The sequence below is a fragment of the Peromyscus leucopus genome, chromosome 15 (genome assembly GCF_004664715.2).
Source record: "Peromyscus leucopus breed LL Stock chromosome 15, UCI_PerLeu_2.1, whole genome shotgun sequence".
Lineage (NCBI taxonomy): Eukaryota > Metazoa > Chordata > Mammalia > Rodentia > Cricetidae > Peromyscus > Peromyscus leucopus.
Window position 1 is genome coordinate 1,591,302 of NC_051076.1, and position 284,980 is coordinate 1,876,281.

Consider the following 284,980-nt stretch of genomic DNA (forward strand, 5'->3'; position numbering starts at 1 on the left):
GGAAGTCGCATGCTTGGGCTGAAAGGAAGATAAATTATAAAGCAGAGCAGGGACTGTGCACTCAGGTTTATCTGGGGATAGTCAAAGCTATGTGTCCAGTGGTTAATGAGAAAAATGGAGCCTGGATAAAAATCCAGACAAGGAACTTGGCTTTGGAAGTCACCAGCACAGGAAAGGCTACTGGAGTTAGTAGGGAAGACTTGCCTGGGAGTGAGGACCATGGGTGTAGGGGGCATGAGTACTGTGAAGGGAAGAACCAAGTGCTGAAGGGACAGCAAGGCCTGATAAGAATGTAAACAGTGATGTAGTAGTAGAGGTGGTGTAGACAAGAGGCAATGTCTTCTTGTCTTCAAGGGTCTTGGTGACTCATTAGCATTCTATTGGCACTGCTTCAAGAATTGTTAGATCCCACCTACTGAAGATGGCCCCGCCTTCCAATGTAAACAGAATGACTTAAATGCTTTCTTGATTGCTCATCTATTTCATAGATAAATACATTGTCCTTTCAAACACAGAGGGTTTCCTCCATTAAATTGAGCCATCAGAGCAAACGCAACAGCCCTTATGCCAAGTAGAATCCATTAGCATCCAATTGTCAGATTCTCCAGGAAAGTTATACACTGTGCTCGTAAGACAAGTATCCAGAGACAGACTTCAAGTAGGTATTGGGTGTAGTATTAAGGCAACTCCACACAGTTAAAAGGGAGGTTTATTTTGTGGGGTAACTTTCAAGTAAAGGGATAGGTTACAGGGTCTGGGAAAGGTGTAGTGCAGTCCAGCGGTGTTCTCTGGAGGACTCTGCTCAATCTACCTCCAGCGTCCAGGATCCAGGAACCAAGGGAGCCGGCACATCCAGATCTCAAGTCTTAAACAGGTCAAAGCTGGAACAGCTACCCACTACAAGTAAGTAATGCTTAGATGGTACTGGGCAAATCCATACTTCTGCAACCCAACCACCCTGCATCATGGATTTTTTTCTATTCTCTGATTTAAAGTCACCCACTTAAGTCTTTTAAATAAAAGGCTGGCACATATTCATGACACCAACTCAATATCTTCAAGAAATGTGGGATAGGCAAATAGATGAGTAATGGAAAAAGGAACACACACATGAGTTTTTATCAACTACCTCTTTTGAAGGGTTAGTTGACAATCTAGTGCAAAGGTCACCAGAACCAGCACCGTGTTCAGGTACCTACGGTATGAGGCTCAAAAGTAAGTTGACAGGCTTTAGGAGAAAAATAAGGGCTATGAGGTCACCAAGGATTAAATGAAACAACTAGCTCACTTTGGCCTTGGTTTTCTATAAAGTTCAGAACTGAGTCTATATCCCCTATCACTACAATGATTCATACTTACTAAGTGGTTTTTTTGGGGGGTGGGGGGAAGGCACTGCTTTCTTCTTCAGGTTCCTCTCTAGAACTCAGATTATGCCAAATGGCTGTGGTACATTCTTAATCGAGCTTGTTAGAACAGCTAAGGTACACACACAGCTCTTCTACATTTCTTTGAACTATAGCAATTATGAGAAACAGATACCATGATCGCTTAGGTAGATTCTACTTGACTAAAAGTACAAATTTAGAAGTGAACACTGATCCTTGTTCCCCCATCTAAAGCAGGAAAATTTACTGTACAAAATGATGTGAGATTAAAGAAATAATGAGTTTGGCACACAGTAGGTATTCAGTCTATCTCTGCATGTGAGTTCTTGGATATTGAAGGGCTAGTGGGAAACGGCTACTACAAAAAGGGTGCAAGAGTATAAACATTCATGACTGATGCAAATGATTGGCTGCTGTCATGTCAAGATACTGTATCTTAATTTGGGTTTCCCTAGAAGCTACTTGACTAGCACAGACTTATTACTGGCCATTTCTTAATATTTATATATTTTTCATCATTTCTCGTGGAGCCCAGAAAGCTTGCTTTAGAAGAGCCTTTCAATCACATGCATAGCACAGGGAATCTCAAGAGATTCAGTAGTGTGTTTACCTCCATCTTACAGAAGCCATATTGTGGACCCCCAATATGGCAGCCCTGCTGACACTGTCCTAATGACAATATGGACTTAGCTCAGGCTGGACTCTGACCCAATAAACAGGATGGTTAGCTGGTAAACAAAACATAAACTCAGTGTTCCTCAGAAACCTTATGTATCTGGTTTCTGCTTGTCAGGAGAAGCCATTATTTCCTTATCCAGATGCCCCTACAGCCAACTGCCTCCAGCAAAGGCATCTGGTTTCCAATTAAACAAGCCTGTAATGGATCAAAGCTCTGGTGCTAGTTCCTAGACCATTCTGGTTTGCACTCCACTTTTGATACTCTAACTCCCAGGCTGTTCTGGCTCACATTCCTCCCCCCACCACTGTCCCCTTAAAACTGGCAAGGCTCTTCCCCCCATTTGCTGTTCTCTGCTCCTGAGAGACAGCTTCGAAGCTTGGATCCACAATAAACCTTTCTTTCTACCCACAGAGTGGTCCAGTTTGGTGATTTCATTGCACTTTGCTTACACATATCAATGCAAATTTCTCTCTCAGCCAGTGTTTTTACTTTCTCTCTAACTTCCTCTTCTTCTTTCTCCATGAAAAACCATCTGTTCCATCTGGCTTCTTCCTTGTGCCCAGACATATTTGTGTCACAAACATAAGAGAAATTAACACTTCCAGAAATGTCCGTCCTCAGGAAAACACCCAGCTCAGTCTGTAAGATAAGAACGGTTGTCTTTGTCTCAGCACCACCCGCCTTCTTCCTAACTTCCCAGACCTCTGAGCTAATGTGTTTACAAAAGCTGTCTCTACTTTCTTCCTAAAAGCATCAAATAGTGCAGATCAATTCAATCTTTTTCCAAAAAAGTTAACACTGCCTACTAATTTATTATACAGTTTTTTTTTTGCATATAGAGATTAAACAATGAGAATATTTTGTATGATCAAAGGGAGGGAATGCCATTAAAAAGGCGGGAGCTTAGAGACTCAAGTTATTTAAGATTTACAAAACAATGTGAATGCTCTATTTAATGTATGTGGCTTTGTAAAAAGCACAACCTATTTGGCATACTGCAGGAGCATGTAATTACATTCAACCATTCACAGTAGTGGCTTCTACAATGCATCCTTTGAAAAAGGACCACTTTCCTTTCCAGTCTTATATCTAAGACCATTCCCTACCTTTCTTTACCATATGAGCCTAAGGTTTATATGTACAAGAGTTGCAGCAACAGTTTGTTCTAGTACTTTGTTTCATCCATTTTTGGTTTGGAGAACTTTGGTGATCTCAGAGCAATAGAATATCACCATTAGAAATCCAGCTAAGACTCTGAATTTATCATTTCATAGACAAAGGCCAAAAGACAAGACTATACAGTCACAAACCTAGTAAATACTTAAAACAAGCTTTTAAAAATGATTCTATATGTACACATAGTGCATTTTGATCATATTCTCCTCCAAATTTCTCCTAACTCCTCCCAGATACACAGCCTCTGCCTCTCCCCACACCACCAGCTGTCAATAGCACCTGAACCGACTGTTGACTGACTAGGCTGTTGAGTTCATGAGTGCAATGGTCCTGCCATGCCCAGCACATGCGATCAATAGCAACTGAGCTAGGGTGGAGGCTTGTGAGCCCGTTCCTGCTCCTTCCTGGACTGCTGACTGACCAGGCTGTTGAGTTCCTGAGTGCAGCGGTCCTGCAATGTCCAGCACATGCTGTTGATCAGGTCTTCCTCAATGTCCAGCTTAGAATCTTTCAGCTCTCTCTTACAAAATGGTTCCTGATCTTTGGGGAGGGAGTGTGATGTGATTAAGCACTCCAGACACTTATTCTTTTTATTTTCACCAGATGTGTTTCTGCATAAATCCTGTCCACTGAAATTTCTCTGGTAAGGTCTGAGATCTACACTAACCTATGGGTACAGAAATAAGAATTTTGAGGGCAGTTTGACACTGTTCATTTAGCAAAATACTAGCAGTAGGTTTATCTCTTTGGTTTCAATCCACGGGCTAACTCCTGGCCAAATTTACAGTGCCTCCAGATTGGATTTAAGTCCAATCAGAAAGTGGTTGGTTATTTGTGGTAGTATTGCACTCACAGCTTTATCTTGCCATGCCTGTTATATGTCACAGGGATAACAGCTGGGTAAGATTACTGATGTTTTTTTTCCCTCAGCAGCTTGCCTAGTACCTTCCAGTACATTAAAAAATAGGCAGAAAACCTCCTGTGCAGTACCACCTCCACGTACGTTGATGGTGTGGTGTCTTCAGCAACAGCATTTCACCATCTAGTTCTGGTAGGTAGCCAAGAGCAATGGCATTAGACTGCCCTGTTAAGGAATATCCAGGACCCTGATCAACAACTTGAAGGGAGGCTTTTTGTACCTGGTAGCTGGGAGGAGCAGTACCCTACGTAGGGTAACTCCAATCAAATTCCTTTATATGAATGTGTGTGTTTGAGAAGCTTTAAAACAATACTTGTGTGTGCACTGTAATGTGCGTATGTGGGTGCACATGCTATAGTATACCTGTGGAGGTCACAGGAAAGTTTGAGGAGTTGGTTCTTTCTATCCAATACAAATTTTACAAATGGAACTCAGGTTGCCAGGTAGGTACCTTTATCTGCTGAAACATGTGTCTTCAGTGTGAGTGGAATTTAATGCATTTAAAAAAAGAATTAAATAGAAATAATTGTTGATGAGGTTTTATGAAAATGTACTTTATTTGTATAATAATTTTATTTTATTTATGAAACTCTATCATTTACCTCTTCCCTTTTCTCTCTCCAACTCCTCCCATGCACCCCCTTGCTCTCTCTCGAATTTATGGTCTTTTTTTTTTTTATTACATACAAGTGTGTGTGTGCATGCACATGAATGTATTCCTACATAAATACAATCTGTTCAGTTCATATAATGTTACCTGTATGTATACGATCTCAGAGCTGACCATTCGACAGGCCTGCCTTAAACAATAATGACATCAATGGACATGCTAACACAGAAAAAGAGAAAGCTCTCAGGGGCTCAATCCTGTGTTGGGTGCCTGTGGAGGCCAGAAGAAGGTTTTGGATCCCCTGGAGCTCAAGTTACAGGTAGCTGTAAGCTGCCCAACAAAAGTGTTGAGTACTTCTAGAAGAGCATCAGATGTTCCTAACCACTAAGCAACCCTGTCCCTTGCTTGTTTCTTAATTAGCCATACAAACTAATGGATTTTATTATGGCATTAAAAATGTTTATTTATTCTTTGAGAATTTCACCCATAAACATAAGGCATTTTGATCATCCCATTACCAACCTCAAGTTTTGTTTTGTTTTTTCTTCTTCTGCTTCTATAACTCACCAAGTCCATTTAGTGGTGATCATATGCACATAGGTGTAGCAACACCCTCTGGAACAGGGCAACCTACCACTGGCCACACTCTGGAAAAATGACTCTCACCCAGCAGGCATCTGCTGCTTTACGGCTTTTTTTCAGACATACTTTGCTTTGGCTGACCCTCCTCTCTCCCTCTTCTTCCGCAGGGCCTGCACCCTGCTTTCTGTTCCCTCCCATCACTGGCAGTCTCCTTACCAGTCTCATGTCACATACATTCTATTTGCCTCTCCCTGCCTCCTTAAAAATTCCTCCTATCATGGCCCTTCTACCTTTATGACCTATACCTTCACTTATGCCAATATATGTATCCATGTTTACAACTTGGAATTAGCATCCACACATGAGAGAGAACAGGTTTTGTCTTTCTGAGTCTGGGTTACTTCAGTTAATATGCTAATTTCCTGACTCATTCCTTCTCCTGCAAATTTCATTTTTCCTTACAGCCAAATAAAACACCTATATATTTAGTAGTGTTTGCTCCGCCCATGACATACGGCCCAAAGGAGGCGGTGCTTCCTGCCATTGTACGTGACCTTTTATAAGGAGCTGGAGAAGGGTCACATGCCCCTTCTCCCTGCTCCTGCCTGTGAGGTGGATTCACTTCCAGTCAGATCAGAGGACGACTTCTGCAGTCTACTCCATTCTGTATTCATGAGTGTGTTTCCTCAATTTACATCTTAATAAAATCTGTTACCCATTTAATAGACACATGTGGATTGATCCATACACACACACACACACACACACACACACACACACACACACACACACACCACTGTCCTATCCTTTTATCTGCTTATGGATATCTAGGCTGATTCCATTTCCTGGTTGTTATGAATAGAACAACAATGGTTATTTCTTGAGTAAATCTTCTACTTCAAAATATTTTAAAGTAAAAAAGATAGCATTTATGAAAATATAAATAGTAGTGCAGGGTATTTGGATAGATTAGAACTTAAATACTGCTATGAAAAACTCCCTAATCTGCAGTAGGAAGCGACGGCACATGACAGTTAAACACCATGAGTGGTCTCTGAGGCGTGACAGACCTCCTGTGACTATTTCTAAACTAGAAATGGCTCCCATAGTATAAATGACGGAGTGTTCTGACTTATTTCTCCCATATAAAGTCTACAATATATAAATACACATTTTAAGTATATAGCAAAAACAGAACACCCTCTCCTATAGTGAGGGTCCGTTTATGAAACCTGGTATTACCTTTTAGAACAAATGTCAGGGAGGAATCTGAGTTCCTCCCATCAGCAACTCCAGCAGGAGGAAGGAAAGACTGGAAAGGAGCAAGAGTGAACTTGAAGACATGATGTCCACGCCTACCCATGTGAAAACAGATCTGGAATCTACACTGCCTCGTCTCTGCTACCAGTTATGTCATAGTAGAAACCACGCTGTCTTATGGACCGCCACAGACAGGTCCTTTCCATTTGTTTATTATCAGCAAGTCAAACAAACAAACAAACAATGCACACATTTTTAATGCTCCTGATCTACTGAGTTTTCCCACCCAGTCCTACTTTGTGCTGAATCCCAAATTAAAGAAAACTTGTCAATTGCTCATTTGGTAATTACAAAAATATAATAACACTTCACTTTTTTTTTCTGATCAAAAATAGCAGAGACACTGCAAAAAACATGACAAGTGATTCCAAGCAAATAAACAGTGGTTCAGAATCCACTTATGAGCCGAAACGTGTTTCCACAGGAGGCTACCATTGGGAGCCAAATAACACTATAAATATCTAGTAGCTAAATGGTGGGTTTAAAAAAAAAAAAGAGAGAGAAAACACATTGTAATTCTAGAATCAAATGTAGCAATAACAATGAAATACCAGTCCTTGGAGAAATTAGTTTTAATTTAACTCAATTTTCTACAGTTTTATAATGTTTATTTGTTTCAAATTGACTTTGTTTTAAGAATATTGTTTAACATTAATATTAAAGGAGAAGGTAAAAAAAGATGATCTCAAGTTTGGCAGAAAATAACCTGCATGTGTACATTTTAATGCAAAAAAGAAGATCTGAATCGATATTAAAGACATTTTTACCGCCCCAATTTCCAGAAGACTCAGGTTCCAGACTTGGCAAAATAATCCAAAGGTCACCACTTGAATGTGGGCTGGAGCAAAGGCCAAACACACGAGGAGTGATCTTCAGTACACAAATCCTAAGTGAATGCATTTTCTAAACCAAAAATTGGTCACATAATCTAGAGGGGAAGAAGGTAGCCTCGAGAAGCCCAGGCACCTCCAGAGAGCAGGGGGACGACAGCGGGGCAGTGACTAACACAGGCAGATGGCAGCAGCTCAGCCAGCAGGAGACGGAAGGACGGACGCGGGCACCAGGCTGACAGCTACCTCCTGCAGAGCATCTCCAGCTGCCTGTGGATCAGGCTATAAACACTGGATCGCTTAGGAGGAGGACCAGGGAGAAATAAGCAGAGGACCACGTGTGTTCAGGTCTGTACTAGCATTAAGGACTGCCTCAGGTTCCATCCGAAGGCTGAGTTCTGATCCCTTCCATCCTAAGGATTCTGACTGTGATTATAATGTTCCACCACAATTGGGAAATACCAGGTTACAGTTCTGTCTAAGAAAATAACCTCTGAAGCACAATTTAATTAAAAGATATTATCAATTCATATGATTTCAGAAAATGATACAATGAGCCTGCTGGCTTAGGAAAAAACATATACTAAATTATATTGCCACATACCTCTGTACAATAAATGTTTACATCTGAAAAAAAATGTTGAGACAAGATCTCATTATGTAATTTGGGCTGTCCTGGAACTCTCTATGTAGACCAGACTAATCTGAAATTCGAGATCTGCCTGCCTCTGCCTCCCAAGGGCAGGTATTAAAGGCATGTAACACCATGCCGACTGGAATATTGAAAACCACAATCCAAAGTAATTGACATACAGGCTATTTAAATATATAAATTACTTTTTGGAAAAAATAGGTAACTCTGCTTTTAAGTTTTAAATCCCAACTTAAAAACCATGTCTCATATTGGTAATATGAAAAAAGAAGACACTGATTTTTGTTTTATTTCAGGTAGTTCATGTCTTTTCATCATGAAGAAATTGCACGAATAATTAAAATTATCAGCGTCATTTTCAACATATTTTTCATTAATATTTGTTTTTAAATGCAACTAGGTAACTGAGCATTTTAAACTTTATAGACATATTCATTAGCAGTCAAAATCTTACAAGCATTCATGTAAGGCTCCTTCACTAGGATCTGAGATGGAACTAGCCAGATAGACTACACGAGCACATGTATATTTCACCAAGACTTGGTCTGAAGAACTCTGAAATTTAAAAAAAAAAAAAATGAAAATTTACTTTTTCATATTATTTGTAAAATGGATACAAAGGCTTAATTGTAAAAGGCAACCTCCAAAAGACACCATATTATACCAGTGCAAATGTAAGAAGTAACGGTTAGTGCTGGGTGGTGGTGGTGCACACCTTTAATCCCAGCACTCAGGAGGCAGAGGCAGGCAGATCTCTGAGTTCCAGGGCAGCCAGGGTTACACAGAGAACCCCGTCTAGGAAAGAACACCAGCAAACAAACAAAAACAAGTAAGGGAGTGAAGGTTTTCACTTCCTTAAGGACCAAGTCAGAGACGTCTTTCAGGTTAAAAGCAGACCAAGGGTTACTGGAAAGTTACAGCCCTAACATAAGAACTTCAACTTCTCTAGATTAAAAAAGGAAAAGCAAGGGATGATTAAAACTGTAGCTTTTAATTTATTTGCTTTATTATTTAAATTTTTTTTTCAAGATGGATCTCACTGTGTGCTGCTGGCTGGTCTGGAACTCACATTGATCCACCCACCTCTGGCTCCTGAGTGCTGGGATTAAAGGCGTGCACCACCGCCCAGCGGATACAGCTCTAGTCCTAGACTAGTTGTTCTGGTGAACTCGTCACTGCCTGTCCTACTTTCTTCAGTTCTTACGTAGTCTCACAGCCTGAGATTACTGCGACGACAGCCTCTCGTTCAGATCCAATGTTCTTTTATCACCGTGAGTTTCAGCATTCTTCACCAACACCTGAGGGAAATCACAGACAGTTCGGGAAGCGATATTCAAAGGGACACCACCTACAGTGATGCAGCTGTTCACTTTTGCTGTCATAAATTACTAATTAATTAAAGTTAACGACTGTTCATTAGTAAAAATGTCAGTATCTTGATTGTTATGATTATCAGTTGTGCATAAAATTAAGGGTTCTGCGTGCATTCCTGTCACCTGTGAACTCTCACCCCACATGAGCCGGCTCCATACAGAACTGTCGGATGGCAGCATCCTGTCTATAGCCATGAGTCTAAGCTCGAGGCTTTGGTTTTGTCAAGAAGCTTTTCATACTTTTCACAAATGCCCCAAGCTGGAAGGGGCAATTCCATCAAATCATTCGGCTGTTTTCTGCATGTCAGGCATCAAGTACTGTGGAAAGTGTGGGACTTGCTCTTCTTGCAAACTGACAAGACAGAGCCTGGCAATGTCAAGTTTCTGCCTGATAACACAGACTCTGGTCAGACAACTGGCTGCGTTGCTAATGGTTCAGCCAGGGGCACAGACACTGACACTTGCCTCCATGCCCGTTGTCCTCTAAGCCTCCAGGGGATGATGTGGATGGATATATACAGTTCCCCACCTGTGCAGTGAGGTGCATTATGAGAGGAACTTATTCTAGAGACACTATCTGTCCCAACGCTGCTCGCTGTAAAAACACCATAAAAAGATTACCTGGAAGAAAGAGCAGTTGGGACCCTATTCACGAGATGTTCAGAAATGCAACGAACACTTGTTAAACCACCTATGCATTTGGTAGGTAAGGGTTTTGAATTAGCACCTCTCAATTATAAACCTCTGTCTATCTCGTAAATGACTTTCATATCTGTCATGCTGTGAAGACACAGGTAACAGAAAAAATACTACCTTTTAGACAAGCTCCTTAACATTTCCCCTTTTCTTCCACTTAAGAAAACTTGTAAAACTACACTGATAAATAGACATGTATGTGAGAACAGCTTTTAATCTAAATTGCCAAAAATATGCAATTATTTGTTTTATTTAAATGGCTAAGAGAAAGTTTATTCTGGAGCCAAATATGTTTATTCTTGGAGCATGCCCAAGTACTCAAATTTAGGTTACCTTATATTCCATGCCCCAACATGGCTAACAATTTCAAGCTATTTTTATAATAACAGAATAGAGAAAGTCATAAATCAAAGCACCTAAAACACATTGATGGAAGTATAAATTCTATTCACTATTATATTCAGGGGTGAGGTGAATGTGGATACTTGTGGATGTCACAAGAAATTCTCAGTAGTCACTTTTCCTTCCACAGTGGGCTGTAGGGATCCAAGTCAGGCTTTCATAACAAGCGTAATACCTGATATTATCTCACTAGCCTTTCCTATGCAATTCTTTAGAACATAGCTCACAACTGGCCCTGAGAGAGTTTTAAACTAATGTCTTCTACCCTTAGTACTAGGCATTAATTTGGATTTTGAACTCTAAATGGTTACTCAAAGAAAACTTAGTATGTCTTCCTGTTGAATCTATACTTAACTATTTTTAAGCACAGCTTTAATACCTTGGTTTTTCATGCCAAAGAATCTCAGCTTTCAGTATTATAACACCAAGGTGAGAATTTTATAACAAATGTATGTAAAACACTAACTACATTAAACCTTCAAACCATGTACATATCTATTTATCTACTTTCAGCAGATGCAACATTAATCGTAGTATTTTGGCCAAAGAATTTGATATTCATCTTTTAAAATTTCACTAAGAATAGGGTAAGTTTGAAAAGATAACTCTAGTTTTTCAAATAAAGTTAACAGCTTACGTCAATGAGCTCATAGTCATTTTTCGCATAGAGGTGTCTCAAAAGGTACCAGCGTGCAGTTGATACAATTGAGGTGGGATAACCAGGCTGATACACCACTCTCTCCAAGAGTCGACGTGTCTCTCTGGAAGAAAGACATTTACAATTACTGCAGAGCATTTAAGTTACTATGATGGATTTTATATATTAGTCTCACATTCATTTGAAAATCTTATCTGATTACTTTAAGATTTTTATTGATAAGAAAATAATTATTTATTAAATGTTTGTATACACAAAGCCCTATGACATTTAGTCATACTTATATTCACAATCTTATTGCCGTTGTTATTCCTATGGCAGACATACAAATTAAAGCTCACTTAACATACAGTGAGGAGAAGATTCTAAATTGTATGAGCATTTCTGGATGTTTACCCTGTATCTTTTTTTGACAGTTGCAGAAAAATCAGCCAGGCATGGTGGTGAATGCCTGTGAGCTTAGTTCTGAGACGGTGAAGGCAAAATGCTCACAAGGTCCAAGGCAACTTGGGGTACACAGTAAGACCCTATCTCAAAAATTTAGAAAATTCACAAGGAGAAAAAAATACTTAAGTAACCAACTAATCAACCAACCCAACAAGCAAATAAATAAACAACCAATAACACAGCCATGATATATAGGAACAAGAAATATATTACTGTATAATAGGCCACATGTGTAAAATCAAGTTTTTAGTGTTTTCAAGGACATGTACAATATGTGAACTCAACTCATATAATTACAAAATGATTTACAGTTATGATTTTTTTTTCTCTCCTAACTTACTAACATTGATGACCCTCAAAACAACTTAGGGGTAGAAATAACATAAAACAACTAACTTCAGGACTGCCAAATAGAAGGATCCTATAAATAGCAATTAGACCGAGCAGAACTGAAGAATTTGTCTTGAAGAAGTCTACACACAGGATTACATCATAATCACAGTTTCTTCCTAGACTGCATATTTAGGGGCTAATTTCTGAAAACGATAACAATGGTCAGAAAGTAGGGTCACCCGAGAGCTAGCATTCTTCTGCAGCTCACAATGAGCATCACCAGGAAGGACTCATTAGGTAGTTTACAGACAACACTTCTCAGGGAGACTGTCCACATGCACGCACGCACGCGGCTCCCCCACCCCACCTCACCTCTGGCTAGATAAATATTATAAATGCCAGAACTGCTGACGAGCTGCAGGATCTTAGTCCATACTTCAGTCTTACTTGTGAGGGCTGGCTTTTTGAGGGGGGCATATTTGTATAATAGTGAACTCTGTTTCTATAATACCTATTCTGTATTCAGTGTCAGTAATGTTCATTGTTTTAATATGGTTGATGTAGTAGAACCATGTTATTTTTAAAAATTTTAAATACTTTCCACTCATATATATGACTTCTAAGTAATGTTCTTCATATTTGAGACCTTCCACCCCAAACTCTAATAATATTTCCAAAATTTTGTTTTATTTCAAATAGCCTTTAACTTTTCTAGACATGAAAGCACATATTTACAAATAGCTCTGTTTTTTCAACATTTGTTAATTTTTCCAGTTTGTTAAATTAGCAAAACTTCTATTAATATAACCTTCAGTCAGGGTCCCTCTGATTCTGTCTGCTTCTAGAATCCACACTACACTGATGGCTTACCCTAAAATAGAAGAAAATAAAAAACCTCAAGGGTATCTTCACGTGAAATGCTACCATGCCAAACTTGTCATATGCATATCCATGTAGCAAATTTTTGTTAAATAAACATGAACTGTTTTGTTCCTCACTGCAATACAGAATAAAATGTTCCGAAAGTAGAAATATAAGAATATCCCAAGGCTTGTTACACTAGTTTATCTCATTATAAATCCTCCCTTGATCATTTCCTAGGAGGCTGTACAGTGAAGTAGGATTTCTAAGCCAAGAAAAAACACAGATTTCTTATACCTTGCTCCCATCTTGCGGTTGAACTGTAACAAAGCTTGCAAGAAGACAGCCAGAGGACAAAAGCAAACTTTCAAGGCCTCGCTTGTAGCCTCTTGAAGCAAGGACGACCAGTGATCACCTGAAACATTAGCCTAAAAAGTGCAAAATTAACATTAACTCAAAGTTTTGACATGTTCACTTTAAAAAAAGCACATAGCTCAGCTCTCACTATGGATCCCCTTCTTGTTTATCATCATACAAATACTACAAAGAGCAAAATTATAATTACTAAAAATGATCTAGGATCTGTTCCCTGCCCTTAAGGATCAACAAAACAGGGTACACTGAGATAAGGGAAGATCTCAAAATGAAGGTATCATTTTATAAGAGGAAAACATTGCTAAAAGAAAAATATACATTATAGATAACAGCCCTATTAACTAGTAATCTTTTCTTTAGTTTACCAAATTCAACATGACCAAACTTTTTAATAATGGTTGAGGTGGTTTGAGTAGGAATGCCCACCATAGGCTAATAGATTTGAATGCGTGGTCACCATGGAGTGGCGCTATTAGGAGGTATAGTCTTGTTGGAGGAAGTGTGTCATTGAGGGTAGGCTTTGAGGTTGCAAATGTCCAAGCAGGCCCAGTGTCTCTCGCTCTTCCTGCTGCCTGCTGAACTAGATGTAGAACTCTCAGCTACTTCTCCATTACCATGTCTGCCTGCATGCTGCCATGCTCTCCATCCTGACAAGCTAAACCACTGAAACTGTAAGCAAGCCCCAATTAAATGCTTTCTTTTATAAGAGTTGCCATGGTCATGGCATCTCTTCACAGCCATGGAACAGTGACTAAGACAGTGGTAAATTTAAGGTATTGCTCTTCAAAAATCATCAAAAAAGAAAACCTGAAATTTAATAACCACAACATAGAATATGCAAAGCAGATGAGAGAAGAATTGAATCAAAGTCATTAATACTGAAACCAAAGAACTGTCATTGCATGGGAGGAACATGCATGTCTATTCCTTGTCACAAACAAGTTTTATAAAAAGTACTGATTCAGAAATAGCCTGAACTTCCTAGGAAACAGTAACTGAAAATAAGCGGTAACAAAACTAGGTAAGAAGAAAAAGTTACTGAAGCTTTTCTGGGGCTGGGGTGGTAACCCATTTGTTTGGCTAGCAGGCATGAAGCGCTGTGATTCATGCCCAGCACCACATAAATGAGACGTGTGGCGCATGCCTGCTATCTAGCAGGTGGATGCAGGGAGAGTAAAAGTTCAAAGTCATCCTCAATGAGATCCCACATCAAAAACAATCTCAGCAAAACCCCTGTTCCTCTGGCTCTTAGAATCTTTTTGCCCTGCCTTTCTGAAATAATCCCTGAACCCTAGGTGTAGGAATTGTGTTTTAGATGAATCAACACTACAGGGTGGGAGGTGGGGCACACAAAGGATGATTAAAAAGAAAGGGAAGGAAGCAATTATACAATTATAACCTCAAAAAATAAACACACTAAAAGAGAAAACAAAACAAAAAATCCTTAAATTGTACCAAGATTTCTTAATTACAGGTATCCAGAATATGCATTTTAAAAGTCAAAATAGTTTATTTCACATTTTAATATAACCATATTAAAACAAATACATATAATAAGTATAACAAATACATAGTATATTTCACTTAATTGTAACAAAATTAGAGCAATAGCCTCTAAGTATAGTGTAAGCAAGAGTAGTTTGTGCAATCAAGGAAGAAGACCAATGCTTAATGAATATACAAAAGGGTAATGGAGATTGTTAGACATCTTTTGTACATATGAGAGCAGAAATAAAGCACTGTGTGTGTGTGTGTGTGTGTGTGTGTGTGTGTGTGATATATAATTGTGTGTTACATACCACACAAAACTACCTCATTTCCCTACTTTCCTTTCCTCTCTCCCTCCCACGTGCCCCCTCGCTCTCTCAAACCCATAGCCTCCGGGTTTAGTTGTTGTCACATGCATGCATATGAACACAGCTGCCGGCACGGCGAGACGCCCGATGGCGGCGCAGCGGCGGAGGCGCAGCGGCGGAGGCGCACACACCTTGGCAGTGTCCAGCAGCTCCCACTGGACTTAAGGCTGCTGGACAAGAGGCAAACCTACGGCTGGGACTGGGAACTTAGCCATTTACTCGAGACTAGGGAGGTGCCAGCCACTTTACTACACCAGCATGGTCCCTAAATTAGAAACACTTTTGCTTGTACTCACAGAGAAGTTTAGTTCTTACCCCTTCATCAGAGAAAATCCCTTACAACAGACGGATACCACGGCAGAAAACCCCAACAGATCTAACTGCAGAGAACAAGGGACTGGGCAGTGCCCGACCCCAACCGATGCATCTATAAAACAATAACTCACTCAAGATTAGATAGGCCCATGCCTAGGGGAAAACAAATACTATTTTTTTTTTCTTCAATAACAGCAATAAAATGACTCCTAATGACATTATTTTGATACACTCATAGATCAGTGCCTCAACCGGCCATTATCAGAGAATCTTCCTCTTGCAGCAGATGGGAACAAATACAGGCACAATGTGCACAGAGTGTGAGACTTTGGAACACTCAGTCTTAAACAGGGTGTCTTTATCAACCTTCTCCTCTCAGGGTTCAGGAAATATGTAGAAGAAGAAACCAAAAGATTCTGAGAGCCAGGGGGATGGAGGGCTCCAAGAAAACAGTGTCTTCCATATACAATAGGACTGACTCACATATGAACTCACAGACTGTGTGGCATGGGGGTTGCATAGGATCAAGCTAAATGGGGCCCCAACACTGAGAAGGGAAAGTAGACATGAGCTCCCCTCCCCAACCCAGAAGCTATCTCCAACTGACATCTGCTTGCTAAGGAAACCTTAGTTTCCCCCAATAGATAAAATTCACTGGGTATATTCATCATACTTCAGGGTAGGCCTCATGCCCAGCAATAGATGGCCAACACAACATGAATTCAATGATGTTTTCATAGACTTTTTGTCTCATATTGCTGTTTGGGCATTTTTTTGTCTTACTGGTCTTTTGCTTACATATTATGTTTCCAATTTTGTGTTTTTATGGGTTTTATTTGTGCGTGTTTGTGTGTATGTGTTTCTTGTACCTTTTCTTTTAATTGTTTTGTTTACTTATCTATTTTCTAAAAAGAGAGAGAAAGTCATGGAATTGGTTGGGTGGTTGGGTGAGGAGGTGCAGAAGATCTGGAAGGAGCTGGGGAGGGGAACTGTACTCAGAATACACTGTATGAAAACATTATTAAAAACTATAATAGTAATAAAATTACAGACTTTTTCTGTCTCTGTATATAAGTTATAGTAGGACTCATGACTCACATCATCTTGTACACATTCATTAACTATCTAAATAAAGTACATTCTGTGTATCGAAGAGTTCAGTTACTATGCAAGGACACTATCCACAGTCTCTCAAGACCCTCTCATTGAGGCTCAGCAAAGCCATGATGGCATGCTGTCCCTCCACTGTACTCCTGTACCTTCATGTTAACTGTATTTCCAGGTGTAGTCAACAATCAGCCAGCTCCCAAATAAAGACACCGAGACTTATTATTAATTATGAATGCTCAGCCTTAACGTAGGCTTGCCTCACTAGCTCTTTTAACTTAATTTAACCTATTTCTAATCATCTACGCTTTGCCTTGGGGCTTTTTACCTTTCTTTCGTTCTGTATGTCCTACTTTCCAGCTTCCTCCTTGTCTGGCTGCCTGGCCAGCCCCTGGCATCTCCTTTTCTTTCTTTTCCAAGTCTCAATTCCTCCTCCTACGTACTCTCACTGCCTGGAAGTTCCACCTTCTCCCTTGCTGGTGGCCATTCTGATTTTGTGAGACCAATCAGGTCTCACAGGCAGGCAAGGTAAAACAGCAACACATCTTTACATTGCTAAACAAATATTCTGCAATATCCAGGCCCTTAGTAAATTTTTAGAAGTTTACATCTGGCGAGTACTCTACTAAGAAATGACATGAGGCTCTCCAGGCCTGAGAGATTTTAAAGCTGTTTTCCTTAGGCTAGCTTTCTCAGACTTTCAACTTCAGGAGTAGATGCCCATCTAGCCACACAAACCACAGGTCTCAGCACAAAAATGAAACTATTCACAAATTATTAAAAATTTGTAGAGGACAAGTGCAAAGCATTAAATCCAGTGTGGAACCCTGTGTGGTGGCATGGGACACATGTCCATTAGCACACCCCTGCAGATGCTTCTCCCTTGTGACAGGGTTAAATCCCAACAAACCCACTGCAAGTGGATAATATCATAATGTCAAAATGCATTTAACCTACCATGCACTATAGCTTAGCAACACAGCACAGCACTGGCTGTTCACCCTCATTAGCCCACAGCAGAAATGGAAACTATGGCTTGCTGCCACTGTGCACATCCAAGAGACTTACAGCCTCCATCACTAGCCCAGGAAAGAGCCAACAGAATGTGAATACAAGTTCAGTGTCACTCTAGGCAGGCATTCCTACCCACTTTGAAATTCAACAACCATTGGCCACTTTCTCCTAGAAGTAGGAAGTCATTTCCAAAAACACCAGCAAGTTCCTGCTCCATATTAAAACCTTACACTGGAGAACCAACAGCCTCTGAATCATGACAGTCACCTGTCCAAATACCTTTAAACATGTGCCCAAAGGACAAAAAGAAACACACCAAGCATCTGAGGAGCTCTTTATTTTCATGTGTCTTTTGAAATGCCCTATGGTAAAAGTGGGGAGGCAACATCATCAGTGCAGAAATGTTTTACCTCTCAGTGTGGCTCTTCTGAGGTGTTTATACTTTCCTTATGGGCTAACTATCTTCTGTCTCAAAAACATCTTTCCTGATCTGATATCTTACTGTGGCATCTGAGTCTAATAGCTTTACTAACTTATTAGTTTAATATCTCTTCACACATTATCACACATACAATCCAATTTTAAAATACCCACATTCTCCTATCAATGTTTTACTTTATATATGGCATCAATTTTATTTCTTTACAGTAACTATTGGTGTCCAATCTTATAACAAACTAAATTAGTTAGTGCTTTATGGTTATGTTTACAAACATTTATACATTTATAAATGTTACTTCACTTAACATAATAAATCCACAAGAAGGCGAAGTAGGTGTCAGCAGAAAAACAGGGAAAAATGGTGCTGAACTGTTTGAAGAGCTGAAAAGGTCACAGGAAGTAACTGACAGAACCAGAACACAGGCTCTAGGAGAAAATGATCTTAGGGTGCAGTGGTTGGGGGCAGGGGAAAACACATGTGGTTATTGCTAAACACCATTCTGATTTATGCATCTCTAAAAGAGGGCTGCTGTAACTACTAAACCAGTAATTGTACAAAGCACTTAGTCTAGTGCTCTGTGCATTTGGTATTGCTATAATTATCATTCATTTCATTCCAGGTGGTTTTAATATCTTAGAATTTAAAAATCTAGAATGATATTTATAAGCAACAAATATTAATTCAGGCTAAAAAGTACCTACTGTCCTTCTTTCTATTTACAAGAGTACATCAGAAATTACATGGCTTCTGTAGCTCAACCACTCCCAAGGGTGTAAAGACTGGTGAAACCTAAAGCTGGAACATGTAAAACAGTATGTCAGTGTCTTATGGTTTCTATTGCTATGAAGAGACACCAGGACCATGGTGACTCTTATAAAGGAAAGCATTTAATTGGGGTGACTCACTTACAGTTCAGAGGCTTAGTCCATTATCATCACGGCAGGAAGCAAAGCAGCATGCAGGCAGACATGGTGGTGGAGGAGCTGAGAGTTCTTACATCTTGACCCACAGGCAACAGGAAGTGGTCTGAACTAGGCAGAGCTTGAGCACAGGAGACCTTAAAGCCCCCCTCCACAGTGACACACTTCCTCCTACAAGGCCACACCACCTAACAGTGCCACTCCCTATGAGCTCACAGGTGACAACTACATTCGGATTACCAGTTAGATAACCTGTATTGACTGTTTCCACAGTTTCTTTACTGTTTCTTGTTCACTTGCTCCAGAACCACCTATGCATAACGCACTGGTAAAGCCACAGAGGAAAACAAAACATGGCCCATGGGTCTACATCACCACCAACAGCGTTCAACCCCCACACATCTCTTAACTCTTTCGTTTCCTAATCAAGATACGTAAAGTAAGTTAATCATATTTGCATGGAATACTTAGGTAAAAACAAGTTATTTCAGGGCTGCACAGGACAGTCTCTTCTAACCATAAGCTATATGAATATGATAAAAAATCAAATACTATCAAAAGACATGATTTAAAATGTCTTCCTTATCCCTAGTCAAAGTCAGTGTCATTATAGTTCTCATGTGTCTTTCCACATAATGGTATCTATGCACTGCTGTGTTTGGACAGCTACAAACACACACGGTACACATCCTGATTCTTTAACATATACACCAAATACACAGAAGCTCAAATAGGATCATATCAGATAAATTGTTCTGCGGATTGACTTCACTCTCATGTATATATTTAAAATTTTTCCCTACTGACACATAATACTGTTTAGGTTAATCTATGTATTGGCATCAGACAACAGGGTATCAAGTCATAGAGATCTCTAGAAATACCTTGAGGAATATCAAATTGAATTAAGAAAAAAAGTTAAATCCTGGCATCTTTGTTACAGTAAGTAGCAGACTTTGAATTCTTAAGTTACCAAGAATACACTTGTTATAACTCAACTTTTTTTTTAAAATTCTTATATTTTATTTTTTTTTATTATTAAGAAATCTTCTATTCATTTTATATACAGATCCCCCTCTCCTCCCTTCTTCCTCTCCCCAGCCTTTCCCCCAACCAATCCCCCATTCCCACCTCCTCCAAGGCAAGGTCTCCCATGAGGAGTCAGCAGAGCCTGGTGCATTCAGTTGAGGCAGGTCCAAGCCCCTCCTCCTTCTTGCACCAAGGCTGTGCAAGGTGTCCCACCATAGGTACTGGGCTCCAAAAAGCCAGTTCATGTACCAGGGACAGATCCCAATCCCACTGCCTGGGGGCCCCCTAACCAGTTCAAGCTAAACAAATGTCTCGACTATCTAGAGGGCCTAGTCCAGTATCATGGGGGCTCCATAGCCATTGGTCCACATTTCATGCGTTTCCACCAGTTTGGCTGTTCGTCTCTGTACGTTTTCCCATCATGATCTCGATGTCCCTTGCTCAGTAGAATCCTTCCTCTTTCTCATTGATTGGACTCCTGCCAGCTTGGCCTGGCACCTGCCTTGTGGATCTATGCATCTGCTTCCATCAGTATAACTCAACTTTTAAAATTACGTTCTTAGATTGTCCCTAAACAGTTAAGAAATTCTGGTGTAGCTGTGGGTTGCTATTGCTCTATGTTCCTCCAGAGCTTAAGGTACAAAGTCCAGAAGGGACCACAGCAAAAGCTAATGAGACATATTAAAAAAAAAAAAAAAAAAAAAAAAAAAAAAAAAAAAAAAAAAAAAAAAAAAAAAAAAAAAAAAAAAAAAAAAAAAAAAAAAAAAAAAAATGAGGGAAAAAAAAACAGAGTACCACTATGTAAAAGATTCCAAATTTAAAAAGGAAAAAGGTTCTTTGAAGGAATCACGTTCCCATGATCACAATGATAACATGCTTACCATGCAGACTTCCAATGCTAGCAGTGCTAGCTTCAACAGACTCGAGAGCTTCCCACTCCAACTGCCCTGTTGGGATGCCACTTGTAGACTCTTTCTGTAACACATCTCTGCAGCACTCATCATTCCTTGGGACTGATACACCTGTGCCAACCACTAAGGAATAGAAAGGAAGACAGATGCAGAGCATTTGAGTTCAGTACACAGTCTGGTTCCCCACTCCCAACACATTCAATCAACTCTAATGAGCTTAATTTTTTAATCCAATTATTGTTATGTTCTGTGTCCCCCCAAAAGAATGAGGGTAATCACACTGTTTATTCTGTCAGCAACAATTTCCTAGCCATATCAAGCTGAAGTCTAAAGAGTCTGGAAGATGACAAATCAAGAATATCAAGTTACAATGCAAAAACTGATAAACTATGAAAATACTAATCAAAAGCAAGTTGTGCAGCTTTAGTGCTATGCAATAATGTAGCCTTTAAGCCAGAAACAGCAAGGCATGAAGTGGATACTGTAACAGCACTCCTTTGCAAAGCATTTCTACATGTGCAAATCCCCAACTGTTGTAGAACATTATTTTGAGTGTGTTACTTTTGTTTATGTTGCATTTCTTTAACTCTGTGAGGCTGTGTTGCTGTGCCTGTCTAAAACACCTGATAGAACTGAATGGCCAATAGTGAGGCAGGAGAGAGAAAAAGTCAGGGCTAGCAGGCAGAGAGGATAAATAGAAGGAGAAATGTGGGAGAAAAGAGCTAGGAGTCAGAGAAGGAGGAGGACTCCAGGGGCAGCTACACAGCAAGTCCCGGAGTAAGGGTATGATTTACAGAAGAGAAGGGAAACGCCCGGAGGTAAAAGGTAGATGGGGTAATTTAAGATAAGTAAAGCTGGCTAGAAACTTTACTTTATGGCCAAGCCGAGGCAGGATATTTATAAGTAACAATAAGACTCCATGTGTGATTTATTTGGGAGGGTGGCAGGCCCCCCCAAAAAGAGCAAAAACAAATGACAATACCCAACAACATAGAATTCACGAGAAAAGGCTGACAGAAACCAACAGTGGACAAGTTCAGAGTGACAGGCAATTTTAGCATGCCTATTTCAGTAATTATACTAAGAACCAGAAAAAATAAAATTCAGTAAGGAGACAAAAGATAGAAGCAATGACAAGCTTGGTGTACACTACCTACTTCAAGATGTAATCAACACCGCAGAACACGTTTATGCTGGGTTATAAAACAAATCTGAAGCCAGACATGTTAGCTTATGCTATAATCCCAGCACTCTGAAGGCCTCACAAGAGGATCACAAGTTCCAGGACACCCTGAGCTACTACCGAGCCCGTCTCAAAAACTATCACAGCAACTATATTTCATCAACCACTGGCCTGAAATCATAAAGTTATGTTCTAACTAAATGGAATTATGCTTGAAATCATTAACAGGGAAATACCTAGAATACTCTCATATTGGAAAATTTCCAAGATGCTTCATATAAAAAAAGACAAAGAAATCCCAATGACAAACAGCATTTTGAAACCAGTGATGATAGAAAAGCGACACCAGGATGCTCATTAGACAGCAGGGATGCTGGATCATCAGGCAAAGACTCGTGATACAAGTAAAGACTAGAGTTTGGATCCTGAGGGTCCGTGTAATAGCCAGGTGGGCACAACATCCACTTGTAATCCGAGTGTCCAAGAAATGAGACAAGAAACACTCAAAGCAAGCTGGTGTGCCAGAGAAGCCAAAACAGTGAGCTCTGGATTCAGTGAGAGACACTCAGCAACTGAAAAAGACAACCAATATTAACCTCGGGGCTCTACATTCATGCATACATACATGTGCATCTGTACACACATGTAAAACTACCACACACACACACACACACACCCCAAAAACAAACAAACAAAAAAACCCCAGATATTAGAATAACAAAATCCTGTCTTAAGAAGCTATGGCAGGAAACAAAAATTAAGATGAAACAAACGGCAAAGAAATGCCAAAAAGAAGAAATTAGTTTTTAGAAAATAAAGGACAAAGAAATGAGAACATAGATAAAAATATTTAGCAAAGACCTTACAGGAATGACTTACAGGCTAATTTCTCTTATGACTCTAGAGTCAAAAGTTCTACACATGCGAGCTGGAGATGGCTCAGCAGTTAAGGGCACTACTGCTCTTGAAGAGGACCTGGGTTTGATTCCCAGCACCCACACAGCAGTCAATCTACCTCTGTAACTCCAGTACCAGGGCTCCAATGCCCTCTTCTGGCCTTAGTAGCAACAGGTACACATACATGCAAGTAAAACACCAATGTACATAGAAACATTTCTTAAAAATTCTAAACGTGATATTTGCAAAATGACATCATCATTATATTACATTAATATATCATGACCAAGTGGGACTTAGAAGATTTATTTTTACCTTTCCTGTGTGTATGGATGTGCTCATGGGGGTGGGTACACACGAGAACCTGAGACTGATGGTGTGTGCATGCATGTACTCATGGGGGTCGGTACACACCTGAGAACCTGAGACTGATGGTGTGTGCATGCATGTGCTCATGGGCGTGGGTACACACACGAGAAACTGAGACTGATAGTGTGTGCATGCATGTGCTCATGGGGGTGGGTACACACCCGAGAACCTGAGACTGATGGTGTGTGCATGCATGTGCTCATGGGGGTGGGTACACACCCGAGAACCTGAGACTGATGGTGTGTGCATGCATGTGCTCATGGGGGTGGGTACACACACGAGAAACTGAGACTGATAGTGTGTGCATGCATGTGCTCATGGGGGTGGGTACACACCCGAGAACCTGAGACTGATGGTGTGTGCATGCATGTGCTCATGGGGGTGGGTACACACCCGAGAACCTGAGACTGATGGTGTGTGCATGCATGTGCTCAAGGGTGTGGGTACACACACGAGAACCTGAGACTGATGGTGTGTGCATGCATGTGCTCATGGGCGTGGGTACACACAGGAGAACCTGAGACTGATGGTGTGTGCATGCATGTGCTCATGGGCGTAGGTACACACACGAGAACCTGAGACTGATATCAGGTGTCCCCCTCCATCAACCTCTACTTTCTCTGCTGAGCCAGGGCCTTTGACTGAACCTGAAGGGCAATGGTTGCCTGGACCGGCTGGCTAGGGAGGCGCGAAGAGCCTCCTGCCTCCACCTCCCCTCTTTATGTGTGTGCTGGGGATCCTGGCTCAGGGCCTCATGCTTGCCAGGCAAGCACTGTGCCCACTAAGCCGTCGTCCGGCTCAAGAGTCACTGACGGTAAGGGGAAAAACAAAACTCTCACTAAATTCAGAGTCTGCTTAATCAGATTCTGATTCAACCACCAATATTAAAAGCTGGCATAGGGCTGGAGGGATGGCTCAGAGGTTAAGAGCACTGGCTGCTCTTCCAGAGGTCCTGAGTTCAATTCCCAGCAACCACATGGTGGCTCACAACCATGTGTAATGAGATCTGGTGCCCTCTTCTGGCCTGCAGGCATACATGCAGGCAGAACATTGTATACATAATAAATAAATAAAAATCTTAAAAAAAAAAAAGCTGGCATAAAAATCGCATTAAGAGAATGCTAATGGGAGCCACAGATGTGAGAAAATGTACATGATAATATATACAATGCCTTTAAATTCACAAAATTTGATGAATTCCTGTGAATCATTTATAATGATTCATGTATCTCATTAACCTCATTTAAGAGCCAATTTAAAATGTATAAAATGGTGCTTCAAAAAGAGTATCTAAAAGGTCAGTAGCACTTGAGAAGTTGCTCAACATCATTAGTCATCAGGTAAATTGAAGTTAAACACCAAAAGATACTATTACTTACATGGCTAACAAAATGTGAGAGAAGCAGCAATCTAGCAACACCAACATATGGGATGTTCAAGTGAGTGTAAACTGGTACACACATATGGGAAAATATAAGATACCTAGGGCACTCATAGCTCCATTATGTACAATACCACAAAATAGCAACAATATGAGATGAAGAAACATTCTAGCCACACAAAACAAAATGAATCTCCAATATGTAATATTTAGTCAAAATAGACAGATGCAAATGAAGATTCCATTTATATGAAATTCAAAACTAGGAAAAGTTAGATAGAAATGGCAGAAATCAGAATTGCAGCTTTTCTTTTAGGGGAGTTTGGGGGAGGAAATTAACTTAAAAGGCACCAAGGAAGTAGGAAATACAGGCATACACACACACGACTAGTACTTTTTATTCCATGTGAACATATGAAAAACACATATGCATATACACGCACAATTTCGTAACACTTGTTACACAATTTAATCTTTGATTTTCCCATTTTAATTTGACAAGATTATCTAATGCACCTTAAGATTTAAGTGTCTACATCTCAAATGAAAACTTCTATAAGAGGCAATTTACATATAAGCAATACCTTTCTTCAAGAATTAGAGACTTATTTAGCCTGCATACTGCAAATATTTTGTCATTATTTAATTTTCTTAATTATTTAGAGCAGGGATATAAAAAGCTTGATGTAAAGAAAGTTAAGAATGAAGGATTACAATAGTAAAATAAATGTTTAGGAAATCTATACTCAAAATTCTGTCCTTTTAACACTTTCCTGGGCCATGGAAGAAGCAACAATCTGAATACAGTCACTATGAGAACACCTCCCTGGGCCATGGAAGAAGTAACAGTTTGGATACAGTCACTATGGGAACACCTTCCTGGGCCACGGAAGAAGTAACAGTTTGGATACAGTCACTATGGGAACACCTTTCTGGGCCATGGAAGAAGTAACAATATAAATACAGTCAACATCTGCTTCTCTGTATTTTATTAGGAAAAAAATTAGGGATACAATGATTACTGTGTACTTTTTATAGCATTCATCAAAGTGAATTAAAGGAGCAGATAAGCTGCTAATGAAAATCTCTAGCTCTAAAATATCCATTTTAGCCGGGCGGTGGTGGGGCACGCCTTTAATCCCAAGCACTCGGGAGGCAGAGGCAGGCGGATCTCTGTGAGTTCGAGGCCAGCCTGGGCTACCAAGTGAGTTCCAGGAAAGGCGCAAAGCTACACAGAGAAACCCTGTCTTGAAAAACAAACAAAAATAAAATATCCATTTTAATCTTTGATTATCACAGAATATCCATTAAAATCTTAGATATTCATAACCAGAAAGTAGCTGAGGGAAAACTGTACACATACATTCCTTCAATAGGCAGAGTTAACACGCACGCATACACACACACACACACACACACACACACACACACACACACAATTATGACGTATGTTGTAGTTTGAATGTAATTGCCCCCATAAACTCATAGGGACTGGCACTATCAGGAGGTGTGGCTTTGTTGCAACAGGTATGATCTTGTAGGAGGAAGTGTGTCACTGTGGGGGTGGGCTTTGAGGCTTCATATATGCTCAAGCCACACCTAGTGTTCCAGTTCACTTCCTGTTGTCTGTAAATAAGGATGTAGGACTCTCAGCTCCCTGCACACCACCATGCTCTTCTCCATAATGATGATAATGGACTAAACCTCAGAAACTGTAAGGTAGCCCCAGTTTAGTGTTTTCCTTTGTAAGAGTTACTATGGTCATGGTTTCTCTTCACAATAGAAACCCCCAACTTAGGCACATAATGGTTAATCTTGATTGTCAATTTGAAATTTAAAATTACCATATGAATAAACCTCAGGACATGTCTGTGAGGGAGTATCTAGACTAAGTTAATTGAGATGGGTATACCCAACCTAAATGCCTTAGAATTTCTACTGCTGTGATGACCAAAAAGCAGGTTGGGGAGGAAAGGATTTATTTTGTTACACTTCTATATCACTGGTCATCACTGAAGGAAGCTGATGCAGTGGCTATGGAGGGGTCATGTTTACTGGCTTGCTCAGCCTGCTTTCATATAGGACCCATGACCACCAGTACAGGGATGGCACCACCCACAATGGGCTGTGAGTAGGACAGTCCCATAGGGTTGAGGAAATTGGCTCAAACCAGTTGCCAAAGCACTACATAACGTACTTCCTTATGAGCCAACCTGGAGTCTGTCTAAGGGCCTAGCAACAGGTGCTGTCAGAGTTCCTGACGATCAGAGAAGACCATGCAATGCCACCAGACTGGGACAGAGCTTGGGTGCTGGGAGGAGGGTATATAAGGCCTTCCTCGTTATTGAATAAAGGAGTCTGCTGTTTGCCTTCAACTGACTCCCAGTGTCTGTGTCGTTGACACCATGCCTCCTCACCTCCTCCCCTGAGGGAGCCATTAGGATCCAACAACAGGGCTGGGCCTTCCCTCTCCCATCAATCACTAATTAAGAAAATGCCTTACAGGATTGCCTACAACCCAATCTTTTTTTGTTTGTTTGTTTTTGTTTTTCCAACATAGGGTTTCTCTGTGGAATAGCCCTGGCTGTCCTGGAACTCACTCTGTAGACCAGGCTAGCCTCAAACTCAGAGATCCAACTGCCTCTGCCTCCTGAGTACTGGGATTAAAGGAGTGCACCACCGCCACCTGGCACCTACAACCCAGTCTTATGAAGGTATTGTCTTAATTAAGGTTCCTTCCTCTCAGGTGACTCTAGTTCGTGTCAAGTTGACATAAAACCAGCCAGCACACTAAATATTGACAGCTTCTATTACTGAGGTCCTAAACTGAATTTAAAAAGAGAGAAAATAAGCTTAACTGAACAGTGGAATTATTGTTCTCTGCTTCCTACATACAAGGTGACCAGCTACCTCCAGCTCCTGCTACTATGATAGACTGGTAGTTTCTTCTCTGGTACTGAGATAAAACACCACAATCAAGTCAAAGTATAGAAGGAAGAGTGTTCTTTTATAGAAGGCTTACGATTTCAGAAAGATAAGAGTTCATCGTGGCTAGGAGGCACGGCAACAAGTGGTAGGCATGGAAGCATCAGCCAGAAACTGAGGTCACATCAGGAAGCAGAGATAGCAAACCAGAAGTGACTATATTCTCTCAAAGCCAACCCACAGTAACAGACCCCTTCTAGCAAAGCTGCATTTCCCGTATGTCCCCAAACTCCCATCAACTAGAGACTTGTTTTCAAATGCCTGAGCCTATGGGGGGCATTTCTCATTTCAACAACCACATCCCATTCCCTGGCCCCTAAAGGTTCCTGACCATTATAATGCAAAATGCATTTAGTCCAACTCCAAAAGTTCCCATAGTCTCAACACTGTTTAAAAGTCCAAAGTCTCTTCTGAGACTAAGGTAATCTCTTAACTGTAAACCACTGTAAAATAAAGCAGATTACATTCTTCCAATATATAATGGCACAGCATACACATCCCCATTCCAAACAGGAGGAATGGGGTATGGAGGGAAATACTGGACCAAAGCAAGACTGAAACACAGCAGGGAAACAACAAATTCTTTAGCTCCGTACCTGGCATCTGGGACTTTAGATTTAAGGGCTTAGATGGCTCAGCCCCTTCAGCTCTGTTGCCTGCAACATACAACTCCCTCTTAGGCTGGTTCCACTCCCTGTCTGCAGCTCGCCTGGATAGCTGTCTCAAAGCTCTGGCATTTTTTACTATCTTGGGATCGCCACTGCAACACAGGCTTCACACTTACATGGGACCCAAGCAGCAGCTTGGCCACACTGCTGCCATGACAGGCTCCATAAAAACAGCTAAAAGGGAGGCCTGAGTCTCAGTTTACTGGCAGGCAGCACTCAGATCTGTAAGCTGACACCAGCTAGGGAGGGCCAGCATCTAAGGGAAAGTACCTGACATTTCAAACATTCCAACCATTAAATAAGATTAGATTAAGATTCCCAGATGTCCCTGAGCTAGCACACACCCATTCCCCTTTTGCCAAGACACTCCTAGACAAATATCAGCCAATCAGGGTCCTGAACCCTGAAAATCTCCTCACCCACAACCTCTACTATGACAAAAACTCTACCCGACCCGGGTTCGGCGCTCTCTGCTTTCACTGCTGCATCAGACAGACAGAGAGACCAAGCTCAAGCTTGAAATGAAGGCTCTTTGCTTTTATGTATGGGACTCAGTCTCTGTGGCGGTCTTTTGGGGGTCTCCGTGATCCTGGCATAACAGTTCACACTTCACACACAGCCTCTTGCCCTCTCAGGACCTTCAGTCAGGGACACCTCTACCACATGCTGCCTGAGCTCAGCAGCGATCTGAGACTAGAAGAAAACAGAGAACCCTTCACTCTTGCCTTCTTTGTGCCTCTAATGCCAGTACCACTGCCAAGCCAGGCTGCCAGCTTGGAATGGACAATAACCCCTTCGAATCACATTAGCAGGAACACTTTCATTCAGCTGTTCTCTAGAATTAGATAACACCTTAGGCTCTCTTTCTACAAGACGGAAGCTTAGCTGGGTGAGGTCCGGGCCTGGCATGCTGCCCTTTGTTTCAGTGTAAGGCAGGAATCTCCTTAATGGCACTAATCTCCTTCACAATTAGAGCCTCTCTTCTAGCACACACTTTGGCTGAAACATTAAGCTTTCTGGTGCTCATTTTTTTCTCGAACCTGCTCATTTGGTATTTCTTTCTGCCCACTTACTCTTTGTCTTTGCAGACCTGAAAGGAGTAAATAATAGTGAGCAGTCTACTGACTCAACATTATACAGAATAACTGCTCTCCATTAAAGAAATTAGCCATTACTTTTCCATTTGCCTCAGCAAAGTTCTCAGGACATGGGCACAAAGTAGCTGGATACTTTGTACAATTAAAACCCAAATGTTCTCTAGCCCAGTTGCTAAGACTATTCCCATTGAAACCTCTTGAGCTGGGCCTCCACGGTCTGCATTACTACTGTCTTCCAGGCTCCTACTAGAATGGCCTTTTATACCTACTTACAACATTCAACCACTTTTCTAGTTCAAAATTCCAAAGTCTTCCATATCCCTTTAAAAAACATTGTCAGATTCTTTAAGAAAGTGCTCATATGCTGGTACCAATTTCTATATTAGTTATTTTTCTGTTGCTGTGATAAAACACCATGACTGAATGTGACTTGTGGAAGGAATAGAGTTTATTTTGGCTTACAGTTCCAGAGTAAAGGACTCCAGGATGGCAGGGATGATGGCAAAAGTGGCCGGCATGGCATCAGGAACAGGAACCTGAGAGATCACTTCAGGAGTCAGAGTGCAAGCCATAAATGAGCTGAGGCTACACACTCTCAAGCTCCACCCCCAGGACATATGTCTTCCAGCAAGACCACACTTTTAAACACCTCCAAACAGTGCCATCAACAAGGGACCAGGTGTTCAAATGTCTGAGCCTATGGGAGACGTTTTCACTCAAATCATCCCAGAACCAGGAGCCTCTTTCCTTATGCCACTTCCATCAAGTATTCTATCACAGAAGAGAAGTGACTCCATAAGACAGCATCCTCATCATAAGACAGCATCCTCTTCATAAGACAGCATCCTCATCATAAGATGACAGCATCCTCATCATAAGACGACAGCATCCTCATCATAAGACGACAGCATCCTCATCATAAGACAGCATCCTCATCATAAGACAGACAGCATCCTCATCATAAGACAGCATCCTCATCATAAGACAGACAGCATCCTCATCATAAGACAGCATCCTCATCATAAGACAGCATCCTCATCATAAGACAGCATCCTCATCATAAGACAGCATCCTCATCATAAGAAGACAGCATCCTCATCATAAGACAGCATCCTCATCATAAGACAGACAGCATCCTCATCATAAGACAGACAGCATCCTCATCATAAGACAGACAGCATCCTCATCATAAGACAGCATCCTCATCATAAGACGACAGCATCCTCATCATAAGCATCTTCAACACAGAATGACTTAAGGACTATAGAGGCAGATCTTAAATTCATGTTAAATTTCCACAATATTCTTCATATTTGGAAACTGACAAATATATGATGAGCCTACAAGCAAAACTTAAACAGAGATGGAGTATATTCCTCAACTAGCATCCCAGCATATTTTAATTTAGGACTCACATAAGAAAGTAGAGAACTTACCTGCCACGCTGGAACGGAGGTGGAATTGGACATGACTGTTTTTTGCAGTTCTTCAAGTACAGCATCTGGGAGGGGCTTCTGTGATTCCAGGAGTGATTTACACTGAACTTGTCTCAGCAGTAAGATAACAGCTGGCTGATCAGGGTTACTTTTTAAATTCTAAAAATTAAACCCCCAAATAGAAACATATCAAATTAGGCTCTAAACTGAAATTAGTAAAAAAGTTAAAGTGTGTCATTATCTATATGACAAAAAGTTATTGCACATACCATTGTTTCTAATGTGATGATTGTTTTTAATAAAGTTTCAGCTTAGAATAGCAAGTGTCTTCAAACGCTTTAATATAGATATCTGTGTGTTCAGGATACAGCCAGCATGAACATATGCTTTAAGACTAGGGCTGTAACAGAAGTGACAGCAGCACTGTTGGTTACAACAATAGAAGCAAAAAAATACTTTAAATAGACAACAACAAAAACGAAAAATGATTATGATTTGAAAACAAGTGTGTTATGCTTTATCAAAAGCATCTCAAGGCAGACAATATGCCACCTGAAGGCTTCGCATCCGAAAGTAGTGCTTTCTTCGAAGCAGCTTACAGCAGACGATGTTCTGTTGTCATGAACAGCAGCTGAAAGTCATGCTCTCAAAGTAGACTGCATTTAATAGAGGATGTGGAGAAGAAGGGATGTGAGATGAACATATAACACACAAGAAAATGACAGTAATAAAAAATGTCAACAATTCCAGAATTTAAAATCTGAATCATGACACTAGTGATTCAGTGTTTCTGTAATGATGCTCTCACAATGTTGAACTGTTGACTTGTAATTACTCACAATAGTTTCAATAACTAACTAAAAACAAATAACAATAAAACATATGCGGTTGGTTTATTCTGAATTATTCAATAAAAACTGACCCAAGAAATATAAAAAGTAAAGGTTATCACTGTTTCAGTGGACATACCATACTCTATGATTAACATATGATTTGTATTTATTTATGGAATACAGCACCATAACTCAATACATATAACATATATTATGATCAAATCAGAATCATTAGAATATTCTTCTAAAATGTCAGCTCTGCAGGCTGGCAAACTTCCAACTCTTCTGTAGTCAAAATACTCTGTATTGCTTTCTCTTAAGAGAAAGTTGTTTTCTCATTAGATCACATTATTTATTTATGTGTATGCATGTATATCTATGTATGAGTGTATTTGACAGTGTTCTTCTAAGAGATACTGAAACAGTAAAATGAAAAGAAAAGGCTTATAAAGCATTCCTCATTTTAGCAAAGAGACATTACAATTGCTAATTGATGTCTAATCACACCCACAATATAATTAATACATTGTCCTGGACTTAGAGCAGATAGAGTTCTTTACATGAAAGAGAAAATACATTATTCTGCTTTTCAAAGAATTCAAGGACCAAAGGGATCATGAAAAACCATTCTTATTATCTCTCTGTAAAATTTCTCCCAAATGGTCTTCTCTCCCAAAGACCATTTCTACGAGAACTACACACTCTTTCTGGTATTTATGAAACACAAGCATTCAAAGAAAAAGCCATATTTAAAACTCTCTCCTTTTTAGTAGGTCCATGAAACTGATTTATTGACTGAATAAATATTTATTGAGTCCCAACCATGTGGCAAGAAAGATGCTAAGAATGTATCCACAGAACTTGCAAGAAGAGAGCCCCACAATGCTAGTGCATGGTGATGAATGAATAGTTCCAGTCAGCAATCTCCATAGTCACTCTATTGCTTCAGAATTGGAAAAGGGAACAGATCCTTGAAATGCTGTATTATAAAAGGAATAACCAGAAACTAAAGAAATGAACACCCTAAACAAAATTAAAATGTCTATTCAGAGTCTAGGAGGGGGGCTGCAAAGATGGCTCAGTGATTAAGAGAGCATACTGATCTTGCAGAGGACCAGAGTTTGATTCCCAGCACCCATGTAATGCAGCTCACAACTGGCTATACTTCCAGCACCAGGACACCCCTATGACCTCCTCATACAGATACACATGCATACACATAAATAAATAAATGAATAAATAAATAATAGCATTTCTTTAAAAAAAAAAAAAAGAGAGACCGTGAGGGTTAAAGCTGTGGTACAGTACTAGCAATCTAATTCTAGCTGCTGTGAGCTTCTGGGCAAATACTTAACCTTCTTCAAATACGGACTTTCTCATTTGTAAAAAGGCCAACAATCATAAACGTGTACATCACAGATTGTTGTAAAGCCCAGAAACAATAATGTTAAATAGAATGACTGACATGAAGCAAGTAACCAATAAATATTGCTTGTTATCACCACCACCATCCACTCATTAAGTACCCCCTCTCACTTTTTTTAGGTAGGACAAAAACATACACATTCCAATGTATAATTCCAGAATAGTACCTTTGTGCACAGAGATTCAGCTTCAGATATTCTTCCCGTGTCAATTAGACCAGTGACAGCTTGTGAGAAAGACCACTTTTCAAGTGACTGGTTGTAATTTTGTAAACTTTCTTTGTCCTTAACTGTAAACAAACAAACAAACAAATAGATGAATGCTACTATCTTCTGCTGTATATAATGTGCTCTCAAGGCGGCATGGGGGGAACATTTGCTCACAATTATCACAACTACACTTTACACACTTTTTTTTTTTTTTTAATTTTTTTGAGATAGAGTCTATATAGCCCAGGCTGACTCACATTTCTGGAATCTCGTAATTACAAGAGTATACCACCACACCCAGTGCCTGGATCTACATATGTTAAAACATACATGTACCACCAGAACACCACAGACTTACCATAAATACTTCTGACTGGGATTTTAAATATATATCCTGTATAGCAATAAGGAAAATTCACTGAAAAACAATGAGCGACTTCTACACTGTAACTGAAGTAAAATAAGCTGTGCCTACTCTGAGCCCACCCTCAGCACTATGACACACACCTACTCTAGCTCCACCCTCATGCACTGATGACGGATCACTCTAGCACACCTCATGCACTGATGGACACACACCTACTCTGGAGCGCCACACACTCATGCACTGATGGACGGATGTCACTCTGGAGCTCCACACACTCATACACTGATGGACACACACCTACTCTGGAGCGCCACACACTCATGCACTGATGGGCCGATGTCACTCTGGAGCGCCACACCCTCATGCACTCACGGATGGACACCACAGCTGAGGTAAAACACAAACTTATCATCAGCAAAAGCTGCCTCCTGCCTTGTGTAATCACTCCTGTTTCCAACTCACCCCAACCCCTTATTCTCTGTTGCTGGGAAATTCCTAATCAGATTTACTTTCTATACCTTCACAGGAATGGCATCATTTACAAATATTAATGTAAACTGCACCCATTTTCAAATTCCTGGTACAAACCACACCTGAGTGTGATACACTGTCTTTCTTATGTGTTGTTGGATATAAATGCTATGGTTCTGTTATGAATTTCATCATGCATGCTAGGGCTCAGTCCTGTTCTGTTCTCAGACACTGCTCAGTCCTGATCTGTTCTTTCAATGTCTTTGGTTTGGGTCCTGGAAGAAAGCTGGCTTCACAGGAGATATTCAAAAGCATTTCCATCTCTGTGATTTTCTAGAAAATTTAGTATAGAACTGGTATTACTTCTTCCTTAAGTATCTGCAGAATTCATCAGTGACATCGTCTGGTCTTAGAGTTTTCTTTGTGAGGTTTCAATCTGGATATCCTTAATAGACATGCAGCTACTGAATTTACTTCTACTTAAGTAAACTTTGTGTCTTACGGAATTTTATTATTTTCTCTGAGTTGTCAAATTCCAGGGAATGAAGTTGCTGCAGAAATAGTATTAACATGTAAACAGATATAGTGACATACTTTCATTCAAATGCTAGTATCCTATCTTTTTTTGAATCATATAGCTACAGATTTATGAATTAAATTGCTTATTGCAGAATATTATTTTAAGGTGCATTACTTTTGTTTATGTTGCATTTGTTTAATTCTGTGAAGCTGTGTTACTGTGCCTGTCTAAAACACCTGATGGTCTAATAAAGATCTGAATGGCCAGGAGAAAGGATAAGCGGGGCTGGCAGACAGAGTGTATATATAGAAGAAGAAATATGAGAGGAAAGAAAGAAGGAACCAGAGAAGGAGGAGAACTCCAGGGGCCAGCCACCCAGCTACACAGCAAACCACAGAGTGAGAGTGAGATTTACAGAAGTAAGAGAACAGGAAAAGCCCAGATGCAAAGGTAGATGGAGTAAGTTAAGGAAAGCTGGCTAGAAACTAAGCCAAGCTAAGGCCAGGCGTTCATAATTAAGACTGAGCCTTCATGTGTGATTTATTTGGGAGCTGGGTAGAGGGCCCCCCAAAGAATAAAGATTAAAAACAAAATACAACATTTTGGTATACCAACTTGGGGCTTGCATATCCATCCAGTGCCTGAGAAAGCTCAACAACAACAACAACAAAACAGGGTACGGCTCCTTTAAAAGTTTCAGCTGAACAGTTTCTGCCACCCTTGAACAGCTAGTACATTATAAGTAGGAACAAAAAAGTAAGTAAAAACGCCTGCCATAGTACAAGCATCGGTATTCTAGAGCTCTAGGAAGGTTGAATGCAGTTCCTGGTCAGACAAATCTCCAGCTGGCCTCATGCTTGGTTTTCACAACCTAAGAAGTGAGTAGAGCCAGCTGAGAGCTGTTCATGGAGAATCCAGTGTAGGTTAGCAGTTTAAAGCTTTGCTCATCCAGTCAAAAAAGGCGGAAGAGACACAATAAAGAGGTCCAGACAGAAAAACCTCTAAACAGGTTACAGTGTGTTTAAAAATGTGCACAGGCTTAAGGAAAGAAAAGGGTATAGTCATAAAAAATGAACAGTTTATAAAATAATGTCTTCAAAGAGAGAGTAAAAGAAAAAGGCTATGTAGGATGGGAAACACACAGGTAGTCTGGATCCTGTATAGTATTGTGTTGATTTTCAATTTTTTTGATGCTGAAGACCAAAAGACAGCTGCTAGGACATGGGATTGAAAGGGCTGCTGAAATAATCCAACCTAGGTATTTTAAGAATACCTTAAATTTTAAAAAGTCAAAAAATATATTTGTCAAATGTAAATCAAAAATGCTTTGTGGAGTTTTGTTCCCACAGGAGAGGCTGTGGATTCCTTCGGGTTAATATGGATCAGGTTTGATCAGGCGAGAGCTCCTGAGACTTGACAGGTGATATCTATCAGCAAAGGTTACTGCCGGTCTTCCCAGGACTAGGTCATTATTTAAAAATTTTTTCTCTAGGACCCTAAAGATACTTCATCCACAGACAACAGGAAGAAGTATGGAGAAACCTACACCCACATTCCCAAGAGTTGTGGGGTATGGGTGGTTTTGTTTATTTGGAGGGTTATGGATGTTTGTTATCATTTAGGAGAATATAGAATATTGATACAAATTTAAAGTTACTTTATTACACTGTATATATGTCTCTACTCTTGTTTAAAGGATTTTTGTATATTGATAAAAATTTAGTTATTTTTGTTACAACATATTGTATGTTATGTTTCCATTTTTGTTTGAGGTATTGTATCTATGCAGTTCATTTGAAGTGTAAGGTAGAATTCTAGTTTTTGAAAGCAAATTATAAACTATACAAGATGATAAAAAAAAACATAGGTCAGTAGTTATAGTCATTCATAACAATCAAATTTATAGATATGTTAGGTATGTTTTCTAGGTTAAATAGTATTGAGAGCTGCTGGTAGCTAAAGACCATGGAAGTATACAGCAGGTGACAACTAGAGTTCAGAGGGTCAACCTATCAGAACTAAGGGTTCTGTTAGAAGAAACCATCTTGAAAGGTGTTATGGAGTTACTGCCTTTTGAATGAACTGGCTGTCTCTAGTTGTAAACTTCTTGTGCAATAACAGCCATGATTCTCCCCATTTACCGTGCATCTCCATGTTATGTGTACATGTAATCTCACAATTGCAGCTCAATCTTGGGCACAACTTTCCCTATACATTTGGGGTAATTGTGTAACTGTCCCCAGCTGTGCTTATTTTACATAAATCTGGCCAGGGCCATTCTCCAGACAAAAGTATTTCAGCAAAGATACCTTTTTCCAAGGACAAATGCAATAGATAAACATTAGCTCATCTCACCCACAGATAGAGAAAATAACCACTAGCAATTAAATCCTCAACTCCTTACCTTCACCTGGGTTATTTACACAAAACTTTTTAGAATCCCCTAACTGATCTTAGCCTTTAGATGATTCTACCAGAGAACTCCCCTTTAGTCACTCCCCTTTTGGTTTATAATTGGAAGCTGACAATTATTGCTTTATGTGTGGATCCTTATCACCTCTCTCTGAGACCTTGAGAACTTCAAGCTTTGAATTACTTTGCCAAAGAATTACTGGTTCCCGCACAGCACTGGGGGAATTGATTGAGAAGAACAAGATGAGGACGGAGATGGAAAGAACTAGATAGACATGAGAGAACAGCATAAGGAACTGAGAGCAGGAGGGACTGAGAAGAGCTAAGTAAGAGAACAGAAAAGAAACTGTGTAGATAGAATTTACTTAGAAGAATAAAATGAATGGACTAAAGAACTCAGTGTGCTTAGATTTATTTTATATCCCTCAGATTAGAATCCTTAGCTACTTGTAGCTTCTGTTCTGGACCCTGATAGAAATCTCCTCATGGCAGGTGCCTGGGGAGAATTCATTACAATAGATATATTTTAGAGAGATGGTCTTCAAATACTTCAAAGACCTATAGAATATGGCATTTAAAATGTTTTTCATGACAATGAGACACATCTGCTCCTGGCATTACCAATTTACTTCAGAGACGATGATAGACATTGAAGCAACTCCTTATGGAGTTTGCTTTCATTGTGGTAAGGTTAGTCACTGGGGAAAGAAACTGCTCTTGCCTTTGACTGCTGACAATGTGCTAAGTTGAGTGGACATGCAGGACACAGAAGAAAGTGACTATTGAACTTTGCCAAAACAAGGCAGGACAGTCCTTCAAAATTCTTCCTTCACTGAGAAGTCTGCCAGATATATGGACCTGTAGGCTGAAGATGGATGCCCCAATGTTGCAGAAAAAAACTTTGAGTGACTGTCCAGACAGTCAAATGTCTCTGTCATTGCTATGGTTTTGGAAGTTGTTTGCACTGTACTTTTTGTTTACTCAAATAATATTATATCCTCCTGGGGTCTTTGATGGAATTGAAGACTAGATATAGCTGCAGTTTTCCTTAGTTATGACAGAGAGTAAATTAGATATAAAACTTCAAATTCACTAAGATGGGATAGATAATGGAGTATTTTCTTTTAAGTTATCAAACACAAATGAACTGGAATTCATTATATTATGAATGTAATCTTTACTTGATAATTATTCTTACTGTGTACAGTCTTATTATGTTAAAGTTAAAGATGTGTTTGAGCTGGGCAGTGGTGGCACACGCCTTTAATCCCAGCATTCGGGAGGCAGAGGCAGGCGGATCTTTGTGAGTTCGAGGCCAGCCTGGTCTCCAAAGTGAGTTCCGGGAAAGGTGCAAAGCTACACAGAGAAACCTTGTCTCAAAAAACCAAAAAAAAAAAAAAAAAAAAAAAAAAAGATGTGTTTGATTAACTAAAATTCACTTGTGGTCAGAAGGCTGAGTCAGCAACTAGCTGACAGGAAGTGGTAGGGAGGAGCCAGGTGAAAAAGGGTTTATAATAAGGGGTGAGAAGCTGGAGGGCTTTCTGGACAATGCGAGCAAGCAGAGGAGGTGAGCTACTTGATATTCAGCCCCTCTGAAGAGAAGAATTCCACCTTAACCTTTGACTCTTCAGTTCTTTTGGAGCGACAGAGGTTTAGTTAAGTTCCCTTCATAGCTTTGTGAGAGTTGGAACTGGAAGGAACCGAATTCCCTCTGGCTATGGTCCTTGCAGTTTAACTGGTAGGTAGTGGAGGAGTTGCAGATGCTGATTCGGACAGCTGTGGCTTAAAGGCAGCAATAATTTAAATAAGGACAACAATTGCTCTTCTCAAAAAATAAATTAATAACATCACTTTTTTATTTTATTGATTTTTCTCTGTTTTATCTAACAGATTTCTGCTGTGGGATGGTCTGTATGTTAAATTGCTCTGATTGGTCAATAAATAAAACACTGATTGGCCAGTGGCCAGGCAGGAAGTATAGGCAGGACTAACAGAGAGGAGAATTGGAACAGGAAGGCAGAGAGAGTCACTGCCAGCTGCCGCCATGACCAGCAGCATGTGAAGATGCCGGAAAGCCACGAGCAACATGGCAAGGTATAGACTTATGGAAATGGATTAATTTAAGCTATAAGAGCAGTTAACAAGAAGCCTGCCACGGCCATACAGTTTGTAAGCAATATAAGTCTCTGTGTTTACTTGGTTGGGTCTGAGCGGCTGTGGGACTGGCAGGTGATAGAGATTTGTCCTGACTTCTATCTACAGATTTCTATTTTATCTTCATCATTTCTTTCTTGGTCTTACTTTGGACTTTCTTTCTTTCTTTCTTTATTATTTTATTATTTTTAAATTAATTTATTATTTTTTTAGATTCTGAAGACAGAGCTGTCATCATTAATTTCAGGGGAGCCTTTTTCCTTTCCTAATGTAATCACTCAATATTATAAATTTCCTCTAAGCCGTGCTTTTGTAATGTTATAAAGTTTTGACACACTGTGGAAAGATTAACTCAACTTAAAAATATTTCCCAATTTTCATTTGGACTTGCTTATTTGGTCTGGATTAGTTGGAAATTCCCAGTTAATTTTCTGTTGTTTATTGGCAAAGATGGGGAAATTAATTAGTTTTCCACTAAAGGATTCCTAGGTGAAAGAAAAGCAATAGCCAGTTCATGCCCACTGGAGGCAGCCTATTCTGCCCAAGTTAGGGCAAAGGGATAGACTGAGACACACTGTGTATTCACAGATCAGAATCACAGAAACAACCTACTCACAGGACCTTAAAATGCTTAACATACCCCACCTCACTACCACACTACCAAAGGCTTACAGCAGCTACTTTAACCATGACAAAGCTATAAAGGAAGAAAAAAAGATTCAAGTGCAAAAACACATATTTGGTACAACAGAACAAGCATTGGGACTGCAGTCAGTACTGTAGGAATGCTGGACTATGGTAGGGATGCTAGGGTTGTTAGAATTGAACAACAGTGATTATGGAAAAAGCTTTCGCTAATTAAGCAGACAACATGCAACAAGAGATGAGCAATGTAAATTCTGAAAAACTCAGAACCAACAAAAGACAGAAACCAAAAATCTAACAGAACAGAGTGTTCATGATCAGCTTATTGACAGACCAGAGAATGCTAAGAAAAGAATCCTGAACTGCAGATATCTCAGCTGAAATCATTCAAACAGAAAAGCAGAGAGAAAAAATACTGAATGTAACAGAAAGTAATTTCCAAAAACTATGGGACAATACAAAAGATCTAAGTAAAACGTGATGGGATGCCAGGAGAAGCAAGAGAAAGGAACACATTTAGAGCCATGATGACTGAGAACATCCCCAAATTAATGTCAGACACAGCCAGCAGTCAGGAAGCTCAGAGAACACCAGACAAAAACAAAACCCCAGAACTTTGTCCAGCTACGTTGTCTTCTAACCATAGAAAATCAAAGATAAGGCAGAACTACAGCAAAAAGCCAGAGCGGGAAAGAAAAATAAGACCATAACCAGCATCTCTTCAGAAACTATAGAAGAGAATGAAATAAAATATTTAAACTTAAAAGGGGGGAAGGATTAGAATTCTGTACCCTGCAAAATTATACTTTAAAAAGTAAAAAATAAATAAAATATTTCCTCAAACAAAAATTGAATGACTACGTTGCCAGTGAACCTACCCTGCAAGAATGTGAAATGAAAATCTTTTAGAAAAAGGACATGATAAAAGTCATTTATCAAAACTCAGAATTACATAAAGAGTATCAGAGAGGATTTGTATTCTTAATTGGTTTACTAACAAGTAACAGTTAATTCAAAATTGATAGCAACAATGTTATTCAATCATGTTTAGAAAAATGGAATTTGTAAGTAAATAAATACATGTTTTATAAGCATGAATATTGAAGCTATATGTTCTTGATTTGATCATTGGTAGAATCTGAATTAATCCATGTATACAGAAGCTTTCTACAAGTAACTTGAAAAGAGGATTTGTGGGACTCCTTCTGGACTAAGCACTCTGACACCATTGAGAGTGGAAGAGAGGAGGGGTCACTAGTGGACCGAAGCCACAGCTCCTGAAAGGTTTCAATCCTGCATCCAGTTAACAGTCTCATTTTATCATCTAAAACCACAAGGTGAGGGAGGCAATCAAGCAAGATTTTGCATAAACATATATGGCAGTCAGCAAGCTGTTAAGGGCAATAACCCACTGTCTCAGCTATTTCTCCAGGCCATTCTGCTTCAGTTAGCAATTTAAGCTATGGGATGGTGGTCTTTCTGTATGCTATGCATATGTGTTGCTACCACCGGTTAATAAAGTGGCTCTGGCCTATGGCAAGACAGGTTATAGCCAGAGGAGGAATGCACGCAGAGGGGGAAGGGTCAAGTCAAGGCAGACACCATCCAGCTGCCCAAGGAACAAGATGCCAGCAGACTGGTAATGCCACGGCCACATGGCAAAATACAGATTAATAGAAATGGGTAATTTAAGATGCCAGAGCTAGCTAGCAATAAGCTAGAGCCATAGATCAAACAGCTTGTAATTAACATAAGCCTGTATATGTTTATTTGGGTCCAAATGGCTATAGGACACAGGAAAACTTCTGGCTACATCTGGTGCCCAATGTGGGGCAAGAATGTCCACATAAAACCTGAGAGCTTAAAAAAAAAAAAAAGGTTCTAAAATGTAACTAAGAAAAGTAAGAACAGCTTCCTACTTCAGGCCATGGTACAGAGACGCATCCTCTGGTTGCAGCAGGCTTCAGCAGCAGCATGGCAGACTCCCGTGTCTCTCACAGGATGTGATACAGAGAGGCTGCCTGTGGGCTTGAAAACACAGCTCCATGCTACTTAATACTGCTTCTCAGAACTGGGGAGGTAAGCGTGACTCATAGGTACCTGTGACTCATTGGTACCTGTGCCATGCTGGGAAGCCGAGTGGGGCAGAGCCAGCCACCAAAGCTGCGCTTCAGTCCAAAGCACACAGCTTATTTTAAAAACTCTCCTGCTCAGAAAAAAGATTAAAGATACACAATAAAACAGATTCAGATGGGGGAAAAAAGTCTAAACAAGTTACAAGACGTTTAAAAATATACATAGGTTTGAGAGAGAAAAGAAAAAAGGTAAAGAAAGTCCTTAAAAAAGAAAGAGTAATTTAAAAAAAAGCCACGTAAGAATGGAAAATGCAGAGAGAGTTTGGATACTGTACATTACTGTGTTGTCTTTGGGATTTTTAATTGCAGGCAGATATTTGATTATAGGGTCTGCTAAGATAAACCAACATATATATCTTTGGGTGACTGTCCAGGCAGCCAGATGTCTCTGTCATTTCTAGAATTTTGGAAGTTGCTTACAATGCACTTCCTGTTTACCCAGGTAATATTATATCCTTCTGGGGTCTTTGATGGAGTTGAAGACTAGATAGTTATAATTATAGTTTTCCTTGGTTATGATAAAAGGTAAATTAGATATGAAACTTTAAACTCACAAATATAGGAGAGATGATAGTGTTTTCTTTAATTTTGCCAAAAACAAATAGACTAGATATTGTAACTGCAATTGTTGCTTGATAACTGTTTTGATATATGTAGTTTTACTATGTTAAAGTTAAAAATCCTCCTTTTTGATTAGACAGAAAAGGGGAAATTCTGTGGGATGGTCTTTCTGTATGTTGTGAATACATGTTGCTACCACTGGTTAATGAAGAAGCCTTTCTGGCCTATGGCAAGGCAGGTTATAGCCAGCAGGAAATCCAAGGGAGATAGTGAAGAAAGGTGGAGTCAGGGCAGAAGCCATCCAGCTGCCCAAGGAACAAGATGCCAGCAGACCGGTAACACCATGGCCACATGGCAAAATATAGATTAATAGAAATGGGTTAATTTAAGATGTCAGAGCTAGCTAGTGGTAAGCCTGAGCCATAGACCAAGCAGCTTGTAATTAACATAAGCCTCTGTGTGTTTGTTTGGGACCAAACGGCTGTGGGACACAGGAAAACTTCTGGCTACAATAGGCAATACAAATAGTGCTTTAAGTGAATCACTAAATAAATCAGTGAATCAGGACCTATTTTCTACCCATTCTACTTCAGAAATGAGAATGGGAAGGCAGGGTAAAGGAGGGAATATGGGATAACTAACACTAAAGGTCTTTTGAAAAGCCACATGGATACCTACTACTCTAGAAGATTCCTAATATAAGAGAAATTTAAATGGAGTTACCATATAATGGGGAATAGAATGCCCCAATCAGACATCAAGTCCCATAGACCAACCCCTCAAATATTACAGGGTGCCAATACTATGGCTACCCTCCAGCATATAACAGCAAGGCCCCTATTGCTGAAGACACCACTCACCTACATTATCAAACATGGAGAAATGGAGCTGTTTCCCAACTAGCAGCTTTACCTCTCCTGGCTAGCACTCACAGTGCTGGAAAGTACTTCTTACACTACTAGAGGAGAAAAGGAGCTATCGGTCTCACCAAGTTACAAACCCTGTGACCTGCAACAGCAACTTGCCTACAAGATATACTGATGGAATAGTGGCATAAATGTTACGGGAGCAACTAACTATTCTTTCATAAATGGATTTAGGGCCCACTCCACTCCATGAAACTCACAGTGAACGTCAGTTAAGAAGGCCAAAAACCTAAGACTAGATAAGTCCTATGTCCTAGGGAAACCCTACTACTTTATTTACTGCTAAACGCACAATTCAATAAAGTATCTCCCGATGACTTATCACTATATCCATAGATCAGTGCATCACTCAACCCTCATCAGAGAAGCTTTTTTCTTGCAGTAGACAGTTCTTAACAGAGAGACCTACAACTGGACAATGTGCAGACAGTTGAGACCTTGGAGCTTTCAGCTTTTAATTAACTTACCAAACCCCTACCCTTGAGGCTTGGGTTCATTGCAGAAGGTGACACAAAAAGATTCTAAGAGCCAGAGGTAGTGGATGGTGCCAAGGAAAAGTGTCTTCCTGACACATCAGGGCTGCTGGAAATATGAATCCACAAGGACTGTGACAGCATGCACAGGACTGACACAAACTCAAGTCAGACAAAAGTCACAGCACAGATAGGGAAAGTGGGCACAAAGCCCCATCCCTAATCAAAAAGCTGTTTCCATTGATATTTGCTGGGAAGGTAGTTTTCTCTAGTGCAGTAAGACTGAGTAGATCAACCACAATCCAGGGTGGGCCTCATGCTCAGGAGTAGTTGACCAAGATAAAATGGACTCCATGTTTTTTGTTTTGTTTTTATTTTTTGTTGTTGTTTTTATAGCTTGGTGTTTTTGTCTTTTTTGGTTTTTGTTTTCTTTTCTTGTTTTTTTGTTTTGTTGTTTTGTTTTTTGAGAGAGGAAGAACATGAAGTTGGGTGGGTAGGGAGGGAGGATCTGGGAGGACTTGCAGGAGGGTTAAGAATATGATCAAACTACATTGTGTGCATTTTAAAACAATAATTTTAAAATATAAATAAATAAAAATAAAACTTACGTGAGACAGAAACAGCAGACAGCAAAGCTAAGTGCAAATCCACCCTCTTTGGCTGCGTGTTGCTGACCAAAGCCAGTTTATCATCAGCGTGGCAGGCTGCCATCAGCCCAGCCCAGACAGCAGGGTCATCTAAACAAGAAATACCGTTTGAAGGCTCGTTCATCACAACATGCTGCTGCAAAACTACCATAAATAAAAGTTTATGACTTTTCCAATAAAAATTAATTATATCTTAAGAAAAAAAAAACATTTCCTTAAAGGAAAGCTAATTTGTTTCCCCAAAATAAACTGGTATATTTAACCTTCAAGACTTGTAAAATTCCTAAACATCTCATAAAAGGGTAGTCTACTAAGCTCCTGTCCCATGGCTCTCCCTATGTGGCTCAGTTCCTGCCCATGGCTCTCCCTATGTGGCTCAGTTCCTGCCCATGGCTCTCCCTATGTAGCTCAGTTCCTGCCATGTTTTTTCTTTTTGTATTTTTTGTTCATTCCTGCATGCTGTCCCCGTCTGGCTCAGTTCTAAAGTGCTGTGCTACTATGGAGAGTGCAATTTCATTCCCTTCCCCTAGATGTGGAGGACAAGTCTCTAGCATACCTTCATTACTCTATTCCTGTTTGAAAGGCTTAGTTTAAGGAGAAACAAGTGAACATACTTTGGTTTTGATGCTTACAAAAAATAAGAACTGAAGGAAAAACTTAACACTGAATTTATGTTCTAAGAAGAAAGCATGAAAGATATCTTATGATGCCATGTGGATGCTATATCTATGATTATGTATTCCTAGGAAAGGCAAGTGTTAATGCTATAGTTCATATTTAAGACAGAACTGTAAATGTTGTTTGTAACCCTACAGAGCTTGACCTTCTAGCCCGCTAACATTTTCCAGTAGTAACAATGGAAACACACTGGGGTATAATCTGCACTCCTCCTTATCTAAAAAGTCAACAGCATAAATATGACACAGCCTGGTAGGATTATCAACAGCTAGCTGAGATGAGACTATACATTTCCAGCAGTTACCAGACCTATCAGTTACTCTTGTTAACTTGATGCAATTCAGAGTCATCATGGAAACATGATGTTTTTGGGTGTGTCTATGAGGGTGTTTCCAGACATGTCTACGTGAGAAAAGACCTACACTGAAATGTGGCAGGGCCACTGTGAGGGCTAAGGTGGCTGTCCAACAGAAAGAGAGAGCGGGCTGAGCAGCACCTGTGTCTTCCAGTTCTCCTCCTGACTTAAATGCTGCGCTCCTCCCCTCCCGTCAGAGCGCTGACTCTCAAATCATGACCCACAGTAAACCGCCTGACTGAAGCTGCTTTGTCACAGAAAGAGGAGGTGACACACCATACACACCAGACCCCAACCTTCCAGAGTTAACCACACATAAAACACCACAGGGAGGAACTCAGTAGCTATACATAAACCACACTAAACCAGAATGATGAAAAACTGAAACAAAATAGCCTGAAAATCATAAGTCACTCAGATTTTTGGTAACAGATAATAAAGTATCTCTAAGAAAACATTCTCGTCAGTCTGTTTACACAATTGTATGTACATTCTTTTTTTTTCTATTATCAGCTTGATTCAGTATAAATTCTTATCCTAATAGTGAAATGTTTCATTGAGGTTTGCCCAGTAATTGAATAAAACCAAAACTTACTAATTTCTTGTATCATAAAAATACAAACCTTGTTCTTTTAACCCACAAATGCAAAATTGATGACATCTGGATTAATGAAGTGAAATATATTCACCTGGAGAAAGGAAAGCTGCCTTCTGAATGGTCTTCAAAGCAGTATTTTTTTCATCTTCTGCTGTACTGCTTCCCATGGCCAGCTGGTTTACTGCAGTATATAATAATGCCTTCTATAAAAGAAGACAAAAAGTTATCAATTCTCTTCACACTTTTTGTGAAAACTGACTAAAGGGCCTGTATTTAATATGACACAAACTGTAAAACAATGAGGATATTATTCTGACTCATTAATGCTATTTAACAAGTTAAATATTTCCTTTGTATAAGAGCAAGAACTAACCTTTCCGTGATTTGAATCCAGAATATGAGCCACAATGCCAGCTACAGCACCTCCCTATAACAAAACACATTATTTAGACAAATGCAAAGCTTTCTATCAAACTGTAAGACTAATATAATCTTTCCTTTAAATCATTCGAGGAGCTCAATTTTTAGCAAATGTGTATCTTATAAACTCTAAATATCAACGTATTATTACAGCTTTAAGATAAAAACCTGTCTACTTTGGTCATTTCATGTTTGCTGTTGAAATACTCAAAGTTCAAAAGTAAGATGATTTTGTAGGGGCACCAAGTAAATGTATGTATTGCCTAACAATATAAAAAGGCTGAAAAAGAGCTGGAGAGATGGCTTAGTGGTTAAGAGCAAAGGTTGCTCTTTCAAAAGATCCAGGATCAATTCCCAGCACCCACAAGGCAGCTCACAATTGTCTATAATTCCAGTTCTAGAGGATCTGACACCCTCACATAGACATACACACACAGGCAAAACACCAATGCACATAAAATAAATCTTAAAAACAACTTTTTAAAAATGCAGAAAGAGAGAACAGCAGAAAGCGGAGTGAAGGATATCAAAAACAAACTAACAGAGCTAATTCTTGGAAACTATCTAGCTGTCTATCAACAGATGAACTGATAATAAAAGGCAGACAAATAGATATACAGACGAGAGATAGAATATAATACTGTTCAGCGCTAAAGAAAAATGGAATCACAAATTTTACAGGAAAATTGATTTACTTAGAATGTCATCCTATCTCAGAAAGAAAAAACAAAACAAAGCCCTATGTTCTCCCTTATATGTGGATCCTTGTGGTGATATTGTGTCCTCCAACATATTATGCACCCTAATAAACTTATCTGGGGTCAGAGAACAGAACAGCCACTAGACAGATATAGAGGCCAGAAAATGGTGGCACACTCGCCTTTAATCCTATCACTTGAGAGGCAGAGATGCATCCGGATCTCTGTGAGTTCAAGGCCACACTGGAAACCACCAGGTATGATGACACACACCTTTAATCCCAGGAAGTGATGGGAAGAATCAAAAAGGTATATATGGCCTTTATACACCTTACACATAAAGACCAGGAACTAAGTTTGTTAGACTTTTAGGCTTTTAGCAGCAGTTCAGCTGAGATCCATTCGGGTGAGGACTCAGAGGCTTCCAGTTTGAGGAAACTGGATCTGATGAGGAGTTGGCGAGGTGAGGTTGACTGTGGTTTGTTTTGCTTCTCTGACTCTTCAGAATTTACCCCAATATCTGCCTCCTGGTTTGTTTTTATTAATAAGACCTTTTAGAAATCCATCTACAGATCCTAGCCTGTAATGTACACGTCTGTGTAAACAAATATACACGTAGGTACAGTATAACAGATAGAAAGGATGGTATCAGGTGATGAGAAAGGACAGAATACAGGGCGAGGACATGAGAGTCATGAAGAAGACTATAAAGCTAATTGTTTTTATAGTTTGAACTGTCATGGAATTTCCATGTTTTTCTGTGGTAGATGAGTGCACAGAAATGTAATGGATAGTGAAAGAGTGTGTGCTGGCTGGCTGGTCACATGACCGACATAAGTAGAGTCATCTGGGAGGAGGGAGACTCAGCTAGAAAATGTCACCACAAGACTGAGCTGTAGGCAAACCTGTGGGGCATTTTAACTAGTTATTGATGGGGAGGGCCAGCCATTGTTGGTGGTCCCATCTTTGGGCCAGTAGTGCTGGATTCTTTAAGAAAACTGGCTGAGCAAGCCATATGGAGCAAGCCAGCACATAGCACATGGCCTCTGCATCAGCTCCCGCCTCCAGGTTCCTTCCCATTTGAGTTCCTGTCCTGACTTCCTTCAATGATTAAAAACAAATAAAGAAAACAGGCTCCTTAAGACCCCCATAATCCCTAATACTAAATGTCTGCATGTCATGAAGCTTCTGTTTCAATAAGCAAATCAATACTAAAAATAAGAAAAACATGCAGCACCAGAGTTTTGAGAGGGTCAATTTGAAACCTAAACATTTTAAATTCATTAAACATTTTACCTAAGAAAAAAAGTGAAATTATAAGAATGATTTTACCAAGCATGGTAGTTCATGCCTATAATCCCAGCACTTAGAATCCCGAGGCAGAAGGATTGCCTCTGAATCAGAAGCTGGACATGCCCTGGGCTGTTAGATGATTAGCCCTGTTAATTATCACCTGCATTTAATGGTGTTATTAGGTGATGTCAACATACAGCACGGTAACATTTGAACAGCACTGGGATAAAATATTTTAAAAACACATCCCTAAAATTTTAGTATGGAATAACTGACAAGCAATGAAGGTTTTTCAGGCTCAAACTGAAAGTTAAAAAGGCAGAAGGAGTTGGGAGATCATTTATGTCACTTGCGGATCCCAATATGGGGCTCATAAGGCAGTGGGACAAGTCCAGGACTCACACAAGGAAGGTGAATACAGGAGACCTCAGAACATGCTGAACCTCTCAGGGATAGCACTCGTGCACCATTCTCAAGTGACTTGAGACCCAGACACAGAACGGCCTGGTTAATACAGAATCCCAAGTTATAGATGCAGCTGCCAACACAGCTCACAAAAACAACAGAAAGTCTTTCATATGAAATTATTTTAATCCTAAGGTTCAAGCTGGGTCTACAAATAATGTTGTAGAAGATACAGTCAGGAAAACAAAGAAATAAAACCACCTCGAGTGAAATCAGTAAGAACAACAAACAATAAAAACACATCTACAAAGACTGACACTAGAATCACTACTAAATACGTGATCAAGACGCTATTTTTCTAAATAAGTGATCAAGACAAATTATCTGATGCTATTGTTTGCCACCCACTTAACTGGACAAAGAGAGAAAATATTCATAGCAGAAAATAATGAAATATAGATACCTGAAAATATCTTGCTCTTACGACTAAAATACAGTATATAATTCTTTACTAAATGTCAATAAATTCATGCTTATAATGAGATTTTTAGACATTAGCAGTGTTTGTATTATTATCTTATCTTTAAAAAGTTTTAAATAAAATTATCTTTTGAACCGGGCGTGGTGGCGCACGCCTTTAATCCCAGCACTCGGGAGGCAGAGCCAGGCGGATCTTTGTGAGTTCGAGGCCAGCCTGGGCTACCAAGTGAGCTCCAGGAAAGGCGCAAAGCTACACAGAGAAACCCTGTCTCGAAAAACCAAAAAAAAAAAAAAAAAAATTATCTTTTGAAATTTAAAAACCACAATCACTAATACTTATTTGTTACTTATTCACAAAGGGATTGAGATAATCTGTTCATTTTCAGAACAAAAGGATCCTCCTTCTTTGTAGTGTCCACAATGCTCAGAACTGTTTCATAAATACATGGAGGGTGCTCAGTCTAGTATTTGTGTAAACAGGAATTTGGTTAAATGATGACATTCTCTTCATCATACTTACTATATTTTTAGAAAAATGCTATTTTTAAAATATATATTTAAGGTGGGTGTGATGGCTGATGCTGTTAATCCCAGCACTCAAAAGGAAAAGACAGGCAGAGTCTCTACATCTGTGAGTCCTGCCTGGTCTACATACAAAACTGCAGGCCAACCAGAGCCACAGAGCATTCTCTAGCTCTCTCTCTACGTGTGTGTGTGTGTGTGTGTGTGTGTGTGTGTGTGTGTGTGTGTGTGTATGTAAATGTATATACATTTGTATAAATATACAATTGCATATATGTATTTAACACCACAGGCTACTCACTTGGCAGGATTTTAGACATTACTCACCCTTGCATTCCGTTGAGTGTACTGAGCAACAACTCGGGACAGCAAAGACCAAAGAGCAGGGTCAGCAGGGTTACTAGAGAGAACAACAAAAAACGCTAGTCTTAAAGTCAGGATTTACTGTGGACTCCATTGGCAGAGGTGCGGGTGAGCCTCTCCGAGAACACAAACATCAGAGGTCGGAGAGATCTGGCCCTGCTCCTCATCTGCCATCTGGTGGTGTGGGCAGGGAAAGAAGAACCTACCTCCAATCCCTCACCCCACCCCTCTCAGCCTGAGGCAGATGGGAGAGCTGGCCCTGCCTCTCACCAGCTGCTAAGTGGCCCCTGTACCTTGCCTGGGCAACACAGTAGAACTGGCCCTGGTGTTGCAGGTGTGGGTGAGCTGGCCCCAAGGGCATAAGTGCAAGAAAACCAGCCCCTTGCTGCTTATGGCATTGGGAGAGCTATCTGAGGCAGTACTGGAGAGGATGGTGAGGATGAGGGAGAGCTGGCAGGCTGACCAACCCTGCAACCACCCAGGCCCAGAACCAGGCCTATGAGTTGGCCCACCCCAACATCCACCTCATTTATGATCTGCTGGGGCAAGTGAAGAGCCTGACCCACAGACCCAAAACTGAAGGATCTCCATGACACAGGGCAACAAGAGGATATCCAAGAAGAACCCCTGTGAGGGACCAGTACCAACAATGTAGCAGAAACCAGAGGCCTCAAACCAGACCAATGACTCATTGCAATGAACACTTGCAAGTGAAAGATATATGAACTAAAGGGTAAACTGTGTGACCCACTGTGTCACACTATAGCTTCCATGATGAGATTTTTCTTTTCTTTTAAATTTTATTTTGTTTTATCTTGGGGGTGGGGGATTGCAAGGGCAGAGGGCAGATATGAAGGGACAGGGAGATGAGTGGGATTGAGCTGTATGATATGAAATCCACAAAGAATCAATAAAAAGTTAAATTAGAAAAAATGGGACTATTGTGTTCTTTTCTCTCATATGATGAGAAAGAACACTATACTGATTTGAATGTCTTAGTCCTCACTCAATATGCTATTTAAAGAATGCTGGATAAAGCCAGATGGTACATAATTAGTTTTGATTAATAAAATACAGGCTGCCGGATATTTCATAAAGAAAAAAAAATGGGAGTTACTTTAACCATTAACAAGCACAGCAAGTATTTTAAGTTTAAAAACCTTTAGACACCAAGCTCATATTAATTGCTCACATTTAACTGAAAATGTCTTAAATTTTAGGAAACATACTATACTATCTTCTACAAACACCAAGAGTTCTTATGTTCTTAAAACCTGAAGAAAAACAATATCATGGTCACAAAATTATGAGAAAAATAGTTAAAATGTAGCGTGTGTTCAACAGAACTACAAAGAAATTGAAAGGCACTCTATTATGCAGCAGGAGGATGTAACTAAGAGAAATAATTCATATGGAATAAACTTCATATTAATTTTTTTAAATTTCACAGGAGAGATAAGGTACTTAACTCTGACCTGAATTTGTGCTTCTCGACCTTCCTAATGCTTCAACCCTTTAATATAGTTCTTCAAGTCATGGTGACCCCAAACCATACAATTATTTTTGTTGCTACCTCATAACTGTAATTTTGCTACTGTTAGGAATTGTAATGTAAATATTTTGGAGTTAGAGGTTTGCCAAAGGGGTCACAACCTACAGGTTGAGAACCGCTGATCTCTGTGAACTCGTAACCATATGGTTAGTAGAGAAATGACTTCCAAAAATTGTCCTCCTATCTCACAAGTACAGGCTATAGTACATGTATACTTACCCACACAAAAATAAATGTAATAAAAATTTAATGTATCTAATCATCAAAGGTTATTAATAAGAATAAATGATGAAAAAAAGTAATTTAAGCTACAACATATGAAAACAGAAAACTGCTGTTACATGACATCTTTTTATCTTCCCCTTAGATGGCACTTCTTTGTGTAGCCCTGGCTGTTCTAGAACTTGCTCTGTAGACCAGGCTGGCCTTGAACTCAGAGAGATCTGCCTGCCTCTGTTAAATGATATCAAAGGCATTGATCAACATTTAAGTGACTAAGAATTCCTAAATCTATCAACATGGTCTGCATCAACACACAGCAGATGATGAACTGATAATATTATAAGCGTAGGAATTACAGACTTTTGTATCAAAATATGTGGAGCTTCACCTGAATAAAGGAAAAACTCATCAACTCACCAAAATAACTGACAGTATGATTTCCAAATAGAGTCTCAGAGTTCGTTCTAAGTCACAGTGAAGCCCAGACTTGAACATACTCACGCCGTCCCCACACTGAGGACTCACCTGTGGACAGCCCTGGATGCCTGTCTCTGCACCACCCCGCCGCGGCCCTGCAGGGCGTACACTGCTGCAGTCAGGAGGCATCTGTGGTAACTGTCCTTGTGTGGAACGTGCTTCAGGAACTCGTTAAGCGCGGCTTTGGACAGCGTGGCGTCCTGCATTGCCAAGCCCAGAGCGCACAGGGCTTGAAGGCTTTCTGTAGTTGGTTCCTTTAAAATAGAGCTGCAGATAGGCATTTAGTAGTCTGCTGGCCATTAGTACAGAGGTCTTATATCTATTGAGAGGCTTTACTTAATAAAAAAGATACCTACTTAAAGATTCATCAAAATAAGTCAATTTGTGCTTAAATATATATATATATTTTTTTACATTTAAAGACAATTATCTGACTGGAGCAAAAATAATATCAGCCTTTCACGGCATAAATTGACAAATCTCATCTCAGGTTATTACGTCTAAATTTTAAAAACAAATAAAAATTGGCCCTTTGATTCTCAGTTTTAGGACTAACGAGAACAATTTCAGAAAATGTTTAGTTGAAATAAAATTCTATTTTTGTTAAAGGAAAGCAGAAGATGGCAGATTAGAAACTCCAGCCCTCTCCTTTGTCTCCTCACACTGAACTAAGGCTGCTTCATGGAGGGACAGCGTTGCCGAAAAGTACATCAGCAACACAGTCCTGGCAGGACCAGGCAAAGGCTGGATGCACCAGCTTTCGGTAGAGGACCACCCAAGGCACACTAGGTGGCTGGTAGGGAGTCAGATCTCCCTCCCAGAGGAGCTACAGCTGAGACTGATGAAGTCCCCAGAACCTGACCTTGCACGCTTACAGTTCAAGAGAAAAGGAGACCTAGGTCCCACTAGGGCTGGCATTTGGAGAAAGGGTTCTCCGGCCTTCCCAGCAAAGTCAGAAGGCTGTAAGTGGAAGCCATTTTCAGAAAGGTCCTATCATTTTCCCTCACAGCTTAGAGGGTCAGAAACCTCTCCATTTTTGTGTCCAAGGCCCTCTTCTCATTATGGCTCATCAAACAGTCAAGGACAGTGCAGGCCAGGGAAGAGATTTCCAGTGTAACAGAAGTTCATCCCTCTGGGGTTGAGGGAGCAGTTAACAAGGCGATGTTTTCCTTGTCACAGTAACTGACAAGTCTACTATTCCTGCAAGATGGTGGGACTATACTTCCTGCACTGCGGAGGGTTGGGGGGTGGGTGTCTGTCCTATGAGGAGCTGCACCATTCAAAAGGTCAATAAACCTCACTGGCCAGCACTGTCCAATAGCCTGTATTAACCATCCACTGCTCTTAGAGGAATTACAGCCAACTTTTAAAAGAAAGCGAACAGGCTTTAAGAACTCAACAAGTACTATCTAAATAACTCCACTATCATAGGTTCTCATTTTAACTTGTTCTGAAACCAGTATATACGTTCTATAAGTATCTTTAAAGATGTCTTTAAATAAACTTTTTCTGAGGAAAAAGACCTGAGGATCTGAGCAACCAAACACCAAGTCAGTTACAATTCCGTCTATTGTCTGTGGTCCACATGGTCACTTATTCTTGAAAACAAATAAGCAGTATTAGACAGAGATACAAAGCAATGAATTAAGCCATGGTGTTTAACTCTACCCATGACTGTCAATTTAGAACAAGTTAGGTCCAATTCCTTCCATTTACTTAGAAGTTCCTTTTCAGCTCTTATCTCAAACATAAGGACCTGATGTATAAGTCATCTATACATACCATTTGAAAAGCAGTGACTTGGCTGCATCCATTTGTCCTTGTTTGTATTCTGTTATTGCCAGAGCTGTCAAGACATGAGCTTTGTCTTGCTCTGATTTAACAACAGTCAAGGCTCTCTCGTAGGCTATTGCATAGAAGGGAAAAGCAAGCAAAACACAAATGCAATTCTATCAACAAATGAGCCACTTTCCCCTTCCTAATGCCATTTCCAAAAAAGATCTAGCTAAAATCCTACCTTCCTTATCCCCAAGCAGACAGAATAAACCCTACCATGGTTTACCTATTCCCAAGTGACTCTGGGGGCACCTTCATGATTGTTAGGGGACAATCCCTACCTTCTGCCTGCAGAATATACTGTGAAGTCTAAGTCATCTTAAGTAGAGAAGGAACTTGGAAACACTGATATATAATCACATTCCAACTGCAGATCATCACCTTCACCAAGCAGATAGTATTTGAGTGCACTGTACACATAGTGGTGGAGCGCATACATATCAGAATTCCCTCAGGTAAAATTTCTGAAGAAATAAATATCTATTACTAACAAAAGTTGACGTTTTCACTTATCAAAAAATTTCATTTAAGCATACAGAATAGCAAGTACCTGCTTTCAAATGCGTGTGTGTGTGTGTGTGTTGTGTGTGTGTATCCACCACTAAGCCTGCACCTTAGTCTCCTCAAATGTACAGTGAATGCTCAGTTCAAATTGTTTATAAGGAGTACTCATCATCACAGCACACTAGTGAGATGACACATAAACAAAGCCTACTACAGCTCCTGACTCCCAGTCATATTTTAGTAAACACTGCAACCCCAGGGCTAGAGAATGGCTTAGCAGCTAAGAGCACTGGCTACTCTTCCAGAGGATCTAGGTTCAATCTCCAGCACCCACACACAGCTCACAACTGTCTGTTACTCCAGTTCCAGGGAATCCCTCTTCTGGCCTCCAAGGACATCAGGTATACAATCTTCAACTGACATATATGCATCCATACATATAACATTTTAAAAATACTGCATCTCCATCAAAATTCCAACATTACATTTTTCTGAAAAAGCTTCAAGCAATGATTACTTGCCTTTGTTGCTCTCCTTATACAGGCCCTTCATAAACAATGCCAATGCGAAACCTATGATGTCCTCCAGCTCCTCAAGGGGCGTTGACTTAAAGGCCTGGATAGCTCTGTCATAGTCACCAAGGGAACTAAGAAGAAAGCACAACTTATGTTTAAGATAAAAACACAAATCTTGGTTTTATGAAGATATACAGACATAAAGATTTCTGAGATTCTTGTTTCTAGTATTTATCACTATAATCCAAAAGGTTTTTATAAATGTTACTGAAATATTGTTTATAAAAGCACTTTAATCTTTGAAGCTGTAAGTTAAAAACACAAGCAACCTTTGCTCCTAATACTAGTTTTATAAAGGTGAAAAAATAAAAACTTAAGCTCTAGTTTTGAAAGAAGGCTAGCCTTTGATGCAAGTGGATTGTTTGTAAATATGTGCATATTTATTTCTTCAAATGAAAACTCTTTTCAGATATGTAGAAGAAAAATGAAGGAAAGGGAGTAAGGGGACTTCAGCTTTATGGCTTTTTCTTTGAAATGGAAACCTGAAGCAAACTGACAGAATTTTAATGTGTTACATTTGAGTGGTGACATATGGTAAATATAGTTTATTATTTACCATATGCCTCTGTGTTCAAGGTACTGTATAATAAAAACAAAAAAGTGGTGAAAAGCATAGATTGCTCTTACAGAGGAGCCCAAGCCAGTGCCCACCTAAACTAGGTGACCTAGGGCTCCAGGCTCTTTCTGGCTTCTGTGAGCATCAGGCACACACATGTTGCACATACATACAGACACATGCACGTGAAATAAAAATAAAACTTTTAAAAGAAAGAATATAGATGGCAATTTTCTATAGAAAGTAAAATTTTCTTCATAAATATTTACTCTATATGAAATGTCAAACCTAAGAAGATAAGCTGCAGTTTCTTACTCTAGGTGTTCTCTGCTTCAACAAAATCTACAGGGTTCTACCAACTCCTAAAATATAAGTTTAAAAGAATCCATAGGCAATCAGAGGAGTAATATTTCCCCATCAATGGACTTGATTAAATGACAGTGATAACAGGAAGGAACTGGCTACCTCATGCCTCCATGTGCAGTACCTAAAAGATGTCGAGGGTTGGGGATTTAGCTCAGTGGTAGAGCGCTTGCCTAGCAAGCACAAGGCCCTGGGTTCGATCCTCAGCTCAAAAAAAAAAAAATGTCGAGACTGAACCCTAAAATACCCAGCTGCAGTTCCATTCTATACTAACCATTCAATTTTAGGGCAACTCTAAAACTAATGAATCACCCTGTTAGTCAAAAACCCTTCTTCCTATGTAGTAGAATATTATTTTAAGATGTGTTACTTTTGTTTATGTTGCATTTGTTTAACTCTGTAAGCTGTGTTACTATGCCTGTCTAAAACACCTGATGGTCTAATAAAGAACTGTCCAGTAGCAAGGCAGGAGAAAGGACAGGCGGGGTTGGCAGGCAGATTAGATATAGAAGGAGAAAACTGGGAGGAGATAAAAAAAGATCTAGCAGCTAGAGAAGGAGGAGGACAACTCCAGGGCCCAGCCATCCAACAAGCTACACAACCAACAAGCCATGGAGTAAGAGTAAGATTTACAGAAGTTAGAGAACAGGAAAAGCCCAGAGGTAAAAGGTAGTCGCGACAAGCTAAGACAAGGAAAGCTGGCTAGAAAGTAAGCCAAGCTGAGGCTGGGCATTCATAAGTAAGAATAAGCCTCCATGTGTTATTTATTTGGGAGCTGGGTGGCAGGCCTCCCAATAAACCAAAGACCAACCAACAACATTGCTATGCATCTATACTCTGGCTTTACTTCTACCCTCTAAACAATAAGCCTGTCTGTCTTTCTAGGCCAAAAGACTTAAGAGAATCGAAGGGAAGATCTTAGCTCCATTGTCCTGAATTTTTTAGTACTGTTTCAAAGAAGCTCCTAGACCATAATATTCCATAGCGAATCAGAATAAACCCAACTCCCCAACTAGTTAAGTAGGCTTCTATTAGATAAAACTACCATCTCTCTCTCAAGTGTTCCTCTATCCGGTCCCTAAAGCATAGGCTCCAACTTCCCTCTTCACAAGGTACACTCAGGCTAGGTTTTAAGGGTACAGAAATTTTAACACATTCTGGCCCTTGGAATAATATATTTCAGTGCTCTGGACACTAGTCTTCACACCTGTAGGGTCACAATTTTCCCTGAGAAATAGATTCATAGAATAAGAAAAAAAAAAATAGCCTTACCATAACAATCTGCCCCAGTTTCTCACTGTAACATTGTAAGTATGTTGGTCTTCTGTGGACTGTAACAGTGCAGTTGCCCTTAAAAAAAAATGTATTTTAGATTCTCTATGTGGAATGTTTTGTTTTGCTCATTCCTCCTCAGCCAAATCCATGGACTTACATAGTCTTTTCTTTCAATTCTACGAATTCTTTGATGTTGTTTAGGCAGCTTATTTATATTCCAGTAAGTTGATACCACAAAGGCACTTAAATATATGTAAATTTTAAGTTGTCAATAAAAAAATATTTTTTATAAGTAAAGCTATTTATTATTGCATGCAAGTTGTAAATATTCTAACATTTGTAATATAAACATAGACAATGACCATATCAATGTTATATTTTGACACACCAAAGTTTTCATAAGACACTCTTGAAAATATTTATGTAGAAGGGAGAAAATTGAATGCTTTTATGTGCTCTGAGGCTGTCCCCACAGAAACACTAAAAGACAATGCACTAAGGGGAAAGATCCTTAGGTTTAGAATATATTTACCAAGAACTAAAGCCACATTTTCTCCCCCCACTGTGTTCTCCATAGGCAAGGAGGGAAATGTCCTAAAAGCTAAGAGCTTTTTTAATGGTTTCTTTCTTTTCTCTTTAAAGACATCTGCCAAGAGAAATATCCAAGAAAGGCTTTTTATCTACTTGATGTTGCATAAAAAAACAATTTGCTCAGGAAGCATAAAAATGCTAGAGGTGTGTGAGAGCAGAAATGGCCCTGCTCCCTGCTGCCTGGAGCATTGGGTGAGCTAGCTGGGGCAATGCTGGAGAGCTCATCCTGGTGGTGAGGATAAGGGAGAGCTAACAGGCTGACCAACCCAGCTATCACCCAGGCCCAGAACCATGGCTATTAGTTATCCCATCCCAACATCTACCTCATCTATGAACCACTGGAACATGTGTAGGGACCAGTCCTGCAGATCCAAAGCTGCAGGTGGGCAGCAAGAGGATATCAAAGAGGAGTGGATCCAGTATTGGTAGTGGAAGCCTCAAACCAGACCAATGACTCATTGCAATGAACACTTGAGAGAAAAGATGTATGAACTAAAAGGTACACTGTGTGACTCACTGTGACACACTACAGCTTCCACGCTGAGATTTTTTTGCTTTGTTTTGTCTTTACTTTTTAAATTTTATTTCGTGGGGGAGGTTACAAAGGCAGAGGGCAGATATAAAGGGACAGACAGAGATGAGTGGGATTGGGGTGCATGATGTGAAATCCACAAAGAATAAATATAAAGTATAAAAATGTTACAGAAATTAAAAAACTACACTTCTGGTTGAATTTAAGCACTGCTTGTGTTTCAAGCAGCAAATATCATAACATATAGCCCAGCTGCTGTGGTCAGTACATATTCCTCTGTGGCTGTAGAGTTGCCACGCTAAGCCTGCGGTACAGTGATGCCCAGTTCAGCATGTCTACAATAACAACAGCACACACAACAGGAGCCAACACCCCAAGCTCTCTTGCTTTATGTGTTAACTATTATATTCTGCATTTTATTTACTATAAGTTTACTGACATTCTGAGAAGAAAAGTGTGCTTTTTTTATAAACCTTCTTCCATGACCTGGAAAAATAACTTCATTATATAGCCGCCTCCAGTACCATCTAGCGATTATTCCCTTGAACTACATGGCAATCCACAGAGGGATGTAGTTAAGTATTTAACTTAACACTTTTTTAACACCTGACACTTTCTGAAGATTCACTTACATTTGAAGCAGTGGTGTGCGTGAAAGTTAGGCAATCAGCTCTTTCAGAGTTACGAGTAAGTTACTCATGACATCAGTAGTTATTCTCATATCCACCCACCATTACCGTATGGAGAAAAACTAGCTGCTTTCATTTCTTACCAGTCTCCAGGCTATCACTCCACTCTAGTACACTGGGGTTTTGTTTGTTAAATATGGCAAACTACTTGATTGGGAGAACTTCTCTCACTCTATCTGAAATGCATCTTCACATATTCTCTGACCCTAAGCACTACTCTAACTCTTCCTTAGCAACTGTCAGTAACCAGGTATTCTTAGTTTATTGAGTATTTCTCATTGAGGAGTTCCATGAGAACAGGGCCTCTGTGTGTTGTAATTCCTTGACAAATTTGGCACATAGTATCCAACATTTACTGACATGAATAAATACGTAACAGATAATAAGGTGAGTCAAGCAGATATTCATGTTGTTTCTTGTCTGACTATAGGGATAGCTTTTTCTAAAACAGAATCTTTGAAGTTTTGTTTTGTGTCTTCTCTGTTCTCCACACCCTAACCAAACGTGGAACTCCATCTTCACCGTCTACAAGGTGACACGATGAGGACTGGGGAAGGGGTGAGACACCGCATTAGTACTGCTGTCACGAGACCAGACTTCAGTACTGACAACACAGTGAGCGACGCCCACTGAGCACACCTACCTTTGGTACGCCTCTGCTGCTTCCCTTCTCAGCTGCAGAAGTTCATTTAAATAACCCAGCATTGTGAAAGCTGGAGCGTCATTCTGAATTCTTTCTGGAAATTCACAAATATCTTTAATTTGTATGTGTATACACACACAAATAACAGTTCATTTCTTTTTGTTTAGCATCTCAAAGCAGGGGATTACCTATTGAGATTAATGGTATTAAGAATGAAGGCCTAATTTATCTTGAATATACCAGTGATCATTTGATAATTCTTCTAAATCACCAAATATTAAAGAATTATATGTGGTTTCTAGTTATATTTTACAGTTTAAACATGTTTACTTTAAGTCCTTGGAACACACATTTCTAAATAGGATGTCTGTATCAAATGCCTCCCCTCAGAGCTCTGGGAACCCTGCAGAAAAAGAGGCAGAAACAGTGTAAGAATCAGAGGGGATGGAGGACGCCAGAACAAGGCCCTCTGAATCAACCAAACAAAGCTCCTGTGAACTCACACAGACTAAAGCAGCAAGCACAAGGTCTACAAGGGTCTACAACAGGTCCTCCGTATACACATAATAGCTTTCAGATTAGTGTTCTTATGGGACTCCAAAGTGTATGAATGATTAGGTCTCTGATTCTCATGCCTGTTCTTGGGGCTCTTTTCCTTCTGTTGGGTTGCCTTGTCCAGCCTTGATATTATAGTTTTTGCTTTATTTTAATATACTTTATTTTTTTATGTTTGGTTTAAAATAAACAAACCAAAAAAACCCTCCATGTTTTCTTTTAAGTAAAATTATTTGAAATTTTAACTCAGTAAAACTAGTTCTGACATTTATAAAGAAATCCAGGTTTTTGCAATTTTTTATTAGTTCCTAAAGAATTTCATATAATTTTCTGGCTAATCTTGTGATTTAATTTAGTAACAATTTTCTCATGGTGCTTCTATTCAAAACTATATGTTCTAAAAAAATAATCCAGTACTTCACGCCAGGAACAGAGAAATGGATCTGGGCACTTTCAATATAGTATTTTCCAATTTTTTATGTTGAAAGTGCATTATATATCTACACTGGACAAAGAAAAACATACCTAGTTACTTAAAGCTAGTATTAAAGAGCAGGCTTTCATATCCCTATGATGTTTAACAAATACACCACAAATACGAATCTTACGTCACAGCTGGGATTCTAACACCAGAGTATAACTTGTATAAGTACAGGGTATGTGACTATCATGGTCAAAGTCAGTCTCTAAATACTAAAAGTCACTGTACAAGATCAGAAAACCATCAATGGAGTTAGAAGCTCCATCCGCCATGGTATATCAATGCAAACCAGTAGGACAGACAGGGATGGTCTATATCCTCTCATCAGTCTCCCTGTTTTCTGCTTTGTTAGTATTTCTGGCCAAGCACACAGCATTTACACGAGTTATGAAAATGGTTCCACCATTTAAAAAAGAGCTATCACATTTGTTAAAAAAAAAGGTGTTCATGATTTTAGATATCTGCATTTTAATAAAAGATTTACCTCTTTATGTACATCCTCTAAGTTACTTATAAAGTCAGGAAACTCATGAATAATGTTTCTAAGTAGACACTTCCTCATCTCTGGGGATTTATCAGTGTCCTTCACATCAGTATACTGCAATAGATGACAATGTCCCAGGATGCTGATGCCAGTAAACTTATTACCTTCTTCCCGAGTGACTCAAACTAAATGCACAAGAGAACTGACTTCTCAATACTTGGGCTGAACCATTTTTACTTCATATTATTCAGCTGCTGGTTTCTTTTATGACTACCCCTGCCAAGAACTCATCTTAATACTTATCACAACTCCAATCACTACAATCCTAAGTAGCAGGTACTTTCCCTCTTATATCACAGGTAAGAACCTAAAATCCACTTGTACAGTATGCCCAAGGACTCAAAAATGACAGAGACTCAGTGGTGGTTTATTTTATAAGACAGGAAATTATTACCAGGGAAAGTTAATAAACTTCAGCATTGTGTGGGTTTCCTAAGTGTGTGTGTGAGTGAGTGTGTGTGTGTATAATTTTTTTTTTTTTTTTTTTGCAGTATCTTACAAGATAATCAGGAGTTAATAGGAGAAGTTAGAGTCACTAGGTATGCATTTGGCATCTCATATATATTATCTTATCTAATTCTCCTAATTATCTCCTAACCTGGGAATTGAGATTTTCCCTCCCCAGAAATGAAACACAAGTTAAGGGAAATCAAACTGAAATGGAAGTATACAGAGGAGCAACTGCAGCAGCACCTCAGAACCATTAACCTTTGACACTCCTACATTATTACACGGAAATCTTGACTCGGCAAGCAATAAAGTGAGTTTCACCACTCTTCCAGAGACATTATCCTGATGTAAAATTGCACTCCTTCCAAGTAGCAACAAAAAGGCAAATTAGCATCTGAAAGAACTGGTATTTAACATGAGATGGGTAAATTAAAAATTAAACCACTTCAGCAGTCTGATAATGCACCATATATGATCGGTATCTTAGCTACAATGTATTTACACATTTCAGTAGTCTGATATTTTGCCACATACAGTAAGTATCTTACCCACGTATTTACACAGAACACCCTGTGCCGCAGGGACAGCGTTCATCTGGAGGATGTTGTACTTGTACAGCTCTGTTTCTCTGTTGCTTTTGTCTTGTAATGTTGTACAAACCCAATATGCATAACCTATGGCACCTTCAGTCTTGAAAAAACAAGTAAACGTATGATAATAAGTATTTCAATAAAACTAAGAAATAAAATATTTCAATAACAATAGTATCATAGCTTAATCTTCTTTAAAGTGCCTTTAACAAAAGGCAGCCATGATTAAAAACAACAACAAAAGCCTGTTGAAATCAATTTAAAATTTAAGTTCTCTAATCCTGAATAGAATTAAATACAATAAAAAGTAGAAAACAGAGACTTGCCAGATGAGCTGGTTTTCCCCTTCTCAGACCATTTTCACAGGCTAAACCAAACTAATTCAATGTCTTTTCAGAGTCTAGATTATCAACTAAAGCCATTCTTCAACTCATGTCTATTTTTTCTTATATTCTCAATTTCTCTTCCACAATACTCTTATTACATGTACTAAATCTCAATGTGGAAGACTGGAGAGATGGAGAGACGGCTCAATGGTTAAAAACTCTGGCTGCTCTTCCAGAAGACCCAGACCCAATCCCCATCACCCACATGAGAGCTCACACCTGTCTGTAATTTCAGTCCCAAGAGCTCTAGTGCCTGCTTCTGGCACCATGGACATCAGACACATACTTGGTGCACAGACAGACATGCAGGCAAAACACCCATACCCATAAAAATAAATAAATAAAATTTGTAATCTCATTGTTATTTTTCATCAGCTTGAACACTGAAAATGAAAATAAGAAGTTCTAGGTAAAGATACTTTATTGCTTCTAAGACAGAGTAGAAACAATAGCTATCATTAACATTTTACAGCACTTTATACAACTATGCCACTGTTTGTTTCTTTTTACTTTTTATTTCTGGTGTTGGTTTTTTGAGACAGGATTTAAGTAATTCAGGCTGATCTCACGCTTGCTCGGTATCTGAAGATGACCTTGAACTCCTGACCCTCCTGCCTCCATCTCCTGAGTGCCGCCACTCCCAGTCTCTACTCACTTTCTTAACAAGATGTATTTTGCAGATTAATGAATTTTCATGAAGAACATTCAGATTCTTACATGCATACTTAGCTCTGTAGTGTGCCTGAAGAGATCCATGGTGTCATAACTTCCAACTGTCTCTGCAATAAGAGCCTATTGAAAGGATTTTTGAAAGTTTTAATTAATTTAAAAGAAATAAAAGTAACGGTAATAAATTGCTCTAGAATAAGCAGAGATTTACTAGTCATGCTTCAAAGTTAGGTTTAACTTTCAGTGCTACCATTTTTAACTATGCCTGTGAGTTGTGCCCTGAGAGAATTACTTTTAAGAACAAAATACTTTCAAATAGAAAACATTTTACACTATGATATTTCCTAACCTAGAGCAACACAAAGCACCCTGGAAATCCTCATCATAAGATTCTGACATCAGACAGAAATGCAAACTTCAGTGTTCCCTGTCTAATAACTGACACAGAGGACAGTACAGCAATGCCCTGCTCCCGTGTGCCACTGTACCTAAAAGGACAGGAAACTGCTGGGCTATCTCTGCTTGCCCCACAGCCACCGGGAATTACACTAAGATATAGATGCACAGTGAGACATACCTAGTCTTTGACATGGTACCTAATCTTTCTGATACATGTTCCTACTGTTGCTGAACCACTTAGCAATCCATTAATATTCTCTACTAGACAAGGCGTTCAGTATTTCCGGTGATATGACTAAGGCAAAATAATCAGTGATAGATTAATTAACCTGATTCTATCTGGCAGTACAAAAATCTAAACATGGTCAAAGAGAAAATATTCATAAGTGCATAACCGAGTATGAAGACATTATAGAAAATTACAAAACAATAGCTAAAATGATCTTTGCAAATGTACATTGTCTTTGCAAATGTAAGTTTAATAAGAGTTCTAGGTTTATTGTTTTTAGGCGAAGGTAATAATCAGATTCAAAGTTTAATCCCTGCCAACTGTGACACAATATTTCGTATGCTTGAGTTTACATTTCTATATCTTTAAAAAGAGTGTAACAATAGTCACACCTCAAAGGATTGATAACAGATTAACTAAAATATTCCTTGCAAAGACCTAAGCACAATGACTAGCATGCAGTAAGTTTTCAAATGATACATGTAATGCTATCATTATCACTAATATAAGGTTATTTTATATTGATGTTTATTAATAAGTGTTATCTTACTTGTCCAATCCAGCACAATAAATAAGATGGATCAAGGGACTGAGCCATTTTGAAAGCTTCATGAGCTTGCTAAGCAAAAAAGCAAGAAAATATCACATGAAGCAATCTCATAAATTTCAACTGTTTAAAAAGCATAAAATAAGAGAAGTCAAACATGTCATGAATATACACAAATAAAAATTTCATTGTTCAACCTGGATACAATGTTTTAGTTACAGTCTTAGAATAATGCTGTGTGCAACAGATTTCCTTACGGATTAAGAGTTCTGGTCCCCTGCAAAATAATACTATAGGTCTCTATCACCTAGTCAGCAGAACTTTTAAATAATCACATACTATATGCTAACTATGTGGGAAAGAAATGATTCAATAAGGCTGAATCTATTCCCCTTTTTTGAGAGACTTAAGAACTCACAAGCAATGAAGCTGGAGCTGTGGGCCTGCTGCTGGAAAAAGAGGTCAACAACACAAGTCTTCAATAGCAGTGAAGAAACATTAAAGAGACCTCTCCTGAGTCATAAGCTCATATGCTCTCCGCTTGAAAAGAAACAACAACAACAAAAGCACTTACTCTTACTGCATTCTACTGTTTCAGGACAACTCATGGGTGTGAGGAAAGAGATGCTTCTAGGAGAAGAAAGCTCCTGAACAACATTTGTGTCCAGTGCTCCTGAGACTCAACCTAGGGCCTTTCACACATCTTCGGTTCTAGTTTAAGGATTTCTTCCAGTCTGTTTACAATCTTCCAAAGCTGATCATTTTTACAGTGAGTGATTAATGTATTGTCAAGAATATTATGGAAGGTTTTTTGTCAAAGGATAAGATTCAGCACACTGACTAAACCAAGAAACAATAAAGATGTGGCACTATGTCTAGAGTTGTGGAAACTTCCCAAATATGGCCTATGAACACAATCCTAGGTACTAGGTTCCAGCTGCTCAACTGGGAGGAATTCCACTAGGATATTTAAAGGCAGTAATATCTGCTGAAGCCAAAATCTAAATCACAAAACCAAAGGTTAAATTTAAGATATTAAAAAATACTAATTGTCTCTTTTACCTCCACTCATGCAGACTAAACACTGCATACAAAGAACTTATATTGATATTGTTGCCAAATTCATTACTAAGAGAATTGTTTTCACCTATAAAAGAAGTTTTCACTTCTTTTTACATTGTTTTCACTATGTAAAGAAGCTGAAGTAAGATGATGGCTACTAAAGCGTGAGTTCAAGGCCAGTGTGGACTACACAGAAAGATGCTGTCTTGGAGAAGAAAAAAGTATACATAAATATAAAACCAGAAGTTCCACGGAAGGAAAAATCAACATTACATATTCATTACTTAACATAATAAAACAAACGTCATCAATTAACTGGCATATTTGACATACTGGATAGATAATACATTAATATTTCTCCACAAAGTCACATGTAGAAAATATCCTTCATTTTTAACATACTGAAACTGATAATGTTACCTCGATGTTTTCGGTCGCAAGGTATAGCACTCCTAAATTGGTCCATGCAGCAGCATTCTAAAAGATATAGTAAAAAAAAAAAAAAAAAAAAAAAAAAAAAAAACAGGCCTCATTCAGAGAAGCTTCTTTTGCAGTGTGAAGCAGTTAATGCAAAGACTCGTAGCTGGTCAAAGTGCCCAGCCCTACATAGGACATCAGTATCAAGCCCTCAAGGCTCAGGAGATACCTCAGAGGACAGAGCAGAAAGAACGTAAGAGCTGGAGGATGGAGATCAGTGCTCAGTCTTCTGAACATGACACTGTTGGCTGCTGCACTGGTGAACTAACAGCAGGTACCTGCACAGAGCTGCACAAGAATGAACCTATCAACATCCTGCTGAGGCTCAGGGAGGAGCTCACCAGGCTCCACACCTAGCTAAAGGGCTAATGGAGAATGGGGAGTTCTTTTTTTCAATGGTGTAGATACTGGTAACTTGTCTGTACTCCAGCAAACAACCCCATATCCATGCAAGCAATCCAAATTAAACTCAGTAGTCCACTTAAAAAAACAAGACATGAAGTCGGAAAGGAACTTGTTGGGGAGATGAAGGGATCAGAGCGAGTGGGAGGAAGAGCAGAGAGAGTTGTATATGATCAAAGCACATTACATACATGTGTGAAATTGGTAAAGAATAAACTAAACTCAAAGTAGTCTCTACAACCACACACACACACACACACACACACACACACACACACAAGCACACACACACAAGCACACACACACACACACACAAGCACACATGCACATGCTCTCTCTATAAATAAATATATTTTTAAAGTGAGAGAGAGCCTGCCTCAACACAGTGGAAGATGAGAGCCAACTCCTTAAAGTAATTCTCTGATATCTACAGGCACTCTATGGTACATGACATCTTCACTCACTCACACATCCATACATACACAAATTAAATGAACTAATTTTAAAAGAAAATTAATACACTGAATTTTGCAGTTCTTTGTGTAGACACATGGAACACTTACAATTTGTTCTGCTTGGATTGATTTGATGAAACAGTGCTGAGCAAGGGCATAATTTCTAATACCTGAAATATACAGAACTTAAAGTCACTAAACTTTATTGCCTGAAAACAAATAATCTTGCAAAATAAAGTAAGTGTTACTCAATTCTCACCACGGTAACATGCAACCACACCAAGAGCATTCCAGTATAAGTGATTATTACTGTCCAATCTCACTGCCTTCTTTAAACACTGAAAAAAAGTTAAAGTAACTTTTTTATTTCTTGAATATCAGCATTTGTATAAATAAAACGTGGTTTAATGTTAAAATATTTATCAGTAGCATCTTTCATAAAATCACTGTGTTTAAGTTCATAAGAAATTTCTCCTACATGCACAGATTTCTCCAGGAGCTCGGTAAGGCCATCCGTGCCACTGCCTGTCTCTGCCAGATGTCGTGCTTGGTGGTAGTAATTAATTCCAAGATCACACCACGTATTAGATGTCGACATCAACTTTAATGCACGACCATAGCATCTGCAGAAAAGTGAAAACGGATGGTACGGATGCTTTTAAAATATAATGTTCTAATCCAACTCTAAAGCAAAGGCTGGTATTCTCTGTAAATCACCTTCCTCCAAGATGCAGGAGCTCGTCTTTCTTTAATACTTCTCTTCCTTCTTGCTGACCGAGAAGGACTCCTAAGACATGAACATTCACTTTCGACGGTGAAACAGCATGCAGGCTGGTGCAGGCATCCCCAGCAAGCTTCCAAAGGCAGGACACATCAGCTCGATGCTGCAGTGCCCTGTAAGGAGAAACGAGGCTTTCAAAGTTATGTCCAAAAGCTCAGGTGTATGTCTCTCAGGACCACACATTCTTAGAACAGAAGAACTATGTGTGCAGTCCTGGCTGAGAGCGATGACTTTAGTCAGATTCTGTGTATGTTTCACTGATCACTTCACAGAACTACACTCTACCACCTCCTTACTTGGAGGAAAAAAAGATCTAGAAAAAAGAGAAGAGGGGGAACTGATTATTTTATGTGGCAGGAAATTTTTCAGTTTTTTTTTTTTTTTTTCAGATATCTTCACTATAACTGTTAGAAGTAGCAGAAACCAAATAAAAAGAAACACTTGAGGACTAGTTTGGTGAAATTCTGTTACTGTTGTTCAGTTTAGGTTTAATAGCAGGGCTCTAAAGATGTGCCTTTTTGTTTGGTTAATCAATAATCAAGGCAGTGACTTTCGTTATAATAGCTCATGTCTTTGGACTTCCCCTCAAAAGACTAAATAATGTATCAACTATATTTGGTGGAGTACAGGATTTTCACTGAGGGCAAAAATAAATGCAAACTCTAGACATGAAAATGTAAAGATCTCCCATCAGAAGCAAGTAAGAGCAGCCTGGATAAACAACTCAGAAAGTACACAGTGGTATGAGGAGGTATGTGAAGGTCTAGTTCCTTTTAGAATGAGAAGAATCAGAGCTGCACATTTCTCTCCACCTTTCTCAGAGCATCTCAGTTTAGGCCAAGACTCGATAATCTGCCACTATAAACTGCTATGCCACAGAGAGATGAGATGGGACATCTTCACAGCCTTTTCTACTACAGGAGCCCAGCCGAAATCCATCTCCCAGTGTCTTCCTGAGAAACACTAATTACTGCTGTCATCTCTGAAAACCCACCCACTGTGAGAATCAGAAGGAAGGCCATTATTCCCAAGTTCCTTTAAATATCTTAGTAAGATTTCTAAAATTGACACATGAAAGGAGAAAAAAGAAAACAGTAGCAATCTCCAAACTCATGTCTTTCCAACTTTAATTTTTTTTTAAATCAGGGCTGGGAATTCAGCTCAGTGGTATAGTTTCTGTTGAAATGTTACTGTCTTTGATATTGCTATCCTCTTGTCTTGGCTTTCCAAGTGGCTGGGATTATAGGCATGCACCACTGTGCCCAAGACAATCTGTAGACTTGCTGTTGCCACTGGGGTGTGTATTGGGGGGGGGGGTTGAGTACAGAGACATGAACCATCCTGCTCTACCCCTCTCCGTCATATTTCTTTGACACATGGCAGATGTCTCACTGAACCTAAAGGTAGGCTGGCAGCCAGTAAGACTCAGTAATTTTCTGGCCTCTGCCTCTCAAAACACCAGTTGCAGGCACATGTGCAGCCATATACAACACGAGTACTGGGGATTTAAATTCAGGTCCTCAAGCTTTTCTAGCAACTGCCTTACCTGCAGAGCCATCTCCCTAACCCCTAATATGTGGACTTTTTGAAGTCATCTAACACAAATAACACTTTGCACTTCTGTAACATAAGAGATTTAAATCTTCCTGATTCTTTTCTTATTAGATACACCACTTTTTCTTACAGCTTCTCTCCAGGAATAATTTGAAGGCTCGTTTTCCCTCACTTCAGCCCATTCAAAAGCCTGAAACAGGCCCTACTGATGAATGAAAAGCATACTGTGTATCTGAAGCTCCACTTCTCAATCAATTCCAGCAGAGAGGCTCCCAGTTCGAGGTCAGAACCCTAAGACACTTTACCAGTGTCTTAGGGCCACGGTTTCCCTCCTCTCTGCAGCGTGGCAACCATTACAAAGGGCACAAAGAAGTCTCTTTCCCAGTCTCAGGGGTAAAATTAATAGTTTTCATGCTGCAGAATTAATCAGCTAGTCTGTTATTCTGAATAACTACTATATCTAACAGCATAGACATAAAATTATATTCTAAATTTAGCTTTATTATACTACCAAGAAAGTATGAGTGCTAAACAAAGGTGATACTAAACAAAGGTGATACTAACCAAGTAAAATATTCCAGTGCTTTTTCCACATAGTCCACAGCTTTCCCATCCAGAAAATCCACTAAAGCTGCTTTCGCCATCATCAGATAGCACTCACCCAAACCTGCAGTGAGGTGAGTTTGTGTACATCATTCAAATATACAAAGCAAACAGGCTGATTTTTTAAGAAAGCTTCCCAGAAAGCAATACAGTCATTTTATAAAATTATTTCTAAATACGATCTTGAAATATTTAGAAAAGATGTCCATGTCAAGGTTCTCTTGCAATCAACATGTACTAAAACTCACAGAAAATCATCTGCACAGAATTCTCTTGACTATGGGCTAATTTAATTTGTCTTCAGATGTCAGCTTACAAACTAGGGACACTATTATTCTCTATCATACAGATTTAATCTTTTATGTTAAAATCTGTGCAGTTATACAGTAAAATCAAATGAAGCAGTAAATTCTTCAAGTCCCAGGAAATATTCATAAAAGTGAGTTCTTTCTTCTCTTGAGGAAAGTTTTATAAATGAAGAAAGGGGGAGAACACAGAGAAAAAGAAAATGATTCCAAGTTCTAATCTGCATGTTACTCAAAACCTACAACATTAATAACTGAAACCTCGACGGTTTGTTTTATAAGAAACAAACAGAAGAGCATATATAGTACATATATTATGAAGGGTAAGATATAACCTCAAAAACTTAAATTACAGTGTTATTCGTTATATACTTAAAAACAGGGTTAGGAAGGACTACTGAAAGAGGAACTGAAATCAGTTTAATTACAAAAGAAAGAAAATTGCATCTAAAAATAATTTAAGTAAGCCTCTACAACATACAATAATAAAATTATAAAATAACAAATTATTAAGCTACTCTGAGAATATAAAATTACTAAAAACATCATAGAAATTTGCTTGGCTCTATTTGGGGCCCAACAGCATTTGTTCTATTTGTCTAAAAGTTAAATCTCTACCATATTACTATTTATGAACTGCTAGGAAACAAAATTTGATCTTTTTATAATCAATCTATATCAAGTTGTACAATAAGAAATTCCTGTCAGATACTTACTATTGACCACATGCTTCTCAAGCTATTTAATACAGTAGGTAGAAAATTTACTATAAAGTTCAGTATTGTTAAAATTGAAAAAGGAACTCCTGGAATTACCTTTCAAGGCCGGCACATAGCCCTCCTCCTTTTTAAGGATGAGCTGATACTGAGTGACGGCTTCTGTGTACCGGCCTAGGAGCTGCTGAATCGCTGCCACCTTAAACACACTGTAGGTGGAGTCTGGGTTCAGCTCGCTGGCTCTCGTGAACGACTTCAAGGCTGTTGTGTAGCCACCCCTGCTTAAGTACGCCTCTCCCAAGGATTCCCAACAATTACAGTCCTTTGGGTCCGCCCTTAGTGCCGCCTGTAAACTTGACATTTTAAGAAACAGTGAGAAAATTAACAGTAATACAACTGCATCCACATCTAAAATAATTAATTCAATTAAATCATCCATAAGTCCTTTGATTTGTAAAAATGACACTTAAAGCAGTCTTTTCTGTTTCTTTTACAATTTGAAAGTTATTAATAGTAAGAAGATTTTGTGAAGTGATTTTTTTTTTTAAATAAGAACAAAATGCTCTTTGGGGGAAATGTTGACCATAGTTTCTTTTTCTTTATTATCTGGCAGAACTCCAGTTTTCTATGCCTCCAGGACAGGTGGACACTCAGTTTGCCCCCTCAACCTATGAACCTGTCAATCCTCCTCTAAACATCTGAAATACAGGAGTGAGAGGGATACTTATAGTTCTGATCACATTGCATTTTTATGAAAAAAATCAGAATGTTTACATTCTAGAAATTAACATACATCAGACATGACTTAATTATATTTTTACCCTGAAATACAATTCAAACAAAATGTCTAAAATCAATCACACATGAGCCTCTCCAAAACTGCCTTCAAGCTGACAAGGTCTCCCTCGCCTAAGCCAACAAAAGTCAGTGTAACAGCACAGATCTGCTTTTTACTACTGAAATGTCTCTTGAGGGGACCTATTGCATTACGATGCCAACAGAGACTTAACTGGCGAACTCCTCAACACCAGTACAAGACTTAGTCCACTTTCAATTCTATTGCCTGCAGGCAATAAGCACCCAAATAACTTTTGTTACGGTTCTCTCAAAACGCATCTTGGTTAGAGGCCACTTATGAAGGTCATGTGGCTATCAAGGAAATGTAAAGAAGCACCACACTGTTTAAATGTCAGTGTAATAAGATGTCTTACTCAGCCACTGCTTGAGAATGCTGACCAGCTTTCAGATAGTGCAGTCCCCGCCGAAGCCAGGCCCACTTTGCTGCTCCAGCACTTGCCTTCTGAGTTACTGCTGTTAAGATAGCTAAAGCAGTTTCCTAATGAGAAAACATCAACGTTAGGGACACCAACTATAAAAATACAGAACCAACATTCAAAGGATACAAACATACTTTTAGTTCCAACTTTTGTTTTTTAAAATTTACAATGAAGTACATAAAACTAATTTTAATAATAAACGAAAAGTCAATTGGTAAAGACCTGACACACAAGCACAAGGGTCCGAGGCCTGATACCCAGCCCTCCAGAACTCGTGGAAAAGGTGGGGTGGGGAATATTCCTGTAACCCCAGTCTGGGGAGTGGGGTGGAAAGACAGACAGGAGTCTGAAGTTCACTGGTCAGTTAGCTTGGCCACATGCATGAGCTTAAGCTTCAGTGAACAACCTCTCTCAAAAAGTACGAGTGGTAAGCTATCAAGGAAAGACACCTGAGGCTGACCTCAGGCCTATGCACCCACGCACAGGGACGACATGAATGCCAGGCAGACAGGTACATAGCCATATAAACACACACACACAAAAAATGACAGGTAATTTAGTATCTACCCAAAGAGAAGAAAATGTAGCTCATAAATGAGTACAAAGATATTTCTATTTTGCCTACATAGAATAATGAAAATAACTTTCAAGTAAATATATTATAAAAACATTCTCATTTATATACTGGGGTAAAATACAGAGTGGTCACGAGACAGACCGTGTCTTCAAGTTCCACACTTAGGTCAACGGCTGCCGCTCCAGACTCAGCATCGGTGTCATCTAATTCAAAAGCTTTCCTGTAACATCCGCGGGCTCTGCTCCTATCTCCAGCTACATCGCGGTAATAATGACCTAAATAGCAGAAAACTTTACCCATGTATGTGTCCAGTCTTGCAGCCTTGGAAATAAACGTTGACAATGGAATATTAAAAGTTTATTTCAATGCATATTAAGGATATAGTACACTGATTAAAGAAAGAACTATTTTATTAAAACTATAGAATTATGCCAAAAAATCCTTTAGTGTGATATTTAAAACAGACACAAAAGCTGATCTACCCTGCCTATAGAAAATAAACACAAGGTAAAACTAGCATGTCTTGGATAAAACAAACATGAAATTAAAGCCATTGTTAAATTAATATGTTCCCTGAGAAGATAAGAACTTAAAACATAGATGTTAAATATCTATAAACAGGAAACTAAAAATCCAGACTCGTGTACCCATAAAACTACAGAGGTCATCAGTTAAAACAGCACTGCTTCCACAGACATGTCTCAACTTCTGTTTTTTTTTTTGTTTTTTTTGTTTTGTTTTTTTTTTTTGATTTTCGAGACAGGGTTTCTCTGTGTAGCTTTGCGCTTTCCTGAGCTCACTCGGTAGCCAGGCTGCCTCGAACTCACAGAGATCCACCTGGCTCTGCCTCCCAAGTGCTGGGATTAAAGGCGTGCGCCACCACCGCCCGGCTGTCTCAACTTCTGTAACACATATTTCTGAAACATGTCTCAATGTCTATAACACGTATTTCTGAAATAGACACTTTTATACGTTCAGGATTTAAATTTTCACCTAGAAAAAACCCACAGAATATTCTCACAAAACCTCTTCTATGAGAAATGAAATACAAAAGGATACTGCATTAAACAGTAATTTTAACAAATCCACTTTAACAAAGACTTTAGTAGTAGCAGTGGCTTACCTTCAGAAAGTGGGTCAGAGCCTTTGCTTTATCTTTTCTTGTCTCTTCGCCCATGAACCAGTATGTCAACCCAAGCTGGTAATGATATTCAGCAACTTCAGTGTCTTTCTCAATTGCTCTCTGGAAACTGAATCACCAAATGGAAGTAAAAAGAAGTATTAAGTGTGTGCGTGCCTGTGTGCATGTACATGTGTGTATGTGTATAAAACAAGGGACTCCAAGACAGAACAATCAAGCTAGGTGATTCAAGAATCCCAAATCTAAGAGCTGAAGAGACAGCTCAGGGTGAAGCACATCTGCTGTTTTCCCAGAGGACCTGGGTTCCCAGTACCAACACAAAGACCCAAAGCTGTAACTCGTTTCAGGGAATTTGACACCACATTCTGAACTCTGTAGGTACTAGGTACACATCTATACATACATACATGCAAGCAAAACACACATACATATATAATAAAATGAACCTAAAAAATTTCCCAGACCTAAAACATTTCACTACTTCAGCATTTAGACTACAGTAAACAAAAAGTGATGTTACTGAAGAAGAGCTTTAAGAAGCATGGTGGCCGTTTAACACTGTATGTGTTCAGAACTTATACCAAATATTACACTGGCTACCCAAACATTATGATCACTACTTAGATTAGAAATCTATCACAGAAAAATTTATAGTTCCTATGCTACAAGTGAAATTAAACACACGCACGCACGCACGCACGCACGCACACACGCACACACGCACACCGTAAATCTAAAAGTGAAACTTCATCAAGCCCATGTCGAATTTTTAAGAAATAAGTGAGATATGACTGGAGTCACAGGTGAGCTGTGCACCCTCACCATGCTTCTGCTTGCAGATAGTCCTTCTTAGTAAAATGTATCAGAGCCTCAAGCGCGTGGACTTCGGCCAGGTCAGGGTAAGAAGCTCGAAGATCTTCCATAATCTGTCAAGGAGACACTTATCAATTCCATATCCCATTAAAAACAAATGGGGAGCTGGAGAGATGGCTCAGCAGTTAAGAGCTCTGGCTGCTGTTCCAGAGGACCCAGGTTTGATTCCCAGCACCCACATGGCGGATGACAACCATCTATGACTCTAGTTCCAGAGGATCCAACACTCTTCCCTAATCTCTAAAGGCCCCAGGCATGCACATGGTACACAGACACACATGCAGAAAAACACTCATTCACATAAAATATAAAAAAAAAATTTAAATGGCTTTTGACTTTTATTTCTTAGTTGAGTTTTTTGTTTAGTTTTTATTTTACATTTTATTTTATTCTACTTTGGGTTCTTGGGACCAAATTCAGGACCTTCCAATTTGTAGGCAAGCACCGTAGCATTGAACTAAGTCCCCAGACCCTTCCTTTAGCCTTCAAATACTGCTCCAGCTGAAAGAAAAGCACCAACCTTTGTAGCCTCGTCTACAGCACCTGTGTTCAGACGGGCCAGGCCTCGAAGAACCAGCAGTCCTGGGGGATTATCTGCATCCGAAACCTAGAAAATGATTGATAGCTGCTACAAGTCTCTCAAGACAGCTGCAGGGGTGTCTATTCTGCTTAAAGAATGAACACAGAAGAGCAGGGTCCGACAGAGTGTAGTCAGAATTCCATTACGATCCAGATTTTCATTCTTTAATCACTTAATTGGGCAAATTTCAAATACACAAGAAAATTAAAGACCAGTGTAACAACCTTGCATGTACTCATTATCCAGCTACAGAATTATAAACTCAAAGGCTATGTTTGTCCATGTATATATCCACCCTTTTGCCATACCCTTCAGATGAATTTAAAACAAATGCACGTACTATAACTTCTCATCTGTGCTATTTCAGCATACAAATTTAAGATAAAGTCATTTGTAAATGCCAAACACACTGCCAATCTCAGACCCAAAGCCAACCATACAGCTTCCATATCATCAGATTTCCTAGTTGCCTCATGAAGAATCTGAGTGACTTCTTTGAGTTAAAATTCAACTAAGGCACATATATCTCAATAAGATGACAGATCCCCTTCTATCTCTCTGCTTTCTCCCTTATAATTTAACTGTGAAAACACAGGACATTTGCCACTGTTTCACACAGTCAACATCTGACTGAGTATGTTCTCACGGTGTTTGACATTCTCCCTGGTCCCCATGTCAATAGGCAGGGCTGGACATTTGACCTGATCTAGAAACATTATGCTACGTGTATTTGTCATGGTTTTTTCTGTGGAAGCCATTGATCCTCAATGCCTACACCTGTTCATTCACTAAGGATTACAAAATGACTTCTAGTCTATCTTTGCTCTTTTCCTTATCACCTAGAATACTTAAACCAAGAGAAACTTCTCCTCCCTCATCACCTGTTCGGCTACTCGAGGAACAGTTTGTAAGAGAGGCATAATAAATGCTTTCGCTCTTTCCAGTTTGTTCCTCAGCATTAAACAGCTTGTGACATGCTTTCATAAGCTTGCTGTGATGTTTTTCTTTGTGGTAGCATCACACACACATGAATTTAAACACAGTGTTTCTCTTCAGTACATGTACCGTTGCCCTCATTGGCCAGCTCCTGTGTCTGTTTAGTGTGGTTCTTTTATAGATTCTTTGCTTTCTAGCATAACATGATGTTTGGCTCAAACAATTTTCTGTCTCAGATATGGACTCTTACAGATTTTAAAGAAATTTTTCATTATGGTTTTAGTGTGTGTGAAAAAAGGTTTGGAAAGGTCTATATAAAGCATCTGTACAAGATATATACTGGGGACAGATAAGTAGAAAATAAGGCATTGGATTTTGGGGGTTTTTGTTTTTGGTGACAGGGTCTCACAGTACAGTTCAGGCTGGCCCAGAATTCATAATGTATCACAGGTTGGCCTTGAACTCATGGTCATCTTTCTGCCTGAGCTTCTGTGCTGAGATTACAGGCATGAACCACTACATCCAGCTACATAAGAGTTCTTAAAGGAGGCCAATTGCTGCTGTTACTTTAAAGAAAAGAGAAAATGCAAAACCCTTTGAAATCCACAAAGCGATGATAACGAAGACCTGCAATGACTAACACATCTGACAAAACTCTTTAAGAAACAGTGTGGCTAAAATTCATGATCTGCCAACTATGTTTCCTCACTAAGGAATTCCAAATTAAACCAAAAGCCTTAAGAAAACAGTTTCCTTTAAAAACAAAATCAACATCTGTGGAGGAAGCAAACCTTAATTCTTGAACACGAAGCTAATTAAGTCACCAATTGATTAATAATCTGTAAACCATTTTCTGAAGGGAAAAGTTAAAGCCCTAAATTGCTAATAATCAGGTGGTGCTACTGTAACAGGACAAAATCAAGATGGGAGAACAGGCATAAAAACAAAACAAATTCTTCACATACAACACTGCCTAAGGATCAAGATGTAGGGGTCTCAGCTCCTTCTCCAGCACCATGTCTGCTTGCACACTGCCACGATGGTAATGGACCAGATCTCTGACACTGTAAGCAGCCACCTCAATTAAATGCTTTCTTTATAAAAGTTGTTGTGATCATGGTGTCTCTTCACAGCAACAGAAACCCTAACTAAGACAAGCAATGTGTGGAAGGTTTATCAGAGTATAGATACTGATTTGTATCAGTAACTCGGAGTTTATGAAGGTAATCATTTGGCAGGGAGAGACAGCTGGTCGCTGGTGGCTGGAAACTGAAGCTGAAGAGAAAAACCCAGACCGCCTACCTGATCAAGAATGCGAAGTGCTTCCTCTGAAGACTCACAATCCGAGAGTTTAAGCAAAGCCTCTGCTTTCAGAAGACAGAGATTCTTCTGATGACGGTTGTCACCTGCCACACCATGATTATCTATGTTCTTCAGTGCTGACAAGATTGAGGACATGGGAATCAACCTCCAGCATTTCAGTTTGCTTGATTTTTATGAATGACATACAGCCAGTAAGACAGCTTATAAGATAATGGTGCTTGCCCGGCCTGACAACCTGACTTCAGTGCCAAAGAACTACATAATACAAGAGAACCAAATTCTGCAAATTGTCTTCTGACTTCTAAATCCATGGCATGGTATATGCACATGTGTACACGCACACATACATATATAAATAAATATATAAAAGTTAAAAAAAAAATTAAAGAATGGCATGGGAACAGAGAGAGGGCTCTGTAGCTAAGAACACTGGCTGCCCTTCCAAAGGCCCAGGTTTGATTTCCAGCAGCTTATAAGCAGGGGACCCTCTTGTTTTGTTTTTGTTTTTGTTTTTTTGTTTTTTGTTTTTGGTTATTTTTGGTTTTTCAAGACAGGGTTTCTATGTGAAGTTTTGGTGTCTGTCCTGGATCTCGCTCTGTAGACCAGGCTGGCCTCAAACTCACAGAGATCTGCCTGGCTTAGCCTCCCAAGTACTGGAATTAAAGGCATGTGACACCACCACCCGGCTTGGGGTTCCCTTCTTCCGGCCTCCACAGCAAGGCAGGAACACGATGCACAGACATACATGTGGGCATTCCCATACACATAACATAAAGTCAATCTTAAAAATTTAAGATTTTCTTTTAAAAAGAATAACATAATACACTGTGGATACAGTGAGCAAAATTTCTAGTATATATAAGTGTTATATATATATATATATAGAGAGAGAGAGAGAGAGAGATGAATAATTGAAACATAAGTAAAGTTCTCTCAAATACTTCTAGGAAGATCTGAATTAAAAGTCAAACACATAAATTTAAGACCTCTATCTTCACATGGTATGAATAAAATTGAAGGTGCTTAAGAACAATGGCTACTAGCCCTCTGCATCTCGCAATTTAAGGGCACTGAAAGGGGAAAGAAGTCGAATTAGAATGGACTGTGTGGTTGTTTGAAAGAAAATGACCCCAAGGGGATGGTACTAATGGGAAGTGTGACCTTGCTGGAGTAGGTGTGGTCTTGTTGGAGAAAGTGTGTCACTGTGGAGGTGGGCTTTGAGGTCTCATATATGCTCAAGCCACGCCCAGTGAGACAGACCACTTCCTGTTGCCTGTAAGATGTAGGACTCTCAGCTTCTTCTCCAGTACCATGTCTGCCTACACACCGCCATGACCCATCATGACAATAATGGACTAAATCTCTGAATTGTAAGTGAGCTACCCGAATTAAATGTTTTTCTTTATAAGAGTTGCTGTGGTCATGGTGTCTCTTCACAGCAACAGAAACCCTAAGATAGACTGTCTAAGGACACTGGAAAGGGGGAAAGCTGAATTAGAATGGACTGTCAAATACAGAAGCTTGGCAAGTAAGAAAGAATTATCTCTCATCTATATCCATGACATTAAGAATTCATGAAGGTCCTAAACATACCAGAAAGTTCCTTGTTGGAAAGGCAGAACATCTGTTCCTAAGCCCTCACCTTAAAGATAAATGTAAGAGCAGACATGCACACAGACTGGGCATTTATTTATCTTCCTGAGTGCAATTTAAATCAACCACAAATTTAAACTGAAAACAAAAGTCCATCAATTTTAAAACAGTATCTTTCTCAAGTTAGACAAAAACAAACAGCATTGGTCCCGTTATACACAAACACAAAGTACGTCAAGGATACCTTGGTTGCAAGAAAGAATAGCTTCCTTGGGTCTGTGCATTTTGGTTTGGGCTTCTGCTAGATGACACCAGCCAGCTATGCAGAGAGGGCTTTCCTTCACGCCTAGGATGAAGTAATCATAAATACCATGGGTTCTAGGAGTCGACCCAGGTCCTCACGCCCACATGACAAGCACTTCACTGACTGATCTACATCCCTGGCCCAGTGCTTCCAGGCTTAGAGCCTTTCAGGGCTCCTGCTGTCCGTGGGATGCACTCACTGTACTTGATGCTTGTTAACAATGTTTGCAAGGCCATGTTCAGCCTCAATTCCTGTCCCTTCCAGTACCTCCAATCTTACTACCCTGAACAACAGCTTTCTTCTTAGCTCTGCTACTCCACAAATGCATTCATTGACCTATAATGTTCCTCCCACTTGCCCCATCTACCTCCTCACTGTATTAGTCACATTTCAGCTTGAACATAGGTTTATCCAAAAAAAAACACCACACCTGAGTCAACTAACGTAAACCTCTCTGTTTCTAAGGCTTCATCGAAGTATCCCTACTGTGTACAAAGGGAATCAATGGAACACATAAAGTTGAACTTTTCCATGGTCTTGAGTTTAAATTCAAATTTACAAGCAGACTCCAGAGTATGTATATTCATTTTCCCTTTACTTTAGTTTATCTCCTTACAGAAAGGCTAAAATAGTAGTCCATACTGACTAACTACTCCACATATTAAATATTACACTCTGCACATTACCTTCTGTTAGGTGACTAACAGCATCTTCATACTTCTTGTCTTGTAAAGCTTTAATGCCTAAGCCAATGAGGCCTGGACCACTTTTTGAATTCATTTCCACTAGCTTACAACAATACCGCTGTCCCTCATCTGTCAGACTCCCTAAAATTAAAAGAAAACATTATTAGCATTAATATATACATATATATGCATATGTATTAATATATATATACAAGTACACTGAATTCTTAACATCATACCTATATACATAAATTTCAAAAGCTGCTTTACACATATTTTACTAAGTCCTGATTTAAGGAAATAAAAACTTAAATAAAGCAGCAAATATACAAGACATTATTACTTCATTAACATGTTTAAACACTGGAAGTAAAATCGCTTTACATACATAAGTACTCTGAAATTGAACTCATGCTCAAGGGTTTCAAAGGAGAATCTTATTGCTACTAGTCCGTGGGCTGTCACAGAGCCCATGGCTTGCCCTGTCTTTTTCCTCCTATTCAACTCTCAGCAGCATTACCTATTCCCCATATCAACTTTAGTATTCACATGAAAGAAACAGAGTATCTCATTGGTTCCCTGAGGGCAACAATGCACAGCTAGAGACGTAGCAGTCAACGCTGATGGACTTCCCACCATCCTAGTATCAAAGGATGCTGGGTTAGAATCAGGACACTGAAGGAAGACTTCGTTACAATCTTCTTAGTTCTGAAATACACTGCATACATTTTTATCAAACTATTCTTGCCTATATAATAATTGGGCTTATGCATTAATTATCCAGTGCTGCAATAATCTCAATTTATTTCAATAAAATAATTTAGGTTAAAAAAACATCTATTTTGGAACAGTTCCATTTTCTCCAACCTCAAATCAATCAAATTTACAACTTCTAGAAATTCATATGCCCCCCCCCAAAAGTGAAAAATGTTATTTGTTTATAATTAATGAGGAGCATTCGACACTTTAATAAATTGTTTAATCACACAGAAAAGCTCTGAAGAAGTGATTAAGACAGACAACTTGAAACAATAAGCATGGGGAATAAATATAATTAATATTTTAAAAGTCTTGCTGTTTTAACATCTATTATAAAATATATATCCCCAAACCATATATGAAATTACTGATTCCATCACAGATACTAAAAGTAAATTATTTCCATAATGCCATTACATTTCAATATAACAGATATAAGATGTATACCAATGAATAATCTATAAGTAATGTTATATACTGATTTAGAACTCTAAATTGGCACAAAAAAATAAATGAATTCATAATAGCTAAAAAATTAAAACTTCAGCACTTTATGGTAAAATATGAACCCAAACTGAAGAAATATAACTTTGGTTAGTTGTTATGTTCCCAGATATGACTTTCCTCCTGCCAAGACCACCTCACTATTGTCTCTACAAATATGAATTCTAAGAAGATAGTTCCATAGCTTCAATATCCTCTTTTGTCTACACTGCACATCAACACTAGCCATCAGAACCACTGAAGGATTCAATTTGTTCAACAGTATGCTGAGCTCACTCTCAGTATCTGCTTCAGCAGTTCTGAGACAAGGTTTGAGAGTTTGCATTTCTGATGTATTCCCAGGTAATGTTGACACTACTTGTTCAGACAGGTAGAACCACAGATTTGCTAATACCACATGCTAGCTCTACTGTTAGTGTAACAGACATATAGTGCCTCTACTGCCTCTGTAACTAAATGACAACTTCTAGAGAAGTGAGATGACACAGGGTACAGCAGTTATTAAATAGTATGTTGAGTCTTTGAAAACATAATTCATGACAGACTACTTTTTGCAACACAAACTGCCTTTATCACAAACATGCCTAGGACGACAAAAGGAAAAGGTAGTCATGAATCTCTCCAAGATAATCCACAGTTAGAGTACCCAAACTACACTGGGATAAACACAGTATGTACAGGGAGCTTCCCAAAGGCCACGATGGACAGGAGTCACTCTTAAAACAAGGTACCTTCCTAATATATTCCCTTTGCTAATATCTGGAAGCACAATTATAAAGACAAAAGACAACTGGCACATGCCTGTAATTTCAGCAGTTGAGACACAAGGTCAGAGGTTCAGGAGTTCAAGGCCAGCCTAGAATACATGAGACCCTGTCTCAAGAAGAGGGGAAAAAGCCCCATGTAGCACTTTCTCCACATATGCCCAGGGGGAACTTTAAGAAACTCTGTAGCATTCTCTAAAAGTCATAACAGAAATCATATCAGTTAATTATAACAACAATTAATGGAAAAAGAGGCCATGAATTGGAAAGAGAGCAAGGTGAGGTTTATGGGGGGAGGGGGGGTTGGAGGGAGGAGAGAAAAGAGGGGAAATGATTTAATCATATTATAATCTTTAAAAAAAAGAGAAAAAATAAGTATAGTAAACAATTATTAAAAAACAGTTTAAAAATTATAATTTTTACTTCTCAAAAAGGCAGTCCAGATCTAAGGTTGCTAAATATTAAAATTAGAAATATCAAAGTGATGATACAAAATAACTCTATGGAATTCAGCTTCCTAAATTATATCATAAGAAAATATTTTGTTTTGTTTTGTTTTTAAAATCATTTCTGACATACCAAAGAAACGAATGAGCACTACAAATTTTCACTTTTAAATAAACCTAGTTTTGGAGGGAGAAAAAAAATAGAATTTGATGGCACTCATTTCTCCATATTCATCTGCATTTTCAAATATTTCTAAGACATAAAACCTTGTTATTTTTCATTGCTGGTAACCAAACCCAGAGTTTCGCTCACTCATGCTAAGCAAGCGTTCTATCCTGAGCTACCTCCTGGGCTCAAACACAAAGTCATAACCCTTAATGAAGCTGTTTTCTGCTTGAATTTGAAGAGCCAAGCCTCCTTGTCCTCTTGCATTTTGGCTACAAGGTAAAATAAATAAAAACAGTTATTTAGCACATACACAAAAAAACACCTTTCAACAAATGGCAACTAGGAAAGTTATACTGAAAATGAATCTTGAGTCTCAACACACAAAGCAAGACCCAGAAGTATGGAACACATTTTTGTCCTTGGTGGAGAGACAGTGATTCACTGCTGTAAAGCAGCAGATCACATGGGAACTAAAGTATTTTGGGGGAGGAAGAGTGTGCTGGCCTTTAGAGACCTTGAAGGTTTCTAGCAGTTCTTAATCTGCAGGATACATAAAGTTTGCCTTAGAATGACAAAAGAGAAATCATGCAGAGCTTTGCACTGTCCTAGAACAAGAACTCTGAGTCTAACCACACATCTGAGCACCTACCCATCCACTCCTACTCACCATGCTACAGACCTACCTCCCCATCAGTTCTACACAATACCCATCCCCAAAGGCTGTCCAAGAATACTTCCTTTGTTCTGTTTTGCTGAGACAGAATCTTGTGTAGCCCAGGCTGGCCTCAAACTTGATATGCCCCTGAAGCTGGCTGAGATCCTTCTGCCTTTCCCTTCCAAGAGCTGAGATTATAAGTGTGTACTACTACACTCAGCTTTTAAACCAGTATGTTTTCTTATCAGTCAATAATCCCTTCACTATGTCATTATTATCCTTCACACACACACACACACCACACCACACACACCACACACACCCTCACCACATAAACACCACACACACACACACACACACACACCACCACACCACACACACAAAACACACAGACACACCACCACACCACACACACTGCACACGCACGCACGCACAACCCCTACACCACACTACACCCAACACACACAACACCTCACCACACACACACACACTGCACATATACACACACCACAAAGACCGCACACACACATACACACCACAGGCAAATATACACCATACACACACCACACACACTGTAAGATAAAGCCAGGGCCTCCTGCTCTCATCTGCTACATCCCAGTCCAACTTTTATGTATTGTTTCTTAATGCCACAGGATGATACTGGTTTTCTTTAACAGACAGTTTTTTGCAAAATTTCATTTATGTTTCTGTCCTCTCCAACTTTCTCTAGAGCAGGATCTAGGTAAGATCTCAAATTCATTTTATTGCAAACCTCGAGGAATGCTAGATACATTATGCTATGTTTGAAAGCATCTTGTTTTTTCACACTGATTGAAGAAGGAATGGTCTCTTTATTAGAAAGACCACTAACTTTATGTACAAAACTCTGCAGATGGAGCTGATTCCATTTCTTCCTGCTGTTTTATAGGCATTCTGGAATACCAGGGTCATGCTTATCCCGAGACAAATGAACAAACAAAACACAGATTAAAGGCAAATTCACACTTATGAGAAAGCATTCAGTCAGTTTTCCAAAAGAAATGTCCAAATACTCACCTACACCATTTAGTATATGAGCAGACTAAGGAGGAAATGGTGCAGACCACTAACAGCTAAACAGAACTGGAGAGAGAGTAACCACCAGTCACTAACTCTTGACCGCAACTCTAACAGCCACAAAGCCTGTATCAATCACATCTTTAATCACACACTGGGTCTTACAATAAAATCTGAAGAAACTGGATGATTTTGAAATAAGGCTTCCTATCAGATGAAAAACAAAAAACATATCTCCTTGTGCTGACCTCCTTGTGGACCTTATTTTCCAAGGATTTAATACAGCATTTGTCATGTCCAGTCGACCCTTCCTGAAGTGGTCCAGAGACACTACAGCAATCCTTCTCCTGCCCCTCTGAAAGCGTGCTGCCCCTATCACGTGATTCACTTCCTCTGCCTCAGTCTTGAAATAGTCCAAACAGGAGACATCACTGTAATCCTTCTTCTGCTTCTCTTGCTGCCCCCATCACGTGACTTGTTCCTCTGCTTTTCCCATAAACAGTAAAGCCCCTAGATTACTTTTCTTCTTAAGCTTCTAAACTTCCTCAACTTCCTCCATCATTATTTGTTCAATTACTTTTATTTTTTTAAAAAAGCCTTAATATTCGTTTTCTTAATCATAAAATCAGTTACTCAGTCTATCATGATAGTCCCCAACAGACTTCTTTCTGAAATACTTTCCTGTCTTCACATCGGGGCCCACACCTATCCCTTTCCTGGTCCTCATTCTTTTCTTCCTCTTCTTAAGCTACAAGCAGCCATCCTCAGCCTTTTGCCCCTTGGTCTTCTGTGATGCCAATCAATCCACCTCACTTTCATGCTTAGCTTTAGTTTGCAGATTCCCATTTACAATTGATGAGCTTTGGCTAATTTAATAGTTCCTTTCAAATGTACTTTTCACATAAACCAGTTTTTTTCTATATTGGGCTAAATTTTCAGAAGAACTAAAATTTGAAAATAATTTTGCCCTTCCCTTTAAGAAGCTGAAGGCATTTTTTTTCCATTCATCGGCTCCTTCCTGTCACCACCACTATATTCCAAGTTCATTTACTCATTCTTAGTATCACTCTAGTCTACTTTAGTCCATCATAAACATTTAGTTTAAGCACTTGTGTTTCATAAAGTAATTCACTCTGATACTTTTGGTAATTTTCGTAATAGTTAAAAATATTCTCTTTGAAAAAAAGAAAAAGATCTTACTTATTAGTGGAAATGCCGAGACTAAAGGTAAGAGCACTGACTTCACACCGAGCAGGAAACTTAAGGAGTGATGAAGGAGATGAGACAGGCAGAGTGGAAACAGGTGCAATGGTCAGAGCCTACAGGAATTCTCCCTCAGTTCTCTAGAACTGTATTTTTCTACTATGACAAATGTGAGTCATCCACACAAAATGTTCCACGTATTTATCCATTTTGCAACCAAGTGAGAAAGATTCACTGTGCTAGGAAAGTTCCATGACAATCCAGTCCCCAGAATGCTACTGCAGGTACTATTTCCAGCTCAGCTTCCTCACTGAGTTCCGTGAACTTGTTTATCTACCTCCGATGAATAAAAGCCTGTGTAGAAGTGTATCCCAGTCATCATAAAGCACTCTATTCAGCACAAACACTGACATGGACAGAGGGTGCCATGAAAAACCACAGTGGTCAATCTGCACAAATACCTGCCTAGGTCACAGACATACACACTTCAGATGTGCCAACTCCTAATGACCCAGCTGTTAACAACCATCTCTCTTCAAAGTACTACCACAGTACACAAAAAAGCAAGAGCATGTCACACACACCAAGACACACTCTCCAACCTGAATTTAATCTAGTTCACTTACGGACTAACAGTTCACAATACTTCAAAATTTTTAAAAAATGGACCATCGCTATGACATTAATTAATATCAACACTATGAAGCTCAATGTTTCCTTTTCATAGCACTCAAGACTTGTGTAATATAGTCCAACCTATTCAGCCAAATAGGTTCAATTATTCCTTCTACTATACCAAACAAATCTACTTTACTATTGCAATTAAAAAGAGAGGCTGCATCTAGCGCCACAACTCTACACTTGCCACCTGGACTACTAGACCTGCCACATCTCATGTCGGAGAAAGTTCAAGACATCCTTCAAGTCCTGCCACCAAAGGACTTCACAGAATTTTTAAAAGTAAAATAATAAAAAAAAGAATTTTACTGATGCACCAATAAGTCCTGTATCACTCTACTCTCCTACACTTCTCAGACTTTCTATAAATAGCAACACTACATAACTGTATTTCTTTGATGTCTAGAAACACTAATATAACATTTTATACACAGTAAGCACTAAAGTAGTGCTTAATTGATTGCAATATCACTCTCATATAATCATACACCTCTGTGAAGCAATATAAAAAAATTACCTGTCTCAATCAAGTACAAACAAATCACTTCTAGTGGATACTGTACAGTGGGATAGATATTTATCATCCCTTCACAAGCCTTCTTCAACCTTGTAGTCTCATGAGGAAACTTGAAAATATAAAAGCACAATAAAGTAAATTCCAACAGCAATAAAACATACTGATGAACATTCTCATAACTAGAAATACATAAATGTCACTTACTTTAGATAAGCATTGAATGAAATGCCTATAAAGTACTTGGTGATCTTCACTGGGAATATTATCTGCTAAATCCAGTGCATTCTCAAATGCAGTTAAAAGCTGAAACAAACCAAAAAGCTATTATGTAGCATGCTAAATAAAAAATGTGACAAGTGCTATATACTGTATTAAGACTCCTTTATAAGCTGGGCAGTGGTAGTGCATGTCCTTAATCCCAGCACTCAGGAGGCTGAGATAGGTAGATCTCTGTGAGTTCAAAGCCAGCCTGGTCTGCAAAGTGAGTTCTAGGGCAGCCAAGGCTAAAAACTCCATTATAAAAACTAAACTTTCAACTTATCCCTGGCACTCATGATTCTCCTGTTTGTTTGGTCAGATTTGTAAGGCAGGGAGTCTCACTTTGTAACCCATGGCAGCCTTGATCCTGGGGAAATCCTCTTGCCTCAGCCTCCCAACTATAGGCATTACAGATGGAGCCACCATAACCTGCTTGGTCCTGACAAATTGAGTGAGGGAACAAAATGTCTATGTGAGTTTTAAAATACGTTCTAACTCTGACTGGCCAACAGACTATGCTAAATTAGGAAGTGACAACTATAAATTTAAAACATTAGCTTAATAAAGCATTTTTCCCTTCACTGTTGGCAGCTACAAAGCAATCAGCTAGAACATTATCTTATATGGCAATATAATATCACAAGCACATTTCTTTGGAAAATCTCCAAGAGTAAGAAAACTTTAAAGAAAAATTATGAAGTTGGGTTATACTTGGTAAAAAATAGAGAGAAGCATAATGAAACCACTTCTCTTAATGCAGTATTAACTGACTTTGAAGAAAATCTTGAACAAAAGCCTTATAAATGTCTTGCGCAAGAACAGTACGAGGCAAGCACTTTAAAGCATATTATACTCTCCATTTCATTAAGTAAGCTCTACATTTTCAAGCGTATATTTATGACCTGATAAAATCTCTTATATATAGTCACCTGTCTTATTGCTGTGACCAAATATCTGACGAGAAGCAACTTAAGAGACAAGACGAAGGTTTGATTATGGCTCAGTTTGAGGGTACAGTTCATTGTGGCAGGAAGCACAGTTCACAACTGTCCCGGCAGTAGTAAGAAGCTATGTGCTCACATCTGAGCAGATCAGGATCGGTGAGGAGGGGAGGCCAACATTTATTTCTTTTTCTCCTTTTTATTTGGTCCAAGACCCCAGCTCATGGGCTGGTGTCACTCACATACTGACAGGTGTGTGAGTACCTGTTATACATCCAGGTCTCACAACCCCAATCACCCCCAGTAAATCTACTAGAAAACACCCACAGTCACACCCCTCAGTGTTTCTTAATCCAATCAAGTTGACAAAATTAGTCATCACAACCAACCCTACTATCTCATCACTAAAATCTCTTTGGTAATTATAAAGACGATAAAAATAAGCAACATTTCACTGTTCTGATACAGGTAATGACCTCACAATAAAGGAAATTTAACCTAAAATAATTTAACATAATTAGCTTTTTCAAATAATAACTCAAGTATTGTAAATGGAAAATAAGTGACATTTTTTTTCTTAACACTCATTATTTAAACTTCACCCCTTATCATTTTATTTATCTGTTTAATACCTAGAAATAAATTCTTAAAAGTATATTATTAAGAACTAAGAAAAAGAAGCAGTAGAAAGGGGAACAGCAATATACAGGTGATGTGAAGGGGGAAATGGAAAAAACGGGGCAGGCTTTAATTAGCGAATGGAAAAGGAGGTAAATACAGAGGAGGGAGAGGGGGATCAAATTTTTTTATTTATCCAAAATTACATATACTACATATAAGTGTATATACATACACAGTTTAAATGAAGTTAAGCCACTTGGGCTGAAAATGCTCCCCTCAAGAGCCATGGACTACCTGATAAAAACCCTTTCAGGGTGGCAATACAAGCTGCTGCTACTGTCCTTGGTCACCTCCGGGAAGCTAAAGGGAAGTTCCTACTGCTGAAGACACCGTTCACTTTGGACAGGGGACTTGGAAGATCAGAGTGGGATCTGAGTTGAACGCGTCTTCCCTGAACAGGAATCATAGCCCTGGAAGCTGCCAAGGGAGAGAATCAAGCACCGACCCTACCCAGTTATGAAGCCTAGGAACCACAGCAGTGGAACCACAGCAGTGACAGACCTGGCAAGACATCCTGAAGATGCAGTGGTGGCACTGGTGTCCGGTGAGAGGGAAAAGAAATGCAGCCCACTCCTCGAGGAGTGATCCATGGCACTTAGAGAAAACCACATTACTAAACCAGCAGAGCTCCTAGCTGCACCCTAAGTGTGTATCTGCGAATAGTGTCGTACCTAACCCTCGCTGAAGAAGCTTCTCTTTACCATTACAGAAAACAAGTCAAGACGCAGAGAACAACTAATCATGGGCGCCCAGCTTGGACAGATACATCTTTTAACTCCTGCACCCAAGGCTCAGAGAACATTCCAGAAGTGAGGACAGGAAGATTTTAAGAGCCAAGGGACTAGGAAATGGCTGTGAAATTGTGCCTTATAGAAACTACAGGGCAGCACATCTATGGTACCTCCATAACACGGCTGCTGGAAACACACCTGAGCGAGGACAACACCAAAGGACACGCTAACATGGACGGGGAATCTCATGAGCCCCCAGCTGGACAAACAGCTACTGGCAACTAAGGAACACCGAGAGCAGGAGTGCTCCTCCCTCAGGGAGGGGCTCCTCCCCCAGGGAGGTGCTCCCTAATTGGTTATTCAACACCAAGTAGTCAGCCCTGGAATCATATACATGCAAGCAACACTGAATGGACTCAGATATCTATATGAATTAATATATTCATGCATATATATAATGTATGTATAATGATAACAATTAAAGAAAAGGAGGCCAGAAATTTCAGAGGAAGTGGTGTGGGGGTGGCATGGAGGAGCTGGGGGAAAGGAAAAGGAGGAAAATGTTGTAATTACATTTTAATTTTAAAAAAAAGACTAAGAAAAGTACAGAAAGTAAAGGGAGAGGGTAGAAAGATGGCTGAATATGATCAATGAATGCTTTATGTACGAATGCCATAAATAAGCATGGTTAATACATGTTTATAAAAAATTATTAGGTACTGTGATACATTTCTGTAATCCTCAGTATGCAGGAGACTGAGGCAGGAGGATCAAGAACTGATGTCCAGGGGAGGCCTGCCCCTCTCAGAGTAAATACAGAGAAGGGGTGGACTGGAGGGGACAGGTGAGGAGGAGAAAGGAGGGGAGGATGCAGTCAGGATGATAAATAAATAGACAGATAATGAATGAATGAATGAATGAATGAATGAATGAATGAATGAAAATTCCAAGCCAGCCTGGGCTGCATAATAAGATCCTGTCTCAAAATCAAAAACAAAACAAAGAAGCAAACAACAGAAATGTGTGCATGTGGGTGTGCGTGTGCGTGTGCGTGTGTTGACTGGGGGCTGGGAATGGCTCGGTATTCAGTATGGTCCTAGAACATCCAAGACACTAGATCAATTGTCAGCACAGAAAGAAAAAAGGGGAAGTAGAGACAGGGGAAAGAAAAGATGAAATCATAAAGGAAGAGAAGGACAAAGGGAAGGATGAAAGGACAAGGAAATGAAAGGTTCACTGTTCACTGCACTGACACACGGTACTTCCTGTTAGGAATATAAAACTGAGCACACACAGCACTCACTGCACTGACATACGGTACTTTCCTGTGTTACTTCATTATGCCTCCATTTTCTAATTCAATTAAGTATCGATTTTCATGATGTAAACCATGAGGAATAAACAAGCTGATACCATCTGCTGGGTTTCATTATCCTGGTCCTCTATATTCTCAGCTAGCAACTCAGTCAGTTTTCTCCACAGCTCATAAAGCTCTTGCTTGTCTGCTCCGTCTTCTCGCCGTGTCTTTATCAATTTATACCATGTCCGAGCCACCTATTGAAAAGGAGATTTAAACAGCTATGTTAACTTAAACGTAAAATGTTTAACCTAAAAACCAAAATTATTTCCCCCACTAACATGTAATAATAGCAAAAGTACAATATCCCATTCCAGAGGAACTCCAACAAAAAAATAAGTTGATTAGGCAAATTTCCAGAGCCCTTCTATCAGAAATACCGCAAGACATAAGAAAGATAACTACATCCTCAACTCCCACAATTTAGAAAGTAACAAAATGGCTCACTATGCTCCACAGCCACACTACTTAGTAAACTTAAACTAGTTTCAAAGTTTAGAACTTAGGATAGCCTACATTTGAATTGTAATTCACAGTTTCCAAAACACTGGGATTCACTTGTCAAAATTCTTGCTATCATAATATCTAATTTTTAACTTGTATTAAGCAAGATGAAAGCCTTTTTCTAATAACACTGTCACGGGGAGTCCCTTAGAAGTCACTGACCAACCTCTAGCTGCCTCTTTTCCTGGTGATGCAGACCCACAAGCTTCTTACAGACATCACACCACTTCTGTTTGTCAACACTGAGGTTAAAGAGAAGAAAAGGAATTTTAATCTGATAGCAGAAACAACTAAAGACTTAAAATGCGCAAACATCTTTCATTATCTTGGCCATAAATTTTAAAATTCCAAATTGAGTCAATCATCAAATAGTCTTTTCAGTCTAATTCACCACAAGAAATTTATGATAAATTTCTGAAAGAAAATTGCTTCTAAATTCTCAGTAAATGTTACTAGCCCTTCCACCTCTGTGATGGTTATTCTTGGTTGTCAACTTGACTACATCTCAAATGAACTAAAACCAAGCTGCTGGGCAGAGCTGGAAGGGACTTTTCTAGACTGAATCATTTGAGGTAGGAAGACCCACCTTAAAATCTGTGCTAGCAGCCTATGTAGAGGACATGAAAAAGGAAGCTAGCTCTTCGACTGCTTGCCCTCACTCTGGCAAGGCCATTCCTTTACTGGCATTAGAGCCTACTTCTTTGGAATTCCTGAGTTTACCTAAGACCAACTGGGACATCCAGCCTCATGGACAGAACTATTATTGGATTCATGGACCTTTCACTGTTGGAATAGTCCAACCATACCCTGTAATCCACTCTAATAAATCCCATTCATATATATGTAGATTCATCTTCTCAGTTTCTAGAGAATCCTAACACAAGTTCTATATAATTTCTTTCATTTTTTTTTCTTTTTGATTTTTTGACACAGCATTTCTCTGTGTAGTCCTGGCTGTCCTGGAACTCGCTCTGTAGACCAGGCTGACCTTGAAACTCACAGAGATCCATCCGCCTGCTTCTGCCTCCCAAGTGCTGGGATTAAAGGCGTGCGCCACCACTGCTCAGCTCTATATAATTTCTAATCACTCAATTCTAAGTCAGGTTTGTAAAGAAACTAGCCTTTCCCCACATATTCCTTACCTTTCATAGAGATCTAACAGCTTTTGGTAAACACCAGGTAAATCCCCCTTAGCATTTTCATGATTACACTTCTCATACAAACTCGCTAGCCCCTAGAAAAGAAGCAGTGATGATTATTCTTAGAAAAATCTCTCTTGTCCCCTTATTTATTTATTTATTTATTTATTTATTTATTTAGGTTTTTCGAGACAGGGTTTCTCTGTGTAGTTTTGCGCCTTTCCTGGAACTCACTTTGTAGACCAGGCTGGCCTGGAACTCACAGAGATCTACCTGCCTCTGCCTCCCGAGTGCTGGGATTAAAAGCGTGCACCACCACCACCCGGCCACATTTATTTATTATGTGAAATAAAGTACCAACATCTAAAAATTACCACACTTTACAGATGAAGTATGTGTGGAATTTCCCTCCAAGAAAAGTGAAGGTAAGAGGACCCTTTACAGTCTTCTACTTAAAAATAACCCAGGTAGGTAGGAAGTTAAATAATGATAAACAGTATTTTTGGCACCTAAAATTAACTTTTAGATTTAGAAAATTTAATTTTTTTCATGAGACAGTTTAAATGCTTATTTTAACACTGGAGTCTACACTTTGAAAAATGAAAAACAAATGCTTTTCCCATATTATAAGAAATAAAACATGTCTCCATACCTGCCAAGCAAGTAGCTGCTCTGGCTCTAGCTCAGCAGCTTTCTTATAGGCACCCTGGGCCTGATCGGGCTGTTCTAATTCAGCTGCAGCAACACCAATGAAAACCCAGGCATTATAGTTATTTTTCTCTTGTTTTAACACTGTCTGATTAAAAAAAGAAAGAGTACGTTATTACATTTTAAAAACTACTGAACAAACAACAAAGCAATAATTAGGACACTGGATCTGCCGCCAACAAAGTGGCCTATAGAATGGTACCTAGCAGGGAAAATGAATGAAAGACTATAAAGGGTTTGGATAATGAGGCACCTTTCAGTAAGGTGCCCAAAGGACCTTGATGCCTAGTAAAATGCCTCCTCACACCCCATGAGAATGCTGGGTAGTAATTCCCAGGCCCATTCCTGCCTCCACGTAACTTCATCCAACCCCAATGTCTTCTTTTCCACAATCATATTTTCCCACATTAAAGATGGATTCTTTGTGGCACTTCTAGGTATATTCATCCTAATGTAACTATACCAAACAAATAAACAATGATACCTGTCATCTAGAACAAAATTATACACAGAGATATTTCTTTCAGAAATAAGAGTACTTACTAAAGTAAAGCAAATAACTTAAAGCGAGATTAATATATCCTAGGGAAAGAAAAAAATTGGAGCTAAAATAAAATCAGGCTCTCAAGGTTCTGCATCTTCTAGGGAAAATCACATTTCCATGAGTTGAACCTCTCCACTAATTAGGCTTATGTGCCTCCACACACACTTCCAGCAATCTGTCACCAGTGTACTGTACAAGCTGCACTCTACCCAATAAGGATGCCTTCTACAAAACTCAGCAATGAGGTACCTGCCAAAGTTAAACTCCAACACTAGAGGCTTGTTCTGCTTATGTTCCAAACACCAGGTACAATGACTAGCACATCGCTGCTTATCAAAGACACAAGCTCCATGTCAACCACCAATCTGTAATTACTGTCTCACTAGTGATCCAGGTTTCAGAATCTGAGATACATTTTTAAAGAAATAATCACACACAATGAAATGTGGTGAAAATAGAAGATTCTAGGAGAACACAAAGAAAAAAGTACCTAGCTATATGTACATAAACGGGAGCCAGCTTCCCCAAAGAAACGTGTATCCGATGCTGTGGAGCTCCCTGGACAGAACAGCAACTATACTCTCAGGTAGCTTTTTTCTTTACTCTCAACAGTTCTGGGTTACTACAGAGAAGACACATCTCCCATGTGTTTTCTCCATTTACAGTCTACAGCTGAATGCTGCCATTATAAATTATGAGCTACTTGGTGAAATTCAATGTTAAAATTTTGCAAAATGTCTACAGAAAGATGTCTACATGTGAAAGGGAAAAATCAGTAGCCATCTTGAGAGACGCTCCCCACCCTCCTCTAAAGGTAATTGCTGACCTTCTAGCAGTTTTAGAACTGACTAGAAGTTGAACTCATGAGAAGATAAGGCTGAAACAATAAATCTACATATCCTGGGTTCAGCAGGAGCAGGACATAGGGAGTAAAAAATTAATGTCTCTATAGATACCCTGAAACCTGTTAGCCATCAGTAACCTCATGCTTATAGATCAGCCAGCAACTTCAAAGAACTACCTCACCCCTAGCCCCCTTGTCCAATCCCAAGCTGCAGGTAAACCTTTCCTATATAAACCCCTTCAAGTGAGTGCTCAGGCCCTCCTCCTCCACTGCTGTGTTGGATGTTGGATGCAGACCAAGCCCCAGGCTTGCTTTGTTATTAAAAACCTCTGTGTGCTCGCATCAGATATCGGCTCTGTGGTGGTCTTGCTTGGGGGTCTTGCAACATCCTAAGTAATGTAACAGAAACATGGGCCAGTAAAATGGCTCAGTGGGCCACCAAGGAAATAAATATTATTAAGGAAATAAGTTCAGTCCCTGGAACTCACATACAGGTGGAAAAAGAGAATTTGTTAAAGTTATCCTCTGATCTTCACATGTGTATGCCACAAACCATGCACATATACATTACACACACACACACACACACACACACACACACACACACACACACAATAATCATAATGGTAATAGTAATACAGTACCAATTTAGAAGCATAATCATATGTACATAATTAGATAAGCCCAGTACTGGAAGAAAGTCCCTCTCATCTCACTCCACATATATCCCACCCTGTATCAGATTAGTACCATCATGGCTTCATATTCCTGCTAGTCTCAGTCATCAGTATACTTTTATGAATAAGTCTCTTACATTCATAGAGGCTGGCACTTGTGCTGGACCTCACAGCCAAGTAAATAATAGACCTGGAGGTCATGTAAGACTTAGGATTGATATACTGCTGTGTACTCAGCCTGTTTGTTTAACCTGCCTTTAAGAGCACAGTGTAACAAATAACCTTACCTGCTTTGGATTTCCCATGTGTCTGAATGTGTGCTATGATAATCATTTGCTGAAAATAGCAAACATGTCAGAAATGTCCTTATAAACAAATATCCACCATAAATGATGGAAGCAACATGGATCTAAGTTGATAAGTCTGTTGAGGTTTTGTTATGTTTGCTTTTCTCAGTGCTTCTGGACCAGTAAAGTTCAGCCCCTCAGAAAACCGTTAAAGGATTCTGTAAAGTATCCCCTCATTCCTTCCCTTTGTGACGCTCTCTATGCTGAACAATCAAAGTTAGCAAAAACCACCTGTAGGGACAGAGCCATGAGATAGCAGCATTCAGGCAGGCACTGATTCAAGCTCATGTAACAGATGATCACATAGAGGCCTGGAACCCTAAACTACAGACAGAAGCAAGACACAGGAGAGAAGCAGGGAACTCAAAACTGGGCTTGCTCTTGGCCAAACTACTCCAAGAGGAAATGCTTTGATTCCTTTCCTTAATGTAGCACCAGTGCATTTGGGTGCCTCTAGGGTGACCCCTAATGTGTTTAACCCGCTTGCCTACCCCAATTCAATCACTGCAATGGCCTCACTATAACAACCCTCAGCCTCCTCTTTCCTACCCCTTTTGTTTCTCGCTCCTTATGGTCCATCACTGTCAGACATCCTCTGTCATCACATTCTTGACTCCTCTGCCTCTCTCCCTTCATCATTCACTGATTTCACTTTAATAACATAAATTTCAGGTGGGCACTTATTAGGTCTTGTGGGACGCAAGAATATATCACAGAGATTCAGCTGTGTATTAAAGCTAAACTTTGACCTCCAAGGTTCTGTCAAAAGGCAAAGCCATTTATTATGAATATTTGGTGTTATCCAGCCTTTAATATACCTACTGTCTTCTGCTATGAAATCCTAGCATGCCCAGACCAACTGACAAACAGTTTAACTCCCCAGACCTGCTGAACCTTCTAAGTCACTAACTCCCCTGCTGAGCTTAGGAGACGAGCTGGCAGGAGATGCACAGCTTTGTTTCTTGTGCTAATGGAGCTCAGACCATCCATCCCCTTTCCTAGAGGAGGCCTAATGGTCCTCCAGAGCAAGTGACTGAGAACAAAAGAGGTTTTTACATATCAATGTGTAAGGTGGAACAACATTCCTAAGGAGGCAGAGAACCGCATGCCCAAGGAAAGAAAGGGCAGGCATTTTCTGTAGAAGGACAGAACAGCTTGGCGAGTGAGAAGAAAGGAAGACAGAGGTTCCGTAGAGGGTAAGCAGATCTCGGGTAGAGTGTTCTGAGTGCCAGGAGTAGAGAGCAGCAGAGAAAGAGGCTACAGAGGATGAAGATGAGGCTGGAAGCATAGGAGTTTGGTCATTAGCAGGACTATGAGCTAGGGAACTGGACGGAACTGAATCTATGGAAACAGGATTTCAACCCAGAGAAATAACGTAGATGGATATGGAGCTTGGTGTGTCTAGAGTTATTCCTGCCTTGAATGCCTTGACGGAGCTATAGCTGAATTGATAGAAATTTGTCTTAGAGGAATAAAGTTAACAGACATAGGAGCACAGTGTAGCTAAGCCCCCCAGACCCTGGGTACTCCAAAATTAGTTCTCACTCGTGAGTTTGCAATCCTTTGAATTCTTATGCGTGAGTTTTCTCAGCATGAATAACAACTGCTTCAAACCTGCTTTAGTCTTAAACATTCTTGTCCAACTCATCTTCTGCTATCAATACACATGTCACCAAAAATAGAAGCCATCAGAGAAAAACGCTCTTCTTTTCCCCTTGCCAATCAACAAACGGGGCCCTGTATGATCTGTACCTATCTTCTCTCCTGCTCAAACACAAGAGGAATTAAAGGCCTCCTTCCACACTCTGGGTCGCAGACACCGATCTCCCTAAGGACTTCACTTCTACCGCCTCTATCTATCTCTCCAGCACACTCAAATTTCTCTCTTTAACAGGAACATTCCCATTAGCACATGAGGAAGCTTTAGAATCTTTATTCTTCCACCCACGGGTCATAATAATAATGATGAATAACAAAGTGCTGGGTAGGCAAGGTGGCCCAGAGGTTAAGGTGCCTGCTATCAAATCTAACGATTTGAGTTCAATCCCCAGGACTGACATGGTAGCAAGAGAACTGACTCACAACACACATAACAGAGACACTTTTTAATGTAATACAACAATAATAATAATGCTAAAGTATAGTCGCATTCTATAATGCAAGGTGCTTATGATTCCTCTGGGTTTGAGAACACAGCTTTGGTAATTTAGCAATAAAGAAAATTAAGTGCAGCAATAATAGCGTGCCTCACTAATAGGGAGAGATGGGTCTAACTGCTCTAAGATTCTACCACTTGACTGAATGTGGACAATAAATGACATACCTTAAAATAACTCATAAATTGGCAATGTAAGTACATTACCAAAGAACCAAGTATCCTTTACCTTGCAATGTTTCAAAGCTTCTTTGTACTCTTTGTTTCTGATTGCATCTCTTGCACTTTTTAGGGCAGTCTTCACTTCTTTGCTAGACATTCTATCAAGAGAAGAAGCCACAGTGAATATACAATAATATCTCCCTAATGATAATAGTACCAATAAACTTAAACATCTGATAAAGAGACATCTAATTCTTTCCCTCTGGAACAGTCTGCCCCGCCTACTCTACACACAGTTTATTCCCTCAGCTCTTCAGATTTCTACTCAAATGTCTCCTCCTCATTGGAACTCTCCCTGGACAAGATTCTTGAAGAATTCAAGAAGAATTGAGATTCTTCTCCTTCCATCTACTCAAAACCACTCATGTTCCCGTCCGCCCTTCCCTTGCTTTATTTTACTTCAAAGCACTTAACACATCTCCTATAGCATATATTCTGTCTTTAGTCTACTAGGTGTATAACCCCAGCAGAATCTAAGTTCTGTATAAATAGGGTTTAGTCTATTACTGTTTTCCATCTCTAGGATTAGTATCTGACAAATGGTAGGTGACCAATAGAAGCATGTTGAAATTGAGCTTAATGAGTTAAAATTATACTCACTCTCCACACATTTAGCTAAATTACAGATGATCTTGTGAACAAGGACCTACAATATAGAGTAATTCCAATCCAACTTTATAAGCAAGATCCAGTAGAATAAAACAGAGAAAAACATAAATAGCTTTAGTAACTAAGATGAGAGAATTTTTTAAAGTCTAATAAAGTTATTTTAATACTAAATTCTGTGAGATGTAAACCAGGATACCACCTTCACATTAAAGATTACCACATTACTTTCTCTAATGAGAAATAAATGTTTACACATGAAGAGAAGAATGGTGACTATGCAAAAATTATACACTAATCTCAGCCATCCAGGTGTGGCAGCATATTCCTGAAATCCCATCACTAGGGAGGTGAAGGCAGGAGAATCAGTTCAAGGCCATCCTCTGCTACATGGCAAGTTCAAGGCCAACCTTCCCTACATGAAAACTAATACTAATATTTTAAATAAATATTTATTTATTTTAAATAAAAATTTAAGATATTTTACTTTATAGGCAAAGTACTTCATTTAATATTAAAATACATTAATTTAAGCCCATGTTAATATTTTACAAATTACTGACTTACCCAAACTAAATACAATCACAATACAATGTTAAAAAAAAAGAAATACATGTATTTTCTGTTGACTCAATCTATTTCTAATCTCATCATAAAGATAAAGCAAAGTTAGGTAGATACTAAATAGTTACAAACTCAAGATATTCAGAGTAACAAACTAAGCGACCGCCACAGTACACTGCCATAGAATTCAAATGCAGTAAGGGAACACAGAAACTATTTTACCACAGTAAACACACTAACACATTACACAACCACAGTGCATGAACACATCTACTGACATAAAACATGAACACAGTACATGAACACTTTAAACACACACAGTACACTAATACAGTACCCTAACACAATTCACTCACATGGTACACTATTGTACACTATCTCAATACACTAACACAATTCACTCATGCAATACACTAATGTAGTACACTAACACGGCACACTAACATAGTATATTAACACAGTACACTAACACTGTACACTAACAGTACACTAACACTGTACACTAACACTTTACATAAACAGTACACTAATGTAATACACTAACACAATTCACTCATGCAATACACCAACACAGTACACTAATACACTAACACAACACACTAATGCAGCACACTATTATGTTTATGTAACTCATTTAGATTGTAATGGATAATTAAGAAATACAGATTAATAATTAGTCTTCTATGATAGTCAAACTTGTAGTCATGCTAAGTTTTCTAGGTATACATAGATATAATTCAATTAGGTAGGTAATCTTCAAACACTTCAAAGACTTACAGAATATGGCACTTAAAATGTTTTAAAAATTTAGACTTTCTGTATAATGAGACATGTCTGCTCCTGGCAGCATCGAATTACTTCAGAGAGGAGGATGGGCATCGAAGACACTCTATATGGAGTTTATCTTCTTGGCAAAAATAGCCATTTGGGCAAGAAACTATTCTTGCCTAGACTGCTTGATCGACTGGACATGCAGGACCCATAGGAAGGTGACCACTGAACTTTGCTTGGCAAAATGGTCCTTCAGGTTCCTGCTTCACAGTGGAAACTGCCAGACATTCTACAGGACACAGAGAGAAATGACTGGGAGACTCTAAGCCTGTGGGCTGAAGACAGATGCCCCAACTTTACAGAAGAACTTTGGATGACTGTCCAGGCTGCCAGCTGTCTCTGTCTACTCTCTCAAGACTCCCAGAAAGTTATTTGTGTCCTTCTCCCATTTCTCAGGTAATATTATATCCTTCTGAGGTCTTTGATGTAGTTAAAGACTAGATAGTTATAATTTCCTTGGTTATGATAAGAGATAAGTTAGATATGAAATCTTAGACTCACTGATATAAGATAGGATATCTTCTTTAATTTTGCCAAATACAAATAGACTAGATCTTGTAACTGTAATTCTTGCTAGATAACTGTTTTGTTATATGTAATTTTACTATGTTAAAGTTAAAATCTACCTTTAAAAAAAAAAACAGAAAGGGGAAGTGCTGTGGGATGTCCTATATGTTGTGAATAAATAAAATGGTGATTGGCCAGTAGCCAGGCAAGAAGTATGGGTTAGGCGGGACAAACAGAGAGGAGAGGCTGGGAGGTAGAAGTCTGGAGGGGACGCCAGCCTGCCATCCAGGGAGCATCATGTAAAGGCAGCAGATAAAGCCACGGAACACGTGGAGACATATAGATTAAAAGAAATGAGCTGAGTATAAGAGTAAGAGCTAGTCAGTGGTAGGCCTGAGCTAATGGCCAAGCAGTTTAAATAATATAAACGTTCGTATGTTTATTTTATAAGTGGGCTATGGGACTGCCAGGGCTTGGCGGGACCTGGAGAGAAACTCTCTAGCTACAGCACACTAATGCAGTACACTAACATGGTACACTAACGTAGTACACTAACATGGTACACTAATATAATATATTAACACAGTACACTAACATAACACTACTAGTACATTCTAGCCAAAATGAAATGCATAAGAAAAGAAATCTATGAAGTTAGAGATTTGAAGATAAGATTTTTTTTAACTTACAGTAAGCTGGCATTCAGAATAATACAAAAATTAAGACACTATAAAATCAATTTATCTGTGATACATTCAGATTTCCCAAATAAAATTTAAGATCTTGTTGAAATAATTACTTAAAACAGCACATCACATTCTGTCATCTTCGAAACAATTAACTTACCTGAAAGTATCCTGATACTAATTTAGAGGTGAACTGGTGAAGAACGTTTTTAGTCTACAAATCTTGATAGCAGCAGTTAACAAAGTTCAGTGTTGACTTCACATTAACTTTCTCAAGCCACATTCCTTCTGCAAAATAACCTGTAGACTAAAAGGAAGAGGTCAGTGAGGATGACTGACCTGGACAAATAAAGAGAGCTTTCCAGTTAAAAAACAGAAGAAAAAGAAGACCTTAGGTGCGAGCATACACAAGGAAGAAAGAGCAGACAGTCTCCACATGGGCTCATCAACCCTGACACTGACGAGACACACAAAGGCCCTGCTGCTCTACAGAATACGATATGAGTCAGGAGAAACATCTAAGACAGCATATGAACCATGAGGGAACCAAACGCAGCTGATGAAAAGGAAAGGTACCGTAGGATGCAGAGAAGGTATGCTGGGTAAAGCAGTCAATGACTAGGAGAAGACCAGGTGAAACAATGGAGAGAAGAAGGACAAGACTCCAGTGAGAGAGGGGAAACAGGAGGAGAGCAGGAAGAAGAGCGAGAGAGACAGAATGTCACACTGAAGTACAGCTGCCCGAGAGCACGGACCTTGAGGGTCAGGTGGACACCTGTGGCATAAGGGCAGCAGCAGGAGAACGAAGCCCACCATAACAAACACTTGCTCTTGAGAACAGCTGCTGTGTGCAGCACATGGAATTCTTTACTCTGCCACGTAACCATCTATTCTCTTCCCATTCCTTCCTCATTTAGCATAGTATGCAGGCTCTGGGGTACCCCCTTCATCAAACACATATGTATATACGAGTGCACATATGTGTATACTTGTCAGCTTCAAACACGAAGTAATTTGTCTCTGAAAATAACTTTTTTAAAATAGGAGAAGAGGCCCATTAACCTTTTTTTTTTAAAAAAACTAAACCTTAGAAAGCTAATCATCAACTAACTAGCATCCAAACATTTTCATTAAAAAAAAAAAATCCATTATCCAAAATTACTCCATGTACCCCATGCTCTTCTATTTTGGATATTTCCCTCAATTCTAAGTATTTCCAAGACTTTATCTCCTTAGAAAGGCTCCAATTCTAGTCCACAACTCCACTAATATCTTCTCTAATTCCTCTCCTCCCATCATGTGTTCTTCTTCCTCCCAAGTTAAAATTTAGCACACAATGCTGAATGAAAGATGGGACAAGAACAGGACTACACTGCAGTATTCTTCACACAGTTATGGAAAGATGCTGAATACAATAACCAGTTATCAAGGGAAAATACATTCACTTTTTCATGCTTTTATGCAATGAAAACTTTCCTACTATGAACTTAAAAGATGTTTATTCAAATTAAGATTAAAAAGAAGCAACAACTATATTTTCAAATGGTTAGAAAGTAAGTCACAACAAAAAACAATGATAACCCTTAAGGTTATCAACAAGGGATAAATTAATTGATATGACCTCTCCAGCTGAAACCACAGGAACTTAAAAGCATAATCAGGATGAGCATCCAAAGATTCCACAAAATGAAAATAATAATTAAAAATCAGAAATGATCATGCATAGGAAGTTAATTATAAAAAGGAGGAAACTAACAATAATTAAATAGCAAAAATCTAAAGGTATTTTGTCTCAGGGTTCTTATTGCTGTGAAGAGACAAAATGAACAGGGCAACTCTTATAAAGAAAACATCTAATTGGGGTGGCTTGCTTACAATTTCAGAGGCTCAGTACATTATCATGGTGGAAGCAGGGTAGCATGCGGGCAGATGTGGTGCTGGAGAAACAGCTGTGAGTCCTACATCTTACAGGCAACAGAAAGTCAACTGACTGTGACACTGAGGGAAGCTTGAGCAAAAGAGACCTCAAAGCCCACCCTCACAGTGACACACTGCCTTCAACAAGGCCATACCCACTCCAACCAAGTCACACCTCCTAATAGGGCCAATCCTATGAGATTATGGGGACCAATTGCATTGAAACTACTACAGATTTGCTTTGACCTGTAGTATGATACAAAAAATAAATCTATCATGAGTCCTTCTATTGAAGGACTTGGAAAGGATCATTAAGACAGACTCACTGCTTGTTACTTAGCATGCCACTCATCTCTTACCTGTTATCACACCTGCATCTTCTTCCTGAACTGAATGTCAAATTGTTCCTTACCCATTTTTTTTCATCTAAATTAAGTAAAAACAACCATGAGATGTAATATAAAACACTCAAAACCTTCCAAAGTTTTTTAAAATCAGATTCACCATGATCACAAGCTAAAACATGAGAAATAATTCTATATGATTTTAGGCTTTCATCTTTCCCAGAAAAACACTAATCCGCATCTCCAAATTTCTGAACTGGTTTAAACCTGGACTTCTTAAGCTGTTTTCAATCATGACTCCTTTTCACCTGTAAAATTGTATGCAACCCCGAGTATACAGGTACATAAACAAAGAAATACAAATCAAGTACTTATTGAGAGTAAAACATAAAGAAGTTTACATTAAAACAACTCTTTGGTATACACATAATTTAGTAAATAACAGAAAATTTGCACACTAGTAAAATGAATGTTTATTCCTAGACAAAGAATTAAATCTTGGATGGATATTTCATACTGCAAGATATAGTAGCTTCAAAATCTTTGAGAACTGGTAACTATTTTGACTTTAGAACTGTCAACGCTGAGAACACTGTTTCCCATTCACAGACAGGAGAAAATGGCAGAAGTAGCAATTAGAAACTGTTGGAAATCCTGTTCTCATCCCAAACCAAAATTCACTTTATGATTTTCTTTTATGAAACCCAAATCAACAATTAAAACAGCAATCTTTTAAATCAAACAATCTAAGACAACTAAGATATATTAGTATGATTCATGGAATGCTAAGAAATGATGATAGGAAAGATTTAAAAGTCTTTGTTTTCCATAAACCATTATGTTTCTGTAAGAGCAGAATTAAGGGTAAGTCCCTATTGATCAAAACACTTCAGACAGAGGATTTGGAGGAATCAGGCTGGATGTGACCCAAAATTCTCCTCCCTGAGGACTAGCTTTCGTGGTACTAGACAGTATCATGGAAGCTGACAAGGGAAAAAGGTAATCAATAGTCCTCCTCAGCTGTGATACCTACAAACCACAATGACCAGCAGAGTACAGATCGCCATAGGTGCAACAGTGGCACTTACGTTTGAGTGATAGCCAACCGCTGTCTAATTTGAGGTAAGATCAGCTCAATAGGAGGGAACTCATTCCTGTACTATAAACCTAGCCAACTACCGATGCCTGGTGAGGCCAAGGAACCTAGAGAAAAACCTGCTACTACCACTTTCCCTACCAGTATATCTCTAGCTGCATTTCTGTTCAGCCCTTCCCTCCCCTCTAACTGCATTCCTAATACTTATCTTTCCACTCACAGACAATGTAACCCTCACCCTTCATCAAAGAAGCTTCTCTTACAACAGCTGGACATCACTACAGAGAGCCACACTGGTCAAAATGCAGAAAACAACTGACTGTGGTTGCTCAGCCCCAACTGATACATCTACAGCACAACTCCTACACATAAGGTTCACCCAGAAGACATTAAATAATAAGAATCAGAGGACCAGGGCACCTGCTGCAAACATGTGTTGCCTATATATGACACAGAAGCTGCCCCCATGAACTCAAAACAATATGGTTACCTAAATAAGACCTGGGTAATGACAACACCCTATTGTTTGGAGCCCCTTATATAATCAATCTGTGTTGGCTAGATTTATGTCAATTTGACGCAAGCTAAAGTCATCTGAGAGGAGGGAACCTCAAATGCCTCCATAAGATTGGGTTGCAGGTAAGCCAGTTGAGCATTTTCTTAATTATTGACTGTTGGGGGCGGACCCAGTCCGTTGTGGGTGGGACCACATCTGGGCTGGTGGTTCTGGGTTCTATAAGAAAGCAGACTGAACAGGCCATGAAGAGCAAGCCAGTAGACAGCACCCCTCCATGTCCTCTGCATCAGCTCTTGCCTCCAGCATCCTGCTCTGTTTGAGTTCCTGCCCTGACTTCCTTTAATGATGAGCTGTGATATGGAAGCATAAGCCAAATAAACCCTTTCCTCCCCAATTTGCTTTGGTAGTAACACTAACTCTGACACAATCTTGTCGAGTAGTAGCACATATAAAACACATCACTGATGATCTAGCTTCCAAAGTCTAGATCACCAAAAGGCATGTTTCTATACTCACATCACTCTTGGGTGGCCCTCCAGTTTTCTGTGTATCATTGCTTCTCCTAACCATTCATCTACTTACTCTTACTTCTGCCTATTCTCATGTCACTCATAACTGGAAGCCAAGGTCAAGCATACCACCTGCCCCATACCAAATTCACACTAGTCCAATCCTGTAACATTTATGACCTACATCATCATTTTAAAAAGCATATTCCAAGGAACATGCTTGAAGGCATTACTCCATGGTGCAGGAAATTTGTGTCTACCACACAGATCTCATTCTTCAGCCTCAAAGTATTCTGCTATCTTAATGGTTTGGGAAATCCTAATATCCCAACCCAGCTGACTGCAGCAACCAGCTGACATTTTGAAAACACTAGCATGCTCTCAAACATAACTTGGAATACTACTGCTTTTGTGTTTTTTTTTTTAATTCAAGCATTATCCATACTTTTTAATACTTTTCTAGTCTTATTAGATTACAAGCATGTATATCTCTGTGTTTCCCAAAACTGACTGGAAGTTCTTTAGGAAATTCTGTTGTTACTTTGGATGTTTAAAGACCTGCAGAGGACCCTAAGCTAGATCCCAACTGTTCAACTGATGACCTCTCTAAAACCTAAAGAGCAGAGTATTTTTAATAAAGTAACCTGTCCCTAACACGGAAATCATTAGCTGATGATGTAAACATGATAAATAGACAGACAGATCTGAGCCTGTTGTATCCCCCCTGTGTTATATAGTAATTTCTTCCAAATTAAAACACTCTGTCCTGTAAGGAGGCTTCTTAAGACTCGGAAAGTAAATGAAGTTTACAAAGCTCAAGAAATAAACAACTCACAAGTCTCAGAAATCACCTGATACAAGATTAGCAAAGCTCCTCCCCCAAGGTAAGCTAAGCAGTGACAAATGTGGGGCAGGACACTCTCCAAGTAGCTGAGGTGGTGACAGATTGTACAGGGAGCTTCAAGAGCACAGCCTTCATGAATCACCACCCATGCTGCAATGGGCTTTTCAGCCATGCAGCTACCTTTGAGTCATCCATGTTCCTCTAAGCCTACACCCATGCTCTGTAAGTGAGCCCCAAAACTCATTAGTTCAGCAAGTTGAACTATGGTAGAGTTATTTTGATCTCTCACCGATACCTTATCTGGATTGAATAGATGTGTTTGTTCATGTTTCCACAGGAAGGCATACAACACCCCAAAATTCAGACATCATAGTACCAGCCCCCGAGTACTTCAAAATACAGCAGTATTTGCAAAGTACAAAGGCAATGAAGGCTAAATGAGGTTATGTGGGAAGACCCTGATCCAACCTATCACTCTTAATAGAAATTTAGACATACCAGGATGCACAGGCACCGAAGACAGATCAGGTGAAGACACACTGAGAAGGTGACAATAAAAATGGTCTCAGAAGAAACCAACTTGACAACTCTTTGATTTGGAACTTCTAAACTCCAGAATTATGAGAAAATAAATTTCTGTTATAGTATTTTGTTACAAACTAAATCAGATTACCTATCCTGAATGCTACCTAACTACATAAACACATGCACACATAAAAGTGCCTTTGCTCACAGAGTAACTCAGTGATTAACAAAAACATTCTATGTTCAGAAGACAGTCATTAAAATAATGAAGAAACCTGAAGTAAAATGATAACTAGCTGAGGAACTGGGGAAGACTGAAAAAGACTACTAATGGAGAGGAAGTGGGAAGACAGGCTTTTATCCATGTAAAATCAAAGAGAAATAAAAAAATGAGTGGCTGAAAGTAGAATGACTTCAGCTCAAAATCAGAACCTGTAATACTTAAACCTACACAAATGCAGGATGAGTTACTCAAAGGAAGGTTTACCGTCAGGAAAGATGAAGAAGTATAGTTTGGACAATCCATCAGGCAGGAGCATTATAGGAGCATTCCCACTGAATGTCAGATAGAAAGTAGGACTAGAAGTCTCTTTGATTCTAGCAGCACTTTGTCTCTGGGTCTCTAAAATACCTATGTTGCATCAACCCACAGCAGCACCTGCTCTCAGACACAGCAAGGACAGAAAGAGGAAAAGATGTGCTCCTCTCATCAAAACAAGGGTCTGCAGGAACAAAGCCTTCAAGAAATATTCGTGTTCAAAGAACCATTGCCATGCCAAAAAGAAAGCTAAATATAATTTTTGTAAATCTAAATACCAGTTTTTATTGCTTCTGTAAAATATCTTCTACATTCCAAATTAACTCAACACAACATGGGGAATGTACCCTGTTTAGGAGGCAATCTACTTGGATACTTTATGTATGCTGTATTTTCTCCCCAAGGGTGTAAATTCCTCAGGGACAAAGGGTGTGTTTTTTGCATATCCACACACATCTGAAGGGTGATGCTCGACTAACAATTCTGCCTCACTAATAGAGATGAAACTCAGTAGACTCAAAAATTTGCAGATCGAGGCAAAGTATTTATGAGTTAGGGCACAGACTAATCAATTTCCTCTTCAAATAGTTTCCCTGCAAAAACCCTGGAAAAGCCATTTAACCTCTCTCGTCTATATTACATCTGCAAAGTAATCCAACTGAAGGCTACAAGATATATTCCAACAAAAAAGCATGTTACACAATAAATACATAGTGAGGTTTAACAGACCACTCAGCACATACGCTACAAGACATTAAAGTTTTTAAATAAATAGAACAACTCCTCATTTTCCTACCAGAAAATCAAAACAATTGGTTTAATGTGCAAGTATATATAGCTGAAGGTATAATTTGTGAAGACCTTTGACTTTGAGACAGAAACTTGCTTCTTCCGGAATTCTCCAAAGGAATCCAACAATCAAAAAGGAATAACATTATTCTGCACCCAACCATGGTACTCTGAGCCTACGTCAATTAACAGCACACTTCACACAACCCACATTTCTTCCTTCTAGAACCTGTTCCTTTCTTTCTCCCGTCCCCCCCCCCGCCCCGCCCCCTTTGCGACTCTAAAGGCAAAGAACAGTCAAACTTCTTCATATCTGGACCCCAAAACTCACTCTGCATGCCCCGCTCCTCACCCCATACCAGCACAATCCTTACTGCCCGCCAACAGAGGCAATCGGATGAGGCAGGCTGCGCGACCCGGGCTGCGGAGCCGCAGGGGATCCAAACCACTACCAGACCACACCTGAGGTGGCCCGGCCCCAGGCCCCGGGCACAGCCCCATCCTTCTTCAGTGACAGAAGCACTGCCACCTCATCACCGCCAAGTTCACGGTGTCTGCGAACACAGCCACGCTATCCCGCGCAAAGGGAGGACGACCCCAGCCCCACCCCCGGGCCCAATCCTTTCTCCCCCTAATTACCATTTCAACTGCCTTAGATTTTAACTTCTGCTCAAAGCGAAAGCAACCAGAACCCACCTGGAGCATGCAGAACTGCCGCAAAGTACAAATCTGGAAGGCGCATGCGCATTTCCCCAGGCATCGCTAGCATGAGGGGAAGTAGCTGAGCGATCACTAACTCGAAATTTGATTAAAATGGTCTTTACATGGGTTAAGAGTGGGAGCGCGACTCCATCGTTGCGCATGCGCCTGCTCTGAGCCTGATGGGAGTTGTAGTTTCGCGGTGCTTCCCACATGACTTCAGTGTATGGAACCCGAAGTCCTTGTTCAGGGTCCCACTGCTGCTCATTACTGGGCAGCAGTCCAGAGACGGGCCCAGTGTCCGCGTCTGGACAACCCTGCCCGCGATGCTGCTGCTGTGGGTGTCGGTGGTCGCAGCGTCGGCGCTGGCGGCGCCGGCTCCCGGAACACGAGAGCAGAAGCTGCAAGTGGCCCAGGCACCCAACGTAGTGCTTGTTGCCAGTGACTCCTTCGTAAGTACTCTGAGGATGGCGAGCGGACGCCGCCCACAGCCTGTGGAGAGACGACAGGGAGAGCGGGACACTGGAGTTGAGAAGTCCTGCAGCGCACACCTGCACACGTGTGTGCCTGTATGCAAAGTAATAGTACCTGCACACGTGTGTGCCTGTATGCAAAGTAATAGTACCTGCACACGTGTGTGCCTGTATGTAAAGTAATAGTACCTGCACACGTGTGTGCTGTATGCAAAGTAATAGTAAGAAGGCAGTCTCGAACTTCTGGGCTCTGGTGATCCTTGTGCCTCAAACTCTCTAGAGACTACACTCGCGCGCCGCAGGCACAGATTTTTACTTTTTAAAGCCAGACTAGGTCCACGAAAACATTTGCGGTTATTAATTAATGCTTAGCCTATATCCTGGTTTAATTCAGTTATGAAGGGAAATGCATTGTGCACTTCCATAAAACCTTATTCTTTTTCCAAAATGACGTGCCAGTCACCTACGTTTGAAAAAATTGATGTTTGGGTGAGAAATGAAGGACGTTTAATTATCTAGACCAGTGGTACTCAACCTATGGGTAGCAATCTTCTGGGAGTCAAACGACTTTTTCACAGGGATTGCCGAAGACCATCGGAAATATCAGATATTTACATTGCGATTCATAACAGTAGCAAAATTACAGTTATGAAGTAGCAACAAAATAATTTTAGGGTTGGGAGTCATTAAAGGGTTGCATCATTAGAAAAGTTGAGAAACGCTGATCTAGACATTTAATAATTGTGTTCGTGCTGGTTTAAATGTTAGTTGTTATAATTTAATCTACTTTTGCCCAGCAGTGGTGGTGCACACCTTTAATCCCAGCACTGTGGGGGGAGTGGGGGGCGGGCGCGATCTCTGTGAGTTCCAGGCCAGCCTGGGCTACAGGGCAAGTTCCAGAACAGCTAGGACTGAAACCTTGTCTCAGAAAATCAAATAACAATAATAATAATAATAATAATAATAATCCACTTTCTTGAAAAAGATGATTGATCAGACATAATACATTTCAATTTCAAAGCTTATGATAAAGCTATAATAATATATTACAGGCTGAAAGATAAATATTTAGATCAATAGAATAGATTTAAGAGTCTAGAAATAAATTCTTATAAACAAGTAGTGCTGGGGAAATTAAATATCCACATGTAAAAGAACAAAATTGAACCCTGTCTTCTGCCATGTGTAAAAATTAACTTAAAATGAGTCTATGAGTTAAAGACTCCTTCAAGGAAATGGAAGTGTAAATTTTCATAATCTTGGATTAGACAATTTAAAATGAGCCTAAGATTTGAAAAGATATTTCCCCATAGAATATACACAGGTGGCCAATAAGCACATAAGACGTTGCTTAGCATTGATAATCATTAGGGAATTGTAGATCAAACCATAGTGAGACATTATGTAGATCAAACCAGTTCATCCCCATAAGGATAGCCAGAATCATAAAAGTGTGAGGTGAGTATTTGAGAAGACAGAGAGCCACAGGAGCCAGAGGAGGTGATGTGGAGGTAAATATAATCAAAGTACACTTGCAATAAGTGCATTATTTTGTACAGTTAATATATGATAAGTTCTTCCCTGTACTAATTACACACACGCACACGCACACACACACACACATGATAGACAATAACCACAGTTTGTGAGAATATGGAGGCATTGGGAACCTCATACACTGCTGTTAATAATGCTTTGTAAAGTGGTGAAGCCACTTTGGGAAAGCATATGACAGTTTTTTCAGTAATTAACTATAGAGTTACTATGCAATCCAGCAGTTCTATTCCTAGGAGTGTGTGTGCGTGTGTGTGTGTGTGTGTGTGTGTGTGTGTGTGTGTGTGTGTGTGTCCAAGAGAAATAAAAACATAATCCACACAAAAGCTTCTTCATGACTATTCATAGCAATATTATGCTAGAAGATGAAAAGTGAAAGCAACCTAAATATCCATCCACTGGTAAATGTATAAATGAAATTTCATAGTATTATTCAGCAACCAAAAAAGAAATCCAAAAGTCATGCATGTTACAAAGTGTTTGAACCTAAAAAATATGTGTTCTCAGTAAAAGAAATGACGATGGACTAAAAATTATATGAATCTATGTATCTGAAATGTCTGGAGAAAGCACCTGTGTAGAGACAGGAATTATGTTAGTAGATGCCTCGGTTTAGGATGAGTGCAGGGTGATGGCTAAGGGTTCTATTGGGAATGATGAAAGTATTCTGAATGACTTTCTAAATATACTAAACAACCTTTGAATTCCACCCTTTAGGTAGGTTGTATGTAAATTCTATCTGGATAAAGTTTTGTTTTAAGAAAAGATTAAAAAGTGCTTCTGCTCGGGCCTTTAAGAACAAGGGACCCTCCTGCACGTCTGAGTCCACACACACTACACTTCCTCTCTGTTGCAGCTACGGTGGTGTGGTGGTTTGAAAGAAAATGTTCCCAAAGGCAGTGACACTATTAGGAGGTGTGGCTTTGTTGGAGTAGTATGACCTTGTTAGAGGAAGTATGTCACTGTGGGGGTGGGATTTGAGGTCTCTTTTGCTCAAGCTTCACTCAGTGTGACACTCAGTCCACTTCCTGTTGCCATCTGATCAAGATGTAGCCAGTACCATGAGTACCTGAAAACTGCCATGCTCCCTGCCATGATGATAATGGACTGAACCTCTAAACTGTAAGCTGCCACCTCAATTAAATGTTTTTCTTTTTAAAAGTTGCCAGGGTCATGTGTTTTTTACTCTTCTGGCTCTTTTGGGGGCCCACCACCCAGCTCCCAAATAAATCGTTCATGGAGGCTTATTCTTTCTTGTGAATGCCCAGCCTTTGCTTGGCTTGTTTCTAGCCAGCTTTTCTTAAATTATCCCATCTATCTTTTGCCTCCTAGCTTTTATCTTTCTGTATTTCTGTGTACCTTTCTTTACTTCTTCATGGCTTACTGTGTAGCTGGGTGGCTGGCTCCTGGTTTCCTCCTCCTTTTCTTGCTCTTCCTTTGGCTTCTCTCAGATTTCTCCTCTCATTTATTCTCTCTGCCTGCTAACCCTGCCTATCCTTTCTCCTGTCTCACTATTGGCTGTTCAGTTCTTTAGTAGACCAATGAAGTGTTTTAGATAGGCAAAGTAACACAGCTTCACAGAGTTAAACAAATGCAACATAAAAGAATGCAACACATCTTTGCATCATTAAGTGTTCCACAGCATAAACAAATGTAATACATCTTAAGATAATACTCTACAATACTTCACAGTAATAGAAACCCTAACACAGGAGTTGGTACCAAGGACTGGCATTTGGAGAAATTTGGACTTTGGTACTATTGGTTGGGAAAGCAGTAGAATGCTTTAAGCAGTGCTTAATGGGCCATAATTGTAGGAGCTTGGAAGACAGTGGTACTGGTAATGATTTGAACTATCAAGGGCTGGCTCAAGAGGTTACAGAGGAGAAAAATATTAATATGTGGCCTAGAGATTATTCTTGTGTTATTTTGATGAAGAATGTGACTGCTTTTTGCCCTTGTCTGAAGAGTCTGCCTGAGGCTAAAGTGAAGAGCTTTGGATTAATTCTGTTAGCAGAGGAAATCTCAAACAGCCTAGTACAGACTCTGTCATGTGGTTATTAGTGTTAAAACTAATGAAGATTTATAATGAAAAAGAGCAAACTGAGCAGATAAAAATACAAAATGTACAATTTGAGGAGAAAAAGGCACACCCGGAAGTAGAATAGAGTTAAATCCTGTGTTCAAGGAGATAAACAGATTAAGAAATGGAATAAAGGGAGTGGCAACCTCAGGGCAAGATCCAGCTAAGTTTCCAGCTTGTGAAAAGGAATTAAAGAAAAGCTTAGAGCCAGCTGTGGTGGTGCACACCTTTAATACCAGCCCTCGGGAGGCAAAGACTGGCAGGCAAAGGATGGCAGATCTCTGAGATTGAGGCCAGCCTGGTCTACGGAGCAAGTTTTAGGACAGCTGAGTTTAGGCAGTGAAGGACAGAAAGCTGGTGAAGATGGAATTGAATGGGAGTGCCATGTTCCAGCCCCAGTAAGCAACAGAACTTGGCAGCTTCTGCTGCATGGTTCTGGAGTTAAGGATAGCAGAAAGGGGCTATGGAATTTGCCCCCAAGACTAATGAAAGCCACTGAGGCCAGGCATGTGTCAGGGGTGTCCCTGAATGGAGGCCTGGAGAGGCCATTGTGTGAAGCTGAAGCCTGGATTGCTTTGGAGATCCCAAGATGTTGGAGATGCCAGAGTCATGGATACCTGCTGAGAAGAGCTACCAACAGGGAGTGGAACGAGCCCAAGAGAAAGAGGCATATTGCAGTCAACAAAGCTGACTTAGAGTTGGAGATCTGAAGAGTGTCTTGGCATCAGACATGGAGATACAGGGTTTGGAGTTTGCCTGGCTGGTTTTCAGTCTGGCTTTCCAGATTTCCTCACTATGCGTCCTTCCCTGTGTTTTGGAAGGGTAATATATATCCTGTGCTTTATATGTTGGAAGTATATCATCTGTTTTTGATTTTGATTTTATAGGGGATTACAGTTACGAGATTACATGAATCTCAGAAGAGACTTTGAACTTTGGACTTTTAAACATTGTTAAGACTGATAGACTATGGGGACTTTTAAACTTAGACTGAATGCATTTTGCTTTGTTAATTGGCTTCAAGACTTTGGGGGCCAGAGAGCGGAATGTGGTAGTTTGTAAGAAAATGGCCCCCAAAGGAGTGGCACTGTAAGCTGCCACCTCAGTTAAGTGTTTTCCTTTATAAGAGTTGTGGTCATGGTGTCTCTTCACAGTAATAGAAGCCCTAACTAAGACAAGTAGTTTTCATTTTGATGAGGTTTCAGAAGTCAATAGTAGCGCGGGAATGTATATTGCAGACTCTTAAGAATATCACTTGTCATGGTCAATAAGTCTAAAAGGCATGCAATAAACAGCCTTGCCGTAACGATGGACCGTCATTGTTTGACTCTTGGGTTAGGATGATACTTTTCCTAGTGAACTTTGTCAATTTGACATAACCTAAAATTATCTGAGGGGAAAGCGTCAATTGAAGAACTGCCTAGATCACACTAGCTATGAGTGTGTCTGTGGGACATAATAAGTACGTTAATTAGCATTTCTATTGCTGTGATAAAACACTGGAACTGAACAAAACTTGGTGGAGAAAGGGTTGGTTTCATCTTGAAAGTCTCGTACTCCGTCCGGTCCCGCAGGAACTGAAGCAGAAGCTGTGGAGGAAGAATGCTTGCTGGCTTTGCTCCTCTTGGCTTGCTCAGCCTGCTTGCTTATACAACCCAGGACCCTTGGCCCAGAACTGGCACTGTCCACAGTGAGATGGACCCTCCCACATCAATCAATCAAGCAAATACCCCGCCCCAGACTTGCTCATTGGCAATCTGATGAAGGCATTTTCTCAGATGAGGTTCCTCTTCCCAGGTAACTCTAGCTTATGTCAAGTTAAAAAAAAAATGGGATAGGGAGATTGTCTTGATTATTAATTGATACAGGAGAGCCCAGAGCATTGAGGGCACCACCATCCCATGGCCTGTCTAGGTGGTTCTGGGCTATATAAGAACTCTAACTCTAGGACCAAGCAGTGGGAGACAGAGGCAGGTGGATTTCTGTGAGTTCCTGGACAGCTAGGACTACACAGAGAAACAGTGTCTAAAGAACTTGGAAAAAAGAACACTAACTAAGCATAAAACTGTGAATGAGCTAGCCAGAAACCATGTCAGCAAACTGTTCCCACATGGTTTCTGCTCCTCAAGATCCTGCTTGAATTCCTGCCTTCTCAGTTATGGACTGTAACTTGGAACTAATAAATCTTTCTTCCTGTAAATTGCTTTGGGTCATGGTTATGTTTGTTACAGCAACAGAATAAAACTAGAACAATGCTTGAAATCTAAACGTCTCTTTTGATCCTCCTTAGTCCAGAACGATTAGGAACTAAATACCATGCCATGGTTCAGAAGCAGCATTTAGAATTTATTAGAATTCATAGCCACAGCTGGGATGTAGCTCAATTTGGTACAGTACTTGTCTAGCATGCACAGATCCCTTAGTTCAGTCACCAGCACCTCATAACGAGGACAAGGTAATGTATGCCTCTGATTCCAACAGTCAGGAGGCAGGAGACTGGGAATCAGAAGTTCAAGGTCATGATAACAAGTCAGAGGTTGCCTGGAATACATGAGACCCTGTTTCAAAGGGAAAAGTATATATTTGTGCAGATTTACACATATAATTCATACAAGTATTCAAAGTTAATTTGCTAATGTTCTTTTTACCTCTCCCAATGGGCTATGAGTTTCCTGGGAATGGGACTCTATTTTAATCTCACCATTGTATCCTCAGACCTTGCAAGGTGCCTGATACATAAATACACAGGTATTTAAGGTTTATTAAAATATTTTTTAATTATTTCTTCATTCTCCAAATGAACTTTCCAAGAAGCACTTTAACCTAATGTATGCAAATGAATTTGAGCATAACATTCTTTCAAATGTTGTTTGGGCAATGGATCTTTATAACATACCTCTGCTTTTTATTCTTTTTGAGATTTCATGCAAACATATTAAACTCTTTGGGGTAGTAAATTTTGTGTTTAAAATTAAAGGGGGAAATGTTTTGGTAATGTAATCAAGGGTGTCATGGAACTGGAGTTACAGACAAGTGTGAACCATGTGGGTACTGGGAACCGAACCCAGGTCCTCTAGAAGAGCAGTCAATATTCCCAACTGCTAAGCCATCTCTCCAGGCCCAAACAGATCTATTCTTATCTGAGGCAATGATAAGAATTAATAGTTTTTATTCAATGAGTTGGGTTTTTTTTTTCTTCTTCTTAAAATACAACCTTGAATTTTAGCATTCCATGATCTTGTTCTTGATTTAGCAACCTGAATTTTCTAGCTTCCTGCCTTTGGTTTTTGAAACCCAATATTGATTTAAGTATGAGAAACAGCATCATAAACTAGCACACTCTCATATGCAATCTGGAGATAGAAATTAAAAGAATATTACTGCCATCGCCTCTAATTGTTCAAGCCTGTGAAAGAAGAGAGGCTAGGTTGGGAATGGGGGGCTCACAGGACAAAGCAGAATGCTGCACAAGCCTGATGGCTGAGTTTACCATCTGCACAGTAAAAGCTAAAGTGAAAGGCCGAGGATAGACACTGAAACTTGTCCTCTGTGTGTACATGGCGATCAGCAGTGGCTGAATTTCTTCATTTCAGGATGGAAGACTAACATTTCAACCAGGAAGTCGGGTGGTAAAACTTCCCTTTATCAACTTCATGAAAGCGCATGGCACCACCTTCCTGAACGCCTACACTAACTCTCCCATCTGCTGTCCATCTCGTGCAGGTATGAATGTGCCTAAAAGGACATCCAGATTTAAAATATCATATGCAAAAATCTATCATAAAGTCACATCTAGTACCTAATAAAAATGCCTCAGTGAAATTGCTGTGTGTTCTAAGGTATGAATGTTGGGGTCATTTGATTTTCTAATTTTTCTGAAGAATTTGTTTTAGAATTGAATTTGAATTTCTTGTTTTTCTAAAGAAGGGCTTTTTCTTGCCTGAGAAGCTGTGTAGTTCCTGTGTTTCATTTCTTCATTTGACTGTGAAAGCAGGTACTCATGCTTTAGAGAGTGCTGTTTCCAGGAAGTCTTTCTGCGAAGGCTTAGGAAGGAGTCAGCAGCTCTCTGGAAGATTCTTCCCAGGCAGAACTCCTATTCATGTTTATCTGAAGTTTTTCCAAATTATCTCAGACTATATGCTTCATCTCTTTTTCTTCTGTCCCAATTTACATCTATCACAAATCTAAGGGCTCACTTTATTGTAATAATTTAACAAATAGCCATAGTTTTGATGGCAAACATGTCAGTGATCATAAGCTATATGTTTCGAAAATGAAAATTTGTTTTTAAAAATCTTGTCTGAAAGGTACTCTCCTGCCAGATCCAGCCCAACCTTCAGACAGTCCTTGGTATAGGGCAGTGTGGATTGAGAAATAATAGAGATAAAAAAATATAAATGTAGACAAAAAGACAGAGACACAGGATAGCTTCAGGAGGGCCCTGGGTCAACACCACAGTGGCCTCAAGTTTATTCCTAATGGGCTTTTTATACACCAGCAAGGGGAGAGGCAAAAGACCTTCCTTCCCCTTTCAAAGTCAAGGTACAAAGTACAAGCAAGTGTATTTTTAAAGACCTCGTAACCATGCCTTACAGCTAAGCATCTTGTAATTAGAACTTGAAGTATAAGACATCTCATCTGGTAATCATGCCTTTGGCCAAAATTTCTTTTTCTTTTTTCTTTTTTTTTTGTTTTTTGGTTCTTAGTTTTTTTGTTTTTTGGTTTTTTTGAGACAGGGTTTCTCTGTGTAGTTTTGGTGCCTGTCCTGGATCTCACTCTGTAGACCAGGCTGGCCTTGAACTCACCGAGATCCGCCTGGCTCTGCCTCCCGAGTGCTGGGATTAAAGGTGTGCACCACCACCGCCCAGCCAAAATGTCCTGTTATGCAGCCTTGTGGAACAAAGCAAACCCGTACTTTCTGACCCTGAGTCCAGATGGAATAAGGCCTCACTATGGAGTCTCTGTGGACCCCTCACTCTCCTTTGCCTCTATTTGTGTGGTCATTGGTTATCTGCCATGGAACCTGTAAATAACCAAAAACAGTTTGGTTTCTTTATGAGCCGCTGAGATGATAGTCTCTGTGATTTCAGTTATAACCACCTTCACTATATTTCTAGAGCTATCTGGTCACCAGTGGTTAAGGAAACCTATGTTATCCTAATTGATATTTCAACGATGAAAGATACATCATATGTAAAATCATGTTTGCTGACTTCTGTCCTGTGTTGACTAGAAGGAGCCTGAACTAGGGTAAAGTGACTCTAAACCTCAGTGAACCCTTAATCAGCTTAACCTCTAGGCCTTGGTGGACTCCTCTGAAGAACAGAAATACTAACTCCTTGTAAATCTTCCTCTCCAATAAAATGAGTAGCGTTGAGAAATGTCTGGAAACTGCGTTTCTTATTCCAGATCACAGACTGTAATAAAACAGCCAGCCACACTCTCAGAGTAATTGCTTTTATAGTTAAGTTGCTAAGCTTTACCTTAACCAGTTTCTGTTATTTCTCTTTTTCCTTCAGCAATGTGGAGTGGCCTCTTCACTCACTTAACAGAATCTTGGAATAATTTTAAGGGTCTCGATCCAAATTACACAACATGGATGGATGTGATGGAGAAGCATGGCTATCAGACTCAACAATTTGGAAAACTGGACTACACTTCAGGACATCATTCCGTTAGGTAAAAATTGAAACAGACAAAGTTAACCCAACACTGGGCTCTGCTGTCATACGTTCATGTACTCTCCTTATACTTACTTTACAGTGAGGCTGAAAACAATTCTCTTACTCCCTCAATTATACCAATTTGGCTAAAGCTTGACTTTCTTTAATTTTGTTAAAATATTTATTTTTTTATTTTATTTTTTATTTTTTATTTTTGTTTGGTTTTTTCAAGACAGGGTTTCTCTGTGTAGCTTTGCACCTTTCCTGGAGCTCACTTGGTAGCCCAGGCTGGCCTCGAACTCACAGAGATCCGCCTGGCTCTGCCTCCCAATGCTGGGATTAAAGGCGTGCGCCACCACCGCCCTGCTTAATTTTGTTAAAATATTTAAATTGTTAATATTCTGATGGTTTTTTTGTCTAAAACATTAATATCTATAATTAATGGATTTCAGTATTTGTAAAATAGTCTAGCCTCTGAATTATTGTGAGTTTCTGTTATATAATTTTTTTCATTTTACAATCTTTGTAACAGGCGCCCCTTTAACTTTAACAGTTCTCTAGAACTTGAAGTTATTGTCACTTTTTTTTCATTTTAGTAAACCTTCAAAAGGCAGGCAGCTGTCTTAGCTAGGGGTTTGGCTCAGTGGTGGAGAACATGCTTGGCATGCACACGGCCCTGGGTTCTACCCACAACACCACAAAAAGAAATGAGCAGCTAAGCACTGTGGTGAAGAGTAGAAATCTAATTGCCTCATTTTGAATTCTAGCTTCTCTACTACTAAACTTGTGGTTGTGTAATCTTGAAGACACCTAAGCCCTCTGAACTTTAATATGATGACTAAACTAGATAATCAGTGCAGGAAATTGCTAACATGCAGACCTGAAACTTACCATAACAATATTTGCCTACCCATATGATTGTCCCTGGCTGGTGTCTGGGAACTTGGGTTTAAGGGTGTTTTTCCACCGTTCTGTAACTGATAGGCGTGGCCTGGAGTATTTGTATAATTTGATTTATGTTAAACAATCAGCTTTCTTCAGAGACAAGAATTTTGGTAGGGGGTAGGTCCAAAGTGCCCACATGATTAGCCTTCAGTAAAAACCGGAGTGCTAGTTCTCAGAGTCAGGGCAGCACTTCCCCCATAGTTACAGCCCCACATGGGAAGAATCTGGGGTGCTCTTGAGCTCTCTGCTTGGAAGCTTGTGCCCGGTTCTGTTGGTCTGCACCCTGTGCATCTCTTTGTGCTGATTTAGCTGTGTGCACTTTGATATAAACAGATATCCCAAGTCCTGCGGTTCCTCCTGCAAACCTGGGTGTGATCTGCAGTTCCCTAACACTTGGGACTCCCAACAGAAACACAAGACTAGGCAGCGCCTTGTGCCGAGTAAGTAATAATTGAGAGTGACAATAATAATAGTGAGGAGAGATCGTAAGCAAGAGAATTGAAAACTAAATGTCATAGAAATAGCAGTCGGGGTGATGAATTGAACAATGTTCCACGCAAACTTGATGAGCACTGGGACTTATTTGGAAATAGATCCTAACTACAGATGTAACTAACTAATGTATAGATGTCTCAAGATGACAACCACTATACTTAAGATAAACGCTAAATGCAGTGCCCTCCACTCTTATTATAAGAAGGGGACAGGCACAGATGCGCAGAGGGGACAGTTAGGGTCAGAAGCGGAGACTGGAGTGACACCAGAGCAAGTCAGAGAATGTGACAGATCCCTGGGGTCACGTAAACCAGGCAGACACAGTGAGCAGAGTCCCTCAGAGGACCTTCAGTGAGCATCCCTCAGAGGACCTTCAGTGAGCATCCCTCAGAGCCTTCAGTGAGCATCCCTCAGAGGACCTTCAGTGAGCATCCCGCAGAGAGCCTTCAGTGAGCATCCCTCAGAGAGCCTTCAGTGAGCATCCCTCAGAGAGCCTTCAGTGAGCATCCCTCAGAGAGCCTTCAGTGAGCATCCCTCAGAGAGCCTTCAGTGAGCATCCCTCAGAGAGAGAGTCTTCAGTGAGCATCCCTCAGAGGACCTTCAGTGAGCATCCCTCAGAGAGAGAGCCTTCAGTGAGCATCCCTCAGAGGACCTTCAGTGAGCATCCCTCAGAGGACCTTCAGTGAGCATCCCTCAGAGCCTTCAGTGAGCAGAGTCCCTCAGAGGACCTTCAGTGAGCAGAGTCCCTCAGAGGACCTCCAGTGAGCATCCCTCAGAGGACCTTCAGTGAGCAGAGTCCCTCAGAGGACCTCCAGTGAGCATCCCTCAGAGGACCTTCAGTGAGCATCCCTCAGAGCCTTCAGTGAGCATCCCGCAGAGAGAGAGCCTTCAGTGAGCAGTCCCTCAGAGAGCCTTCAGTGAGCATCCCTCAGAGGACCTTCAGTGAGCATCCCGCAGAGAGCCTTCAGTGAGCATCCCTCAGAGGACCTTCAGTGAGCATCCCTCAGAGAGAGAGCCTTCAGTGAGCATCCCTCAGAGGACCTTCAGTGAGCATCCCTCAGAGAGCCTTCAGTGAGCATCCCTCAGAGGGCCTTCAGTGAGCAGAGTCCCTCAGAGGACCTTCAGTGAGCATCCCTCAGAGGACCTTCAGTGAGCATCCCACAGAGAGCCTTCAGTGGGCATCCCTCAGAGAGCCTTCAGTGAGCATCCCTCAGAGGACCTTCAGTGAGCATCCCTCAGAGAGAGAGCCTTCAGTGAGCATCCCTCAGAGGACCTTCAGTGAGCATCCCTCAGAGGACCTTCAGTGAGCATCCCTCAGAGGACCTTCAGTGAGCATCCCTCAGAGGACCTCCAGTGAGCATCCCTCAGAGGACCTTCAGTGAGCATCCCTCAGAGGACCTCCAGTGAGCATCCCTCAGAGACCTCCAGTGAGCATCCCTCAGAGGACCTCCAGTGAGCATCCCTCAGAGGACCTTCATTGAGCATCCCTCAGAGAACCTTCCGTGAGCATCCCTCAGAGGACCTTCATTGAGCATCCCTCAGAGAACCTTCTGTGAGCAGAGTCCCTCAGAGAGCCTTCAGTGAGCATCCCTCAGAGAGCCTTCAGTGAGCATACCTCAGAGGGCCTTCAGTGAGCATCCCTCAGAGGACCTTCAGTGAGCATCCCTCAGAGGACCTTCAGTGAGCAGTCCCGCAGAGGACCTTCAGTGAGCATCCTGCAGAGAGCCTTCAGGAGGAACACAGCTCTGCTGACACAGCATCTTCAGACTTGCAGTCTCCAGAGGTGTGGGAGAGCACATTGTTGGTCTAAGTGACTCACTCTGGTAACTTACTAAGCAAACCCTAAGGAGGTAGTGCAGTGAGTTTGCAGTTAAACCAATACTAGAATAATCTGAGTGTTGTTTTGCTCTTCTTTCCAACATTAAATTTCTCTCCTTTTCCATGTTTAAAATCTGAAATAGAGCCACACTACAGATTCAGGTGTCATCTTAACATGTCCAGCCCCCTCTGTCTCTCTCACCAAGTGTTGGCAGTTCTACTATGCAGCACCTCAGCTTGTTCACTTACTGCCCCTCCAGGCTCCTGTCATTCTTACCTGAGTTATTAAAATGGCTCCCAACAGTAATCTTTAGAAATACACCTGATCAATCCCATGACTTACCTGCTCTGAATCCATGAGTATTCTTCTCTGATTTCATTAGATTCCCACATCTACAGCATGGTTTATAAGACCCCGCCTGCTTACAGTGTGATGCATGCCATGCTTTCCTGCAGAATGCACCTAATCTTACTAAAATGTCCTTAATGTGCTTTTCCCCAGGAACTGCTGTACAAGGTGGGCCCTCTGGGTAAAAGTCTCTCCATGTATTCTGCTTTGCTTTGAGAATGTAGCAGAAAGAGGAGCACAGACAACCGCAGTGTGGGGAGCAGTGTTACCCTGCTTACCTTCCTTCTCACCTTGGGCAAGTTACTTCTCTTAAGTTTGGGGGCTCCTGTTTATAAATTGGAATCTAATCACTCATTGAACAGCTGAGTCTTATCTGGGTTAACATTAAAGAAACTGTAACAGAAGCCAGGCGGTGGTGGCGCACGCCTTTAATCCCAGCACTAGGGAGGCAGAGCCAGGCGGATCATTGTGAGTTCGAGGCCAGCCTGGTCTACCAAGTGAGTTCCAGGAAAGGCGCAAAGCTACACAGAGAAACCCTGTCTCGAAAAAAAACAAACAAAAAAAAAAAAAAAGAAAGAAAAAAAAAGAAACTGTAACAGGAATAAACAAAGTGTGTGGCAGTTCCTGGCACAGAATAAGCATCCATCTGGTGGGAAAGATTGGAGTGATGTGAGATCCAGTCACCAAGCCTTACAACTCCTCCCTTTCCAATGTGATTTACATTCCTCATTATTTCATGGAATTGCACAAATTTCTCCTGAAAATATTTCCCTTTATTTTTATAGCAAAAACATACTTGTGGTGGTTTGAATGAGAGTCCCCACAGGCTCATATATTTAAATACTTGAAGGGTTGGGAGGTGTGGCCTAACTGGAGGGGGTGTGTCACTGTGGGTGGGCTCTGAGCTTTCAAAAACTGACACAGTTCCCAGTTAATTCTCTCTACCTCATGTTTGTGGACTGAAATGTGAGCCCTTAGCTACCGCTCTAACACCATGCCTGCTGTCGTGATGCCCCTGCCATGATGGGCATAACTCGCTGAAACTAAGTCACATAAGTGCTTTTCTATAAGTAGCCTTGGTCTCGGTGTCTTATCACAGCAATCAGTAGTAACTAAGACAGAACCTGGAATCTGGGAGTAGGCTATTAGAGAGACAGGTCTGATCATGATGCTTTTGGAAGGGATAAGGAAGATGTGGGGACTTTGGATTGGGAAAGCCATTGAATGCTATAAATGGGACTTAATCCTAGTAGGAGCAGAGAGCAGTGTGGACCTTTGGAGTCCCAGCTCAAGGTTTCAGAGGGGAACAATATTAGAAACTGGGCTAGAGACCATTCTTGTGATATTTTAGCAAAAATGTGGCTGCTTCCTGTCCTTGTCCCCAAAATTTGCCTGAGGTTAAGCTGAAAAATAATAGATTGATTTTCTGGTCCAGGACATTTCAAGACAACCAAATGTTAACTCTGTAGTATGATTATTTGTTATCACTCTTATGGAGGTCTACATAAAAAGAGAGTGAGCAGGGCAAAAGGAAATACAAAATGTACAGTTAGAAGAGTAATAGAGCAGCGTCAGATTTAACTTTAGAGCCAGAGCAGATGCTGAGAGAGAACAGAGATGCCTGAAATGAAATAACAAGGCACCACCAGGTTATCCTGCAATTTGTGGAAGAAAGGGTTGCCTCCTAAAAAGCAGCTACCAAGGGAAACATGCAAATATAATTCAGGGAGAAGCCAAGTTCCATCCCAAGCAAACACACAAACTTGGTGGTATCCGGCCACATGCTTTTGACATTAGAGTCCTGAAGGATACAGGAATAAAGGGCTGTGGAATCTTCCATGATTCCACGCCTACTTGATTTAGGAAATCCTTTGTGACCCTCTACCTCATAGCTGTGGGGTTTTTTGTTTTGTTTTGTTTTTTGTTTGTTTGTTTTTGTTCTTGTTTTTTCTCAATTAAAGTTCTGTAAAGGATCATAAGTCGAACTCACACTTCATGCCAGAATTCTCATAATAACATAGAGATTTAGTCTCTAATATAAAAATATGAAAGTAAGAACAAATTTGAAGTCTAGTCATAATGAGAAAAGAGTATTTAGTAGGGAATGGTGGATTCCTTTTTTTACTATAGGATTCATAAGATTGGTTCAGAAATTTGCAAGGGAATTTTTAGAACTACCATTTTTCTATACAAAAGAATTATTGCTTCTACAGTTCCAACAAAAACAGTGTGGACGGGGAGAACAGCAGAACTGGAAGTCTAGGCTGATAGGCTCTGTGGGAGACTTAGGAAGCTGCAGGGTTGCCTGTGTTGCTGTTGAAAGAAAACTCATTTCTCATAATCGATTTTAGTGTGTGATTTTTCTTCAGATGTACTTGTTACTATACAAATTAATCCTTGCTACCTGTGAATTGTACCCAGTGTTACAGCAGGAGAGCTGGAGCAGAAAACCCACACAGCACTGGCTCATAGACAAATTCATGCAGTAATTAGTTGGCAATGTGTTAGGTAGTTTTATTTCCCATCTGTATTAGCAAGGAATAAATCACAGTTTAGTAAAGGATGAAAATAAAGTCAAGTTTTAAATCTGTCTGTGATGATAAAGCTAGGCTGAAATTAACTTAATTTGAACTGTTGTACCATAAGAGGACCATGTTAGTAAGATTCCTGTTGCTGTTTCTGAGATACAGCCGGCTGGGTTTAACAGTTTTTATAATTTGACCATCAAAAAAGATCGGTTAATAAAGTTAATCAACAGAAAGGCTAGTGATCCTCCCTTGGTCTGGATCCATTCCTGAATCATAGGGTTAAGTGGGACTGGCATGAACAGAATCCTTGTCTACACTGAGTCATTCCAAAGACGTGCAGCTAGTTACGTTGTGTTACAAGTTTACTTCTTAGTAATTTCTTAGTAATATTTCCCACAGAACACTGCTAAGGTAACAAGGAAGTACTCTGGTTCCTCACATTCTTTGTGAGCCTCAGAGATGTTGTGACCCCTAAAACTTTTCCTCTAACATGGTGACATTGTTTAGCAGTGATGCAAACAGAAGACTGAGAAGCTAACTTTATAAGTATGTGAATTTTACCCAGAAAATCCTATTTTGGATTCTTACATCTGTTAGAATTAATTGTTATGTATAATTTTGTTATAATTCTACTCTTTGATATTTTTATTGAAATAGATTACCTAAGTACTATGAAAAATATTATTATAGCTGCTTCAATTTCTTTATCTGCCTTCAGTGCGAAGGTGAAAAGAAAGCTTTTTTTCCCCCTTTTGAGACAGAGTTTCTTTTTGTCACTGCTCTGGCTGTCCTGGAACTTAACTTTGTAGATCAGGCTGTCCTCAAACTCAGAGATCCGCCTGCCTCTGCCTCCCATGTGCTGGAATTAAAGATGTGCGCCTCATTACCCATGGGCCATTAGTCATTTTCTGGTCTGAAATTTCTTCTGAGTATTATTTTTAACATAAAATATGATTTTGTTGGGGTTGTTATCTAGATTCTTAAAAAATATTTCTAATCTGATAGAACACTTCAAAGGCATATATAATATATATATATATATATATATATATATATATATATATTTTTTTTTTTTTTTTTTTTTTTTTTTTTTTGCCGGAGCTGAGGACCGAACCCAGGGCCTTGCCCTTGCTAGGCAAGCACTCCGCCACTGAGCTAAATCCCCAAAGGCACTTATATAATAGAGACTATAAACCAAGTTTCTTGGCAATGTTGAGTATGCTCCGTAAGCAACAACAGCTTCATAAACCTGGACATTTCTTGGAAACATCAAATACCATGTGACACAGACAAAAGACTTCCAAAACTTGAGTTGATTAAATCATTAATATGTATAAGTCCCAACCAAAGACAAATACTTAACTACATTACAACAAATAAGAAAGTTGCATCAATATTGTGGCAGTTCAGACCATGGCTAAACTGTTTTTAAGTGAGAGAAACTAGAACAAGGAACATATTAAAACATAGAATTTAGAAATACAAGAAGTACCAAGGGGAGATAGGATTTTTTAAATACAAATGCTCTCGTGATGCAAAGAAATTACAGTAACTAGTTAGAAATATTCTTTTCTGAGAGAAAGATACTAAAATGCTAGGTAATTCAATAGAAAAGAAAAATGCTAGGAATATGAAATACTTTAATGTCTTAGTTAGGGTTACTATTGATGTGATGATACACCGTGACCAAAGTAACTTGGAAAGTAAAGGGTTTCTTCAGCTTATGCTTCCACATCACCGTTCATCATTAAAGGAAGTCAGGACAGGAACTCAAGCAGGGCAGGAACCTGAAGGCAGGATTGATGCAGAGACCATGAAGGAGTGATGCTTACTGGACTGCTCCTCATGGCTTGCTCAGCCTGCTTTGTTCTATGACCCAGAACCACCAGCCTAGGGCTGGCACCACCCACAATGGTTTGGCCCTCTCCTATCAATCACTAATTAAGAAAATGCCCTATAGCTTGATCTTATGGAAGCCCTTTTTTAATTGAGATTCTCTCCTATCAGATAACTCTAGCTTGTGTTAAGCTGACCTAAGACCAGTCAGCACAACTAAATGTATTTCTCTAAGAAAAATTAACTGGTCTAAGCAATCTATCACAGTCTTAACACAAATGAATATTCAATTGTTTTCCATAGGTTTTTTTTTCCTTTTTTATTTATTAAGAGATCTTCTACTCATCCTACATATCAACCCCAGATTCCCCTGTCCTTCCTGCCCCTATCCCCAGTCCTTCCCCCCAACCCACTCCCCATTCCCACCTCCTCCAAGGCAAGATCTCCCATGGGGAGTCAGCAGAGCCTGGCACACTCAGTTGAGGCAGGTCCAAGCCCCTCCTCCCTGTACAAAGGCTGCACAAAGTGTCCCACCATAGGCACCAGGCTCCAAAAAGCCGGCTCATGCACTAGGGACAGGTCCCCACCCCACTGCCTGGGGGGCCCCCTAAACAGTTCAAGCTGATCAACTGTCCCACCCATCCAGTACCACAGGGGCTCCTCAGCTACTGGTCCACAGTTCATGCGTTTCCACCAGTTTGGCTAGCTATCTCCCCACTTTTTCCATTCATGGTCTTGATATCTCTTGCCCATAGAATCCCTCTTCTCATTGATGGGACTCATGGAGCTCTGCCTGGGACCTGGCAGTGGATCTCAGCATCAGCCTCCATCAGTCACTGGATGAGGGTTTCATCATGAAAGTTAAGATATTCATCTCTCCGATCACCAGAGTAGGTCAACTCAGGCACCCTCTCGACTATTGCCAGTAGTCTTTGTGGATTCCTGGGGACCTCCCTAGCACTCTGTTTCTCCCTATTCCCATGGTGTCTTCATTTATCCTAGTATCTCTTTCCTTGTTTTCCTACTCTGTTCCTGTCCAGCTCGAACCTCCCACTGCCCTAAGCTTCCTCTTCCCAAACTCTTGCCCTCCATTATGCCCCCTCACCTCCAGTTTGTTCCTGTAGATCTCATCCATTTCTCCATCACTGGGCAATCCCTGTGTCTTTGCTAGGGTCCTCCTTACCAGCTAGCCTCCCTGGAGCTGTGGGCTGCAGTCTGGCCAACCTTTGCTCCGCATCTAGTATGCACTGAGTACATACCAGGTTTGTCTTTCTGAGTCTGGGTTACATCACTCAGATGATATTTTCTAATTCCATCCATTTGCCTGCGAACCTCATGATGTCATTGTTTTTCTCTGCTGAGTAGTACTCCATTGTGTATATGTGCCACATTTTCTTTATCCATTCTTCAGTTGAGGAGTGTCTAGGTTGTTTCCAGGTTCTGGCTATTACAAATAATGCTGCTATGCACATAGTTGAACATGTGTCCTTCTGGTATGATTGAGCATTCCTTGGGTATATGCCCAAGAGTGGTATAGCTGGGTCTTGAGGGAATTGATTCCCAATTTTCTGAGAAACTACCATAATGATTTCCAAAGTGGCTATACAAGTTTGCATTCCCACCAACAGTGTAGGAGTGTTCCCCTTGCTCCATATCCTCTCCAGCATAAGCTGTCTTCAGTGTTTTTGATCTTAGCCATTCTGATGGATGTAAGATGGTATCTCAGAGTCATTTTGATTTGCATTTCCCTGATGCCTAAGGATGTTGAGCAATTCCTTAAATGTCTTCCAGCAATTTGAGCTTCTTCTGTTGAGAATTTTCTGTTTAGCTCTATAGCCCATTTTTTAATTGGACTGTTAGGTATTTTGATGTCTAGTTTCTTGAATTCTTTATATATTCTGGAGATCAGCCCTCTGTCAGATGTGGGGTTAGTGAAGACCTTTTCCCATTCTGTAGGCTGTCGCTTTGTCTTGTTGACTGTGTCCTTTGCCCTACAAAAGCTTCTCAGTTTCAAGAGGTCCCATTGGTTGATTGTTTCTCTCAGTGCCTGTGCTACTGGTGTTATATTTAGGAAGTGATCTCTGGTGTCAATGTGTTCAAGAATACATCCTATTTTCTCTTCTATCAGGTTCAGAGTAACTGAATTTGTGTTGAGGTCTTTGATCCACTTGGACTTAAGTTTTGTGCATGGTGACAGATATGGATCTATTTTTAATCTTCTGCATGTTGACATCCAGTTATGCCAGCACCATTTGTTGAAGATGCTTTCTTTTTTCATAGTACAGTTTTGGCTTCTTTGTCAAAAATTAGTTGTTCATACATGTGCAGATTAATGTCAGGGTCTTCAATTCGATTCCATTGGTCCACATGTCAGTTTTTATGCGAGTACCAAGCTGTTTTTATTACTGTAGCTCTATAATAGAGCTTGAAGTCAAGGATCGTGATGCCTCCAAAGGTTGCTTAATTGTACAGTAGTCTTTTAGCTATCCTAGGTTTTTTTGTTTTTCCATATGAAATTGAGTATTAATCTTTCCAGGTCTGTGAAGAATTGTGTTGGGATTTTGATGGGGATTGCATTGAATCTAGATTGCTTTTGGTAAAATTGCCATTTTTACTGTATTAATCCTACCTATCCATGAGCATGGAAGATTTTTCCATTTCCTGATATCTTCTTCAGTTTCTTTCCTCAGAGACTTAAAATTCTTGTCATATAGGTCCTTCACTTGCTTAGTTAGAGTTACCCTCAGGTATTTTATATCATTTGTGGCTATTGTAAAGGGTGATGTATCTCTGATTTCCTTCTCAGCCTGTTTGTCATTTGTATATAGGAGGGCTACTGATTTTTTTTTTTTTTTTTTTTTTTTAGTTAATCTTGTATCCTGTCACATTACTGAAGGTGTTTATCAACTGTAGGAGTTCCTTGGTTGAATTTTTGGGGTCACTTATGTATACTATCATATCATCTGCAAATATGAAACTTTGACTTCTTCCTTTCCAATTTGTATCCCCTTGATCTCTTTTTGTTGTCCTATTGCTCTAGCTAGATCTTCAAGTACTGTGTTGAATAAATATGGGGAGAACAGACAACCTTGTCTTGTTCCTGATTTTAGTGGAATCACTTTGAGTTTCTTTCCATTTAATTTGCTGTTGGCTGTTAGCTTGATGTAAATTGCCTTTATTATATTTAGGTATGTTCCCCGTATTCCTGATCTCTCCAAGACCTTTATCATGAAGGGGTGTTGGATTTTGTCAAAGGTGTTTTCAGCATCTAATGAAAGATCATGTGGGTTTTTTTTTTTCTTTCAGCTTTTTTATATGGTGTATTACATTGACAGATTTTTGTATGTTGAACCAACCTTGCATCTCTGGGATGAAGCCTACTTTATCATGGTGGATAATTGTTTTGATGTGTTCTTGGAGTCTGTTTGCCAGTATTTTATTGAGTATTTTTGCATCAATGTTCATGAGGGAGTTTGGTCTGTAATTCTCTTTCTTTGTTGCATCTTTGTTTGGCTTGGGAATCAGAGTAACTGTAGCCTCATAAAAGGAGTTTGGTAATGTTCTTTCTGTTTCTATTGTGTGGAACAAGTTAAAGAGTATTGGTATTAACTCTTTTTTGAAGATCTGGTAGAATTCTGCCTTGAAACCACCTGGTCCTGGGGTTTTTTGTTTGTTTGTTTGTTTGTTTTGTTTTTTGGGGTTTTTTTGTTTGTTTGTTTGTTTTTTGGGAAACTTTTAATGACTGTTTCTATTTCCTTAGAGGTTACTGGTATATTTAAATAGTTTATCTGGTCTTGATTTAACTTAGGTATATGATACCTATCTAGAAAATTGTCCATTTCTTTTAGATTTTTTCCAATTTTGGGGAGTACAGGTTTTTGAGTATGACCTGATGATTCTCTGAATTTCCTCATTGTCTGTTGTTATGTCTCCCTTTTCATTTCTGATTTTGCTAATTTGGATGCTCTCTCTCTTTCTCGATCTGCCTTTTGGTTAGTCTGGATAAGGACTTGTTTATCTTGTTGTTTTTCTCAAAGAACCAACTCTTTGTTTCATTGATTCTTTGTATTGTTCTCTTTGCTTCTATTTTATTGATTGCTGCTCTCAATTTGATTATTTCCTGGCATCTATTCCTCCTATGTGAGTTTGCTTCTTTTTGTTCTAGAGCTTTCAGTTGTGCTGTTAAGTCACTAGTGTGAGATTTCTCCAACTTCTTTATGTGGGCATTTAGTGCTAGTGAATTTCCCTCTTAGCACTGCTTTCATAGTGTCCTATAAGTTTGGGTATGTAGTACATTCATATTCATTGATCTCTAGGAAGTCTTTAATTTCTTTTTTTATTTCTTCCTTGACCCGTTGGTGATTCAGTTGAGCATTATTCAGTTTCCATGAGGTTGGAGGCTTTCTGTAATTTTTGTTATTGTTGAAATCTAACTTTAAACCATGGTGGTCTGATAGAACACAGGAGGTTTGTTGATGTAACAACCGTCTTATTAAATAAGAACACAGAAACAATGTAAAAGAGAAAGCCGAGAGGTCAGAGCTCAACCTAAATCTCACCCTTCGCCTGCGGTGTCCGGCTTCCGAAGAGAGCTACTTCCTGTCTGTAATCTTTTTATAGTATTATTGTTCTGCTTCTCATTGGTTGTAACCCAACACGTGACTGCTCGTCACTGTCTGAATGTACAGCCCCTAGGTCTTAAGGCATATGTCTCCAATGCTGGCTGTATCCCTGAACACACAGAGATCTATGGGATTAAAGGCGTGCACCACCACCACCACCACCACCACCACCACCACCACACTCTGTCTATGCTCTAATGCTCTGACCCCGGCACTTTATTTATTAACATACAATCAAAATCACATTTCAGTACAATTAGATTACCACCACAGAGGTTATTCCAATTTTTTTGTATCTGCTGAGATTTGCTTTATGACCGAGTATGTGGTAGATTTTAGAGAAGATTCCATGGGGTGCTGAGAAGGTGTATTCTTTTTTGTTAGGGTGGAATGTTCTGTAGACATCAATTACGTCCATTTGAGTCATAACATCAGTTAAACCCCTTATTTCTTTGTTAAGTTTGGATCTGGCAGATCTATCCAATGGTGAGAGTGAGGTGTTGAAGTCTCCCACTATTAATGTATGGGGTTTTATGTGTGATTTAAGCTTTAGTAATGTTTCTCTTACATATGTGGGTGCCCTTGTATTTGGGGCATAAATGTTCAGAATTAAAACTTCATCTTGGTGGATCTTTCCTGTGATGAGTATGTAATGTCCTTCTTGATCTCTTTTGATTGATTTTAGTTTGAAGTCTATTTTACTGGATATTAGGATAGCTACACCAGCTTGTTTCTTAAGACCATTTGATTGGAATTACTTTTCTCAACCTTTTATTCTGAGGTAGTGTCTATCTTTGAAGTTGAGGTGTGTTTCTTGTATGCAGCAGAAAGATGGGTCCTGCTTTCATATCCATTCTGTTAGCCTGTGTCTTTTTGTAAGTGAATTAAGTCCATTGATATTAAGGGATATTAATGACTAGTGATTGTTAATTCCTGTTGTCTTTTGGTGGTAGTGTGTGTGTATTTCTCTTTGGGATTTACTGCTGTGGGGTTATCTATTGCCTGTGTTTTCGAGGGTGTATCTGACTTCCTTAGGTTGGATTTTCCTTCTAGTGCTTTCTGTAGGGCTGGAATTTTGGATAGGTATTGTTTAAATCTGGTTTTGTCTTGGAATGTCTTGTTCACTCCGTCTATGGTGATTGAAAGTTTGCTGGGTATATTAGTCTAGGCTGACATCCATGGTTTCTTAGTGTCTGCATTATATCTGTCCAGGTCCTTCTGGCTTTCAAAGTCTCCATTGAGAAGTCGGTTGTTATTCTGATGGATCTGCCTTTATAAGTCACTTGGCCTTTTTCCTTTGCTGCTCTTAATATTCTTTCTTTATTCTGTATGTTGAGTTGTTTAATTATTATGTGGCAAGGGGACTTTTTTGGGGGGCGGGGTCTAGTCTGTTTGGAGTTCTATAGGCTTCTTGTATCTTCATAGGCATTTCCTTCTTTAAGTTGGGAAAGCTTTCTTCTATGATCTTATTGAATATCTTTTCTGTGCCTTTGAGTTGGTATTCTTCTCTTTCCTCTATCCCTATTATTCTTACGTTTGGCCTTTTCATGGTGTCCTAGATTTCCTGGACATTTTGTGTTATGACTTTTTGGGCTTTGGTATTTTCTTTGACAAATCTATTTCCTCTATTGTATTGTCTACACCTGAAATTCTCTCTTCCATCTCTTGTATTCTGTTGGTTATACTTGCATCTGTGTTTCCTGTTCATTTACTCAGATTTTCTATTTCCTTCATTCCCTCTGTTTGTGTCTTCTTCATTGCTTCTACTTCCCTTTTCAGGTCTTGAACTGTTTCCCTCATATGTTTAATTGCTTTTTCATGATTTTCTTGGCTTTCTTTAAGGGATTTATTGATTTCTTCCAATTTTTTATTTGTCTTTTCCTCAATTTTTTTATTGATTTATTCTAAAATTTTCTTTGTCTTTTCCTCAATTTCTTTAAGGGAGTTTTTCATTTTTTTCTTGAAAGGTCTCTAGCATCTTCATGAAGCTATTTTTATATTCACTCTCTTCTGTTTCTTCTACATTGTGATGTTCAGGTCTTGCTGTTAGAGGAGGGCTAGATTCTGGTGATGCCATATTGCTCTTTATGTTCTTGTATGTATTTTTGCATTGACGGCTGCCCATCTCTTCCTCTAATAGGTATAAGAGGTGCCTGTGTCTGAGCAAGTTGCTATTGGTCCACTCTGTGCTTGTTGTGTCTGTGTCTTAGGGGACCCCTCTGGGTTCAATCCTAGCTCTTGGTCTAATTAGAGCTGGCAGATTCCGTATCTCAGGGAGCTACTCTTGGGTCAACCCAAGTTAGTTGATTTTGTGACTTACAGAGCCGCTCTTGGTCTTATCAGGGCTCTTGGTCCAGTCAGAGCTGACAGATTCTGTGTCTCAGGAAGCCTCTTTTGGTCTAATGAGACCTGGCGGGTTCCCTGTCTCAGGAAGTTACTCTTGGTCCAATGAGAGCTCTTTGTCCAATGAGAGCTGTAGGTTTGGTTTCCATGCCTCAGGAAGTTATTTGGGTCACAGGCAGATGGGTATTGGGGCAGGGCTTGTAGATTGCAGGGTCCGATGTGGGGGTTGGGTTGGGGGTCCTTCCTGCAGGAGTTTTCCCTGCTGGCCAGCAACTGGGACAGAGTTGGGTGGGGCTTCCCGGGGGATCCTAGGGGCAGGACTCTGGGTGTGAGAGGAATCACTCACCTGTTGGTTCAATGAGAGCTGGTGGTTTGGTTTCCATGCCTCAAGAAGTTACTGGAGCCACAAATGGATGGATATTGGGACAGGGCGTGTAGATTGCAGGGTCCTATGGGGGGTTTGAGTGGGGGGTCCTTCCCACAGGAGTTTTCCCTGCTGGCCGGCAACTAGGGCAGAGTTAGGTAGGGGTTCTTGGGGACTGGCTGTGTCCCAGGGCCTGGGTCCTAGGGGCAGGACTCTCTCTTTTCCATAGTTTTAAAATCTGTAATACTCAACAACTTTTTAACTGAGATATAATGTGATACAGTTATGTAAACATTTACATTAATAAGTCTTAAAACTGTTCAACCCCTTGGTACTTTCCAGCATTTGTTTAGCCAGTTTCTAAGACTACATGCGTGTTTTCTGATACGCTTCTGTTCTTACACCCTCAGCAATCGCGTGGAAGCCTGGACAAGGGATGTTGCGTTCTTGCTCAGACAAGAAGGCAGGCCTGTGGTTAATCTTATCCCTGATAAGAATAGAAGGAGAGTGATGGAAAGAGACTGGCAGAATACAGACAGAGCGATCGACTGGCTAAGACAGGAAGCCATCAACTACACCAAGCCATTTGTCCTTTACTTGGGGTTGAATTTACCACACCCCTACCCTTCACCTTCTTCAGGAGAAAACTTTGGCTCCTCTACATTTCACACATCTCTTTATTGGCTTGCAAAGGTAAGTATTCTACGTGTGCTCAAAAGTAGACATTGATGTCACATGCAAAGCCACCTGGTGTTAGCTCAGTTTTACTTGTATTATTTTTATAGAAAAATTGGGAACTTATACTTTTAAACTGAACCATAATGAGTTTGTTAAAAGTATCATACTTTGGAAATAAAATATTAGAACTTGTTGACTGTATAGATTTACATATGATATGTCTATAAAAAGGAACTGAAAGACATTATCTTTGCAGTGTGGGCAGGCCTCACATCCCCAGTTCAGAATGGTAAAAATAACCATACAGAATGAAACTTAAAAAACAATCTTAATTGTCAAAGGAAGAAATTATTATTATTTTCTAAAAATTTTAAAACAATCGGCCAAAATATTTAAAATTTTGCTTTGGTTTGTCAGTGGAGATAGGAAAATGTATTATTTAGTACACTGTGCTGAAAACACAGAAATGTTTGGGATCAGTGTTGTAAAAAGTGTGTGAGGTACAGTGTGAGCTATTCCTGCCTCCCTCTGTTCAGCTCCTGACCTGCAGTGTGAGCATGCCTGCCTTCTCCTCCCTGTGCAGCTCCTGACCTGCAGTGTGAGCATGCCTGCCTTCCCCTCTCTGTGCAGCTCCTGACCTGCAGTGTAAGCATGCCTGCCTTCCTCTGTGCAGCTCCTGACCTGCAGTGTGAGCATGCCTGCCTTCTCCTCCCTGTGCAGCTCCTGACCTGCAGTGTGAGCATGCCTGCCTTCCCCTCACTGTGCAGCTCCTTACCTGCAGTGTGAGCATGCCTGCCTTCTCCTCCCTGTGCAGCTCCTGACCTGCAGTGTGAGCATGCCTGCCTTCCCCTCCCTGTGCAGCTCCTGACCTGCAGTGTGAGCATGCCTGCCTTCCCCTGTGCAGCTCCTGACCTGCAGTGTGAGCATGCCTGCCTTCCCTCTCTGTGCAGCTCCTGACCTGCAGTGTAGCATGCCTGCCTTCCTCTGTGCAGCTCCTGACCTGCAGTGTGAGCATGCCTGCCTTCCCTCCCTGTGCAGCTCCTGACCTGCAGTGTGAGCATGCCTGCCTTCCCCTCCCTGTGCAGCTCCTGACCTGCAGTGTGAGCATGCCTGCCTTCCCCTCACTGTGCAGCTCCTGACCTACAGTGTGAGCATGCCTGCCTTCCTCTGTGCAGCTCCTGACCTGCAGTGTGAGCATGCCTGCCTTCCTCTGTGCAGCTCCTGACCTGCAGTGTGAGCATGCCTGCCTTCCCCTCCCTGTGCAGCTGACCTACAGCAAGCATCTTCTTGGCTTTGCAAGTTCTCATATTTCTTTCTCTGTTTAAATCACCTTCCTACATTTTTACTTTTTGGCTTCCAATATAGAGTTCCTTCAGTGTGAATATTTTTACAGGTTTCTGTATGTAAATCTCAATCCTTTTCTTCAAACTGGTCTTCCTGGTTATGTTAAGTATACAACCCGTAAGCTCCTCTGACCATGAATCTGAATTCTTTGAGATAGCAGCACTATTAGCATCCCAAGACTATCCTTTTCTTCTGTTATTTCGTATATGTGTGACTTGAATTCACTTTAATCTTAGCACATTTCATTTCTTTACTGAATGTTCATCTTTCTGAGTTTTCTTTCATTATCCACTTTTGTGAAGTGTCTCATGGATTTATCACTGGGGACAAATCTGATTGCTTTATGACCCTTCAAAGAAAGCTATCAAAACCGGAAACGCTCCTGTTCCAGACAGTGAAATAAGGTTTACTCGGCACACCCCTGCTTGGAGAATTAGCATGTTCTTTTTAATCACTCTATGTATGAGACGGTGTGAAGTTTGCCACAGATATTTGTGGGAAGAAAGGATACTATGACTTTGCTAATATAAAGCTTTTCCTTCTTCCTTTTCAGGTAGCCTATGATGCCATCAAAATCCCAAAGTGGTCAGCTTTGTCAGAAATGCACCCTGTGGACTATTACTCTTCCTATACAAAAAACTGCACAGGGAACTTTACCGAAATGGAAATTAAGAACATTAGAGCATTTTATTATGCTATGTGTGCTGAGACAGATGCCATGCTAGGTAGGTGGTATAACTAATAAGCAATTAAAAGAAGAAAAGGATAACATTTTTCCAACAAATTGTGATTGTGCTAGTTGAGGCTTGTGGGAGCATCCTCAGATGTTTCTTAAAGCAGTTGCTTAGATCCTTCAGACTTGGGACTTTGAGGATCTTGACTCATAAAAATACATTAACAACAAAATAAAGGACCATTTCTATTTTAATTATTCATAAGTTCTCAGGTTGTTTCATACATAAAAAGTCATAGAAAGCTGTTTTCTGCTTGAAACAAAACACTTGGCTGGACACGGCAGGCATGTAACTAACTGTAAGGCAGCTCATTTTCCAAGAGATGAGAAGTTTCACATTCCAAATACTGATGTAGAGGAATCAGTTTGGTGTTCTGCACACACCTTTGGAGTCTCAGGAGAATAGTTATCAGAAGTTATAGATGGAGACATAGGAATTAAGAGTAGAAAATATCTTTAACTTTTTTCAAATAGATGTGAATTTCTTACATATGCTTATCATTAGTTATCAAGTAATATTTTTATGTAAAGATAGAAAAGTCACTTTCTGATAAAAGTTGTAGATTAAATTATTTCTATAAAATCACTCATATATACATTAAAATAACAAAATTCCAATATGAATCTTATGATCGCTGGAAATATCAGTCTTAGGGAGGGCAGATGGCAGGTTAAGGTGTTGTGAAAACAGCAAAGCACTCATGTTTGCTTCATGGTGTCATTTTAAACATCTTATAATGTTTTCTAGGGGGAGAAACAGAAGGGAGGGGAAACTCTAGTCAGGAGTAATATATGAGAGAAAAATAAAATCAAATGAAATGAAAACGTCTTCTAGAATGGTTAAGAGTACTTACTTACAGAGGACACATAGTTCAGTCTATTGTTCCAGCATGTTCTGCTTCTTAGCCTCCACTCGTGGTAAACAGAGGTCCATGTCCCTTCCCTGCACTCCTCTCACACAGAAAGATAACAGATGTCAGTTAGCTTGTACATAGTGTCCTAGAAATGTCAACACTCAGGCTGGAGACAGCTTAGCTCTTGCAGGCTAAGAATCACAGTCAAAAGGACAGGAACTATATTAACACTTAATTTATAAATCACAATTAGGAAGTTGTTGTCTGTAAAATGTTAAATAAATGCTGCAAGACGCAGGGAAATGTGATAGCTACTGTCACAAAGTCAAGGACTTCTCCAAAGGTCAAGCCATAGTTTAAGAAGTCTTGGTGATATTTTAGCTTTTATATATATCTTCTCTTGAATTTGCAAATATACATTAGCTGGTTCCTACAATGATTGTCTTATAATGCAATACATGCTTCCAAGAACTCCTAACAGTGTACTTATCTAAAATACTTATCAAGCATCCAAGGCCAAACAAAAAACACCTGTCTCCTAGGTCAGGAGGACAGCTTTATTTCTTGTGCAATTTAGGGTGAGACCCTCCTTCCTTACAGCCTTACTAATAGTAATTTCTTACCTAACCACTTTTCTAAGAATGTAGATTGAGCACATAAATTCCCTTCTTGATCATTAGCAATCATTTGGGTTGTAAAAGAAAGTCTGCCGGCCACTGCCTGAGGAAAATTCTTACTGCCTTTATGACCCGGTAAGAATTCAAGCCTGGTAACCTTGCTCTGCCAGAGGATTGCTGTGGCTTGGGTTTATAACTGAACACCTCAGAGACTGAGACAATAAGGAGACTGAGAGGAGGAGGAGGAGAGAGAGGAAAAGACACTTCTTTAGGAGAGCTGGGAGTTGTCATTAGTTTTTAATGACAGGTGGGCCTGTGAGGATAATATAAGCAGATTAAACATGGTCCCACTAATTTATGAGATCTGTTAATTTTTTAGCTAATCTCTTTACTAGTTTACAGGTAAACATTCACTGTGTGAAAAATGCCTTCAGTATAAATAATTAACACCCAATATTTACTACCATTTTTATTGGTTTTACTACATATGTATTAGTCTCATTTTAATGTCTCTAAGAATTTTTTAAGAGAGGGACTTCTTTATTAGCATTTATAGCTGTTTCCACACTTGTAATACTGCAAACAAATTCATTCTCCCTAGATCCTTTAGAGGAAGGCTTACCTACAGCTCAGATCCACTTCCTCTGATGACTGCAATCACTGGGTTTCCTGACATTCAGCCTCAAAGTCAGCTCAGACAAGCCTGCCTCCATGACTGTCAGAGATTTCCCCCGATCATGGTAGTGCTGTTTCCACTTCCTACATTAAGAAATCTTGCTTTTAAAAATCAGCAGCTGTTTTGATGACAAGTCATTTTCACAACATCATGTCACTCACTTGCTACATTTTGGGACAGAACATAACTTCACTGGTCAAGTGTGGACAGCACCTCTTTCTATATACAAAAAAACAGCCAGTGCTATTAGAAGTATTCACTGAGTAAATAGAATACAGCAGAAAGAAGGAAGCCATGTGGACACATTATTTATATAATCAGTGTATATGTGAAAAAGTAACAAGGACTTTCCAAGTTCTCGTGTGTGTGTGTGTGTGTGTGTGTGTGTGTGTGTGTGTGTGTGTGTGTGTGTGTGTTTGAGACTAACCTTGAACACACTATGTAACTTAAGCTGGCCTTGAATCCCTGATTTTTCTGCTGCTGTCTCTCAAGTGTTAGAATTAGTACACACCACCACACCTGGCACCAAGTTCTCCCTCATGACAGTGAGATTTTAAGTGTATCTCTAGCATAACTCTGACTGTGTTAGTTTAGACATATGACCACTGAGTGTATTTCATTGGTATTTCCTGACACTGGGAAATGGTTACTCATCTGCACTCTCCAGTTGCTTTAAAAGTTTGCTATTACATCTTCTAATATGAAACACCGTGTGCTCTGTGCTGCAGCAGGTAGGACAGACAACTTTTTCAGTGTCTTCAACAGAAAAGAAAAAATGCACAGATACTGAGCGTGTGAACAGACGTAGTGTTGTGACGCAAGCAGTGGATGGCTAGAGGAAACAGAACAGTGAGACTAGGATACTAACAGAGTATCTGGGGACGGCACTCCTGAGGAGGTAGTGTGTAAGCTGAGATCTGAGAAAAAGCCAGCATGGAGAAAGCAAAACCAGGGACATCCTAGGTAGATGAGGCAGAAAATACAAATAATTGTAATGTCTTAAATTAACATGTAATTTCTTTTTTAGAGAGGGAGATGGATAATATATTTCAAAATATACTTTATGAATTTTACTTTACATACATAATATACACTCTTCCATCCTTGAACATTAAAGAAGTACACAGAAGGGAGGTTACACCCCAGGGCATAGATGTGTGCTCCACAAAGAAGAGTTGAGGGTGTTATTTCTTGATAGTATTCAACATATTGCCAACACAGCACCTGATAGCTAAAGGTTCATCAAACAAACGCAGTTCGATCAGCAGGAGGGAGCAGCAGGTAAAGTGCTTGTCACCGTGCACACGGGAGAAGGAAAGGACTGACTCCCATAGCTCCCTCAGGCCTCCGCCCACTGCTATGGCTCATGTGTGTTTACAGACAAACAGACAAACATCAGGGTTTACAATGTATTACTGCAGTCAGGACAAACCATAGGGAGCCTGGGGAACAGAGTGAGTCAGTGTGTGTGGAAGAGCAGAGAAGGCGCCATAGAAGGAGGGTGAAAGCATGAGAGGAGGGTAGGAGAAAGGACATTCAACACAGAGGAAAAGAAACCACAAACTGATACCCTCTTCAGAGTGCACTTTGTGGTCTGGGGCTGCTGGAAGGCAAAGCTTCACCAGATAGTTGAGGGGGTATGTATGGAGAGTAGTATGGCAAGACCAGGCTATCATATTTTCTAGAAACAAGGCGTCCATCAGAGTGTGCAAGGAACACTACTGAGAAGAAAGAGGAGTAGAGAAGGAAAAAAAGGAGTAAGTAAGTTTTGTCTAGTTGAAAGATCATAAGGTCTTAATTCTTAGAGCATTGGACCTCAACTCTGACTGGACCTATAAATATGTGTATTTAATATAGACCTTTGCACCCCAAATTCAAGATCTAGCAAAATAAAGATAATTTCCCCTTTCTCTGCACTATGCTTTATTTTGATTCTCATAATTCCATTGGGGAGAAATTTTCAAGTCAGAGACAGTGCTTCTCAGAATATCACTGCTCAGTTACTCCCAAGTCGCTCTGTGTGCTCATGACACATCCTTAGTTACCATAAGCCAGGTTTAAGAGCATAAAATGGCCGTGGCATGAGGAGCTAGGAGAAGAGATAGCAAGGAAGTTTGGTTTGCTCTTAGCCCCTCTTATTGTACAGAAAGCTTGGGTCAGTAGTGATGGCAGTCTTCATTAACATCTGAGTCATGTCTAGAGTGACATCCAGACTTGTCTGTCTGTCCCCAGTTGAGGTGCTGAGAAAAAAGCTCCTCTGGCCTCAGGTATTCTCTGACAGAAGCTAAAGAGGTGATCCAATAGATACTGCCTTCCTACCTTCCTCTCCTCAGTCTGTCCGCTGCGGAGAAAGCCCGTGAGAATATTAGGGTTACTTGGCTGGTAAGAAGTATTGCAACACACTCTGGGTGCTGTTGATTAAACTTAGTGTGGCAAAATCAAACGTGAGCTAAAGCTAATCTAAAGAACTATCTTGATTTTTATGGTAGGTGAAATTATTTTGGCTCTTCGCAAGCTAGATCTTCTTCAGAAAACAATTGTTATATATACTTCAGACCATGGAGAGATGGCCATGGAACACCGCCAGTTTTATAAAATGAGTATGTATGAAGCTAGTGCTCATGTTCCACTGTTGATGATGGGACCAGGAATTAAGGTCAACCTACAAGTGCCAAATTTTGTTTCTCTTGTGGATATCTACCCTACAATGCTGGGTGAGTACTGTTTATGGAAACATTTATTTGTAATGCTGGGGAAAAAAAAAACAAGCCAAGTACTCGGCATTCCACTAACTTGAGTGACTCTCACTCTGAGTCAGGTTTGTACTCTGAAAAACAAGGATGATGTCCCTCTGGTTCTAATGACCTTCACTCACATTAGTAAATCAGGATACGACTCCAAAATAAGACACATCAGATTTTTGGGTGCATAACTTTATTTTATTTATTTACATACAACATTCAACTCCCTGCCACCACTTCCCTAAAATAAAAGTATTTCCACTATAGAATCTTCTATCCACTTTTTACAGGGTGTAAAAAGTTACTTTTCTATTGCTGAGACAAAGCACCAAGGCCAAGGCTACTATTAAAAGAAAGAATTTAGTTGGCTCATGTTTTCAGAGGGTGAGAGTCTATGATGGTGGCCGGAGCAGCTCAGACCTCACATCTTGATCCACAGCCTTAAGGCAGAGAAAGAGCACTGGGAATCACATGAGTCTTCTGAAACTGCAAAGCCTCCCCCAGGGACACATGTCCTCCAACAAGGCCACACCTCCTAATCCTTCCCAAACAGTTCCACCAGCTCAAATATATGAGCCTACGTGAGCCATTCTCATTTTCTGTCTAATTGTGTGAACGTATTTCCCCTCAAACACTTTTCCTAGTTGTACACTATTTACTTTATTGTCTGCTTCTTTTTTTTTTTTTTTTTTTTTTTTTTTTTTTCGAGACAGGGTTTCTCTGTGTAGCTTTGCGCCTTTTCTGGAACTCACTTGTAGCCCAGGCTGCCTTGAACTCACAGAGATCGCCTGCTCTGCTCCGAGTGCTGGATTAAAGGCGTGCACCACCACCGCCCGGTTATTGCCTGCTTCTTAATGTCTGTAGGGACAGCCAAAGGTCCATAGTAGTAACATTTGGACTGCAGTAGCAAGCTACATTGAAGATAATAGACTAAGGACGTCTTCAAACTCAGAGGAAATTAGGTAAAACTGTAGGTTTTTAATTTAGCAGAGTAATTTAAAGTCACTGTTTAAATACTATAATTCTGCTCTGTGGCATCACCAATTGCAAAAACTAGCATTAACTTACACATGTTGGTTAAAGATAACATTTCTCTACTTTGGAAATGGTAAAATATGGAACACATTCTTTAAAAATCAAAGCAATACAAGTTCTTATTTTCTTCCTTCTGCTCAGTGTCCTCAGAAGTGATTTAAATCAGAGCTCTCTCCTCTGTTATTCCTGTTGTTATTTGTGCTTGGACATCTTCCTACTCCTTAGAGCTTCAGTCTCTGGTTGCTCACTCATCGCTTGATTTCCCCTTACTGCAGAGCAACAACCACGTGCAGCCAGCTCAACCACATCTCACTTGGTGCCCAGGTCCCTGTGACTTTCTCTCATGTTTTTTAAAGTGTTCCTGAACGTGTGTATTCATGTCGAGCATTTTCTTTCTCATATTCCCCTACTCCTCCTTTTCTTACCTTCATTCTGTGTTATTGAGTATGTATGTGATTCTCTGCTTCTACATGAATGTGATTCTCTAATTCTACATGAATGTAATTCTCTACTTCTACATGAATGTGATTCTCTACTTCTACATGTATGTGATTCTCTAATTCTACATGAATATGATTCTCTACTTCTACATAAATGTGATTCTCTGCTTCTACATGTGTGTGATTCTCTACTTCTACATAAATGTGATTCTCTACTTCTACATGTGTGTGATTCTCTACTTCTACATGTATATGATTCTCTACTTCTACATGAATGTAATTCTCTACTTCTACATGTATGTGATTCTCTAATTCTACATGAATGTGATTCTCTACTTCTACATGTATGTGATTCTCTAATTCTACATGAATGTGATTCTCTACTTCTACATGTATGTGATTCTCTAATTCTACATGAATGTGATTCTCTACTTCTACATGAATGTGATTCTCTACTTCTGCATGTGGTTCTCTACTTCTACATGTGTGTGATTCTCTATTTCTACATGTGTGTGATTCTCTTTTCTACATGCCCCTTTATTAGCATCCATAAAGTTTTAGAAACATGGTAATGTTGGCTTTTCTTTACAATTTTTGCCTCATGTAGAACTTGCTTTCCCAGAGAACAGCATCTTTGGGTCATATTTGCCTGACTTTGACATTGTCTGAGTGTGCAGAAAGCACTGGAGAAGTTGTAGAAAATTGGGCTTTTTTGTGTGTTTCTCTCGATGTTAGTGATGTTTTGCATCTTGGCTTTTTGACTTAACAAATAAGTAGTCCATTATCTTTGAGGAGTCATCCACTGTGGGTTCTCGTCTCTTCCTACATTGTCACTGTACACTAGCTGGTTAATATGCAAGGTTCCCATTGTTTTTAGTTAAACATTGCTCTGTATTCCTCTACTTTGCACATCTCATTCTTTATATTCTTTTCTTATTTGTTTAAGTTGTCATACAAGTTGTACAGCTGGGTCATATGGAAGGTCTGTTGTTAGTGTTTTTGAGAAACCTCCTTACTGACTTCCATAGAGGTTGACTTACTTAGGCTCCCACCAGCAGTGACCCAGGTCCCCTCTGCTTGGTCTGCGTCCTCGGTGGTGCTGTTTTCTTGAGGGCTGCCATTCTGACTGGTGGGATGGAATCTCAGTGTGGTTTGATTTGAGTTTCTCTGATGGCCAGTGAGGTTGAACATTCATATGCTTATTGACAATTTACATTTTATCTTTTGAGAACTGTTTTTTCATCTCACTAGTTCATTTATTGATTGGGTTGTTTAATTTTTTTTGTTTAATTTGTCTGTTTGTTTTCTAATGTACACTACATTGTTGAGGTACCAGTTGCAGTTTGAATATGAAATGTACCTCACATGCTCAAGTGTTGAAGGCTTGGCACTGTTTCCGGAGGTGCTGGAATCTGTAAGGCGTGGGGCCTGACTGCAGTACCTTTGAAAACTGTGCTGTGCCCAGCCCCTTCTGCCAGCCCCTTCCAGCCCCTCTTCCTGCTCCACTGTGGGCTCTTGCTGCCATGATGTTACATATTACCACAGACCACAGAAAAGGAACGCACCGGCCACAGGCTCTGAAACCATAGCTGAAAGAAATCTTCACTTCCTTAAGGTTTTTCCTGGAGTATTTGTCACAGTGGCAAAAAGCTAGCGTACACAGTATAGTTATCCCTACTTGCCACTTTATGCATTATAAAAGTTCAGGATAATGTCCAGATTTGCATACATCATCATGTATCCACAGATAGCTTTAAATATCTTAACTAAATATCAAATATACTGCCATCACGAATTTCATGATATTTTTACCTGCTAAAGCTACCTGAGATATGGGGATTTTTATTTTTCCACCAAGCAAGGTACCTGACTATCACTCCATGGTTTATGGTACTTGAAAATAAGAATTTTCCAGAAACATCTTTAAGTCCATCCTTGTTCTAAAATGATTAACGTTCTTGGCAGTTGTAGGTTTTTCTCTGTAATTTGTCCTTTATTCTAGAGCTAAAGGTTGACATAGACCTTTATTTTGATCATCCATGAAATTTTTGATTATAGACTGCTCCTCAGTTAGATTTCACTGCAAAAATATATGTTAACAGAATTCTGTGTTTGTTAGGCCTGTTCAGAAATAGTAAAAGGAATAAAGCCAAAAATGATTTTCTCTCCAATTCTCAAGTAAAAATTAAATTAACAGTGCCAAGGTTAGCACAGTTTACAGTGTGTTACATAAGAGATTCTTTTCATTGCCAGAAGAGCAAATGCTGCTGATATATATGATACTCAGATAGAGGAAGAGAATGAGGAAAGTGTCTGTGCGTGGGCCTTTCAGTAAAACACTAAAGTGTCCGTTCATCAGAAGTCAGCCAGTGGTAAGATAGGAACCGTGTTGTAACAACGCCGTGACAGCTACTTAAGTTAATCATATTTTTATAAATAATGAAAGTGTAATATCCATAGAGCTCTTACAAATCTGTTAAGAAGACATAGAGAGATGCCTTATTAACGACCGAGCCAAAAGACATAAACCACTTCACAACAGAAGATGTACAAGCAGCCAAGATATATATGTGTTTGTTTTTAGAAGCTTAAGTAAATGGATCTTTGTGAATTTGAGGCCAGCCCGGTCTATATAGCAAGTTGCTGGCCAGTCAGGTACATAATGAGACCCTGTCTCAAAAACAAACAATTTAAATAAGAATGTACATATTCTTTCACATACAGAGTTTACAAAGACTGAGAACTGGAAAATCTTCTGTTGGAAATAGGCCTTCCCATTTGCTGCTAGAATAAAAACTGGCACACATTTTCTCAAGGCAAATGTGACCCCATTTCTTGGAAGCCTGCCTACTTTCAGGAAGTGGCCTGTAGATGTACACAGATGTGTATCTCTGGATACTATTAAAGAATTAGAAACCTGGTAAATGTCTGACCTAAAAATCTAAATCGTAGACTAGGTTTGAAAGTGTACTGAGATGAAAATAGACTACTTATATTATTTAAAAGAAAGTGGTTCTAGCATTGTATGAGCAAGGCTTGGTTTTATTTGTGACAATATCCATCTAATTTGCTATCCAAATCAGCACATTTTTTTCTAGAATAGGGATATATGATTACCAATTATACCAGATTAATCGCCCTAAGCTCTCTTTTGCTTTATTTAACACCCATTACAGCTAACAAAGCTAAGTTAATCCTGAAGGTTTGTGTTCCTGGTATTCAATTCAGCCTTTTAAAACCTGTCATTTCTCAGTGATGGAAGAATTTAAAGGAATTCTAGGAATGATTAGCTCTCAAATTGGACCTGTGAGGCAGCATGTTCTGGCTCACTGTGGAATAAATAAACATGCATATTTTGACCAAATATCTTCAGAGATCTTCCTTTTAATTAAGAGGTTCAATTATAAATGATAATCTAGTCTTAGAACCCTAGTCCTTTCCTTGGTGGCTCAACTGTCACTGCATCATATTTCATAAATTAATTGCATGTGAAGAGTACAAGGCTAAACTCAGTTTTAATCCAGGTTCCCTCTTCTCCTAAGTGATGCCAAAGAAAACATGATGAGTGAGAAGAACTTCAGTAGAAGACGCAAACGGGAAAAGCCCGTGTGGTTATGTATTTACCCGCACCTACCTTCCTATCAATAGTTTATTCAGACTTAAGATGCTGTGGTTACTTTTACTTAAAAGACTAAATTCACAGTTTTTTAATGAGACTTTGAAAAAAATGCCTTTTTCCAAAAAGCTACTTTATGATAAAGTACAAAGAATATTTGTAGTTTGTTCATCCTTGTTGGTCTGTATAGTATGTAATCATTTTATCATTGCCTCATACTGACAGAACACTGCTGGCTTTTATGTCTGGGAATTCTTTATACTATTAAAGTTGATTATCGCCTAATCGTTCTTTGTAGGTTACTCTCTAGAATACTTTTCTACAATGCATGCTTGTGGTGCACAAGCACCTCAGAGGCCAGAAAGAGGTGTCAGATGCCCTGGAACTAGAGTTACAGACAGCTGTGAGCTACCATGTGGGTGCTAGGAATCAAACCAGGGCCTCTAGAAGAGCACCCCGCGCTCTTAACCACTGAGCCATCTCTCCACCCCAAGAATTCTGCCATTTCAGTCTTTGCTTATACTGCCAAAAGAGGTGAGACTTGGCTTAAAATAGAATTGGATGACAGATTTGCTGGACAAGTCGGTATGAAATATGGGTTTTAAGTTTAAGAAGTTTCTTTAATTTCTTTATTATATTTATTTATTTCATGGGAGCCTGTCTGTGGGTGTGTATGGACACACATGTGCCACAGTATACATGTGGAGGTCAGAAAACAACTTGTGGGAGTTGAGTCTCTCCTTCCACTATGTGAGTCCCAAGAATCAGACTCGGGTGGTCAGGACTACAAGGCCACTACCTCTACTCACTGGCTTATCAAAATACTAAAAAGTACTTCCAAAAAGAAAGCAATTTAAGCTTAAGGGTTTTTAAGGAAAGTGTTGTTAAATAAGTAAGAAAGGAAAATGCAGTTTTATGAGGTACAAAACAACGGATATTTAAGTACTTACTGGGGGCATGGTGGAGGCAGGTGGATCTCTGTCAGTTTGTGGATAGCCTAGTCTAAGTAGCAAGTGCTAGGTCAGCCAAGGATAAGACCCTGTCTGAAATAATATTAGTATAGGTAACTAACATCAGTTTGATCCTTGGGTTTTTTTTGTTTGTTTGTTTTGTTTTTGTTGTTATTGTTGTTGTTGTTATATTTTGTTTTTTAGATCCTGCTTCTGCTTCCAGAGTGCTGGGAATAAAAGGCATGCGTGTGCCACAATGCCTGGCTATTGGTTTTGTTCTCAACCTCAACTCTAGCAATAGTAGACTGGAAACTTAAGTCCCTGTAATCTCTTGCTTAGGCTCTTGCCATGGCTTCACAGCTGTCTTCCTCTTGTCTGACAGTTTATCCATTTACTATACACTGTTAGTCTTAGTCTGTATCAATACTCTGCTCAGTTTCCTGTGTCGCCCAAACACAAGTCCAAGTATTTTCACTGGACCTGGGAGATCAACATGGCCTCTTCCCTCTCCCCAACATCTTGTAAAATCATGCCCTTCTTTGCTCCATCTAGCCCTCTTGGGAACCAATCATGTGCCTTACTTGGGGACTTTATACATGGTATTCCATAGGAAATAACAAGGAGAACTTGTCTGCAGCTCTACATAAGACTCATTACCTGGCCTCCCACCTTATCAGAGAGCCGTTCTGACTGCGTGATCTACAAGCGCACAGACCGGCCCTGCACATGCCTGCCCTCACTGCCTACAGACCTGCTTTATGCTTCCTTGCTCCTGTCTTGCCGTCTGACACACCAGCCTTTCCCCAGCTGTAGGGCAGCTCTGAAGAGCAAGTCAGCTTTCCACTGCCACCCTCCTGCAACTGCAACAGGGCCCGGTTTGCTGAATGATAAACAGTGAGCACGGGAGTGGACCCTTTCCTCATTCGACTGCCGACCACTCATAAACATGAAGAGAAAGATTCATGGTTTTCTATACATTTGTAGGGATATTAAACAAGAAAACTCTGAATTGTGTTTGTAAATTGGATGTTATTAAGATGCTGACTATGAGTGTATGCTAGTTGCTCGCTGTTTCCCATTCCTCTTCAGGGTCCTGTTCTCCCCTTGTGGCTCACTAATGATGGCCAAGGCATGGACCCCTCACCCAGCTTCTTTCCTCCTGACTTTCTTTTGTCTTACAGTAGAATAAGGTAGAAAAGGCCCGTTATTAGATACTGATTCATTGATTTGTTTTGTGATTTACTTAAAGCACTGCTAGGACAGCCTATTTGCCAAGCATGACTTCACTTTCTTACTCCAGGAGCAGAATGACCTGGAGAAAGAGCTAATACAATGGGCTGTTGCCATAACAGCCAGTTGACTTCCATGATTATCCTTTACTTTATAGCTATTATCTACTTAAGAGTGAGTATATACCATGTTTGTCTTACTAGGTCTGGGTTACCTCACTCAGGACTTTTTCTAGTTCCATCCATTTGCCTGCAAATTTAATGATATCACTGGGTTTTGTTTGTTTCTGGTTTTGTTTTTGGATTTTGAGACAGCATTTCTCTGAAACAGCCCTGGCTATGTAGACCAGGCTGGCCTTAAACTCACAGAGATCCACCTGCTTCTGCCTCCCAAGTGCTGGGATTAAAGGCGTGTGCTAACAACGCCCAGCGAGGTCCATTTGTTAATTGTTGATCTTAGTGTCTGTGCTATTGGTCTGTTCTTCAGGAAGTTGTCTCCTATGCCAATGCATTCAAGGCTATTCCCCACTTTTTCTTCTTATGAGGTTCAGTTTATCTGGTTTTATGTTGAGGTCTTTGATCTACTTGAACTTGAGTTTTGTACAAGGTGATAGATATGGATCTATTTGCAATCTTCTGACATCCAGTTAGACCAGCACCATTTGTTGAAGATGCTTTCTTTTTTATGTTGTATGGCTTCTTTATCAAAAATCAGTTGTCCATAGGTATGTAGATTTACATCTGGGTCTTCAATTCAATTCCATTGATCGATATGTCTGTTTTGTGCCAATACAATTTGGTTTTTTATTAACATGCTCTTTAAGATCCATGTTTGAAATGCATCCTTTTTAAAACTGATTTATTTCATGTGTTCTTATTCTGAGGATTTGACAGGTGAAAAATAATCATCAAGTCACTTCAGAGCACAGGATGTACCATGTACCACTTTTGAGTTCATAAGACACATCAGCAATAAAATTTTATCTACAATAAATTACCTGGTAGTATTTAACTTCTGTAATCTTTTGCTACTACTAACCCCTCTTTGTGTCGACCTTATTATTATCCTATAAGATAAACCTAGAGAAACCACTGTTCAGAAAACAAAGGACTGGTGATATCAAGTAATTTTGATGGAGGGCCCTAATGCGTCAGGCACTGTTCTCAAATTTAAGTAAGTTAGCCAGTTTTCACCAAAAATGAACATTTGAGATAGAAGTTTTCTTATTATACCTCTCTTAGAAATGAGGAAACATGGGGCTGGAGAGATAACTCAGTGGTTAAGAGCACTGGCTGCTTTTCCAGAGGACCCAAGTTCAATTCCCAGCACCCACATGACAGCTCACAACTGTCTATTACTCCAACACAGACAAATGTGCAGGCAAAACACCAATGCACATAAATAAATAAAGTATTTTTTAAAAGAAAGAAATGAGGAACAGTCAGAGAACTTACTAACTCACTCAAGGTAACGTGGCTCACAGTGTGAGCATTTCAGCCTAGGCAGTGAGGTTACAGAATCCGTATAAGATACCTAGTTTGCAACCCTTGGTGATGGGAAAATAGAGGTGGTGTTTGAGATAATTCCAATGAATTAGTGAAAAAGCGTTTTACTTTTGTTCCAAAGATATTGCTGGGCTTGCTCTGCCTCAGACCCTCAGTGGGTACTCTTTATTGGGGCTCGCATCAGAGGCTTCTGCAAGTGAGCAGACATTCAAAATCCACCGTCCGCCTTGGATTCTAAGTGAATTCCATGGATGCAACGTGAACGCCTCCACCTACATGCTACGGACCGGCCAGTGGAAGTACATAGCCTACTCGGACGGTGCTTCCGTGCAGCCCCAACTCTTTGGTAAGCTTCTTGATGCATTCTAAGTGGAGTGAGCTGATCTACATCACGTGCTCAAGAGAGCTGTTTTTAAAATAAACGAATACCTATTGCTTCTCATACTGGGATAAGCTACAATAGGTCACCCCAGTCTCATGGGTTAGAGTTTAGGTTAGTCTCTGTTTATAAAATCCTCGTGTCCACTCTATTGACTGCTGATGGTAAAGGACATTTGATGGTGTGAGTTACCAGTGTTCACTAATGAAAGAGGAGCAGCTGCCTCACACATCAGCACCTGAAACTGGAGGCAGCACACTGTGGCCTAGTGTCCAGATCTCATTCAACCATTGCTTCCTGGTAAGATCTTCCAACGTTTGTTCTTTTTCTCCATCATCAGTCAACACCTTCTCATCACACCTAAGTTTCATCGATTCTGTGATCAATGCTTCGCTCTTGGGGAGTCTGTCCATTCTACATCCATTCTTTAATGTTCCTCACAGCCCTGTGAGAGCATATCATTCTCTTCACTTTACTGGGAAGGAAATGGGGTCCCAGAAAGTGTGACAGCTGTTCAGGGCCTCAGAACTAGGAAGTCATAAAACTAAATGTTCAGCATGGGTCTCAGGATAAACCCCACAGCGCCTTCCCCCAGTGAAAATGCCTTCTAGCGTCACTCTCTGTGAATTCATTTTTAAACAGCATTTTTTGATTTAGAGTTTTTCTCCCCTATTTTATTTATTATTATCATTATTATTATTTGGTTTTTTTGAGACAAGGTTTTCTGTGTAAACCCCAGGCTGGCCTGGAACTCACTTTATAGACTAGGCTGGCCTCAAACTCACAGAGATCCGCCTGCCTCTGCCTCCCCGGTGCTGGGATTAAAGGTGTGCACCACCCTTGTCCAGCTAGCGTTTTTCTTATATTTTATCCCCATGCTGTACATAAAATAGGTGTCAAGGCCATTGTTAATATTTATTCATAAGTTTCCATCCTAGTTACAAATATCAGAATTATTAACTAGAAATAATTATCTAGGGGCCAAAGGACTAACTCCTGAAGTTGAAGAACAGGGATTCCTAGCTTCCAACAGAGCAACTCACGTACCTTCATAGACATGGTTAAATGAAATCCACAGCGCTCCTACACCAGGCCCAGCAAACCTAACCAACTCAGAAGCGCGTCACTGCAGCCCATTGCCATGTAACCAAGCAATCCTGCACAACAGCTAATCCCAGGGCTCATTTTAGCAGCTCTAGGGTGAGGCGCCCCCTTCTGTTTTAACCATCGATGGAAAGTGATATTGCATCTGCTGTCTGTTCCTGGTTTCTGATTTCTTCATTCTCCCCCTCAGCTCATCAGAGCACTGTGTCTGTTTTTAAGTGGATACTGTCCAGTTAACGAATTACAAAGGAAAATCATTTACATCTTACAGTTGTTAAAACAACTTTACAACACATTCTGCAAAAGGCAACTGTGACTGGAGGGCTGGTAGGTGCACCAACCATGACAGTCTCCCTGGCATGTACTCATGGACCGTTCTTTCCTCAAGAGGCCATGACAGTCTCCCTGGTGTGTATTCATGGACCGTTCTTGCCTCAAGAGGTGCCTCTTTAGTCCACTGGCAAAATTACATGTGCCTTCAGGCACCTCCTTGGCCAGTGAACCCACATAGACCCACAGAAATTTTTCCTGTACATAGAGCTTTCCTTCCTCTCTGAAGTCAGTACCCCTAAGTCTTTGACTTGCTGTCTTTCCAGTAAAAGTGGTATTCTGAGATGAATCCTCTGTCTTCCCATCTCATGTAAAAAGAACGTATGTGGATCTGGAGTATTTGCCATTATTTCTCACTGGTACTGATTGAGAAAAGTGCTTATTTCCATGGCTGTTTGCTCAAATGGACAGTACTGGTTAGTGTAATTTTCAGAACCCCCAGCAATAAGATGCTTAAAGAAAAAAGGATTTAGTAAAAAATGAACATGGTTTATTGTATGAGGAATTGTTATAGCTGAGAAGTGTGAGATGATTATAATTGCATTTATAAGCATGCCTATGTGTCAAAATCAAGAAACTGGAAACAGGAAAAAGTCTAAGCCAGCTTACTAATTATGAGGATTGGGCTGTTTCTGGCATCAAAGAACACAGAAGAAGAAAAAACAGTATGGTAGGATGGTGACGGGAAGATATTTGGTCATTCATTAACAGAAGTACTTCACTTTTAGTGTTAATCCATAGCCATTCCTTGCTTCATGATCATTGACCTAAGATGGCTATGAGTCATTATAGGATGTGATGTTAGGGGAACACGATTGAGTATATGGTGTGCTGCTGATTGAAAGGTCACTATGTGCCATGTGAATGCATACTGCCCATCTTACACTAAGAATGGAAAAGGAAAATAAATCCTGTACATATCTGTCACAATGATATTCTAAAAAACAATTTTAGCACATAACTATGCCATTTCTTTTCTTTCAGATCTTTCCTCAGATCCAGATGAGCTAACAAATATTGCTACAGAATTTCCAGAAATTACTTATTCTTTGGACCAGAAGCTTCGTTCTATTATAAACTACCCTAAAGTGTCTGCTTCTGTCCATCAGTACAATAGAGAGCAGTTTATCAAGTGGAAACAGAGCATAGGGCAAAATTACTCAGCTGTTATCGCCCACCTTAGGTGGCATCAGGACTGGCAGAAAGCACCATGGGAGTATGAAAAGGCCATCCGCCAGTGGCTCTCAGCCCACCCTTCTCCAATAGCTGTAGAGTCAAGACACATATGAATGTGTTGATAAGTATTAAACTGAAACAGCCTTAGTAATTGCTAATTTTACCTTCTTTTAAAATAACGTATTATATCTTAAGTGCCAATGATTACAGAACTACATATTTTCAAAACTGGTTACTACTAAGACCTTATTGTTGCAGACCTCTGATGGTTCAATAGCAGAGGTATTTAAAGGAGAGGAGCACGCATTCTTGTTGTTTCTTTGGATAATATAGAATATGAAATATTTTAACAACTGTTGCTTATTATGAATCATGATGTTTCATAACTTACTTATTTTTTATGTAATTTTTGAATATATTTGCTGTGTTAGAACTGTTAAATGGGACACAGACTCAAAAAATGTGCAAAAGGTAAAGCTTCAAAAGGTAGACCATGAAACCCCTTCCTTTCCCAGTCGCTCCCTCCAAAGGCAACTGCAGCCACCGCGTTTGTGTCCTTTTGTAGACAAGCTGTACATTTGCACCACCGAAGTCAACATGCTCTTTACACCGCATGCGGGCGCACACACAATTGGTAATATGCTATTATTATATATTATAAATATGCACTATTTATTTTTGCATATTGTGCTCTGGCTTACTTATTTTTTATTGGCAATTAAAATAGATGCTGAGAAGTGAAATTGCTGGGTCAAGAATCTATAGAATTAGCCGGGCGGTGGTGGCGCACGCCTTTAATCCCAGCACTCGGGAGGCAGAGCCAGGAGGATCTCTGTGAGTTCGAGGCCAGCCTGGGCTACCAAGTGAGTTCCAGGAAAGGCGCAAAGCTACACAGAGAAACCCTGTCTCAAAAAAACCAAAAAAAAGAAAAAAGAAAAAAAAAAAAGAATCTATAAAATTTGCATAGATTTTCCCAAGTTGGTTCTAAAGAAGTTCTAGTAATTGGCATTCTCATCAGAAATGCATGCCTGCCATCTCAGCCCAATAAATAACAAGTATTTTACCTTTATTTATTGTGAGTACTGACATTTTTTATAGATCCAATAGCCATCAGAATTTGCATCAGGATGACTTTCCCTATGTCTGTTATTGGCCATTTTCTTTATTAGTTGTTAGCCTGCTTTTCTATTGCATGCATGCTTTAGATATTAGCCTTTTAAAAAATAAAAGGGAAAAAAGGGCTGGAGAGATGGCCCAGTGGTTAGAGCACTTCCTACTCAACTAGAGGACTCAGATTCAATTACTGGTATCCACATGGTGCCTCACAACGGTCTGTAACTCCAGTTCAGGGAAGCCAATGTCCTTTTCTGGCCATCAAGGGCACCAGGTACACATGTAGTGCCCAGACATAAATGCAGGCAAAGCATCCATGCACATAAAATTATAAAAATAATTAAAAACACATTTTTTAAAATACTGGAAACAATATTTTCTTTGTAGTTTGTCTTTTGATATTAACCTGGAATTTTTTTACATGTAGAAATTTGTACTTTCTTGTAACATATTTACAAATCTTTGTACCAAATAAATATTATGATTTTTAAATTAAAACATTCTTTAAAATGTTTATGAGTCTTTGTTTTGTCGCTTTTGGGGTTTGTGTCCTATTTAGAATGCTCTTCTCTCTGATGTTCATAAACAGTTTTATTTTTAACTCTTAGATCTTTGATCCATGGAAGAATATATTACATATTAAAGATCTAACTTTAGTTTCTTGATGATGCTGTTTTCTTCAGTTTTGTTTAATTGCTAAACTATTGACCTTTTGTTGTGTGAACTGTATCTTCTCCACTTCATTATATAACATCTTAGGTTGAATGCATTATCTTTTCTTCCACTGATTTGATTGTATCAAGGTCCCATTCACAAGTGTGTCCTTTCTGAGTGCTCTCTTCCTGCCAGACTGCCTTTTAATCTGGTGCCCTGTATCTCAGTGGACTAGTCTCTTTCTGCCCCAGGTACTCTTGCTTAATTTTTCCTACAAATTTGGACTATTTTCTAGTTATCAAAATGAAAGATCTTTTTTTTTTTTTCCTTTTTTCATTTCTTTCATTTTTTTAAGGGGGATTCGGTTTCAAAACAGGGTTTCTCTGTGTAGCCCTGGCTGTCCTGGAACTCACTCTGTAAACCAGGTTGGCCTCTAACTCAGAGATCTGCCTGCCTCTGCCTCCCGAGTGCTAGGATCAAAGGCGTGCACCACCTTGCCCAGCTGCCTAGTAAATTCTTAATGCTGACTGTGTCTTGGAGGGCCTGAGGTCCTTTTAAAAGAAGTCATTGAATTTGTAGCCTAATTTAGAAAGAATTAAGTTCTTGATGACAGTCATTCTTGGAGGGCCTGAGGTCCTTTTAAAAGAAGTCATTGAATTTGTAGCCTAATTTAGAAAGAATTAAGTTCTTGATGACAGTCATTCTGAAGAGTATAGTCTACTTTTTTTCTTTGTCTACATATTTGCATAGAGGCCACTGGGCTACATGAGACCTTGTCCGAAAAGGTAAAATACCACCATTCACAAGGACACCTGGGCACTGCCTGGCTGTTACATTTGTAAAGCCTCCGGTCAGCAATCCCAATGTGAAGCCGACATGAATTTATTCCTAGTTGTTGCATTTTTTATTCTGTTTGTTGTGGGGTATTTACCAGAGAAAACTGCTTGGACATGGGTTTAAGGCAATAGAAAGTCTTTATTAGCCGGCCATTGACTACCCTGGGTGTTCAGAATCCCAGTGTAACCCGGAGTCTTTCACAGGGTGAACTTTTAAACACAAAAGCCACACCCTGGAGTGACATAATTCTGTTAACAAGAACAGTCATCCAGAAGCAGAACTGCCGAAGCCAAAGAGCAAGGTTGGTGCATTTAGAGACTTTCCCAAACTGTGGACTTGGATGGATTAGGTCTTTGTCTCCATCTTGGCAGGCGGTGCTGCAGGCACTCACAGCATGGAGTCGAGTGTGCTAAGGTCTAAGCCTGTTGCAGTTTCTACTTCAGTGGACCTTCCTCTGTATCATTCTTTTTTTGTCTATGCAGACTCTTTGTTGTGTATTGAACTCCTTTACTCTTTGCAATAGCTTTTCCTTTTTTAATTTAAGTTTTATTGTTATTTATTATTAATTTTTTGCAGGTGTGTCTAAGATTTATGGACATGTGTGTGGAGGCCAGAACACAGCACTGTGTGGTAGTTTCTGTCCTCACTTTTACATGGAGTCTAGGGATGGACCTCCATTGTAAGGCTTTCACTGAGTGCCCTGCAGCCTTACAGCATCTTCTCAGGTGATACCTAATGTTTTCCAAGTCAAGGGCTTATCTGCAAACAATTTTTTACATAACAAATACATTTTCAAACTATATATGAAAGCTTTCTTCATAGCCATCTCCTTTATTTTACTTGTTCAGTGGGTTTATATTAGCTTATATTTGTACTCATTTATAAATCCCTGAGACATTGCACTTAATACATGTCTATTTTATATTCACAAACTCAAATGAAAATATACCTTAATATGATCTCAAAAATATCTTAATATGACATTAAGATTCAGTAAAAGTACATAGAATCTACCTCCCATTGTCTCCTGGTTAAGTCTAAAAAGTAACAAAACAAAACAAAAAAATTAGCCGGGCAGTGGTGGCGCATGCCTTTAATCCCAGCACTCAGGAGGCAGAGGCAGGAGAATCTCTGAGTTCACAGCCAGCCTGGGCTACAAAGTGAGTTCCAGGACAGGCTCCAAAGCTACACAGAGAAACCCTGTCTCGGAAAACCAAAAAAAAAAAAAAAAAAAAAAAGACAAAAAAGCATCTACTAGCTCATGTGTGTGTGTGTGTACTAACTACATGAAAACAATAGAACAATGAATGGCTTAGAGACCTAAGCTCCTCCCTGTAAGTGCAATTCACCTCATTCACTCAGACCCTTCAAGACAGCATTAAAAATTTGCCAAGCAGCTGTGTATGGTGGTGTACACCTTTGATCCCAGCATTTAGTAGGCAAACTCAGGCACATCTCCAACTTTGAGGCCGTCCTGCTCTATAGAGGTAGTTCCAGGACAGTCAGCACTACATAGGGAAACCCTGTCGAGAGAGAGAGAGAAAGAGAGAGAGAGAGAGAGAGAGAGAGAGAGAGAGAAGAGAGAGAAGAAAAGAAGAAGAAGAAGAAGAAGAAGAAGAAGAAGAAGAAGAAGAAGAAGAAGAAGAAGAAAAGAATTAACAAGTTCCCACAGTGATTTAAGCATTAGGATTATTAAACATGGACCATAATAATTAGGCATAATTTTATGCATATGGTGTTTTGCTTGCTTGTATCCCTGGTGTCCTTGGACAGAAGTCAGCCTTAGATCCCCTGGAACCGGAGTTACAGTTGTGAGCTGCCATATTAATGCTAGGAATTGAACTTGGGTCCTCTGGAAGAGTAGGTAGCCAGTGCTCTTAACTACTAAGCCATCTCTCTAGCCCTTACAATTAAAGGGCTAATTTTAATATTTTTATTTTATTTATGAACTGTTGTAGAATATTATTTTAAGGTGTGTTAGTTTTGTTTATGTTGCATTTGTTTAACTCTAGGAAGCTGTGTTAACTGTGCCTGTTGAAAACACCTGATGGCCTAATAAAGAACTGGATGAAAAAATAAATAAATAAATAAAATAAAATAAAGCCAAGCGGTTGTGACGCACACCTTTAATTCCAGCACTCGGGAGGCAGAGCCAGGCAGATCTCTGTGAGTTCGAGGCTGGCTTGGGCTACCAAGTGAGTCCCAGGAAAGGCGCAAAGCTACGCAGAGAAACCCTGTCTCGAAAAACCAAAAAAAAAAAAAAAGAACTGGATGGCCAATAGCAAGGCAGGAGAAAGGGTAGGTGGGACTGGCAGGCAGGGAGTATAAATAGAAGGAGAAATCTAGGAGAGATTTAGAAGCCAGAGAAAGAGAGGGACTTCAGGGGCCAGCCACCCAGCTACACAGCAAGCCAAGGAGTAAGAGTAAGGTTTACAGAAGTAAGAGAACAGGAAGAGCCTGGAGGGAAAAGATAGACGGAATAAGTTAAGTAAAGCTAAGGCCGGGCATTCATAATTAAGAATAAGCCTCCGTGTATGATTTATTTGGGAGCTTGGTGGTGGGCCCCCCAAAAAGAGCCCCAAAACAACAACAGCGAGTATGTGAGTGTGTGTGTGTGTGTGTGTGTGTGCGCGCGCGCGCACGCAGCATGTGGAGATCAGAGGACAACCTGTGTGGAGTCAGTTCTCTGACCACAAAGGTCCCCAAAGATGAAACTCAGGTCACCAGGCTTGATGGTAAACACCTTTACCCATTCAGGCACTATTGAATTTTTAGGACAATTTAGTTCAAAATGGAATCAGCACAAAACTTTAAAAAAAAAAAAAAAACAACTTTAGAATCAAGACAATTATCTAATGTCAGAATCTGAGAGGAATCGACAGTAATTCTATGCTGAACTAGAATAACGTTGAGCCTTCCCTTTTTTTCTTTTTTCTTCATTGAGACAGGACCTCACTATATAGCTCTTGCTGACCTGGAACTCACTATGTAGTCCAGGCTGGCCCCAGATTCACAAGTTCCTGATGGGCGTCTTAGCATCACTTGGAGCCTCTGGCAGGCTCAGAAGTTGACATGCCACTGGAAAGCGGTTTTTGTTCACTTTTCTTTACACTTGATGAAAACTGCTGCTGCCAGCCAAACAGCATCCGACTCAAGGTACCTTCAAAGGGAGCAAGAGTCATGGCAGTAACCATGGTTACCTTTATAGTCAAGAGAAAGATGGTGTGAAGGAACTGACATTATGCTTGGTCTGCTGGATTGTAAAGAGACTGACCCGGCAAGGTTACCTTAGACGGGAAGGACATCTCCAGCCCTTCATCAGTCTGGTTTCCAGTCACCTTTTAGCAACTGTTCATGAGTTGGGACAACAGCACCACCAGCACCATGGGCCCATCCAAAAGCTTTCATAACTATCTAGCCACTTCTGTGACAGCTGTGAGCATGTGTGCTCCCACCTACTTTTTCCAAGTTCTGATCACGTCTTTGATTCTACAGCCAGGAGTCAAACAGGTAGAAACTAATAGCCCTGGGAAACCAGGTCAGATGGGCAAAAAATAGAATATACCAGATTAAAGATGCCAGTAAAATAGTATGGTCTGTAAAAACCTCAATGGAGGTTCTGTAAGTAGTGTACAGGATAAAATTCCTCCACCAAAGCAATGGAGCATAGCACTCAACAGTTGGACGGAATTATTCCATGTTGCTGCCACCCCTTTTCACATATGAGGCCCTAGGTCCAATTTCCAGCACTTCCTGTCCCCCCCAAATGACCAAATGGATGCCATGCATGAACTAGTACCCTAGCCGCTGTTCAGTACCGTCAGATAGTAGGTAATGTCAAAAAAGAGGAACACAGATACAGGGGAGAAGGTCAGAGTCAGCTTGTCCCCTGGGTACTCCATGACACAGCCTGAGCAGCTGTGGCCACTGTTTTCGACTGGAAAACAACTGTTGTTTATTTTAATCAATATTATCAAGTCTTTCTAAAGTTCTGTGGAATGTACTTTTCAGTGGTAGATTTTGCTTTGTAATTTCTGAGAACAGTCCCACAAACAGTAGAATTACATTGGGAAATATTGAACTCGAATTTGTAAGAGAGTCGTTGGCTGTTCAGAAGAAAAGACTGGACCATGCCTTGGACATGAAGATCAATCAGGACTGAAATTCTCCACTCTTGTCACTGTACTTCTTCCTTCAATGTTCCTGCAAAGATGTCACCATCCACACACCCTCAGGTCTGACTGGGGCTCCTCCAGATGAAACTGGTACCAATGGAAAAGGCATCTTACGAAGTAGATTTATAGTCAAGACCAGCACTTTGCTCCAAGTTATCTGACATGCAGTATATAATCACTAATTCATCCGCTGAACACATAGTTACTGATACCTGCCAGATGTCTATTCCAGCATGAGGCGCAGGGTGTATGACAATGACAAGCGTCTCCAGTCAAGTGATAGACTTGAGGAAGTGAGATCCCTACAGCAACTGGCAGGATGATATGCATCCTACCAAGCCCTCCTAACTCCTGCATCTGCAGGTTGCAAACATTACTTCAGCCTGGGAAGCAGCAGACACCCACACCTCCCTGGCCCAAGACCAGGAAGTACAAGAAAGCCTGCTTTCACCATGATTAATGAGATGGGTGCACAAAAGACCCAACAATGCTTCCAGTGGGAAAACTGAAATGTGTTTGTGAAGCAGGGCTAAAAGTGGCGCATTAAATCTAAGCCATTTCCTGTGAGCTGGATTTCTTTTTTAAAAATTGGCCGCCGTATCATTTTCTTAGTCACCTTTTCTCTAGGCTTATTGGAGGCGTAGTCCCTCCTAGCAACCTCCCATCTGCTGGAAAGCAGAATCAAGAGACAGAGGAGCCTTGACACATCCCTCGCTGGTGGAAATACTGGGGGACTCAATACAGGAACCACCATTTGTACAAAACCCTATTAGAGTCCTCTTCAGACTAACAAACGAGCTGTACACCCCTAGAGGAGAACAGCTGTTATCCCTGCTTCTAGTAACGAGAGTACTGGAAAGCGTCTGCAAACCTCTGCGGTTCCTAATTGCCAGGCAACAGTGTGGCCCTCGATTCTCTCCAGTTAAGCCATTCTCACTGCAGGCAAAGAAAGATACGACCCTGTCAGAGTCACCTGGTGACTCCGCTCAAGAAGCTAGTGCTGTTAGCAGCCCGGCTAGCTCTGGTAGACTGCGTGCCTAGCGTGCACTCCGCGCTGGCGCCCAGCGGGATAGGGAGTGGGGGAAATGGGGAACCCTGCTGAGTTTCTCTGACTAGTGAGGACCTGTGGCAGTACAAAATGGTTTTCTTTGTTTTTTAATCAAAAATAGTATTTGTATTTTTTTTTCCTGTTAGCGATTACGACATTTATTGGTGGGGAGCGTACAATCTCAGTCAGAAGCTTACTATCTTAGGTGTTGCTTCTGGGTTAATATTAATTAGTCTTTGCAGAGATCATATACACAACTTTCTGTCTGGCTGTACGTTACAGGGCAAGGTTTCCAGAGCCCTGTGGTCCACCAATCCCGCGGGGCGGGGGTGGGGAGTGGGGGTGGGTCATGGATTAGAAGAAGCTTTGCTGGGATTGGAGGAGGGGGCGAAATGTTGAGAAGGTGGAGAATAGGGATCATGTGTGTTCTCGAATGTACAACCCACATTTGAGTGACAAATGACGAGGACAACCTATAAAAACAACTAAGCACAAATCCACCCGAATCCATCTCGCCCCGGATGCGTGTGCTTTTTTCAACTAACTTTGAGAAGTCACAGAGACCCGGCGGTGCGGCCTGTGCCACCTCACCTCGCCTCCACTTTGGCATTTCAAGCAAGTACCGCCCTCAGAGGTTCCTCTCCTTCCTCCGGACTAAGGATGGAGGATCCCTTCAGCCCCACCGCTCTGCCTCCCGCGCCCAACCTCTCCTTATCCATCCTGCCGAGCTGGAGTCTCAACCTGACTTCGGGGCAGGCGACCTCTGTCCCGGGGCCACAGCCGCCGCCACGCGGGCCACCCAGCCACCCGATCCACCTGGTCTTCATGGGAATCATCCTGGTGGCCGCGGTGGCGGGCAACATCACGGTGCTATGCCGCTTGTGCGGCGGCAGCAGCCGGCCCTGGCCGGGTCCCAAGCGTCGCAAGATGGATTTCCTGCTGGTGCAGCTGGCAGCCGCCGACCTGTACGCGTGCGGTGGCACCGCTTTGTCGCAGCTGGCTTGGGAGCTGCTAGGCGACCCGCGTCCGGCTCTGGGAGACCTGGCGTGCCGCTTCTCGCAGCTACTGCAGGCATCGGGGCGGGGCGCCTCCGCCCACCTGGTGGCGCTCATCGCCCTCGAGCGCCAGCTCGCCGTGCGCCGTCCGCAGGGCCCGCAGCTGCCCGCGCGCGCCCTGGCTGCCCTGGGCTGGCTGCTGGCGCTGCTGCTGGCACTGCCGCCGACCTTCGTGGTGCGCTGGGGCGCTCCTCCACCTCCGGCTGCCAGCGCCTGGCCGGGGGAGCATCGCTGCGGGGGCATCTTCGCGCCCCTGCCGCGCTGGCACCTGCAGATCTACGCTGTCTACGAAGCTATCGTGGGCTTCGCGGCTCCGGTCGCTATCATGGGTGTCTCTTGCGGCCACCTGTTGTGTGTGTGGTGGCAGCGCGGGTCTCAGGCTCCGGTGGCTGGGGCACCCTGGTCAGCCAGTCCGGCCCGAGCCCCCAGTGCACTGCCCCGCGCCAAGGTGCAGAGCCTGAAAATGAGCCTGTCGCTGGCACTGCTCTTCGTGGGCTGCGAGCTACCCTATTTCGCCGCCCGCTTGGCAGCCGCCTGGTCGTCGGGGCCCGCGGGTGACTGGGAGGGAGAGGGCCTAGTGGTGGCGATGCGCGTCGTGGAGGTGGCCAACAGCGCCCTCAACCCTTTCGTCTACCTCTTCTTCCAGGCTGGCGACTGTGGGCTCTGGCGGCGGCTCCGGAGGCGCCTCGGAGTTGTGTGCTGCGGGAGGGAGGGAGAAGCCGAGATCAACGAGGGGGCTGGGGACCACCAGGCGCTCCACCGCCACCGCTGGCCCCACCCCCACTATCACCACGCCCGGAGGGAGGAGCGGGACAAGGGCTACCTGCGCCCGCCCCCGCCGCGCCCCAGACCACTGTCCTGCTCCTGCGAAAGTCCCTTCTAGGAGCTGCTGCAGAGACAGGTTTGTCGCTGTGGCACATCCTCCATGCAGCACAGGGCAGGGCGTAGAGGTCTGCCTAAGTCGCAAAGGATGGAACTGTTTCCTGGAACCTCTGAAGCCGGGTCTGCTTTCTCCATGCTATCGTATTTCTTTCTAATGAGAACTTGTCTTTCACTTCCCCTTCGCTTTCTTCTCTCCACTTCCTTTCATATTGCCCATTTAGAGGAGACCAAACTTGGAAAGTTGTAAAAATCCACCCAAGTTCCAGAGTTATTATTTTTGCAATTCTCTTTTATACTCCCATTGTGTTCTAGATAAGACCATTTATTTTAACTAAATTGCCAAATTTTCATTCGTCGCTGTGTTATGTTTTTAGTTATTTTGAATTGTGCTTAAGTCAAGTACATCTTTGGGGAGCAGCAAATCTGCTGTTTCTTCCAAGAAGAAAATCCCCACAACGCTCTTCCTGGGGAGATTATGAGTTCTACTAGCAATGCTGTAGAAAAGTAATCACGCTGCCACTTCAGAAACAGAACATTTGAAAAATAACATTTCCCACGGAGCAGCTTGAACTTTTTTTTTTTTTTTTAACATGATAATGAGTTTTCTGGGAGGAAAATCGGTCTGGCTTTTGTTTCCAGTCTTAACTTCCACGTCAATAAAAACTGAGTACAGGAGAAGAGCATAAAGCTTTCCGTTGGAAAGGCCAATCCTTTCCAAGGCAACCCTTATCCCACAGGACACGGCTATTGTGCCCAGACCAGCTCAAAGCCTGTCCACATTGAGCTTCTAAGGACAAAGTCTTGAGCAAACTAGACAAGGAAAATACTCAGGTGATGAATGACGTGAGAGAGCAGAACTCACTGTTTGAGCGTTAAGGAGATCTTCAGGCCAAGGCTCCAACCCTGCCTGTGTAGGTAGAACTATTTAAAAAACAAACCCAGCCGGGGCGGAGGCCCTGCCTGCAATCCTAGCACTCCCCAGCAGGAGCGTTGTCTAATTTGAGGCCAACACAGACTTTGTAATGAGTTCTAGAGTAGTCTAGACTACACTGATAGACTGTCTCAAACAAAACAAAACAATGCCTAGCTTATTCACGTGGGTTGCTGAGAACTAAATCAGGGAACAGAGTTGATCCGTGACCTCATCCTCTTAACCGTCCTTGCTTCCGGGGGAAGTCGCAGCATGTATAAGCACTATACCCATGTACTTAGCAACGCCTTTCACCTGAGAACTGACAGCTTTCACACATCTTGGTTTCTTGTCAATAGCAAATGTGCCACTAAGAGGAAAGGGGAAGTAACTGTTTACAGCTTATTTATATAAGTAATGATTTCCAAGGATTCTGTTTTGTGCCTGGTTGTATCTACGTACTTCTACAACATGTGATACACAGAGGCACTCAATGCAGATTTGTTGTATAGCTTATCATGAATCAGATATAGGTAGGTTACATAAAAGATAAACAAAGGAAATCTTCATTTAGTGTGGCTTGCATTCTGCCAGAATTCTTTTTCTTGGTGGATACACCAGTCTAGCCTACAGCAGGCCTAACTGAATGGTCTCAGGTCTGTCCTCCTGGGGGTTAGCGTCATCTTCCCCCAAAGAGGCTAACCTACCCAGCCAAGCACTGCCAAGAAACGACAGGTATGGGACGCTACTCAAGGTGCACCCATCTCACTGGCTCAACCCAGCCAACAACCTAAGGTGTTTACTGTGAGGAGCTAAGGGCTTCACCTGCCAAAAATGTGTCCTTGCATCAGCTCATCATGGATTCAACATCATCTCCTCTACCCTCTTGTCCCTAAAGGGCCCTTGCTATAACCAAAAGAAATCTGTCCAAGACAGATCTGGACTAACTAATGCCCCAAAGCTGTCTTTACCTTCTTGGTGACCTGGGTAGGCACCTGCTGATAACCAGACAACCATTGTCTCATATGATGACATGGATTCTTCTACCTAAACTTGGGGTGAATTTGGCTCTGAATGTTTGGTTTTTAATCAACTCTTTTCCACTGGAGGTCAGCTTTGAAGAGCATGTGGTGTTTTGGACAAACTGACCCTGTAGTATATTTCTCAAGCCCCCTCTGAGCCTTAGCGCTCTGTCCAGAATGCTGGAAGTGAAAATGTTACTATAATCTCGCTCTGTCCTCCCTCAGCCTCCTAGTCATTGTGATCCATGCAAAAGAATTCAAGTGAGACCCATGGTGTAGAGTAGAAGTCAGTTTATTCCAAGGGGAAGTGGGCTGTTCTCAAGATGTGGAAGTGGACAGAGAGGCCACTGTGGAGAAAACAAAGGACGAGAGTGAATAAGGGCCTGAGAGACCATCAAGAAGTGAAAAGCTCTCAAGAGGTGAGACTGAACAGTGGACAGAGAGATAATTGTGGAGGAAATCATTCTCAAGGGGTGAGAGTGGACAGTAGACATGAAGACTCTTGTATAATATTAGAGGACCAGCCTTAATACTATACTTCCCAGGGGCTCAGGAGAGAGAACCAGGAACGTCGAGGACTATTTTCAGGAAATAGAATCTCAGCTCTTTAGTCCACTTGCTTTAATTCCCCCTTCAGTCTCTAGCTTTACAGTCATATACCCAAACAATCACAGTCCTCCCCTCCAGCAGGTCACCAGGCCTGAATTCCTGCAAGGTCATAAGGGCAGGTAAGAGTTTCCTAGGCAGTGATTGTCAGGCTTTCTTTTAAAACCTGGAAATGGAGTGGTTAAGGAAGGAGGTCAGCTGAGAGCTAATATCAGTTAGTATATCAAAAAGGGAACTTATGTGCTCAATCTACATTCCTAGAAGTGGTTAGGTAAGAAGCTATGTGTCTATAAAGTTAGTAAAGCTGTAAGAAAGGAGGGTCCAAGCTAAATTATGCAAAGCTATTACTTAACGTCCACCTGACCTAGGCGATATCTCCTTATGGAATTTACCTTAAATCTGGAGACTAGCATGTGGTGGCCTGGAGTGTTATTTCTGTTAGTCCTTGAAAGTGGCTAAGGGAGATATCTGATTCCAGCTCTAAAAGGAGAAGAAATGGATGGGCCTGAGGGAAGTCTTTCCTGAGGTTGTTCTCCAAATACCTCGAACATATATGTACTAATAGGGATCAGTCCACACTGTTAGCAATTCTTAGGAAAAAAATCAATTTGGAAAGTTCACGTGATTCATAACAGAAGACAGCTCATATATAACAAGCCAAATAACACCAAAAACTCCTTGGAATCTGGCTTCCTTTGAAGGAATTCATGATCCCTTCAGGTAGTAGCTTTGCCATAACCAGCTAATTTCTGATAATACATTCCTGCGGCCCGTACCAGAAGACCATTGTTCCAATCTATGCTTTAAGGCACGCTTTATACAATGTCTTAAAGTTTCTGAAACATCTTCTCATCCAGATGATTGGCAGGCCCCTAGACTAACTCTTGAGGGAGAGGACAATATCATATCTGTTGTTTTACCAAAAAATCCTCCCACTAGATGATAACCTTATAATCTTCCTGGCAGTTTAGGATGCCATTTCTCCACCAGAAAATGCAGATAAAACTCAGCTCTCATTTTTGTGAGCAAAAACCAAAGCTCTACAGTTCCTGCTCCTGGTTTTACAAGCTGCTGACTAAAAAGGAAGGGTCAACCCTCAGGAGCTTTCAAGTCTGCTACAGCCTGGCTAGCAGTGTGACAGCCGGGCATGCAGATGTGAGGGCGCAGGGTCGGGTTGCTATGCTCCACCAGCACACAGACTCCTTCCTGGCAGTCCCTCTCGTGGCCTGCAGGGACGCGCCTCCCCCACTGAGTGCTATGCTGGGAGAGTGGAAACTCAGAAGATTATGCTCCCGGTTGAGGCCAAAGGACCCCTGAACACCCTTTCCCTTCCTCCAGAATTTGGATAAACTGTTAAAGAGCTGCAGGTTGTCCTTCCTCTCTTTGCTCCTCCCCACCCTGATGAGGATGTTACCGTCTGAAAAATACTAGAAATAGATCAGTCAAAGAGAGAACTCAAGCTTCTTCACAAATCCCAGCCTGGGTTACAGCATTACTTTTATGTTTATTAATAAATATTAACTAATTATTTTATGCTAAGAGATATGCTAAGCATTGGAAAACTAAAATAAACAACACACTTTTGCCTCAAAGAGATAAAATGGCAGATGTAGGAGACAATCTGACAATTATGCTGCAATGCCACATGTTTCAAAAGAGGGTTCCGTTATCATTCAGGCATTATGCCGGCCTGCCCCCAGGGTCCTCGGCTGTAGCCACTGAGAACCTCCTGTGCGCATGCACTCCTCAGTACTAAGGCAGGTACACTGGTCAGCTCAGGGACCTATATCACTATATAGTCCCTGTGTGCATGCTCTATATCCCCTTATAAAAGGCAGGCCCTAGAAAGGAGAGCACTGACTGATGTTCCAGAGGACCCGGGTTCAATTCCCAGGCGTCTGATCACACCAGGCTTAAATAAATAAATAGATAGATAGATAGATAGATAAACAAATAAATAAGGTGGGCAATGCCCGCCTCCCACCTTGTCTCTTCTCTCTGCCATTTCTCCCAGAAGCAGACTTTTGTGCCCTCTTCCTTCCCCTCCCCTCCAATAAGCCCCCTACATGACTTTTGTTGTATGCTATTGGTGCCCTGTGACTCGGCAGGCCTTCCTGGCAGTTCCTTCTGCCCACCAGCAGTATGAGGCATGCAGGGACCCTGGAACCCAATCCACCTGTGACAGCCTCACCTTTCCAATTAGCTGATAGCTGGGCCCCTCCATCCAACACCAACACGTTTGTTGAGTTCCCCTTCTCCCAGTAAATGCTTCCCTGGACCTGGAGAGTGATTGCTGAGCATCTGGCACCCCTCTGGTGTACTTGGAGGAGGGACAACCCCCAATCACGGCCTTCAAGGCCATGATTGATGCCATTTGCTGACAGTCAGCCCTGGCCATTTCCCATGAGTGAAGCCTCATCTCTCGACCATGGTTTCTCACCTCTCAGCCCCCGCAGCAAACTCTGATATCAAGGAACCACACGGCTCTCTGGGCCAGAGCCTCCTAGCCCCTGCTCCTGTGACAGCATACGGGGCAGCTTGTGTCTGCTCAGTCCGCGGGCCCGCCCTTGGTGTGCAGACTCACTGGGCAGCCTGTGCCTTCTCGATCCTATCCTCCCTGCATTTCGGGGACACTGGACACTCCAGGCCTGTGAATCTTGTTTTTCTGCCTCACTCATGGGAACTGCACCTAATACCACAAGTCCAACCTCCCCTCTGGGATGTCTTTTAGAAAACCTCAAACTTCTACACTTAGCACTCGACTTATCCGCCTTTGCAGTCAGATCTGGACCAAATTCCCTTAGATAACCAATCAAAATGGCTGCCTACTAGCAGCTAGGATCCCAGCATTATACGGGACCTTTCCAACGTCTGCCGTGGCTGGGGAAATGGAAGGAGGTACCCTATGTTCAAGCCTTCTCTTTGTTCTTCCGTTCACCCCCTCACATCCTCCTAGCTATGCAGTCTGAAGTGAGGAACCCTCCACCTCTCTGGACTCTGCCAGTGAACGCCCACTCTTCTGACCTCAGCATGTAAGTGCTCCTCCTTCAGCTCCTCCAGCCCCTTCCTCCTCTCCATTCTAACCATTCTAACCGTCTGACTGACACCCACTTTCACTCCCCCTGTTACTCACTCTTGCTCTGCTATGAGACCCCATCCATCCCTCTCTACCCAACCCAATCCAGCAAGATGTTGCCAGTGTGGACGGACTGGCTAAGGTACATGTCCACTTCTCATGAAGTGAACTCTCTCAAATAGAGGAAAAAGCTGGGGTCTCATACGTCTAACTCTACCTCTTTCATTAAAGAATTCCAGTTTATTACCCAAGTGTACAGTCTTACCTTCTGTGGTATATATATATGATCCTATCTAATAACCTACTTCCCGAGGAGCACAGGCAAGTTTGAGAGAAGGCTAGAGCACATGCAGATGAAATGCACCAAACTAATGCAGCATACCTGGTCAGAGCCGCGGCATTCCCCAACCAAGACCCCCCACCATGGGACTGTAATGCCCCAGAGAGCATTCTAGCTAGATATCAGTTTACAACCTGCCTCCTGGCCAGTCTCCATAAGGCTGCCCTTAAGCCAGTTAACTATGAAAAACTCCAAGAAATCATCCAGGACAAATAGGAAAATCCATCTCAGTTCCTAGAATGCATCACAAAGGCCCTCTTACAGTACACCAATTTAGACCCTGAAAATCCAGATGACAGACAACTACTTATGACTTATTTCTTTTCCCAGAGGTTCCCTGACATTAGGGCCAAGCTTCAGTGACTGGGGAGAGGCTTCTCACCACACTGACCTTTAAGGTGTAACATGGGAGAGGTGAAAAAGCCCATAAGCATAAATACTAAATGATGGCCAAGGCCATCCAACCAGCTTCAGCAACTGCTGGGGCTCCCTTGCCCTCTGGGGCTCAAGGACCACTGGGTCCCTGATTCAAATGTGGCCAGGGGGTCACTTGGCCTGGGCTTGCCCTAATCCCCACAGGCCACCTGGGCCATGTCCAAGGTGCCACCAAGAGGAACACTGGGCTGTTGACTGCCCACGTGCCCCTTGTGGCATGGGGAAATCAGACACAGACCACCCTATAGCCAAATTTTAGGCATGGCCATGTAACAAACACTATCAGAATCCAGCCCCTTATAGTCTTTTCCCAGGGTTCCAAAAGAGTCACTACCAGAGGCAAAAATTGGTCTGAGGGTTGTTCAATGAATCTAAGTACAGCAAGCTCTTTAGTCCATTCACTTTATTCTTCTAAGTCAAAATGGTCCCATGCTGTAGAGGTACCAGTATATATGCATTTACAAACAGTAATACTTTGACAGTGCAATGCGAGGTTTTCTGGGTCATAAGATCCACACAAAGAGCAGTGATTGTCAGCTTTATTTGCAACCCAAAGGGGGAGTGGTTAAAGGAGGTGGGGTCAACTAAGGGCTAAAATCAGTTAATAAATCAAAAAGGGAAATTCATGTGCTCAAACTATATCCTTAGAAGTGGTTGGGTAAAATGTTAGGACTTTCATATCACTAAGTCATGGGTAAAATAAAACTGCCCTTTTGCCCCTTTGGAGCCATATCTGTCTCAGTCTAATCTCAGTTGCGCCATTTTCTGGCAGGGCGGGGGGGGGGGGGGGCGTTGCTAGGCAGCCTGTGTCACAGCTTGATGTACCTGGTGTGCATAAGCCTATTGGTTCCCCAGTGTCCAAGGGGGCTTTGCTATGTCTGGCGTGGGATATTAGGGGAAAAAAATCTACATACACTATGTTCTTATATCTATTAACTTTAGTCCTCTAAGACAAAATTCTATCAATTCAGCTATAGTTCCACCAGGCATTCAAGGCAGGAATAACTCTAGACATAACAAGCTAGCTCTATATTCGTCTGCTTTATTTCTCTGGAATGAAGTCCTGTCTCCATAACTGCAGTTCTGTCCAGCTCCCCAGCTCATAGTCCAGCTAACAACTCCTATGCTTTCAACCTCATCTTCGTCCTCTGTATCCTCTTTCTCCATCTCTGCTACTCTCTACTCCTGGCACTCAGAAAACTCTACCTGAGATCTGCTTACCCTCTACAGAACCTCTGTCTTCCTCTTCTCTCTCGCCATGCTGTTCTGTCCCTGTCTACAGAAAATACCTGCCTTTTCTTTCCCAGGGCACCTCATTCCCTGCCTCCTCAGGACTGTTGTTTTATCTCTCACCTTGATATGTAAAAACCTCTTTTGTTCTCAGTCAAGTGCTCTGGAGAATCACTAGGCCTCCTGGAGGCAATGGGATGGTCTGAACTTCATTAGCACAGGAAACAAAGCTACTTGTCTCCAGCCAGCTTGTCTCCTAAACTCAGCAGGGCAGTTAGTAACTTAGTAGTTCAGCAGGTCTGGGGAGCTGAACTGTTTACCAGTAGGTCTGGGCACACAGGATTTCATAGCAGAAGACAGCTGAAATATTAAAGGCTGGGTCACACCAAATATTCATAATAAATGGCTTTGCCTTTTGACAGACCCTTGACCCGTCAAAGTTCAGCTTTAATACACAGCTGAATCTCTATGATATATTCTTGGGGCCCACAAGATAAGCCCTTTTGTTCTGAGTTAAATGTTAAAGGGGAAGTCTAGAGATACCACTTGGGCTATGGGAGAAAGGAGGATTTAAGCTTAATTTGCACAAGAAACAAGGCTTTGTACCTAACATCCACCTGGCCTTGGTGGTTGTCTCCATATGGCTATTTACCTTAATTCAGGAGACTAGCAGGTGGTCTGGATGCTTATCTATCTGTAATTTGTCCTTGGATGTTTGAGAGGTATCTCAGATAAAATGCTTTTGTCCAGAGATGGCCTTGGCCCTGGATATTTGCTAAAGGAGATGTCTGGTTTTAATGCTAAAAGGGGAGATAAAAGCCTGATAAGAAGTCTTGCCTGTGTGACTTGTCACACAGTTGGGGGAAGTTATCCAAATACCTTAACTGTACAGAGAAAAAAAATGTGCCCAACGAATGAGCAATCACACTGTTAGAAGTTCTTAGAATCAAATGGGAAAGCTACAATAGCACACAAGAAATTTACAGCAGGAAACAGCTAATATTCAAAAGTCAATATCACCAAGACTCCTTAAGCCTTGGCTGTATCCTCTAGAAAGGCCCTTGGCTTCTTCCAGGTATTAGGTTTGTCATAGTCAGCTGAATTCCTACTTCATATTTCTGTGGCCTGCAGCAGCCATGGATCACTGAAGCGACCCAGGCTCCCTTGACCTGACCATTGTTATCTCTGATAGGGAGACCTGGGTAGTCATCACAGCCATCTCCTTCTTCCTGGACTCTGGGGCTACCTACTGAGACTGAGGGAGTTTTAGGGACCCACACTCTCCTTCTCATCTCCCTGTTGTCAGGATAAGGGGGACAGCCTTACCTACTTCACCAGACCCCGCCACTCAACTGCATTTCCAAGGGTATTCCTCACACTCGTTTATTTACGGTGGTTCCAACTTGTCCCATCCCCTTACTGGGATCTTTTAGCCGAAGTGGGATCTTCTATTTCTTTTGCTCCTCCCATTCACTTGACCCCAGACTCACCAACAGTCCCTCTTCTCCTCCTTTTAGCCACTTACCCTACTGAGTCCAATGTGTCATTTCCTCTGCCAGCCTCCCAGGTGGACCCCTAAGTCTAAGACACCCAAACCCCTCTGTTCCTAGACACCACTCCCCCATTATTGTCCAATTACAGGACCTTACGTAGTATATTACCCTAGCCCAGCACCCACTCTCACTCCAGAGCCTCAGGGGACTTAAACGTATCTTCTCTCCTAAGAAAGAAACTACTTTGTCCCCCATATTCTCCTTTTAATACCCCTACACTTGCAGTTAAGAAGCCCAATGGTACCTATTGCCTGGTTCAAGACCTCCAGCTCATTAACTCTGCCTACACCACTAACCCACAGGCCGAACTAATAGCTCTCACCCATGCCTTCCAATTGGCACAAGAACAATCCTTAAATGTTTCACAGACTCCAAATGTACTTTTCATATCCTCCTGTCCCACTACCATCTGGAAAGAGTGTGGGCTACTTACAACAAAAGGTGGGTCCACAACCATCTCAGGTCAAATTACGGCCATGCTAACAGCCTCTCATCTCCGCACAGCTATAGGAATTATTCACTGCCAGTCTCACCAGATCAACAACTCCATTATCTCTGAGGGAAATAACTGAGCTGAGGAGGCAGCCTTCCTAGGCCCTGAAGAGGATCTTGAGACTGGACCTCAAAGGCCCTCATTAGTTTGGCCCACAGCAATAGGAGCTTGCAGCAGGAGTGTGGCTTACTCATATCAAGAAGCAAGCAGTTCCCTGCAGAACCCATGAACCAACTTTGGTTATCTAGGCTTCTGTACCAGAGAGAGGCACAACCTTCCTAAAACAGCACAGTGGCTTGGGAGAATCTCAGCAGTGAAAGCCAACCTGGAGGGAGGGCGGCTCATCTGGAGAGAGAGGAATATTGGTTGATTTGATTATAAAATAATCCTTCAGAGGCTTAATATTATTTACAAACTATATGGTCTATGGCAGGCCTCTTGCTAGCTAGATAACCAAAGTCAGTTCATGGGTTCTGCACATTCTGTGAACCCGCCATACTGTAGCTCAAGCCCATACATTGTGACATCTCTACATCATGAGCATGACTCTCCTGGGTAACTCCACCATATTGGGAAGCTGAAGTGGGCAGAATCAGCAGCCAAGGCTGCTGCTTTTCATCCTAGCCATGCAGTTCAACAGTTTAACATCTCTCCTGGTCAGAAAAGGATTATAGATTCACAAAAGACAGATTCAGATGGAATGAACCTTTAAATGTTTTACATTGTGTGTAAAAATGTATGTAGGCTTGGAAGAGAGAGGAAAAGGTTAGACAGTTATATGAAGAAATAGACGGTTTAAAAAAATAAAGTCTTTGTCTTTGGGATTTTTGTTTTGTTTTGTTTTGTTTTTGTTTTTGTTTTTTTGAGACAGGGTTTCTCTGTGTAGCTTTGAACCTTTCCTGTCTTTGGGATTTTTAACTGGAGAGAAATATTTGATTATAAAGGCTGCTGAGTTAAGCCAATATGCATATTTTAAAGGTATCTTTACTTCAAAATTTGTGTCTAAGGACACATTGCTTTGGAAAAGAAGTTCTGCTTTTATTTCCACAGAAGATGAGAACCTGTGGATTGATTCCAGGCTAATATGGTTTGCTCTAGGAAGACCCCCTGAGAGGTCTCTAGATGTTCCAACATCCAGAACAGCTTCAAGGCAGCTGGCTCAGACAAGGCAGCCTCACAGACTACTCCAGTCAGGACTTGACCATAATTCTTAATTTTCTCAGGATCCCCATAAGATTACTATCACCCCCAACCAGCAGTAAGTAATATGAGAAGCTATGCCCAAACTCCAAAATATTGTTTATAAATGTTTGTTTTTATTTAGAGGAGGTTCATTATAAATACAATCTCTTTCTAAAAAAGTATAGATATGATAGGATAAAAGGGTGATTATTAAATCTACTTTTAAAGAGAAACAACTTGTTTAAAATGACTTATATTGCTATGGATTTTAGTTTAGCAATACAAATTTAAAGTTAATTTTGTTATCCTGTATGAATATTTCTACTCTTGTTTAAGGTATGTTTGTGTAGCTCATTTGAAATTGTAATGTATAATTAAGAAATACAGATTAAAAATTAGTCATGTATGATAATCAAACTTATAGTCATATTAGTTAAGTTTTGTAGGTATACATAGATATATTTCACTTAGGTAGGTAATCTTCAAATACTTCAAAGACCTACAGAATATGGCATTCAAAATGTTTTAAAAACTTAGACTTATTGCTTCTCGGCCTTTTGGCTAAGATCAAGTGTAAAACTTAGACTTTCTGGACAGTGAGACGCATCTGCTCCTGGCAGCACTGATTCACTTCAAAGAAGATGATGGGCATTGAAGAAACTCCATATGGAGTTTGCTTTCCTTATGTCAAAAGTTAGCCATTTGGATAAGAAACTGTTCTTGTCTGGAGTGCTTGACAAAAGGTTGTATCAGCTGGACATTGCAGGACCCATGGAAAAATGACCACTAAATTTTGCCAAAATAGGTGAGATTGTCCTTCAGTTTCCTGCTTCACAAAGGAGACTGCTAGACATTCTACAGGACACAGGGAGAAGCAACTAAAAATCTCTAGACCTATTGACTGAAGATTGATGCCCCAACATTGCAGAAGAACTTTAGGTGACTGTCTAGTCTAGGCAGACAGATGTCTCTGTCATTTCTAGAATTTTAGAAGTTGCTTGCCATGCACTTCCTGTGTACTTAGGTAATATTATATTCTTCTGGGGCCTTTGATGTAGTTGAAGACTTAATAGTTATAATTTCCTTGGTTATGATAAAAGATAAATTAAATATGAAACCTTAGACTCACAAATACAGGCTAGCTAGAATATTTTCTTTAATTTTGCCAATTACAAATAGACTAAATATTGTAACTATAATTCTTGCTTGTTAACTGTTATATATAACTTTACTATGTTAAATTTAAAACCTTCCATTTTCATTAGACAGAAAAGGGGGTGTACTGTGGAATGTCTTTCTGTATGCTGTGAATATGTGTTGCTGCCATTGGCTAATAAATAAAGCTGTTTTGGCCTCTGGCAAGGCAGCTTAGAGGCAGGTGGGAAATCCAAGCAGAGACAGTGAGGAGAAAAGAGAGAAGAGACACCAGCCACCACTGAAGGAGCAGCAAGATGCCAGCAGACTGGTAATGCCTGTGGCAACTTATAGATTAATAGAAATGGATTAAGTTATAAGAGCTAGCTAGCAAGAAGCCTGCCATAGGCCATACAATTGGTAATTAAGATAAGCCACTTAATGATTATTTTATACCAAGCTGTGGGACTGTGGGGCTGGGCAGACCAGAGAAACACAGATCTCAGGGCTGGGTGGGACTAGAGAAACTTCTGCCTTCAAAATAGTAGAGTGAATTAAAATGATCTTTCCTCACCAATGTTAGTAGATATTATCCAGTCTATTAAGGATCTATTTGAGTAAAGAAAAAAAAAATGAAAGAACAAATTAAACTGCTATCTCTTCTTGAATTGAGATAACATCTTTGGGATGGAAGAATTCCTGTCTTACAGCTCTCCCGTAAACACGTCTGGTTCTCAGGCATTTGCACCACAAGCTTTCTTGTTTTCACATACATATTATGGGATTGTCAGCCTCCATAATCGTAAAACCAAATTTCATAACAGAGCCTCCCTATATATTTTGGGTTTTATTTCTCTGAAGAAATCTAGTATCACAACTCGTCTTTTCCATCTTTCTATTCAGCAATCCTATACAGTAGGCAAGGCATTCAGGCCAGGTCCTTTTGAGGTCCCCAAATGCTTGCTGCATTATCAGTCATCATATTCAAATATAAGCATGCCGTCTGGCTGTTCTTGACTCTCTTTTTTTTTTCACTTTTCATAAGGGTTATTTCCTAGAAGTCACGTAGCAGACTCACATATACTGTTCATTAGAACTGTACCATGTGTGTTGGGCATTCTAAGAACCACCAAAACTCCTTTGCCCACATTTCGGAACCAGGTTCCTTGGAGTTCTTCCATCCCCCACCCCCATTAATGACTCAGTACCAACGTTGCTGCTGTATTTTCCTTATGCGCATGCTCCGTCCTTCCTATGAAGCCCATCATCACAAACTGTTCTGTGACTATCCTCACTCAGAGGCAGCCATTTTATGCCCCTCCCCCAATAAATTTCTTGTGAGGTCTGTTTGCATGGTATGATTTTTATGGCATTCCTTGGCCCCGATCACCAAGATACTCTTTCTCCACAAAACCTTTTCAATATGTCTAAACCTAGACCTGTAATTGCCAGAGAAATGAAGCTGTCATTATTTGGCTGAGATAAAGGACAGTGGAGAGGGATTTCATGGGACAAAGGATGAAAAAAAGTTTCTACAGCAAAGAAGAAGAAATCTTTGTTAGGAAGACAAGACTAAACTCTTTACATAAACCATAAAGGTGTTTTAAAAAACCGTTGATTCTTACTATTATGAGAGGGACTTTCAGCTGATTGCCAGCTACAAATTTTGAGAATTCTCCAACTAAGGTAGAAATATAGAATACCAACTAAAAAAGTTAATTCGAAATCCTGTAAAACTGTTCCCTAAATTTTGTAGAAGATTTAATTAAGACCAATTCATACAGAAACACTTATAAGTAAGGAGTTTCCTCTATTTTTAACTAAATCTGAAATTTTAATGTAGATCTAGGCAACTCAATTACTATTCTTAAAACCATTAATAGGTTAATAGAATTGAAGCATCCTGTTAGCATGGCCATCTGTCAGTGTTGAACCCAGGAACTCAAGTTCTTTTTGAAAACTTAGATTTGGTTATGTCCCAGTGTGGTGATTTGAATAAGAGTGGCCTTCACAGGCTCGTAGAATATTTGGTCACCAGGGAATGGCACTATTCGAAAGGATTAGGATATACTGCCTTGTTGGAGGAAGTTTGTCACTGAAGTTGAACTTTGGGATTTCAAAAGCCCAAGCCAGTCCCTGTGTCTCTCTGTCTTCCTGCTGCCTTCCTGATCCAGAAGTAGCACTCTCAGCTCCTTCTCCAGCACAATGTCTGCCTGCATGCCACCATAATCTCTGCCATGATGACAATGGACTAAACCTCTGAAACTGTAAACTAGCCCCAATTAAATGTTTTCTTTTATAAAAATTACCATGATAATGGTGTCTCTTCATAACCATAAAACACTGACTAAGACACCTAGTCAAGGGGCCTTTGCTCTTCATGTTTAGACACTTGCTAAAATAAGACACATTATTCACATCATACAGCAAAGCTAAATTAAGTGAGTTGACCTTGAAATTGCCTTCTTCTTAAGGTCACCCAAAAAGGATGACTTGAGACAAAACTAGATTCACATATTTGGATTTTAGAACAATCAAGTTGACCCCCTGAAATAAAGCAAAACCATCCTTTCTAACCATGGTTAGACTTTCACCAAGCCATTACACATAGGCCTGATCTTCAGGACTCCAAGGGATTCTATGCACATAGATGATTTCATATCACCACCAGAGACAAGCAAAATGACAGCCTTGATTTTATTAGAAGATTGTGAAGAAGTCTATTTCTGTGGGAAAAAAAAAAAAACAACCACACAGCAACATAAAACTGAAATAAGCAAACATAAATGCTGTGGGATGTTCTGTATGTCCTGTGGGAGCCCATTCTCAGGTTCCTCGTGCCGTTACCCAGCAGGTCCGTATAGAGGATGATTAGGACCATGGGCCTGAGTGCAGGTGTTTGAGATGGTCTGCACTTGGCTGTGCTGGGGGATGGTCTGTATGTCAAGTTGTTCTGATTGGTTAGTAAATAAAACCTGATCGGCTGTGGCTAGGCAGGAAGGATAGGCGGGACTAACAGAGAGGAGAAATAAAAGGACAGAAAGGCAGAAGGACTGGCTGCAGCCGCCGCCATGACCAGAGACACAGCAGCCGCCGCCATGACCAGAGACACTGCAGCCGCCGCCATGACCAGCAGCATGTGAAGATGCCGGTATGCCACCAGCCACGTGGCAAGGTATAGATTTATGGAAATGGACTAATTTAAGCTATAAGCACAGTTAGCAAGAAGCCTGCCACGGCCATACAGTTTGTATGCAATATAAGTCTCTGTGTTTACTTGGTTGTGTCTGAGCGGCTGTGGGACTGGCGGGTGACAGAGATTTGTCCTGACTGTGGGCAAGGCAGAAAACTCAAGCCACACATAAACCTATGATGTCATTTGAAACAAAATGTAAAAAACAAACAGGTGTAAAGAAAGTGCACAACCAGTGATTAGCTGTAACTCTCATGCAAAAATAGAATAGCTTGATTTATTTGTGAAGGAAAAAAAGATTTTTAATGGTGTTTTTTTTTTTTTTTCCTAAATTACTTCCTACAAAGCATGGAAGAAGTTAGAAAACATGTTTTTGCATTCTGTTCCTAAAAATGTTTTCACCATATCACAGGAAACTTTTACAGTAAAAACAGTGCTCTGATAAAAGTAAGCAAACTTGGAGCAGTGTGATCGAGTGAAAGGATTCCAGTACTCAAAGTCTAAAGGGCCAGGTCTGACTTTCATCCATATAGTAGCGAAGAGAGCTTAGGTGGTTTGCTTTTCTTTTTCCTTTTTAAGTGCTATGGGATAGAACACAGGGCCTCTTCCACCATCATTTCAGCTCTTTCTGGCTATTTTTGAATTTGTGCTTTCTCAATAAAATGTTGGTTATGTAATTTTCTCCTTTAGGATTTATGTATATAAAGTGCTGGACTATGTAGGAGTGGAGGAAGCTGGGTTTCTCTCTTCAGATTCTTGTTTTCTTATACTGGCTGAGGGATAAAAATTTAATTGAAGCAAAGATGTTGGGGGCTGAAGATGATGCCCCAACACTGCGGAGAAACCTCAGGTGACTGCCCAGGCAGCTGGCTGTTTCTGTCAACTCACAAATTTTTTGGAAGTTGCTTGCATGCACTTCCTGTTTTTATTTTTGTTAGCTAATATTATTTCCTTCTTGGGTCTCTGAGGGAGTTGAAGATTAGTTAGTTATGGTTGAAGATTAGTTAGTTATAGTTGAAAATTAATTAGGATAGAAAGTGCATTAGATACATCTTGGATTTACCAAAATAGGATAGATGATGGAATTATTTTCTCTGATTTGTCAAATACCTCTTTAGGTATTTATTACTTGTATATATTGTATATAGTTATTGTACTTTTGTATATAATTTTTCTTTTGTTAGTTATAACCTTTTGCTTTCTTTTTCTTTTTATTAAAATAGAAAAGGGGAAATGTGGTGGTATTCTAATTGTACTGAAATGTGATTTTGATTGTATGTTAATAAATAAAGTTGCCCGGGGGTCAGAGCTATTAGAGCCATAGACAGAGTGTGGTGGTGGTGGTGGTGGTGGTGGTGGTGGTGGTGGTGGTGGTGCCACACGCCTTTAATCCCATAGATCTCTGTGTGTTCAGGGATACAGCCAGCATTGGAGACATATGCCTTTAAGACCTAGGGGCTGTACATTCAGACAGTGACGAGGCAGTCACATGTTTGGGTTTACAACCAATGAGAAGGCAGAACAATAATACTATAAAAAAGATGTACAGACAGGATATAGCTCTCTTTTCGAGAAGCTGGGACACAGAGGAGGAAGGGTGAGATTTTAGCTCTGAGCTCTGACCTCTTGGCTTTCTCTTTTAGATTGTTTCTGTGTTTCTTATTTAATAAGACGGTTGGTTACATCTACACTTCCTCCAACAAGGCCCTACCCACTACAACAAAAGCCACACCTCCTAATAGTGCCTGCCACTCTTTATGAGATTATGAGGGCCAATGACATTCAAGCTACCACAGGAATTTTATTAATTTATTAGATAGTTGTTTGCTATTATTTAAGATGGGTCATGTACAAAGAAAGTCTCCTACATAATTTGGTAAACTACCAATTATAACAGACATCTGTTCCATTAAAATTATCCTTTTGGGTATAAACTTATTATGCTATCCTTTTCCAAATCCAGGTCAAAAATGGCAATGATAAACTTGCTGGAATATAATATTATAGTAATGATTCATAAATGATCACTCCTATACCCCTCTTCACTCTGTATAATCTTAACTCACACTGAGACTTGTTTTAGCCAAGGAGACATGAGCAGATGTTTCACAAACCAGATGATTGATAATACTTGTACATGGCTTCTTGCTCTTTCAGAAAAGTTATCCTGATATCACCAGTCTATGAAGAAGCCCAGGAGAAAATATTACATAGTAGCAGAGGCTCAGTCACTTGGTGACTCCAGCTGACCCCCCAGTTGTATGTATCCATCCATGTGAACCAAGGAGAAAGCAGTAGAACTGCTGAGCTAAACTCAGAACTGTAAGAAACCATAAATTGTGGTAATTTAAGCCTTAAATATTGGAATGATTTGTTTCACTGAATAAATAACTCAATAGGAAAAAGTGCAGAAGCACTTCAAAGCCAGCTTGAAGGAGGGAGTAGAAACCCCAGGCTTGGATTCTAGTCTCTAGCAGCTTGTTGAATTGGAATATTTAACTCATTATCACATAGTTTGGTGAGATATCACACAAATGTGAAAGAACTCAACAAAGAAACTAAAATGCAGCAGATAGACTCAAGTCTTAAGTAAGACCATTCACTTTTCCATGTGGTGAAGTTCAATGTTCACAAACTGGGGAAGTTCTGAGTATCGTTTTGCTAAGCCTGATTCTATTGTCTTATAGTATACTCATCCCATGAATAACACAAACCATAATCAAACTGTTAAAATAAGAAGTGAGAATCCATTACACTGATGTATCTCTTACATTCCTACTTAAGCAAACTGGAATCTAATGGAGAACCAAATAGAAAATAGATCTTACATTCAATCAATTACAAGAGAGCAACTAGGCATCTAGTATTAGTCATTTTTTCATCACTGAGATAAAATGCCTGAAAAAAACAATTTAAAAAAGATTTATTTTGTATAGTTTTGCAGGTTGCAGACCACAGTAACTTGTCTTTGTTGCTTCAAGGCTTGTGGTAAAACAGAGTTATCATGGCAGCAGAGAATTATGGGGCAGAGCTACTTCCACACAGAGAGACAAGTAGTGGTCAGGGACAAGAAAAGCCCTTCAAGGCACAGTCCCTGTGCCCTACCTCCTCCAACCAGACCTACTTCCTGTTTGTTCAATTTGAACTCACCAGTGGATTAGGTAATTAATGGATTTAGTGCCCCAGTCACCTCCTGTAATCCAATCACCTCTTTATATTGTGGACCCAGCCTTTAATGCAGGGGAATGGGGGAAGATATTGTTAGCTCTAGGGCAGAAAAGGAGAGGTTTGAGAGGAAGGCATTGAGTTAGGATATAAATGCACACATGGTACAATATATATTGTATGGTGCTACACACAAACATACACACAAACACACACACACACACACACACACACACGATATAAACTTTATTAAGAGACTTATTAACACTACAGATAGTAATGAATTCCCCACTGGTACATGCCAGTGGAGATTATTCCCAGGGTCCAGAATAGACACTACCAGTGGCAAAGAATTGAATCAGAGGGATATCAAAAGAATCTAAGCACACTGAGCTCTTTAGTCCATTCACTTTACGCTTCTATGTCAATTCTGTATACACAGCTTCTTTTCTGGTCTCATACTTAGCTCCTCTCTGTCCCTTTTTCTGCTGTTCTCTCATTGTTCTATTTAGTTCTTTCCATCTTTGTTCTTTCTTCTATCTCTGAAGTTTCTAGTTTATATACACATACAATCAGCAATTCTCTGGTTGCACTGCTTTCTGGTATGGTGGGGGAAGTTTACTTGGTTTCTAGGCAACCTGCATCACAATGTGTAGTATTTGGTTAGTAAAAGCAAGTTCACTTTAAGATAATTGCAAAAGTGGGAATCTTTAGAACTAGGTATAACACCTGGGCTGAGATAAAAGAGGGAGCGACAAAAGCTTAATTTGCATAAGAAATGAAGCTTGGCACCTATCATCCATCATTGTCTGTTGTCTCCTTGGGTCAGTGGGAATAATCACCTTATTGCAGTAAATAGCAGATGGCCAAAACACCTTCCCTGAACTGTAAGCAGTAAATCTCTTAAATTAGGGTCTTGTGTTAATAAACTAGGGTCAATGTAAGGAGTTAAAGATTAAATGTTAGTGGTTATTTTCTTTTATCTGTAGGCAAGATGAGCTAATGCTTATCTATATGCAGTCTGTCCTAGGATGTAGGAGAAGTATCTCAGATGAAATAGTTTTGTCCAGAGAATGGTCCTGGCCAGATGTTTGCTAATGAAGAATAAACACAGCTGGGGAATGTTATCCAAAACACCACAATAGTATGTGGGAAATTGTGCCCAATGAATGATCAACCACACTGTTAGAAGACCTTGGGAAAAGAATCAAGTGGGAAAGCTACAATAGCACACAGGAAATTCTTTGCAGGAAACAGCTAATACGTTCAAAAGCCAGTATCACCAAGACTCCTTGAGTTTTGGCTTCCCTCTGGAAGAGTTCTTGGCTCTTCCAAGTAATGGCTTTTGCTATTATCAGCTGAATTCCTACCTCATATTTCTGCAGCTCACAGCAAGAACAGGAAGGAAGAGGTTTCAATCCTATCACAAAGAACAATTGTTTACTTTTAAAGGTTTCCAAGGGAGGGAAAGATCCTTAGACCTGGAAGAAGTTAATATGTAACTTACACTACAATGATGGGGTAACAGAAACACTGGTTAGGAGAGAGGAGCTTAATTAACATGCAACTACAATCAAACTACTTTGGGCCAGGCATGGTGGCACACACCTTTAATCCTAGAACTCAGGAGGCAGAGACAGGCAGAACTCTTCAGTGTGAGGCCAGCCTGGCCTACATAGTGAGTCCCAGGCCAGCCAATTGACAATATATTAAGACAATGGAGACTGGGTTAATAAAACCAAAATGACAACAACAGCAAAAAGCTGATCTAGTTTGTACCCCAAGGGACAAGGTCTGGGTGCTTCTACGTGCCTGCCCTGCCCACAGAGACAGAGGACTGAACCCTGCTCAGTCTGACAAGGATGTAATTTTTCTGGGAGCTCTAACAGACACTTCAAATCTAAACCATCACAAGTGTGTTGTCATGAGCAATATTCCATCAGGATTTGCAAACTTCTCCCAGTTAAATAATTTTCTTTTCTGCTTCAACAATCATCCTATAAAAGCTTTTTCCTCAGGCACCTTTAATAGATCTCTGGATTACTTTCTCTTTGATTCACCCCAATCATGTATCATGGTTTGCTCAAGAAAACTTGAGTTTTTTACAATTCCATGTATGTATATTGTATTTACATCATTCCTCCTTCCTCCCCTGCCCTCAAATGCATGGCCTTTTTCTTTAATTATTGTTACATATATAAACAAATTAATTCATAAATACAACCTGAATCCATTATTCTTGCTTGTATGTATGTTTTCAGGGCTGACCACTTGGTATTGGATAACCAGTTTGGGGGCTCATCTTTGGGAAGACTGATTCTCCCTCTCTCGGCTGTCACTTATTGTCTGTAGCTCTTCATCCAGGGGTGGAGCCTTGTGAGAGTTCCCCAATTTGGATGTCAATTGGTGTTGTCAATGCTCAGATCATGTTTAGGCAACAATATTGTTGAATATTGAGTGTAACCTCCCTGAACTATATAGACAGCACAATGGCCTGGCCCTTCCGCCCTTACAGTCTACCCCCTCTTCTTCCACGCTCCCTGAGTGTTAGGTGTAGGGGTTGTGTTGTACATGTATCACTTGGGGCTGGGCAACCACAGTCAGTTGTTCTTTGTATTTTCATCAGTTGTAACTTTCTGTAATGGTCTCTGTATGCTACAAAAAGTAATTTCTTTGATGAAGGGTGAGAGCTACATTTATCTGTAGGTATCAGCATAAGTATTTAAAATGCAGCTAGAAATTGTAGCTTTAGGGAAGTGGCTAAACTTGAAAATGTTAATATATCCAATCCTTAATTCTTAATATTATTGTAATAGCTACAATTTATTAAATGGTTTCCATGAAGCAGGTATTATGCTTGGCATTTCACAATCATAAACTCACATGAACCCCACAACAGCCTGGAAGGTATATCTCATAATCACCTCTACTTATGGAACTAGAGAAAGATGAATTACCCATGTGCAAACAGCTTTTAAGTAGCAAGGCTTGCCTTTTTGCTGTTGTTATTCTCTGAAAATATAATAGACTAGAAGTTTGTGGGTTTTTATTTGCTTGCTTGCTTTCAGATACAAATCTTACTTTGCAACCATACATGCTAGTAGGAAGAGGCTGAAGATGAGGGTGTTAGGTAAACAAAACCAAACAACAATAACAACAAAAAATCTGATGTACTATCTAAAGAGCAAAAATATGCTTTGGACAAACAGCATATGACCATCAGTATTTTTCATCATTTCAGCCTCCAAACAATGCAAGTAAAGAACTCATTTGCTGGAATGAGTATGCCACTTAGTCTACCAAATCTACTCTTCTCGTATTCGCCTGCTCAGCCAGACTTCATTTCACAGCCCCTTTGCTCCTAGATATAGCAAGTGACTCATTTCTCAGCTGTGGAGTGTGTGATAGCAGTGACATGTGTGCCTTCCAGACATGGGCTCTGCCATGTGCTCTCTTTTTCCCATTGGCCACAATTCAATCCATGACAGATACAGGGACAGGGACTCAAGTTCAGCCACGCAGATGGGAAAACTGAAGACCAGTCTGCCTCCATCTCAGGCTTAAAGGCCATCTTATAGTAAAGACAATTTGTTATGATTAAACCTCTGTTTCTAAAGGATTGGGCCCTGCCCCACCTGTAATTTTAACTAATATGGTTCTGCACTTCCTGTTCCAGTCATGTCTTTGTTTCAGGAGGTCATTATGACTAACTTCAATGAGTATGTTCTGCTCCTGTAACCCTACCTATTTTTCCTGCCAAATCTGCCATTAGGAAACTCCTTAACCCTGAAGAACAAAAACCTTGTCTTCCTCACATCCATGGGTGCTCTCTAAAATCCCAATTTAGCATGAACGAGCCAGCTGGCCAATCCCTGGAAGACCTCTAACATAAAGCTTGTTTTAATTAGACAGTCAGGGATTTGAATTTAATTCTCACAAATTCAGGTTTAAAAGAAAGATGAATGCCATATGGATCTTTTGGAATTTTGTGGTACAGAAGCAACCCAGTGTAGGCAAAAGATCATGTGAAATTGCACATCTGTCTTCCTTAAACCTCTGCATTTGGTGGGTTTTTCTAATAATCGATAAGCTTCTCCATTGTATAAGATCCCCAGGTTGTATAAATTAGACAAGGATATGGTTCATTCCTCAGTTTCCTGCTCCAGAGCCTCTCTGAGTTTCTAGGACATACTGGTATGAATTAGATGGACACCATGTTAGAACCTGACACTCCTTAGGGGACTAAAGGATGATCTAGAGCTTGATGTGTGGCTGCAGCCAAATCATATCTACAGAGTATGTGTTCTATTTGCCCTAAAGGATGTCATTAAATGTCAGAAGAGACCCTCTATTCATTGAAAATCTGAGATTGTTAGAGAAACTCATGCACAGCACAAGAGCAGGTGTCAGATGCAGCAGGCTATGGTACCCACATGCTCTCCTCCCTTGATAGCAGAACCCAGGTCTTATTCAGAATCAACATGTTCATAAGCTGTTGCTAAGTAACAAAATACCTCAAACCTTGTGGCATAAAAGAACCATTGTTTGATTTATGTTCATGGATTCTGTAGAGCTGAAGTTTAGACCAAATACACAGAACAGCTTGCCTGTGCACCTGATATTAGAGTTTCATCCTGGAAGACAGAAATGGAAATGATTGGAATCACCTCAGAGTTTCTTAACTTGTATGAGTAGAGCCTAGGATACTCAAAAGCTGGGCTCGTCAGGATCTATTGACTAGTGTACACACATGTCCTCCATGTGGCCTCAAGAGAGTCAGACTTCTTAGCAGACAAGCAAAGTTAGCATCTTAGGAACAAGGCAGAAGCAATACAGCTGTGTGCCACTTTGACTCAGAAATCAGGCAGCATTGTTTCTATGTCCTACTGAGCAAACCTGCCACGTAGCTGCCACATGAAAAGCAAGAGAACATAAATCACTCCTTCTGGTGGAAGGAGTGTTGGAAAGGCTGCTGTACTGTCTTTACTGACACACCAACCCTCAGGTCAAGAAGCTGTGTCCCTGTCAATGAAATGCTAACACAATTGCTGTGGTCTAAATATGATTTGAGTGTGTCTCTCAGAGCTTCATGTATCCCATTTTTGCTTGAATATGTTATCACCCTTTCTTAGTTAGGGTTTCTATTGCTGTCAAGAGACACCATGACCACAGCAACTCTTACAAAAGAAAAATATTTCATTGGGGTGGCTCACATTTTCAGAGGTTTAGTTATTATCATCATAGTGTGGCACAGTCCTGTGCAAGCCAACATGGTGCTACAGCTGAGAGTCCTCCTTCTTGATAGGCAGGCAACAGGAAGTGGTCTGTCTCACTGGGCGTGGCTTGAGCATATGAGACCTCAAAGCCCCCTCCACAGTGACACACTTCCTCCTAAAAGGCCACACCTCCTAACAATGCCACTCTCTTTAGGGGCCATTTGTTTTCCAAACCACATGTACCCCCAGCTAAAATTCTACTTAAAAGTTATACTTTAGGAAAATAGAGGAAGCATTCCTATTATATTCCGTATAATCATTCAGGAATTGTTTAATTATAAACAACAGAAACCCTTTCAAGTTGGATTAAGCTAAAAGTACTTGAAATTGGGAAGTCCAAGAACACAAAACAATTTTGGGAGGAGCTAGATTCAGTTGCACAAAATATGTCACCAGAAACAGTTCTTCCATCTCTCAGCTCTCCCTTTCTCTAGGTTGCCTCATTCTGAGACTCTGTCCTGTTGTGTGATATTTTGTTTGTCTTCTGACAAATAAAGCTTCCCCTGGAGACCGGAGGGTGGAGCTAGCTACTAGTTAACCAGAGAGCCAGGAGTTGAGGTGCAAGCCTTTGATCCCAGCACTTGGGAGGCTCATACCTTTGATCCCAGCACTTGGGAGGCTCATGTCTTTGATCCCAGCACAACCAGGAGCTGGAGATAGGAATATAAGGTAAGTGGAGACAGGATCTCAGCCCCATTTGGCCTGAGGACTTGGAAAGGTAAGAAATGACTGTGGCTGCTCATTTGCTTCTCAGATCTTTCAACTTTTACCCCAATATCTGATTCCTGGTTTTTATTAATAAGACTACTTAAGATCATGTTTCACTGTCCCAATGAAAACCAAGATCTTTCCAACAACATACTACCAGTCTAAGGCCATCAATGAAAAGCCATTGTCTCATTTTACTTAAGACAAACAAAAGTCATAGACCCAACCTTTCTCCCTTGGACATGTGACAAAATTTGGGTTATGTGCAGTCTTTTTTTAAGAACAGGTGGAAGCAATGCTGAATATTTGGCCTTCCCAAACCTTCTGGGAGGAGAGTTTGTTCACATCATTGTTCTTGGGGTAATACTAGAATAAAGGATCTGAGTATAAATACTAGACATTCACTGTGCAAGCTTCTGATTTTATCGTTGTGACCACTGTGTTAACTGCATTCCACTGGCTTTTCCTCCATGGGCTTTAAAAATGCATTTTTAAATTTCTAAAACAACTTTTTATTTTTTTATTTTTACTGAGCATTTTCGTTATTGTGTGCCTACCATTATTATATATTTAAAATGTAGATACCAAAACCCCACCCCACGCAAGCACATTCTAGAGTACACTCTACAGCAGAGATGCTGTGGTATTGACGTTATTATGAGGAGAAAGAAAGAGTTTAATAGTCACACATTTGGAACATTAGGTTAAAGATATTTTGCTCCTTTTAATTTTTTTCTTTATAAAATATAAAAAACACCACAAGGATAATACAAAAGAACACCCACATAGTCACCACTGAACTTCAACAGTTGTTAGCATTTACTGTTTGCTTTTGTGTGCATGTCAGTGGCAAGGATAAACTGAAGATCGCTTGCAGCATCGTGAGCTCATCTTACTACGCTTTGCCTCTGCCTCTAAGCACACAGCTGCTAAGACATGTTTACATAACGCCAAAAGCATGATCTCACTTAAGGAAATTAGCAAGAATTTTTCCTAATAACTTTTATACTCAGTCCACAGCCAAATGTTCTCTGTTCTCAGTACAACTGGAAGATAATTTTTTCCTTTAGACTCAAATCTAATTACAATTCATACACTTTATTTTACTGTTTTGTTCAAAAACAGTCTTTTGACCTTTTAAAATGATACTGTGTTTTTAAAGGGACTAGCTATCTTGAAACTTTTATTTTCTGTGTTTTATATTGATCTGTTGGGGAGGTGTCTGTGTGTGTCTGAGCATATGTGCATACATAAGCACTTATATAGTGTGCCATGGACCATTTGTGGAGGGCAGAGGACAACTTTCAGGAGCTGACTCTCTCCTTTCACCATGCCAGTTGAAGGTACAGAATTCAGGTCATCAGGCTTGGCAATAAACACTTTGCCATGAAGCCATCTCTCCAGCCTACCTGCACCTTCGTGTGTTGGTAAAACATTGTCTTTCACCTTGGTGTGGGCATACAGGACAAGCAATTTTAGTAAACAGTAGGCACATTCTTGTAATCTATAAACCATACATACAAATATATCCTATTAACTAATGCTGTGGGATGGTCTGTATGTCAAATTGCTCTGATTGGTCAATAAATAAAACACTGATTGGCCAGTGGCCAGGCAGGTATAGGCGGGACTAACAGAGAGGAGAATTGAGAGAACAGGAAGGCAGAGGGAGTCACTGCCAGCCGCTGCCATGACCAGCAGCATATGAAGATGCCAGTAAGCCACAAGCCACGTGGCAATGTATAGATTTATAGAAGTGGAATAATTTAAGCTATAAGAACAGTTAGCAAGAAGTCTGCCACGGCCATACAGTCTGTAAGCAATATAAGTCTCTGTGTTTACTTGGTTGGGTCTGAGCTGCTGCGGGACTGGCGGGTTAGAGAGATTTGTCCTGACTGTGGGCAAGGCAGGACCAGAAAAACTCTAGCTACAAACTAAGAACTACATTTATTTCAAATTCAACTGCTCTTTAGGCTGAACCCAAAAATGAATGGCAAAAGGAAAAGAGACAATGAATCTGATCTCTTGAAATTAAATTATTGCTTTCACACATTTAAAAAATATTCTATTACTATTATGTATTTGGGATTTTCTTTGGGCTACCAACCAGCTCCCAAATAGAGACACAGAGACTTATTATTAATTATGAATACTTGACCTTAGCTTAGGCTTGTCCCACTTGCTCTTTTAACTAAATTTAACCTGTTTCTGTTCATCTATGTTTTGCCTTTCTTTTATTCTGTATGTCCTACTTCCTGCTTCCTCCATGTCTGTCTGTCCAGGCCCTGGCATCTCCCTGACATCTCTTTTTCTTTCTTCCCAGAGCCTAAATTCCTCCTCCTACTTAGTCTTGGAAGTCTGGCCTAGACCTCTTCCCTCGCTATTGGCCATTCAGCTTTTTATTAGATCAATCAGGTATTTTAGGCAGTACTTAAAGAGGCAGAGGCACACAGACCAGTTCTTACTTCAAAAAGAGGAGGAGGAGGAGGGAGAAAAAGTCACTCAAACCATAAATGTCAAGAAAATACTGAGAAATTTGTGTTGCTAAGAAATCTAGGTTACTAGTTTTACTAATAAAAGAATTTTTAAATGGTCCCAGAAAGAAGCTCAAAAGCCATTTCATTGGAATTTGGGAGAAAAACAACAGGGCACAAAAACTCTAGATCTCTTCAGCAGAGAGAAAATCATAACTTTGAGTTAAGAGTCCAAGAAAGTCAACATGTTCAACTATGAAGGTGAGAAATGCCTGGCAGAAGTGAGAACAATTCAGACAGAGAGTGAGGAAGCCCAGAGGAAAGCATGCTTAGGCTGTGACAGTATCTGAGAAAGAGATGGGAAGAAGGGAAAAGAAAAAGCTACTGTTTTTTGAGTTAGGACTCGGGAAGCAGCAAGCTTCACAGTGCTTGCTGTGTGGCAGGAGCTAGCTGAGCAGGTTTGTAGGGGAGGGACTTCGGGGAAGTAAAAGTACATTCTAATTAAGTACATAATTATTCCTCCCACTGCCTGAGCACGTCCTCAGGTGGTCAGATTTGTGTCTTTCTGGACAGGTGATGGACGGGCAGCTGCAGCTAGATTCACTCTCAAGTAATGTTCTCATCTTCACAGCAGATCAGAATCTACCCAGGGCTGGGGTTAGAACTCAGAATCTGTTCTTTTGACCATGAGGAAATAGTTTTCCCTTGATGGGCCTCAATAAAGTCCTAATATTGCTCCCCTTTTACAAGGTATTTTAGATGTAGAGGGGCAGTTGTGATATTTCCCTTTCTAGTGTTACCATGGAAACAGTCTAAAACTGTCTGGGAGAGAGGGAGTTTGTCTTCAGTGGCCTCCAACCCTGTTAATCCCTGTAACATTCTCACCTTGTGTTGCGACTGAAAAGATTTAGGAAATGGGTTTAGGGTTGATGGCAGGCCTTGGAAGGGGACCATGGAAACTCAGACAGTTGGAATTAGATTGCTGCAAGACCATTTGAGTAGGACTGACAAGGAACAAAAGGAGAGAAAACTGCAGTCAGTGGTGGATGAATGCACAAGGTACAAAAACTGATAGCATCACTGTCAGCTACAGCTCTTTCCCACCATGAAAATCCAGAGATGGTGCAAGGCTGCTCACCAGGATGGGCATCTGGACTGGAGTTTTGGTCAACTTCACATTCAGCTCCCAGGAGCTATGTGAAAGCAGAGAAAAGACAAAAACCAGACTACAAACTACAGCCTCCAGTCAAGACAGAACAAAGGACAACTCTTAGCCTCTGACTAAGGACAAGAAGAGAACTGCTTGTTTTCAAGGTCCCTGACCTAAAACCTGCCCCTGCCTAACTGGTCCATTGGTTTAGCAGATTAAGAAAGCTAAGGAAACATAGCAACTAGATATAATCTTGGTTCAGAACCAGGTGTGACAATTAGATGATAGGAAGGAATCCTTGTTAACCTCCTGATTTTATGGATGTAGAAAAATCCTTGTTTTTAGAGAATGCAAACTAAACCTGGCAACGTATCCTGGAAAGGCTCAGGCATGGAGGGAACCAAAGTTTGAGTTACATTAATATCACTCTTATGCCCAAATCATGAGGACCCCCAAAAGACCACCACGGAGACTGACTCCTGTATGTAAAAGCAAAGAGCCTTTATTTCAAGCTCAGAGCTTGCACTCTCTGTCTGACACAGTGGTGAGAACAGAGAGCCCGGAGCCCAGGCAGGGTGGGGTTTTTATCCTAGCAGAGGTTGGGGTGATGGATTTCCAGGGTTCAGGACCCTGATTGGCTGACATCTGTCTAGGGGTACAGGGAATGTTTGGAATGTCAAGTATTTCTTCTTAGATGCAGGCCCCACTGGGTGGGGTCAACTTATGTTTTTTTTCCTGAGTCCAGGTGTTACCTGCCAGAAACTGTGTCTGGGCCTCTAAGCCTGTCATGGCAACTGTGTGGTCACACTGTTTTGGTGCCCCTCCACGTTCCCCCCTTCACAAGTACCAATGGCAGGACTCAATCAGAGATCTGAGAAGGATAAATTTGAGTACAGACTAAATAGTTTCCAATTCTATAAATGACAGGGACCAGTCCATACCCAGGTCTCCATAGCATTGGAGGCACAAGTATCAGAACAGCATCAATCTTCTTCAATCATCAGGCCCATAAGGGAGAGTTTTTCCTGTAGAAGAAGGACATGGAGAAGACTTATCTTACTTTGTCTGGGAAAAAGGGATGCAATCAATTTGCTGCTTGTCCATAGCCTAGGCCGGGTCCTGGTAGCAGGCATTGCATCAAGGGCATCTGGCCCTTTGGTCAGCATTGCCATAATCTAGTCAGAGACATTGTTGTGCCCTTACATCATCTTCTTTGGAGACCTTGGGTCACTGGTAGGATCTGGGAGTTTGTCTGATATAATAAGCTTTTAGAACAACATTTTAAATGCCATATTTTGCAGATCTCTGAAATATGAGGACTTGTTGCTGGAGGGCTTCTCTCCAGGTTCCCCAAGCCCCGCAGTCCCACAATCCATGTATAAAATAATCACTCAGACGCTTATATCATTTATAAACTGTATGGCCATGGCAGGCTTCTTGCTAACTGTTCTTTTATCTTAAATTAACCCATTTTTATAAATCTATACCTTGCCACGTGGCTGGTGGCTTACCGGCGTCTTTACATGCTGCTTGTCCTGGCGGTGGCTGCAGTGTCTCCCCTCTCAGCCTCCCGCTTCCCAGAATTCTCCTCTCTCCTTGTCCCACCTACTTCCTGCCTGGCAACCTACTTCCTGCCTGGTCACTGGCCATCAGTGTTTTATTTATATAGAGCAATATCCACAGCAAGGACTGCCCAGGTATATCTGAGTAGACATACTTCATTTCTCATTACTTGTTTTAAGCTCAACCCTGAAAACATATGCAAGGGACTGAGTAAAGCTTATCCCTGTAATTAATTACATTTGTATGTAGCATGACTACAATTAAAGAACTTGATTATTTATAAGATTATTGACTATTTACTTATGTTCTCTAACAGTCTACAATAAGTGGCCTTAAAAATAATGATTTTAAATTGAAGCTCTTGTAGTATCAAATACGGGTTCAGTAAAGAAAACAAAACAAAATATCAATATAAAATTTTTTTATGACCCAGTTTATCTAAATAGCTTAAGCTTAACAAATTTAGCAAAGACAAGGAGGCTAGACATGGATTCTGAAGCCTGAATAGACCTTGAGTAAGGAGAAACATTCTCCAAGTCACTGGTTTTCAACTTCCCAATGTGTAGATGTAACCAGCCATCTTATTAAATAAGAAACACAGAACTAATGTAAAAGAGAAAGCCAAGAGGTCAGAGCTCAGAGCTAAAACCTTACCCTTCCTCCTGCAGTGGTCCTACCTCTCCAAAAGAGACCTACTTCCTGTGTGTTTGTCTTGATAAAGTCTTTCTGTTCTGCCTTCTCATTGGTTGTAAACCCAAACACTTGACTGCCTTGTCACTGAATGTAAGTACAGCCCTCCAGGTCTTAAAAGCATATGTCTCCAATGCTGGCTGTATCCCTGAACACACAGAGATCTACCTAGCTCTGTCTACCAAGTGCTGGGATTAAAGGCATGTGCCACCACCGCCACACTCTTGCTATGGCTCTAATAGCTCTGACCCCCAGGCAACTTTATTTATTAACATACAATTAAAATAACATTTCAGTACAAATAAAATACCACCATACCAATGCTATTTCATAACTGCAGTTTTGCCATTGTTATGAATCTCATTGCAAACATCTGGCATACTCTAACCCTGACCCTGAGGAGGTGCTGGGCTGCCCCTGTAAAGATGTTTTCAACCCCCAAAGGGTGGAGGCTCATAGAGTCAGAAGCTGCTCCAAGCCCTTTGCCTAGGTCATTGTCTTGCTGCATTACAAGAAATGAACATCTCAATTCCTGGGGACTATCACCTGAGTGGTTCTTAAATTACAAAGTTTAGCTGCCAGAGCAAGGTACATTCTTGTGTATAAAAGCATTGAAGTTCAGCTTTAATATTTACCAAATACCTTATTTATTAAACATATGTAACCATCTATTTAAATTCTCTAGAAGCTTGCTGTTGAACACTTCACAAAGACATATGTACTTAGGTGTAAATCTCCAAGTTAGCTTTTGTTAACCTGAACAGAGCCTTATAACCTTTAGTAAAAGATGGTCGTCAGCCACGTGGCTGTCTATGAGGTCACCAGCCAAGATGGAGGAAAGCCACATTGTTGCTGTTTAAAATATGTTTTTCTAACACATGTTTTACTTGCACACATATGCACAGTTGGATCCCAGTTACATACACATACATACAGTTAAAGTTAGCTTACATTTACACATGGAGTTAAATCCAAGTCACATACATATCCATATACACCCCATACACACACATTAACATAAACAGTTTGCAGTGAAGAATCATCAACTATTTTTAAAATGAAAACCAGCCAGAATTAATTTTTAAATTCAATATTTGCAGGTATAAAAAGCCACAACAAACACAGTTCACATCCCATCTGACCTTCTACAACCTTCCATGCACCCTCAGTCCATTCCTTTGATTCCTCAGACATTTACTTCAGACAAATTTCTCTCTTACTTTTTTTTTTGTTATTTTAGTCTCTTGCTTTCTCTCTTATTTTTTAAACACAGAAATTCTTTCTTGTGATTCTCCTCAGTAGTCTAGAATATATTGTAAAGCTACAATACTTTAAACAAGAACAGAAATATATGCATATACTGTAACAAGAATAACTTCAGTTTGCATCAACACTGTACTGGTGTGAAGAATCTATTGGAAGGCAGCCCTGGCTACAGCACTATAACATAGCTTCTACAGCTTAGCAACCATAGACAGTGACATTCCATTTCCGCCCTTGGAGCCAAACCTTGGTCACGGTTAGCAGGCAGCCCCAGGGCAGGTCTTGGGGGCCCCACCCATCAGCATGGGGCACAGAGTACAGCATGGGGACAAAAGATCACAGCCAACCCCAGATTCTCAAGTGCACGAGAGCAGCAGACTGAAAGGGACTCCATGTCTCCGCCAAGTCTCTCTAGGGCTGTGATCCCTGAGGGGCAGTTCTCATCAGCCTGGAGTTCCATAGCGTACCTGGGTCAGGAACACTCTGAGCTACTTGACACCCCACTGCCAGCTCCCACTTGCTTTGTGCCACACCACAAAATCTCCACTCTACAGCTCCCATGCGGAGGCCAGCCTTGAACCTGCAACATCTAGGCCATAGTGTCCACGGCCTGCCCCAGTGCCTGGCCATGCTGAGTCTCCCGTGGCTGCCATCCATGCCATGCTGCACCACAACAATGAGCTTCCCCACCTGCTGCCTGTGCTCCTGGGGCAGGAGCAAGACCTTAGCTGTGAGGATAATGTCAGGGACCAAAGGAGCTTTCTCATGAGTGGTCAGATTGTATTCTTCCTCCAGCCACAAAAGTGCAGGAATGTGTGCAGTATTCCTGCTAAAGGAAGCCTGTTAGAGATGTGACACTCGGCATTTTTATTGGAATCCATAAATTTGCACTTTTTTGACCCTTCCATCTCCATATGTAACAATATTGACCTCCTCCAGGCTTATGGTAGAAACCTAGGTTCTCTTCTTAGTATATCCCTTCTTCACACAGTTGATCAGACATGGATCTCTCCCTAAAAAGCTCAGCTTGCTAGCTTGACCCTTGGCTTTTTTTGGAAGTGGGCTAGCAAACCTTTGCCAATGCTGAAAATTAATATTTTAATTTTGAACATAATGTAATTGGATATAATTATGATATGTCAAGTTAAACTGTGCCAAATTACAATGAAAAAACAACTCCAAATTTTCAGTGCCTTTGGTGGTTACTCCATTGTCAACATGATTAGACTGAGAAACATCTACAAGATTAGTAAAGTATACCTACCTACAAGAATGTCCTTCCTCTCTGATTCCCACCTGCCAAATAGTAAGGAACAACCTCTGTTACATCGGCTGATTGTCCACATCCCTGGAAACTAAACAAGCATTGAATGAACCTTCTGAGATCATGAGCTAAAAGATCCTTCCTTTCTCACTCACATTGTTCTGTCAGGTATTTGGTCACAGCAGTGAGAAAACTGTTTTGGTACCTCAGTATAACAAAAGTTTGCTTTTCACTGGACTAGAGGAAATTGGTGAATTCCATGAGTTGGAAATGGAGAAGAATATGATCTTTGTTATCCATAGTTACTTGGAGACTCAGGTCTGTAGCTTGAAGTTTCTCTGTGTCCCACCCGGTCCGTAGCTGCTCAGTCCCAAGTAAACATATAAAGGCTTGTATGTATTACAAACTGTATGGCCTATGGCTCAGGCTTCTTGCTAGCTAGCTCTTAATTCAGCTCATTTCAATTAATCTATGCATTGTCACATGGCTTCAATCACTACATTAGGACACTTGCTCAACTCTGTTCATAGCAGTGCTATTCATAATAGCGAGAACCTGAAAATAACCTAGATGCCCGTCAATTGAAGAATGAATAAAGAAATCTGGTACATTTATAAAATGAGATATTACCCAGCTGTTAAAAGCAATGACATCATGAAATTTGTAGGCAAGTGGAAGGCACTAGAAAAAATCATCCTGAGTGAGGTAACCCAGACCCAGAAAGACAAACATGATATGTACTCACTTACAAGTGAGTATTAGCTGTAAGGGATAGCCATGCTGTAGTCCACAGCCCCTGAGAAGCTAGGCAACAAGGAGGGCCCAAAAGGGTTTGGGGATGCATGGATTTCCCTTGGAAGTGGAAATAGAAGAGATTTCCTGGGTAGACTGGGGGCCAGCATGGATGGGAACATGAGAGATTGGGTTGAAGGGATGGGGGGGGAGTAGTGAAAGAGACATCTGGATGGTGGGGGCATTTGGGGGCCAGGTAGAAACCTGGTGCCAGGGAAACTCCCAGGTATCCACAAGGACAACTCCAGCTAAGATCCCTAGCAATGGTGGAGAGGGTGCCTGAACTAGTCTTCTTCTGTAATCAGATTGGTGACTACCTCAATGTCATCATAGAACCTTCATCCAGTGACTGATGAAAACAGGTGCAGAGATCCATAGCCAAGCACTGGGCTGAGCTCAAGGAATCCTACTGAAGATAGGGAGGAAGGATTGTACAAGACAGGAGGTCAAGGTCATCACAAGGGAACCCACAGAAACAACTAACCTGGGCTCATAGGAGCTCACAGACTCTGGACCAACAGCCAGGGAGGCTACATGGGACCAACCTAGGCCTTCTATATGGGTGTGACAGTTATGTAGCTTGATCTTGTGGGACTCCTAGTGGTGGAAGTAGAGCCTGTCCCTAAAGCTTTGGCTCACTTCCTATTCCTCATACTGGGTTGCCTAGCCCAGACTCAATACAAAGGTAGGAACTTAAGTCCTACCTCAACTTGATAGGCCATGCTTTGTTGACACCCATAGAAGTCCTGTCCCTTTCTGAACAGAAACAGAGAATATTGTTTTAAGGTGTGTTACTTTTGTTTATGTTGCATTTCTTTAACTCTGTGAAGCTATGTTACTGTGCCTGTCTTAAAAACCTGATGGTCTAATAAAGAGCTGAACAGCCAATAGTGAGACAGGAGAGAGAAATAGGTGAGGCTGGCAGGCAGAGAGAATAAATAGAAGAAATCTGGGGGTGGAAATAAAGAGCCAGAGAAGGAGGAGGATTCCAGGGGTCAGCCACCCATCTACCCAGCCAGCCATGGGGTAAGAGAAAGATTTACAGAAGTAAGAGAACAGGAAAAGCCCAGAGGTGAAAGGTATATGGACTAATTTAAAGTTAAGGAAAGCTGGCAAGAAACAAGTCAAGCAAAGGCCGAGAATTTTTTTGTTTTGTTTTGTTTTTTGTTTTTTTCCTTTTATTTTATTTTACAATACCATTCAGTTCTACATATCAGCCACAGGTTCCCCTGTTCTCCCCCCTCCCACCCTCTCCCCTTGCCCCCAGCCCACCTCCGATTCCCACCTCCTCCAGGGCAAAGCCTCCCCTGAGGACTGCGATCAACCTGGTAGACTCAGTCCAGGCAGGTCCAGTCCCCTCCTCCCAGACTGAGCCAAGTGTCCTTGCATAAGCTCCAGGTTTCAAACAGCCAACTCATGCAATGAGCACAGGACTCGGTCCCACTGCCTAGTTGTCTCCCAAACTGATCAAGCCAATCAACTTTCTCACCTATTCAGAGGGCCTGATCCAGCTGGGGGCCCCTCAGCCTTTGTTCATAGTTCATGTGTTTCCATTCATTTGGCTATTTTTTTTCAATAGTTGAGTAAAACCGAAATTTATTATAAGCCACAGTCATCCTAGGGACCTCCATGCTATATATATAGTTCCATGGTTCTATGGGTTGTGGTCTGATTGTTCTTTATTTTATATCTAGAATCCACTTATGAGTGAGTACATACCATGACTGTCTTTCTGGGTTTGGGTTAGCTCACTCAGGATGATTTTTCCTAGTTTCATCCATTTAAAGGCTGAGAATTTATATTTAAGAATAAGTCTCTCCATGTGTGATTTATTTGGGAGCTGGGTATTGGCTGCTGTGGGATGTTCTGTATGGCAAATGTGTTGCTCTGATTGGTCAATAAATAAAATACTGATTGGCCAGTGGCTAGTCAGGAAGTATAGGCGGGACTAACAGAGAGGAGAAAAGAAAGAACAGGAAGGCAGAAGGAGTCACTGCCAGCCACCACCAGGACAAGCAGCATGTGAAGATGCTGGTAAGCCATGAGCCACATGTCAAGGTATAGATTTATGGAAATGGATTAATTTAAGCTATAAGAACAGTTAGCAAGAAGCCTGCCACGGCCATACAGTTTGTAAGCAATATAAGTCTCTGTGTTTACTTGGTTGGTCTGAGTGGCTGTGGGACTGGCAGGTGACAAAGATTTGTCCTGACTGTGGGCAAGGCAGGAAAACTCTAGCTACAGTTGCCCCCCCCCCCAAGAGTAATAAAAAAGCCAACAACAGAAGAGTGGATTGGGTGGAGAGTGTTGTTGGTTATTTTTGCTCTTTTGGGGGAGCTAGCCACCCAGCTCCCAAATAAACCAGACGAAGGCTTATTCTTAATTATAAATGCCTGACCTCAACATAGCTTGTTTCTTGCCAGCCTTCCTTTACTTGAATTATTCCATCTACCTTTTGCCACTGGGCTTTTCCCATTCTCTTACTTCTGTAACTCTTACTCTTACTCCGTGGCTAGCTGGGTAGCTGACCCTGGAATCCTCCTCCTTCTCTGGCTCTTTATTCCCTCCCCCCTCACCGATTTCTTCTTCTATTTATTCTCTCTTGTAGCTGGAGATTTTTCCAGTCCCACTGGGGCCTGCTGCCACTCAGACCCAAGTAAACACATAGAGACTTATATTACTTATAAACTGTATGGCCATGGCAGGCTTACTGCTAACTAGTTCTTATATCTTAAATTAACCCATTTCTATTAATCTATAAGTTGCCATGTGGCTTGTAGCTTACCAGTACTTTACATCTTATTTCTCCTGGCGGCCGCTGGCAGCATCTCCTAACTCCACCTTCCACTTCCCAGAATTCTCCTCTCTGTTTATCCTGCCTATTCTATACTTCCTGCCTGGCTACTGGCCAATCAGCATTTTATTTATCAATCAATCAGAGCAACACATTCACAGCATGCAGAAAAACATTCCCAGCACTCTCTGCCTGCCAGCCCCACCTATTTCTCTCTCCTGCCTCACTATTGGCCATTCAGTTCTATCAGGTGTTTTAGACAGGCACAGTAACACAGCTTCACAGAGTTAAAGAAATGCAACATAAACAAAAGTAACACACCTTAAAATAATATTCTACAACAGAGGAAGTTGGGGTAAGTGGGGGGAGGGAATTGGGGAAGGAGAGAGAGGAAACTTTGGTGGAGATGTAAAATAAATGAATAAATTTAATCAAAAATTGAATCAAAAATAAATAAATAAACAAATACATAAATAAGTGGTTTTAGTTCTGATTTAGTTCTAATGCTAATCCCTCTCCAAGTGAAGATTATTGAAAAAAATAAATCTACATCAGAATAAAGAGAACTTCATTCTACTTGGTCTGAATAGAAAGTGGGGAAGACTGTTTCCAAACAGCCCAAGTCCATTTATATATTTAGACAGTGGAGCTGTCTGCACCCGTCAGAGCTGCAGAAGTGTTCTGGGTGCATTGTGTGACCTGGTGCCCTGTCCCTCTCTCACATTCCACTGACACTGACTTTCAAGGGCAAACTTTACAGCAACAGCAGAATGAGCACTGACAGAGACCTATAGGCCTGTGTCTGTGTCCAGACCCTGAATAACAGACAGATCAATCAAAGGTATGGAGGCAGTCAGACTACTTCCCTCACTGTTGAGGGTTGTTGAGTTCCTGAGGAAATTTGGTGGAGGGCCCACTCTTTAGAAAGCTACGTGAATGGCCTAAAATCATCTTAAAGGTAGCATGATTAGTTTCCTAGTGTATGTGAAGCCCTGGGTTTGAGCCCTAGTAAAATAAATCAATATACATAGATAAAATCGAGGGGGGGGGCCTGTGGTGATTTGAAGGAGAATGGCCCCCATAGACTCATATATTTGAATACGTTTTTGGAACTACTTGGGAGGGTTTAGAAGGTACGGCCTTGTTGGAGCTGTGTCACTGGGTGGGGGGATTGAGGTTTCAAATCCTCGTGAAATATCCAGTGCAACCTCTCTCTCTGTCTCTCTCTGTCTCTGTCTCTGTCTCTGTCTCTCTCTCTCTCTTCCTCTCCTCTCCTCTCAGACCAAGATGTGAGCTCTCAACCTCCTGCCACCACACATTTTCTCTGCCATCATGGACTCTAACCCTCTGAAACTGTAAAACAAATTAAATGCTTTCCTTTAGAATCTACCTTGGTCATGGTGTTCTTCACAGAATAGAAAACAAAGGCAGATATACACCCTCATCTATTTTTGTGATTTGCATCACAGTGGCCTAACAAGAACACTAGTATCAATATTTTCTGTTTTGAGGGTATAGGAAATCCAGATTGGTGACTATTCTTCACACCTCCCAGTAGTGGTAGCATTCAGCCTCTATTAGCTCATATACTAATGAGCTAATTTTAAATTCTCTAAGGGGAAGAGTGTGTTATCTGGACAATCTGCTTAAAAGCAGCCTGCTTCTCAGTACAGAGGCCTTGGACTCCCCTAAAGGTCAGAAGAGATGACTGAAATTGTCCCTGAGAGCCAAGAATACAGAGGAGAAGCTAGTGTGGCCTGATTTCTTAAGTGCCACTGGGTGTCACTAGTAGACTAAAGTTTGAAACACTGGAGAAGAGCAACCACAAAACTCGGAGATGGGGAAAAAATAAACCATTTCTGAGAATAAAAGTAGAAAGTGTCCCAAGATGGTCACAGGCAGCACTTAGAGGGAGCAGTAGGCGTGATTCTACTCAGCTGCAAAGACTCTACATAGAATTAAGGACTCTGACCTAATAAATAGGATGGATGCATACATGATTTTGTTTATTCATGTGTGTGCACCTGGGAAATAGAGAGAGGTGATTTATTCACTATCCATTACAGCTTTCCAAGCATTTAATATCAAATGACTGACTACATTACTGCTTTGAGAAAGATAAAAGAAAAATTTCTCTTTCATTCTGTATATGTGTTTACTGGAATGTTGAGTTGGAAACAGATTAAGGTTAATGGGTATAAAATATTTATTCCTTTAAAAAGTGTCAGATTTTGGCTGAAGCTCAGTGGTTAAGAGTGCTCATTGCTCTTCTAGAGGACCTGGGTTCAATTCCCAGCACCCACATGGCAGCTCACAACTGTCTGTACCTACAGTCCCAAGTGATTAAATGTCTTCCTCTGGCCTCCTCATGTAGCAGACACATTTGTGGTGCACAGACATATATGTAGGCAAAATACTTATACACAAAAAATAAACAAAAAATTAAATATCAGGTTATGCTAAGCAAATGAAAAGTTCATTTCTAATTGAAACCCAATTTAACCATTTGGTGACACAAGCTGGACACTGTTAATGTGCTCCATGTTTCAAAAACATAATTTGAGACACAGGCTGGAGAGATTGTGAACCTGTTAGAACTTAGTGCTCTTGCAGAAGACTCAGGTTCAGTTCCAAGCACACACATGGTGGCTTACAACCACTTTTAATTCCAGTTTCTGTGGCTCCAATGCCCTCTTCTGACTTCTGAGGGCTCCAACATGCATGTGGTGCACAAAAAAACACCCAGGCTTCAACATGCATGTGGTGCACATATAGACACAACACACGTAAGATAAATATTTTAAAAATCAAAACAGTAGATAATGCAAATATTAATTTCAGTTTTTATTATGACTTTACAAGTGATATATCAAAACTAGATAATTACCCTGTGTTTGGTCAGTGAACCAAATGATCAGAAGGAACATTGATCTATAAAATATTACTGGTCAACCTAAAATTATATAGTGAACAGAATAATATCAGGGGAATTAATATTGAGCTATTCTTCTGAGTATCTCTGTGTTTCATTTATTGAGGAATATTTTTAAAATATTTATAAGCCAAACATGGTGGCACACCGGTAGGTGATGTGATTTGAAAGAATCACTTGAGCTCACAATTTTGAGACCAATGTGGACAACGTAACAAAACTTTGTCGTAAAAGAAAAAAGTCTATGCAATATACTGGGGTAAATGAACAAGACTCCCAAGTTTCAGGTTCCCCATCCTTTGGGACACTATGTTAGTATGTTAAGTACAAGTTATCATGTTCAACCTTGGGTTTTCAGCAGAATCATTTTGGAAGTGAAAATATATTGGATCCCTTCCCTTAAGATTTTACTTCATTGATCTGGAGTGCAGACTGGGCACAAGATTTTTTTTTTTTTAATTCCTAGATATATCTAAAGCTTAGCCAAGGTTATGAGCTATTGCATCAAAGGATCATTGATTTTTAAGTCTTTAATTATTCTTTGTGAGTGGGCACATGCACTCTACAGCCTGCCTGTGTGGAGGCCAGAGTAAAGCTCTGTGGACTCAGTTCTTTGATCATTACACAGGTTCTGGTGATGTGATTTGAAAGAATTGAAAGAATCACTTGAACTCACAATTTTGAGGCCAGCCTGGACAACATAGCAACACTAGAACTCTGGTTGACAGGCTTGCAAGCGCCCTTACTCTATGGACCATCTCGCTGGCTTTTTTTTTTTTAACAGGGTCTCTGTGCTGCCCAACACTGGGGTTCAAGTGATCGACCTCAGCCCCACAGTAGCAGGCTCTACAAGCGCTTGCCACGGGCCAGTTTACAGAGAACATTTGAAAACCTGTCATCCATTTAGCTTCCACCTCTGAGCATAAATATGAGGAATTCTTACTGTGTTGCTTTTAGTTAGTATAAGTGAAGGGTTCACAACACGCCCTCACGGTCGCATATACCAGGCGGACACTTCCGCCTAGCCAATTCCAGGTCAGGATAGGCATTTCCAGGTCAGGGCGTCTCTCATAATCAGGATACCCGGCGGACCCAGACACCTCCGCCTAGCAAGTTCCGGGTCAAGGCGTCTCGCGTGACCAGAATCTGTGACGTTACATGGCCACGTAAGCGTGCAACGTGACCATGTGATCTACACACACGCGTGGAGTAGTGACATGACCTGGCCACGCCCCCAACCGGTTTTAAAGCGGAGCACCATGTTCCCAGTTCTCTCTTCTCCACGCATGTGTCTCTCCCACAGGCCTGCGCACTCTGTCCCTTTATCTCTAATAAACTCTTATAAGCGGATTCTGTCGTGTTTCGTGACATTTCCTTGCAGGGTAAGAACACAACGCAGCTAAATAACTAACAATAAGTGAATGCAAAAAGGAAAATAGGCAGTTAAAAATTGAAAGCAAAAATACACCGTCTCCCCTTAAAATCATTAATTTTTAAAAACTTAAAAAAAGTGTACATGCATACCTGCATATCTGTATCACAAGCAATAACTTATTTGTACTAAAGAGAGCATATTACGCATGGGCACCTATATGTTGTATTTTTCAATGTTCAGTACAGCATGTAATTGGACCTTTCAGTGTGCAGTATATGGCTGTCAAGTTTTGCTATGTTCGTATTGTATTTTATCCAACCATTGCCTGAACTGAAGGTCACTCAATGTATTCTTTCGTTGATATAAACAATCCTATACAAGGATTACATGCGTCCTGAGGCTTCTGCCAATATTTTTCTACAAGGTACGTTCTTAGGCATGAGAGTGATGAGTGCATTTAAAATATGGATAAATTTAGCGTGAGACCAATAATCGTCTTTTTTAAAAAAAAAAATTGATACAGGTCTGGCGGCAGAGAAAAGCAGATGCAGGTAGGCCTGTGGCAGCAGACCGCAGAGGTGGACAGGCCCGAGGACGGAGACAGGCAGACGCGGCTTGGAGCAGGGACGCCCCTAGCCCCAGCGCCTGGGGAGGAGGCTGTCTCCGTGGGTCGGAGCCCGAGCGAGTCTGAACACTCCGTCTGAGGAAAACCCAGGGCCCAACTGTTGATCCTGTGAAACCCAACAATTTGGAGGTGTTGGTAAGACTACCCCGCTCAGCTGAAACCCATCTGGGAGAGGATTGAGATGCCTACAGTTTGAAGTCTGAAGAAACAAGATCAGCTGAGGAGTTGACAAATGAACAAAACGTGACCTGGGAACACAGAAGAAGGCGCTACATAGCCACCAAACCAGATCACCAGAATCATAAGTATATAATTCACCAACTGAAATCAGCTGCCCCTGAAGAAACAGCCCAATAGCACCAATTTAACCAAGAACCCCTACTAAACCAAGACTAAAAATTTGAACAAGAAAGGCACTCGCAGACACAGACACCACCTGCACCGCACAGAGGAAGAGATGAGTAGACGCCAGTGCAAAAATACAGGCAACAACATAAAGACCTATATGGCAACATCAGAACCTAGTGATTCTACACCTGCAAGACCTAAACATACCATGACAGAAGAAAGAGAAGAAATCAACCCTAAAAATGACTTTAAGAAGATGATAGAGGCCCTTAAAGAAGAAATAAAACATTCCCTCAAAGAGGAAATAAAAACTTTCCTTAAAGAGGAAATGAAAAACTCCCTTAAAGAGGAAATAAAAACTTCCCTTAAAGAGGAAATGAAAATCTCCATTAAAGAGGAAATAAAAAATTCCCTTAAAGAAATGGAAGAAAAAAACAAACAAAAAATGGGAAGAAATCAAATCAAGCCAAGAAAAAGCAATTAAATAGATGAAAGAAACATTCCACGATCTGAAAAATGAATTTGAGACAATAAAGAAAACACATGCTGAGGGAATGCTGGAAATAGAAATCCTGACAAAACGAACAGGAACTACAAAAACAAGCATAACCAACCGATTGCAAGAGATGGAACAGAGAATCTCTGACACTGAAGACACGATAGAGAAAATAGATTCGTCAGTCAAAGAAAACACTAAAGACAAAAAAGTCGTAACACAAAACGTCCAGGAAATTTGGGACACCATGAAAAGACCAAACCTAAGAATAATAGGGATAGAAGAAGGAGAAGAATACCAACTCAAAGGCACAGAAAATATATTCAACAAAATCATAGAAGAAAACTTCCCTAACTTAAAGAAAGAAATACCTATGGAGATACAAGAAGCTTACAGAACACCGAATAGACTGGATCCAAAAAAAACACACACCACACAGAACAAAGAAAATATATTAAGAGCCTCAAAGGAAAAAGACCAAGTAACATATAAAGGCAAACCCATCAGAATAACACCAGACTACTCAATAGAGACTATGAAAGCTAGAAGATCATGGACAAATCTCATGCAGACACTAAGAGACCACGGATGCCAACCTAGACTATTATACCCAGCAAAACTCTCAATCACCATAGGCGGAGTAAACAAAATATTCCAGGATAAAACCAGATTTAATCAATACCTGTCCACAAACCCAGCCCTACAGAAAGCACTAGAAGGGAAAATTCAACCCAAAGAAGCTAAACACATCCATGAAAAATCAAGCAATAGATAATCCCACACCAACATACACCACAGAAGGACAACACAACACAACCACAAAAAATAACAGGAATTAACAATTACTGGTCATTAATATCCATCAATATCAATGGTCTCAACTCACCTATAAAAAGACACAGGCTAACAGAATGGATAAGAAAACAGAACCCATCCATCTGCTGCATACAAGAAACACACCTTAACTTCAAAGACAGACACTACCTCTGAGTAAAGGGCTGGGAAAAGGCTTTCCAAGCAAATGGACCTAAGAAACAAGCTGGTGTAACTATCCTAATATCTAGACAAAAAGGATGTTTCAAAAGAGAAGTCTTGTGGCAATGCCTCAGTGGTCCAGGTAACTACCAGAACTCGGAAATCCGCGATGGAGACTAAGGCAGCAGAGACAAAACACATAGATGTACACACAGGAAATAATAAAGAAAAAGTCAGTAAAGCCAAGAAGAACAAAAGAAAGGTGGATGCTGAAGCCCATTCGTTAGATGAGCCTGTGAACGAGGAACCAGTGACAAAAAAGAAAAAAAAGGTGGAAAGCAAATCCAAAAATAGTACCAAGGTGCCAAAGGATGACAGCAAGATAGAGGAGACTAAGGGGGACAATAAAAAGCAAAATACTTCCATTAAAAAAGGTGCAAAGAAGAAACCTCAAAAAGGTAAGTCAAGTGAGAAGGGCAGCAGACCTGCTCAGGAGACGCAGAAGGAGACGGCTCTGGCAGAGCCTCCTTCCATGGAGCTGGCTCAGGAGGAGATCTCTTCCAGTCCTGTGCTCACTCAGGTGGTGGTCACCCCTACAGGCTCTACTCAGCCCGGGCTTCCTTCTCCCATGGATATTGCTGAGACTGGGCCTGCTCAGATGGAGCTGCCTTCTCCCCTGGAGCCTCCTCAGAGGGAGCTGCCTCCTCCCCTGGAACCTGCTCAGAGGGAGCTACCTTCTCCCCTGGAATTTCCTCAGAGGGAGCTGCCTCCTCCCATGGAGCCTCCAAAGATGGAGCAGCCTCTTCCCATGGAGCTTACTCAGATGGAACAGCCTCCTCCCATGGAGCTTGATTGGATGGAGCCTCCTCCTCCCATGGAGCCTGCTCAGAGGGAGCTGCCTCCTCCCCATGGAGCCTGATCAGATGGAGCCGCCTCCTCCCATGGAGTCTCAGCGGGGACATTGTCGGAAGAAGCTGCTTTGTCCTTTGGACCATGCTCAGGTGGAGGTTGCTCAGACAGGGCCTCCTCACATGGGATCTGTTCAGAAGGAGCCTCCTGCTGTCATGGAGCCACCTCTTCAAGTGAAACCAGTCACCAAAAGGTCTTCTCCCTGAAAAGAGAGTACCAAGGAGAAGTCAGGCATGCGGAGTGAGGTGGCTTAGTGCCTGTTAGAGATAGCCAGCTTCTGAAGGGAAGCAGGCACGCACAGGATCTTCCAAAGGGAAACTCAAGAAGAGATGAGACACCCAAGGACCAAGAAATTGGCTCTGATGGGGAAGGAAATAAAATGGCCCCATCAAGAAAGTGGGAACAGAGGAAGCTGGCAAGAGTCTAGCTATGCTTGCTGCTCCCAAGGAATCTACCAGTGTCTTATCCTCGGAACAAAACTCAAATGGGTCAGGTGGTGAAACGTTACATGCTAAGTGTCAGACTGGTTCAGCTGGGCTTTGTGAAATGGAAGTGGACACTGAGCAGAACCCAGACAGTGTCCCTGTGAAAGCCTCAGCACCCGAACTGGCGTCACCATTGCCTCCTGTCCATCACCAACCATAACGGCCTCGCCTCCTATCACTTTGGCTGAAAACGAGTCACCGGACATTGATGAAGACGAAGGCATCCACAGCCATGATGGAAGTGACCTGAGTGATAATATGTCCGAGGGAAGTGATGATTCTGGACTGCATGGGGCTCGGCCAGTGCCACAAGAAGCAAGTTCAAAAAGTGGGAAGGAGGGGTTGGCAGTTAAAATAACCGAGGGAGAGTTTGTTTGTATATTCTGTGATCGGTCTTTCAGAAAGGAAAAGGATTACAGCAAGCACCTCAATCGCCATCTGGTTAATGTATACTTCCTTGAAAAAGCAGCCGAGGGTCAGGAGTAATGAGCCGGCCGGTGGAGGGCGGCTCGTCACAGTTTGTAAGCAATGCCTCACTTTTAGTTTAAGGCAGTAGACACACACAAGCTTGCTTTAATTAGTGTCCAGTGCTGATTTTTAAGTGACATTATTTCCTTAGGACTGTATGTGTTACCTAGTGACTTGCAAAAACCTTAGCAAATCCTAGGGAGTTAATGTAAGAAAACAGATGCTTAATCTGTTAGCTTGTGCAGTGCAGTGAAGAAAGGCGGGATGGTAGGTGACGGTCTCCGGGGTGTCTACCTGTGTGGAACCGGTCGAGTGTTCTGCCCTTTTCACTTCACTTGCTATTTTTAGTTCCTTGTTTAGGCTGATAAAAATTGGCATAGCAAATTACTTGAAGAATTTGCCTGCTTTATATAAGTAAAGTTAGCACTTTAAGGTTTCTTTAGAGATGAGAAAAGACATTTAAATTGAAGAAAAATTCTTTCAACAGTGGACATTGTATCTGCCCAGGTAATTGCTTCCTGACTTATGGTCGATATTTTGTGCTTCTATGTTAATCATTATGAAAAGTGATTTTTGGTGGGTTTTTAAATTTTTTTTTTATTTTGGTGCTTTATTGGCTTAAGATGTTTCACATGGTTTTTTGTTTTTCTTTTTTAACCTATGCAGTTAATTCTCCCCCTAGAGATAGCATTGTGTTTCATAGTAACACTTTATACATATATGCATGTTTTTTTTTTTCTTTTTGGGGGTTACTTTTAGGCTTGTTTGCAAAAGGGCCATTTTTCTTTGCTGCAGTTGTCTTTTTTGCAGAACAATAGTGTGTGCAAGTTTATGAGCAATGGAATATGCAGGTTCAATCCATGGTTTTTATTTATTTAATCTTAACCTCTTGATCTATGCCAGAAGCAGTTTCATGTAAGTTATTTTGATGGTGAGCATGTGTATAATTCTACAGCTCTCCGGGTCTGGTTTTTGCAGTAAGCCACTAGATCCCATATTGAACACAATTTAATCTCAGTATCAGCCATTAGAGTTTTTTTTTTACTTTGCTGTTTCTAGCTTATTTCTTACAGAGTGAGAAGTCATTCTTTGAAGAGTTTCTTTTTTCAATAGATGGTTGATGTTGGGATGGTTACTCAAATCAAGTGATGAGTGATGAACTCCAAGTCATCCTTGGAAATAGCAAATCTGTAGCCCAACATAATTATCACTTTAAACTAGAGAATATCACTTGTGAGAAAGCCATCATGGCCACATGGCTGATCTAGAGTGGAGTGCTGAGTTCTGGCAAACAGCTGCATCTTTCTTCCAGCCATTCTGCGAATTTGAGTTGGTATAACTTCCAACGTAATGAAATTGTGAAGGGTAATGAAGAAGAGGTCACTGAATAAATATCAACTATTGTGCAAGGCCAGCCAAATACTCCTGTAGTTCTGGCTTCACTGCTCTTTTTAAAGTGCAGCCCAGTTGCAGCAGAAGACCCCAGTGTTTTGGAGATGTCAGTACCTTGGGATGACCACTAAGAACAGCAGCAGCAGTGGAGTGGAGCCAGCTGGGGCCTAGAAGATGAGCTATGTGTACTGCAGAGGGCAAAGTCAGAGAAGTGACCCAATCCCTTTGGAGGACTCTAGAAGATCGTGAGTGCATCCCAGATGTAGGGCAGTTCGAATTTTGTAATTACCCAAGATGTTAGAGATGCCAGAGTTCTGGGATACCTGTCGAGGAGAGCTGCTAACCATGAGTGGCACCAGCCCAAGAGAAAGAAGTGAGTTGCAGTCAACAAAGCTGAACAGCATTGGAGACCTAAAGAGCATTCTGACATCAGACAAAGAGATGCAGAGTTTGGAGTTTGCCCAGATGGTTTCGGTCTTGCTTTGGTGCAATATTTCCTCACTATGCTCCTTCCCTACATTTTGAAATGGTAATGTATATCCTATGACATTATATGTTGGATGTATGTGAAAAAAAAAGAGTTGGAGAGAGTAGTTTTGATGGACAAGAAACTAGAAGTAGCAAAATTGAAGCTATAAAGGATTTACTAATAACTTGCTCAGGAAATATTAAGTTACATGAAGTAGTATTTAATCAAAGGGTGTTACCTCCAAGCTGACTGGAAGAGAAGTAGTGTACTAACTAGGCTCCTTAGAAACCCAAGAGAGAAAATTGTGTGCCATAATTGAAGTTTAGGGTTGCTGAGAAAGTTTCTGCTAAATGTTGATTCACCAAGACTGACCTCCAGTTAGGCCTCATCCCCATAACAAAGAACTGCTCAAGGGGGCAGAGCAGGGTGACAACAATCATTATGCTTTGGCAAGATGAACCTGGGTAGGAACTATGCGAAAAGAACAACACGGTGTATTGTATAATATCTTTGTATGTAAATCTGCCATCTGCCCAAGTGTCCAGACTGGCAGTCTCCTATGTCAGCTTAAATTGTTCGAAATATAAGCTGAGCCAGAACCTGGGATATTTAAGGATGACAGACAACATTTGTGGAAAGAATAAGCCTAAGGTGTGTATACGAGCTAGGACATCCTCAACTGGAGGCCAGCTCTTCTTTGGGTATTAGCCACAGTTAGCCTCATGGTTTTGGTTTTTTGTACAGAGCTTTTCCTTTGTTAATTTCTGAGAGTGATTTCTTACTGTGTAGGCATATTGTTTGTATAACAGTTTCATGGAAGAGTATTTGGGAATGAGGACGCACTATTGAATTCTTTACCTTATTCCTAGTGTTGGGTTAAAGAATGCTAAGGACTTGTTTTGTCCTTTTATGAGAACACACAGGGAATACGTTTTTTTTTTTTCAAGATGTGACTCTGCATTCTAGATTCACAATGAGCACTGACCATGGCTTCTTTCATATTATCTGCTCGTCCTACATCCTATAAATGAAAGTGAGATTATTTCCAAATTGAGAAACTTCATAGGGTTTGGAGTTTGTCAAGATTTCTGCTGAACAGCCCCTCCTTCACTTAAGATCAGAATTAAAAAAGAATATGCTTATATGGATATATGCTAACACTTTAATAGTTCATTTGAATAATATATGGAAAAGCACTTTCATTGCTGAATTGTTTTTGTTACTCTTATTGTCCTGTTTTGTTTTGTCTGGTTCTGAAGCAATGTTTTGCTATGTATCATAGACTGGCCTGGAACTGGTGAACCTCCAACTCAACCTTCTGAATTAAACCTGGCAACTCCAGGTCACAATAGTGCTGTATTTGATCCATTCTAAAATAAATCTTTTCCTAATACTTTAAAAAAAAAAAAAAAAAAAAACTATTGAGTGTGTATGCACCCTAAAGATTTAAAGTAGAGTTGATTATTTTTCATATATAAAGGTTTATGTTTGTGATTTCTTGTAAAATTATCTTTCAAATTAAGTAATAAAGTAATTGGTCCTTTCAAAAAAAAAAATCTACGTCACTCATGCTGGAAGAGCAGGGTAGGCTGGCTGTCACCATGAAATCCACTCACAGCCAGGCAGAGCTGGAGAGGTAAGCCCGGAGGCGCGGCTGACGCCCGGGAACCAGCACTTCCGGGCACGTGGCGCTCGCCCCGCCCCTCGGAGACGCTGCTCGGGTGACGCACGGCCGCCGCGCTGGGGGGGCGGGGCGAGGGCCCCAGCCCTGGAAGCTGGGTTCTCGCGGTGCGGGGGTGGGTGCGGGGCGGAGCTTCCCGCGCGCTGCTTCCGGTCTGGCCGGGCCCGGGCCTGGACTTCCTGCGGCGGGGGCGGCCCGAACCGGAGCCTGTGGTCCCGGGGCGCTGCAGTTCCGTAGGCGCTTCGCTCCGGAAAGGGCCTCCGTGAACTCGTCACCTTGACAGCTGGGTCGCGGCCGCGGCCTGCAGCCTTTAAACACGCCCTCCCCGTACTTGTGCGCCGTCGGCTAGGAAAGCGAACCCCGAAGGCCCTGGCGCCCCGCGAGCCCTCCCGGGATGGCCGCGGGCACTGCTTCTGCTGGCCGCGCCGCGTCCCGGGCGCCGCCCCGTCGAGCCGCTGCAGGCCGTCTTCTGAGCTGTTAGGACAGCTGGTGTCGGAGCTGCAGAGCCCTTCGGGGGCAGCCGGAGGGGCGTTTCCCGTGGTTGCGCCTAGCTGTAAATAGCAGAGCTGTATTAAAGCAGTTTTCGTCCCCACACCCTATGATGACAGCCTCTTATGCAGCACAGCCCCAAATCAGGCGTGTTCCGGGGAGTCAGACCCAGGTGAACCTTCTCATCAAATACCAGACACTGGCGGTAATCTGCTCAGCTGCATGACTTCATTAAATTGGGCAAGTGTTCTACTTTAAATATTTGTGGACACAACCTTGGATATTAGCATTCCTAGATTTAAATTCGGACCTATCTTTCCTGATATCGTATGCACCGCCAATAAGAAGATCTATACATTTTTGCTGAACAGCTTTTGTGGCTTTCAAGATGATTTTTCTTTCAGGCCACATTTTTTATAAATCGCTGGCTGCTAATTACACGAAAGTAATGCCAAACAGCATATTCATGAATCCTCAGTTTTGTGAGGAGTAATGAACCTTCACGTCAGAGTGTTTAAGCAAGTAGTCACTCACCAAATATAGCTGGTCTTATGTATTTATTGTCATCCAAACTGATATAAAACTGGCCAAAGCATTCCCCCTCCCTGAGCCTAAAAGCAAGTGTGTCACCCTGGAGATAAGCATTGGGGTAGTGTGTGGGCCTTAAAGTGCCTTAGTCATTGCTTAAGAGGATTGACACGTGAGTACCTTTACTTTTCGACTTTTGTGTTCAGTACATGTATACTTGAATGAATTATCTAAATTAGAAAGGTATCTAAAACTGACAGGCACATCCACTTAGCTAATGTGTAGTTTTATTTTTAGAAGTCTCACTTTTAGAAACCTAATTTTAGAAATAAATAACGACAACAAAAACACCACTCTTCAAAAAGAGAACTGTGGAACAGAACTGAATTTTTTAAAGAAGGAAATTATCTATTGCTCAAATTGGGTAATTGTCTAACTTTTCACTTTCTTTAATTTAGGTAAGGGAATCTGTTATCTTTGCTCTATTGTACACATGGTGACTGGTTAACAATATATTGTATTCTTGAAAAAGTTTAAGTGCGTGGAAAATGTTTTCATCACAACATGTTAATTATGTGTGGTAACTCATTTATTAATTAGCTGGATTTAGTCATTCCACATGTATGTGTACTTCAAAACATCATGCAGACTAAATACATACAATTTTATCTGTCAGTGTAAAAAAGCTACACTTTTAAAAAGTCTACTTTTCTAAAATAGAGGAAATATGTAGGCATATGTAGGCGTTCATGAATAGTTTATCAGGGTAACAAAATTTAAATTCTTAAAGGTGAACACATGGACTCATTGTCTAAATGGACTATGATATTCATAGTATTTAATTAAGAACAATATGAGTGTTAATTTTAAATAATTATCACATCATAAATAGTACCGTGTATGATGCATAAAGAACACTATTATTTGAAAGATAATACTTTCCTAAGCTTATGCAAGACTATAATCATAATTCTCTGAAACTGTTATCCCTTAGACAGAGCTCTCTCCCTCTGTTTCTTATCAGCCACTTCAAAGTGCACTACAGTGTTTTGTTTTGTTTTTTTGGTTGGAGTCACCTTGTCAATGTTCCATGCTCAAACACCGAAATTTGAGGGAGGCTTTTATTTGGTTTTATTTGTTTGCTTGTCAGGAGAGGTTAACTTGTAGAGTTAGTCTACATTTATTGCATTTTGCTATTTTTTTGTTGGGGGTGGCTAACTTCTTACCTAGTGCTAAGGTTTGAAACAAGATGTACAAAATTCTCAAACAGCTAATTCTTGATCTATGTGCAGGTAAATGCTCTAAAGATATAAAACTCTGTTTTTCATGAGTTTGCAACAAAGTAGTATTCGACTTAAATACTAGAAAGAATAACTTTAAATAGAAAAACTAACAACATTTTTTGAGGCTTTAAGAACACTTTTATTATCCTCTTGCTTTTCTCTGTAAGTTTACACTATAAGCATGTATTCACCAAGGCTGGAGAGATGGCTCAGCAGTTAAGAGTGGTTGCTGCTCTTCCAGAGGATCCGGACTCAATTCCCAGGAGCTCCATGGTGACTTAAAACTGTCTGTAACTCCAGTTCTGGGGACCAGACGCCATTTTACAGCCTCCTAGGCCACCTGACATACACATGGTTTGCAGACATACATGCAGGAATGTAGTAGAACATTATTTTAAGGTGTGTTATTTTTGCTTATGTTACATTTGTTCAACTGTGCAGCTGTGTTACTGTGCCTGTCTAAAACACCTGAATGGCCAGTGGTGAGGCAGAAAGGATAGGCCGGGCTAGCAAGCAGATAGAATATATAGAAGAAGGAATCTGGGAGATTGAGAGTTAGGAGCCAGGGAAGGAGGAGGACTCCAGGGGCCAGCCACCCAACTACACAGCAAGCCAGGGAGTAAGAGTAAAATGCAGAAGTAAGAGAACAAGAACGAGTAAAAGATAGGTGGGATAAGTTAAGGAAAGCTGGCAAGAAACAAGCCAAGCTAAGGCCAGGTACTTTAAGTAATAAGCCTCTGTGTGTGAATTTATTGGGAGCTGGGTGGTGGGTCCCCCAAAAAAAGAGTAAAAAACAAACAATAACTCAGGCAAAATATGAAAATAACATAAAATAATAATGAAAATTCTTACAAAGCATGTATTCATGAATAACATGTTATTTGGTTTTCTTTGCTTTTGCACATGATTTAAAAAAAATGAAAGCTTCCTTTCTACATTAGAGTAGCATTCCATTGAATGAGTATACAAATTATTCATCCTGCTACAAATGGGCTATGTTGTTTCTTATCTTTTGCTGATGTGGTCATCCTTCTGACGTGCCTCAAGTGGGATATTGGATCATGATTATTCAGCTTTGGTGAGACCAAGCTGCATCGGCATTAGCATATGTCATCACTAGTGGTTATGCCATATTCTTGCCAATATTCCAGCTTGGGCTTTGCATCGCATTTTATTTTCCTGATGAGGTTAAGCTTCTTTACATGTGACTATTGGCCACTTGGAATTCCTTATGTGTGAACTGTTTGGTCATGTCTTCTGTCCATTTTTCTTTGCTTATTTGGCATTTACTTACTGTCCATAGGGATTCTTCATATATTCACATCTTACTTTGAGGGGTACATTTGTTGCAAATTTAATGTATTTCTTTCGCCCTTTTCAACCCATTTCCCTTTCCTCTACTTGTTTCTTGCTTTCTTATGATTTGGTTCCTTTGTGCTCTTTCCATGAAATCTGATAAGGCTGCATGTCCAGCTCTGAAGGCAAATGCTCCCACTAGCAATCTTGTATTTGACCAAATCAAGCAAAACCAGATGGACATGAGACATATTATTCCAGCTTCCTGTCAGCCATAAACAACTCAGAAAAAATTATTGTGATGGTCTCCTTTACTTTTTTATTACTTCTAAGATAAGGTCTCACTGTAGAGCCCTTGCTGGTCTGAAACTCACTATGTAGACCAGGCTAGCCTTGAACTCACAGAAAACTGCCTGCCTGTGCCTTATGAATGCTGGGATTAAAGATGTGTGCCACCAAGCTGGCCCCTTGCTTTTTTGGTTAAAATTGTTTTTGCTATTTTATTGTGGGATAATTTAAAAAACACAGCATATAGCTCAGTTTTTCCAGTAACAGTTAAGTACCAAGTTTAGCCCTACCCTCACTCCCAGGTGAGGTAGAACTTGAGGCAGGGGCTAGTGAGCGAATGCTTTATCACTGAGCTGCATCCCAGCCCAACTAGGTCATTTAGAGTAGGGGTTGACTGCAGATTCCAGAGTAGTTTCCTAAACTTAATCTGTGTAAAGTGTGTACATTGAGGGAAAGCTCTTGCTTCTCCTGTCACTGCACACACGTCTGCCTCCACACATGTAGGTTTGGGAGCCCAGGCGTGGGATGCTATCCCGTGTCCTACCTTCCGCCTCAGTTAGTGCCTGCTTTGTTTTAGTAGCCAGTAAATCTCCTTTTGTAAAGCTCACTCCTAATAAACTCGGTGGAGATTTTATTCCTAAGTTTTCTGTTTTTATACACTTGCTTTTAAAATGAGTCATATTTTTCCCTTTTAATGTTGTAAGGTTTATGGGTCAGAGTCATTTAATCTAGGTCCAACTTCTTTAAACAAGTTGGATATGTGGATACGTATATGTAAAATGTTAACCTCAGGCTGAAATGGATCCAATATGGTAGCTTCCTGTTTGGTCAAGTAAAGGTGTGTTAACACCTTATGAATGTGGCAGTATCAGTGTAGTTTAGAAAGTAGACTGAGGGCCATCTCCCTATAATTGAAGTATTTGAAGTCGATATGTGATTCATAGTATGTATAGTATTCAAATGTAGACAACTGTATGTTTTTATTACTAAGTATTTCACAGTACACCTAGTGTGCTTAACAGCAGTTGAGTTTCTACTGACAGTGTGGGACATCATTTTTATTCACTTCATTTCCTTTTTCATATATGTTATGAATTTTGCACAGGTGGGGAATCCCCAGCTGGCCAGGCCAGGGTATCCACCACACATGAGGGAAATCATGCTGGGCAGCTGTAGCAGGGGTGATGGCGTATGGAAAGTCATTCACACCCAGGCACTGCATCCACGTGGGGAGTTTATTATAATAGAGAGATGAAGAGAAGGATAGGAAAGAGGGAGACAAGAAAGAAAGAGAAGGGAAAGAAAGCAGAGGTGTGTACACCTCATGGGAATGGAGAGAGAGAGGGAGAGAGGGAGGAAGGGGAGGAGTTTTTCCTTAAAACGCAGGGCAGCCCTAAGGGACAGGATTTCAAGGGGTAGGTCAAAATATTAACAATATATAATTCTTTATTTTGCATAAGGCAGAATTATAAGCCTCACACTCTGATAAGAAATTCATACAACTACAAAATTGTTAAGGTGTAATTGAAAGAGGCTAAAGCAGTGGCTTAGAGATTTAAGAGCACTGGCTGTTCTTCTAGAGGACCCAGGTTCAATTTTTAGCACCCACATGTCAGCATACAGTCCTCTGTATCTCCAGTTTCTGGGGGATCTGATGATGTCTTCTGGTCTCCTCAGGTACCAGCCAAGCATGAACATGTGGTACACAGACATACATGCAGGCAGAATACCCATACACATAAAATAAGTTTTTAAAAGAGGGAACCAAAGAGAGAGAGAGAAAAAGAGAGAGAATCTTAGTAAAACCTAGGATTGCTACAAACCTTTAGAATTATTTCCTTTTGATTTGGAAGGCTATGTCTGACATAAACACCTATTGAGATCTTTTAAGATGACCAAAGAATTAACTGGGTGTTGAACGCGCGCGCACACACACACACGCACACCCACACGCACACACACACACACATACACACACACACACGCAGTACATGCACAAAGCCCTGGGTTTGATCCCCAGGCCTGCATAGACCTGTGTTATTAGCACTAGGGAGAGGGAGGCAGGAAGACTGGGAATGCAAGGCAGCCCGAGCTACACGAGACCTGTCTCAGAAACATGCGTGTCTTGTAAACATCTGCTGAGTGTCGCACAGTGTTATAGAGTGGGTAGTCTTGAGAACTGATCAGACATGTAGCCATGAGACTGTCTTTAGGAGTAATGTTGAGTGATTTTCTTAGTCCTGATTTCTTTCTTCACCTTTTAATTTCTACATTTGGCCCAAAGAGTGAATACAAGACAAAACTTCAAAGTATAGGCAAAAGAGGGTTGTGATGGTTATATTGTGGATATAAGCTTTTACTTGGTTGATAACCATAACCAATATTTGGATTTTTTGGAGAGTTGAGGTGTAAATAATTGGTCAGTTTACACAAAGGGAGCGGGATAGTCTGAGCTTTTGCTAACAAGTTTTAGAACAGAACAGTTTCCTGGGAAGCCCCAGTTTTTTTCATGTATAATTTAGTGATTTTACCTCATTGGCTGCCTTTATTTTTTCCTGACTATTACCTACCTGCAATTTGAGGCAGATGATAGAGTAGAGAAGAATGATTAATTTTGTTTGATTAGCAGTCACTGGGTGCTATGCTGGTCTTGCCTCTTCGCATCTTCCCCTTGTCCTCTGAATGGGACATGTTTTAGGGATTGGTTTAGACTGTTACTTTTCTCTCCCACATCAGAACACTCTGGCCAAGTCACCTAGCTCTGGTGCCTACCTTAACAGCTTTCTGTGCTGTGTCTTCCTGCCTGTTGTGTTACCATCCGTCTTCCAGAGCCTGGAGCACTGTTAAAGGGGACTGTAAAACCTCCTTGCTTCACGTCAGTCAGTGACTCCCAGTGCCCCTGGACCAGCTCCCTCCTCTGTGCTGTACAGCTGACTTCACCGGCCAGCAAGTGTTACCCAGTCTTGCTTGTGATTTTTCCAGGGTTTGTTGTAGTTGTTGTTGTTCCTCAAATCAGCTAAGCCTTTTCTTTCCCTCAGACTTTCACTCTTTCTTCAGTATGGAATTCTCTTCCACCAATGCTTCACATATCTGACTCATGGGGTTTCAGTTTGATTATCCAGTTATTCTACAGCCTGTTCTTTGCAAAATTTCTTTACCCTGTCACCAAGTTTGATGTTAATCTTGCCATGTAGAACACAGTCCTTGAGAGGGCAGAAAGCTTCCACGTCCTAATTCCTGAAATGCCAGTCACATAGTCATTGATCAGAAAGCATTCAAAAAAGGATCATCTCTAACAAGGAGAAAACTCGAAGGAGAATCTGAAGATAACTTCATTTGTAACTCTGGTGGCATTTAAAGATGACCACTAAAGTCATTCCTTAAGAAGCTTCTCTGTCAGTGTTGTAAACAGCTGTGATTAGATGTTACCATGACACTTTAACCTCTGTCATCTGTCATAAGTCCTTAATTTTGTCACACAATAAAGGAATTGAAGTAGCTCTGCTCCAAGAAACAGTTCAGGTACCCACAGGACCCCATACCTTAACATCTTCTGTTTGCTTTGTGAAGTCACAGAAGGTTCCTGAAACCTAGAAGCGTCGTGATGGTTCTCACATAGAATCAATCAAATATGACTATAGTCTTCATGTATACACAAGCCACTGAATCACTTTACAATAAAAAGACAATGCCTGTTCTAAGAAAAAAAAAAAAACATAACCTTCAGTCCTCTTGTATAAGTTCCCCTTGATTAAAGGGAAAAATAAAAATCATCTTCATGTCTGTCAAAATGGAAAAACTCTATTCACACCTCTCACTTGCACTGGTGGGGTAAACAAAAGTTGACTCTGTGTTCCATGAACTTCAAGTGAGCCACCTCAGCAGGGCACCCAAGAATCCCGGGACGCCAACAGACAGAAAGTGCAGAGAACAACTGGCTGCTCTTCAGTATTGCATTTGATAGGGAATGAAAGGACAGTGACGCCATAGGCTCTATGCCCTGCTCTGAAATTTCCATCCTAAGAACTGAAAATAACCCTGTCTTCCCTGACAGTGGGGAGTTTTTCTTGGTTTGGCAGTGTTGGGTTAGATCAAACTTTGATCTAGTATTTACAAATGTTCTGTTGTTGTGGAATATTAGTTGAAGATGTGTTGCATTTGTTATGCTGTGGAACATTTGTTTAATGATGCAAAGATGTGTTGTATTCTTTTGTGTTGCACTTGACTCTGTGGAGCTGTGTTACTTTGCCTGTCTAAAATCCTGGATTGGTCTAATAAAGAACTGAATGGTAGTAGCTAGGCAGGAGAAAGGATAGGTGGAGCTGGCAGGGAGAGAATAAATAGGAGGAGAAATCTGGGAAGAGAAGATCAAGGAGCAAGAGAAGAAGGGGAGGAGGACTCCAGGGGCCAGCCACCTAGCTACACAGCAAGCCATGGAGTAAGAAGTAAAGAAATGTATATAGAATAAAGAAGGATAAAAGCCTAGAGGCAAAAGGCTAATTTAAGAAAAGCTGGCTAGAAATAAGCCAAGCCAAGGCTGGGCATTCATAAGTAACAAGACTCAGTGTAATTATTTAGGAGCTGGGTGGCAAAGACCAAAAGAGTACAAAGAGCAAAGAATTAAAAAAAAAATCCTATACAGCTATAGAAAAAAGCATTCATTAGTTTCAAAAACTACTTCAGTGTTTTTCTCCTTCCTTCCTCTCCCTCCCTCCCTCTCCTCACATCCCTTCCTCTCCTCTTTTCTTCCTTCTCTCCTTACTAAATAGCATGGACCCTGAACTCTCTGAACAAGACGACGAGAAGAAGTACACTTCTGTCTGTGTTGGCAGAGAAGATGACATTAGAAAGTTGGAAAGAATGACAGCTGTTGTCCATGACAGAGAAGTGGTCATTTTCTACCACAAAGGGAAATATCATGCTATGGACATTCGTTGCTACCGTAAGATTTCTTTTCATTTTTACAATCTGTACTTCTTCATCACAAAACTATCAAAATTCAATTTAGTGATTAGATATAATATCAATTCCTTTTCAGATTCTGGAGGACCCTTACACTTGGGAGAAATTGAGGTATGTAAAATTAAATTTACTTTAAGCAAATTCAGATATTTCCTATATTTTTTTTATTTTATTCTTTATTCAAAGATTAATAATTTATATTTAATTCCACTTTAGTACTTTGAAGATGGTTGCCACTATCCTTACCTATTCATACCCTATAATACAAAGAAAACCATTTTCCAGATAAATCATAAAGAGTATGAATGTCTTTTGAACTAGCAAATATTCTGGGATATCTACCCTGTGAATATACTTGAACAAATGTAAATACAGGAAAATTTAAGACCACCTCATTAAATACATTATAACAGTCATGCTGTGGAACATTATGCACCCAGTAAAATAAATTATGCAGTCCTATTCATGCTGGTATTGAGGGATATTAACAATGTGCTTTTGAGTATTAAGAGCAAATAGAGTAGTTCCAATGAGATTGAAATTCTAACAGAGTCACTTTTTATTGCTATATTGTATGCTTTGAATTTTATGAGTATATATTTTCAATATAATAAAAGTGTTTCTAAATGTTTGAGAGAAAACACATTTAAAAATCTTACCTGAAGAATTTGGGGGAATTGCCTTTGCTTTCTTGTGCTCCAAAACAAGTTGTCTAATTTCTGTCTCTGTTTGTTTATTTTGTTTGTCTAACTGCTGCAAAATACAAGCCTGAGCTTAACTCTTTGCACACGTGTTATTTGCCTGCTAACCATATCTGTTCCTGTTCCGTATGTTAAAGGGCATGTGTTTAAGTTATGAAAATGTGACTGTTTGCTAATACCTGTATGGGAATCCAAGTTAGCATTTCTGTTTCTGGTGTACAGGCTGAAAGCACACGTTGATGAGAATGCTATAGCATTGTCTCTCGTGTTTCATCCCATAAAGAACGTGCTGCTCAACGTGTAAGCCACAGCCCAGCAGCACTCTTGGCATAGTGGAGATATGCAGAACCCCACTGCCTGATGCTTACTGAGTTTAAACAAACAGCTGTGTGTAAAGCAGATCCAGTGAAGCCCATGCTACTAAGGCTTGGCAACACTTTGTTGGGACATTTTAGAAGTTTGGGATCACAAATTTCTTGTCCATTAGCATTTGCATTCATACTTTAGTAACTCCCAGGCCTTACAGTTCTTCTAGAAGCTAGTGAAAACTCCTATGGAAACTCTGGAAGCCCCGCCCTTTTTCTGTCAAGGAAGTGACATTAATGATCATAACCTCTGGCTGAGAGGCAGTGAGGTCTTCTGCCAGCCAGTCCTCTTCTGCTGGCACTCCAGCTCGCTAAGTTCTAGCCCGCTGCAAAAAGGACTCCATTGTCCTCAGTGTGCTTTGTGCTGACTAACTTGTAAATAGGAGGAGGAAGCACTGCTCTCTTTGTTCATTTGTGATGTTTATTTTATTTGTGTGTGGGAACAATCCCTGTGAACAAAGAGAATAACTATGTGGAGGTGGCCCTCCTCTCCCATCATGTGGGTTCCCAGGATTGAACTCACATCATCAGGCTTAGTGGCAAGTGCCGTCACCTGCTAAGCTATCTCACTGGCAGGCTCCTCACTGTTTATGACACAGAGTCCCATCGGATAGTCCAGGCTGGCATTGAGCTCAGGATCCTCTCATCTCAGCTTCTGAGTTCATGCAACTCCACCTGGTGTACTTGAACCCAGTTCTCCTGCAGTAGATTCTTAACTAAATCTGAGATCTACCATAAACAGCTGAAATGTCAAGACTATTAAATCTGTTGTTTTTCCCCTCCAGGATTTCAATGGACATTCATGTATAGTTTGTCCCTGGCATAAATACAAAATCACTTTGGCAACAGGAGAAGGATTGTACCAGTCTATAAACCCTAAAGACCCATCAGCAAGACCCAAGTGGTGTTCCAAGGGAGTAAAGCAAAGGATTCACACCGTGACAGTGGATAATGGCAATATTTATGTGACGCTTTCTAAGGAACCTTTTAAATGTGACTCTGATTTTTATGCCACTGGAGAGTTCAAAGTAATTCAGAGTTCTTCCTGATAAAAAATATATGGCAGCAAAAAATGTGTGTATGTTTGAAAATATTTTACAGTAATTTTGTTTCAGTAGCAAAGGTGAACTTTTTCCAACATAGGTACTATATATAGCTTTAAAAATCAGAGGTTTTGTCAGGGGCTAGAGAGATGGCTAAGAGCTCTTGCTATTCTTCCAGAGGACCTGAGTTTGGCTCCTCACACTCACTGTGCTAAAGCATTGTCTAGTGTTTCAGCCATACAGAACGTGTGAGCCACAGCCCAGCAGCACTCTTGGCATAGTGGAGACTATGTTTTAGTAAACATTTGTAAGCAATGTGACTTCAGCTCCAGGGAATCTGATGCCCTCTTCTGGCCTCTGTGGACACCAGCACACAGGTCATATACACATAAATCAAAATAGAAGCAAATATTTTTTAAACTCCTAGATTTGGGATGTTTAAAAGCACATTTGCTTTAGTATGACTTCTGGGCCACTCAAAGTTGACAGAATACATTCCATCCCACTCTGGATTGATTGGAAGCTGTACATTAGAGGCTCGAGGTGATCAGTTTAGGAAGGACTCACACAGTTGACAACAGATAAAAACAGAAAACATAATAGGAAAAGTTTAAGTGGGAAGAGATTCCTTTTAAATACAGCAGATTCTATTTGGGAAAGTTTTCATACATTCAAAGTTAACAGCAGAATGGTCCTCCATCACTTACTTTAGTTCCCAGAGATCCTCTATTCTTACGTTGCTTTGTCCACAGATCATGTACTTTCTGTGTTTAATTATGGTTTTTACAGTTTTAAAGGTTAAATATAAGCACACTGAGGTCCTCAAATCTTAGTTGTGTACTTTTGCTTACAAATGTTTACCAGATGTTTATATGTTAAAATGGCCTCCGGTGAGGCCATTGTGTATGCTGAACTCAGAAACTTAAAGCTAGGTGTACTGATACACACCTCTAATTCCAGCATTCTGAGGCAGAGGCAGGAGGATCTCTGTGAGTTTGAGGCCAGCCTGGTCTATACAATGAGCTCCAGGCAAACAGCGCTACATAGTGAGACCCTATCAAGAAAGGGAGAGGGAGGGTGCTAGATATCAAAACCAAATAAAACCTGGCTTGACTAGTCTCTTACCAGGGCCATTCCTGAAGTAAAAAAGCCACACACAGTGATGCCCTAGCAGGACAGAGGCAGTCTCCTAATCAATGCACCAAAGTACTTTGTTTACATGCCACCTTCAAATAAAAGTTTAAAAGAATTTTAGAGAGTGTGTGTGTGTGTGTGTGTGTGTGTGTGTGTGTGTGTGTGTATGTGTGTACAGTTTCCCATAAATGTTTTGTTCCTCACAGTTTACAAGCAGGTTGATGTTCACTTGGTTTACACTGGTTTTACTATATCAGTTATGTGTGGTCAGTGCTGTTCTGACTGCCTGGGACCCATGTCATGCTTGTTATTCAGGATTTAGAACAACACCCTGGGTGTCTGTCATGCAGAACTTGGCAGTCAGTAAAATGCAGGTGTAAGTGGGGCCAGAAAGGATGTGTAGGTAATGAACCCATGGTGAAGACTGTTAAAAATAAAGCTAAGTCTCAAAGCATAGTAATTTTCATGATGTGGGGTGAACTAAGTGTCTAGACCTAGTATTTAGCATTCCGCTGTCCCTGGACTCTTCTCCTTGTTGTGAAAATGAGTGAGGGAGCTGCAGAAATGGCTCTGTGGTTGACAGCATTTGCTGCTCTTCAGAGGGGACTGCAGTTTGGTTCCCAGCTCCCACATCAGTGACACGCAAGTGCTTGGACCTTTGTTGTATATTAGTGCATTGCCTTTTCTTTTGGGACGTGGGTTACATGACCAAAGAGATTTGTTACTCATTTCTAAGAATACTACCAAGCCAGGCTTGGACTTTCTCAACAATGTTTACACCAACAGTTACTCACTGGGTTTAGAAAAAGTGCCATCTCTGAGGGGAGTTCATACCAGCCTATTATTTCTTGAATACCCACAAAATCTTATCATGTGTTAGAATATAAAGTGCTTGAAAGAAACTAAAATTGTTCCTTTAGGCAAAAATGAATTCAGGTCCTTCATAACTTCACAAGTGACTTATAAAATCAGTAGGGAAACTCAGCTATACTGCCTGCAAATAGGAATAAATATACTTTTTACTATCTCTGAAAGTGTGGCATTTTAAAAAAACATTTATTTGACTTATTTATTTTATGTGCATTAGTGCAAAGATGTCAGATCCCCTGGAACTGGAATTACAGACAGTTGTGAGCTGTCATGTGGGTATCGGGAATTGAACCGAGGTCCTCTGGAAGAGGAGCCAGTGCTCTTAACTGCTGAACCACCTCTCCAGCCCCAGCATTTTTTTAAATAAAGTTTTTGTCTGCCTGTATGTATGTGCATCACACTTCATCTGGTTCCTGCAGAAGTGAGAAAAGGGCATTAGATCCCCAGGGACTGCAGTTACAGACAGTTGTGAGCTGCTGTGTGGTGCTGAGAACCAAATCTGGGCTCTCCACAAAAACAGCAAGTGCTCTTAACTGCTGAGCCATCTTTCCAGCCTCAAAATGTATAGCTTTTAGTTATGAAATTTTCCTTTCCAGATAAGCATTCTAAGCAATTCTCCATTAAAATTATAAATGGATTATGAACACATCCATATTATAAACAGTGTAAAATCTGACACAACAAAATATGAATTCTCTTATTAAAAATATTGTTTAGTCAAGTCAGGGAAGATGACTCAGTGGCGTGTTCTGTTCTTCCAGAGGACCTGTGTTTGGTTCCCAGCATCCTTGTCTGGTGGCTTCTGGAGTCTTGACACTCTCTTCTGGCCCAGGTAGATATCTGTACATATTCATATGAAAGTAAAAATTTAAAAATACTGGGTAGTCATACATACATTGTACATCAAGATTCATTTTATTCTCTATGTTATACAAATACAAGAGAATGATGTCATAGTTTTCCCAGCTCTACCCCCTTTTAGAAGAGCATTCAGCATATGTAAACTGGTCTTCTGGTTTTGTCTGATGAAATGTACCCATGGACAGGTGACTATTGATCTCTCTGAAGTGGTATTTGTGTCTGAATTTCTCATTCATTCAGTTCGGCTGATTGGTCAAACACAGAATGTAAAACCTGGATCTTGTTGCTCTGCTTGTTGGCAGGAGGCTTGCGGTGAGCTGAAAGGTTGTCTGGCTTCTCCGGCAATGACCTGTAAGGTTTTGCTTTGATTTCACCTTCAGAAAACATCGGCTCTGGAAGCACAGGCTCAGAAAAGGCTTTCCTAAAATTGTCACTCTCTCTATTTTGCCTTATGGATTCTTCTTCTTGAAAAATGTTCTTTATCTTCACCAGCACAGCATTAACACAGACTGCCTGTATCAATAAAAAAAAATGTTGAAAAGTAATGTTTCTTTTTAAGGTAATAACAACCATAGACAAAAAAGTAACATGTCTAACATAGTCAATAATCTACATATTTTAATTTAAAACACCCTCCCTTTGAAGAAACCCTGACACATGGCAAGCAATAGATTAGAAATGTGTTTAAATAAAACATGCATAAAAATAACCTCAGAAGTGAGAAATGCAACAAGTTTATTCATTCAACTTATTCTGCATTACTAATGACAACGAGTCAATTAGTGAAGGACAAGAGCAAATTCCATGAAGCTAAAGGGAACTAGTTTGTCTTACAGAAGAACTGCCTGAAGATGATATGATGGATAGTAAATACTCTGTTTTCTCCCCCTTTAGATTTCAAAGCACTGTAATTTTCTAATAGAACCTTTATTACAGTAACATTAATTTATTTTATTGTGGTATTTCCATACATGTATATATTGCATCTTAATCTCATCCACCCCTCTCTTCATCTTCCACTAGTCCCTTGCCCTTCTCTAGTATTCCTTCCACTAGTTTGGGTCTCTTGGAAAATCATTCTCATTTCCACACAATGAAACAAAACATACTGTACTTCTCTTTCTGTGTTTTTGTACTGTCTTTCTGCTTAACAGGATGACCTTAAGTTTCATTCTTTTAACTTGTTCCAAATGATACAATTTCATCTCAAAGGTTTCATTGATATGATCGTGCCCTTTTTGTCTTACTTCTGTTCATATATTTCATTAAATGTATTTGTTTACAAATACAGAACCACCCTAGCATCTCTGAAATGAAACTGACTTAATCATGTTGGATGATGTTTTTAATATATATTTCTGAGTTCAGTTTTCAAGTATCCTATTAAGGATTTTTGCATCTAATTAACCAAGGGTTATCAAAGATTACATTGGCCTATAGTCTTCCTTTCCCTCCCTCTTCTTCCTTTCTCATTTTTTATATTTGTAAAACTTGTATTAATGGCTCAAATATGTTTTGAAAAGTAGTGTGTTATGTGTTGATTTAAAAAAAAAGCATGTGTGTTTTACTACTGTTGTATGGAATATTGTGTAGACATTTGTTAACTCCATTGACCTCTAGTGTATTTAACTGTTTCTTTGTTGATATTTATGTCATGTTGGTGAGAGAAGGGATACTGAAGTCACCCACTATTGTATTTCAGTCTTGTCTCTCCTTGTATGTTGTGTAGTATTTATTGTAAGATTGAGTGACCCAACTTTCATTGCATACGTATTTATGGCCATTATGTCATCTCAGTGGATTGTTCCTTTTGTGGTTTGAATGTGAAGCGTTCCCCACAGACTTGTCCCCAGGTGATGGACCTATTTGGGTAATTTTAGTTCCTGGGTACTACCTACAGTAAATACTTCATTGGAGGTACAGTTTAGGGTTCTGTCTTGCTCTGTACCCATCTCCTCCCCTGCTTCTTCCACATTAAATGAGCAGCTTCTTCCACTTGCTTCCTCTGTCTTGCCTTTTCTGCCTCATGTGCCTTTTGTTTTTCTGAAACATGTCCAACTCTCGAAGTTATTGATTTATCTTTAAAAATATATCCCAGGATATTCTTGTTTGATTTCATATGTGCAAATTTCATTAATTCCTCCTATGACTTACTTTTCATGTTGATAGCAGACTTTTAAAGTACAGTTTCTTAATTCTCATAGTTTAGCTTATTAATGCTTTCCTTTGTATTGTGTGGGGTTTTTTTCTGTTTAAAAAAATTACGACCTATACCCAAGGTCATGAGAACATTCTCATCTATTATATTCTAGAAGCTGAATTATTTTGCTTTTCACTTATAGATTTATAATCTACATGGAATTGGTATAACGTAAGAGAAAAATACTTAGCCAATGGTACCCAGTTGATCTACCCTTACTTACCAGGAAAATCCTTCTTGTATTGCCCTAAGTTTCTTTGTATGTAGGTCTGTTTATAACTCTCTGTCTAGCTGCTGTGCCTATTCTTGGACCAGTTTTGCTCTGTGAATCACAGGAGCTTCATAACATGTCTTTATAACTGGCAGAGAAAGTTCTGCTAATCTCTAAACAGGGCACATCCTCTATTTACTTCGGCCTTCTTAAAGTTCTCTTAATTTTTATGATTTTATCATAGTTCTTATACATTTTGTTTACTTTTATCATATTGCAACATACAATTGCATTAAGCTTTTCCCACAATCTATAAACTTAAAGCAGTTCAAATTAAAATCCAAACAAGTGTGTGTGCACATGTGTATGTTTGTGTGTGTGCATGCGCGCATGAGTGTGCATGTGCATAAATTGACTAACTGATTCTAGATTGAGCAGGGAGAGCTGAGAATATAATTCAACTCAGTTAATAGAGTTCTTGCCTGTTGTGTACGAAAACCTTAGGTTTAGTTTCAAGCAAAGCTTAAACCAGGCATAGTTGTGAGAACATGTAATCCCATCAAACAAGAGGTGGAAAAGGGAGGGTCAAAATTCAAGAGAGTAAGGGAAGCATGCGTGTTGTATTTTATAGTGAGGAACAAGCAAGACAGGCAGGAGAGCAGCCTGAGGCCTCAAACCTTCTGCTCTATCCTTTCAAGAAAGCCAGAAATGGATCTACCCTCACAAGGACTGCTCTGAACCTTCTGTAGCAAGGTGGTGGAATAGAAGTGTCCTTCGCATGACTCTGCAAGTGAGAAGAGTCAGTACAGCTACAGAGAGTAAAAGCAGTGAAGGGGAAACTGAAAGAAAACAGCAAGGCAGAACTCAGAGAAAGGCACAAAACAATTGGAAACTCCAATCTTGGCCCCCAGTGGGCTGAGGGGCTGTTGTGCATGCCGGAATACCCAGTAAGTCAGAGTGCAGAGGATCCCAGTGATACCACCAGACTGTCTTAACAGTGTTGAAACCCGTACGTAGTTCAGGCAAGCCTTACTTGTCCAGTGCTGTGATTTGTTCTGAAGGTGACTCATTGCTCACTCTTTCTCAGAGTTTGCCAGGATCCAATGTGAAAGGACACACTGTTAAGGACTAAGCTACTCTGGATTTCAGACTCCACAGAAAGGTCAAAATTCAGAGGCCCTGAGGATTCCACAGCACTGACAAGGTGCCAACAGCCAAGGAGAAGGGCGGCTCCACCAGTCCTTGAAAAGTTTAAGCAGCGGGAAGCGCAAGCTGGGGAGGGGGGGGACAGTGGTCAGTGGCACCTTCGTCTGTGGGGAGCAGAACACTTGGCTTACTGCGGGGACTCGGTCAGTAGGTAGGTCAGCTGAAAGGTCAGTAGATAGTTTACATCCCACAGGGTTCCCTCTCCCCTTCTATCACCGGTCAGAGGTCAGTAGTCCGCTTCCCATTCTCTATGGAGCATCCAAAGACGCACTTTGACTTTGACATTTGCTTGGGCATCTGGAGTAAGAAGGCATTCCACTATCAAAGATTGTTGGGATTCATGTGGAACCAAACTTCAAGAGAGGTGTGCCCAGTTAACCCTGTGATCACGGCTGGGGCTATCATGGCTCCTTAGCATGCATACAGAAAGCCTGTGAGGTGAATACTGCTCTGCCACAGACCTATCATTGACCAAGTCAAGTAGAAGATGCATGGCAGGTCAGGGCAGAGCAAAGCTCAGCCTGTGTGCAGCACTAGTCTGTTTTGTGGAAAATGCAGTGACCACAGGCCTCATCTTTGTCCCACTATCCCCACTTCCCCACCATTTACATTTGGCAGACTACTGTATTAGAGGATGAAGAAAGAAACTGATGCAATCCATGGACCTCAGCTAGGAGGAAGTTTTTAGTGTCCCTCTCTTTATTTTTTTTCTTGCTTGTGTCTAATTTTACTTTTCATTTTAACTGGATTGTTAAATTTCTATCTTTCTACTTTAGCTCTTTAGTTTATTCTATGTCATATTTGCCTCTTTCTTTCCTATTGTTATTGGCAGTGTCATTGCTGTTTTGTTTCTTATTTGTCTGCTGTTTCTGTGTCTAGAAGATTTGTTTTCCTGTTGTTACTGTGATTATTTTCATCCTTTTAAGTGATGCTTCATATAGAACTGTCAAGGAAAGGCTTCTAGCCAGGCAGTGATGGCACACGCCTTTAATCTCAGCACTCAGGAGGCAGAGGCAGGTAGATCTCTGTGAGTTCAAGGCCAGCCTGGACTACAGAGCAAGTTCCAGGACAGCCGGGGCTACACAGAGAAACCCTGTCTCAAAAAAACAAGAAAGAAGAAAAGACAAGGCTCCTTACTAAGATCCTCACATAATCCTAGAATAGATGTCTAGTCTAATAGATGTGCAAATTTAAATGTAGAAACGCAGAACTATGAATAAAACAAGGCAACATGACTCCTCTAAAAGTTCATATGTGAATCCAAAGATAATGAGGCATATGAATGCCAAAGAATTCAAAAGACTAAGTTTGAGTAGAATACAAATAAGCAACAGAATGAAATAAGTAAACTAATATAGGCAATAAGATGAAACTCAGAAAAGGAACCAAACAAAGTAGAAAATGGAAAACTCACTCAAGTCTTACCAATAGACAAGGTCAACTGGAAGGCATAATATCAGAGACTGAAGAAGACAGAGTGAACAAATTAGTACATTCAGGTAGTAGTAAATCAGAAAAAAATTAGTTAGGAACATTGTAAATGATAATTGGGAGCATGATTAGAAGGCTAAGTTTATGAATAATCAGTATTGATGAAAGAGCCAAGCAATAAAAGACACAGAAGCTTATTCTGTGAAATAGCAGCAGAAAAATTCCCATGTGTTCCCAATGCAAGAAGAATTTAGAACCAAGTGGAAATGAAGTTTGGGTCCCTTAGGTGTACATAGAGGCTAGGCATGCCAGGATACAGTAGGACATGAGCACTGGTTGGTGGGGAGTGAGGAGGGACAAATGAATCCCTGCAGTGTATTGCAGGTCAGCTTAGCTGAACTAATGAGGCTAGGTTCAGTGAGCTACCCTGTCTCAAAAGACAAGGTGAATAGTGATAAAAGAAGATCCCCCAATATACTCTCACCTCTGCACATATGCATATGTCTACACATATATAAAACATACATATGCACACAAATTTCCAAACTGGCTGATTGGATTACAAACAAGACCCAAAAATGCCTGCAAGAAACTCACATCAATAACAAAGTCATACAAAGACTGAAAGTGAAAAACCAGAAAATTATATTCTAAAAAAATTAAATAGGAAACCAAGCAGGTGAATCTATATTTACATCAAGCCAAAATGGTCCAAGGAGACAGGAAAGGTCACTATCTATTGGAAGGAACTAAGCTGAGCAGCTTTTCATCACTGAACTAAGTAACGGAAAGAAATTATTTTAAAGAAGGAAAGCTTGACTTTGGCTCAAGGTCTCAGAGGTTTCAGCTAAAGGCTGGTTGTCTCCATTGCTTTAGCATTGGAGATTTTAACAATTCACAGATGAAATACCCAATTAACTTATGTAATGGTAACCAATCTCATTAATAATCAAGAACATGTAAACTAAAATCAGTATTATAATATCTACTTTCAAAAATGGCTAAAATAGAAAATATTGTCAGTATCAAGCACCACTGATGACATATAGGACTGTTATGTTCTTCTAGGGTGGGTTTTAATTGTTAAAAACCATTTTAGGAGCTCTTTTTGCAACATCTATTAGTGATAAGTGCTTGCATAGCTTATAACCTAGCAATTTCAACAAAGGACAAGATATGTATGACAACTATAAAAGTTCAAACTAGGAACAATCTAAAATGTCCATCAGCAGTTGAGTAGGAAAAGTAATGTCAATCACTAAAACACTATACAGCAATGGACAGGAATAGATTCAACTATAATAAGTAATGAATCTCATATTGACAGAAGATATGAAAGTGTATGATATGATTCAATGTACATTCAATCTAAAAAGCTGAATCACCCACAAGTCAAAATGTCAGTCACTTATATGGAGGAGAGGCAAGAATGATGCTGTTATAGTAGTAGTTGGTAATGTTTTACATCATGGTGAGTTGAAATAGACCAATAGATTTTGTGATAATTCATCAAGATAGGACCTTCCTTGTATTGTGTTTTTAATAAAACATATATGGATATTTATTAATGGATAGAAACTCATATAACTGATACTATCTTTTATATTTTTGTCATACATAGCACTTGTAATCAAAATGTAGTAACTGTGTTCTTCAGAGTCACAGACCCCAAATAATGGAATACTGAACTAAAGCCATCATGAGACAATGGCTACAACTAGACCGCAAGATATTTCAAAGCAAAAGTTAATCTGTTTTGACTAAATTTTATCAAATTTACTAAATTTGGTTAAATTTCTTTAAATAGTAATTAACTTTAGAGAAATAAAATAATTTTATATAAGCAAATTGGGCTTTGGGGAGTTAATTTGGCTTGTCATAAAAGCAAACAACTAATATGAATTATTTTGCATAGGCAGTAGCGTGCCTTGACTGCTAACAATAATACCAGATGGCATAGTATATGCAGTGCTGTTTTCAACACTGCATGAAATAAAAGAGTTGTTTCTAGAATCTAGCAGCTAACTTACCAAATAAATTAGTGCTGCATAGGAAGCATACATTATGCTAGTTAAGGCAGTCTTTGCTGGAAAGGAAATTATTTCAAACAGAGAACCCCTTCTGACCTGCAACAACAACAAACAAAGTTTATTAAAATAAAACATTTCAATTTTCAATGTTTATAATATTATTATGAGAATTTAAAATTTTTATCTAAAGAAATTAATCTCTATTTTAACTATCTGGGCTTTTCACCCTGTGAAAATATACTATTTCCTACCTCTCCCGTTAGCAAGAAGACACATCCTTTTACTAATAGATACCAGTGGCAAATATACACAAGTCTGAAATTTCCATTTCTAAAATCTGAAATATTTCAATGTTTACAGCTGTGAAATGTGCTGGCTAGGAGGTGCTCCCCTGAGTATTAGAAAAAGTCTTTCCTTTGTCCAAATTCATGTAATCATTCTTTACTAAATTATTCACAACCTCAATTAAGCAAACAGTAATCAACATGCTAAGCATTTCCTGGAGATTAATGACCCGCTTGGAAATGTTAATCATGGGACTGCTGCAGCCAGCCTTGACCTTAGATGATCATTAAGCTTCAGGCAAGGCTCCCGGCTCATATTCTGCCTGCTGCTCTGAAGGGTTTATGCTAATAATGAATTTGCCTCTGACATGTTTCTAGTTTCTGGTAACAGGTGTTGTTGCCTTAAACATATCAGTGTAACATATTCTGTTTAAGGGGATTATTTCTACAGGGCACCTCTTTTGCTTTGAGCAGGCTATGAAATGAGGGCTTTAGGAAAAAAACGTTTCCTTCCCTCCAGCAGTGAAGTGGCGGTTAGCCATGCTCCTCTGAAGTAGCTCCAAGCCATGCAGCAGCTTCAGTGACTGTCCGAATGATAGAGCTATAACTAATAAAGTCATAGAAGTGCACAGTAGATAGAGCATGCATGCTAGAGAGAACAGTGTGTGCATGGCCCTTGAAAATGATTTATAATGCTCAGACTGGAGCTTCAACTCAGTGGGAGCATGCTTACCTAGCATGCACCAGTTCTGAGTTATTCCCTAGCATCACCAAAAAAACAAAAAATTTACCCACACTTAGGAGCATGTGTTTCAGCTTTGGGGGGTGTTGGGGAGGGGGAGCTGAGACAGGAGGATTCCTTCAGCACAGCAGTTTGAGGTTAGCCTGGGCAACATAGCAAGATCTCATTTTGCAAAGGTTATTTACACTATCAAAAAAAAAAAAAAAGAAAAAAAGCCAAAATAATCAACAATAGCAGAACGGTTAGGGAAATGATATTTAACCAATAACATATTCTGCAATCATTGAGAGTGCGCTTCTGAGGTGTATTTTAATAAACCCTTCATTATGTTACAGGTGTGCTACTCCTTTGTAAGCTGACGGGATAGCATGGGATGATTGTCACAGTTACTGAGACCAGACTTGAAGACAGAATGACCCTAGCTTAAATAAAATAGCAACAATGCGTGTTTATGTGCTTTATAAACACTCGATTTTATCCTTAAAGCAACCCCATGAGGTGGCATTTTTATTGTCACCATTCCGCAAAGAGCCAAGGAAAAAGAGACAGAAGGACCTCTTAGGGTGATAGCTGCTAATAGTAAAGTTAGACTCGAGTGAGGAGTCACCCCCAAGACTTGCCCTAGTCTGACCAGTGGGCTGTGCTGCTGCTAATGCTCGGAGGGGGGAGGGGGAAAGGAGCCAGCTCATGTTTATGTCAAGGTTTCGTTAGGAAGACAAGAAAATGCTAAAGTACTTAACGGAATGCCTGTACACAGCATTCAGTGATGTGATAGACATTAATAATAGCTCATGGCATATGAGAAAGAACGAGGTTAATACTGTAGGCATAGCAAATGATTAAACTCTAAACAAAAGTGAGTCAAACTAATCTCTACTGGTGGAAGTCAAGAAAACAGACGCCTTCCTCACAGGAGAGAGATCAGTGCTGAAAAAGGCATGAGGTTTTCAGGGTTTGGCTACCATAAATAATGTTCAATTTATGAAAATTCATTGAGTTACACTTTTAATGATTTGCACACTTGTCTATATTTTGATTAAAATTTAAGAATTCTATCCATCTTTCATGTATAAAAAAATACAACTAGCTTTTCATATAAAAAATAGACAGATATGTACCAAAATTGAAATAGCTTTTGTTTGAATAATACAACTGTGTGTCATTAACATTTACAGAATACTCCGTATATCTAGCATTATTTTAATCTCTAAGAAATCTATGAAGTAGGAACACGGGTTCAGAGAAAGTAGACTCTTAAGTATTGTCTGAGTTGAGTTGAGAAGCCCAGGGTATTGTGTCTCAGCTGCAGCTGTGCTCAGTGTCCTGCCTGCTTCATTTTGGCTGCCTGCTGCCGCTTCTGAATGGAGAACAAAACTGGCCCTCGGTGTTTCCTTTCTCTCAGAAAGGGACTTATGGAATGCAGAAACAAATAAGCAGCCAAGAAGGCCTCCTAGCTAAGAGTGGGGGAGTGTAATGAGAACTGTCTGGATCTTTCTTTAGGCCACACCAACTCTCATATAGGAATAGATACTACTTTCTTACTGGCTTCAATAAATACTTTCTATTTCTGTAATAAATCATCCCCATAGGAAATACATTTCCTCTCATTTGGACTGCTGTCTCTGTAAGTCAACGTGGAAAATGTCTTCGAGTTTCTGGCTTTCTTAAAGAGTCTATGGGAAATGAATCAAAGGTTGCATTTTCTTTCTTCCCAGAGCATGGGAATGGCAGCCTGCCTTTGAATCTGGCTTATGGCTACAGCAGACAAGCATGTAGGCAAAGAGCAGGAGAGAGAAAAGCAGATATACTCCAACAAGATGCCTCTTTGCAGAGGAGAAAGACTCGTGTGTACATAGTGGAAGGTCTGTATGGGATGAGTAGGAAGTCACATGTAACAAAATAAAAGAGGTGTCTGTGTAAGAAATCATACTTTGTTTCACTACACATTTCCCTGGATTTATTCTCTTATCTAAAGGCAATTAAAATGATTAGTTTCGCCGGGCGGTGGTGGCGCACGCCTTTAATCCCAGCACTCGGGAGGCAGAGCCAGGCGATCTCTGTGAGTTCGAGGCAGCCTGGGCTACAAGTGAGTCCCAAGAAAGGCGCAAAGCTACACAGAGAAACCCTGTCTCGAAAAAAAACAAAAAACAAAAAACAAAAAAACAAAAAAAAAAATAAAATGAAATGATTAGTTTCAAAATTAATTATGTGTATGATACCTGTTACATTTGTAATTAATTTTGTATATTGCCTAAGGATTGCTGTTTTCAATATCTCACTGCTTTCAATTTCTATAGCAAATCATCCCCATAGGAAATATAGTTCCTCCAAAATTTATGTGGCTCCTAGCAAGTAGCAGTTTTTGAGTTTTGTGGCTCACATGCTGTGGTTTTTGAATAAGAATGGCCTCCATAGGTTCATGTATTTGATGCTTAGCTTCAGGGAGTGACACTGTTTGAGAACGAGTCTCTGGAGGTGCGGCCTTGTTGAGGAGGTGTGTCACTGCAGTAGCATGGCTTTGAGGTCTCAGAAGTCCGCGCCAGGCCCAGTTCCTCTCACTTAGCCTGCAGATCAGATCTCAGTCAGCTCCTTCCCCAGCACCATGCCTGCCTGCTGCCACGCTCCCTGCCATGATGATGGTGGACTAAACCCCTGAAACTGTGAGCAAGCACCAATGAAATGCTTTCCTTTATATGAGTTGCCTTGGTCATGGTGTCTCTTCACAAGCAACAGAACACTGACTAAGACACTACCTGCTTTTTACATTATAAACCACCTTGCTTAGTTTCTGCCATTTAGCAGGAGTAGCATATAAAAAAACTAAAATAATAAGCAGGAGATGTTTGGAAAAATAGGAGTCTTTATTTACATTTCCTTGATCTATCTGAAATGTTTCATCTTATATTTATCTTATTAATTTCATTTATTTACATATTTGAATTAAATTACAGTATCAATGCTATGTCAATATTTTTTAGTTTGGTTACATTAATATGCACAATATATACAGTTTGAGACATGAACAAATTTCTACCTTTCAACTCCTTTCACATAATTGACTGTCTCATCTCATAGAGAAGCACCTCTGTTCATTTTTTTTCACTAATAATGACATAAATCACAAGAAAGCCACATTTGCACAGCTGAGAAAAAAAGATCTAATTATACATAACTGCAGGGTGGAGAGTTACCAGGCCTGATTTCATGTTGCTCAAAATCACCTTGCTGAAGGCAAGAGAAAAATCAGGGACAAAGCTCTCCCTCTGTGACTAATGGACAAATTAAGGTGTGCTGGCGCTGCTAACAGGCAGGCCCAGGAAGAAAGGTGGCAAAAGCTGCATGTGCATGCCTTGCATAGTACCTCACCACACTTATAAGAAGGACCTAGCACTCCACAGTACAGAAAGAGCTGCATGGGCATGCATTTATTTGCATAGTACCTCACCACACTTGTAAGAAGGACCCTAGCACTCCACAGTACAGAAAGTGTTGGCCAGCATCTGTGGAGCATTATTTCTGAGAAAGCTTTTATTCAGATGGTCCAGTGGAAGTCAGATGCCCTCACCTTTTGGCCAATTTGGAGCAGTATGTCTTTGAGAAGCTCTTTTTGGAAAATGTCTTTTCCTGGGTCTGAATCATACTTGCTGGATAGTCCTGGGGCAGGCCCATCAAGAACCCACAGAAGTGATATTTATAAATGTGCACTTTAAATTCTTAACTGGAGTACACTCTGAAAGGTATGGGGAAGGTGTGGGGAGGGGTGTTTTAGCCTGAAAAGAGGGCATGAGTTCAGTGGTCTTGAATGAAATATCCAGGCAGCGTAGGGGCTGAGATTCACTCAGGTTTTGCCCACATATTGCTCTGTACCTCCTATGCACAATAGAAACAGTCAGCTCCTCTCAACCCAAGAAGATCTTTCAGTTCCGTGGCCCCACGTTGCCTGGCCTTCCAGAATCCACAGCTCTGTCTGGAGCTGACGTGCCTTGGCTGAAGTCAGCATCTAAGCTGACTATCTAGGTCACTGCAGCAAGAGCAGCTGCAGGCTTTGCTCAGCCAGGCAACTCACAGGCAGGGCAGAGGCACCACTCTGAAGAACCGGTGCTAGGGATGCGGAGACCTCCCGGGAATTCTCCACTCAGGGTTTTCCATTCCTGAGGCTTAACATCGTTAGCTACTCTCCTATCACTGCAGTCTCGGCTCTGCAGAGCCTGGAAGAGTTTGGGGAGTAACATGACTCAGGCATCTGTACAGGCAGGTGCAAAAGGAGTTTTTAACAAGATGCACAACGGAGATGCTAACCTCTGACCTCTGTGCTCAACTCAGACTGATCACTGAAAATTCTTTAGGTAATGTGTGTAGACTGGGTCTTTAGGCAGCTCGTGTTTTGTACATATTTTAAAGGGCCCAGATCTAAGCATCCTTTCAAAAGACCCAGGAGTAGACTGTCTTAGGGGCTGTGGGTCAGCATCCTTTCTTTGCTCACCTTAAGGAAACCATTACTGTAGATTTCATCTTAGACCTCTCTGTACTAAAGGGCTCAAACATCAGTCTAGCTGTTATTGTCCATGTCCTAATGAAAATGCTCCTCTATGTCCATGTTTTACAGGGAAGTAATCTGCTTCATTGTATTCCATATTAATAAGTTAACTTAGATAGAACCAATTTAATTTTCCAGGTAGAAAAGGATGCATCTATCATTCATCACTCTCAGTTCAGAGACCAAACAGGTCACTTGTAAAAGATCTTGGGACCATGAAACATAACTTCAGATTGGTTACTAGGCAACCTACTTTCCCACAGTCATGTTTACATAAAGTGATATCCTCTAGGCATTCACACAGCATATTCCTTTGAACATTAATTCCAGCTGTCATCCCCTTGAAATTCTCCACCACAGAGCTTCACCTGGAAGCAGCTGGGAAAATCTACTGTGGATCATTAAGAATGAACATATCTTCTCTATGCTGTGACTCCTACCACTCAACACACTCCAGCACCATGGATACACTCAACCCACACAGCAACCCCGGCCTTCCTATGCGTCACACCTCATGCATCCCTTGGGAATCCCTGGACTGATGTCTCACATTCATACTTCTATCTGTGCCCTACTGCACCTTCAGATTTGGCCTGTTGTTTTCTTCCTCCCTACAAACATAGTTTCCTCTCAGAGACAATCCTCCTCTCCATTCATTGCGGTATGTCACTGCAGTGTTTTCCTCACCCCTAACGCTCAAATATTCCGAAACCTGACCCCGAGATTCTCTTCTATCTGTTCACCCCAAGCACATGCTATTGTTTCCCTAAAAGGCCGTGCTCTCTCTTACGAAGGTACCTTCATTATGGACTCTTCATTTCCTCTAACAATTTTCCTGCAACCTCATCCAGATTGTTCTTCTGCTTTCGGTCTCACTTAGAATACTGAATTTTCTAGATAGCTTACAGGGGCCATCTGAAGTTGCATGCCTCCTCTGGATGCTTTTACAGTCTACTTTGCATCCTTTGGTCACTTGCTACACTTGACTGACGGTGTCTGCATATTCACCTATTAGTTCCACAGTCCGTGGAGAAAGGATAAAATACACCTGGTACCTGAATTAGTGGTTTTATATATCAGATTCCAATAAATATTTGCTGAGTTCATTAAAAGGTTAAATTATACTTCACTTACTTCCCAAAGGAAAGTGGGACACCTTACATTAAATTGTAAAAGAAGACATACGGTGGAGGATAGGATTTGCAGCTGCAGTTTCTGAAAGTGATAAACAACTGTAACCACCACAACAGGAAGGAAGGAAGCTGCTCCCCACCTGACACTGGAATTTTCTCTTTGGGATAATGCCTTAAAAAGGGTCTGAAATTCCAAGGGTAGTACAGAAAATCCTGAACTGAGGACACTTGAAGGTTGGTTGCAGATTGTCCATTTACCCCTGGAGCACAAGCAAAATTCCTCCAGGGAGCTCCGCCACCAAGTACAGAGCGTTTACTAAGATGACACTGTACTGGGGAAGTGCCAGCTAAGTACAATTATACAACAGGAAGTGAACTCCTACGAGTGTGCAATACAAACCACCATAGTCTGATAACTTAGCAGCTCCTAATACTTCAAAGAATAATCATTTGAAAGACCATGCACACACAAATATGTTCAAGAAAATTGAAAAATAATTAAAGGGAGAAAACTCTCCAAGACTTGCAAGGGGAAAGAACCAGCATCCTTAGGGAAAGAACCCATAGGTCTCCTCAAATTGTTAATGTGGCGCAAGCAGGGATGGCTTGTTCAGTGACATGCTTGCCACACAAGCATGAAGCCCTGGCTTTGGATTCTTAGCACCCACATTTTCAAAAAGGTCAGCCTTGGTGGCACACATTTGTAATGCCAGTACTGGAAGCAGACACAAGAGGATTCTGGGGCTCACAGCAGGCTTGGTGAGAGACCCTGTCCCAAATAATACTGTGGAGAGCAATGGAGGAAGATTCCTGACATCAACCTTTGGCCTCTATACATGCACAGCCACCTCTCTATACACATAACCTCTCTCACACATACTCACATGCACACAAAAGAAATCAATGTCTTAAGTTTAAGATAATAATACTTAATAGGTAGAAGAACATTTTGGACATAATCAAGATGTGAGATAAAGAGCCAGGCATGATGGTGCACACCCTTAATCCCAGAACTTGGGAAGCTGAAGCAGGTGGATCTCTGTGAGTTTGAGTCCCAGGCCAGCTAGACATGCCTAAAAAGACCCTGTGTGGAAAGAAGTGGAGATGGGGTACATGAGGAAGATAGACACATGTAGAGTTTAAATGAGAGGGCAGGGATGTAACTCAGTGACAAGGTGCTTGCTGACATGCACAAGGTCCTACCTTCTGTTCTCAACATTATTATAAAAGGAAAAACCCATACACACAATAAAATCAAAATATACTTAATAGGCATGTCAGAAAAAGTTTGTAGAAACTGACAAAGAATATTTGAAGAAATATTTCTAATGTTTCCAAGAATTGAATCAGTTATTGTCATATTCTTGACATTTTAAAAATTTTCTCAGGAAAGCTCACCCTTCCTAAAGTACAGTTTGAGTTAGTAAGAGTTGAAGAAAGAAGATCCCTCAGAGATATACCCAAAGTCTCATGCATATGGATGGGGAGGTGTCTGTGAGCATGTTAACCAAACCACTGCTTGTTAATAGAAGAATTGGAAATTAAATTGTTCATCCTCCCAATAGCAAACTCTAGATTGTCTTTTCTTCCTGGAATACCAGAGAGGAGCTAAAATAAACTCTAGCTACATTTATCAATGATGTTTGCTAAAAACTGGAATTTTCAGAAGGATTAAGTACAGTGTTATGTAATCTATATGAATGTTGAGCATACATAATAATACTACATAAGTAGACATATCCAAATATAATAAAAATGTAAAAATAGAGAGAGATGTTCACTTCAGCTTCACAGTGATCACCTCTGTGAGAAAAATGGAGACGGTGCTAGGATGTGTTTCTTTTTATGAAGGGCATTCTGCAGGTGATAGGAAACGCATTAGGATTCACTTGTGGTCATGTGGAACTTCTGCTAAATTACTTCTGTGTTTTGAACTACTTCACTGGTAAGATTATTTAAAGTTGCATCATTAGACAGACCCCAGAAGGAGAAATCTTTTCTGTGTGCTGACTGTAAATCAATGTGGAAGAAGACAATGGCAGCAGGTTAGCCTTGAACCAGCCGCTCAGCCCCAAAACGTGTTTCTAGAGTGAGTTAGTGCAGATGAGCTGGATATGGATCTCAGAATTGCATTGTCAGACAAGGCAAAAGGCAAATACATTGTGGGTTTTGTTTTTTTGTTTTTTTTGTTGTTGTTATTTTTTTTTTTTTTTGTTTTTTTTTTTTTTGGTTTTTCGAGACAGGGTTTTTCTGTGTAGCTTTGCGCCTTTTCCTGGAACTCACTTGGTAGCCCAGGCTGGCCTCGAACTCACAGAGATCCGCCTGGCTCTGCCTCCCGAGTGCTGGGATTAAAGGCGTGCGCCACCATTGCCTGGCTAATTGTGGGGTTTTTTTTAGGGGGAATTGGTTTTTTGTTTTTGTTGTTCTCATTAGTGAATACACACACACACACACACACACACACACACACACACGCACACGCACACGCACACGCACGCATACACACATGCACAAATACGTGTACACACACACACACACACACACACACACACACATATTAGCTGGAATGCAAAGACAGAACTTTTCTGCCACTAACTTTTCATGAGTACAGAGATATTATTCTCCATGGATTTCTCATATTCCTGTACAAACTGTTTCTTCTGAGCAAGGGACATGTTTGACTATCGAACAGCTGCAGGAGCCACAGCAAGTGCATTCCTGTGGAGAGAGCTAGAGATGAATCCCCTCGGTATGCCAGGGGCACCCAAGACAATACCCTCTCCTTTTTCTTCTGCAGACACATTCCAGGGTAATGGACACCCAGCCCCCTTAGGAGAAACGCTGGGCTGGTGTTTCAATGTCCCTGAAAAAGGCTCTGTTTCTTCATTTCAAGGTTCCCCTCTCCTGGAACAACATTAAATATGCACAATTAACAAAGAGCCCTCACTGTGGCATCTGATTGAGTGAAAAGTAGGGAACCAACAGGACATTGCTCTGGCTGATACTTCTGTGAATAATAATCTATGTCCCCGACATGAGCTTGCTCTCTCTCTCTCTCCTCTCTCTCCCTGTCTCCCTCTCTCCTCTGTGTGTGCATGCATGTGTGCTCTCTCTCCCTCTCTGTACACTGTGTGTGTGTGTATGCACGTGTCTGCTCTCTCTCCACCTCTGTGTGTGTGTGTGTATGCGTGCACATGGGCACACTCGTGTGCGAGCGTTTGTGCTCTCTCTCCCCGTGTGCTCTGTGTATATTTTCTGTGTGTGTGTGTGTGTGTGTGTGTGTGTGTGTGTGTGTGTATGCGTGTGTGTACTCTCTCTCCCCCTCTGTATGTGTGTGTGTGTGTATTCTTTCTCTCTCCCTCTGTGTGCCTGTGTTTGTGCGTGTACGTGTACACACGAGCATGTGGCACTCGGCTCTACAGCAGGAAAACCTGTTGGCTTAAACGCAATGTAAAATGTCAGCTCCTTTGCAGCTTTGATCTAGTAGAAAAACTAGAAAAAAAATCACAACAAATATGATAAAACTATTGGTAGGAAATACTTCAAAAATGTTCTTCAGAAGACATTTTACAACTCTATAAATACTATGGTTTGGGGACTGGAGAGGTGGCTCAGCTGTTGAGTAAATACAACTGCTGCTCTTCCAAAGGACCTGGCTTTGAATCCCAGCACCCACATGGCAGCTGTAACAGTCACTGTGGTGTCCCAGGACCACAGTTGTTTGTAACTCCAGTTTCAGAGTATCTGATGACCTCTTCTGGCCTTCATGGACACCGGGCACACACATGATACACAGACATACATGCAGGCAAAATATTCACAGATTAAAAAATAAATAAATCCTTTTTTAAGCCTATGGTTTTGACAAAATTCAGAGAAGGAATGGTAAGGCAGAGCATTAGCTTTCAAAGGACATTTCAGAGGGAATTAAGATAATATTCAGCTACTCTTCAATGTTATAAAGATAAGAAACACGGCTCGGAATATTTAAGAATCCATTGGTTAGCAAATGCAGAACATTTTTTATATTCTTAGATATTAAGTATCACAAGGAAACCTTTTATAAATTCTGTTCTCATGTGATGCATAATTAAAGAATCTGATTTTTAAAATGTAAAAGCCTTTAATTAATGATGACTCCTCCATGATGGAATGTTTGTTGATTCTGGCCATCTAGCATCCACCCTTATTGAGGACCTGCTCTCCCCACTCTACTTTCAGGCCATATGGTCTGCACAGGGCTCCAACCCCAACTCTGGGGATGAATCAGGGAACCTTCTCAGACCGACTAATGCAGCCCACTTCCCTGATTTAAAGGCAAGCGCTGGATGTACACCATCGTCCACCAGTGGACCCAAGGAACACTGGCTCAGGGACTTGATGTTCTGTTGTAATTATGTGATCTTCAGAGGATGGAGATCCCCCAAACAGTTACAAGTCATATTAGATAGTCTAAGAGTCTAGAATGGATATAGAACAAAATGAAGACTCGCAAGAAAAAGAGGTAGGACATTGCTTCATTATCTATGCACGTGTCTGGAATCTTAATGCTGGGCTGTTTGTATGAACTAACAGTCTTCTCTTTCGGTTTAACCCAGTTTGAACATGGTTTCCTCTCCTCTCAGCCCAGGTGTTCAAGCCAATGCCCCTGAGATTGAGATGCTGGTCATGAAAGACCCCGAGTCTCCTACAGAACAAGTTCAGATGTTTGAATCTAATCCAGATTGAAGTATCCAGAGTTCTGTGTCATAAAGTTTAAAAAAAAAAAATCAGGCCTGAAAAGTTTTAGAAGTTACTTCCCTTAACAAGAAATAACAGAAGCTCCATGAAGCCATGCAGAAAACATAATTAGAAATACACATAAATATTAGTGGGTATACCTGAATGATTTTATTGCTGAATACACCCAACTAGCACACCAAAGGTTAGTTTAGAAACATAGCAATGTTCTGGGAGGGCAGAGCAAAACACAAGCACTGTGAAAAATCGCTATAGAATTCCCTTTAGGTTTGACACAAACAGTCAGTTTTCATGCTTATGTCTTCCTTGAACTGTCTGAAATGGAAAGTTTTATACAGCTCAAATAATAAGGCAGAAAAAGTCCACATTATCCACCCCTCCAGATTTAAACTAGAAACTGTTCTATATTCATTCCTCTTTTCCAACTTTATCTATTTTACATGAAGGACCCCAAATTCATTATAGTTTTATTTTTAAATTAAAGACATTTTAACATGTTGTTTATTCTTTCAAAGTTCTGTGCAATATAATGTATTTTGATCATAATCCCCATTTTTCTCTTCTTCTTCTTCTTCTTCTTCTTCTTCTTCTTCTTCTTCTTCTTCTTCTTCTTCTTCTTCTTCTCTCTCTCTCTCTCTCTCTCTCTCTCTCTCTCTCTCTCTCTCTCTCTCTGTCTCTCTGTCTCTCTCTCTCTGACGCCTTCTTTTCCCCAACCAGCCCCCTCCTGATTTCATGCCTCTTTTGGGGGAGGGGCAGCCCACTACTTTAATTGGGGTATTTGTATGAGCATAGGTTTGGAGCAATTTACCTGTGCCTGTATCACTCAAGAAAAATGACTCACCCTCCTCTCATTAACAGCTTATACCTTATGAATCCTTCCCTATTGGTGAAGGGGGTCAGTGGGCTCAGCCTTGTGCAGGCCACCACTGCTGCTGTGAGCTCAGGGGTGAGCAGCCATGTTATGGCCAGAAGAAGGAGTTTCACAGCATCTCTTCCAATCTTCTGGCCCTCACACCACCACCCCTTCCATGATGTTCCCTGAGCCTTGAAAAATGGTGGTGTAGACGTCCCACTTAGGGCTGAGCACTCAAGAGTCATTCATTGTCAACACTTGGTCAGTTATGAATCAAGAAAGGCTCTACAGCTCATGTAAACGCAACAGTACTTGCCTGCATGCTGTACAGAGGTTGACTCGGTGCATTCACCTCTCTCAGCAACCGGTGAGAGATGTGCCTCAGTTCTAAGAGTCTGTATGCCAGCTGTGGCTGCAGAAGTTTGGCCACTGATTTGGAAGAGCTGGATATGCTGTTTAATCCTTGAATTAATGTTCCTCGGTTGATCTGGGCTAAAGCTAGAGCCATTCTGACCTTGGAGGTTTTCTGTACTTGATCTTTTTTCTGAAAAAAAAAAAAAAAAAGCTTTGAGAAGAATCTGATATATGATTCTCTGATACATTAATAGCATATACTTGTAGCAGAAACTGAGTATACAACTATGCTGTACATGACATCTTAAATTTACTCAGCAAGCGGGGTTTGGCGAGCTTTCAGACTCAGAGCGCGCCAATAAAATACAGCTACACCTTGTACAATTCACTGACACTCCTAATTAAAGCTTTCATTTGAACACATTAATTTTTCCTTAGTATAAATATCAAGAACTAAATTAATCAAAAGATATAATTGTTTCACTTCTTTCTGGGTTTATGGGTTTTTTGTTTGTTTGTTTGTTTGCTTGTGTTTTGAAACAGGGTCTCACTGTGTCTTCCTGTGTCACACTGGTTGGTATTGAATTTTCTATGTAGACCAGGTTGGCCTTGAACTCACAGAGATCTACCCATCACCACTCACCTTGAGTGCTGAGATTAAAGGCATGTGCTACTATGCCTGGTGGTCTATGGTATTTCTACCTTGATTTTAGAGGCTACTTTAAAAAATAGACAAGATCCTTCCTTCCTCCCTCCTTCCCTCCCTCCCTCCCTCCCTCCCTCCCTTTCTTCTTTCCCTCCTTCCCTCCTTTCCTCTTTCCTTTTTTAATCCAGGGTCTTGTACATGCTAGGCAAATGCTTTACTACTGAACTATGTCTTAGCTCTCTTTTTCCTTTTTATTCTTAGACAAGTTCTTACTAAGTAGTGCAGGTTGTGTGTGAACTCATTCTGTAGCCCAATCAGGCCTTGGACTTGCAATCATACTGCCTCATTCTCCTGCATAGCTAGACTACAGCCCTGTACCTCCAGGCTCCTCTAAACAATAGTTCTTATCCAAACATTACTTAATATATAAAATATTCAAGCAGTAGTACTGATTTAAAACCATTACAAATATTTTTACAAGTTTGCTTTAAGGGTTTTATTCATGAGCTAGAGTATATATAAAGGAAATTAAAACAAACATCCTATATGCCAGTCAAGAAGCTTAAGAAAACCCTACATCTCAAAACTTCAGAAATTCTAGTAATTTCCAGCAAAACAGTAGCACTATCAAAACATGTAACATGTGGTTTCTTCTGTGCTCTCCTGAGTAGTTTACCACAGAGAAACTGTATAGAGTGTGGTTAAGCTGCATTCCAGTCAACAGACCAGCACAGTTTCATCACTAATTTAAGTCACTGGGGGTCATCTGGCCATCCTTAGGAAAAAAATATTAGTTAGGCATTGGCTACAGATTAGCAACTTTGGAATCTGTAATGTTTTGTTAAACCTAAATATATACAGACAAAATACCAGTTAAATTTAATTGGTTATTTTTTTGTCTGCCATGAGCATCATGTTTTCGCCTAAGAGCTAATATTTTGTATATTTACTTTAGAAGTAAATATACCTCACCAGATTTCAGTATTTTTCTTACGGCTCAGCATTTTTCACTGGAGACAGCCAGAAGCTTTTCTAGCCCACCCGTGAAGACGCATTTTTGCCGTTTTGTGTCCTGATGTAGTTTGTTCTGTTAACTGTTCTGAAAAGTTCAGTAGCCCCTGGGGGCTTCTCGGTCTCTCAGGTGGCAGCAGCAGTAGATAGTGCCGCCTGGACTGCAGAAACTGTCACCCTCCCAAGTCGCACAGAGGAAAGCAATCTGAAAGCAAAGTGATCAAAACAGCACGAAGGGAGAGTCACTTGATATCGTTTTCTCCCCTGGTTGTGGTCGAAGGACAGCCAAGAGAAGTTCAGTGCCTGCAGCGCTGAAGCCCAGCAGCCACGTGTCCCGTGTGACTGCCATGCTGGCCTCCCCAGCTCTTCCTCCTGTTTGTTCACTTGTGACTGCCATTTGTCTACGCTCTCCCTCGCTGTAAGTATTAAGAGTAGTCAGCCACATTGCCAGGGCAAACAGGCATGGGACATGTGAAGTTCCACCTTGTCAACTTTATCTCCTTTTACAAGTGATCAGTGTTTGGGGGATCTACCATGCTGGCAGCTGTGAAATGATAACGTTACTTCTGCAGACTCCTCTTCTTATTTTCTAAATGAATCTACGGGATCTTTGACTTTCTTCTGATTGTTCTGAGACACAGTCTTGTTGTCTAAGCCAAATCAGCCTCAAGCTCTACCTGGGCTCCAAGTCCAGCCCCTCCTCCTGCCTCGGCCTCCTGAGTGCTGGGATTACAGGCACGTGCTATCAGGCCCAGGTTCACTGGACCGTGGCTTGCAGTCACTGACTGTCCCCATCTGTATCAAGCAAACTGGTTCATTCCACCAGACAAATCAATCTGTCCAACTCCCCTTCTACATGTTTTGCTTTTTTTGTCTTTGTATAAAAATAAGGTTAATTATTATTGATAATTTGGTCACCTCAGATCTCATGCAGGGCTCACATAATTTAGGTTGATCAAAACATGAACATTTGTTGAAAACGATATTATTTCGTGCAAGCCCATATTGTAACAAGGGCATATTTAGCTGTCATCATGAAATCCTGGCTGTCCCTCTGTCTTCAACTGTGTCTCATGACTAAGGTCTTTGTTTCACCCTAAGCTTAGTTGTTACAATTCACATGCCTTTTATAATGCTTTCTTTAAAATAAAACAGAACAGAAACAAATCAACCAACAAACAGACGCTTTCCCATATAATTTCAGGGACTTGTTGCTTCCAACCGCACAATGCTCTGGACCACTTCCATCCTCCCTCCCACAAACCGTGGAACCGGCTCTTTCCAAGAAGATGCTTCCTGCCCAGCAAGAAACTGATATAAGAAAGAAAGCAAACCAAGGCGCGCGCGCGCGCGCGTGTGTGTGTGTGTGTGTGTGTGTGTGTGTGTGTGTGCATGCAGGTGTGTGTATGTGCATGTGCAGGTGTGTGTGTGTGCAGGTGTGTGTATGTGCATGTGCAGGTGTGTGTGTGTACAGGTGTGTGTGTGTGTGTGCAGGTGTGTGTGTGTGTGCACAGGTGCGTGTGTGTGCAGGTGTGCAGTGGGTAGCCATTCCAGCTTTGGTCTGGAAGTTCCAACCCCCATTGAGGCTTCGGTAACTGTCACGCCTACAAGGTGGGGCCAAGAGAGGGCCCTAAAGACCCAAGATCCGATGTGCCACCTTCTCTTGGTTCCCGGACCCTGGACACTGGAGGTAGACTGAGCAGAGTTCTCCAGAGAACACCGCCAGACTGTGCTACATCTTCCCCAGACCCTGTAGCCTATCCCTTCATTTGTGAGTTACCCCACAAAATAAACCTCCCTTTTAACTATGTGGAGTGGCCTGAATAATTTCACCAATATCTGGCACCCAATGTGGGGCAAATTTCAAAGGTCTGGGTGGCCCCGCCTTGTAGGTGTGATAGTTACTGAAGCCTCAATGGGGGTTGGAACTTCCAGACCAAAGCTAAAATGGCTACCCACTACACAGGTGTGTGTGCATGCGCAGGTGTGTGTGCGCGCGCGCACGTGCGTGGTTCTCTCCTGCACTCTGTGAAGAAACTGACGCCATGGAGGAGCAGCTGCCTACATTCCTCAGGTGGACCGAGATGTTTGCAATGATTTCAAAGCACTATTACTTTCAGCAAGTTTCTTAACTAGTTCTAATAGGAAATAAAAGAAGGTTCTTCATTCTCAGCTGCCAGGATTTTTCTTCTTTATCTACTGCCTATGCTATGTTGTTGGTTTGGTTTTTTTTCTTAATCAAACCATGTGTGTGGGTTTAAATATTGACCCCAAATGAAGTGAACTTCATGATGTCCTGCTGGTTTTCTCTTTGACTCTTAGTCTAAGCCTCTGGTTGCCAGTGTAACTGTGGATGCTCCTTTGCACACTGCTCATCATCATCTGAGCAGCTCCCAGAGGCCAGGAAGTAAATGTCCAGCCACGCTCCCAGGGGCACAAAGGTCACTTACCAAAGGAAGCTTTGCTTTAGTCAGTAAAATGGTTCTGGAACCCTGCTCCGGGTTTCCCCATTTGTCCTTCTTCATTTGAACGCATGCTAATGTCCCCCCCCACAGGCCTTCCCATTTCTGTTGTCAGCAGTTCTAACACTGAACTAATTTTTCTATTACCTCAGCACTTCCTATCCTCCACCTACAAAAGCAGCCTGTCAGTAAACTTATTCAATTCTTCCTTTGAATAGTCCCAGAATAGTCCCCTCCCCCCACCCCTAGTCTAGTCTATTGAAATAAGATGCATCATCTCTTCTCTAGGTTAGTGGATTAACCATCTAAACAGTTCCTTTCTTCCAACTTTGCTTATTTTCATTATTTCAACAGCAAATAAAACAGAGAGATCCAGTTAAAACCTGTGATCACATCTTACATTGGCTCAGTTGATTGAAGTCTTTGAAATCAAAATGGAAACAAGTCCTGTGGAGACTGTGGCTTTACCTCCCTGACCCACCATCTTCTCTCCTTTTCCTTTTTAAATATTTGTGGAACTTAATCAACAATGTTTTGTGAAAGTTGAAAACATTCTTGTCAAATCTAGACAAAATCAGAGCGAGGAGGTTGTGGGGGTGGGTAAGTACTGAGGTAAGTAGGGGTAAGCACTTTCTAATGAGGTTTCTTCTCATTCTACACACAGTCTATGCTTTATACATCTCACACATGAATGGGTTTGTGTAACTAAGTTAGCAAGGTGAATGGTGAAAAAAGAGCAATGGATTTCAAAATGGGCAAAAAGCTATCATCATGTTCTTCCCTAAGTGGCCTATGATCCTCTTAAGTAAATAAATTCAAGGTGTTGGGAACAGGATAGAGCTCTCTTTTTGGGAGAAAGTAGCTATATATCTGAATATAAACCATGGTGTTGGATACAGTACCAGAAGATAGAGATAGGTGAAAGGGGTTGTAAAGAAATTGCAATTTATTTAGTTGAACAAAATCTCAATGTCTCTAATTTTGGCAATGGAGGAAGCCCATTTTGGAAAAGAAACAGGGCATTTCCAGTATGTCTCTGGCCCCTAGTACTCCCCGTAAGGCTTTTTCAATAATTATTGTACTACCATCCACTTCAAGCATTTATATCCTAGGTCCATTGGACACCTGTCCATCTCTCCTCTTAGAACTCCAAAATATGGCCAAGAAAAGTCTTCAGCATTTCAAAATACTTTATACAAAGTCCAGGGGAACCAAGAGAGGAGGCAACTAGACTATAAATTGAAGGTCTGGGATTACAGAATTTGGCCTTCCCTCTGAGTTTTCAAGCCTTCGTCTGTCTTGCTCAGTTGATCAACCTGTGTGCTGCCCAACAACTGCTCATCTGGGAACCCACACTTCACATCACTCTCCTTCCAAGTCTAGACCCCCAAACAGAGAAGACGCATTTTCTTTGTTAGTCTACAGTCAGAATCATAAGCTGAGTAGCTTCAATTTACAGCTCAACACAATGTGTTACGTTCCTTGAATTGAGACTATTAAAATAGTTTTATTATATCCCATCTTACTCTTCTTGTCTGCATAGTCCTCTATTGTACTTAGTAGTCATTATTCTTCCAGCCATTCAAGAAATGCAGATGTTTCCTTAACTACTGCACAGTCTTATCACTTCACATTGTCTATTTTATAATATACTGAATAGTACACCCATTCTTTATATTCCCAATGTTCTTAGCAACCATTTATAACACAATCTTACTACAAACTCTTCCTCCATTAAGAAAACATTATCACTAGAAAAATACTTTTACTTTTTTTCTTTGTGTGTGTGTGTGTGTGTGTGTGTGTATGTATGTATGTATGTATATATGGTGTATGCACATATCAGAGGTCATGTGCATGTGCCCATGCGGAGGCCAGAGGAGGACTTTCTGTGTTCTCTTTTTATCATTTTCTACCTTATATTTTGAGACAGGTCTTTCATTGAATCTCATCATTTCAGGTAGGTTGACTAGCCGGTGAGATCCCAGGATCTACCTGTCTCCACCTTCTAATGCTAGGGTTAGGGGCACATGCAGACATGCCTGGTTTTTATGTGAGTATTGGGGACACAAACTCTTTCTTGCAGAGCAAGCGATCCTATCCACTGAACTGCCCCCCTAGCTCTAGGAACTATTTTCAAAGTAAAAATTAGGTGTCATTTCCATCCTGAAAATCTTCCCTGTCATATGTTTGTGTTATAATTAAGACAAAGATCAGCCTCTTTTGTTGAATGACATCCAAAGATCTTCATATTCTGGGCCTGAGTTAAATTAATAATGCCAACTAACTATACCACTACAACCTGTTTCATTAGATTCAACCCACTGACAGGGATCACATTCTCTTTATCTTCTCCACAGAACTTTCTCCCCAGTTGCAAGCAATAGAGGGGTAATAGTAAGTGATTGATGCTGTTCATCTTGAGGCCTGGCTAAGACAGCCCCAACACCTTTCGTAATGAAACACATAGACTTCGTGATTGCCATCTTACTCAGAGTGCTTTTTTGTTTAGTTTCTGGTTCGGACTAAAATCCTGATATGTGACATTGCCACAGTTCTGTCTTTTACAGTGTCATGCAACTTTACACTGTATCGTACATCAAAGACGATCTTGGGATAATTAGGTTAGATAAGATGGCACCTTTTCTATACCATAAACATATTCAGAATTTCCTCTGTCCCTCTGCCTCCAATTCCAAAATTTTATCTCCTTCAAATCTCTTGTGAAACCGAGACTTTAAAACACAGTGGGTATGTATTTTGTTTAAAGTGGTAGGCATCAGTATTTTCTTTCCACATTAACACACACACACACACACACACACACACACACACACACACATACACACACACACTCATAGTGTACCTTTCAGGATTAGTTTATCTCAGTTAAGTGTTTGTATTCACTTAATTGCCTTAGATTTTACCTAAGTATTTCTAGCTACTTTTCCAATTTTACATTAAGCAAATCTTAAGTAAACTACATTGTCAGTTTCTTCTAGGAAAGACTTTCAGATTTCTAATCCAATGACATAGTGATTATCTTTAATCTTAGTTGCTCTATCTCATTCACTTTCTGGCCTATCTCTCTTTCTATCCAAGGGATCCCCCCAGTAAATAAAATTTGAAATTATTTCTGAGAAAAAATTATATTTTCTTAAGCTTTCCTAACAGATCTCAGCATTAATGATTTGTATGCTACAAAAAAAATCACATATTTTGTTTTCCTTTTGAAGCTTATAAATCACATTACCTGATTAGACTGTGATAATCTTAGGATGTTAGGGAGTTCATCTTTAAACTCATCTACAAGGTCCATGATTGCCTTCTGGATCCCCTCAACTAAGAAAAGGAGAAGTTAGCAGAAACAGCCTGAGACATTCACAGGAGTATGGAACAGGGACCACCTCCTGGGTAAATGGGAATACAGGGAAACCCAGGAGATTTGTCCCCAGTTGTCCCCATGCCCACATCCCAGTTTACAGTAAGATTAGTCATACGTCTTCCAGAGAAGTTCTTCAGCACCTGCCCACATATCCACCCAATAGGTCTGACTTCCATGATGAGCTGTGACTTAGGTTCCAAGTGTTTAGCAAGTAGCAGGCCTTGGATAAGGATGTCCTGCCACTTAGGATGGCAGGCAAGGACAGAACCTGACACACTGCCAGAGTCCTTTGTTACTACACAATGGGGCCTCTGAGAACTTCTCACAGAACCTTCTGAAATATCTGTGGAGATGGGAGGAAGAGGAATGTGTTTGGAGGCAGAGGGGAGGAGCGAGGAGCTGAAAAATGAACCACACTAGGAACTTCTATAATACAAAATGAGTTTTGTCCCCAGTTCTATAGTGGGACTGGAATTAATGAATCACCTGAGCACAAAGCTCCCTCTGAGGGCAGTTGGAAGTGATTTAAAAGAAATCACATAATGTCAAATACACACACACACACACACACACACACACACACACACACACACACACTCTTCTTGTCTGCATAGTCCTCTATTGTACTTAGTAGTCATTATTCTTCCAGCCATTCAAGAAATGCAGATGTTTCCTTAACCACTGCATAGTCTTGTCACCTCACATTGTCTATTTTATAATATACTGAATAGTACACCCATTCTTTATATTCCCAATGTTCTTGGCAACCATTTATAACACAATCTTACTACAAACTTCCTCCATTAAGAAAACATTATCACTAGAAAAATACTTTTACTTTTTTTTCTTTGTGTGTATGTGTGTGTGTGTGTGTGTGTGTGTGTGTGTGTGTGTGTGTGCTTACACTAGTCATTAATTTGGAAAGACTTCTGAAGAGATCGAGCTTCACCCAAATTGAGATCAATAGGTCACGTCAGGCCAAACTCTGAAGTTTTTGGTTTGTCTGCACATCTTCAGTTTTTGCACACCTAGGAAATCATTGCTCCCCACTCACCATACAAGGAAAGAACTAATTATCAGGTCAATTTGATTGAGTTAGTGTGGATGAGTTAAAAATTGATGGATTACACAAAGTCTCATTTTACACTTAATAGTAGCTTGGGGGTTGTCTTCAGCAAGCTTGAGGCTGTGGCCAATGGAAGCTTGTTCATAGAAACTGTAGAAGAGAGATCATCAGAAGATCCCCACTATCACACTTTTCTCAACCTTTAACCTGACTGTAAATACTCTCCCCTACACATACCCACTTCTAGCCAAATAGTACTCTATTGTACTTTATTCTTTACTGGCTAACATTTCTCAAGAGCATACTTAGAGTTAGATGCCATGCAGGGCTCTAGTGAAAACAATCTAATGAAATGAAGTCTGAACAGAACACCAGAGGTGGATGGATAGATCTGGGTTTTCAGCATAGAATTGACCCCTGATACCATGTGCTTTTATCAGCTTTCTGTGGAGAATATTTGAAAGAGAAAAGTGTATGGATTTCCAAGATTTAGGAAAAGGGATGTGAATCAGGGGCATGTTTATATTTAATTCTATCAATAGCTTACACATATTTAATTAGGACAGTGAAGCAGTTCCATCGCAGCTATTCATATTTCCAAGCTTTATCTTAATTACAGACTCGAGGAAAACTTCAAAAATAGCCAAGTTCTCAATTACCCTTGACCAGCTTTCCACAATAACGACATCTTATAAACCATAGCACAACAGCAAATCCTGAAGCACGATGTTGGTGTGACACTAAATTCATTCAGATTCCGGCAGTTTTATGTGCACTTATTTGAATGAATGTGTGTTTGGCTCTAAACCATGTTCTTACACATGTGAAATTATGTAATTTATCATCCTTGCTTATTAAAATAGGTTTTTTTCATTCTAGTTATTTACATTTCATAGAGAAACCATACTACAGGACCTTTAAAAAAAGAAAGCATGAAGTATAAATGTATTAAGTATTATTGAAAGTATAAATAGTATTGCAATGCCTGGGAACTTAATTAATATCTTAAATATTATCAATTGTTTGCCATTTGCATGTTTTAATTACAAATTGCTATTATCATAGCCACTACAACTTGTAAAATGCTTCTTGGCTTCTTGTTAGCATGTTTGCAGCAGCTCAATTGATAGGACATTGACTTACCTTTCAGAGAACTAAAGTCAACTGACAAAATTATATTTCTTTTAAATGGATTTTGTTTGTTTAGATCTTCATTACAATAATTTTTAAAATGTAACTTAGTAAAAATATTTTTGTATTTTATTGATAGTATTTCATATCACAAAAGTCAACTGTAACAAAAGCCATGAAGAGTTGACAGAATGTATTGATCTAGACTTTTCTGGGAACTCTGATGAGTTGCTGACTACTCCCAATATTATCAGCACAATGAGACCTACAATATTTAAAGTTCCTTCTACCCATGGTGGTCTACATTTCCAGAGCAATGACCTCCAGGTCACTCAGCATCTTGACATGAAGCAGTAACTTGTGCAACTGAAACACTCTCAAAGGAGTTTGGGTCAGGCTCTTGCCTTAGCACGCCAGTGACTGGAGAGACAGCAAATCTGTGTCTCACTGTATTAACACCCTGTGAGCTTGGAAGGCTTAACATGGTACCACCAGTGGCTGCTTCCTCATAGGACTTGCAAACTTTAGACTATGGGAGAATAAATCAATAATTAACTGTACTAACAAAAAATAAGTTTAGTGTTTTAATGGAAATGTTACCCCTTATTTTTTAATAACTGAACAAAACATCACAAAGCATTACCATTTTGGCCGTGTTTATCATTTAGTCCTGAGCCTCATTCCAATTGAATTAAGTCAAAGTATGTAATGCTCTCTTGTGGGCCAGGCGAAAAACATCTTCTTTGTTGAGAGAAAATAATAGTGGACCAGTTGCCAAGAAAAGTATTTATAAACTAGATTCCCCCCACCACCAAAATCTGTAATTAATTTCATAAAAATAACAAGAGCTTTTTTTTTTTCTTTTTGCTTGAAAATATGCTAGAAGATTTCTGTGAGTCAGATTAGTGTGAGTAAATATTTTCAGGCTGAGAAAGTGCTGCTTTGTGAAAGTTGCCTGAAATGTAGCCTTTGAACAACAGTAACATTCACAGCTCAGCAGCTTACACATGCTTTACACCTCAATAAAAACACACAGCCAGAGCAAAGCTAGATTTCTAATTCAGTAATGTTTAAAAAAAAAAGACCAAGTGTAGATTGAAGCACTTCATGATATTCCTTTTTACAAATAATTTTTTTTTTTGTTTTTGAAAAAGGGTTTCTCTGTGTAGCTGGCTGTCCTGGAACTCATTCTGTAGCCCAGGCTGGCCTTGAACTCAAAGATCCTCCTACCTCTGACTTCTGTGTGCTGGGATTAAAGGAGGGAGCCACCACTGCCAAGTTTTTCCTTTTTTTTTTTTTTTTTTTTTCTGACAAAGAAATTTTAAACTACATTTATTTATCTACACATGCACGTGTGTGTGTGTGTGTGTGTGCGCGCGCGCGCGTGCAGTCTCATGCATGCCATAGTGAGTGCATGTGGAGGTCAAAAGACAGCTTGTGGGAGTCCTTTCCTTCTTTCCATATTGTTGGTCTGAGGGATGGAACTCCGATCAGCTTAGCGGCAAGCTTCCTTATCCGCTAAGCCACCTTGATGGCCTTATGATGTAACTGTAGTGAACTGATTAGTGAACTGTCTGAGTCACTGTTCTACTGCTGAAAAGACACCGTGACCAAGGCCATTCTTATAAAAGGGAACATTAGTTGGGGGCTTGCTTACAGTTTCGCAGACAGGCGTGGCACTGGAGCGGAAGCCGAGAGCTTTACATCCTGATCTGCAGGCGGTGCATTCTCACTCAACCTCCACATGAGCTGTGTTTAAGTCCTTAAACATTTCTCAGTAGCTTGCTTCATTTTAAATTATGCTAATAATTCCATATCATAATACCTTGATTCTCTCAAGGGAGGACTTAGAATTTTCTTTGAGTGAACAAATTTAGTAGGTAGAAGAAAAAGCAAAAAGGCTCACATCTTTCTAAGAGATAAAGGGCATGGAAAATAAAATTAGCACATTCGAAAACATGGCGAAACAAAAACACTTACATTTTTATGTTATTGTCAACATTTTAACACAGGACTTGACTCTCTCTGAAGATGTAGAATGGTTGTTTTTCTTATATGCCAGAATAAAAATCCGGTCTCAAAGCACCCGCTAAGTGCTAGAACACGCCCTGGTCCCGGATACCTCCTGTGTGCTGCACACTCCCAGGATGCCTCTGGGCGGCAGGCCATTCACTGACACACAAAGGCGTGAGGAGACTCCACCGTCTTCCCCAGCTGGAGAGGGGCAGACAGAAGAGAAAAGCCAAGGCTGTCTGACTGAACAATGCACACATTTTGAACATGCTGAGCACAAATCACCCCTGCTTCTCGATAAAGGACCTCCGCTGGGGTGCTCTGTTATATTACATACTTCATTTATTTCCTCAAGATTTATCATAAAGCATCATCTGTATTAAATCAATTCCTCACCAACAATTAGTGTTGTTTAAAAGATGGTTGTTGACTGGGGATGTAACTCTGTTGTAAAACATTTGTTTAGCACTGGTGAGGCCCTGGGTTCTACCCCGAGCACAGCAAAATAAAATGAAACATAAAAAAAAAAACTCCTAATTTTATGTATTATTTTAAAAATATTTTTATTTAATGTGGGTACATGCATAGAATATGTTTGGATCAAATGTGCCCCCACTCCCTCCCCTCCAATTCTTCACTTATCACTCACACTTTTCCCTCCCAACTTCATATTCTCTCTCTCCACACATCCACTGAGTCCATGCACAGGTATGGAACCGTCCACTGGAACACAGGCAACCTCTCAGGAACTACATCTCTGAAGAAAACTGACTCTTCTCCCCTAGCAGCCATCAGTTGCCAATAGCTCCTCAGACTGGGTGTGACTTGATTTTCTTCCCCATCTGTGCTGAGATTTTTACCTGGCTTGACTTGTACAACTCATGCACACACAGCCCTAACTGCTGTGGGCTCCTGTGTGCCCCCATAGTGTGAAAGCCCAAGAATGCTGTTTTCTACTGACCTCTGGGTCCTCTGACTATGGTGATATTTTATTTGTGCCCTAACAAATAAAGCTTGCCTGAAAATCAAAAGGAGGAGCTAGCCACTGGTTAACCATAGAGGTCTGTAGGTCTGTACAGACAGACAGGAATAGATAGAGCTGGGTAGAGAGAAGAAATGATAAGGCGGGGTGGAAAGGGGAGCTCGCTCTCTCTGGGTGGAGGATTTCATAGGGGTAAGAACTAGTGGCTTGCTCTCTGCCTCTCTGATCTTTCAGCTTTTACCCCAATATCTGGATCTTGGTTTTTTATTAATAAGACCGTTTAGTAATTCGTCTTACATCTGACGCTTACAAACTTTCCACCCCCACTTCCAAAATTATCCCTGATGCTCGGGGGAAGGAGTGTGATACAGATGTCCCATTTAGGGCTGAGCATCTTAGTCTCTGCATGTTGACCTGTTGCGAGCCTCTGTGTAGGAAGCTTCTGTGATGAGGGTTGAAATATACACTAGTCTATGGGTATAAGACAAAAACTTAAGGGTCATTTATCACTGTGTCCCTTTAGCAGAATAACAGTAATATGTTCTCCTCTAGGGCCTAGTACCTAGCCAGCCACAGTTTTTGGCCCAGTTAACTGTACAAGGCATGGTTTCTATCTTGTGTAGCAGGCTTTAAATCCAATCAGAAAGTGTCTGGTTACTCCCATAGCACTCATTCTACCAGTGACTATATCTTGCCAAGTCAGTTGTTATTGTAGCTCACCAGGTTCACAACTGAGTAAAATAGTTGATTACTTTTCTGCTCTGGTAGTATATATAGAACTTTCTAGCATTGTGAAAGTTACTCAGTAGAGATGAAGTTTCTGGGTCAGCATGGGTTTATTTCATGTCCTATAACTCGGGTGTATAGTATATTCAGGATTAGAGTCTTACTGTCAAGTTTTAGAAGGTGTTCCAGGATGTTTGAGCAAACTGTGTAAAGATATGTTGCTGTTTTATTTTGCCTGCCTAAGGCACCTGATTGGTTTAATAAAGGCAGGAGAAAAGAGATGGGACTTCCTGGGAGGGAGAGGAACTCTGGGAAGAAGAGAAGTGAGAGACACCGTTGAAACGAGGAGAACACAGACATACATTACAGAGGAAAGCTGATGAGCCACATGACAGAATGTAGATTAACAGAAGCAGGTTAATTCAAGTTGTAAGATCTCGTTGTGAATAACCCTAGGCTGGAGGCCAAGCTTCTATAATTAATAAGTCTCTGTGTCATTATTTGGGGGCTGGTGGACCAAGCAAGTCTGATGACATCTAGTGCTCCAGTGCATAGCATGACCACACTGACAGAGAAGCCATGCCAGCCTGCGCCACGGCAGTTACCATCCGGGTCTCTGTGACCACTCACAGTAGTCAGGTGCTGCTAGCAGGGACTCTGGAAAGAAGGCAAAACAACCTCCCAGAGCTGAGACCATCAGGTGTGGCTCCAGCTGCTGCCTACAGACCCGAAGAGGACAGAGCCAGCGGCCAGCACCATGTGCTAAGGAGAACCATGCCGTTTAAGGTTTGGCTCGCACAGTCAGAGAAGGCTGCAAACACAAAAAGCCATGTCCAGACCAAAAACAAAACAAACAAACAAACAAAGAAAAACCCTCTGAACGAGTACAATATGTTTGAAAATGTACTTAAATGCTAAAGGAAAAAATAAAATGGGTATAGTCATAAAAATAAATAAAAAAGTAAAAGTAGTAAAGCCTTTTTAAAAAAAATAGTGCCATAATATTAAAAAAAAAATCATATAAAGATGGGAAATACAGAGGGCATCTGAATCCTGTATGGTGCTTTGTTGACTTTGAATTTTTGAATGCTGAAGAGAGAAAGACAGACACTGCTGAGAGACACTGGATTGTAGGGAAAATGCCAAGTTAAACCACCCTATATGTTTTAAGATGCCTTAACTTTAGAATGGAAGTCAGAAAATGTGTTGTGTTGGGGGAGAGGCTGTGCCTTCGTTTACAGAGGAAACAAAAGGCTATGGATTCCTTCAAAAGTAATGAAGATCTGATTTTATTAGGGGAGACCTGAAGCTGCAGACATGAAAGAAGCAACCAAGAAAAACTACAAGGCAGGTGACATATAAGCTGATCACTCAACATGGGAACAGCTCTGAGACTGGATGAGACAAGATTAATCTTGTTGGCCACAGAGTCCTCATGACGTATTATTATATGCCATCCTTTCATACCACACGGATGGAGATTTATGTTAAAGTTTGGTTATACAGTCCAAATGGACTTATGCTCAAACATAGAACATGGAATCATCTTTAGCTGATTTGTTCAGAGTGTACATTCCATATTTGTATTAATGCAGATATGTATATTACCTTTAAAATTTTGTGTGTTTTTTAGAACAAAAGGACCAGTTCTCAATGAAGCAAGTATCCCAACTGATCCAACCTCTCAAAATGTCTCTGTTGCAGTTTCCTCAAAATTCTACATCCAGAATAACTTCAAAGTATCTAGTTGAGATGGTCCAGCCTCACAAATTACACCAGTCAGGACTCGAGTTAAGCCCTGCACTTTGCCATCACAGAGACTGGACAAGTGATACAGCTAGCTCTCCTAGGATTTGACCATTATCCCGATTTCTCAGGGTCTCCTAAAGGTGCCATAACCCACAGACAGCAAGAAGTAATTTAAGAACATGACGCTCACATTCCCAGGAGGTGGGATGGGTGGTTTTTGGTCATTCGGGAGGTTATGAATGTTTGTCATTGTTTAGGGGGTTGGTTGCAAGCTTTAACTGGTCATGGTTGGAAAAAACTAAGCAAAGGAGGTTAGATTCAGGGATCTCTTTCTGAAAAGAAAATGGGGGGGGGCATAGGAATGGTAAGTAAACAAAAGTGTTGGCAATAGCCTGCAACATTTGGGAGGGTAGTCTAAGGGATTCCACTGACCAGACCTTGAAAGAAAGTGACCCATGCCTGGCATTGGGTTTTTAATTTGAGAGCCCATGTTGTCTGGGGCAGGCATTGTTTTCATGCTATAACCTAACATAAGTAAACCCTTTTATATATGCATGTGTGTGTATGTATATGTGTGTATGTATATTGGTGTTGTGTGTGTTTATAGTGTTTATATGAGTTTTGCTTTGTTATGTATATGTGTGTATATGGGTGTATTGTGTATATATGTATATGTGTGTATATGTATATATGTGTGTGTGTGTGTGTGTGTGTGTGTGTGTGAGTGTGTGTATTTAGGAAGATACTACAGTAGTGAGTTTCCATATGGAGTTTTCAAAGCTTTGTAGTGTGTTAGTTATCATTCTCCCTGGTCCCTCCTCTTCCCTGACCTCCTATTGAGCCCTTCCTATTCTATTACACCACCCTTTCTCTTCACACCAGCTGCATTCTATCTCCATTTCCTTGAAATTCCCTTAGTCCCTAATTAGTTTCCTGTTTTCTATGAGTATTCCAATTTAAACACACATGTCTAGAGATTCAAAGCCAACATCCACATACAACGGAAAACATGCAGTCTTTCTGGGTCTGAGTGGCCCCACTAGGAATGATTATTTATAGCTCCAGCCATTTACATGAAAATTTCATTTTTCTTAATAGCTGAATAATAATCTATTGTGTAAATGAACCACATTTTTGTAATCCATTCATCTGTTGATGGCATCCAGGCTGTTGCCATTTTCTGGCTATTGTGAACCTAGTAGTAATGAATGTGAATGCACAAGCATCTCTTTAGCATAATATTCCGTCCTTCGTGAAGATGCCCAGAGTGGTATTTCTGGATGTTATAACAGATCTGTGTCTAGTTCCCTGAGGAAATTCACGCTGATTTCCACTGTGGTTGCTCCGTTTTCACTCCCACCAGCAGTTCCTAGTCCGTTTGCTATTGCTTGTTTTACTGATCTTGGCCATTCTGACTAGGGTAAGTCAAACCTTTTCATTTGCATTCCCCTGAGGGCTAAGAACGTTGAAGAATTTAAAAAAAAAATAGTTCTTGGTCATTTGTATTCCTTCTTTTTTTTGGTTTTTCGAGACAGGGTTTCTCTGTGTAGCTTTGCGCCTTTTCTGGAACTCGCTCTGTAATCCAGGCTGGCCTCGAACTCACAGAGATCCGCCTGCCTCTGCCTCCCGAGTGCTAGGATTAAAGGTGTGGGCCACCACCGCCCAGCTTGTACTCCTTCTTTTGAGAACTCTCTGTGCTATGCCCATATTTTTAATTGGGTTGTTTTCTTGTTGTTTAATTTTTGCATTCTTTGTATATTTTAGATACTAACCCCTTGTTAGATGTATAGCTGATAAAGGTTTTCCCCATTCTTTAGGCAGGTTCCTCTTCACTTGAATGATGGTGTTCTTCAAGTCCCTAGACCTTTGTTTAGACTGATAAGTGACAGATCCTAGATGGTCCACTGTCCTGAATAAGAGTGCACACAGGTACTTCATGAAGGGACATGAGACCTCAAGAAAACTCTCTGCTTTCTACTCCAGCAGTAAATTAAGCTGATTGTCTCCAGGTTAGTTCTGTTTTTAACTTGCAAATTTAATTTTACTGCCTAATGTTTGTTTTAGAAATTGGAAATGCAGGCAACTTTTCTACTTCTCAGTCTTAGCTAAGAAGAAACTCTGAGACCATTGTTCAAACAGTAATAATATATTTTACACACATATATGTGTAAGATTTGGCCTTAAGAGTACATCTTATTAAATTTTCCCTTAATAATCCCATTTCATAGCTAAGGAGGCAATGTCCATATGACCAAAGACAAGTCTTATCAGGGACCTTGTGGAACACGACAGGACAATGTAGAGTTTGAATTGCCTTTGGTCTGCACCATGGTTAATTTTATGCATCAACTTGCCTAGGTAATGGTGTCCATATATTTGGTCAAACATTAATCTCAGTGTTTCTGTGTAGGTACCTTTTTTTTTTTTTTTTAAGATTAACATTTAAACTGATGGAATTTGAGTAAAGAAGATTATCTTTCTAGATATGGGTGGGCCTCATCCAATCAATTGAAGACCTAAATGTCTAAAGATTAATTTCCTCCAAGCAAGAAGGAATTCTGTCAGTAAACTGCTGTGGTGATATTTTGAACAAATAAAATTTACTTGGAGATCAGAGGACAGAACAAGCAACTAGATTAAACATAGAGGCCAGGCAGTGGTGGCACATACCTTTAATCCTAGCACTGAGGAGGCAGAGGTAGAGATCCATCTGGATCTCTGTGAATTCAAGGCCAGGCTGGGCTACACAAGATTAATCCAGTCTAAAAGAGAAACAGAGCCAGGCAGTTGTGGCACACACCTTTAATTCCAGCAGTAGGAAGGTTGAGTCAGGAAGTGATATGGTGGGCAGAGAAAGGAATATAAGGTGGGAGGAGACAGGAACTATCTCAGACTGAGGAGGTGATGAGGTAAGAGGTGGCGGCTGTGACTTGCTCTACTTCTCTTATATCTGGCTCTGGGTTTTTATTATAAGATCATTTAGGATTCATGCAACAAACTGCCTTTGAGGTCAAAGCTTACCAGCTGTGGTAGTTTAATTGGAATTGACCCCCATCGGCTCACAGGGAGTGGTACTATTAGGAGGTGTGGCCTTGTTGAAGGAAATGTGTCACTGGGATGGGCTTTGAGGTTTGAGAAGCTCAAGCCAGGCTCAGCAGCTCACTCTCTTCCTGATGCCTGCAGATCCAGATGTAGAGCTCTCAGCTCCTCTCCAGAACCATGTCTGCCTGTTGCCGCGATGCTTCCCACCATGCTACTCGATTGGCTTTGAATTCGTCAAGTCTTCCCAGTTTCATGGACCAATTTCTTTAAACAATCTTTTTCTCTCCCTCACACACCTAGTTCTCTTTACTGGAAACCCCCTGATTGTATCAGTTCCTGACCAAGTCAACCAGCTGACCTCTGGGAACTCTCTAGGGACAGAAACCACGCTGAAAAGTTCCCTGTCTCATTTAGCCCCTTCTGAGATCGACATCAACTGAATTCACTGGAAGCCCAGGCCAGAGCAGGTACAAATCTAGACCCCCAGCATGCAGAGCAGGGTAGAGCAGAGGAAGAGGATACAGAGGGAAGAAAATCTGGACCCTCCAAGAAAACCTGATCACTGTTAAGACTTCACTATGGTGGTCACCTCTAGAAGGATGGGGTGGTCCATTTAGGAGGGATGTGGACAATGGAATTATTTCCTTGATGTGAATGATGGGCACAATGATTATTAATTATTCTGATCATACTTTCCCCCTCTACCAGCTTTCCCCAGATCCTTCCCACCTCCCCATCCACCCAACTCCACACCCTTTCCCCCCTCTAAAAAAAGCAAACAAATATAAGACAACAACAACAAAAACAAGAAACACAGACACAAAACCATAACAAAAGAAACAGTAACAAAAATAAACAAGCAAAAGACCAACAAGATGAAAAATCTCTAAACAAAGCAAAATGAGACAGAAAAACTCAAAGTACCGTTAAGTTAGTTTGGTGTTAGTCAACTACTCCCGGGCCTAGGGCATGACCAGAAGTGTGATTAATACAGATGTGACTTCCTTTGCCAGGAGGTATCAATTGCAGATAGCTTCTTGGTTAAGGGTGGGAGCCAGTGTCTACTTCTCCCTCTCGGCACTGGGACCCCATCTAGCTTGAACCTTTGTGGCTCTCCTGCATGCTGTCACAGTCTCTGTGAGTTCACAAGTGCAACAGTCCTGTTGTGTCTAGAGGGACACTGTTTCCTTGAGATTCCTGCTCAAAGAACCACAGCACCTCCTGAAACTGTTACCCTGAGGCCAATCTTTTCTGTACAGACCTTCAGGGGATTTTCACCTAACCTACAGTAGGATTCATGCTGCATTTTGACTTATAGGAGGAGGAAAAGGGTGTATGTGGCTATGTGTAAATTTGCTGGCTTGGTGGTAAGAAGCAGAGGGGAATCCTTTGTAAACCAATGCTTACTATTTTTCTGTAACATGGAATATGAGAATGTATAAAGAAATGTCAAAGTTAAAGACAGAAAAAGGAGAAAGTCTGTACCACATCTGAGAGCCAAAGGTTAACTTAGATTACCAGATTAATACTATATGACACTGAAGTTAAGGGACCATGAACTTACGTGCCATCAATGCACACAAATTATGACTTTCTACACGGTGGTGTTTGAATGAGAATGGTCCTGTAGGCTCATATGTTTGAATGCTTGGTCCTCAGTTGTTGGATCTTTTTAGGAAGGATTAGGAGGTGTGGCTTTGTTGGAGAAGGTATGTCACTGGAAGTGGGCTTTGAGTTTCAAAAGCCTAGGCCATTCCCAGTTCCTCTGTCCCCCCCACCTCTCTCTCTCTCTCTCTCTCTCTCTCTCTCTCTCTCTCTCTCTCTCTCTCTCTCTCTCTCATGTTTGTAGATCAGATGCGAGCTCTCAGCTACTGCTCCAGAGCTGTGCCTGCCTGCCATGCTCCTTGCTGTGACAGGCTTGGACTCCAACCCTCTGGAACTTTAAGCAAACCCTCAATAAACTGCTGTGGGATGGTCTGTATGTCAAATTGCTCTGATTGGTCAATAAATAAAACACTGATTGGCCAGTGGCCAGGCAGGAAGTAGGTGGGACAAGGAGAGAGGAGAATTCTGGGAAGTGGAAGGCTGAGGCAGGGAGACACTGCAGCCACCGCCAGGATAAGCAGCATGTGAAGACGCTGGTAAGCCACCAGCCACGTGGCAAGGTATAGATTTATAGAAATGGGTTAATTTAAGATAAAAGAACAGTTAGCAAGAAGCCTGCCACAGCCATACAGTTTATAAGTGATATAAGCATCTGAGTGATTATTTAATACGTGGATTGTGGGACTGCGGGGCTTGGGGAACCTGGAGAAAAGCCCTCCAGCAACAATAAACTCTTTATAAATTGCTTTGGTCATGAGATCTTATCACAGCAATAGAAAAGTAACTAAGACATACAGTGATGCTTCATAATCCAGATATGAAAAGTCAGATACCTACATGGATCCAGTTTTAGAATAGAATGGGAGAGAGGGAAGAAGGGAGGGAGAGAAAGAAATAAAAACAGACTATGAGGATGTGATAAATGGTGCATAGAGAAAGAAATAAAAACAAAAGGCTAGCTAAGATGGGGAGAAAAGAAAGATCCAGAGTTCAGACATCTTGTGAGAATGTGAGCAGGTAGTATGTGAGTGTTGAATACAGATGGCTGGAGGCTGCTCATCCAGGGTGTCTTAGTTAGGTTTTTATTTCTGTGAAGAGACAGTTACTGACCATGGTAACATATAAAGGAAACATTTAATTGTGTTGGCTCACATACAGTTCAGAGGTTCAGTCCATCGTGGCGGGGAGCATGGCGGCATGCAGGCAGGCATGGTGCTGGAGAAATAGCCGAGTGTCATACATCTTGCAGGCAACAGGAAGTTGACTGACACACTGAGCAGTATCCTGAGTATATGAAATCTCAAAGCCCCCCCCCACAGTGACACACTTCCTCCAACAAGGCCATATCCATTCCAACAAAGCTACACCCCCTAATAGTGCCACTCCCTATGAGATTATGGGATTATGGGGCTAATTACATTCAAACCACCACACAGGGTATCAATTATCTGAATGTGTTGTCTTAGATATCCATACAGAGAATGATCCTCCATAGGTGTGCTTTTGGTTTTGAATGAGTTAATTTGTTAAGCATATAGCAAGCAACAGTCCACGAATAAAACAGCAAACAGACACTTACATCATCCTACAAAAGTGGCCTGGAGAAACTGAAAATAAAACCACCAGCTAGATCCTCTGATCCACAGAGATTCCCAGGCAGAAGTCTTCCGGGTGAGACTTGCAATGCGCCATTCCCACCACATTTATTTTATGTCACGAGATAGCAGTAGCTGAGGCTTTTGCTTTGGGAAGGAGCCTTTAAATCACTTACCTCCTAGCTGTGCTCAAGGACACAATGCTTTTACTCAAATGTAATTCAAAAACTCAATCCACTCTCTCTGTTCTCAAGGAAATAGTGCGTTCATGTCTGTGTTATTTTTCAGCTCTCCCTTTTCCTTTTCACAGGCAAAGGGATGGTGGTGCATTCAGCCCATCCCCATCAGGGGAGCTTGGAGGATTTTTAAGGTCTTGAATCTGAAGGTAGGCAGCCCCATCTCTACAGATAGCTTCTTGGTTTAAACAGAGCATGACAACTTACTAATACAATGTATGTTACAGACATGGAGTTGTTGCAGATGGTGACAAACATGTCCGGCTATGTGTGGATAAAGTAGAAAGGTGGTGGAGGTCACCAAAAATAAAGAGGCTCAGATATGGAAAGGGAATTCAAGTGGTCAGGGAGATCACTGAGACTTCGGACACATCTGTGTTTGAGGGAAAGGGTGAGAGGCAGATACTGGGCATTTAAGGAACGCTGTGTATGCTGGGTGTAAAGGGACTGATGGGGAATGACTAACAGAAGGCAGTAGGAAAGAGGAGGAAGTGTATGCAAATGCTTCTCTTTGATTTCAGGAGAACAGAAGAAGAAAGGTCTGATTTCTCCATCTTGCCCAAATAAAATTCGAGAAGGAAGACTGGAAAAGATTGGCAATACGCCATGTTATACTAGTGATGTGAGAAAATGGGGCATGCTAGCTTCAACTGGCTCTACTTTTCACAAATTTGCATTAGTAACACCTTGATATTAGATAATGGGCAGTGTTTGGTGACCTATCTGCCCAGCTTCACTGAAGAAGATCCTAAAAGATTCTAAATGTTTATGTTCCTCCTTGATAGAAGAATCTAATAGCAGGAAACACAAATGCCTTGCTTGTGATCAACTGTGTACCTGTTCAGAGAGGCATGGGATTCCTAGAGAGAACTAGAGTGGGTTTGTGACCATAACTACTGGATGATCCTCTTGTGTAACGCCGTCAGGAAGCTAGTTTACCAGTCTTTGCAAAATGGCTCAAGCTGACATCAGAAAAGACAACTTCAGAACATGGGTCAAGGCAAAAATTGGCTTAAGGCAATTTGCTCTGAAAAAATAGTGTTCCTATTACAGTTCAATGATGCCACAAATGCAGTTAAGATGTTTTAATGTACAAAATATCCCCCGAATCAAACTGACAGGTACCCTAGGTGCTTAATAAATGTTTACTGAACTGAAGACAGTAACAGGGGAAGAAAAATGTTGGGTACATAGAGTTGTTAGTCCCTCTGATTGTTAGATCGGGATTACAGATTGCATAGTGTCCTTTTGTGCCCTGCATTAGCCCCTAGTGGGATCCATGTGGGGCATCTTTACAGAAGTAAAGTCTGTGGACTTGCAATGCTGAGGAATGAGCTTTGGAAAATGTGAGTTAAGTGAGGCAATGTCATCCTGCCATCCTGTCAGCCCAGCTGGCCTCTCCCCATGACATTTCTAGCCTGATTGTTTAGAACAGCAATTTCATTTAAATCACTTTGACTTTCTTCAATAAAAATTCTGGAGGCCATGAAAGGGATTTGTAGCAAAATATTGTTATAATCAGAGTAATATAAAAGAACTGAGTAATGTATTAGGGCATAGCCATTAATAAAATAAACTGACCTGGAAATGCCTCCTAACCCCAGAGTCCAGCATGTATTTACTCTCCAACAGAAGTTCTCAACCCGTGGGTCAAGACCCCTTTGGAATCACATATCAAATATCCTACATATCAGATCTTTACATTACGATTCCTAACAGTAGCAAGATTACAGTTATGAAGTAGCAGCTAAAGAATGTACTGGCTGGGGGTCCCCACCACATGAGGAGCTGTGTCAGAGGGATGAGACCCACTGCTCCAGAGGATCTCTAGCTCTTGTGATGGTTGTAAAGCTCCATGGCTAGGGAAGAGGGAAATGCTCACTGACACAGCAGGAAGCACAGGAAACTCTGCTTAAAAAACTGTTTGCTTTTTTTTTTAATCATGCTTTGTTGTTCTTGTGTTGTACCAGGGCTATATATTTCTGGACATCTTACTTCTCAGCATAGGCTTTTCTGCAGTTCTAAAGTTAGGTTTAATCATCTGTGAAAACATATTCCCCTCAACATGATGAATATTCTAATAGCAATTACCTATGATTATTTTGATGCAGTTCATTCACCCACAAGCAGTTAGCTTCTTGTTAGCCAGTTCAACAGAAATATCATTTCTTGCTAGATTTCACCTGATGCAAAAGGGTTTTAACCCCTCAGAATTCAATAGATCTCCTTACAATGAAATTTGACAGATTTCATAATAGCAAACCAACGTACATGAAAGAGAACTCATAGCAAACACATCTTTAAATGCACCTGCTGGTGATCTAATGCTTACTTTATTTAGTTGTTTGTTTTTATGAGATAGGATCTTAATATGTAGCGATGGTTGTCCTGCAACTCCCTATGTAGATGATACTGGCCTAGAACTCACAGAGATCCATCTGTCTCTGCCTCCCTCATGCTGAGAAGATGTTGTGATTTGATGTGTATGAGTGTTTGCTTATGTGTATGTGTGTGCACCACTTGTGTGCCTGGTGCCCACAAAGGCCAGAAGACTTCAGATCCCCTGTATCCTTGGAGTTACAGGTGATTGTGAGTTACCACGTAGGTGCTGGAAACTGAACCTGGGTCCTCCCCAAGAGCAGCCAGTGCTCTTAACCTTTGAGCCATCTCTCCAGTCCCATTTTTACATAAGTCAGTAAGGATGTTCTATGACTCAAAGGCAAAAACTAAAGGAGACTTGAAATGTTTATGCTTGCAGCTTCAGCTGTAGCCTGGGTAGAAGTTCAGGAGTGGAGTGTTGGAGAATTTATTCAGGTATCTGGTTGAAGATGCTTCCAAGGAAGAGTTTCAAAATCTTTGCTTGATAACTTTCTTTGGTTATCCAGATTTACCACTTCACAGAAAAAGGTCTCTTATCTTTCAACACAGATTGAATCCTGATCCCAAAACAGGCAGGAACTTACATAACACAAGAATGTCTTGAAGGAGAACTTCTAACAAGCCCTTCCTTTGCAGAAACAGCAGCGACTCTGTGGTACCTGGAATGTTTCCTGTTGAGGAGGAGATAGGGATCTGGCTACCTCAGAGGAAAAAAAAAATTAGTTAGCTGGGGAAAAAAAATTACCCAAATCCAGATGTTTTAATTCAATGAGAGAATGTCAATAAAAGATAATACCAGAATTCAGGATTAATGTTTAAAATTAAACTTAGCATTTATTTTCTAAAATTTCTAACTCTTATTTTTATTTAATGTGTATGAGTCTTTTGTCTACATGTATGTATGTCCATACCTCTTGTGCATGCAGTGCCCATCGAGGCCAGAAGAAGTCAGCAGATCTCCCCTTCTCCCTGTAAATTGGAGCCACAGACAGCTGTTGGATGCCATGTGGGTACTGGGACTTGAACCTGGTTTGTCTGGTAGAGCAACCAGTGCCCTTAATCACTGAGCCATCTCTCCAGCTCCCAATGTTTACAATTTTTAATGGAGCTTTGAAGAGGGAAAGAAGGCCAGTATCACTAAAAACATGCCTGAGGACATCATCAAAGGCAACAAACAATAAGAGGATGCAGAAAACACGTGTCATTAAGATATGCTACGGGTTATTTTGTTTTGCTTTTATTTTCTTCTTCTTTTTGGATACAGACTCTGTTATAGCCCAGTCTGGTCTTGGTTTCCCTATGTAGCCAAGACTGTCCTTGAACTCCTGAACCCTTATGAAGCCTGTTAAAATTTGAAATGTCTTTGCCAATTTAATATTTAATGGCACCAACCGCAGTCTCAGACAGAGAGATGTTTCTATTGTGAGTCACTGTAAAATACAGTTCTAACTGCAGGCAGGGTTACGGGCTCAGGAGGGCTGTCGTGGCAGAGCGGTCAGGTGACCTGGGTTGTGATGATTTTGAATGAGAAGAAAAGAACTGTTCAAAGCACGCCTGTGAAGTCTTCTAGCTGGGGTAATGCCCAGGGTCTGCCATCATGGAGATTAGAGTTCCTGCAACAGCAAGCTACGGGGGAAGCCAGGCTGCAGCGAGCACCAGGAGAACCTGCCATTAGAATTTCAAAATGGTTAGTGACAGCCGGAGTGCGGTGAGGACCAAAAACATCTATTTGTAGTGCATTAGAGTCTCAGAAAAAAAGAACAAAAACAGGCTAATGGCAACGTTTTATATCATTTAAAGATAACACCTCATGTTTCTGCATGAGTACAAGTTAAAAACTTCACAAAAATATAATGAATAAATGAACCGCATCATTGGGGCCTGTTAGCCATACCTATGCTTACAATGCTGGAAATTATATTCTATAGTAGAAAGGGGTTTCCAGCTTTTCAATAGTAAATAACAGAGCTGGAATCCTAAAGGCCACATGACCAGATCTCTAAATAAAGGGCATAAAGGGCACACGACCAGACCTCTTTGAAGTTCAACACTTTGAAAACTGCTAGGAGTCCTGATTCAAAGGAACATATGTTCTGTTACTTATTCAACATTTTTAACTAAAATAGAGCAGTTCTTTGAATGCCCGTTATCCATCTACATTTAACACAGTGGCTAGTTGTGTTTTTCAACTAGAGAGAGGCACAACTTTGCCAGATCTTTTCTGAAGGTGGGGGGATGTGTGACTGGATGTGCGTGTGACAAGAACCTGCGTTCTCCTGTGGCTTCCACAAACAGCACAGTTGAAGGTGCAAATCTTGCCATTTGGAAGAAACCCACAAGGCTGAAACAAAATGCAGCTGTAGGCTTCCACTGGAGGATCACTCGAGATCAAATGAGTGAGTCTGTTGGAGAATATTATCTCAAGGCGTCTTACTTTTGTTTATGCTCTGGAATATTTGTTTAATGATGCAAAGATATGTTTGATTAAATAAAATTCACCTGCGGTCAGGAGGTTGAGTCAGCAACTAGCTGACAGGAAATGGTAGGGCGGAGCCAGGTGAAAAGGAGGGGTGAAGAGAAGCTGGAGGGCTTTTTGGAGGATGCAGGCAAGGAGAGGAGGTGAGCTACTTGCTATTTAGCCTCTAAAGAGCAGAATTCCACCTTAACCTTTGAATCTTGAGTTCTTTAGAGGGAGAGAGGTTTAGTTAAGTTCCCTTTGTAGCTTTGTGAGGGTTGGAGCTGGCGGGGTTGCAGTTGCTGATTCAGACAACTGTGGCTTAAAAGGCAGCAGCCATTTTTAAAAAAGGACAAGAAAAGCCAGTGTTCTTTTGCCTATCCAGAGGGTCTCAACCAGCTGTCTGGCCTTGGTAAATGAATTTACTGTTCCCAGTGAACTACTTGCAAGCTCTTATTGGCTGAGTGGCTAATCTCATGATTTTGTATGTAAATTTACAAATCTTATCTCTCATTAGATTAGTTAAAACAATATGAAAACAGTTTGCCCCTGGAGGCCGGAATTCTAGGCAAGGTCTGCGGTTTATCTGTGTTAGCCCTCACCTCCCTTTCCTAAGGTTTCTCTGCTTCTTTCTTCTTAAAGCTAGCCAGAGTCCTCTGTTCGGCCTCCGGGAGGGTGGAGCTTCATTGTGTGTCCTTTGGAGGTTGCCTCTGGAGCACAGTTGAAGGCATCAGCTGGTAAGCTCCTGTGGTTTTGACAGAACATTCCACAAGAATGGAACTTTAAACAATCTCCTGAGAGCTTTATAAATCACACTCTTACATTACTGTCAGGACATTATGAATACAATAAAACATGCTGAAAGAGAAAAGTTTCAGAAGATGAGATCATTGTAAATGATATTTTGAATAAAACTCTTATTACTACAGGGATGCAGATATAACTCCATTGGTAGAGTGCTTATCTAGCATGTAAAAACCCTGGGTTTGATTCCGCAGTACCATATATGTTAGGCATGGTGGTTCACGCCTATAATCTTAGCATTTGGGAGGTAGAGGCAGTGGGTTCAGGAGTTCAAGGTCATCCTCAGTTATATAGTGACTCTGAGGCCAGCCTAGTGTATAGGAAACTCGGTTTCAGAAACAGAAGTAGATAAATATGGTATGTGTACACACACACATACACATATATTAATACAGAATATATCTCTTTAAAATGTAATGCTTAATAAAGTCTTCTAGGCCGAACAACTGAATGTGTCTGATTAGCTTTAATTCTTGGTTGACACCATGATACAGTCATGCCAACATCTGACTAATCCATTTATTTGAAGGTGCTCCGAGAAGAGTTCTCACAGGTGTACGGCTTCAATGGAAGAGCTGCTTTGTCAGCTAGCTTGCTCTATGTGACGTTTATTTTCCAGTGCCGTCAGCTGATACACAAAAATGTTGGTTGACATTTGATAAGCACATTTCCATCTTGCCTAAAGTTGCTTCTGTGTTCCAGCAGGCTAATCAGAAGGTGCTACATGCTTTCATTTTTATTCTGTTTTTTTTATTTATTTGCTGGGGAAGGATGCAGGCCTCAGGGCTCAAGTGGAAGCAGAGACGAGTTGAAGGAGCTGGTGCCCTCCTTCCCTTGTGGGGGTCCTGGGAATCAAACTCAGGCCTCCAGCCTTGGTGGCAAGCTCCTTTTCAAGCCTAGCCACCTGTCTGGCCTGCATGTGTCTTTCATTCAGACCTCCAATGCCCACTGAAATTCTATTTGAACAATGTCTCAAGGGAGGTAGGGAAATGCTGTAAGGTATGAGGATTGTATGGGTTACATGTGCTGTTGTCAATCCCAAAAATTAAGAAATGAAGGGAAGTGGGACTGGAGAGGTGACTAGTCGGAGAGCCAAGTTCAACTTCCAGCCCCCAACTTAGTGGCTCACTAGTGTCTGTAACTGAGTTCCAAGAGATCTGTGCCCTCTTCTGAGGCAGGCAAGTGGTACACAAACATACAAACAGACAAAGCAACCATACACATAAAATAAAAATAAATTAAAACTGGTTGGGAGCTCCACCTCACACAGCTCCTCCCCCAGAGAGGCTCAGGACGACTCCCACAGGGATGTATAAGTGGCATCCCTGAAAACAGACACGTGGTTCTTCTGGTCTCGCTTCCCTGTCTCCTCTCTGTGGGGCTGGGGAATCGCCCAGGAACACTTTACCTATTAAACCTGGGCTTTTCCAATTTGGTCTGATTCGGTTGCAATGGCAGAGAGGCCTTCAGTTCAAAAACAACTTTAAACAACGCAGGACAGCATTTCCAAGCATCCACTTAGCAGTGTGGCTGAGTCACCTGGGTCGCAGCTGCCGCCCCTTCACTCACGGCTCCAGTCACTCTCTGTCTCTGCCCTGATGTTCTCTCCTGCAAATTAGATAGCAACAGACCCCACTCCAGGGGCTCTGAAAATTATAAATCAGTATTTGTAAAGCACATAATGTAGTCCAGGCACACAATACATAATATGTAATTATATAAAGCATATAGTATATAAAGAATAAGGGGGAGAATTCTCATACCTCATGCTTTAGGGAGTGAATAAAAATCACTTTTGAAATAAGATGACTATTACCTACCAAAGTTGGACTTACACATACCCTGTGATTTAGCAAACTCACAAATACATATTTAAAGAAAAGGGGTCCTGACAAGTTTGTTTTGAGCAGGTGAAAGTTAGAAATGACCTGCATGTCCCCTGCAGCGGGATAGATGACGGGTCACACATATTGGTGCTCTTCAGCAATGGAATAGTGAACCACAGCTCAGGTAGTATGGCCAAACCTTACAACAACAATGAGCAAAGGACCGTGTGCACAGTGTGAGCACACTTGTGTCAGTGAAAAACCTGAAGAAAGACAAGCCACAATACACAAACGTATAAGGGAAAATAAACAATCGCCACAAATTCAAGCTCCTTATTCCCACAGTCACTGTGGAGGAGGCACAGTGAGGAAGTGAGTGAGTGAGTGAGTGAGTAGTGTGAGTGTACGCAAGAGCATGTGTGTGTGCACATGAGTAGTGTGTGCACATGAGTGAGTGGGTGTACACTCGCATGTGCATGCATGTGAGTGGATATGTGAGAGTATGTGTGTGCACATGAGTGTGTACACGAGTGCATGGGTGTGTATCTGTGTGAGTGTACCTGCAGCATGGGATAATCCCTGATGGTGCTCTGCTTTTTACCTAGAAACTTTTAGATGTTTATTTTTTTAATTATGTGCTAAATTATATGCAGGCATTTTCTGTACTTTCCTTGTATGTATGTAGTGTTTCACAGTGAAAAAGTTCTTTCCATTTATTGGAAATAGGTTATTTTCTAATATAGTATATCCTGATTACAGTTTCCCCTTCCTCTACTCATTCCAGTTCCTCCCTACCTACCCTCCCCTCTGGGTCCATTCTCTTTCTGTATTTCACTAGGAAATAACAGGCATGTAAGAGATTAAGAACCCAACATGACAAAATAAAATATAATAGCATAATGCAAAAACCATCACATGGAGCCTGGAAAGGCAACCCTGCAGGAGGAAAGGGTCCCAAGAGCAGGCCTGAGAATCAGAGACCCCCTTGTTTTTGCAGTCAGGAGTCCCATTAAAACACGATGTGCAGGCCCTGTGCTTGCTGCTCCAGTCTCTGTGAGCTCATATGTGCCTTGCTCAGTTGATTCAGAGGGCCTTGTTCTCCTGATGTCCTCCGTGCCCTGTGGCTCTCACACTCTTTTTGCCTCTTCTTCTACAAGGTTCCCTGTGTTTGCTCCCATCTGCTGCCGGAGGAAGCTTGTCTGATGATGATTGAATAACACACTGATCTAAGAGTACAGTGGAATATCATTAGGAGTCATTTTATTTATACTTTTTTTTTTAGACCAGTGGTGTTTGGTTTTACCATAGGTCTCCAGGCTATCTAGTGTCTGGTTCTTGGTTCCCAGAGTATGGGTTCCATCTCATGGAGTGGGCCTTAAGTAAAATCAGACATTGGTTACTCCCACAAGCTTTGTGCCACCATTGCTCTGGCTTATCTAGTAGAAAGGACAGAACATAGGTCAAAAGATTTTTGGTTGGGTTGGTTTTCACATTTCTCTCTTGGCAGCCTGCACAGTATCTTCCCACACCAAAGAGCTAGAGCATAGGGAAGAGGACTCCGTACAGACACCAGCTCAGTTTCTCCATGTTCGATGACTTGTGTGGGTGTTGTCCTTGACAGTGCCCCGCCCCCTCTGTTAGTCTTTGGAGAGAAACCCACTGTGTTATTGTTATCGACAGCCTAGGTTGTTTGGGGATCCCCCCCCCCGTTAGGTTTCAGAGAGAAACCCACTGTGTTATTGTTATCGACAGCCTAGGTTGTTTGGGGATTTCCATGGACCCCTCTAGCCAATGACTCAATTGAACGCAACCTAGTTCTGCTACTGGAAGCCACGTTTGGTGCCAAGAAATGGCCAGTTGGGACTCTGTATCCTTCATTAAGAGACCTCATTAGAATCACCTTCATATATTTTAGGAAGTTTTCCACTGAACTAAGTTTCCTCATCATCCCCCCAAGCACCCCTCAATTCCAGCTGTCTCTCCTGGCATTGCCTCCCTCAACCCTACCTCCCCTCTTCCTCCCCATCTGATCCTCTCATTCCCCCCTGCCCCCAGTCCACCCATAAAACCTATTCTATTTCCTCCTCCCAGGGAGATCCAAGACTCCCCCCTCCCCATCCCCAGTCCCTTCCTCTATCTAACCTCTTTGGGTCTATGGATTGTACGCTGGTTATCATTTATTTAATGGCTAATATCTACATATAAGTGAATAAGCACCATATTTATCTTTATGCATCTGGGTTACCTCTCTCAGGATGACTTTTTTCTAGTTCTATCTATTTGTCTGCAAATTTCATGATGTCATTTTTTTAACAGCTAAGTAATACTCCATTGTGTAAATGTATCACACACACTTTCTTTATCCATTCTTCTCTTGAGGGATAGCTAGGTTGTTTTCAGTTTCTGACTATTATGAATAAAATAGTAGTGAATATGGTTGAGCAAATGTCCCTGTGGTAGGATAAAGCATAAAAGTGGTATAGCTGGATCTTGAGGTAGATTGATTACCAACAGCTATAAACAAATTGTTTTTTCACAGACTTAGCACACACTTAACATCCTATCGTGCTGCATGTTCTGACGCCAACTGGTTTGAATGGCCTGTGAGGTGCGGGGAAGAAAGCACACGTGCCTGCTCTCTCCTTGGTTTGCAACACTTCCTCACTGCAAAAGTGATAATCTTAGTCAAGACTCTTCCATCAAGCGTGGGGGTGCACACCGTTAACCCTGGCACTCAGGAGGCTGAGGCAGGAGGACTGTCATGAGTCTGAGGTCAGTCTGGGGCACAAACAAACAAAACAAACAAACAAAAAGGCAAAAATTCCCATGAATCCATAAATATTTACACTTCCAAAAACATTAAATAGATTAGCTTTTACTTTTGAAAAGCCATTTTTGAAGAATATGGAAGAAAATCTGCCACCTTTATTAGAGCTTTCTTTTAAGATGACACAAAAAGTTGTATTTTATTATCGAAACACAGTCTAGAAAATGCCATAGTGCAACAGAACCTAGTAAACATCCCAAAGTGGAAAGTGTTAAGAACATCAGCTTTCAGTGTAGCCTGCAACTTCCCACACTGCTGTTCCAACACTTGTGACTCTGTGTTCAGCAAAACTTTCTGTGCATATTTTGAAGGTCTTTGCTGACAAAGGAATGCAGGGTTGTTTTTCCCCCATTTGTATTCAGTGTATTATTTCAGATATTTTTATCTTGGCAAGAAGAAAACTATTTCCCCAGTGGTATGTTGCCTTCTGACTTTCATTTTTAAGGAAGCTCTAAAGAGCCCTTTTTAGCATTTATTACCAAAGACTTTCCATGGCAGCATTGGTTTGAATGTACAATAGTTACAAATGCTCAAAACAGTCTTGGATCTTGCCTTTATGTTTGCACATTAGTTTTTAAATGAGTAGTTAAATACGAGCAATCAAAATATCATTATTAATTTTAATACACACTTAGGGTAAAGTAAATGTCAGCACACGTGGGTGTAGGTCCGTCGAGAAGACCTAGTGTGTGAAGGGCTTGCTGTGACCTTCATAGACTGAGTTTGACCTCCCAGAAGGACTCACATGGTGCAGGGCGAGAACTGACTCCTGCAAGCTTTCCTCTGACTCCCACACATGGGAAGCATGTTGGCTTACCTCTTCAAATAAATAAATAAATAAATGACTGTAATTGTTTAATATAAATTCATACTTAAAACAGTGTTCTCTAAGAACATTTACTATGGACAGTTTTTTCCAGATGTTAGTAGTTATAATGTTTTAATTTATGACATTTATTTACTCTTCACACACACACACACACACACACACACACACACACACACACACACGCTTGGCAGAGGAGGTGGTCGTTCTGTCCTCCCACCGTGTGTGCCCTGGGTAGAACTCAGGTTGTCAGTCTTGGTGGGAAGGGCTTCCGGTTGCTGAGCCATCTCCCTGGCCTTTTTTTGTTTTTAACCTCACTGTGTGTGCCTCTCAACATGTAAGAAGTGTTACCCTGAGCTGGGTATGGTGGCACACACTTTTAAAAAAAAATTCATTTATTGCACTTAAAAAAAAAAACAAAACTTAAGCCGGGCGTTGGTGGCTCACTCCTTTGATCCCAGCACTCGGGAGGCAGAGCCAGGGGATCTCTGTGAGTTCGAGCCAGCTGGCTACAAGTGAGCTCCAGGAAAGGCGCAAAGCTACACAGAGAAACCCTGTCTCGAAAAAAAAAAAAAAAAAAAAAAAAAAAAAAAAACAACAATTTTATTTATTTATTATGTATACAGCCCACATGCCAGAAGAGGGCACCAGATCTCATTATAGATGTTTGTGAGCCACCATGTGATTGCTGGAAATTGAACTCAGGACCTCTGGAAGAGCAGCCAGTGCTCTTACCCTCTGAGCTGCCTCTACACACCTTTAATGTCAGCATTTGGAAGGCAGAAGCAGGTGGATCTCTGAGTTCAAGGCCAACTTGGTTTATAGAGTGTTCCAGGACGGCCAGGGTTACACAGAGAACGCATGAATGGGGAGTTGTGAGGACTATGTCAATTGTGTTGGGGTTTGTTCTTCCTGGTTTTGTTTTTGTTTTTGTGTACTAAACCACTCGTAACCCCTTAGCTAGATACTGAAGCTGTGAAGTGATGCTCTATGTTGAAAGGTCAAGTGCCTTCCTTGCCCACTTGTCCTGCCCTTGCCTTACAACAGCCCCCACATCTGCACCCTGCTCACTGAAGGATCAAGCAGGTGCCAGTACCTATCCCTTACTCAATATTAGTGCAGCTTAACTCCTCTCCTTTAGAAGAGTGTGTACAAACATATATTTGTGAACAGAACTCTATTTGATGAAAATGGACAGAAAGCCGCAGTATTTAAAGGAGAGACAGCAATGAGATTGATCTGATGCACTTTCGTAAGACAGCTCAGCTAACACCTCAGCTCAGCCTGCCTCCTGAGGCTCCAGCCCTCTGCACAAACCTAGCTCCCCAAACACAATGGAAAACCTCTGTGCCAAGTCCAGCTCTCTGAACCTGCCATATAACACTTGTTTCCTCTCTACACACTTGAGTACCAGCTTGCTTTCAAGAAACTCCCCAACCTTACATAATATTTATAACCCTGGGGGCTGTCACCAGCTCCCTGAGCTGTCTCACATACAATACGTTACATCTCATTCTCAAATGAAGATATCTAGCAGAGCACATGCAGAAGAAGGACATCTCAGCCATTATGAAAGGAAGATACATTGTTTGGGATGGAAGTCCTTCCTGTGTGTTCTGCAGTGGCCTTAAAGTTAGGGATACATCTTAATCTAATGTGTTGCAACTTGTTTCAATTCATTCTTGAAAGGTCATATTTTTAAAAGGTACTAATAAAAAAACTACAAACATATACACTAAATAAAAAGTTTAAGTAAAAGAGAAATAACAACCAAAAAGTGATCTTAGTATAATTACAGAAAGTATCTTTAAGATGTCAGGAAATAGACTATTTGTGACATTCTTTTAGCCAAGACAAATAACAGTAGCTACTGTAGCAATTGACCTCAAAATGTCTGGCTAAACTCAAGAAAGATCTATTTCTTCCTCATACCGCAGTACAGTGCATGCTGTGAAGAGGCTCTGTCTCAAGCACCACACTGTGGTGCCAAGGTCTTCAAACACATGGCTTCAAGGTTGAACGAACTTCAGCAGGTTGGCAGTGTGTGTGTATTTTCAAAGTAAGTTTTCATTGTTTTGTATTTAAGGTATTTTCTTAATATTCAAACATGCAAATGCGTTGGGATCAAATCTACCCCCTTCCCCTCGAATGCCTCTTCCCCTCCCCACTTCCTGTTCCCTTACTCTCCCCCATACATCCTGAGTCCACTTACTGTTGACTGCGTATGTGTGGGACCATCTGCTGGAACTTGGGTAGCCTCTCAGGGCCCACATCCCTGAAGAAAACTAACTCTGCCCCCCAGCAGCCATCAATTGCCAATAGTTCCTTAGGCAGGGGTGGTACTTCCTGAGCCCCTCACCCATGCTGAGATTTTCACTAGCTTGATCTTGTGCAAGTCTTGTGCATGCAGTCCTAACCACTACGACTTCACATGTGAAACTGTTGTGCTGTCACATCTGACAATCATGGTTTTGCTACTGACATCTACTTCCTCTCTCTTACCAACTTTCTAACTCCGTTTCTATGATGATCCCTGAATTGGGGGTGAAGGAGTGAGATACAGATGTCCCATTTAGAGCCGATCATTCCATGGTTCTCTCCCACCTGCCAGTTCCTGAATAACTGCTCAGAGGCTTATATTGTAAATGTTTGGTCTATAGTTCAGGTTTATTACTCTCTAGCTCTTACATTTAAATTAACTCATTTTTATTAATCTATTCATTGCCACATGGCCTGTGGCTTATCAACTTCCTGGCATCTTGTTCCTTGGAAAGCTGGATCGTGTTTCTCTCCACCATGCCCTTCCTTCTCCCTGTATCTCTGGCTTTCCTGCCCAGCCTTATTCTGCCTGGCTACAGGCCAAAATAGCTGTATCAGCCAATAAGAGCCGCATATATTCACAGCGTACAGAAAGACCATCCCACAGCATCTTAGTCTCTGCATGTTGATCTATTGTGAGTCTCTGTGTCATCATCTGCTGTAAAAAGAAGCTTCTCTGGTGAGGCTTGAGAGATATACTGATCTATGGGTATAAACATAAGAACTAAGGGGGAATTTGTCACTATGTCTATTTAGCAGAACAACAGTACTGTGTACTCCTCAAGGGCCTATGACCTAGCCAGCCACCAGCTTTGGCCTTGTTAATGGTACCAGGCATTGGCTCCATCTTGTACAAAGGGCTTCCAAACCCATAAGGAAGTAGCTGGTTACTCTCAAAACATTCATGCCACTATTTTACTGGGGGACATATTTCACTAGGCCAGCCATTATTGCAGCTCACTGGGTCCACAGGTGGTTAAGATAGTTGATAACCTTTCTCTCCCAGTAGTGTGCATAGACCTTTCCAGCGTCATAAAAGCTACCCTGTGGGAATAAAACTTCTGAGGTAGTACTAGCTTAGTCTCTCCATGTTCATGACTCAGGTGTGTGGTGTCTTTAGAAATAGGATCTTATCGTCAAGTTTTGGAGGGTAACTAAGAGTAATGGCCATACCCTTAATGCTTGGGGAGGTCTATGGTAACCCATTGACCAACAACTCAAAAAGGGGTAACCCATACCTGACACTATCAAATTTCTATTTGATAGCCTAAGGTGTCTGGGGGGGGTGCCCCCCTTTACAGGGACATACCTTTTTATTTTATTTTAATTTTTGTTTTGTTTTTTCAAGACAGGGTTTCTTAGTATATCCTTGGCTGTCCTGGAACTTGCTCTGTAGACCAGACTCGCCTCGAACTCACAGAGATCCACCTGCCTCTGTCTCCCAAGTGCTGAGATTAAAGGCGTGGGCCACCATCACCCAGCGAGCATACCTTTTCTTAAATGTTCATCAGGATTATATGCCATTGGTGAGAAAGAATCACATAGCTGAACATCTATACAGAAAGTTTAGAAAATCAATTATTTCTCTTGGAAGTGAAAATGGGTTTGGTGAGCATCTCGCGGTCATGTCCCATGGAGAGAAGGATGTTACTGCAGCTGTTAGGACAAGGTGTGGGCCCTGGCAGGGCTGACAGGCTCAGAAACCAGTCCCCAGGAGGCCAAGTAGACAGACACATCATGCTGGAAAGCAGAGAAAGGAAAATTAATAAGGAAAGAGGTCCAGTGACTCCCCAGGTCCATCTTCAGGGCCCAGACACAGAAGGCAAGAGGTGTATGCACCTGAACAGTGTGGTCCCCTCCCCCACCAGCATCGTCTCAGTTCCAGTTTTTCCTGGAAGCTTGACCCACAGGCTGTCTGGACTCTCAAAATCTCTTCCTGGTGACAAGTTCCTTATCTGGCCAGCATTTTACTGTTTCCTGCTCCCAGTAAGATTCCTGAGAGAAATCCTTTGCCAAAGGGAAGGGTACAAGTGTCTCTTTGGAACTGTCTTCACAATTGGAGAGGCGGGCTTAACTAGAGGTGCCCAGCCTATAGCCAGAGTATCACCGACGTCTGACCTTACCACTCTGTTTTCTGTCGGCCTTGGTATTGGAACCTGCATGCAGCATTCACTCCATCTCTTGCTACTGGAACAACCACCATGTGTGTTTCCATGCCTCTGCCTCTGACTTGCATGAGCTTCCAACCTCTTCCTCCAAATCTACCCACCCTTTCCTTGTCTTTTAAGATGTTGTTTACTTCTCTGTGGACTCTCCCTAATGATCCATAGCACAGAACTAGACATTCGGTGAACTTTAATCCTGCACTTTGTATGGCTGCTACGAACTGCCAAGCATGTTAGCTATGTCAGAATTATCAAGGAACCAAAATATTTTCAAAAATATTGAGTATATTATGTGGGGAATGTATGTATTAAGAATCTAGGAGACACTGACAGACTTAGCTTCTCAAGAGCATAGAGTAAACCCTGTGTATCTTACTATCTCCCACGTCTACCTGGCCTGATTAAAATGCTCACAACTGGAGGAGGAAAGGATGCTCTCTCCCTTCTGCCACTTCCCAGCCATATTTGGTACCTTTTTTGTGTGTTCTAATGTACTTTGTATCGTGCTTTAAGTAACAACAGAAATTTTACTATCTTAATCATGTTTTAGTGATTGGTACAAACCATATTAGCTATGCATGCTTTGGTGTACAAGTGATTTCTATGTCTTTTTCATCTTCCAAGACTGAAACTCTATACCCATGAATAACACTACTTCCCTGCCCCAGCTCTGGAGCTCCGTCCTACTTCCTATCCCTAAGACCTTGGCTACTTCAGGTAACATATAAGTGGAATAATATGACACTCATTCTTTCATATTGGCTTCTGTGATGGAGCATGATGTCCTTAAGGCTCACCTATGGTGTAAGATATGACCAGTTTATTTTCATTTACAAAAGCCAATTCATAATTCATTAAACGGCTATGGTCTCAAGCTACTCTGGAAATGTGATATAGGAAGACTGCTTAGTAACCCTACAGTTCTAGACCAGCCTGGACAATATAGTGAGAAACCAACTTTTAAAAAGTTCATTGTATTTTCTTAACTGTTTCTCTACTCTGGTGTCTGCTTTGTGTTTGACTGGTGGGACACTGGAGGGGAATGGTGAGAAAAACATGTTTTCTGTTGATCCAAAAGGAAATGTGACACAGCACATTTGAATCCTTCAGGATGGTTATTTCCAGAGACTAAAAGAAGTTGTGCTTGGCTACAAAGGGAACTTGTTTATTTATTTGAGACAGGGTTTCACTATGTGACTCTGGAGCTTACTTACTTTGTAGACCACATAGGTTTTTGCTTTGATTTGTTTTTACCAGTGACCTTCTGAGATTATATGACTAATTACAGCTATTAAGGAGGCTGAGGGGAGAAGACTAAAAGTTAGAAACTAGCCTGGGCAACAGAGGCAGAGCTATCTCAAGGAGCAAAAAGGAATAAGTAAACAAAGTACATAGAGAATGTCTCCTGTCCTGCCGAACTTATGGGCAAGAAACTAATACACTGTTTCAGCTGAGCAATGCTGGCTCCTAATAGAAGCCGTCGACACTCCAGAGGCTGCTTACTTTCCTCCATCTGCCCAGAAGCCCTTCAAACACAGCCTGTCTCCCAAAACAGGTCCACTGAGAAAAGAAAAAAGCCCAATTTCAAAGCAGAGCCAATAACTAAAAGGATAAACAAGAGCCCTTTCAACAGTGTGTGAGAGATGCTTGGGAGAATTTTAATATTTACAGAGGAGCCCCAGAGTAACCTCTGGCCGGTCCAGCATTTGCAGTCTCTCATGGTGTTTTATATTGGAGGTAGTCTGAGGCCCTTTAAGGGGGCATCCACAAGCTTTATTTCTGCGTGTCATCATGAAAGAATCTAAAGTATCCTTACATTAACATGATCCTTGTTTTT

At 40.7% G+C, this 284,980-nt stretch overlaps 5 protein-coding genes and 1 pseudogene across 14 annotated transcripts; 3 read left to right on the forward strand and 3 right to left on the reverse strand.

Annotated features, from left to right (window-relative positions):
- Positions 1-7,225: 7,225 nt before the first annotated feature.
- On the reverse strand, positions 7,226-109,718 carry Ttc37 (tetratricopeptide repeat domain 37). 6 transcript variants are annotated; one of them, XR_003737003.2, is made up of 44 exons: positions 109,637-109,713; positions 104,138-104,204; positions 102,022-102,168; positions 98,675-98,765; positions 93,823-93,966; positions 93,174-93,265; positions 92,198-92,273; positions 91,584-91,724; positions 87,764-87,862; positions 87,560-87,668; positions 80,809-80,949; positions 80,063-80,164; positions 78,205-78,341; positions 75,907-75,993; positions 75,336-75,439; positions 74,496-74,622; positions 73,514-73,693; positions 72,730-72,854; positions 71,618-71,871; positions 70,459-70,561; positions 68,277-68,453; positions 68,038-68,182; positions 67,819-67,897; positions 67,668-67,729; positions 66,646-66,702; positions 65,167-65,235; positions 64,037-64,111; positions 62,892-63,033; positions 60,314-60,407; positions 57,856-57,933; positions 55,611-55,735; positions 54,532-54,655; positions 52,798-53,016; positions 50,463-50,535; positions 46,691-46,744; positions 46,409-46,520; positions 44,648-44,776; positions 33,334-33,455; positions 30,909-31,067; positions 20,863-21,015; positions 13,221-13,351; positions 11,262-11,385; positions 9,237-9,451; positions 7,226-8,708 (listed from the first exon to the last, which is right to left on the reverse strand). XR_003737003.2 is itself a non-coding variant. In XM_028894019.2 (44 exons), exons 4-43 carry the CDS (start codon positions 98,762-98,764, stop codon positions 9,377-9,379), a joined length of 4,689 nt encoding a protein of 1,562 aa, XP_028749852.1. In that variant the 5' UTR covers position 98,765; positions 102,022-102,168; positions 104,138-104,204; positions 109,637-109,713; the 3' UTR covers positions 7,226-8,708; positions 9,358-9,376. The 6 variants fall into 6 exon arrangements, 5 of the variants coding, with proteins under 5 accessions (XP_028749852.1, XP_037066986.1, XP_028749853.1 ...); XM_028894019.2 differs by having other exon boundaries at positions 9,358-9,451; XM_037211091.1 differs by lacking the exon at positions 109,637-109,713 and adding an exon at positions 109,580-109,601 and having other exon boundaries at positions 9,358-9,451.
- A 127-nt stretch (positions 109,719-109,845) lies between these two features.
- On the forward strand, positions 109,846-154,960 carry Arsk (arylsulfatase family member K). Of its 2 annotated transcripts, XM_028893999.2 has the most exons (8): positions 109,846-110,091; positions 117,343-117,472; positions 119,269-119,428; positions 135,123-135,405; positions 137,288-137,459; positions 142,104-142,328; positions 151,253-151,477; positions 153,929-154,960. In XM_028893999.2, the coding sequence occupies exons 1-8, from the start codon at positions 109,966-109,968 to the stop codon at positions 154,231-154,233; spliced, it is 1,626 nt and encodes a 541-aa protein (XP_028749832.1). In that variant the 5' UTR covers positions 109,846-109,965; the 3' UTR covers positions 154,234-154,960. The 2 variants fall into 2 exon arrangements, with proteins under 2 accessions (XP_028749832.1, XP_028749831.1); XM_028893998.2 differs by lacking the exon at positions 151,253-151,477 and having other exon boundaries at positions 109,879-110,091.
- Positions 154,961-159,573: 4,613 nt separating this feature from the next.
- On the reverse strand, positions 159,574-160,626 carry LOC114709980 (annotated as a pseudogene).
- Positions 160,627-162,284: 1,658 nt separating this feature from the next.
- On the forward strand, positions 162,285-164,766 carry Gpr150 (G protein-coupled receptor 150). The gene has a single exon (XM_028894002.2). It carries the CDS (start codon positions 162,608-162,610, stop codon positions 163,883-163,885), a length of 1,278 nt encoding a protein of 425 aa, XP_028749835.1. The 5' UTR covers positions 162,285-162,607; the 3' UTR covers positions 163,886-164,766.
- A 47,731-nt stretch (positions 164,767-212,497) lies between these two features.
- On the forward strand, positions 212,498-226,686 carry Rfesd (Rieske Fe-S domain containing). Of its 4 annotated transcripts, none has more exons than XM_037211094.1 (6): positions 212,498-213,081; positions 221,006-221,178; positions 221,275-221,309; positions 223,050-223,292; positions 226,073-226,143; positions 226,475-226,686. In XM_037211094.1, exons 2-6 carry the CDS (start codon positions 221,007-221,009, stop codon positions 226,491-226,493), a joined length of 540 nt encoding a protein of 179 aa, XP_037066989.1. In that variant the 5' UTR covers positions 212,498-213,081; position 221,006; the 3' UTR covers positions 226,494-226,686. The 4 variants fall into 4 exon arrangements, with proteins under 4 accessions (XP_037066989.1, XP_028749825.1, XP_028749826.1 ...); XM_028893992.2 differs by having other exon boundaries at positions 212,498-213,013; XM_037211095.1 differs by lacking the exon at positions 212,498-213,081 and adding an exon at positions 213,088-213,541.
- Positions 226,204-253,683, reverse strand: Spata9 (spermatogenesis associated 9). The gene is made up of 5 exons (XM_028893994.2): positions 253,513-253,683; positions 253,266-253,354; positions 245,856-246,083; positions 233,251-233,346; positions 226,204-226,685 (listed from the first exon to the last, which is right to left on the reverse strand). Exons 1-5 carry the CDS (start codon positions 253,571-253,573, stop codon positions 226,401-226,403), a joined length of 759 nt encoding a protein of 252 aa, XP_028749827.1. The 5' UTR covers positions 253,574-253,683; the 3' UTR covers positions 226,204-226,400.
- Positions 253,684-284,980: the final 31,297 nt, after the last annotated feature.

Bases quoted from the DNA above. Each gene is read 5' to 3' on its own strand.
- Rfesd (XM_028893992.2), top strand. From the start codon at position 212,967: ATGCAGCACAGCCCCAAATCAGGCGTGTTCCGGGGAGTCAGACCCAG. The intron at 213,014-221,005 runs GTGAACCTTCTC...CTTACTAAATAG, and splicing joins TTCCGGGGAGTCAGACCCAG to CATGGACCCTGAACTCTCTG. The intron at 221,310-223,049 runs GTATGTAAAATT...TTTCCCCTCCAG, and splicing joins TACACTTGGGAGAAATTGAG to GATTTCAATGGACATTCATG.
- Gpr150 (XM_028894002.2), top strand. From the start codon at position 162,608: ATGGAGGATCCCTTCAGCCCCACCGCTCTGCCTCCCGCGCCCAACCTC.
- Spata9 (XM_028893994.2), bottom strand. From the start codon at position 253,573: ATGGAAGTCAGACCTATTGGGTGGATATGTGGGCAGGTGCTGAAGAAC. The intron at 253,355-253,512 runs GTATGACTAATC...TCCTTTTCTTAG, and splicing joins GAAGAACTTCTCTGGAAGAC to TTGAGGGGATCCAGAAGGCA. The intron at 246,084-253,265 runs GTAATGTGATTT...TTTTTTTTTCAG, and splicing joins GATTATCACAGTCTAATCAG to AAAAAAGATCAAGTACAGAA.
- Ttc37 (XM_028894020.2), bottom strand. From the start codon at position 98,764: ATGTCTAGCAAAGAAGTGAAGACTGCCCTAAAAAGTGCAAGAGATGCA. The intron at 75,440-75,906 runs GTTGGTGCTTTT...TCTCCTTGACAG, and splicing joins CTGTAGACGAGGCTACAAAG to ATTATGGAAGATCTTCGAGC. The intron at 64,112-65,166 runs GTAAGATAACAC...TCCTTTCAATAG, and splicing joins TATTGTGCTGGATTGGACAA to GCTCTTATTGCAGAGACAGT.
- Arsk (XM_028893999.2), top strand. From the start codon at position 109,966: ATGCTGCTGCTGTGGGTGTCGGTGGTCGCAGCGTCGGCGCTGGCGGCG. The intron at 135,406-137,287 runs GTAAGTATTCTA...CTTCCTTTTCAG, and splicing joins CTCTTTATTGGCTTGCAAAG to GTAGCCTATGATGCCATCAA. The intron at 137,460-142,103 runs GTAGGTGGTATA...TTTTTATGGTAG, and splicing joins TGAGACAGATGCCATGCTAG to GTGAAATTATTTTGGCTCTT.